Source organism: Onychomys torridus, chromosome 6 (assembly GCF_903995425.1).
Source record: "Onychomys torridus chromosome 6, mOncTor1.1, whole genome shotgun sequence".
Lineage (NCBI taxonomy): Eukaryota > Metazoa > Chordata > Mammalia > Rodentia > Cricetidae > Onychomys > Onychomys torridus.
In genome coordinates this window covers 32,753,165-33,041,522 of record NC_050448.1, presented here as the reverse complement: position 1 = coordinate 33,041,522, position 288,358 = coordinate 32,753,165, and the positions used below count along the sequence as shown (strand labels likewise).

The window sequence follows — 288,358 nt, the reverse complement described above, 5'->3', positions numbered from 1 at the left end:
AAAGGGCCAGAAGAGGGCATTGGATCCACCATGTGGGTGCTGGGAATCCAACCCTGGTCCTCTGGGAAAGCAGGTGGTGCTCTTTACTATGGAGCCATCTCTCCAGTCCCTCCTCAATTTGTTTTAACTAAGACTAGACTCTGCTTTAAGTTAAAAAAAAAAAAGGAAAAATGCGCACACTTACTTTATTATATTACATCAAAAATGTCTTGTAACAGAGATTATTGAACACAAATTATTGAAGTGATTTAAAATTGCTAAGTTGCAGAACAAGTGTAACTATTCACAGACAGCTGAATAGATAAAGAAAATGGGATAGATTTATGCAACCCTATAGAAGGGATATTGGAGAGAAGAGGTAGACTCACATGAGGGAGGAGGGGCAAACAGAACAATGGGGAGTGGATATGAGCAGAGTGCATGACACACATATGTGCAAAGGTCATAATGAAACCCATTCTTTTGCATAATGAATACAAGCTAATAATTTTTTAACAAATGTCTTATGAGCAGGAAATCCAGGAGAAGAAGAGTTAGCATTGTTGGAAAATTTCTTCATGTACTCAGGCTTCTTGGAGCATTCTATACCAAAAACTCTAGGCAAAGTCCTGCTCACACCATAGGAGAGGATGCTCCAGCTTCCTTCCAGGCTCCACGTGGCTGAGCCAAACAGAGCAAGAAGAAAGGGGAAGCCTGCATTGTATTTATGTGTACATCCTATTCTCCAGCTTCCATAGACACATGTTCCTGCAGGGGAGGTTGGGAAGGAACGTTTTTCAGACAGCCACATGGCAGCAAAGCATCTTATTACTGCAGAATCAGAAGAAACATACTAAGCCTGGAGTAGTGGCACATTCCTGTAATCCCAGCACTAAGGACAATGCAAGGGGACTGCCATGAGTTCAAAGCCAGCCTGGACACAGGTGGGTGAGAAATGAGAGTACTGATGACAGAGAAGGTCAGAAAGGTGGGCTGTGACAAGGACCTGCGGTGAGACCCTGTCTCTAAAATGAACAAAGAGACAAGGGCTTAGGTGGGGATTTGGTGAATGTCAACTATTGTTTTGTGTAATCAATGTATGATAGTTTAAACGCTAAAAACTTCATAAAATGTTATATACATTTATAATTGTGTATGCCTATATAACGTGATTGTGCACACCTGTAAGCCCTATGCATAACTGGCTAAGGCAGGAGACTGTGAACTTGGAACTAGTCTGGATTGCATACTAAATTTAAGCACAGCCTGGGCTACTTGATAAGACCCTGTTTGGGGAGAAATTATATCAGTAAAATAGAAATTTTGACTATCAGAAATTGGTGTATCTGCCTGTCAGGATCTATTGCATTAATTTTTCTTTGTTTGTGATAATTTTAATTATCAGGTCTGAATGGTGACTTTGGGTCCATATATAATGTTTTACTTTCCCAAGTGATAACATGCAGCTGAACTCATCTGTTTGACCTAATCACAGCATCTTCACTGGTGCTCAGTATCTTTTCACAACCCACCTTTCTGACCTTCTCCCTCATTGGTGTTCTCCCTTCTCATCAACTGCGTTCTCCTCCCTGAACACACCCCCTTTGTTCCCTGTCTACAAGTTCACATGAGTTACCTTTCCTTCAGGCTGTTGTACCTACTCTTGTATTCTTGCACCTGTTTCAATATCAAACTTGATCACTATGTCCTTGCCATGCTGACCATGGCCAACCGCTCAGATCCCTAAGCTCCTCGTCCTTCTGTCCACGTGGTCACTAGACTAGACCAGCTCTTCAATGGCAGCAGCTTTCATATTTCAGTCTGTCTGGTTCTGAGCACACTGCCTAACACACAGTAGGTGCCTATGATGGCTAACCTTCATGGTCAACTTGACAAAACTGTAAATCACTGTGGAAGCACCGCTGTGGCTGTACCTATGAAGATACTTCCAGAAAAGTTTAAATGATAAGGGAAATGCACCCTGAAATGTGGGTGGCATCATCCTCTAGGCTGAACTCCCAGATTGAGTATAAAGGAGGAGGCTGAGTAGGCTCAAGCTTCCATCTCATGGTGTGACAAACTGCCTCACATGCTCACCTCCACGCCTTCCTTCCCCACCACGATGGATGTACTCTCACACTGAAAGCTAAAATAAAACCCTTCCCCACTTAAGACTGTTGGCAACAGCAGCAAGAGAAGTGACTGATCCAGTACCTAAGGAATTGTTACAATGGGTGAGTAAACTCAAGCCCATTGCCAAACCCAGAATGTGCACTGATAACTTTAGGACACGGGCTGTTCCCTGAGAATGAAATAGTAAGATAAAGCCTTACAGAAACGCAGAAGAAGCCAGGCGGTGGTGGTGCACGCCTTTAATCCCAGCACTCAGGAGGCAGAGGCAGGCGGATCTCTGTGAGTTCAAAGCCAGCCTGGTCTACAGAGTGAGTTCCAGGACAGGCACCAAAACTACATGGAAAAACCCTGTCTCGAAAGTCAAAACAAAGAAAAAGAAAAAGAAATGCAGAAGAAGAAGAAGAAGGAGGAGGAGGAGGAGGAGGAGGAGGAGGAGGAGGAGGAGGAGGAGGAGAAGGAGAAGGAGGAGAAGGAGAAGGAGAAGGAGAAGAAGGAGAAGAAGGAGAAGGAGAAGGAGGAGAAGGAGAAGGAGAAGGAGAAGGAGAAGGAGAAGGAGGAGAAGGAGAAGGAGGAGAAGGAGAAGGAGAAGGAGAAGGAGAAGGAGAAGGAGAAGGAGAAGGAGAAGAAGAAGGAGAAGAAGAAGAAGAAGAAGGAAATTCTGTCCCATCTGCCTACCACGGCAGGGTGAGTTTGATGTATTCAACAGCTTTCATATACTACACAGAACTCGGAAGAACACAAAATGCACTTCGTAAATTGTGTTTCGTTTGCACTCACGCCAGTGAACATGAGAGGAGAAATATTTGATTATGGGTGTAGTGAAAAGGCTTACAGAAGCTTACAAGGTAGAGGAATCTCACAAGACTGTGTTAGCATCTACAGAGGTGACTTTCTTCAGGAGATGAAGCTGGTTTTTGAGAGTGAAGAAGACTGTGTTTACACCGAGTAAGGGGAAAACAGATGGTTTTTGAGACACAAGAAGTAGGGGAGAGGGCAGGGAGGCTGCTGTTAGTGCACTGCTGAAGGCGAGCTGCTCACACATTGGGGGCCAGTGGAAATAATGGGAGATCGGAAGGTCGAAGCAGATTAGAATGAAGCTTTTAAAGTTACTAACTGCTAAATAAGTTTGAGGGTTTTTTTTTTCTTATGGTAAGTGAAGCAAATGATTGATTGATGAAGGGGGGAAGTACAGATTCTGTTGATTAAATGTTGACCATTATAATTTTCAGGGTGACAGCTGTGTCTGAAATTGCAGTAATTCAGAATGAAAAATAGATACTGTTGTTCTAAAATAGCCTGGACCATTTGGAGCCCTGCAGCATGAGTCTGTGCTGTGTGGTTTTGCTGGGAACATGGTGGGGTGCATGTTCTTTCTCTTTCATTCCATCATAATGGCTTGTTCCATGGGTGGGGAGCTCAAACTGAGCAACAATTTCCCAGCGAGGGCTGGCGTGTGGGCTGTATGTATACGGGAGTAGAAGCATTCATCAAAGATGTGGAAACTCTTCCTGTCTACTCAGTTACAATTTTTATCTACAGTTATTTTAATGATGAAACATATTAACACTTCATTTATCTATTGAAAGTCTATTATCAGCTTATTGGCCTCCATGTTCTGTTATTTCGTTATTTCTCTGAGAAATTAAACCTGAAGATGGACACATTAACCATGTTACACAAACAGTTAGACTAATAAATATAAATGTGATTTACAAGTAAACTCATGGTCACTTAGTGTTTACTTTTCTGCATAATATCTTTCAAGATCACTGGTTTAGCTCCCATGGTTAGTACAATCTATATGGTTAAATCAGTTGTTTCTGTTACTAGCACCAATGTTATCTCCTTTTATTTCCAATTTATTTATCCAGCTCTTATTATATCCAGAAATTTGAGGCATTACCCCATCTTAGATGTTTAAAAATGAAGAAGAAGCTGGAACACTCCCACTCTGTTTGGGAAGGATAATACTGTTACCAGTAGGAAGTGAATTGGAAGACAAGGAAGGAGATTTGGAGGCAAAGGGATGGATTTTGAGATAGAGGGCCAAGGATGAGAGGAAACAGAACAAGAAGACATCTTTGGTGTTGACAGGAACTTGCTGTTAAGCAAGGAGAATGAACAGGCTCACAAACAGTGACCAGAAAGTGGCCCAGTCTCAGCCAAGCTTAGTGAGACTGGAAATGGGCCTCTGCCTACTTTAGGAGAGGATGGCACCTTTGCAAGGTAGCAGGTTTCCATAGTAACAGTATCCTACCAACTGCAAATACAGTCTATTGTCTCTGCCAGAGACCAATAGAGATTTTTCAAAAGGCCAGAAATCATCCAAAGTATATCATAAACAAAGTCAACACAAATCTGATATAAGGACACATGCCTAGAGATTTCTAACAGTAGGCAAATGTATTACTCTAGATGAGGAGGGTAGAGAGAAGGAACAGACAAGAAGGGGATTATTAGACTAGTTTACAGGGTGTGGTCTGGGTAGTCCAATAATGCTGTCTCACACTGGAGATGCTCTGTCCACAAGGCGAGGTGTCAGCAGTCTCAAGCTGGTGCTGAAGGCCTGGAGGACTCCTGGAGAGCTATTGGTCTTCAGTCTATGTTGGCAGCCCAAAGAGGCTGGTGCTCATATTGGCAAAAGAATGCTGAAGTAACAACATAGATGAACTTACCAGAAGGAGCAAAGGCAGGCAGGCAGGCACAAGGCAAAGTTTCCTTCTTTTGTGTCTCTATTTACCTGGACTTGCATCAAATGCTGCCCTCAGTAAGAATGGGTCTTCCCACTTCACATTATCTGATAGAGAATATCCCTCGCACGAGTGCCTAGTGGCTTGCGATCCAGTCGATTCAAGATCCAGTCAAGTTGACAAGCCAGATTAGCCATCCCGGAAAGCACTGCTGCCTAGCTCCCCATGGCTCACAGTTCTCACCTGTAGATGGTTCAATACCATATCCTACCTGTCCTGTAAATTTGTGATGCTCAGAAAGAACAGAGCACAGCCAGCTTGGGGGATGCCAGCCATTGTCAGCAGCAGCAGCTGGGGAGCAGAATAACGAACCAGTTAAGATCATGGACTCTAATCAGAATGCCTGGACTTTTAGTACTATAACTCTTTAAAAGACACTTTTGGTGGCCTGTGCTCAGGCAAGATATTTAATCTTTCTGTGTTTCCATTTCCTTGTGTGTAAAACATGGAATCATGAATGACCTTAACTACTTCACAGAGCTGGCATGTGGATTAAATGAACTAGTATTTGTAAAGTACAGACACACAGTAGCATTAAATGAGTAAAACTGTCTTTATTAGGTTCCTCCTAGATTTATAGCCTCAAAATAGCTCCTTTTTCTTGGTAGTTTTTCAAATCCTTTTTCAAAAAGATTTACCTTTTATTTATGTATATATTTTGTGTGACTGTGACTGAGTGTGTGTATGTGTGCTACAAGTATGCAAGTGACCTTGGAGGCCAGAAGAGGGTGTCAGATTCCCTGGAACTGGGATTATGCGCAGTTGTGAGTTCCCAGTGTGGGTATTGGTAGCCAAACTCAAATCCTCTACAACAGTGCACACTCTTAACCACTGACTGAGCTGTCTGTCCCTCCAGCCCTTTCTTTTCAAACACTAGTTTACTTTTATACCTTTTTGTGTTCAAAGAAATCAAAAGAGAAAGTTTTAAAAGCTTAAAATGTGTGTGTGTGTGTGTGTGTGTGTGTGTGTGTGTGTGTGTGTGTGTGAGTGCCTGGAGACAAGGAGACCCTGAGGGATTGCTTGTCAGCCAGTCTAGACCAAATCAGAGAGCAGGAGGCCCCAGGAGAAACCCTGTCTCTAAAAACAAGATGGAGGATAGAGTGTGATAGAGGAAGACACTGATGTTGACCTCTGACCTCCACACAAGCACACACATTCACACCCCATACCTCCCAACACACAAACTATATTGTTTTAAAAATTAGATTTCTACTGTGTTTTGGGCCAGTCCCTGCTGTTGGTACCATCTCATGTACTCCTCACAAGAACCATGCAGAGTAACTGAAAGCTGAGAAAAGAGACCCAGAAAACCAGAATGAACCATCCCATAGACAGTAAGGTTAAAGCCAGAATTGAAATCCACATATTTTTGGTTCTGACATTAATAATTTTTAAACTATTATTACATGGTATTTCTCAGATAAATTCAAAGTAAATGAAAACTTTTGTCAGTTACTATCCTATTGACATGATCAATATTTCATTCTTGTTTTATTCCCATAAAATGTTCTGGTTTGAGTAGTTACCCACTAGGGCATATTATCAAACAAATTATCAGTCTGATACATTGCTCCAGGATGATTGTTATGTTATCTTCAAGTAGCAAGCTAAAGGGATTTTGGTGGGTTAACTGATTAAAGATGGATTTGCTGTAGACTTCATCCTAACCCACTGGAGCATTCATAGCCTGCTGCATACTGAAACACAGTAACGTTCTATGATGACCATATGACATACTTTTTTACAGACTATAGTAGCAGTTGGGTGTTGTGTGTTGGATGTATGTGTGTATAGTGTGTGTGCTTAAGTTTGAAGGTGTGTACACCAATGTGCACAACTTCAGAGGCCAAAGGAGGCTGTTGAGTGTGTTCCTCTGTCACTCTCCACTTATTCCCTTGAGACAGGGTCTTTCACTAACACATATGCTTGTTGTTTGGGATAGGCTGGCTATCCACCAAGCTGCCATGCTCTGTTTTTCTTCACCCTGCAACACTGAGGTTATTGACCTGGGCAGCAATGCTAAGATTTTTACAGGGATTCTGGGGATTCAAACTCATGTCCTCCAGCTTGTACAACAAGCACTTTACTCACTGGCTATTTCCCCAGGCTCCCACATTAACATTTTTTTAATCTCATAAAAATTTTTATAGCATTTTGTATATAATTTTATTGTGTCTTGAAATTGAAACAAGAGTCCTTTGTGTCCTTTAACAGATTTGACACTTAATAAAATAGTTATAGAGAAATGAGGTATAATCCAAACTTACATAAAATTTTAATTCATCACATATCAAGCTAAGAATTTGCCCCCAGTATGCACTGAAGAATGAGGTATTTGAGACATGCAGGCTCCATCACTGCATTTTTCCAGAATCACCAAATTTAGACTTGATACAAATGACTTCATATGTTGTTTTCTAGATAATTTTCAGTTCAGCATTTTGTCAACTTTTATTTATAGCTAGCATTCCCAACTGTGCAGGGTGGCTGTCTCCACAGCAGAGTTTAAAGGGGACAGACACGTTCTCAGATACTGAGGAGAGAGACAATCACCTCTCTTCCTCACTCCTTAGAGGACCAGAGATAAAATAGAAATGATTTGAGATGAGGCTATGTGGGTTAAATGAGGTTCTTCCCTCTCTGCCATGCACTGGTTACAAAGCAGTCTCGGGGTTTAGAGCAGCATCTGACAGAGTGTGCAGGAATGTCCTACTCTGGGCCTCTCAAGTGAATCGTCACACCCATGACACTGCTTTTATAGCATCCAACCCACATATTCTCTGCCTGAAAATTCGTCAATGGGCAGTTAATTACTTTCATTCATTTGACTTGAGTATACCCTTAAGATGAAGGGAAAGTACCTGTGAGTTGTTTTCATCAAAACCAAACAAAAACTCCCCAAAGGGACTAAGCTTTTAAACTCATCTAAACAAATGTGTTATTCAAGGTACATGTTTACATTTTACCCAGCATGCTAAAAACCAGAGCACTCCTCAGTACCCACAAAACAGCCCATGCTTCCATTTAATATATGTGCAAGCTAGTGAACACAGCCTCTCAACAAAAACAAAAACAATAGAAAAATTTATTGATATCATGGTTAGCTGTAGAATCATTTTATACTATGAAATGTGAAGCTTTGTGGCATTTTTCAATTGGGGCTAGAAAGGTGGCGAGGTAGTTGAATGGTAAAATAAAAGGGATTTATGTATGGTTTTAGACAAAACTGGGGGGGAGAAATTCCCAATCTTTCTTTTCCTTGCCCACAATAGCATTAAAGTTGCTAGAAAAGATGATACAAATTCCAGGACACACTCACGTGTACATCTTAGCTGGTAGGACTGGGAATTGGGTCTCTCATCTGATGGGACACAGTCGCTCCTCTGGCTCCAGGCCCTTTGGGTTGCTTCTCTGTAATTACCCTCTGCATGGTATTTCCAAGAGACATTCTAACCCCTAAGCTCTGTTAGACCATAACTTGCTTTAGTTTTCTCTCTCTCTCTCTCTCTCTCTCTCTCTCTCTCTCTCTCTCTCTCTCTCTCTCTCTCTCTGTGTGTGTGTGTGTGTGTGTGTGTGTGTGTGTGTGTGTGCAGTCCCAAGGTCAGCATCAAGTGATCTTTCAATCACTATCTACCTTACACAGCTCTCTCACTGTACCTGGAGTTTAATGTTTCAGCAAGACTAGCTGGCCAAGAAGCTCCACATCCCCAGTATGTTTCTTAAAGTAAAATAAACCTCAAGGTTGACTTAAATTTGTTGTAAGCTAGACTATTTCAAACAGAATGAATACTGGGTTGTGTATAAGATTTTCTGTTTTCCCTCCATTTCCATACTCTGCTCTTCACCCTGATCTGGGCCCTGGCAGGATGAGCTTCAATTGTCCAGGCTCCCTCTGGCTTACAGTTGGATTTGACCTCTCAAAATTATTATCAGGAATTCCATATGGCGATAGAGAGGGATTCCAGCACACACCCAGGCTAACACTCACCAGGCTAGAGCTCCTGAGTATGTCTGTACTCCACCCACCGCCCCATAGGCTCCCTCCCTCTCCTATGGCCATTTGAAAATAACAGTGACATTTCCTTTGTTTCTCTGCCCAGTCGTCTGCACTGGTGAGAGCTTCCTTCTCTTGGTGGTTCCAAGGATCATTATCCTCTGTTGATAATGGATGTCCCAAATCCTGACATAAAGTTTTTTTTATCATTGTTCTTCTTGGAAGGAATTACTTCTTTTGGAAAAAGAAACCAAATAATCATTCTTCTCTTAAGCCAACTTATAAAATGATACTAAGTTCCAAAATTAAACAAAGTAGAAAAGTAGAAATGTTTTCATAATACGAAGAGTTAAACCGAGTGGAATATTAACTAGACTGAGATGTGAATGCGATGTTTGAACATGTGTGGGCGCTTATTGATTCATTCTGCTGACATTTGTTGAACACCTCCCAGGTGCCTGGCACATGCCAGAGATAGCAGAGACAAAGGGAAGCCTCTGCAGCTGTCAGTAGGAGATGAGCTGTAGACTAGATCAAAGGCTGAGGTACCAGTGACACCAGGATTCCAGCTCGAATGTCCTTTAAACATGATCACAGCCATATTTATGAAAACATCACACATCCTGCTGCTCTGGTGCCCCACATGGTGTTCCTGATTGGAGAGAGTTGTAGTGCCAATATCTCTTGTCCATTAATCCCGTGGCCTGTTCAGTTGCTCCACCTGGTTTATGACAAATGGCTGCACATCCCACGGTTTCCTCAAACTCCTTCATGATATCTCCACAGATTACATTACCACTGCTCTTCTGTTTTGAGCCATGCCAGGTGAGGGCAGTCTCCTTTTCCTTACTGACTCAGGCGGAGCAAACTTCATGGACCAATATAGCCCCACAGCCCACAACATCCTCTCCCAAAAGGGCCCTGGAACTTGAAGTTTACTGTACTGTAGTCACCATCATGGAATTCTTAACAGTTATTTCTGTGTCCCTGCATGCTGCCCTGCCTCCCTTGCCATACCTCCTTGTCTCCATGCTCTAATCTCTGTCCCTCTGCTCCAGGGCAGTAGACACATCACATACAGCATTCTCTTGCTGACCTCTACCATATGGGCACCTGGGCAGGGCCTGGAGAAGAGTACTGGGTTTTGCATGTTTCCTGCGGGGTATAGAGGAGGGGCATGGTGATAAATTCCTTCCCTAGGTGGGCAGTAGTACCATGGCGCATTTAATAGGGACAAGTCTCTGCTCCAGTGTAGATCCAGGGACCCAAGGTTTCTAATTGTGAGGCTGCCATTCCCTGGAAGCTTATCTAGTCAACTGGGGGTTAGGATGATGGTAGAGGGGAAATGGAGACCAGAATACAGCTTGGAACATGGCATTTGCTGTTCTAAAGGAAACTCCATGAATGGGTGGAAGCAGAGTATATATCATTCATGTGGATAGAACAGTGTTTATACACAGGCTTGATACACTAAGGGAAGATGCTGATGGCTAGCTAGGGGGATGTGATGGCTGATCTTGGTTATCAACTTGATATACCTGAGAAAACGGAAACTCAGTGAGAAACTGCCTCCATCAGATTGGCCTGGGAGCATGACTGTGAGGCAGTTTTTTGATTGCTAATTGATTTAGACAACCCCAACCTAGTGTGGGCAATCCCATCCCTGCTCAGGAGGACCTGTATCATAGACGAAAGGTAGCTGAGCAAGCCATGGAGAGAAAGGCAGTAAGCAGCATTCCTCTATGACCTCTGCTTCAGCTTTGTTAGGTTTCTATCTTTATTCCCACCCTGAATTCCCTTGAGGATGTGCAAAGAATAAGCGGAAATTAACCCTTTGCTCTCCAAGCTGCTTTTAGTCGTGGTGTTTATCACAGCAAGGGAAAGAAACCTAAGACAGCAAGCGTTCAAACAGTCATTCTGACAACCAATAACATTTGTACTGAGAGTTTTGTTTATTCCCAGAACATTGTAATAACAACCATAGTTAATTAGTCTCTTCAGACCACCCTCTTTTACTTGGCAATGGAGGCTCCTCCATTCCTTTTCATTATTTAATAGCTCATGGTTTAGATCACTGAATAATGCTCCATATCATCTAATACCCTATTCATTCTTTTGTTAAAGGATGTCTCAGTTGCTGGTGGGATTTGATGGTTAGTAATAGAGGTGTTTTAAACACACAGGTGCATGCATGTCTTTGAGTGGGCATAAGATTTAGGTAACATTTAGGGTAACAGTTAGGACCATGGCCACTGGCTGGTCTGATAAGCATGTGTTTAATTTTGCACGGGACTGCCAAATAATCATCATACTCAGACCATACATGAGCAAGAGTGGTAGCAGTGTGTCCCTGCTCAGCTTGGTCAGTTCACTGTTTCTGTTTGCTTGCTCTCTACTCATCTGTTGCTGTCATTTGTAACTCTAGCATAAATTGGTGGGCATCTTTTCATAAGCTTGTGTGCATTCTGCATGTCTTCTTCATGAAATGTAACCTTTTGCCTGTTTTTAAACTAGACAGTTTGTTCTCTTACTACAGAGTTTCAGGCATTCTTTGTAAACCTGGGGTAACAATCCTTTATCCGACGTATTTCATGGGAGTTTCATGGGTTTGTTGTTGTCCTATTAACATTCTCTTTCATGGAACAGGAGGTTTTAGTTTTCATAAACTGTGCATCATTCTTTTCAAACACCCTATTTTTACTTTTTTTTTAAATTCTTGAAACTGGGGAGATGGTTCACCCATTAAGAGCTCTGTCTACTTTGCAGTGGACCTGGATTCAGTTCCCACCCCCTATCACAGCTCCTCACAACTGCCTGTAGCTCCAGCTCCAGGGGATGGGACTCCCTCCTCTGGCCTCCATAGGCACAGACATACACACAGGAAAAACATTCATAAACATGAAATAAATCTTTTTTTTTTAATCCATCGAAGCACAAAGGTTACCTGTCAGAATTTTTATAGTCTTGCATTTTGTATTTTGGTCTATGATCCCATTATGAACAGTGCAAATCCCCTGAGGGCAGGGATCTAAGAAAAAAGTTCTGTTTCCTGTTTGTTTCCCTTTCTTCCTGCCATGGGAGCCAGAGTGACAGCGTTGGAGCCCTTTATGCATCACTCCCTTTTAGGGAACACAAACCCTGATCAGTCGGCTGCTGCCAAGCACTCCTGTGATTACCCCCTCCCCTGGTACAGTGACTGTCTGCCATTAGCAGAAAGATTGACATCATGGGTTTGATTATATCAGGCACCGAGCAAAATAGCTGTAAAGCTGTCAAGCTGTACACCCCAAATGAAATTGTGATCAGACAGAAGGAAATCCAAACTGAGCTTGTTCTACAAGGAAACTAAATCCAAATTGAGGTTGTTCTACAAGGGAACTAAAATACATGACACTTCCCATGCTCATCACAGTCTGAGAGGCCTGCCCTGCCTTTCTGAAAGGGATGAGATGGAATGATACTGTGGCCAGATCAGGAAGAAAAGGAGGAAGGCTGACTTGACATGGAATGTACATGTAGGGTCTCCGTGCTGTTCTTCCTTATCCTTTTTATCATGAATTCTTCTCAGTTATCCCTATGCTTTCGGCAGGGGATGTTCCAACAAAGGAGTCTTTGGTGTAGGAACTCAGAGGATGGCTTCTCCTTCAACTATGGGTGCTGGGTCACTAGGCTTGCTGGCAAGTGCCTTTACCCACTGAGCCACCAAATCAAATCCAAATTTCACTTTTGTGTTTGTCTCCACATGGTTTTCTGTGTGTAGTTTCTGCTCTTGTGTCCTGTTTCATAGTAGATGCTCTTGAAAGCTTGACAACTCTGTGAATGAATTACTACTAAATAATAATGTTTAAGAACCACTAAGTGTACACAGACACACACACAAAAAAATGTTGATGTACTTCTTAGAGAATCTGTCATGTTAACTGAACCAAACTCAACTATAAAAGTAGACGGAAATCACAGCATAAATGAATAATCTCGTGCATATCAAAAGTTACTAAGGAAATCTGAAACAGGTCCTCATGTCTAGTCTCATATTCCACACCAAATAAAAGAAAGACAGGAAAAAAATGCCCATCATACTCAGAAGTGGGATTAAAAAAATTCCTGTATAAACGTATGAGCAGCCTTGCATTAAATTGCTCTTTGTCTATTATAAACAGTACCCAGCTTTCTGATGTTTTCTGTGAATAGCTTGACCCAGATTTTTATTCTTTCACTGGTACTACATTCTTCTTGCAACTTTGCTGCTCTTTCTATACCACACGACACGTGATATTTTCTTCTGTTCTCCAGTCATTGGGTCCTTTCTACATCTTTGATAAAGTGGGTTTTTTTGGACAAAGTGTTATAATTCACTTTCCCTGTCTGTTGGAAATTAGGGTGCAACAGTCTTCCTTCACCAGAGAATAGAAAGTACAATGTGGTTAGAACAATTACATTTCATGGTAAGCGAAAGCATCTACATTCCTCCTGCTTGGTGGCAGAGAAGCTCTCAAGCATCGAGATTCAAAACATTTGGTCCCAAAGAGCCATGACGCTCTGCCACAGGGAACAGAATCAAATATAAACTGCAGTTTATATCTGAAGCCTGTGCTAAGCCAGCTTGCAAGAGACTTTTCAGTGCAAGTGCATTTACTTAAATGGAATTCTATTTATTCAAGGCAGGCTTTAGGGAGAAGGGTGTGGGGAGACATCAGCATGCCAGGCAGCCTTGGTCACAGCCCCACCCAGAATTTCAGAGAGGCTGCAGGAAGTCAAACACTGCAAGCAACCCCCCCTCAGAAATCAACAGAGAGATGGTTTCTTACAAGCCAAAGACTCAAACAGTTGTTTCTGGATTCAAATTCTGTCCTACAGATGCTCTGAGAGTTCTGTTCACGGTGAACTGATTCTCCATGAAAGGCCACGTACACGGCTCTACCCTCTCATAATATTAACTTACACAAATTCAACGTGCAAGAGAGTCTGCCTGTTTGCCTAAAATCAAAGATAAACATGGAATTTCAAATGCATATATAGGAATCCCAATCTGCAGTGCTCTCTCGTTTCTGGCCTTAGAAGTGAAGCACTGTGGATTGGATGAGTAGCCGGAAATGTGGTTGTGTTAGTGAGTGTTTGATCCCTATAACACCACACCTCAGGTGAGTAAGGTGTAAGAAAAAAGGCTTGTTTGGACTCAAGCCATGATCAGTTGGTCCCATTCCTGGAGCCTATGACACGGTGGCATACCACACAGCTGGTGAGGGCATCTGGCACAGTCAAAGTGCTCTTGTGGTCAATTCTCTTAAAGTGTACACTTCCTTGACCTCCAAGACCTCTGACCCCTCAGAGAGAGGGTTTTCACCTCCGGTCAGTAAAATGCTTTCCTCTCACAAGAATCAGTTGTAGCCCCAGAACCCATGTGAAAATGCTAAGCATGGTAGTACATGCTTGTAACCCTGGCTTGGAGGAAGTAGCGACAAGAGGATTCCCTGGGTTAAACACACTGGCTACATGCATCTACATGGCAGCTCACAGCTATCTTTAACTCCAGTTCCAAGGGATCTGATACCTTCACATAGACATGTATGCAGGCAAAACACAAATGCACATAAAAATAAAGACAAATTATTTAAAAAATTGTGGGAGCCCACAGAGGCTTCCTAGTGACAAATTACTCAGGGTCAGAGTATCTGAGCATACTTTACCCAGCAGGGCTGCACAAGGGGATACTTTGAACACAAACGTGTTTACCAGGTGTTTGGAAGGGTCTACACGTGGCTGTGTGGTGTGTTTTGATCTTGCAAGGGAGAGGTCTTTGCCCCGCCCTTGGCGTTGTCATAAAAAGCCCTTTTCAATAAAGGACAAGGCTGTTGAATATTGACCCAGGCCCTCCCAAAGCTATCCTCTGTTTCTGTCTTTCTTCTTTTCAGCTTGATCTCTCTTTCTGTCTATCATTTCTTAATTTCTTTCTCCTCCTCTTCCTAAGAACCCTACAAAAGGTGGGAGCTGGATTCCCACAAAAAATTTAAAAAAAGAAAGAAAGGAAGGGAGGGAGGGAGGGAGGGAGGGAGGAAGTTGACATCTTGCCATGCGGGTTCCATCATCCTCCAATCCCTTAATTAGTCTCTGTGGTGATATTGTGTTCCCCGATATATTGTGCACCCTAATAAATTTATCTGGGGTCAGAGAACAGAACAGCCACTAGACAGACATAGAGGCCAGAAAATAGTGGCACTCACGCCTTTAATCCTATCACTTGGGAGGCAGAGATCCATCTGGATCTCCGTGAGTTTAAAGCCACTCTGGAAACAGCCAGGCATGGTGACTCACGCCTTTAATCCCAGGAAGTGATGGCAGAAAGCAGAAAGATATATAAGGCGTGAAGACCAGGAACTAGAGCTGGTTAAGCTTTTAGGCTTTGAGCAACACAGTTCAGCTGAACTCCATTTAGATGAGGGCACAGAGGCTTCCAGTTTGAGGAAACAGGATCAACAGAGGAACTGGTGAGACCGTCTAAAATTTGTGCTACAGTCTCATACAAATCACAAGAAAACAGTAGGTACATCTTTAACACTGGCAAGAGTAATGGGGAACTAACTGCCCTCCAGGTCAGAGCTGCATGGAGGAACAATGACTTCTCCCTCTCAGAGGTGAGCAACGTGGATGACTGACAGGACCCTGAGTTCTGAGAAGAACCCTGACCCATCATCCCATTCCATTACTTAATTATCACCCATTTCTCCCATGACTTATACTCTGGTCTTTGTTTTCTTCTGTGAGCTCTTACAATCCCTGGTACCCCTAATCGAAAATATTCTTTCAAGCTCTAGTTTGCAAATTCTGGTCACATTTCTTACACCTGTGTCTCTTGGGCTTGAAGATAACCCCCAATTACAACCTTGCTATTAACACAATTATTTGATGACTCCTACCCACCAGAGCACTGATTAATGGGCTGTGTCTGACTTTACATTTTCCCCTGCCTTCTAGAAAACTTTTTGCCCTGTAGCATATTGAGAATGGATTACAAGTGTTTCTCGATGGTCTCCTTCCCCAACAAGCTCAGGAGCCTCCATAGGAGAGAGATGGATTTTCATCTCTGTATTGGACCTATAGAAGCCGAGTGTGGCGGTGCATGATGGTAGTCTCGGCACATGGGAGGCAGAGGCAGGAGGGTCATTGTGACTTCAGCCTGGTTCAGACAGTGAGTTCCAGGACATCCAGAACTACACAGTAAGAGCCCATCTCAAAACACTAAAAATAAATAAAATGTAAAAGCTACAGAACAGAGTACAATCAAGACACAATGGACTTCAGAAATCTCATAAATTACAGTTGCTTGAAAATTCCGTTGCAGTTTTCATATTTTGTATTTTGCCTGTAGCTGCCCTCCAAGACTTCATACTCTAGGATCATCTGTGCCACTGCTGAGCTCTTCCTGCTTGTGCCCTACTTGGTCCCTGCTTGTTCTTATCCTGACTGGCTGGGTTGATACGAGTAACCCATAATATCCTACATTGTCTTGTGCATGAGTCATATACACATAGGTCCCTGCATAGAAATTCAAACATTATTTTTGTATTTTTTAAACAAATATATGTGCTAATTAGTTTTTTGTTAACTTGGCACAAAATGGAGTTACCTGGGAAGAGGGACTCTTAATTGACAAATTGCCTCCATTGGCCTGTGGGTATGTCTACCGGGCATTTTTCTTCATTAACAGTTGATGTGGGAAGGCCAACCCATTGTGGGTGGTGCCACCCCAACAGGTGGTCCTGGGCTGTATTAGAAAGCAGGCTGAGCAGGTTGTGGAGAGCAAACACACTATGAGCCTTTTCCTCCATGGCCTCTGCTTTCCTCAGTGACGGACAGTAACCTGTAACCCTTTGCTTCCCACAAGCTGCTTTTGAACAGAATATTTTTTTTTTACAGCAACAGAAACAAAACCCAAATAGCATCTAAAGAATTAGTAATTGCCAACATTTCTGTGGATGCAGCAATACAGACCCCAGAAGAGCTTCAGGCACCTCAATGGAGTTAAAGACAACAGAGTTACTCTGTAATCAGACAACCTGAAGCGGATGCCCACAGCACAATTTAGGCATGCACAACTGAGCCTTCTACTTGAAATAAGGAAGAAGAAACATTTCAGGAACAAAATGAGTGATGGATTAGCATTCCCACGGGCTGGCATGGCATGGCTTCGCGGTGGTGACAGTAGAGAAATGTGGACTTGCCCATGTTAAAGCCCATACATAGAAAAGAGGACAAAAGAACAAGTCTCTTCTCCAGAAATGACCAGTGACTAAATGATGGTTTATAGCGATGCTTAAAAATGGATTCATCTGTAGGGATTGTATTTAATACTGTGAATTTACCCCTTAAAAGGGATGATGGAATGCTGTCTGGCTCCTATTTTGAGAGGATTTTACACAATTATTCAGATGAACAATGACAATAAACATGAGGTTTTTAAAACAGAACCATAGTTTCACATTTTGCGATAGAAACAAACTGTCATCAGGTCTACAAAATTCAAGATGATCTGAACCTACTGAAAACGTCCACTCAGTTTCAATAAAAATGTATCATTTTGAAATACTGTTTTCTTGCCATTAGAATTTTCAGTAAGCAGTGAAAATGTTCTGAAAAGGCCTAGAGACTTTTGAATGTGTGTCAGCATCAGCCCAAGAACCAGTCTTCAGGGGCCGAGTGAGGATTCGTTGTGCTTGAATGATGGGCCCATGAGAAATCTCTTTTCCATCAACGTAGCTAATGTTTTTATACATCTGTCCGTTACTTTGTTTCAGAATCACAACACTTAATTCACACTATATTTAGTATCTTATAAGTGCATCTAATCCAAGGTAAGCTGTATGTTTTTAATTAATCAAAGGGATGATTGCCAAGTAAGATCCCGAGAGGCTAACTTCTCTCTGCAAGTGAAAATGGTCATGTTGTCAGTCACTGCTGTATTCCAGTGCAGAGAGCCATGATAGCTGGCTCAGACAGGATGCTCAAGCTTTATTAGAGGCACGTACACACATTCACATGCACACATATACACATACATACACACACATATACACACATGTACACATACATATACATATACATATACACACATATACACGTACACACATATACAAAATACACATGCACACGTATACATATACATACATACACATGCACACATATACATACACACATATACATATACATACACACATATACATACACACACGCACACACACACACACACAATGATAATTAAAGAAAAAGAGGCCATAAATCCAAAGGGAACAATGGCAGGTGTACATGGGAGGCCTTGAAGGGAGGAATGGGAAAAAGGGGATCTGATGCAATTATAATCTCAAAAAATAAAAAAAGTATTTAAAAAATTATCATCATTTGTATATTATTGCTGTATACCAAAGAAATTCAAGAAAAATCAGCTAAAATGTGACGCAAACTCTTAAGTGAACTTGGGGAAAATGTCCAATTAGCAAATTCATACCAATTCAATAGTCTTCTAAACGCCAGTATTAATCACTCTGAAAAATCGAAGTGAGCATAGATTGCTCATAAAATAGTAGGTATCATACTTTGTAATAAATGTATGAAGAAATGTGCAGAATCTAAGTAAACTATAGAAAACCTATTGACTGTCACAGGCACAAATAAGCAGATGAGACAATGCTCTGCAATGTTAAACCCGAACACAAAAGCATCCTGTCTTTCCTATTACTGTTCAGTTATAATAAAAACACGGAAATGGCTTATTTTTAAGTACAAAGAAATGAAGCTAATGGAAGTTAAAAAAAAAAAAAAAAAAAAAAAAACTAGGCTAACACGGTCCAAATAAGCCTGGGGGACTAGACTCTACTAATTATTAAAATCCATTAGAGCATTTCAATGATTAGCTAATGTAACCCAGACAGGAAGAGATCCAAAACTCGCAACAAGAAGGCAGCCCCACCGCAGGGCTGTCGGAAGAATCCCCACACTTCTTACATATCCTGTGAAATAAATGAGGCAGGGTCAGATGGGGGCCAACAGGCAGCTCGGTGGTGCCTCTAAAGGGAGGGTTTTAAAACAAGAATCAGGTATCTCCTCCATTCATGGAGTGGGGGACAAATGACGGCATGGGAGCAAGGGGAGAGATCACAGGAGGTTGTGTACAGGTGCCCGCCCCAACCGTCTCAGTGAAAATCAGCACTTTTAGACAAGACCTGCATCTTTCCATCCAATGCTCTCCTGTTTGGGTCCCTCCTGCGAGCAGCACCAGCCCCAGGCTGAGATTGGGTCTGGTGTGATTGCTGGACCTTCCTCTGTGGTTCCCTTCTGTAGCTCAGAAAAAAAAATGAAAGACGTCGACAAACACATGGCCCCTCTTGGACATGTAATGTCCCTTTTTCCAGTCTTCTGTGATGGTCTCCTTGATAATCTTGCAAACTTCTAATGAGTGTGAGGTTAAGTTGACATATGACAAATATTATAAAGAGAAAACAGAGATTCTCTCTCTCTCTCTCTCTCTCTCTCTCACACACACACACACACACACACACACACACACACACACACACACACGCAACATGGTTTCAAACTGGTCAACTCTTCAGAAAAATACTGGTTTCAGTCTTTCTTAAAGTACACACAAAATTTTAAATTATTTGCTATGTAAAGTTTTATGCTGGTATCATTTTTCTGATTCCAAATAGAATGTGCCACTGAGAAAAATTTGGGAAATATGAAATATTAAATCAAGATCATTAGGACATTCTTAGAGAATAAACCAATGATTAATATTTTGTGTTTTCATATATATACAAACAGTTATATGTTTATATAGAGGACTGTAGCAGGTATAAAATTGATGTTAAACATAGATAAATGTGTATAATATATGTGCACATGTATCATGATGTAGCTATGTATAACACAGGCTCAATTCATAAAGCAACTCAAATGTTTATATTAGGTGAATGCAGATGCAGATACTCTGAGCTCTGAGGGGCTGAGCTGCAGAAATGTGTCCTGAGAGAAACTGTGTGCTACACACTCTTAGAGATGCTTAAATCATAGCTGGACCACTGATGAAGTCTGTCTTTTCAAGGCTCAAAGACCTTACAGCTCATAGAGTCCCATCTTACATCTTTGGTTTACAGGAACACCAGAGACACAAAGAGATGAATGTATTTGGTTAACACATTCTTTATAAATCTTCTAAAATTTTCCTTAGAAAACACACCACAGCAGTATGTGTTCTGGGATGTACAGAAGCACACTTTTCTCATAGTAACAGGCAGGTAGTCAGGAAAAGATACTGTGATTGGGAGCTAAATAAGATCCTGAGGATTTCATTGGGGTCATCAATGAAGTACCCAAAGTCAAAGGCTAGACACAAAGGTGCTGTCTGTGGCTTATGTTCTACACAGTGTGTGCCAGGCCTTGTTGCTGAACCCTGACTTAGTGTCTGCTCTTTATATCTGTTTTTCCTTCCCTTAACATCTAGTTTTGTGTCTGCTAATTGTCCCTAGTAGGACTCTTTGCTATAAAATAAACTGATCATAGAGAAAGAGCAAGGACTATGTATGTGTTAGACAATTAGTGCTGAAAAAAAAAAAAAAAAAGAGCCATGCCCACTGGCAAAATGCCATCAACATTACTCAGAGAGGGAGAAATGGAAATTTTCATTCATTTTTTAAAGATTTTTTTTACTTATTATGTATACAGTGTTCTGCTTGCATGTGTGCCTACAGGCCAGAAGAGGGCACCAGATCTCACTACAGATGGTTGTGAGCCACCATGTGGTTGTTGGGCATTGAACTCATGACCTCTGGAAGAGCAGTCAGTGCTCTTAACCGCTGAGCCATCTCTCCAGCCCTGGAAAGTTTCATTTTTACACAATAGCTATGCACTAAATTTCAGGTGACAATAGCTCATATTAATTCACACATGAAAAAAATGTACTAATTGATGGATATTTCTTCTCTTTAAGATAATATAGGAATTTAGCAGTGCTGCAAAAATAACATGAAATGAATTTGAATATATAGTTAAGAGGAAACATTTACTATCAAACATTTGATTCATAGAAGATTTGTAAAGGGTTGTTCTAAAAGTTTTACTAGTATAAAAAAAGCAAACTGCGAAGTATTTCTCCAAGAAAACTATTTACTGAAAATATATTAATACTGTTTAATATAGTCATGAACAAGCAGGCCTGGGAAGAAGCTGACAGACAGGTCTGAGAAGAAGTCAGACTTGCCACCTAAGAGGCTGGACATCTGAGAATCATAGCAAAATTACATAGAACTTAGCAGTCCTGAGAGGCACTGGTTTATGATCGAACGAGCTAACTCTAAGCAAGGTATTTATAAATCTTCTCAGAGGTTTTCAGACTGTTGGCTGTGGAGTATGTTGTGAAACTCAGAGCCTTCATGACTACTTTGGATACATAATAAGCAGACTTGGGAAGTGTGTAGCCCAGGCTGCTTACAATTCTGTGTTAGGTAAGATCATATTAATTTCTGTGCCTGCATAACCCTGGTGCTGAAGCACGAAAGCCCTCATGGAAGGGAAATCATCAGACTTCAGTGGACTCAGAGCTTCCTGAAATGTCCCCGGGGCCAGAGTGCTCCAGAATGTGTTCCACAAACCATTTCATCAAACCTGACTCAAGTTTGCCTGGTATATGAGGTCATGTAAATGATGTGGTGTGTAAATATATATGAGTATGTAAATATGCATGCCATATCCAAGCTGATTCATTTATCATTCCTTTATCACTTGCAGTTTTTCAGTATGGGAAAGTGGTGACATTTTAACATTAATTTTTACTGACATCAATTTTCAGCTTTGCCTTTGGAAATCAATGACTTTATTGCCTTTTTCTTTGAGTTTTATGCATATTTCAGGAACTTTTATATAGCTGGGCTGCTGCCTTTTTCAAAAAGTGATACCCATTATGTTAGCCTGGCATAGGTCTTCAAACCCATTCATTAAGTGTACGGGTTCATGTAACCAGGAGAACCAAGAAGGCTAATTTAAATATACCTGTAGCTCTTAATGTTGAAGGCATAGTGCCATCTGGTGGGAGAAAAAAATTCAGGGGAAAATGCACTGGGATTAAAAAACTGAGGTGGGATGCCAAGCAAAGACAAAACCATTTTCTAACTTCAATTTCCAGTTTGTGCCAGAGAATGGTGTGGGGAGAGCTGCTGTTGAACTCCTCTGAGCCTTGCTGCCATGAAGTCACCCTAGAAAGCAAATCACTTCATCTTCTTTATCTCTATACCTCATTTTATCCCTTCCACTCGCTTTTAATCCCCTCCCTCCTTCCTTCCTCCCTTCCTTCCCTCCTTCCTTCCTTCATTCATTTAACAACTACCTTCTAGATGCCATTCAGAGAGCTGAGATACCTAGTTCAAATATAACAGATGAAGAGGTTGGAGAGACGGCTCAGCAGTTAAGAGCATTTGCTACTCTTCTGAAAGACCCAAGTCCAGTTCCCAGAACACAGGTTGGACAGTTCACAGTCATCTGTAACTCTAGCTCCAGGAGATCCGATGTCATCACAGGAACCTTCTGGAACCATTGGATGTGTATTGTAAATATTTATTCCAAGTTTGTCATTTTAAGTCTTCTATTGTTGCTGTCTCTGTTCCCTCTGCTCTGGCATGGTAATTCTTTTCACAAGTATCCAGTGATTCCCTAAAGTTCCTATGATGGACACATCGTCTTTCTTCAGATGGCATTCCATTTCGGAAAGCTTGCAAGAGTGCTCTTGGTTTCTCCTGCCCACAAATGGCAGGAAGGAATCCAGAATAACCAGATGACCCAGCGGTCCACAAATGTGACAACTGATGGAGTAAGTGGAGTTCAGACAAGGACACAGATGTCATCCACCACTAGACTGGGAGCCAAAAGTGCAACCACAAACATTGGTGGCAAATGTGACTCCAAAGACAGCTTCTGCAGATGCAAATAGCAAAGGCCAAGAAGGGGAAACATCTCCGTAGTGTGAAATAAATGTTAACCTGAGAGTGCCTCAGGATGTTCAATCCTGGTTGGTGGACTTCAACCTAACTTAATGGATAAGCAACCACAACCTAACTTAGTTGGCTAGGTTTCCACCAATCATGATCAGCTTTTGGTAAATACTTGTCACCAGTCTATCAACTCAGTTCAGGATAAGGCAAAATCCTTGTCCCCAGAGCTCAAACAAGACAGTCAGAGGAATGGCAATCGGACTGGCTCTCTGCTGTGCTCTGAGTCTAGGTCTAGGCTATAGAAACAGTGGTTAACTGTGCTGAGCATGACTCTGCCTCTGTGACAGAGCATCAGCTTTTTCTGCCATTTGTGACCCCAGGGTGTCAATGTGTGTTGAAGTTGGTTTCCTGCCCACAGCCTTCTGTTGTGAGAAGCATTAAGCGATTGCTCTAGGGCATTCTGAGAAAGGGCAGGGCTCTGATTCTGTTGTCTTAAGTTGAAAGAAATTTTATTTAGAAACAAGAAAGTTTCTTTATGTTGTCAAAGTTGAATCTACCTTCTTAAGCCACACTGACATTAACTGGACAGAAGTACAATAGTCAAAAACTCTGGAATGCAGATCCTGGCTCCCGCATACTCTAGCTGTGTGGATTTAGTCATGTTAAAGTGGATGTGTTGACCTCTGTGTGTTTCAATGTCCTCATCTGTGAAACAAGAGCAATACCAATCCCTGTTTCTCATGGCTAAGAGACTTAAGTACCTGAGACAGTACTCGGTATATAGCAAACAATATAGAAGCCCAAATTCTCATTAAAACAATTAACATGATGTCTGACTCCAGAAATTTTTTATCACAGAAATAGAGGAAGGTCTTGAGTGATAAGTGTGTTACTCAACTTTCTATCACTATAACAAAACACCAGAGATAATCAAGTTATAAAGAAAAAACACTTACTTTTCACTCAGAGTTCTGGAGGTTGTAGCTCTTGATAGATTGGCTCATTGGCTTTAGGAGTGTGGCAAAGGGGCACATTCTTCCAGGGGCCTGTGGCAGAAGAAACCTGCTTTCTTCATGACCTGAAGCAAAAGGAAGATAGAGAGGAGGAGATCAGGGAGCCACTAACCTCTACAGGCACTCACCCTCCTCCACATTGACCTAAAGATTGCCCACAAATCCTCAACTCTAAACCACTTCTCAATATACCACCCTGGAGCCAAGCTTTTAACTCAAAGGCTTGCTGGGAACATTCAAGACGGGAGCTGCAGCAACTGGCATCATGGCCAATGATCAACACTACCTGTTTAAATCGGCTTCCTAGAACAAGAATGCTATCAAGAGATAGATCACTAATTTATGACCCACAATCTGTGTTTTATGATTCCCTTTTATTCTTTATATTGCTGCCTTCCCTTCATCTGAAGTAGTTGAGATGTCTTGCTTGCTTCTTTCTTCTGACATTTACAAGACAATCCCCACTATAAAGAACGTGCTAATAGATTGCCTAACTTTTAAATGTGTCATTTTTGTGCCTGACGTCTGCACTAATGATGCGTGCTAAAGATCTCATCTTACAAATCTTCTAAACAAAAAACACAGCACAAGAGTAAAAAGTAACCAGTGAGGGAAAAAAATCCTAATTAATCAAAATAATCCTGTGTAATTGTAGGATGCTGTCTCCTCCACAGACTTTCACTGGTAATTAAATCACACCAAGATGTCAGTCTAGCAGGCAGAGTGAGCAAGTGTGTTCTGCTGTAGGGTTCTTCCCCCAGCCTGTCTTCACTGCAGCCTTGATGTTCCCTAAACTACAGATATTCTAGAATGTTCTTCTGCAGATCACTGCCCTCCCTTCACTGCTCACCATTGCACACCTAATCCATGCAGCCGATCTCTTACACACCCTCAATGTTTTGCCTCAAATTTCATCTCAACCACGCTGCCTTCTTTAAGACTTTATCACTTCAGAATACTTCTTTTGGGATTTAGGAGTCTGTCTTGCATGTCTCCATTTCCCCCACTAGATTATTTATTTTGCATGTTATATATTTACCTCATTGTTTAAGTATAACAGATGTGTATTAAATATTTATAAAATACAAATTCCCCTGCACTCGGGAGGCAGAGCTAGGTGGATCTCGGTGAGTTCGAGGCCAGCCTGGTCTACAGAGCGAGATCCAGGACAGGCACTAAAACTACACAGAGAAACCCTGTCTTGAAAAACCAAAAAAAGGAAAATACAAACTCAAAAAAAATATTTGTAGATGTTAGCTAGGACACTCATTCCCCATTTCTGACTAAAGAATAAATCCTTTAAAAATATCAAGTGTTAAATCCAGAATGAAGAGAAGCTGAATCTATCAATAGTCAATCAGTGTATCGATTTATATAATCTATGCAGATTAGTGTGTAAATTAATTATTCATCTCCTCATTATCACAGTTACATTTCCTCCCATATGCATTTTAATACTTATTTTCTAAAGACCAACTGGAAAAGTACATCAATGCTTAATTCTTTTTCCTTCCTGTGAGAGTTTAATAATATACAGCTGGATTCTTTTCAAAATATAAAAGAAATATAACAATATAAAAGTATAAATGTTTTGCTGACACTTCAAAATCGGAAGGCAGGCAGGCTTCTTTGAATTTCACTCGGTGTATTGAAGCTTGTTGTCACCTTCGAAGAAAGCCTCTTCTCTCCTGTCAGAAAATAGTGCCACGAGACGACCTCAGCTCTCCAGCTGTTGTGCACAGTCCTCAGACATTGTCGTCTTAGTGAGCCCCATGTGGGAAGCACCATCATCAAAGGACCCCGAAGCACAGGAGACTCCGGTGTCACTCATCAGAGAGATAATGATGCTTTGGAGACCTGATGTCCTTTGATCATTTCTTCTTCCCTAAGTGCCACTAAGTCCCTCTTTGGCCAAGCATCAGGCTTAGCAAACAATGTGTAATTCAGACTCCATCGAGATTGGGCAGGAATGCGCGCTGGCTGGTCATGGCTGATCAAGGTCGTGGCAGACGCAGGGAGCAAAACTCTTCCGCCTGCCATTTGCCACCCATCAGCAACACACCGTTTCGGCTGATCCTGCCAATGCTGCTTTATCTGAAAAGGCAGAGCCAGTGCTCTGGAGTTGCTAAACCCAATGTGACCATTATCAGTGGTCGCTCCTAGCAGAAATGTGGTCGAGTTTGCATAAATCAGCAGCATCCACCTAGTCTCCAGGGAAAAGCAAGTAGCTTCCAGTGAACATCCTTAAGTGAACATCCCTAGAATAAAGAAACACCCCAGAGGCTGTGCAGGTGTCGGGCTCAATGCTGGGCCCCTCATCTGACCCTAGCCTCACTTTTCACACACTTTCCATCACTTACCAAAATGCCTCCCACTAAGGGTTTTGGCTGGTACTGTTGTTGCTAAACCTGATAGGTAGCGGATGTTTTTATCTTCTTTCACTTTTATGAAAAATGTAATGCTTCCTGTCTATGCGTCTTTCCCTGTGTACTCTCTCTCTCCGTGCCTCTCTCTTTCCTTTCTCACTTTTGACCAAAAGATATCTTAAAACTCCCTCGGTCTCTTTGTGCGTCTGTCCCTTGCCTTCAGGTTAATAACCAAACCCACTACGATACAGACCTTGATGGGCTCACCTTTGCCTGCCCTGGACACTTCTAGCCTCTTCCTCCCCTTGTCCTCTTCCCCTTGGCCTGAGGTTACCTACCCCTCCACAGGCAGTGCTTCCTCACCTGTCAGACAGCTGTCAACACACTGTGCTGAAATTTCCCCTGTCACCACTGGGTGGCGATCTTCAGCACAGGAGCTGGGCAATAAATGCCCAGGGATTTATTTTCATTCTTAAATTAACTCAGTTTATCAATTCCGGGTGTTTGTGTCTTTTCTCATCCACCTCATTTTAGCTTTCTGCAGTTGTCATTCATGAGGTTTTCTCAAATACATGAGTTCCATGTTTATTGTCAAGGCATTAATTCAGTTATTCCGTACACATGATATCGGAGTCTACAATAACAGCCTGCCCTGGAGTTCGCGGATGTAAAAATAAATTTTAGTTTAATCTGAACATTCTCCTAAGAGGAAAGAATTAGGACATATTATACCACACCAAATAAGCTTCCACTAAAATCATCAAAGTGCAAGGCAGGACAGGGCGAAAAACAAAAACAGACGCATAGACAGTTTGGGTTTTCAGTTGCTCCTAAAACACATTTCCATAAGCCCAATGACCTAAACCAACACAAACTGATTGTTTTACAAGTCTTTATCAGAAGTCTCACTGATTAATCAGGTCCTTACCTAGGTGACAGAATATTAAAAAGAAAAAAGAAAAATTTCAAATCCATAAATTTGACCTCGATATATAACGCTAAAGTTCAAATGACAAATTAAGAAAATACATTTGTAGTTTCCCCTAACATGGGAAAAATGGCTAAATTTCATGAGGTCAAAATGACTATTAAAAATAGAAAGGAAAAGTCTTAACCTAACAACAGACAGGAGTATTGACAGAGCATCCACTGAGGAATAAGAACGAAAGGCTCTGGACACATAGAAAACAGCCTCTCCTAGCTACGCCGTCATTCAGGTCTAAAACGCTCCCTAGGCCCACGTTCTAAAGTCTGGTCTCAACACTGTTGGAAAGTGCTAGAGCCTGTAAGAGGCGGGCTCCAGAGGGAGGAAGTTAGATCACGGAGGATGTGCCCTTGAGCGGAGTATTTCAAATTAATATTGTTTGACCATGTAAATAATTATATAAATAGTTTATACAGTTAAGAATTTTAAATTATATTGAAAGTTAACACAAATAGTCTTGTTTTTTGTTTGCTTGTTTTTTCTGGATCAGACTGTGTAGTCCTGGCTGGCCTGGAACTCAATATATAGACCAGGAAGGCTTCAAATTCACTGAACTCCACCTGCCCTGCATGCTAAGTTTCAGAGGGAAGTTTAAAGACTCTATAAGGGCCATTTGTTATTTGGAATTAAGATTCCATGGTTCTGGTTAACTGAGGCTGAAGCATGAGCTGTGATTATGAAGATACCAGAACTGTTGAAGTGAAACCTCTACGTTACTGATAATTGATGCTGGTCAGCTGGAGCTAAGAAATGAGTAGTGATTAAGAAGAGACCTGTCGGGCAGTGGTGGCACACACCTTTAATCCCAGCACTCGGGAGGCAGAGCCAGGCAGATCCCTGTGAGTTCGAGGCCAGCCTGGTCTCCAAAGCGAGTTCCAGGAAAGGAGCAAAGCTACACAGAGAAACCCTGTCTCGGGGAGAGAGAGAGAGAGAGAGAGAGAGAGAGAGAGAGAGAGAGAGAGAAGCATCACTGAGGTGAAATCTTCTGGGCAGTGTTCCTGAGAGCACAGAGAAGCTGTGTTCCAAAGCCAAGGTTGTACCTCGTGCTGGCAGCCAGACTTGGTAACGTGTGAACGTCCCCCTGGGTGGTACTGGTTTTGAAGGCATGAAGGGGTCATGGAAAGCAGCTGAGGCTTGGCACTGTGAGAGGCCAGGAGAGGTTGATGGTGAAGGTACAGCCTCAGTGCCAGGTGAAGGCCCAGGATTGAAGGAGTCATGCAAAGAAGTTGGGGCTTGGCACCATGAAGAGAACCTAGGAGAGGCTATTGGTGAAAGTGCAGCCCAGTTGCAGCAGGGGACATTTTGGAGATGCCATTAATAAGGGATGACCACCAAGAACAGCAGCAGCAGTGGAGTGGAGCCAGCCAGAGCCTAGGAGACAAGCTGTGTGTGCTGGAGATGTAGAGCTGGAGAAGCGACCCAAGCCCTTTGGAGGAGTTCAGATTGGAAGTTGATCCCAGATACTGCATGGTCAGAATTTGGTTTTGCTTTGCTTTGATTGTGACTGTGCCCTGATTCTTCCCTCTTGAAGTAAGAACATATTTTACTGCAGCCACAATTTAGAGACTTTGAAGTTTGAAAAACTTTGGATTTTAAAAGATTGGTTACTAAAATTTTAATGTGTTTGAATTTGTAAAAAAAAACTGGGACTTTTAAAGTTATTTATATTCTTAATGTGAGATCTTGGGGATGAATAAGAAAGGTAGGGTTGTGACTTAATAGTGATGTGTTTGTGTGTCACGTTGACAAGGGGTCAGTTGTACTGGCTGGTTGTGTGTCAACTAGACACAAGCTGGAGTCATCAGAGAGGGAGGAACCTCAGCAGAGGAAATGCCTCCATGAGATCCAGCTGTAGGACATTTTCTTATTTAGTGATCATTGAGGGAGAGCCCAGCCCATAGCGGGTGGTGCCACCCCTGGACAAGTGGTCCTGGGTTCTATAAGAAGGTGGGCTGAGCAGGTCAGGGGAAGCAAGTCAGCAAGCAGCTCCCCTCCATGGCCTCTGCATTAGCTCCTGCTTCTGAGATTCTGCCCTGCTTTGAGTTCCTGTCCTGACTTCCTTCAGTGATGAACAGCAGTGTTAAAGTGTAAGCCTAATAAACCCTTTCCTCCCCAACCTGCTCTTTGGGCATGGTGTTTCGTCACAGCAATAGAAACTCTAAGACACCAGCTTTAAAGTTTTATGCCACTTTAGAAAAGGAAAAAGACAGCATCCAGAAAGGAAAAGGGAGCATGTACAAAGACGTGTTGTGTTTTTCAGGATTTCTTCGTATGAATGTGAAAAGAAATGAGTATATAAGAAATTCATGGATAAGAAAAAGGTAGGGGAAAAGCTCTATAACTGGCCAGGGTGGTGTACATCTTTAATCCCAGCACTATGGAGGCAGAGGCAGGTAGAGCTTAGTGAATTTGAAGCCATCCTGGTCTATATATTGAGTTCCAGGCCAGCCAGGGCTACAGAGTCAGATCCAGAAAAAATATATATATTTGTGTTAACTTACAACATAATTTTGAATTCTTAACTATATAAACTATTTACATGGTCAAACAATATTAATTTGAAATAAAACAGCCCTAAAATCAAATACAAAAATGGTAGGAAATGAACCTAGATGACTATATTGCTGAGCTCAACACAGGAAAAAAAATAATCTTATTAAAAAAAATTAGAACAGTATTCTATAGATCCTCAGGGGAATATAGTCTGAGGATGCTAATAACAGCCAAAACAAAAAACAAACAAACAAAAACAAAACAAAACAAAAACCGGCCTGTACCACTGTGTATTGAGTGGCAGTAGTGGTACTGGTATGTGGTAATCTTAGTTGTATTACAAGATGAAGCAAATAAATAATCTTATCAGAAGTTCTGGGTTTTCATATAAGATAACAGATATAAAGAAGTGAGAGAGAGCATGGTATATGGCACTGTTGTGTTATAACCAAAAATAGTAAAATAAACTTTAAGGTCTAGTGATAGATTTTTATGTACATGTGCGCCTGTGTGAGTTTATATGCACCATGTGGCTGCAGGAGCATGCAAGGCCAGAAGAAGGCATCAAATGTCCTAGAACAGGAAGTACAAGTGATTGCGAGCAGCTGTGTGGGCGCTGGATAGAACCAAGCCCAGGACCCCGACAAGAACAACTCCTGCTTTCAAGCACTGAGCCATCTTGAGCCCCAAACTCTTCCTTTTAGAAGCAGATTTCCCTACCATAGGAAGCATTTCAGGACACACTAGTAGCCTTGAGTCACTCTGCCCTGAGCTGTTTCTGGGTGCTATTTACATTAGTTCAAGTGTGCTAGGAAGCCCACCCCAAAGCTGGACCAGATTGCAGAGATTTGTTAAGAGAAGGGGCTGATGCCTCAGCGAATAATCTGGGAAAGTGCCTCAGGCTAGAGCACCAGCTTCACGTCTGTGGAAGGAGAGAGAGGTGGAAAGATAGAGGCTCAGGCCCTACACATTTCTGAAGAGGGCTTAGCCAGGCTGGTTGAAAGTCCTCATACGAAAGTCCTACCAAAGCGAGATCATCCTCAATATACCGTTGTTGTGGTGATACAACTAATGTGCATCAAATGTACAGAACACAGGTTTGAACTGCGAAAAGGCACTAGTGTAGTGGATAGGCATCCCAGCATTGGCCTGGAAGTTCCAACCCCCACTGAGGCTTTGGTAATGGTCACACCCACAAGGCGGGGCAGAGGAGGAAGCGGAAGACGAAGGATCGGGAAGGACTCGCTCTCTTGGTTCCGGGACGTGGGACGCGAGAGGTGGACCGAGCAGAGTTCTCCAGTGAACGCCTCCGGACTACCCTATACCTTTGCCAGACTCTGCGACCTACCCCTTCATTTGTAAGTTACCCCACAAAATAAACTTTCCTTTTAACTACGTGGAGTGGCCTTAATAATTTCACCAATATCTGGCGCTCACGTGGGGCAAATTCCAAAGGCCCAGGCGGCTCGCTCCCTCAGCCTCCTCCTGGCTGGCAGCTGGCGGGCACCTAAAAACGCCTGCAAAGTTCCATTTAACCAGGGGACGCCTACACGGTCCCATTCCCGAAAAAGGGAACAGCAAGTCGGGTGTCAGTTTCCTGGCTTAGCCCCCAGACCAGCGAAAACCGCTGTGAGTGAGGCATTCCCACTCCTCCCTGAGTGCCGGCTCCCTGCCACCTTGACTCCGGTGGCTCCTGCCTTCAGCTGCCGCCAGCCAAGGTCACTAGCAGGCCTTGCTTTGGAGCTATACCAACGCCTCCTGCTGGCTGAAAAGTGCTACTGCACCCCCCAAAACCACGGAAAGGTAAGCTTCTTTCAAGTAAAAGTACTTGATAATTTTACACCTTAAAACTGACTAACAAATCTTGAGTAATTCTTGTAATATGGCTGACAACATTACCTCACAAGAATTTAAAAACCTTTTTGCCTGTATGATGAATGACATTTTCCTGGAAATATACGACCTCCCTAAGACATATCTGGCCTGTACCATTTTGACATTCATTGTAATAATTCACACAGTGTTCAAACACTGGTTTAATAGTAAGAACAAAGATGAGTCATTGTTGGGACTGATACAGGCTTTAAAAATTAGCAATGAAGGCTTACAGAAAAAGATTCTGTCTATGGAATCTGCTGACCAGGACTTACATAAAAAGATTCTCTCTCTGGAATCTGCTAACCGAGATTTACGAGTTTTAAAAGATAGCAATGAAGACTTACAGAAAAAGATTCTCTTTCTGGAATCTGCTAACCAGGAATTACAGGTTTTAAAAGATAACAATGAGGACTTACATAAAAAGATTCTCTCTCTGGAATCTGCTAACCAAGATTTACAAGTTTTAAAAGATAGCAATGAAGACTTACAGAAAAAGATTCTCTTTCTGGAATCTGCTAACCAGGAATTACAGGTTTTAAAAGATAGCAATGAGGACTTACATAAAAAGATTCTCTCTCTGGAATCTGCTAACCAGAATTTACAAAACAAGCTTGTACCCAAAATTGCTTTTATTGATAATAAATATGAGTATTTAATGGATAGAACACTAACTCTCCAGAGTGAAGTTGTAGCTACTCAGACACTATATAAGGAAGAAAAATTATCATTACTTGATAAGATAAGGTCCATGGAATCATGTGTTTCAGAAGAACATAAAAACTTCCATGATTCCATGAAAAATCTGGAATCCCTTACAAGAGAGGAGGTTTACTCCCTGGAACAGACCCTAGGAGCTCGTTTACAAGCCCTGGAGGAAACTCTCAATAAACATGACAAGGGACCTAATAAGCAGAAGGGCAAGACCATACAGGTTGTAACATCTCCAAGTGGCTCTCATACAATGGCTTATCCTGTTATCATCCATGAGAAGCCAGCAGATGACACACACCCCGAGCCATATACGACATATACATTACAGCCAATTTCAACAAGGGACTTTAAAAATATAAAGGAAGCAGTAGTTACATATGGGATACACTCCACATATGTAAAACAGATGTTAAATTCGTGGTCTACCTCACATAGAATCATTCCAGATGACTGGCATCAGTTAATTTCAGCTGTTCTAGAATATAGCCAGCAGTTACAGTGGAAAAGCTGGTTGAGAGAAGAGGCAAGAAATTTAGAACAACAAGGTAAACTCAGAGGTTTTGAGGTCTCCCAAGATAAAATACTTGGTGAGGGATGTTTTGCTGACAGGAATGTACAAGCCATTTATGATGAGCATACAATATCCCTATGCCGTACAGCAGCTCTAAATGCTTGGGAAAAAATTCCAGAACCTGGAAAAGCAACTGAGGTATACACAAAGATATTTCAGGGACCACATGAACCCTTCACTGATTTTTTACAAAGGCTGAACACAGCTATAACAAAAGCTGTATCAGATAAAGAATTAAGAAAAGTATTAACTGAGTCCTTGGCATTTGACAATGCTAATGCAGAATGCAAAAGAATACTTACACCATTAAAGATCAGATCAGCTCCTTTGGAAGAATGGATTCAGTATACTAATGGTGTTGAATCTTTTAACTACAGTAATGAGGCTTGGATAGGAGAGACAAATCCCAGAGGTGAAAGAAGGCCCCGTGGTACCAAATGTTTTAGATGTGGTACACCAGGTCATATAAGTAAAAACTGTACATGGGGTAATCCTAGAAGTAATACTCCTTCTAGGAATAGCCTAAACAGGAGACCCCAACCACCTCCTGGATTATGTAGAAGATGTGGCAAAGGCCGACATTGGACAAGTGAGTGCAGATCAAAAATAGATATACAAGGCAACCCTTTACTGGCGGGAAACGCCTCAGGGGGCCTCTTGCAGGCCCCCAAATCAAATGTGGTAAGAACATTCCCGGCCACTGTGGAAGACATTCCTCTCCAGGACAACTGAATAAACCAATGCCTATTGTAAAAACCAATACTGCAATGGATGATAAAACAGCTCTGATAGATGAATCACAGTTTACAAAGAACCCAATAAAACAAATATTTTGGCAGACTTCCATAAATGAACAAAGACCAAAGCTTAGAATTCGAATTAATGGCTTGGTTCTGGAGGGCCTGGTAGACACAGGTGCAGATGTGACTGTAATTACACCAAAATCATGGCATCCAAATTGGCCTCTTCAAGAGGTAGATGTCCAACTTTTAGGAATTGGCACCCTATCTCAGATAAAACAGAGTTCGAGATGGGTTGAATGCATAGGGCCAGAAGGACAGAGAGGAAGGCTGAAGCCATATGTAGCGAATGTAGCAGTAAATCTATGGGGCCGAGATCTGTTACAACAGTGGAATACCCAGATTAAAATTCCTACACTCTCAGAAAAGGAATACAGGCCAATGCATGTTTCTAGGAATAATATCATAACATGCTATAAAAACCAGTCACCAACCATTCAGGCTGTACACAAACAGAGCACAACTGCTGTTGAACTCTCAGAAGTACCAACTGCCTTACCTTTAAAATGGCTAACTAATAAACCTGTCTGGGTTGGACAGTGGCCTTTGACAAAAGAGAAGCTACAAGCTTTAGAACAGCTGGTTCAAGAGCAGTTAAATGCTCAACACATTGAAGAATCTACCAGCCCTTGGAATTCTCCTGTATTTGTTATTAAAAAAAAGTCTGGTAATTGGAGAATGCTGACAGATCTGAGAGCTATTAATAAAGTAATTCAGCCAATGGGCTCCCTACAGACTGGGATGCCCTTGCCCTCTCTGCTACCCAAAGAATGGCCTATAATAGTTATTGACTTAAAAGACTGTTTCTTTACCATACCATTACAAGAAAATGATAGAGAAAAATTTGCCTTCACAGTTCCTAATTATAACAATTCTCAGCCAGTCAAGAGATATCAATGGAAGGTCCTCCCACAGGGAATGTTAAACAGCCCTACCTTATGCCAATACTTTGTGCAAAAACCATTGGAGATAATTCGTGTAAAGTTTCCACAATCCATAATTTATCACTATATGGATGATATCCTATTAGCTGATCCAAAGTTAGACACATTAGAAAGCATGTTTGAAGAAGTAAAAAAAGTTTTGCCTCGCTGGGGACTGCAAATTGCTCCTGAAAAAATACAAAGAGGAGATTCTATTAATTACTTAGGATATAAGATAGAGTTACAAAAAATTAGACCCCAAAAGGTACAACTGAGGAGAGATCGATTAAAGACTCTTAATGATTTTCAAAAGTTGTTAGGAAGCATTTCCAACTTATTGGGTATCATGGGAATACCCAAAGATGGACTACAAAATTTGGCTAATACTCTAGAAGGGGACAAAGAATTAAATAGTCCTAGAGAATTATCAGCTGAAGCTGAGAAGGAATTGGCTCTAGTAGAAAAGACAATTCGAGAAGCACATGTGGATCGTGTGGATCCAGAACTTAAATGTATTCTGGTCATATTCCCCTCCAGACATTCCCCCACAGGTATTTTGATGCAGAGGGAAGATATTATATTGGAATGGATATTCTTACCACGTAAACCAAATAAGAAATTAAAGACTTATATAGAAAAGATCTCTGATTTGATTCAAAAAGGTAAATTAAGACTTCGTCAGTTGACAGGAATGGACCCAGCAGAAATTGTAGTACCTTTAACTAATGAGGAAATTTCGTCACTATGGAAAGATAATGAATACTGGCAGAGAGCCTGCAGTAACTTTTTGGGAGAGATTAACAACCATTATCCCAAAAGCAAGAGGATAGAATTCATAAAGAAGACTGAATGGGTCCTTCCTCACATTGTACGACACAAGCCAATTTCTGGAGTCCTCACATTCTATACAGATGCAAATAAATCAGGGAAAGCAGGATACAAATCAGGAGACTTAAGTAAAGTGGTACAAAGTCCATACAGCTCTGTACAAAAGGCAGAACTGTATGCCGTTCTTATGGTACTGATGGACTTCACAGAACCCCTCAATATAGTCACTGACTCTCAATATGCAGAGAGAGTTGTTTTACACATTGAAACTGCTGAATTTATTCCTGATAACACAGAATTAACTTCATTATTCATACAATTGCAGGAAATCATCAGAAAAAGGGAACATCCTATATATATAACACATATCAGATCCCATACAGGTCTGCCAGGACCTCTAGCACAAGGTAATGATGAGATTGATCAGTTACTAATAGGTAATGTGCTAGAAGCCTCAGAATTTCATAAGAAACACCATGTAAATAGCAAAGGTTTGAAGAAGGATTTCTCCATTACTTGGCAACAAGCTAAGGATATTGTGAAAAAATGTCCTACTTGTTCCTTCTATAACCAAACTCCATTACCTGCAGGAAGCAATCCAAAGGGTATACAAAGAAATGAAATTTGGCAGATGGATGTGTTTCATTTTGCAGAATTTGGAAGATTAAAGTATGTACACCATACCATTGACACCTATTCAGGATTTCAGTGGGCAACTCCTATGAGTTCTGAAAAGGCTGATTCTGTGATTACACACCTATTAGAAGTTATGGCCATCATGGGAATACCTGTACAAATTAAGACAGACAATGCCCCAGCATATGTCTCCAATAAAATGAGACAGTTCTTTGCTTATTACAATATAAAACATGTTACAGGTATACCACACAATCCCACAGGCCAAGCAGTCATAGAAAGATCCAATCGAACTTTAAAGGATATGCTAAATAAACAGCAACAGGTAACAATGACTCCTCGAAATAGATTGCATAGTGCTTTATTAACCTTGAATTTTCTCAATGCTGATGAGAAAGGAACAACAGCTGCGGAGAGACATTGGACGACAGACAAAACTCCTGAGCTAAACCAACCGGTTTATTTCAAAGATGTGTTGACCTCAGAATGGAAACCTGGATATGTCCTACGTTGGGGAAGGGGTTTTGCTTTTGTTTCCACAGGAGAAGAAAAGCTATGGATACCAACAAAATTAATAAAAATTCGATTCGAACAGGAGAAACCCCTTGAGGAGGAGAAATAAAAGATCATCCACCAATATGACATCTCTTCAGGTTGTAAGAAAAATTTAACAATCAAAGGTTGGGGTAGGGTTCTGTTTTTGTCTTTCCAGGATAATGGAAATACCCATCTTCCAGAAATCATAAGGCCTTGGATATCCGGATGTTTACAGCAGAAAGAAAGAATCTATTGGTACCAATCTACACAGGGTAAGATATCACTGTCTAACATCTATATCTCTATCAATCTAGAATAGTTGTGGTTCCAATTTAATCATAAACCAAGCTGGCTTTGGAGATGGAACTGGCTCACTCCTTCTCTAAACCCAAGCATATTGATAAAAGAAAAGGTTGAGAGATTCTTCAGTCCCATATCAGAAGAGCCCTCTGGTGTGAGACAGAAGGAAACCAATTATAAGGGACCATTATCTTCAAGATTCTAATTCTCTCCATGCTTACTCTTGATTTCTTGGAATCCTTTCTTACATGTCATGACATCTTTAAATCCAAACCTTCCATTCTGATAAAAAATAAGTTTTTTCCAATAGCAATCTCTGAAGTCTCCAGAAGGAAGATGGGGCCCCAACAACAACAACAACTCTACCCAATCCAGAATGATGCCATGGTAATCATCATCATACTACACTTCTTGCCAAAATTTCAGACAGTCTTACCCATTACTCTGAGAGTTGCTGCAGAATCTACAGTTAGTCTAACTGAGATTTAACTATCTGAGCTTTCTCACAATACCCAACAGAGATACCATCGCTCCCTAAACAGCAGGAAGCAATTCTAAGAAAACGACGCCCCTTCTCCCTAAGGTTCATATTTCTCAGGGTTATGGTTCTAGGGTTGGGGGTGGAAGAAACTGTTAAACTCAGTACTCTCCTTAAGGAAAGAAAATATGTCTCAAAAAAAAAAAAAAAAAAACATGGGAAAAGAAGAAATGGAATAAATAGGTATAAGATATTATGGTAGACTGTCATATACATTAGTAAACAAATTTAGTAATATAGCAGCCTTTGCACTGTTATGAATTCTTATATGTTGATAAAATTATAAACTTTTTACATTCCTATTTAAGATAATTTGTATATTGATACAAATACAGAACTATGTTTGTTATATTGTACACATATTTTTACTCTCATGTGAAATATTTGTATATTGATACAAATGTGAATTTATATCTGTCATACTGTATGTATGTTCTACTTCTGTTTAAGATATTCTGTATACTGATATATATTTAGGATTTGCACTATACATTCCTACCTCTGTTAAAGTTATTTTGTGTATTGTCACAATTTAAAGTCATTGTCCTTTTACTGTACATTTGCTTACAGACTGTTTGCCTTATTTATAGGAAGCTTAGTCCTTAGGTTGTTTAGGTAGATAAGACTTACATAGTTATTGTCACCTATGCTTGTCATCTCTATAATTATGTTAGTTAGGTTATCCAGATTTATAAATACATAGGTCAGATGGACAGGTAATCTTCAAACACTTCATGGACCTAGAGAACATGGCATTTAAATAACTTAGAATTCTGTTGACGTGAGACATAATTGCTCCTGGCAGCACCAATTTGATCCCGAGAGAATGTTGGGCTTCTAAGACATTTCCATTTGGAAGTTTGTCTTCTTGGCACAAAATGGCCTACTGGGCAAAGAACTGCCCTCGCCTCAACTGCTGACAGTACAAATGCTGTCCTTTCTGGACAAGCGGGACACAAGGAAAGCGACCACTATACTTTGCCAAGACAGGGTAAGATGGTCTTTCAGAATTCCTGCTTCTGAAAATGGTCTGTCAGATACTCTAGGCCTGTAGCCAATTTGAATGCACCAACGATACTGAGAAACGTTAGGTGACTGTCCAGGCTGCTAGCTGTCTCTGTCTACTCTTGCAAGACTCCCGAAAGTTGCTTGCGTCCTTCTCTCATTTCTCAGATATTATTATATTCCTTCTCAGGTCTTTGATGAGGTTGGAGATTAGCAGTTATAGTTACAACTTAGTATATATACATATATAATATCTTAGATAGGATATATTATGTATTAGACTCAGGTTCTTTAGGATAGGACACCTTTTGGAATGATCTTTGTAACACGCCACCTACCCATGCCCTAGACTTCCCTGGATTTTACTATGTGTTTTTTGCTTGATATTGTTTGTACTTATTGTAATTCCAACTTATCTAGGTCATTATCCCTCATTACTCCTCGACAATATCTGATAACCATCTCTTTGTATATAGTCTTGTATTAGGTTAGAACTTTCTTATTTAGACAAAAGGGGGAGATGTAGTGGATAGGCATCCCAGCATTGGCCTGGAAGTTCCAACCCCCACTGAGGCTTCGGTAATGGTCACACCCACAAGGCGGGGCAGAGGAGGAAGCGGAAGACGAAGGATCGGGAAGGACTCGCTCTCTTGGTTCCGGGACGCGGGACGCGAGAGGTGGACCGAGCAGAGTTCTCCAGTGAACGCCTCCGGACTACCCTATACCTTTGCCAGACTCTGCGACCTACCCCTTCATTTGTAAGTTACCCCACAAAATAAACTTCCCTTTTAACTACGTGGAGTGGCCTTAATAATTTCACCAATACACTAGTCTATAAGTTAGAGGAGCCCTATAAAGCCAAGTCAGTAAGAAACAAAACAATGTCCAAGTAACGTCATCTCACTCTGTGAAAAATCACATAATAGATGTGATCTCCAAATGAATGAGCCCTTCTGCCTTCAGGATTTGAACACGGAAGTTACCAGGACAGACTTCACCAGCCCACCAGATTTATAAACTAAGCTTTCCTCATCCATTTACAGACAACTTCTTTGCCTGGGCTAATGTTTCAGGCTAGCAGACAGGATTTAAGGCCTTTCTTAAACTCATTTTGTTAAACAGGATCCTGAGGTATCGAGACAAAGTCAACAGCAAAAATTACCACAGAACATAAAGCACTAACAAATTTGTGCTGTGTTTCACTTAGTCTCCTTTCAAGATCTTCTAAATAACAAACTGTTTTACAGAAGGGGGAAAAAACTACATTTTTAAGAAATGTCACAATGCAGGTTTGCTTAGAGATTTCAACAGGTCGTGTAGACAGTTAATTCTGACTATGAAGAACAGTACTCAGCAGAACCCATCACTGATTGTACACATTGCAGCACACGTTAACAGTGAACTATATAGGTGCTTGCTGAATTAGTAAGGTCAAGCATGAAGTACACCAAATAAATCAACCATTATTACAGCACAGCTAAGTTTGAGACACATGTAGAGAAGCCGAAGACACGAAACAGCCCTTGCTAAAAATCAAACTCTTTCTACTGCGATCTAGACATGTGTTTAATATATATATATATATATATATATATATATATATATATATATATATATATATATATATATATATGCCTATCATCATAAATCAGATGCAGACCTTGACTCCCAAGTGTTTATGGCCGGGTAAGAAAGATAAGGCTAATTACCAACTAGCTGCTTGGCTGACATAATGAAGGCAGATGCCTGAGAAAACTGTTCAAGTGCATTGTGGACAATTCAAGGCTGGAAACCCAGCTCGGCCTGTTCCAAACAGAACCTATCTTCCCTCCCTTCCCCATGCATTTCCTTACTGCTTTTGTCAAAGAAATAAAGCTGTAAGCACATGCCAGGGCTGGGCTGCATTGATGACAAAACAGCTAATAAAATGCAACCCTTGCTTCTCCGGAACTTTCCCATCGGTCCCCCAAACCGTGGACCCCACAAATCAGGACACCTCTGCTGAAGCCTTCCTCAGAGAGAGAACACCAAAACGGTCTTTGATTCTTTCCGCTTTGCAGTCGGTGGGATCCCGTGCCCAGTCAGTTCTGCCTGTCTTATTTTTAGTCACATTCCAGGCTTATCTACTCATTAGTATTTTGTTACATTAGTACCAGCTCCAAACAGAATGAAAAGCTCTTGCTACTGCCAGCATCCACATTGCTGACCAGACATGGCACCCCCTATCTCAATGCCTCAGCTCAGAAATAGCCCTTCATTGGTTACAATGTCACACTCAGTAGTGTGCACCTCAAAACTCATATCCATCTCACCTCTGCTTCCCCTGTCTCCCATAAACTGTGACTCCATCGTATCTGATTATTTTATTTTCTGGAGTATGACTTACAATTTAATGCCCATTTGTCTGCACGTGGATTTCTTTTCTTCTACCTCTCCCTCCTTCAAAGTTCCAGTCAATCCTTTCAGTCCAACTTCTCATACTTTCCCAATGTCTCCTACAGTTATCCTTCTTCACTTCTTTTGAATAGTCAAAGCCTGCTGATGATGCTCTTTCATTAGGATTTCTAATGCACACCATAGTTTTGTTATGTTTTGTTTTGTTTTTCCATACTGACATGATACAGTTTTCACAGTGCCTTCAGAAATGTCTGTGTTGTTAGCCTGGGAAGGCTGGTGAGAAAACAGACTCAGAAAGACCATCAAGCCAGCTGATGATCAAGCGCCGCGCCTCCCCTCTGAACTGCTGTCAGAATCCGTACTGCTCCGACACTTGTGTTTTCTGCAAAAACGGGAGATTCTAACTGGTTTCTTCTGTCTGTATGCCCTTAGGGAATGCATGAAGGCTTGCCTTGACTTCTTTCCCATGGCCACCTTGCTCCTTAGCTGTGTCTACTTTACCTAGATGATCTAAGGGGACAAGAGTCAACAATTAACACTAAACTAGGCTTGCTCCTCATCCCCTGTGCTGCTAGAGAAGGATCCACGCTTTTACTCCGTTTATGAGGCTGTCTATCCAAGGAACGACCCGGATCTGACAACCAATCTTTCCTTTAATTCCCTGGACTGAAATCCTTTTTAAGAGTCTTCCAACAGGCTAAAGAGATGGTCCGGTGGGTGAAAGCACTTGACACCGCCCTGATGACCTCGGTTCTATCCCCAGAACCATATGGTGGGAAGAGAGAACTAGCTCCTGCAAGCTGTCCTCTGAGCTGCACATAAAGTCCCACCCCAGCTCACACACAGAATAAATAAGTGGATATTTAAAAATGTATCTCCCAGTTGGGGGCGGGGGGAGTGCGTAGAACTGCCAAGAATGTTGTCCTTCTATCACAATAAAAGTCTGTTAACCCCTGTACTATCATCTATGATCACTTATTGTATTTGGAAATTATGGTGATGAATTCAAAATAGTAACTGCTGTTTCCAAATACCATGTGAAAGATTGATTATAGGATATTTTCTATTAAATCCCTCAATACAAATCACTGTTTTATACTGTGAGCTCTGTACACACATCTATAACTTACTGAGATGAATAAGAAGAGCAGAAAATGCCCTACGCAACCTTAATGTGACTTTCTGCAGGCATGGTGACCTGCAGGGTCGGAATTCAGGCCTGAAGCTTTTGAGCTTTGTTCCAGTGCCATTGGCTCAGTCGTTACCAGTGTTGATTGACTCTTCACTTGAGAAGAGGTGATGTCTCAGCCTGTGCTAGAGAAGGCCATTCCACTAGAGTTCTCAATTCCCTCATGGGAACCAGTTTCCCCACTCCCATCCTGCAGCCCATTGCAGAGTCCAGCTCTGATGTCTGAAGTCTCCCACTCTCATGATCTCTGTGGTGGTTTGAAAGAAAATGTCCCCCAAAGGGAGTTGGCACTATTAGGAGGTGTGGCTTTATTGGAGTAGGTATGGCCTTGTTGGAGGACGTGTGGCACTGTGGGCATGGGCTTTGAGGTCTCATGCATGCTCAAACATATGTGATACTCAGACTATTTCCTGTTGCCTGCAAGATGTAGGACTCAGCTACTGTCTGCATGTTTCTATGTCACACCATGATGATAATGGACTGAACCTCTGAACTATAAGCAAGACAACCCAATTAAGTGTTTCCCTTTATAAGAGTTGCCATGGTTATGGTGTCTCTTCACTGAAGTAGAAACCCTCACTTCAGGCAATCTCTCTACAGTGAGGTAAAGAAATGCAGTTCTTTCTAATGCTATTGACTTAAGGTTACCCCTCACATTTCAATATTTCTTCTAACATGACAGAAGAATTGGTTCCTATAAGCACTGGGGCTGTAAGCTATAGATTCTCACCTCCAACGTCAGCTCAAGGCCACTATCATATCTGTGTATTGGCTCTTTCCTGAATTATAAAGACTCTAGTATCACAAAGCCATGCCTGAAATAATGATGAAAGGGAGGTACTTCCATAGCTGTGGGGTTAATCTAGATGCTAACTCCCGACCTTAAGCTGTTCTGTAATGAATTACAAGTTTCTACTTGAGCAAAGGAAGGACATGTTCCCTCGACCTGAAAATGTATAGAATTCATCTGAGCTATTATCTTCAATTCCAAACATAGTACTTTGGGAAGACACTGATCAAATAGGAATATAAACAAAGCAAGATAACCAGACTGCTGAAAGAGTATGAAACCATAAAATACACAAAACAGCTCGAGAGAGTTTGCTTAGAAAAAAAAAAATAGTCACAATGGGGATGATTATATTCAAATATCATTTGAAACAGAGAATTACATTTGCATAATAAAGCACCAAGATTGAATTAAACTCTGCATGGGCATTCTAGGCATAGAGCACCCAATAATAAAATTTACTTTAATATCCAAAACCAGTTTTTAGATATTTTTAAAAAGTCAGAGTTGCCTCGGAAGATAATGCAGAATAAATTCTTTTCACTAATGAAGTCCTGGGAGGACAAGCAGAGACCACCTGGTGGTCATTCTGGGGACGTTTGTATTCTCTTGTTCTGCCTATAAAAGGGGGCTCTTAGAGCATTGGGCAAAATACATCTAAATTATACAGTTCAAGAACACATATTTTACAAGTTGTTAGTACTCCCACTATAAAGTGGTATTTGCTGGAGCTGGGAGATGGTTCAGAGGTAAGAGTACTGGCCACTCTTGCAGAGGACACAGGTTCAATTCCCTGCATCTATGTGCATGGCCTCCAACCATCTGTAACTCCAATACCATGGGTCCAGTGCCTTCTTCTGGCTTCTTCAGGTACTGCACACATGTGATGTTCATACCCTGCTGCAAAACACCCATACACACAGAAAAACCCCAAAACCTAAATGAGTCTTTTCAAGTGGCTTTTGTCTTCCCACCCTCTTGAAGGCAGTTTCAACTGATTTCTATCTTTTTATAAGATTTAAGGAACATGTTAAGTAGACAAATTGTTTGGAATAAATTAATATTCTGGGGGTTTTGTTACTATTATTATTTTTTTAGTTTACTCCCAGTTTTGTCAGTTTATTCTAAAATTAAACATTATTTTGGAATGAAAATCTCATGTAATGAGATTTTATAGAGCAAAAGAATAAGTATATTGACAGAGAATATGAAAATATTTGCTTAAGTACCTAGAAAGATGACCCAGTGGTTAAAAGCAGTGGCTGTTCTTACAGAAGCCCTGAGTTAAGTTCCCAGCACCCATATGGTGGCTCACAACTAGTCATAACTCCAAGGATATGACTCTTTGACTTCCATAGACACAACACACACACATGCACACCACAGACATACACACACACACACACACACACACACACACATGCACACACATGCACACCACAGACATACACACACACACACACACACACACATGCACACACACACACAAACACAAACACATACACATATATGCAGGCAAAACAGTGATGTTCATAAAAATAATTAAATACTAAATTACATATTTAATATTTATATTATAGATAAATAATTTTGTACATTCATTATATATTTTGATTAGACCCCTAGATAATGAGTGGCCTTGAAGAAGTTAGCAATTTTAACTTTTTCCCTCATTCCTAATACTCGAAATTTGATCCAATAACTATATACTACTTTGAAAAGTTACATTAAAAGTCATTCTTTAAAAAAACAAGTTAACAGAGGGCTAACACTTCCCCAGTATTCAATAAATATGAATGAGTCTCACTCATATAGAAGTGCTCAGAATATATCCTTATCTGTTTGAGGAGAGCTCTGCCTAACTTATGAGTTAATTTGGATTGCACTCTGAATAAAATGTCTACTAAATTTAAATATGCACAAAGAAACAAGAAAAGTGCTTTGGTCAGCGCTGTGTCCATCTCCACGGAGTTTATAATAAAGACAAAGAGTGGGTGGTTTTGAAATGAGGGAGGAGAACAGTCTCCATGCAGATATGAGCTCACTGGACAAAGAGCTCATGCCAGCCACCTGAGTACCCAAGAATCCTACATGAAGGCAGGGTTAAAGCTAGGTAGGGTTGTGGAAATACTTTCTAGGTGAGGTAGGGATATGATGAAAGTCTGACAGAAGATGCCGGTCCATGAACCAAGTGAAATTTCTCATAATTGTATAGTTGCAAGGTTCCTTTTATCATTCTTCCAATTTTTAAATCCTTCCATGGGTATTTAAAAAGGAAAACACTCTTTCCGTCTTTGTTTCCAGGTCATTTGGTTTCCATTTGCTACATAACCATTAAGTCTGAGGGAGCTCCCTGTTATTTAGACTTACACACCCAAATAATGGGTGGATTTAGGGTTCTCCTTGGGAACACTGTGTTTAGAACATTCTGTCAAAATAGCTTTGCTCAGACTTGCATTTGAAACAAGAAGCCACAAAGGACAGCTTGTGTTGGCTCACCCTACTATGTTATCCCCACTCTCCTGTCTGTTGAAATAACTTGTTGGTCACCTAATTGGCTGGTGCATTAATACCAACTTACAGTTTTCATTGTCTGTTTTCTGCTTTTTAATGAAAGATGACATTGGGCTTAATTTTCTTGCAGATATCCTTAACTAGTTTAAGATTTTTGTTGTTCACTTATGTAAAGCCTAAGATGGAAGCATTATGTCCATGTAGACTTCATGATCACATAATTGTCTAAAAGTCTATTTAATGGCCTGTATGGTGCTTTAAAAGTGACTGCAGTGAGGACTGTGCATATCTACTCATATCTACTGACACTCTCCTCATTCACCCACAGACACTTCCTTTTCTACCCACAGACCCTCTTCTTCATAAACTTCTGTACTCTGGTGTTCTAGGCATGGGTTTCAAAATTTCAAAACTACAAGTCAGCTCCCCACCACCCATCAATGCCTAAGGTAGGTAGGAGAACTGGCCCTGTGGTCGTAAGAGTGGGAGAGTTGTCCCTGACCACCTCTCTAGCTTAAATGCTGAGGAGAGCAGGCCCTGCACCTCACCAGAGCGGTACAATAGAGCCAACCCTGTTAGCAGAGGTGTGGGTGAGCCAGTCCCAAAATCATGAGCATGGGAGAACTCCCCCCATTACCCATCTGTCTTGTGGTGGCATGGGCAGAGAAGAGTTGCCACCCATTACTGCCTGAGGCAGATGGGAGAGCTGGCCCTGTGGTCATAAGAGAGCCATCTCTGAGCCCCACCAGCTGTAACACTTGGGAAAACAGACCCTGTACCTCACCAGGACAGCACAATAGAGCCAACACTTTTAGCACAGGTATAGGTGAGCCAGCCCCCAAATTGTGACCATGGGAGAGTTGTCCCCATTTTCTATCTGGTGGGCCAACCCTACAGCTGCCCAGACCCCAAACCAGGATTATGACTTGGCCTGACATCCACCCTACCTATGATCTGCTTAAGCACGTGAAGAAACCTGACTCGCAGACCCAAAGGAGCAGGATCCCCACAGGGTAGCAGCAGGATGTCCAGGAAGAGTCCTAGTGGGGGCCCAGCATCAAATGTAAAGTGGAAACCAGGGCCCTCGAACCAGATCAGTGATTCTTTGCAATGAACAGTGGCAAGCAGAGATGTATGGACAAAGGGGTATATGGCATGACTTGCTGGGTCACACTGCAGCTTCCATGACAAGATTTTTTAATTCCTTCCCTTCTTTATTTTTCTCATTTTCTTTTCTACCTTTTTTTTTCTTGAATTTTGATTTATTTGGAGAGAAGGGGTGCAGAGTCAGAGGGTGATTTTGAAGGAACAGGAAATGAATAGGATCAAGATATATGATGTGAAAAACAGAAGAATTTTTTTTTAATTTTAAAAATTAAATAAAATTAAAAAACAAGTCAAGAATACACTTTCCCTAAGAACTCAGTATGCTTATTTTAAAACTTAAAACAATTTCTCCTCTATCTAGGGTTTTCTGAAAAAACAATGGTCATATTTTCTATATAAGAAGGGTTTTGACTGAGGCATGAGAAATAGCTAGAATTAAAGATATTAATTGAATTTTCCCAAAAATTTTACCCAGATATCTTATTTTTTACTCACTTTCAAATGTGCAATTTAAAATTTATAAAGTAAAATTCAAATTGACAAAAGATCATTTTCATTTTTTATTTGGTTTGGTTTAAAGAGTCAGAGAAAGTACAAAGTTACTAAAATAGCATCTATGATCCCATCTCGAGGCCCCTGAGACAGCATCTAGAAGAGATGAGCAGAAACGACAGGTTTTAGGACCCTGCAACCACCGTCAGCTGTAAAACACTTCAAATTAGGTCATCTGTAGCTTCGGGTGTCTCCTTCCCTCCTCATGATCTTTATTATTTAGAAACATCTATAAAACCCCAAACTGAAATTTTTAAGCCTCTAGCAACAATTACACAAACATGTAATTTATTCTCTAAAATGGCATGTTTTAGCTATATATAAATTGTAGAACTATTAGAGTCCATATTTCAGTTGTTCTTAAAAATCTGTTTTAAAGCATTTACATAGCTCTAAAACTGAGTGATGTGGTTGTACATAGTCATGAATATACTGGTCTATTTGAGAACAGACTTTAATGGATGGATTGTATGGCATTTGAATCACATACCTCGAGAAAGCTTTTTTAAAGATGTAGTGTGTCTGTCACTATACCGAATATTAGGTTGTAAATTAATTTTTTTAAGTCTAGAAGAAGTCTACTCTCTAATATTTCAATTCTAAGCTCTGGAATACTTTACACCAACTCTCTTTCCTGATATCCCTTTATGAATATTTGCCACACAATAGGCACTATTTAACTCAACTGTTTATGGACATCCTCCATGTAAGTTTGAACGTGATTCCAACAGGTGAAAATTCCTGACTAAATGGAAATTCTAATGTAGCAAAGAGTCATAATGAAGATGTAAACAAGGAGTGGCGGATTAGCCAGGAAGTGAGGCTTCTGGCCATTGCATCATTCCACCTGAGCCACCGGGTCTGGCCTCCAAGGTCTGCCAGCACTGGCTCTGTCCACTCTCTGGGTCCACAGCTCCTCTCTGGGAACAGGTCCCGGGGAAGGCAGGCGTCTGGGGAGTCCTGATGCTGGGGTATGTGTCTGCATGTTACTGAGGAGAGGATCTGATGGGTGAGGAAGGGCTGCCATCTCCCTCTGTTCCCTAGACATGGTTAAGGACAGCTTCTTGCTGTCCAGGTTCACTGTAGCTCTGTTGGGGGGAGAAATTAGTTTACAGAAGCACAGAAGAGAACATAGTTATCTCCTATCCTAATGCAAACGAGCTTTTGTCTGGTTTTTTGATATCTATCTTTAATTAAAATATCATTACATCATGTCCCCCTTCCCTTTTGTCCCTCCCGTGCCCCCTCCCACACCCCTCTGCCTGCCTGCTTCTCTCAAACCCATGGTCTTTTTTTCTTCGTTATTGTCATACAGCAGTAATTGATATGCTTTTTATCCTTTACCCCTGTAGAAGGCACAAGCTCAATAATTTTCCCTATAGAATATTTATGATTTTGCATTTATTGCTGATATTACCACACAACTTCTAACTGAACTGTGTGTATTATACATCTACTAGCACCTTTCAGATCCTTTTTTTTTTTTTTTTTTTATTAAGGAAGGGGGTTTCAAGACAGGGTTTCTCTGTGTAGCCCTGGCTGTCCTGGAACTGAAAGGCATGCACCACCACTGCTGGACTTTCAGATTCTCTTTTGATGTGAATACCCTATTGCTTCCTAAGGCCATGGATTGCCTCCACACGATCATTTCAATTTGATCATTTTCAATAGAACGGTCAAGAAGACCTGGGTGATAAGTAGTGGAGATGGCAGAGAAAGACTGCCAACTTGGGATAGAGAAGACAAAGATGGTAAAGCAAAATCATACTAGAAAAGAGGGAGAGTAAGAGAGAGGGGGGAGGACGGAAGACAGACAGACAGAAAGAACGAGAGAGAGAGAGAGAGAGAGAGAGAGAGAGAGAAGAAAAGAAAGTTGATTTCCTTCCAGCTCACACTGCCTGAAAACAGTCATCTTGATAAAACAAAAACAAACAAACAAACAAAAAAGAGACAAAAAACACCAGGCACACCTTTAATCCTAGCACTGGGGAGGCAGAGCCAGGTGGATCTCTGAGAGTTCGAGGTCAACCTGGTCTACAGAGTGAGATCCAGGACAGGCACCAAAAAACTACACAGAGAATCCCTCTTACAGAAAAAAACAGTCAGTATACATTTTGGAATTCTGAAGGCAGAAACGTTTGTAGGCAAACATGGTGTCTGCCAATGACCTTCTTTATAGAACCAGATGGAATCTGAGGCAGTTGATTTTGGAGACCTTGAGTGTAGACGGGGCCTGCTGGAGGCTGGGGACAGGAGGGCTGCAGGGAGAGAGAGCCGAGGATGAAGGGCTCTGAGGCACAGAAGGAGGAAAGGGGGCTGGCTGCTGTGCTGATGATAATGTGACTACAAACAGCAGCAATGTGCTGTATAGGTGGGTTTTCAATTTTTTAAGCCCAAATGAGTCTCAGATAATTCTGCCCTAAAGAAGTTATAGTGGATGAGAAATACGTTTAGCCCCATCTGCACAGATACCTGTACCAGTCTATATAATGTTGTGTGTATGTTAAAAATTGGATTGAATGTGTGCATTAAAGAGGAAGAGATCTCTTTAAGCCATGGGGACATCGCGCAGGGAATAATGGACCTTGCATGAAGAAGCAAAAGGCTCCTCCAATGAGATGGCAATGTCCTCTGGGCAAAGCTGGCAAGCAAGCAGCAGTTTGATCATGCCATGCTTTAGGTGTTCCTGCATGGTCACTTGAAGTAAAAAGTAACTATAATTTTCTTTTTTTAACAACAATACTAAAACAAGAAAGTAGGATCAACACAAGCCACCCACAGTAAGAGAAACACTATAGTCTTCTGCCTAATACAGCTTTGTGTTTAATTTCCTATTAAAAATGATCTTGCATTGTAATTATAGAGATGACTCAAAACTGAGATAGCAATTTTATTCCCTAAATCACTGAAATTAGAATAGTTAGTTGAAGTGAATTTACTGTGTTATGTTTTAAATCACACAGAGACAGTTATAAAGCTTGTGAATGAAAAACAGTGTCAAGGTTTTCCACATCAATATTAATTAACTAAAGTTGAGAAGTTACTACCTTGTTTTATAGCCTGCCACAGAGGTGAACATCATTCAGAAAGGAAATGGTTATGGGCAGTATCAGGAAGGTGGTTTTTATTTCACATTGTGTGGCAATATTTAAGAGCCTTGATAGGACATCAGACCACATGGAGGGAGACATTTTACCTGCAAACAGAGGCAGGTTGTCTGACCAGTTCTGCCTCCTGAGTGCTGTGATTAAAGGTACCACTGGTGCATCTGGCCAGTTCTTAGTGATATGCATTCACAACATGCCCCCATGGTTGGGCATGGTCGTGCCTTCCTGGTGGGACCTAGTCACTTCCGCCTAGTCATTTCTGGGTCAAAACGTCTCACATGACCAGAACCCTGTGGCTTTTCGTGGTTTTGTAAAGCAGGCAGTGCAACCATGTGATCTACGTGCATGTGTGAAATACCCACATGGGCCTGTGTGTACAGGTGCGGCCCAGCCTTTATAAGCCAGTGGCCATGATTCCCGGCCCCACTTCATTCACATGTTTTTCACAGGCCTCTGCACATCTGTTCCTCTCCCTTATCTTAATAAAACTCTTGTTAGTGGATTCTGTCATGTTTCGTGATGTTTCCTCGCAGGGTAAGAGCGCTGCAAATAACCCAACACTTAGTCTTGTTTTCTGTTTCTTGTATGAGAGATACTATTTAAATACTGGTCTGTAGAATGAACATAAAACATTTGTTTTGAGATGTTTATGGTTTATAGTTCCCACTTTGTCCATAGTTTGTTTCCCAATTTCTCACTTTTAACAGTATTTTATTTTTTCTTCCTCCAAATTATTTTTATTTTTGCAATTTTTAAAAAATAAAATATAATTACATTATTTCCTCCTCCCTTCAATCCCTTGTTCCTTCTCAAATCCATGGTTTATTTTTCTCTAATTTTGTGGAGGCCCACAGAGGTTTCCTAGTGAGATCTGAGCTTGCTTTACCCAGCAGGACTGCATTAGAGGATTGCTTGACCATGTGCATGGTTACCAGGTGATTGGAAGGGTCTACACTTGGCTGAGCTAGGGGGAGATCTTTTGCTCTGCCCCTTGGCATTCCTATAAAAAGCCCTTTTGAAGAGACTTAAGGGGCCAATGGATATTGATACAGGCCCTCCCAAGGCTATCCTGTGTTTCTGTTTCTCTCCCCTGTGTCTTTCTATCTAGATATTTCTCACCCCTCCCTCCTTAAGAGTATCCTGGGGAAAAAGTGGGAGTGGGCCTCCCACAGACAAATGGGATATATATATATATATATATATATATATATATATATATATATATATATTGCTGGTAGCTCTTTGTCTAGCCCTTGGTTGTCCTGTGAGATTTACCTCTTCCACATTAACATGCCTGTGGTGTTGTCCTTACTCTGGTCTTATTTAGTATGTCATATTGCTGAGATATCCTGGGTGTATCTTCTAGCATGTATTTGTCACAGGCAGTACAACTGATTAACTAAACTAAGGATTGCAAGACTGTCTATCTCTCCTTTACAGCAAAACCCCTCAGTCATTTTCCTAATCAGCTCCCCACCTTCACTTTACAAAACAAGAAGGCCCCACCCTCTTCCAGCACACAGCAGTTAGGTACACAAGGGACAGCCTGGCCTCCCAAGGATGCTTGGGCATATTGCTTCAAGTATTTTCATCACTAGGACAGTCATAATTTGCACATACCCTTGCTTTAGCAGCACAGACATGAGAACTGGCCAGGAAGAGGCAGAAGATAACAAGCAGAAATGAGGAGGCAAAGGATCATGAGGGCCCCACACATGACTGCCTCTCTCTACTGTCATGAAGGCATCTCAGCAGCACCGAGAGCTGGAAGGCAGGATGCAAGAAAAGGCCACCAAATGGTGCTCTTGGCGGTCAGAGGCCATGGCCAAGAGAAACAGGGTGAGAGCTCCAAGTAAGAACCGGAAGCTCTGGGGCTGGAGAGATGGCTCGGCAGTAAAGGGCACTAGGTGTTCTTTCCAGAGGACCCACAGGCAGCTCACAACTGTTTGCAACTCCAGTTCTAGAGGATCTGGCATTCACACACAGACAGGCATGCAGGCAAAACCCCAATGTACATTAAATTAAAAAAAAAAAATTGGATGCTCCAAGCCCTTTGCTCCCTTTAACTTGGGATCTACAAGTGTGTATGCTATTCGGAATGTAGACAAGAAACCAGCTAATCAACACTGACTGGTGGGGTGAGGTCACTTTATACAATCAACCAGTGAGAATGGCCCCTACTACGAGGGATCCATGAAATGTGTCACTAGGCTTTAAAAGTTAAACCAAGGAGAAAAACTAAGGACACAATATGGCTGCTTAGCTTGCTGTAATTAAACTTATTAACTAGCCCTGTGAAATTCCGTATGTGGAAGTATTCTTTTAAAACATGAAGAAGCAGTGTCTATGATGTCAGGACCATATAGGAATGCTCCCTGGGTTAATATTCATTTCTCTGAATTATTTCAGTTTACCCTGGCTGTCCCTAGAAGTGTTCCCCCAAAGGTTTTTCACTCTGCATAGCTGGGGGCCAAATTCAATACTTTTTATCTATTTTAGGCAAGTGCTCTACCAATGAACCACACCCCAAATAAAATGTATGTGTATTTTATTTCAATTATACTTATGTTTTGAAGAATGTTTTTAAGCAAGCAACTTTAAATTTTTATAATTCAATAATAAAGAAAAGAGAAGCAAATTGTATTGTCATGTGACCATCAAAAATAACAGCTATTTAAAAGAGGGTTTGTAATTGGCTTATCCTTTCCCATCTACTGCACATGATAAACTAAATACTTAAGGACATCGGTTGTAATTCAAACTGTGAGTAAGGAATTTACCCATTGCCACAAGGCCAAATGCATTCCTGAGTGAGGTAGATATTAAAATACACAATGCTAAGCATCAGAATGCTGTTTTCTGACATTTTGCTGTAAATGAGTGTGGATTATAAGCTTTGCATATAAGTCAGTATAAAGCATATTTTACTTGTAAGAGGTATTATATATAATGTGTATGCCACATGCTTCACACACTAAATTGTGCCTCACATCTACACTCACCATGGGAGGACATGATAACACTGGAAAGTAAAGGGAAATAAAACGTTTTCTTTTCTAAAGCTCATAATTACCCAAATGTTTTTTATGAAGATATATGAGCTTTGGAAACAATGGCTTGAAATGGAAAAAAAAAAAAAGAAGAAGTTTACAATTAACTCCTTTTTCAAAACATTTAAAGGCAGCTAACTCTTAGGAAAAACAGCACAGTTCACTGCCAGTTGGAGAATTAACGCTTGGTTTTCCCCTAGAAAACACTTCACACCTGTTTCTAATATTTGTTCCTTTGGACTGAATCCATGCACTTGGCTCCCTGATTTTTTTTTTCCTTTTTAGTCCTGCCCACTAGGAGTTGAGCATAACTACTAAGCCCGGGTGGTCTAGAAACTGTCATCATTGTTGAGCTGTGGTAGACCTGGGCTGAGCTGCTGGTGGCAGCAGATGTGTTGATTAACAGAAGATGCCGCCCACCACCTTCTCTAAAGACACAGACCACACAATCCCACTTTTCCCATTCATGTTGCTGCCTAATGAGATGCACAAATGGAATGTAGCCTCTTCAAAGAAACTGATGTAGCAACTTTCAACATAAACATGAACCGTGAGGCTCCAAGAAAAGCAGGTGGTGGGACACAGACAGGTGGCGGGACTTCTCTTCTTCCGCTTCTGGAACCCAGCTAAGGACCACCTGGCAGGGGACGTGCTAGACGCTTGAACGGACTCATTCCTACGGTGCTGCATAGCCTTCTCTATTTCCATTCTGTAATTCATTTTATACCGTTGCATTGAAAACTACAGACGTGGCGGTAAACTGGGTCATTCCTGCATGTAGTCAAAAAACATTCACCCAGCCTTTATTCTGAGGTCAAAACTGTCCTTACAAAAGTCGCAGCAGAGTGAGAAAGGCAGATAAACTGTCAGTGACATGTTAGAGTTTCCAGAGACCGGCTGTTCCCGACTTCTCTCACAGAGAGGACCTAGATTAGAACTTGGGAGAGGAAATGCTGTTAGAGACCCTGTTTCAAGCATTAGCTTCGAAGCTAAGCCTGGGGCTGGCAGATGTGAGTCAAGCAGCACACTTACTCCATGGAAGATAAAAGCCAGGTCGGGGATTTCCATCCCTTCTAACAACCTGCTTCATGAGAGACATTCAGGGTGGGTGGCTATTGTGGTGGTGGTGGCTGGGTGACAATGGGTAGGTAGGCAGGCATGGAATCTTAAGGTCATCATAACCATGTATTGAGATATGAGGCTATAGCAATGGGGAGTGTGTGGTCGATAACTAACAAGAAACTGGGGATCCCAGAGAGTTAGGAGTCACAGAAGGGTGGGAGCTGATACCTGAAGAAAGGCAAAGAAGAACAGGCTCTCACCTCCCATTCTGGACTGTGAAGCAAGCCAGGAGGAAGCCATTACCCTTAAAGTTTATATTATTATTATATATATTGAGCACTTCAAAAAAGAAAATATAATAATAGTAAAAATAATAATAATAGTTTCAAAATGAAAACCCTGGAATCAATAAATATCCTTTACCTAAAAATGAATCAGTAATGTATATAGAAATTAAGTTATCTAATGAACAAAATTCATAAAAATGTTAATCCTAAAATGACTCATAGATGGATGGAAAGATGGATGGAGAGATGGAGAGAGAGACAGATTCTAGATGATGGATAGATAGATTGAGAGAGAGAGAGAGAGAGAGAGAGAGAGAGAGAGATCGATCAACCCAGGGCAAGGATTAAATTATACTTTGCTAACAACTTATAATTATGATTTTTGTTGACTAAAAAATTTCAGCTTACTACAAAGAAATTCATAAAGACATCAGCCCTGTATCTGAAACTTTCAATACGTCTACTAGTGTGCTATGCACAAAACTGTAAGTAGGGCAAGAAAGAAGAATGTTTCCCTTCCCGTTGGAGATACATGAATGACATAAGAAGCAGACAGATGAGCTAGGAGTTCTTTAGGATCTAAGAGATCAAGAGATGACCCCGTGCATTAGTGATTAATCAGTCTTGGAGAGCTTTGCCAGTGTTCCAAATATAAGACAATCAATCTAATGTTGAGTATCTCAGTGGCTGTGTACTTCTGTAGCATCCCAGGGTTCCATCACTTCTTACAGCTCAGTCGGCACAGAAAGCTGGCCCCTCATGTCTGTGTGTTTTCCAGCAGTGTTCGTAATCAGTCTGAGAGCAGCCCTTCTCGAACACTTAAGCTTCAAAACTCCTTTCTTCCCTTAAAAATCACCTCTGTCGTTGCGACTTAATGCACATTGCCTTGGAGTCTTAGCCACCTTGTTACACAGTAACATCAAACCTAATATAACAGAGAACAAGTGAAAATCTTCATCTTCCTGCCAACATCTAGACTCCTCCACCCTCATCCATGGCCACACAAGCTGTATTCCAACTCTGATGTTTTCACATAAGATGTACATGATCACTGCTGTTTCCAGAGGCCAGTCTGTAAGAGGGTCACTTTTGAGCTGGAGTCACAGAGGCACTGTGATAGACACTGAGTCTGGACACAGAGAGGATTGCTTGTAATCTGGCCAGGGCCAGCCATGGGCTGATTCTGGCTTACTGCCCATTCTGCAACTTGAAGCTCTGGTCACACATCAATACAACCTCCTTTCTCTTTGCTGAGCAGACACTTGGGACCTTGCCCTCTCCTCTTTTCTTCTCCCTTTCCTTCTTTGTTTGGTTCATGAGTGGCCTCTTATACGGCATCTAAGTCTTCAGTTTGGCATGAAATAAATTTGGTAGGCAGTAATTAAAAATAAATAATAGACAGATTTTTCTGTTGTCAATTCATAGTACTATTATACCATGAAAGATCTTTTTTCCCCTTGCATTTGTATTATATTTGCTAATGAGATAGTTGAACAAATTGCCCATAATACAGTGCTTTTAGAGTATGCATTTTGGTTTCAAACTCATGTAAATCACTTCACTGTTATAAATTTCCAGTTATGATTTTTTTTTCACCCTGATACAGAGACTAGGAGAAGAAAACACATTTTCTAAACTACCCTGGACTGCCTTTGCAATCCATTTGCACCTGACTTGGGATATTTGAAGCACTGCTCTCTCAAATGCATTCAGACATTTGATACTCATGTGTGTTCCACGCATCTGTCATTGCTCTGACTAGCTGCAGCTGACATGTAAGGACAGCGAAAAATGTTTGCTGTGTCTTAATGTGTGCCTGGTGGGGAAAACCTCTGCCCCATTCACTCATTAATGAATTCAGCAGACAGGCATTGGATATCCTTAATGCACACAATGCATTACCCTAAGCGCTATTGATAGAAATGTAGACAACAGAATAACTAGCCTTGGGAATCTATCTATCCAAACAGCTCACTCTGTGTTCAAATATACACATTAAATAAACATAAGGTTAAAACGTTTCAGACACACACAGTCTGCTCCAGTAACTATCAAACGACTTGCTAACTCCTCCTGAACTTCCTCCTGAATAATTGTGATTCTCCTTACAAGAATCCATACAAGTAGAATTTCTCATATTGCATTTCAGCATCCAGAGGATGTTTTGTAAACTGCAACTTAATGTCTACTGAATGTCAGGTCAAACAGCATGAAAGCAAAACAGTTCTGCAGTCCAGGCCTGAGCCCAGTCAATATGCAACCTACAGAAGGGCAGATCCCAGCCCCGAGCGTGAAAGTGAACAGGCTGAGAATGACAAGGAATGGGGGTAAGTTCTGAGTCCCAGTCCTGGGGTGACAGGCACATCAAGATCTGCAGGCCCTGCCTAGGAGCTAAGGACCCAGAGCAGGCCTTCTTCCCAGCGGAGATGCTAAGAAGTGGCTGTTAAGCGGGTTCTGCCTCCCCCAAATGTCATCACAATAGTCTCTGTCCAAAAAAAGCAAGTATTCTAGATGAAAAAAGAAAACTAGTGTTCACAAAGTAATACACAAATGTCATTAAAATACTTTTCATAATAACCAGAAAATAGAGCCTTGGTAAAATGAAAGGACACCCTGCTGGAGTCTGTGCTCACCTCCACCATGTGCACATCCTGCTGGAGTCTGTGCTCACCTCCACCATGTGCACATCCTGCTGGAGTCTGTGCTCACCTCCACCATGTGCACATCCTGCTGGTGTCTGTGCTCACCTCCACCATGTGCACACCCTGCTGGAGTCTGTGCTCACCTCCACCATGTGCACATCCTGCTGGAGTCTGTGCTCACCTCCACCATGTGCACACCCTGCTGGAGTCTGTGCTCACCTCCATCATGTGCACATCCTGCTGGAGTCTGTGCTCACCTCCACCATGTGCACATCCTGCCGGAGTCTGTAGTGGATAGCCATCCCAGCATTGGCCTGGAAGTTCCAACCCCCACTGAGGCTTCAGTAATGGTCACGCCCACAAGGCAGGGTGGAGGAGGAAGCAGAAGACCAAGGATCGAGGGGAGAGGTCTCTCTCTTGGTTCCGGGACCCTGGACACTGGAGGTAGACCGAGCAGAATTCTCCAGAGAACACCGCCGGACTGCGCTATACCTTTGCCAGACCCTGCAACCTACCCCTTCATTTGTAAGTTACCCCACAAAATAAACCTCCCTTTTAACTATGTGGAGTGGCCTTAATAATTTCACTAATAGGAGTCTGTGCTCACCTCCACCACGTGCACATCCTGCTGGAGTCTATACTCACCTCCACCATGTACACATCCTGCTGGAGTCTATACTCACCTCCACCATGTGCACACCCTGCTGGAGCCTATACTCACCTCCACCATGTGCACACCCTGATGGAGCCTGTGCTCACCTCCATCATGTGCACACCCTGCTGGAGTCTGTACTCACCTCCACCATGTGGATGCCAGAGATTAAACTCAGGTCTTCAGGCTTAGAAGAATCTTTACCCACTGAGACTTCTCATGAGTCCAAGAGATAAAATCTTTAAAAGGTTGCTGGATCTGGGTCTTATGGTGCCACTCCCATAATCCCAGCATTTGGAGCTGAGACAGGAAGATCAGGAGCTCAAGAGTAGCTGGAGCCACAGGAAAGGCCAATGTAAACTTTTAAATTATTCCAGTGGAATAAATGTCTACTGCTAGGATGGAACCAGATAATTTATGAGCCATTGTTTTTTGTGTTACAACTCACCATGCCAATGGATTCTGAAGGCAGCAGCTTTATCTATAAAGACAGCCTCAATTTTTTAAATTGGGATAATTTGATTTTTCTTCATCGATTCCCTCTGATAAAGAACAAGGGTCAAGCCAATGGTGATGGCAAACTCCTATAATCCCAGCACTCAGAGGAGCTAAAACAGGAGGATGACAAATTTGAAGCCAGACTGGAACACACAGCAACAGCTTCTCTATAAAAGAAATAAATGAGGCTATTGTGATGGCTTAGTGGTTAAGAGCATTGGCTGCTCTTCCAGAGGACCCAAATTCTAGTCCCAGCACCCACATGGTTGCTCACATCCATACATAATTCCAGTTCCAGGGGCTCCGATGCTCTTTTCTGACTTCAATAGGTACTTCACCCACATGGTATACAGACAGATGTAAGAAAACAGAACACTCATATACATAAAATAAAGAAATATAAAGAAAAAAGGAATAAATCTTTCTCTCTTGAGCTAATTATATCTGTGTTTTACAAAATTTAAAAAGCTCAAAGACTCCAAGGATCATAATATTCTCAGCTCAAATTTTAATTTTAAGAGATGGAGATATAACTTAGTAGATGAGCAGTTGCCTAGCAAGTGTAAGACTCAGGATTTCCTGTGCTGGGAAAAAAAAAAAAAAAACAACCTATTTTAAAATTTTTAAATATGCTAATCCTGCACTCACTTTCTACAATGTTATGTTCAGTCTGTGCAAATATACTCAGAAAACTTAAATGACTTGAATTACACAAGACATCAGAACTTTTTAAGATGCTTTGAAATGGGTCAAATAAGGTTTCCTGATAGTAGTTTCCCAGAATTACCCCAAAATATCTAGAGATGCAAAAACAGGGGGCTATTTCTTTGAAAGGTGGCTTGATGCAATGTGACTTTGAAACGGAAGCACTGAACCTGTGTGTGTGTCAGAAAGGGTGTGTGTGTGTCTGTGTGCACTTTCACACTTGGGACACAAGGATAACATACGCATTTTGGAATGTTCTTGAAAGGCTTTTGTTCCCATGTGATGTGAGTAGAGACTACATGATCCTTGCCGCTGACATATGAGTCCTAATTACAGAGACTTAGTGTCTCAGGGGGATTTTTTTCTTTAGACACTCCCATGGAAAAGAAAGACAGTTGCTCAAGTATATTTTTTAATTGGACTTGAAATCATCTACTAAAACATAAGGACAGAAAGATGTAGAGTTGGGGGAGGCCTTGCCTCCAAATTCTTTCTTTATATTGCAATGACTCCCTGTTGGTAGACCTTCAGGACAATGTTTAAGAATGCTTTTTGTCTTGATTTCTAAGAATTAACACAAAAAAATGCAACTTAGTTGTCTACAAAACATTTTTTCTATTCATTTGACTAATAGTGGTTTTTTTCAGTTAATTTTCTCATTTCTAAGACTACACTAGATAAGTACCTTTTTACAGGATGCCTTTGAGTGTCAGAGATTTCCACATATTCTCGGATAAAGTCACAACTGTGCAAAACAAATATGTGGCCACTGTTACTTTGTGACCCTCTTCCGAAATTAAAACTAATCACTACCTGACAGCCATGTGTGTAAATCAAAATGACTCTTGGGTCCTAGCAACATCAAAACAATATTTTTGAAATGATCCTTAGTGTGGTTAACGCTGATTAACTTGGCAATTTAGACATTGGTTAATCGGAGAAACAACTCATCCTTACTTATTAAGTGCAAATCTGAACTATGCTTAGAATATGATCTAGCATTACACAGCAGCCACCAGAACACTCACTTAGCGTAACACAGCAGCAATCACGTGGCCAAACCATAACAGGTCAACTGCACGACACTTTGAAGATCAGCCTTGACTATATACAGTCAGAAGGCACAAAATTAAATCAAAGAAAGCTTGGACATGGTGCAAGATACACCTCCAACCTTTAGTTATTAAACAGAAGCTGAAGATCTATGTTTCTGAGAGAAAACCAAAACATGAGGAGGTTTGCTTCCAGTAGGTGCCACTCTAACTGAAAAATGTTCTAACAATACAAATTCACTTAACACAAATAGAATCTGCTCTGTGGGATATTTACTATTTGTGAAGTGTTGTCAATGTGGGTAGCCCTCTTCAAAGCTCACAGAGGCGTATCTTAAGAGTGACACATAGTTTTCCATCCCCACCCATGATAACCAACTCCTATTGGTTTTTTTTTTCTCTCAGTAGCTTTTCCCCCCCCATTTTGTCCCTAAAATCCATCATATTATCTCACAATGGTACAGTAAAACCTGTAAACACACATATATGTTGTGTGACACTGTTCATGGAGAGATGTGACCAAATGTCTACTTGTCCCAGATAGAGAACCAATGGTAGACCAAAGTAAGGATGCAACAGAAGTCCAGTTTGGTGAAAGGATGAGTTCTGTTGAGGTTACTTACAGGAACATGGCTGAGGGGTTACTTATAGGAGCAGAAACAACTCAAAGATGGCTGTATCACCAAAGCCCACTCCAGCACAGATGGTGGCTCACTAAAGCTGGACAGCAAAAATGAGCTACACAACTTCAGGCAGCTCACAGGTCGGAGGGTATCCTTTCCAGTCAGGGCAGCTTGTCTGAGTGTCTCTCAGCAGCTCTTATAGCCTATATGAGCTTGGGACGGGAGGAACCTAGTGAGTCTGACCAGTTTTAGATACTTCCTAAAGCCTTTGAATTGTTTTCTCCCAGAGCTTAAAAAGCTTCCCTGCGGGATGGAGTATTTAACCTTCTCTTAGAACATCCTGTGTCTTAAGCCAGCTTTCCTTTCAATATTCTATCTTGGAGGAAACTGTCACATATCACTCCTTGACATACACTCAACCTCCACAGTACTTGATTTTGTTCTTTTAAAGTGCCAAAACCTAAAGGCTGAAGATAATAGACAACTGTGCAGCCTAGTTTTATGTCAATTTGAAACAAGCTAGAGTCATTGGAGAAAAGGGAGCCTCAGCTAAGAAAATGCCTTCATAAGATTGGCCTATAGCACTTCAGAAATCAGTATGGCAATTTCTCAGAAAACTGGGAATCAATCTACCTCAAAACCCAATGATACCATTCTTGGGAATATACCCAAAGAATACTTAATCATACCACAAGGACACTTGCTCAACTATGTTAATAGCAGCATTATTCATAATAGCCAGAACCTGTAAACAATCTACATGCCCCTCAACTGAAGAATGGATAAAGAAAATGTGGTACATATATACAATGGAATACTACTCAGCAGTAAAAAACAATGATATCATGAAATTTGCAGGCAAATGGATGGAACTAGAAAACATCATCCGGAGTGAGGTAACCCAGACTCAGGAAGACAAACATGGTATGTACTCACTCATAAGTGAATACTAGATATAAAGCAAAAGATAACTAGACTGCAACCCAAAACTCCAGAGAAGCTAGCTAACAAGGAGGACCCTAAAAGGGACACATGAATAGCCCTGAGAAGGGGAAACAGATGAGCTCTCCATGAGTAAATGGGGGTAAGGGGTGGGGGCAATAGAGGGTAGGGGATGGAGGATGAGAACATAAGGGAACGGGATGATCGAGCTGGAACAGGGATGGAGTTGGAGAGCAATGACAGAGATATCTTTTGTTGTTGTTTTGTTTTTTGTTTTTCGAGACAGGGTTTCTCTGTGTAGCTTTGCGCCTTTCCTTTCCTGGATCTTGCTTTGTAGACCAGGCTGGCCTCGAACTCACAGAGATCCACTTGCCTCTGCCTCCCAAGTGCTGGAATTAAAGGCGTGTGCCACCACCACCCAGCTAACAGAGATACCTTGATGGAGACATCATGGGGATAGGGAGAAACCTGGTGCTAGGGAAGTTCCCAGGAATCCACAAGGATGACCCCAGCTTAGACTACTAGCAATAGTAGAGAGGGTGCCCAAGCTGGCCTACCCCAGTAATCAGATTGGTGAATAACTAACTGTCATCATAGAGCCTTCATCCAGGAAGTGATGGAAACAGATGCAGAGATCCCCAGCAAAGCACCAGCCAAGCTCCAGGAGTCCAGTCAAAGAGAGGGAAGAGGGATTCTATGAGCAAGGGAGGTCAAGATCATGATTGGGAAATCTACAGAGACAACCAAACCAAGTAGTGGGAACTCATGAACTTTAGACCAACAGCTGTGGAGCCTGCATAGGACTTAACTAGGTCCTCAGCATATGCAAAACCATTGTGTAGCTTGGACTACCCCATGGGAGGCCTTCCTTGCCCTTTTGGAGAAGGAAGATGGGGGTAGGCTGAGGGGGAAAGTCTGTGGGGAAGCGGGAGGAGGGATGAGAGGGGCATCTGCACTTGGTATGCAAAAATGAATTTAAAAAATTCTTAATGAAGAAACAAAAAGTAATGTAAACACAAAAGATCAGGCTATAGGCAAGCCTGTAGGGCATTTTTGTAATTAGTGATTGGTCTGGGAGGGTTCAGTTCACTATGGGTGGGGCCACTCTTGGCCTAGTAGTCCTGGGTTCTAAAAGAAAGCAGGCTGAGTAAGCTAGAGAAAGCAAGCCAGTAAGCAGCACCCCTCCATGCCCTCTCCATCAGCTCCTCCCTCCAGGTTCCTGCCCTATATGAGTTCCTGTCCTGACTTCCGTCGATGATAAACAGCAGTATGCAAGTATAAGCCAAATAAACCCTTTCCCTCCCCAACTCTGTTTTGGTCATGGTGTTTATTATCAAAGCAATAGAAATCCTAAGATAACTATGTGTAGGAAGAGAGTTTCAAGGACACCCACAAAGTGGGGGTGGGGGGGTAGGGTGGGGTGGGGTGGGGAGGGGGCATGCTTGGGTGGACATTGTAATGTTCCTATCTATAATAAATGTTGTTCCTGAAGTAGATAGGGACAAACGGAGACCTACAACTGGACAATGTGCAGAAGAGTGAGAGACCTTGGAACACTCAGTCTAAAAGGGGTACCTCCATCAACACCACGCCCACCCCCAGCCTCAGGGCTCAGGGAACTCTATGGAAGAGGGGGTAGAAAAGATTGTAAGAGCCAAAGGGGGTGAAAACAACAAGGAAATACTGCCTTCTAGACAGGAGACTGACCACATATGACAGAGACAGCATGCACAAGCCTAAGCCAGATGGGGGCCCAGTGCTGAGAGCGGAAATGGACACAAACACCCATACTTATCCCATAAACCAACTCCACAGGAAAAATTAGTTTTCTCCAACCGACTCTCACTGGGTATCAAACCACACTTAAGGACAGGCCCATGGTCAACACAAAACAAACTCAGTGGCATTTTTGGAGACTTTTGTTTTTGTTTTTTATCTCATAATGCTTTGTCTGAGCTTTTTTTTTTTAAGGTTTTTCCCTTATAGATCTTCTGCTTATATATTATGATTTCCAGTGTTGTTTTTAGGGAATTTCTCTGTGTGTGGTTGTGTGTATCTCTGTGTCTATGTGTTTTCTGCACTTTCTTTCTTTGGATCTTTCTCTGTTTCTTTGTTTTGTCCTGTTCTGGTTTGTTTGATTTTATTTTATCTTTTGTTGTATTTATTTTTTGTTTTTGTTTTTCAAGACAGGGTTTCTCTGTGCAGCCCTGGCTGTCCTGGAACTCTCTCTATAGACCAGGCTGTCCTTAAACTCAGAGATCCATCTGCTTCTGCCTCCTGGGTGCTAGGATTAACGGTGTGCGCCACCACTGCCTGGTTTACTTTACTTTTTCATTTTATATTTTTCTAATGGTAAGAGAGCAAGAAAGGGTACAGGTTAGGGTGGGTGGGGATGCGGGAAGGATCTGGGTGGAGTTAGGGGAAGGGAAACTATAATCAGAATATATTCTATTTAAAAAGAGATTTCTTTTCAATTAAAATAAAACAAAGTTGCTTAGTTCTAAGTCAGACTGTGACCCCAGCACACAGGACGATGCTGCTCACAGAGTGGATCCTCCCACCCCAAGTAACCCACTCTAGGAGCTCCTTCCCCACCCACTCTAGGAGCGCCTTCGCAGCCATACTCAGAGGTCTGTCATCTAGATGACTTGAGATCCTGTCAAGCACATAATCAACACTAGCCACTACAGACTCTGTCTTCACCCCTTAGTCATCAGATGCCCCCAAACCTCTACCATGGCTAAAAGAATGCTACCTCACCCCCACCCTGCCAAAGCCAAGGCCCTGAAAGACAACTCTCTGAGGACTGCAGAAGAAGCAGCTAGCTGCTGCCAGCCCCAGGCATGCAGAGGCCTCAGGAGACAAGAGACTGTGCAGTCTCAAAATGCAACTTGTCTTGGGACAGCAAACTTCCTCTTCCGGTCCCTCAATGAGCTCCCCTTCCCCCAGCTCTATCCTGAGCTACAGAAGCCCTAGCCTAACTAAGGCCCCACAGCCTTGTGCTCTGCCCAAGTCTGTTCATCAAGTGGCTGGGTCCTGTCCCTGATTGGGACTAGAGATGTCACTGCTCTGGCATTAAACGAATCTGCTTCGGCTCTTTGAGGTCATCTGAATAATCTTTTATTTCTTTCTACAAACCCCATTCTTACTTATCCTCACAATGGCATGGATAGCTACATTACAAGCCATTACCAAAATCCCTCCTGTCTTTAGGAATAGACATGTGGTAAACGCTGTGCTGAGCTTAGCTGAGCAAATGAAAAGTGTCTGCCCTACTTCCCTCTTATGTTTCCTGTTGCCTACCATGGCTTTTTTTTTTTTTTTTTTTTTTCCTTTTCTCCTAATCTGGAGTCTCCTTTCCTGCAGAATGTATTTTGGATCAGATATAGTACTTAACTTATTTCACTTAATAGCATAAATCTCATTGGAACTTAATACACACAGATGCCGTGACTACAGCAATGACTCAGGCTTGAAACTGTATCAGACGTGTTCTCAGCCGCGGGTTATTTTCTTTAATTCATTATAATCATCTTTTTGTCTTTGATTTCAGGCAGTGTCTGAACTCTTCCTTGCCAATGGATTTCATTTGAGAAGCTAAATCTCCAGCAATGCTAAGTTGAGGGAAGGAAGATAGTAATGATGGGTGGAACTCGGATTTTAGGCAAAGTTCCCAAGCAGGCTGCGATAGCAACATTCTTGAAGACTTAGAACTTCATTCTTTTTTTTTTTTTGTCAATGTTGACTTAACAGCCCAGGATTAAAGACTGTGCACATCTTGTATTTTCTTTGAAAGCAATTTTTAAAATTGGGACAGGTCAAACCACTAAAATAACTCTTCAGTACAACACGTACTTATTAATCACGGGTTATGTACAGATGTTATGCTGATCAGTGATGGACCATGGTAGAAAAGAATCAACTTCTATGCTGGAGGTCTTATTATCTATAATCAGAAGAAAATCAGAACCAATCACTTGACCCAGAAAAGAAAAGCCCATACTTTGTAGTTTGACCCACATAGAATTAGAAAGTTGCTAGCATTTAATTCCCATCTCTGTGTACCAATGGAAGTCATTTTACTTATTTAGGCATCCATAAGGTGGGGCTAGTTTGCAGCTCCTGGCTTGGACATGATCCTATGCAGACAAAGTGAGATGGCCCATGTTCCTGACACTGTTCCAGATAACAGTAAGACTGAAGAGATGCCATTATCCTCATCATTTTAATTTTAGGGATGTTATTGCCCTAATAATAATATTTGTCATTAGTGTGAGGATGTGGTCCAGTTTTTACTGTTGAACCTGTTTTCTGTTTGGCTCAGCTCAATCCCCAGACTCATCACATTACTATGTATCATCATACAAATGTAATTAAGGGGGGGGTGTCTTAGCTCAGTTTCAGCTATGACAAAACTATTCTTTCTTCCTTTAAGAAATTTGACTTTGTTGTTGCTGTGGCTGTTTTTGAGACAGGGCCTTGCTACATAGCCCAGCTGACCCCAAACTCATGTTTATCTCCTTCCAACCTCTGAGTTGCTAGGAGCATGTGCCACCAGGCTGGGTTACCATGTTTAATATTTGTAAGTATTTAGAATGTAGTCTAGTCTCTTTTCCCTGAGGACCTCACTATTAGAAGCTATCCTTGAGGTTTATGACATTGATTCTAATAAACATTTGCTTTTTAATACTGTAAATGCTTAATTTCTTTCAATTAAAAAATAATACATATCATTAGTGATGGGCCTCTTAAATGAACTACAGGAAGATGCCTTTGACCATCTGAGTTTCTGTTCCTTTGTAGTGAGACTTACTGAAATAACTATGCCTCAGATCTCCACCTCATCATTGTTCTTCAAATGGACTGGTTTGGCCTTCTACCCCTCTGCTCCAGTGAAGTGCTCTGTCTAAGAAGCAAGACCCCTATTACTAAAGTATTGACAAATACTTGTCTCCCACTTTGTGTTTAGCCATTTGGCACTATCTGATTCAAGTGTCCACAGCTTCCTTTTGAAAAGCTCTGGTGGTGTTTTGAAGTCCCCAGGTGAAACAGTCTCAGTGGTGTGCTGACCAATATTTAACTGGCTGCCCTGTGGATCCAGGCAAAAGGCTGCACCCTATGGGTGAAAGCCTGCACCCTGTGGATCCAGGTGAAAGCCTGCACCCTGTGGATCCAGGTGAAAGCCTACACCCTGTGGATCCAGGTGAAAGCCTGCACCCTGTGGATCCAGGTGAAAGCCTGCACCCTGTGGATCCAGGTGAAAGCCTACACCCTGTGGATCCAGGTGAAAGCCTGCACCCTGTGGATCCAGGTGAAAGCCTGCACCCTGTGGATCCAGGTGAAAGCCTGCACCCTGTGGGTGAAAGCTTGCACCCTGTAGTGCTGATCAATTTTGATATCTCTGCTGTAACTGATCTCAGATTCCCATATAACATTGTTGAGCAGAGCAATACACACATGAGCCTTCCAGCATTGTAAACTGTACTTTAAGCACCTTTTTATTTTGGTAGAGTTTTAATAAGATGTAATTAGATATCCCTCAGAGGAGAGTTGAGCACAAGTCGCAGTGATTGGGGGACATGGCTCAGTTGGTAAAGTGCTTGAGTGCTGTTTAGTTACTTTCTCACAGCTGTGACAAATCCAGCATAAAGGAGAAAGGGCTCTTTGGGCTTACAGTTCCAGTGATACAGTCCATCACTGGGGAAGAAGTGGAAAGCATGGCAGCTGGTGGAAAGAATCTAGTGACTGAGGCAAGAGGCTAGCTGATCATCTTTTATCCACACCCAGGAAGCAGAGGGCAGACAGGAAGTGGAACTGGGTTATAAAACCTTAAGCCCCACCCCCAGTGGTACGTACACTCCTATCAATGAGGCTCCACCTTCTGGAGGTTCGTGAGTCCCCAAACAATGCCACAAGATGTGGACCAACTGTCCAAACTCATGAGACCAGGAGGAACATTTCACATACAACACACAACACCCTGCATGCATGAAGCCCTGGTTTTGATCTCCAGGCCTCCAGAGGTAGAAACAGGAGGATCAAAAGTTCAAGGTCATTCCACAGCTACCTGGCAAGTTCAAAACCAACCTTATTCTTTTCCAGACACTGATAATTATATGTGATGCTACAGATACTAACACAAAATCATTTTAATAGCATAATAGTTTGGACAGATATTATAAAACAAAATGATGTTGAAGAGACTGTTTTCTAAAGTCATGAAGACAACTTGGATAAAATAAGAATATTTAAGACCAAATAGAAGAGTCAGTTAGAGAAGTAGTGAATGGGAGAGTGGGAGCACAGTGGCTTTGGACAGCTTTTCCTGGGAGGCCAGAAAGCCAGCCTTGGGCTGAGAACAGATCTGTGAGTACAAGGCACCTATTTTTCTTTATTGTACACTTTATTTGCTTTCCACCTTCCACTCCCAAAATGTTACCCTCGGCTTCCAGTCTCACAGCTGCCTCATCTTGGCTGGTGTTTTAAGCTGTTAGTTTGTGCAGGGGAAAATCAGCATGTTCCAATAGAGCACTTTCGTGGTTCATTCTCCCACCCAAAGTCCAACCACTCTACCACAGTGGGATGAAATGCGAGGATGTGGCCGACAGGGATAAGAAAGGGCCAGATGCCCAGCAAAGGCCATGAACTCCCTCCATAAATACCACTGAGCTTAAATCAAGTATTCATTGCTGGAATGGATATTGTCCTTGCTCATAAGACTATCTGGACTCTTCAAGGGGTCAGTGGCTACTGCAGATGGCAGTAAGTTATTTTAGTAACACTATTCAAGAGATTACTAACCCTCCTTTTATTTTTACTTTAGATGAAGTCACCACTTTGAATCTATTTAAGAATTTTCCTTTCATGTCACATTGAGAATCTGTATCCGAAACACCGTTTTCCTATTTGGTTTTCCAGGAAGATACTGTCCTTCATTGGTTCATCAGAGGCAAGTTCCTGATGACCTGGAACCAGATCAGAGCTTACTGTGATCACCACTGACTTATTCCATGCCTAGCCAAATCTAGCCAAATCTAGCCCACTAGATGAAGTCTCATCACAAAAGGCACCAGGTTACTGAAACACCCACTCTCCCCAGCAGCTCATACAGCTTTCGGTGAGCATTTCTTGCTCAAAAATTATTTTAGGATAAGTTCTCCTTTTCTCCCTTATGAAGACCATACAGTGGCATTTCTATGCTCTCCATCTTGTCATATTTAAAGACTAAGCAGACAGAGGGGGTGACATTAACATGATGGGGACCTAAGGGTCACCGTTCTTCACTGCTTCCAGATAGACGATCGATCGCAGTGAAGACATGGCTTGAAGAAGTTGAAAGCGATTCTATTTTGAACAGTAAAGAGTATTGAACTCCACAAGATGGGCCTGAATTTTGAAAGATTAATAACAGAATAGAGGTGTCAAGGCCTCTTTAGTTCTACTGTTTTAAGAACTCAGGTGATTCAGAAGCCATCGATCTTGTTGAGACTGCTCTCCAACGCAAGCTACAGTTTCATCCGTGAGGACATGAACACACAAGTTAGGTCTCACACTTTGTATTGTGGCAGCTTCTCTAAGGACAATTAACACCCCTGGGCAGGGGTTAGGGGGTTTTATCCTCAGTGAGACCTGAGCTATGAAATGATTCCTTAGAGCTGGGAGAGCTCCAGTCTTCCATCCCTCTTTGTTCCTGTGGGGTCTGCACTTGGGGTTATGGACTATGAACTTTATTTTACTCAACACAAATATAGAAAGTTAGATGGAGCCTGCAAACCATCCAGTTCCCTCACTTAACATGGGTTTCATGGCATGGTCTAGGGCAGTGTCTGGCACACAACAGACACCCAAGTAATATTTGCTAAATAAAACTTCACAGAACCAGGTGGCAGTGGTACACGCCTTTAATCCCAGCACTTGGAAGGCAGAGCCAGGCAGATCTCTGTGAGTTTGAAGCCAGCCTGGTCTATAGAGTGAGATCCAGGACAAGCACCAAAACTACACAGAGAAACCCTGTCTTGAAAAAATAAAACAAACTAACAAACAAAAAAACTGCACAGAAGTACCACATCTGGCTTTCATTCTTTCTCCATACATTCACATTCGTTGTTTGTCATACAACAGATTGAAAATTCAAAACCTGTGTATTCTGCTTGTGGTCAAGGAGATAGCAGCATGAATATAAAAATGTATCTGTGGAAGTCCACTAAGGACTTAGAGAAGGCCCTCTACAAATACTCCTCAAACAGGAAATCAAGCCTAGCCAAAGGCCAACACAGTAAACTTACCACTCTTCTATGCAGATATCAGAGATATGGGGAATTGGGGATGAATAATGTAAGTGGAATTGAGATAGGATGATTCCAAGACACTCAGACAAGAAAGCATAATGTTACTTTGGGAGCAATGTCTTAGAAGACACAGAAGAAGTATATATGCACCCTGGGTAAGGTGACAAGAAGTTCCTGCCTTCCTAAGAACACACAATGCAAGTCTTGAGCCCCTGAAGGTCATTTCATGTCTCCTGTAACAACAACCTCTGGTGGATTCAAGAGACTACACGTCATAACTCACAGGACCTTCCCACCTCTGGACTTCAACACCAACCTCCGAAGGCTTGGACATCTGTGGTGGAGAACTTAGAAATACTAAGCAGATGGTTCTTTATTGGTTCCTCTGGAAATACACCAAAAACAAATGTCTGTAGCAGAGGTTAATCATAAGTAACTAAGGTGGGGCTCAAGTTGGCAGAGACTGGAATCTCTGAGGCTTGGTATTAGAGGAAGCACCCTAAAGACTCCTGGGCTTTCCATAACCTATTACTCAATCAGCTCCAAGCAGTGATTTATTAGAGTGAGGCATGTCATAAGAATAAATCAAGCATGTCTTGACTTTTCCTCTGCCAGCAAATCTACAAGCAAATCTATGCCTCATAGTTGAGGGTACACTTGATCCTTCTTGATCCCCATCTCTTCTTGGGGAGAACCTTGAAGAGGAAGCAGCCATTTCTCGGTTTCCTTTGGAGACCACCACCGCTTGCCACACCATGGGGAATCTGCGCATCCATTTGTTTGTTCATTTGTTGATGTGCCCATGTTCATACATAAGCAAACCTCAGCATTATCATGGGATCGTTGTGGGGAGTGTGGTAGTTTAAATGAGAATGGCCCCACATTTGAATATTCGTTCTCCAGACAGGGAACTAACTGGGAACAGTTAAGAGGAGTGGCCTTGTTAGGGGTGTAATGGGAGGCCACTTGAGCTAGCAAAAGATGTCATGTTGAACTACTCCTCTCTGTGTCCTGCTTGCCAGCTGAGATGTGAGATCTCAGCTGCTCCTGCCACTACACCTTCCCTCCAGCCATGGCGATATCGTGGACCAAGCCTCTAGTCCTCATGGTCCCAATCCTTGGGAACGCTAAGTCCAATCAAAGGCTTTCTTCCATGAATTGCCTTGGTCATGGTGTTTTACCACAGCAATAGAAAAGTAACCCATACGAGGAGCCAGTTTGGCTTTAAGTGTCTGTGGAATTAAAATTATATGTATCCAGTGAATTATTTTTTAGAAAGAGCTATTGAGTAAAAACTGTTAGTAAGAATAGTCATCAGTAGCTCTTTCTTTAGACACTTTCAATGAATTCACTCAGTATTAGTTTATGGCAAACTAAGGACCAAGATATTTAAACTCTTTGGGCGGGGGTGGGGGGGGGTGCATGCTCTGGTGATGTGTGTTGTAATAGATATTTCCATTTTGGTTGTCTTGCTGTCACTATTTTCTCAAGATTTATTGTCAGGATTTTTCCTCTTGACAAGGCTGGTTAAATGGCAGTGTATCAGAGAAACAAATAGTAGTCACATGCAATTTTTTGTCATCTATAATTGCTCAAATAAAGTTCTCAAAAATCTCACAAAATCTAGAAGTCCATAGTCAGGCATGATCCTACATCTGGGAGGCTGAGACAGGAGGATTACTGTGAGTTCCAGGCCAGTCTAGCTACTGCCCCCCTACCCAAAAAAAAATTTTAAAGTAAAAAGAAAAGAAAAAGGGAAGAAAGAAATACATTAAAAATAAGGAAAACGTGGATTATTTTATGAGTTTGAAAATCATGATAAACTTAAACTTCACAGGTGTCAACATATAATTTAACAGATGGATTTAGAAGGTCTCTGAACGGGTGTCCTCAAAAGCAGAGTGACTAAAAACTAGGAAGAGAAGACCCAGGCACTCTGGGAGAAGAGTGGTTTCTGGCTGGCCCGACCCTTCTGAACTACATGGCACTAAGAACAGGTTGAGCAGGTCGGTCCACTCTCCATCCTGGGCTTATCACCAAGGCCTGATTAAACTTTAACTCCACATTCTAAGACTGCTCGGATGGCTGTGGCTGAGCACGTTAAGGGCATGCAGCACCCAGGAAATGCATTTTCAGAACAGTTGTTTCCAGGTATTCAGTAAATAATGTTCCTGTCTATTGTAGCAAGACTGAATGTGATACAGTGGATGTTTTAGAAAAGTTTGGAGCATAGTTTCTTCTGGAGGAAAGTCCTCACACAATTAAGAAGAAGCTGCTTTTCTTAAAATGCACATTGCTATTCTGAAATTACTAGAAATTACTATAAAAATGACTTGAGTAAATCAGGCTTGAAGGTAGAAGCCTGTTTAAATCATGACATTATTAAATTATCCTCACAACTACAGGTAGCTCTCTTTTATGACTTCATTAAACTCAAAATATACAATATATCATAAAATATATAAATTTATATAAAATATATAAATTCAACTGTATTTCAGTTAATATATTTTTTAGTATTCATTTTAAATCTTTTTTGTAGTACAGGCATTTCGCCTGCATGTATTTATTTATGTGTGCAGTGGCAGCAGGGGCCAGAAGAGGGCACCAGATCCCCTGGAACTGGAGTTACAGATGTTGGTGAGCTATTGTGTGGGTGCTGGGAATGGAACCTGTGTCCCCTGAAAGAGCAGCAAGTGCTTTCAACCATTGTGCCGTATCTCCAGCCCCAAATTAATATCTTTTCATGCAAACAACCATCAATGAGTGGGTTTTATTTCTATCCCACAGAGAAAAATAGTCAATGGAAATTATGTGCCCTGGTTTCTGCAATGCTAAGTAAACTGGTTAATTGCATGATCTAGATTTGGCCAACTGTGTGATAGACAATGTAAGTGGAAGGATGACGGAAGCTTTTCTATTGCACGTGAGCACTGGTACCGGGTGCGGTAGACAATGACGTGGAAAGTTCGGCGATGGCCACCATTTTTGTTTCCCCTGGGATGCTGAGACAAACGTCCCCACTTTTGGTTATTTTATGACAGTTAGCCAAAGAAGGTGGGGAAGATGGATTCATGCAGCTTGAGCTGATTAGGTAGAATTTTGTTATCTCAATTGCCAGGAGCCCCTGGAGACACCCTAACAGGAGCAGCATATTCCATAGAACATCCAAGAAAGCAGTGTGTAAAAGAAAAAAACAGATGGTGTGTGATTGTAGACCGAGCTGAGAGTTTATTGACAGAAATCCAGATTCGCTGAGGTTTGAGCCCACATAGGAGTCCTGGTGAGATAAAGACGGGGTAAGAAAATGACTATGGAAAATACGGGAGAGAAACATGGTAGGGTGAACCACGTTTTTTCTCCTGAAACTGTACTAACGCGGTGGGAAAGGAGTTTTTAAAGCACAAAGGGCAAAGACCAAGCAGAAGAGAAGAGGTGTCAGCTATCAAATTTTGGAAGCTGGAGACTGGATGAGGGAGGGATGCCTGGGCAGGCTGGAAGAAGGCAACATCAAGGCTGGAGCAGACAAAGCCAGCAGCAAGGTCATCCACAGAACAACAGAACAAAGCCAGTGACAAGGTCATCCTCCGAGTGGCAGAGTCTCTAAAAGGCACAGAACTGGAAGGACTCTGCACCTTGGAGGGGAGGCTACAATTAGGAGGGAACTTCGGGTGAAATCAGGCCACCCAAGTATCAAACTCTCCCCAGTCCTGCCTCTTACCCCACTCAGCTGGACAGCTGTTGTTCTCCCCAGCTGGCAAAAGACTCATGTTTTCCCCGCTCAAAATCTTACACCTAGAGTCTACAGCCAGTACAGCACCTTTGGCTGGCAGCTGGGTTGGGTTGCTGAAATCCAGAGAAGCTGCGCAAAGTTTTTACAAAGAAAAGGGAAGCCAACGCCTTTCCCCACCAGCTCTGAGGACACACTAGCCCTCTCATTCTCCATTCCTTTTCGTGCAGAACAGAGGATCCCTTTAAGGGGACATCAACCAGACCAAGTGAGAGAGGATGCACAGTTTCAGAATGTTGAGGTGTTCTACAACAAAGTCATCCAACCAGGCCATACCACCATGACACCTGCCCCTGAGAAATTCCTGCAATTAGTACGCAAACACTCATGGGAACTGTTTCAAATAGCCAAAGCAATCCAAGAAAGAGCAGAGAATATGCCAGAAACAGAACATTATTCCAAACTCTAAATGGCATTTCAAAGAGAGAAAGAAAAACATCATGTCCTTCATCTGGAAATGGGATGACATTTTCTTTGAAGATTGGACAAATTTCCTGAAACACTCTGGGTGTTAGCAAAGGAAGCATTATGTTGCCTTGAATCTCATTAATACTTTGATTATACTTTCATCAAAAATGATTAATATGTATTTAATAACTTTGGCAAAAAATATCATTTACTATGTTTAGTAGAGACTATTGAGATGTGACTTTGAACATCCAAAGCTTGAGTTGTTGAATTTCACCACAACCAGCCTGCTAATCTAGAACAGCAGTGAGTGGTGAAGGAAGGCCATCAGTGGAGAGCTGGTCACGGAGAAAGTCAAAGGAGATGGCGGACAGCCTGAGGGAGGTGGCTACAGCCAGCCTGAGGGAGGTGGCTGCAGGGGCTTCCAGGCTGGTCTGACAGGAGGCCTGGGCTGATCCTGTGAGCACATCCCAGGGACTAAAGGCAACAGAGAACAGTTGGTGGGCCCTGAGGCAGATGGATGGTGCCATTAACCCCTCCTCTGGTCTACCCCATATTCTGTGGCATTAGGAGGCTTCAGAGGTCACCCTGCCAGCTGCACTGCAGGTGTTCTTCCTGAGGACTCCAAGGAGGTAGATAAGGAACCCCAGAAGCTCCTTTCATTGTAGCACATGACAGGAGAATGGGAAGTCAGATCAAGCTGGGACTGGACATGTGAGTCTACTGGTTGCTTGTCTACAAAATGTGTGTCTTCACCTCAGAAACTGGCTGCACACTGCTTGTGTCTCCTCTTGAGAGCCCTTCTGATAAAATAAAAGCATCCAAATAATTTGACAAGATTATAGCAAGGGCAGGAAACTTTTTTAAAAAATTGAAAAACAAAGCTGAAGAAATTTCTTAGAAAGTAGAAGCAAAATTAAAAAGCAAGTACAAATTATGTGAAAAGTCAAGGGCCAATACCCACATAACAGAGGACAGGGAATCCCTGGACCTGACTCTTCTAGATCCACAAAAACAGACTTTTATGAAAACAGAGCACAGGAAAAATTCCAAGACTCTGTGCTAAAGAGATAATTACAAAAATTACTCAGAGTTAAAAAAAAAAAATCAAAGTCAAAGGAACCAAGGATCAAAGAACCATCAGTCTTCAGAGCAATTTAGAGCTGGAGGACAATGGAGTGATATCTTTAAGAGGCAAAGAGAAATTGTTTTTAATCATTAAAATGATCTCATCAGTAGGGAAGGATGATAAAGGTCTTTGTAGATAAGAACAGTTTAAAAATAAATATCTGAAACTCAAAACTCAAAACTATCAGAAGCAACATGATATTTGGACACACAAAGGTGACTATGAAGAAAAGCATCAAGACAGTGGAGAGCCTTCTGCATAAAATCAGGAGCAGGGTAGGAAAGGCCACTTTCAGGGATATGCCTTGCACAACACATTGAATTTTAAGGCTATGCTTACAATTTTGCTCAAAATGAAAATTAATTTCCCACTAGCTTGTTTTAATTTTAATTTCTTTAGGTAATGGGCTTTATTGGTTTGTTTTAAGGGCTGGATGCCTTGGCGACAAGAGAAGGATGTATCTAGAAGCCAGGAAACAAAATGCATACATTTGAAAGCAAAGAATGAGCTACCTGTGGGCCTTTGACATTCTTAATCACAAAAGATAAAGAGGGTAACATCTTAATTTGAAAATATCCCAGATAACAAGAATGAAGGATTCAAGGGTGAGATTTAATGAACAAATGGGTAAAGAGGGTAGAGAGAAATGATAGTTGAAGTGATCTCATTCAACCATTTTTATAGTAGAAACAGATCCTGTACCATTGCCAAGTGTCAGGAGGCAGGGGATGTTAACACTACTGTTCCCACCGATGTGTGCTTTCTATTTGCTTAGATTCTCCTATCTTAAGAGCCTATGAGGGAGGCACTACCACCACCCCCTTTTACAAATTAAGAAAATGGGATTGTTTGCCAAGGTTGGGTAAAAGTTTTAATTAGGGGCTGCCAAGGATCCATAAGGGCCAACCTGTGCTACCTGATCCTGATCTAACCTGTGTTCCCAAAGTTCTCTTTAACACACATGCCCCTCTGGATACCATAACAGAGAACTAGAGGCAGGGTATCACAAAAGGTGTCCAAGCACCATGAGATAATAAGGGGATATGCAGACCACAGCCTCAGAGAAGACTAGCGAGCTTTTACAAAAAGAGACAAATCCAAGCTTAACAAGTAAAGAACTGTTTCCTAAGTAGACAAGAGAAAAATGGAAGACTTCTGAACTCAGCGTTAGTTAAAACCAGAATGGCAGGAGGCAAGATGATATATTTTTAAGAGGTTATATTTATACTATGAGAATTGAAAGTGCTGGAACAGAGATATCAATCAGTGTCTCCCTTTTCATCTTACCCAAGAGGCAAATATCCACTCCTTCCATTTATATAAAGCTAGATCACAAAAATTTATCATTGCAGAGATGCAATTTCAGTCAGAGCTGGTGGAAGAAAAATATATAAAAACCATTTTATATGTTATCTTCAATTCAATTATTCATTCATTCAACACATATTTAAAATCATACATTCTGTGTTAAGCATAATGGACAATCTGACCTATAGCAATACCAAGAAGTTAATGAAATGCGTCCACCTTGGGAATGTGCTGTCTCACTGGGGAGGCAAAGGTGACAGAGATAATTATAATCATAAATTGACAGATGCTCTGCTATGGAGGCAGGAGCCAACTGGATGTGGTCACATCAAGGAAAATCCAGAGTATTTTCAGGAAAAGTAGAACTTTATGTCTCAAAGAACTGCAGCTCTTCCAGAAAGCTTTGTAGACTGCAGACAGGGCCTGCAAATCAATGCCAATGGCTTCAAACTTTAGATCGTTCATTTTTCAAAGGTGCTTGTTAATTATACTGTCTGCTTTCTACCAGATTTTATACTCTGTCAACTAGCTAGCTCACACTTCACTCCAGATAAATACTTTTAATATATATTTCATATATATTCTTCATTTATTTACTTTACAGGCTACCACTGTCTCACCTCCTTCCACTCCTCCCAGTCCCTCTCCCTCACCCCCAATCCACTCCTCTATTTCTATTTAGAGGAGGCCAGACCTGCCATGGATATCAATGAGACAGAGCATATCAAGTTGAAGGCTGGACAAAGCAACCCAGCATGAGGAAAAGGGTCCCAAAAGCTGGCAAAAGAGTCAGAGAGAGCCTCTGCTCCAGTTGTTAGGAGTCCCGCAAGAAGACCAGGGAACACAACTGTGACCTATGTGCAGAGGGTCCTCAATCTCCTCTTAGTAATAGTCTGACATTGATAGATTATTTATGCACCATGAGCATTCTTCATTCCATATGAGCTGAAGCATCTGTTTCTGACCTTGAAATGGAATCCCAATGTATCAGTGTACTCAAGGACCTACCACTCAGAACTTCTTTTTTACATCAACAAACAACCCTGTCCAGTTCAAACATTTGTTTAAGCCACGTTTATTGAAAGAGTGTAAATACATCATGTCTTATTTACTTACTAAACTCTCAAATATGAGATGAGTATCAGCATTCAAATACACACACTATTGAAATTGCTAGATCATGAGAAAGATTTTAGGAGAAAGAACTTTTGTTCTATTGACTTTCAAATGTAACTACTATTTTCCCAAGCTTAAAACATGTCTTTCTTAGGACTGGAGAAACAGCTCAGTGGTTAAGAATATTGATTGCTCTTCTAAATAGCCAGGTTTGGTTCCCATCACATATGTGACTGCTCATAACTCTCTGTGATTCCAATTCTAGAGATTTGATGCCCTCTGCCCATCATTGCAGGCACTGTGCCCACAAGGTAAAGAGACTCAGGCAAACACTCATACAAATACAACAAAAATAAATAAATTTTAAAACATGTATTTCCCATTCCTCACTTAGATGAAAAATACTTATGCTACATTCATAGTGCATTTTTTTTACCAAAACTAGCGATTATCAAATATTTTCTTTATGCATAGATTTTAGAAGAGAAAGAAGCTCTTAGCTATCAGGTAAGATAGAGACCTACAGATGGTGAAGTCACAGAACTACAAATCAATGCACAGGAAGGGAAATAAACAAGCAAACAAAAGACATAGATAACAAAAACAGGGAAAATCAAGTAGACGGAACATGGATTAAACTACGGAAGGAAAAGTGTGGGGTAGAGTTCAAATAAAAAGAAGTAAAGTCCATGCTGTGTAGAATAACAAATCAACAATAACCTTAGAAACTCTAAATAAATGATGTAATTTACATCTCATTTGTCTACTAACTAGTTAATAGGATGTTCATAAAGTGTCATCGAACACAGGCAAGGTTGCTAATTCTCAAGCTGAAATATAATTTTTAAACAATAATTTTACTAATTCTTTGAGAATTTCATACAGTATAATGTGGTCACATTCACCCTTTTCCCAACTTTTTCCATAACTACCCTCTCTACCCTCCAATCCGTTCCCACTCAACTTTAAGAACTTGGTCCTTGGTTACTCCCACATAATACTGGACAAAGTAATTCTTGAATGTTTTGACCTTGTGGCCACTTTGGGCTCTGGAAAAACAGTATTCTAAGAATCTCAAAGGTTCTTTATTTGTATGGGGTTTATTTTTTTTAATATTTACAATATTTGAAATTGAACATTTTAAAAGATGTATTTTTTTAACTTGTGCAAAATAATCTCACCCAATAACTATTTTACAAATTTAGTGAGAAAGTTAATACAGTTTTACATTTTTGGCAAATCTTCTCATTTCTAACACAAAAGAAGGCAAGAGAATGTCATGTTTGCTTCAATATCTGGTCTGTAGTAATGCTTCCTTTGGTTGAAATACATAAAGACAACCTGGTTTCACACAGACACAAACTGGAAAGGGTTGGAGTATTTTAATAGCCTTTCCCAATAGTTGTAGACAACCTTCTTAATATGATGCCAATCTTAGTGGTGTTCAGCCTCACAGAGATTAGTTCTAAGGAGTACTATGGTATTAGGAGAAGGGTTTATGCATTGTTGTGTTACAATCCTTTCCCTATCTTAAAGAATCTTTTAAAAAAAAAGAAATCCATGAATGATTTTGTAACATCATTCATTGATCATTAATAAAATGGGGATTCCCTGAATCAGCCAAATGTCGACACATTTCATTATCTATTATCAAGCTATGATATATGTTAGTGACATGTTTTTCCAAATTCTAATTTATTTTCAAGGGCTAGAGAGATTGCTCAGGGATTAAGAGCACTGGCTGTTTTTTGCCAAGAACCTGGGTTCAGTTCCTAGTTATCTACATAGTAGTTCATAACCAACTGTAACTCTAGCTCCAGGGGACCCAACCCCCTCTTCTGACCTCCACAGGTATCAGGCACACACTTAGTGCACATACAATACAGGCAAAACATGCATACAGATAAAGTACATCAACCTAATTTGTTTTTTAAATAGTGTCTCATAAGGGGAGAGAGTGGCTCATCCAGTTTGTAGCTGAAACTATTGCACATATACTTCTCAAGACACCAGCACATTTTGCTATGGAGCAGAGGTGTCTGTACATGCTTCCCATTGTCCAAGAATGCTAGGATTGAAAATTTAATAAATGGATATTTTATCATGCTTCATCAGTGGTATTCTTAACTGGGACTCTGGCAGTGATAAACATTACAGTGACTCATCATTATAGTTTGATGAACTGGGGTAATATATGCTAAGAAACCAAGCCCATGACTACTTTCGTGACCTCAGTATAAATGACCACATGTTACAATACAAGAGTCAAATGGCATCTTATTATTATATCCTAAGAGTCTAGACTTTCAGATTTCATAGAAGGGATAAAAAAAAAGTTTGATAGTGTTCAGACTGAGAACCAGCAGAAAGAATAGTTCTAATTCATCCTGAGTTATCAATGGACCTCCCCAAACTCACTGAAGTAACTGCCCTGCACTGATACAGTGCATTGGAAGAAACCCAGCAAAAGTATCATTTCAAACAAACAAACCAAAGAACCCCTAAATATAATACTTTTTGTTAAATGTCTACCAGTAGATAAATTTAAAAGGCAGTAGAAAAATTATTTCACTTTAATCTAACAAAAATAAGTTGTTGGACTGAAAAGAAAGTGGAACCCTTGATCTGCTGCCATGGATTCAGGTTCCCTTGTTGGGCATCAGCTAGCTTCTTGTAGCCAAGAAATATGTTTTACTTTCTAGGACAATTGTGAAGCCTAAGTAATGACTGCAGGTGCTTAAAAAAATAGCATAGCTGTATTTTTATTTGGCCTGGGGAAGTTAATCCCTCCATAAAGGAAGAGGGGAAAAAAATCAAGCTCTGTCTGTGTGATTTGTTTGAAGTACACTGAAAACATGGTCTGGCAAGCAATTTTATGATGCTAGATCTCCTCCTTGATATATACTACATAAAATTCTGAAAGATGCTGATGTTCCTCTACAGAGCTTGATGAGTGACTTCATGATCTAAACAGCACAGCTGAGATTGAGGACGAGACTGTAACTGTTTATCAGCTCTTCTCCAGCAGCAATAACCCTTAACTGGATACCAAACTTTAAGCAACACTAATCTTTGTTCAAGCAATATAGTTACAAGATGCTGTGTACTTAGCCATGTACATCCTGGAGAAACAAAGAATCTTTCAGGAATCACATGGGGCCATAAAACTAAGTTTTCTACCTGTCCTTCCTCGGGGGGGGGGGGGGGGGGAGGTATCCATCAACACAAGTCAGATAAAATATGACTTGATTCAGAATGTTTGTGATAACAGTCACCAATGGAAAGTATAATTGTACATCCCTCAAAGGTCTTCTAGAAACTTCCTTAGGATTTGTGATTTGTTCTTGGCTTTGCCAGCCCCCAGATGGAGACAAGGATAAAGGTTAAATTTAGCATCCTGGGCCAGGTTTAATTTTTGCCCATCCAAACTTTCATCTGAAGTAACTTCACAGGCTTTATTTAGGGTTGCCCTTTTCCTGTAACATGTACTTAAAGAAACATCTCCCTCCGATGACTGATGGTGTGACTGGGAGTTTCTCATTTTAGTGCTGCTATGATGGCACTGACTGGGATGCTTAAGGACTCAACCTTCCACATGGGCTTGCAGGGTTAAAGCTAAGAGCCATGTATCTCTGCACCCCAGCTCTGCACAGGGCTGCCATGCAATAGCAATAAGGGGGCCCCACTATATCCTAGGACACACACACATGTGTGGAGCATCAGCTGCCAACCAGTAGAGTGTTCCCTGCAGCCCAGTTTTGATTAGCGGTCCACATATCCATCATTCCACCACAAATGCACACAGCAAGATCTAAGAACTATTATCTGTTAACTTTTAAAATCACATATTTCATTGTCAAGATATGTACATTGTTTTTGTTTGTTTGTTTGTTTTTGATACAGGGTTCCACTGTGTAACAGCCGTGACTATCCTGGAACTCCCTTTATAGACCAAGGTGGCCTCAAATTTGTAGAGATCTGCCTGCCTCTGCCTCCCATGTGCTGGGATTAAAGGCATGCACCACCACTGCCCAGCATGTACATTATATTTTTGATGTCTTATGGGCTGGAGAGATAGTTCAGCTGTTAAATAAAGGATAGGCTAACAATCAAAATATCAAGAGAGGGTTTCATGGACCCTAGGCTGCTTTCAAACTCCCTATGTAGTAAAGGACAACCTTCAATTCATGATCCTCCTGTTTTCACATCTCACTTGGTGGGATGGCAGATGTGATCTGCCATGCCTGGTTTATGAGGTCAATTCAACACAACCTAGAATCAACTTGGAAGAGCATCTAGAGAGGAATTGTCCAGATCAGGGTGGCCTTAGGGCACATCTACTAGAGATGATCTTGGAGGGTAACTGGTACAGGAACACACATTCTACCTTGGGCAGCACAAATTCCCTAGGCAAGGAGGTCTTGAACAGTGTAGAAGTGTAGAGAAAACAAGCAGGCTAGGACGCATGCGTTTGTTCTTGCTCTGTTCTTGACCATGGATGTGATGTTTTAACTTCCTGCCTTGACTTCCCCACAATAATGGACTGGGACCTGGAACTGTGAGCCAAATAAGCTCTTTCTTCCCTAAGTTGCTGTTTGTCAAGTTATTTTCCTACAGCCCCAGAAGTGAATCTAGAGCAGATCTCCTTCCAGGTGGCAGACATATCTGCTAGCTCCTGTCAGTTTATCTCCACACCTCATACAACACCCTGGCAGTGCCCTGCCATGCAAAACACCACCAGAGGCCCCAACCTGGAGGTGAGTGCTTCCTGCTGGCAGCTGAACCAGGGATAGGAATTCACAAGAACACAATCAACACCAAGATGGTAAACATGGCTCTCATTCTTAATTGCAGGTGAGAACACCTTTAAAACAGTTCCACATATATTCCATGTGCCCTAAGGTAAAGAGTGAGGGCTGGGGAGAAGTAGGAACTTGCACAAAACCAAGCCTTTCACCTTCAGAGAAGGAAAGACAATGGAATTTGCAATTAGTCAAGTGTGGACTAATTGTTGTTTCTTTCTCACAAAGAAAGTTACCTAAATAAAACCAGAACAAGGATGAACTAGTTTTAACTGTCAATTTGATACAACCTATAACTACCTCAGAAGAGTCTTAATTATGGGGTGTTAATTTTCTTAATGCTTAACTGATAGAGGAAGACACATCCCACTGTGGACAACACCAATTCCCTAGGCAGGGGGTACTGAACTGATAAAAGTTTGCACATCCACAGCCACTTATCCACACAGTCCTGTTTTCCAAACATTCTTGCTTCTCTATTCCACTCTTGAATTGGCTTCTTCAAAGACCATGAAGCATCTTATCATTAAGTCCAATGAGTGGTATCCACTCGGCTTCCTGTGTGGGTCTACTAAATTAGTCTGTTTCATCTTCTGTTTCACACTACCCATAGTCCACATGCTGCTCACTTTAAAGATACATCATTCAACTTATTCTTTTCTTATGCTCTCCTCCCTTCCTCAAAAATCCTATTAGTTTGACCTCAACAGGCTTCTTCCTGTAAGGTGAACTTTCACCCTTACTTTGTCATCCTTGGCTTTGACCTGAGTATGGTAATATTGTGTTCCCCAAAATATTGTGCACCCTAATAAACTTATCTGGAGTCAGAGAACAGAACAGCCACTAGATATAAAGGCCAGAAAATGGTGGCACACACACCTTTAATCCTAGCATTCCAAAGGCAGAGATCCATATGGATCTCTGTGAGTTCAAAGCCACACTGGAAACAGCCAGGCATAGTGACACATACCTTTAATCCCAGGAAGTGATGGCAGAAAGCAGAAAGGTATCTAAGGCATGAGGACCAGGAACTAGGCTGGTTAAGCTTTTAGGCTTTTGAGCAACAGTTGGGCTGAGATTCATTCCATCTGAGGACTCAGAGGCTTCCAGGCTGAGGAAACAGGATTAATGCTACACCTGAGCTCCCATTACACATCTCCAACCACCCGTGGACATTTCCACTCATGCTTCTAATATAATGTACTTAGAAATAGACTTGTAAGTTAACTTCAAATAATGACAATTGGCATTACTTTTTCTAATTTCTAGATACGACAGCATCATTTTACAAGTCAGCTATCTATCTACCTGTCTGTCTGTCTTCCTGCCTATCTATCATCATCTATCTCTAGCTGTATATCTAGTTCCACTATAAGACATTGCTGATGCCTGCGATAGACGAAGCAGACTCTCCCCCTTACCACCAGTAGCATTCAGGAAAGCAGGCCCTGTTCTCCCCTGGGCAGCACTGTAGAGCTAACCCTGATGGTGTATGTGTGAAAGAGCTGACCCTGAGGGCATGAGAGCGAGATAGCTGACCACACACCCCTCATCTGCCATGTGGTGGTGAGGGAGAGGGAAAATGCCCCCCCCTTTGCCCCAGCCACTTGTGATAGGCAAGGGTGCTGACCCTCCCACTTATCAACTGCAGTACCCGGGAAAGTGGGTCTTGCACCTTGCCTGGGCAGCACAGCAGAGCTGGCCCTATTGACAGGAGTACAGAAGGACCACCCCCAAGAACGTGAATGTGGGAGACCTGGCCCCGCACTTCATCTGCCATATGGTGATGTAGGTGGGGAGAGATGCCTCCCCCCAACCCCTCTCCTGTAGCAGGTGGGAGAGCTGACCTTGGCCCTGACCATTTGTACCAGAGCAGCCCCTGCACCTTGCCTGGAAAACACAGTAGAGCTGGTCCTGATGGTGTATGTATGGGAGAGCAAACCCTGAGCAGGAGGGTTAAAGCAGAACTGACTCTGCCCCTTGCTCATCATTTCAAGGGGTGAACTTGCTAGGTGGCAATGCTGGAGAGCTCACCCTGGTGGTGAGGTTGGGGGAGACCTTGCTAGTTGACCAACCCCGTGGCTACCCTCACCCAGAACCAGGTTATGAGTTGGCCCACCCAACATCCACCCTATCCACGATCTGCAGGAGCCGGTCCTGCAGATCCAAAGCTGCAGGAACTCCATGACACAGGGCAACAAGAGGACATCCCAGAAGAGTACCTGTGAGGGCCCAGTGTCGATCTTGTTTCCTTTTCTTTTTCTTCTTCTCTTAAATTTTATCTAACTTTGTGAGGGAGGGAATTGCAAGGGCAAAGGGCGGATATGAAGGGATGGGAAATGAACGGGATTGAGAAGCATGATGTGAAAGACACAAAGAATAAACATAAAGAATGTTAAAAACATTGCTGCCTGTTCAAATATAAAATATTGCTGTTTCTTTGTGTTACTACATGGAGGCATGCTAGGTCTTTCTACAGGTTAAAGTTGGTCAAATACCTACAATTAATGTGATTCTCTTCACAGACATTGGTCTAATAGGCTCCTTCACACTGTGCAGCCATTTCTATGGTTCACTTTGATGATCACCCCTTATTAATCCCTCTGAAAACCTCTGCAGTGAAAAGACTAAAGTCCTCCAATTTCCTCACATCCACTTCATATAAATGAACCCCAAATCTGCCTTTGCAATTTCCTGTTTCATCGCCGTCAGAGTCTCTTGCTGCCAATCACCCCAGCTTAGCAGTGTCTCTGTCCTCTCCCTGTGAGCACAGACTTAATGAAGTATCACCTACTCACAGGCCACTTCCTGGAACTCAAATCTTCGTCACATCCCACTGTACTTTACCTTTAATTACTTCTCCCATGAATAGCTTATGAATAGCCTTCTGTATTTAAATACCTCTAAATGCTTTTCACAATATCATTAAGGAATTACCACAAATGGTCCAAAGATAACTGCTGCTACTTTCTCAAGATTTATTTTTTTAATGTTCTTAATCCTGACTCTGACAGCATCATTTAATCCACCATCCTGTAACTAGCTCTCTTGCACAGATGTGGGATGTCCTTTCAGACTCCCTTTCCAGTTATACTACTTTAGCGCCACTGCCCAGGCTACCGTGCATGGTGGCCCCATCTACGACGTCCTGAGAAGACTCGATTTCATCAGAATAGAAGCTGATGAAAGACATAGAGACTTTCCAAAGATGTTTTAATTCCTGGACTAGACTTGAATTTCTTTACATCTCTAGCAATGAAATCTTGGAGATATGTATCAACATATCTCGTATCCACTAAACGCCAAGAGCTTGTTAGCTACACTTAAACTGAGAAGCTTTGATATGTGAATCCTGTGCTCATGGGACAGCACAATCTAAACATCCTGGCAAGAAAAAACCTCTTGTCCTTGGGTCACAATCAGTGCTCTTGCTGCAGGCTGGATTTGCTTTAAAATGCCCCTGAACTTTTGTCTTTTGTGGATGGAAATAAAATCATTCTTAGAAGATCAGCTGGTCCCCAAATGTCCTCTATCCATGTCATATCTGTTTTGCTAACCTATTGCTAAGAGTCAATCCAAGACATTTTACAAATGAACTACCTTTCAGAAAATGCCCTCTGTGCCTTAGTGCCTTTAGATAATGCCCTCAAAAGCATCCTAAAAACGTCAAGTTTTTTTTTTATTTGTTGAGAGATTTCTAGCACACTGGATTTTCTTCTATTATATAATGGAACAAAAGCAAAGAACATGTTGTTCTTAAACTTAAAAGATCCTGCTATTCATATACAGGAGCAAAGATGGAAGACAAAGGGCATACTCCTGTCTGGCACTTTGAAGAATATTTACAAAAAAACGTGGCTAGGCTTTTAAAAATGGTTTATGCCACTAAAATATAGTGAGGGGAAAAAATCATAGTTCAGAGAACAATAAAAATTTGTGGGTGAGGGATAAAATAAGTTAAATCTGCCTATTCATCTTTAAGCAGGACATACTTAAGCTTTCTAAGTATGTGATATGAAGTCATTTGGTTTAAATTTATGATTTAAAAACCTAAGATGACATTGATTTATATGTACCAACACCAGTAATGATTGAAACACATGACTGGAATTCTTATTTTACCTTTGCTTAAAGATTAAGTCTGGGGGTCTTAGACCTCGCTCAGTCTTGTTATATTGTAATTGAAAAGACTGGACTGAAATTTAATTCCTCTGTCCAATTAGGAAGGAAGAACACTTTTATTTCATTAAGCAGGAAAAAAAATTCTCCCTGTCTTGACTGGAAAAGAAAAAACGATGGAAGAAAGGAGTCTAAGTTTTCTTAATGTTTTATTTTGGTTTTGCTTAGCGTTTGTTTCTCTTCCCTTTATCTTGAGACAGGTGACAAGGACTTCTTACTAAACATTGATTTTCCTAACCTGTGTTCCCTGCGATATTACCCAAAGGATCTGCTCAACCTGTAGGAACTCAAGTCTATCAGTTCTTTCTTAAATACTAACATCTGTAAGTGTAATAGAATTATGACCATTTTCAACTACCTGTCATTTCTCCAAGTGAAAAATATAAACAGTTTAATTTGCTGCTATTTCACTATAGGATAGAATACTTACTGGTGAGAAATGTGGATGACTGTATGCCAGTATGAAGTGTCCTAGATACCTCTGCAGTGGCTCCAGCTGAGCCTGGCCTCTATTCATTTCTACCCAGGGTAGTCTACTCCCACAATGTGCTGGAACTGCTCTCTGTAAAAACAGAGATTAATATTTCGTAATAAGCCCCTGGGAGGATTTCTGCTGGGACAAAGTCGTACAAGCAACCTGCCACCATCACTTAAAAGCAAGCCTGGGCCTCAGTATCCTCCAGTTTTACCGAGGATCAGGGGAAGACCCAGCATTACAGGAGCTAGCAGGAGCAAGCCCAGCATGGGACACCCGTTAGTAGGTACATGTCCTCACTGACAGCGTCCCCAGCAGAGCCTGGGCTTGAGCTAAGGGATGTTTTATATACTGAGAACATTTACGTCATTTGGCTTTCCAGGATCATATATCATGTACACAGGGCTGAGGTATTTAATCCCCACAGTTTCATTCATCTCCATCTGTTTTGCTATTGAAGTCTCTGTGACACACTGTTGGTTCAGACTCTCACAAATGACCGTGCCTAGAGATGACACTAGAATGTGGAGGGAGGCCATGTTTTTCAATCCTAGACTACCTTACCATGTGGTCCAGCTATACTGCTCCTTAATATTGACCCCAAAGACTCCATGTCAACACGCCAAAGAGACATTTACACATTGGTATTTACTGCAGCACCATTCACAGCTAAGTTACGGAACCAAACTATGTGTTCCAGACATAGGCATGAATAAAGGAAATATGGTTTATATACACAATGGAGTTTTCTCAGCTATTAAGAATGAAGTAAGCTGGGTGGTGGTGGTGGTGGTGATGGTGGTGGTGGTGGTGGTGGTGGTGCACACCTTTAATACCAGCAATCAGGAGGCAGAGGCAGGCAGATCTCAGTGAGTTCGAGGCCAGCCTGGTCTACAGAGTGAGTTTCAGGATGGCCAAGGCTATTACACAGTAAAACCCTGTCTTGAAAAACCAAAACCAAACAAACAAACAAACAAAAAGAATGAAGTTATGTGGTCTGAAGGCAAAAGGACAAAACTAGAGATAATTGTATTAAGTAAATTAAGTTTCAGAAATATAAATCACATGCTTTCCTACATGCTGAGGCCCTTAACATTATGGATACTATAAAGTCACATGTTACCAAGGTCATGAAACTCAGAGGAGCACCCTGACAAAAGATGCATACAGATATGCTGTTAAGGTGGTGTGTCTTGAGGACATAGATGCTTTTCTCGATCTTGATCTGTATGGCATAAATGGACATTAACCACCTTCTTTACTTCTTATTTGTCCATAATTTCCTAATCTTCAAACACAATGCATTAGCCCAAGCTCTGCTTTTAATCAACATGCACATGAGGTAAGTAACTCTTTCGCTCAATAGTAAAGGAGGGGATTGAGAGAGAGCTCAATCATTGAGAGCACTTGCTGCTCTCATAGAGATCTCAAGTTCATTACCCAACACCCACATGAATGCCCATTGCCATCTGCAACTCTAGTTCCAGAGGATCCAGCACCCTCTTGTGGCTTCCACAGGCACCAGGCAAACACGTGGTGCACATACATGCCTGCAAGCAAACATTCATACACATAAAATAAAACAAAGGTGTCTTTATAAAATAACAAATGGGGGAGGTGCTGGAGAGACAAGTCCGAGGTTAAGAATGTTGGATGCTCTTCCAGAGGACCTGAGTTTGGTTCTTAACATCCAGGGCAGGCAGCTCACAACAACAGAAAAAAATAAAACAGTCTCTAGTGTTCTGACCTCTTTTGTAAAGGGCTTTTAAAAACAGGCATATGATTTTTTTTTTTCTTTTCTCCCTGGAAGAGCGAACAGGGGGCAGAAGTTTCCACCGTCTTTTTATCTAAATGCTCTATTTTATCTGCCAACTGCGCTTACTGAAGAAAGGAGGCAGATTACAGAGTCAGCTGCGAGACCCCTAGGTGGGCCTCAGCTACTTAGAAGCAGCCACTCCCACAGTGAGATAAAAAGAAAGCTAACACAGAAATGTCCAGACAGAAGCACATTTAACTGCTTCCTCTCCAGAGGTGGTTATTGAACCAGTTTTGTCTTTGTGTTGAAGTTCGTCAGGAATTGTTGATTTGCTTTTTCCAAAGGAAACAAATAGAAAATCCTTTTAAAAAATTATTGTGGGCATAATATGAGGTTTAAAATTCTAATGTATGTCAGTATGGTGTGTGTGTGTGTGTGTTTGCCCTCTCAGCTAGTCTAGCTGGCCAGGGAGTTCCCAGGATCCTTCCCTCTCTCCCTGCCAATTCTGGGATTGCAGAGCAGAGTAGCTATGCCCAGCTCTTTATGTGGGTGCTAGAGATTTGAACTCAGGCCTTCATACTTGCAGAGCCCACTAGCCATCTCCCCAGCCTTGCATTTGGAGGGCTGCATTTCCAGCACATGATATAGGCAGCCCGATGTCTTTAGCCACAGATTTCAGCCAATCATAGATCAAAAATGTTTTGGTTTAAAGTGTCTATACTGAATTTATAATGGGATTTTTCTATAAATAGTATTTATACTGTTTTAAGTGAAGTATAAAAGCCAGTGTCCGAGGGCAGAGAATAGCATGAGATGGAGAGGCGAAGGAAAGCCTCCTCCATCCTACCATACCTGGGCAAAGGGCAATACTTTCTCAGAAAATCACTCTCCTTAAGGGATTGGAATAAGTAGGCAATCTTTTAAGAGTGAGGAGCCCAGCTACCTCACCTAACTCCTGCAGTGACTCTCCACACACCTGTAATCCCAACACTGGGAGGGCAGAGAGGGGACCCGAGGGAATCAGTTCAGACATCCCAGCTGAATCGTCAAACTCCGGGTTCAGTGACACTCTGTTTTGAAATAGCAATGTGAAAAGAGATTGAGGAAGACACTTGATGGCAACCTCTGGCCTCAACACTCATATGCATGTGAGGATATGTGTACCCCACACATGTGAACACACACACACATACACACACACACACACACACACACACACACACACACACACATACACACACACACTCATATGGAGACCTAGACACAGACCCAGGCCCACACACAATGACAGCTATTTTTCCACAGTCTGAAGTTCATGTCAGCCACTAATTAGTTCATTCAATATTTTACAACTGTGGACAAAATCAGCACCTGAAGAAACTGGAAATCAAACATACTGCAAAGATGTAATAGAATAGCACACACCTTAATACCTTCTTTGTAGACTCATGCCTCAAAATGAGTGAATTGGCCTTCGTTACACATACAGGGAACACTGTATGAAAAATAAGCAGTCCTGAACAGCTGTGGACACCTTCCTTTTCCACCACCCTCTTTTCAAGCCCCTATGTTCCCACAAGTACTGCATTATCCCCAGAGCCCAAAGTGAGAAATCCAAAGCAATCACAGACTTTTCTGAGGAGGTTAAAGCAACACCAGAGTTTAGTTGCCTAGTTTCTCTCAAATTGTTTCCACTGCATTACTTTTGACTCCTTCAGTTCCTCTGCTGAAGTATTGAAGTGCCTCGCCTGCTCCAACTGTGGCTGCTCCCTGTTCTGGCTGCTGATACAGGAATCCCTTTGCTCTGACTATAGTATAGGGTCTCCACTGTCTCCATAACTTTCATCTCCCAGACACTGTTGTCTTTATGGACCACATGAAGAAATCTAAGTGAAAAAACCCATGTTGTGTTTATGTTTAAATTACAGAATATGTTCTTACATTACCACATGCCATTGTGTTTCTTCACTGTAGGGGACAGGAGGTTTATTGACATTTTTAAATTGTGAACAGAGGCTACTGAAGGCATCCTTATTGTCTTTAGAAACGCTGCTCAAAGTCGCTGTCTGCTTGACTAGCATTTGTCCTGACCTGGATTTCAAGGCCTCCAAAGACATCATTTGCTAGGTTCAGTGTGGTTGACTTGAGCGTGTTTGCTTTTATTCTGATTAAGCAATATAAACTCAAAGCTGAGCACATGAGAGTGAATGAGTGACACATGCCATGAATGCCTGCCATCAAGGACCAGATTGAACTCTGAGCCAGCTGGCTACACAGTCAGCCACTCATTAGTTCATTCAATATTTTACAACCGTGGACAAAATCAACAGCATGATTTTGGTGGACCAACACCACCGCTGGTCCACAGGAATTTTCTGTACTCTATCTACCCAGTGTGTAGCACCTCTGTTCTGAGTCTACTCCTAGAAACACGTATCTGCATTTTCAAACTGTCAGCACACTTTCCAAAGACTAAGATGAACAGAGGCATGCAGCACGGATCGACAATAATGCCCCATGCATGTTCAAACTTGACAGTGTGTCATATCAGTGCTCACATAAGAAAATCTGCCGGAGTGAATTACGGCATGAGTATACGAACGGTATTTTGCCTGCACTTATACCAGAAAGTGCCTGTGCCTCCAAATCCTTGAGAACCAGAGACAGTCTCACAAGGTCATCTACCAAGTGCCACAAAGGGAAAGTACTGACATCTGGGGACAAAGGCAACAGACATGAGGCGCAGTGATGTGTCCAAGCCCTGAAGTAAGATGCAAACATCAACTAATACAGCAGAGCAAATGAGGGGCAATTCCTATACCAAAGCCCCATATCCCTAACACATGTGTTCTGTACCTTTAGTTCCCATTTAATCCCCACCATCTGCAGTGAAGCTGAGTGGCAGGGCAAATGAATATGCTTGTATACCTGAAGGCTTCGGAACAATGTTATGGGGTTGATCAGTCCTGGCTAAAGATTTTCCAAATCCAGAATCCAGGAGGGCGAAGAAGAGGGCCAGAGAACACTGAGACAAAGCAAGGTGGGTTCTGTACTTTGGCAGAAGAACCAGTTCTGAAAGACCCACCTCTTCTTGCCTTCTCTCTGCCTCCAGACGTCATTCCATTTGAATTTCTGTATTGAAAGCTAAGCCTTTGGCATCTGCTTTTGCTCACATAGTTTGTAAAGAGTCGGTGTTTTCACTCTCAGCTCTGAGTTCCCGGCTCCTCCCCTGTGACAGATGCAAAGTTCATAGACATAAGCCCCTGAAAAAAATTCCTGTGGAAGAACCAAAATCCTAATAAAATTGTCAATGGAGCTAAGAAAATCGAGTTCATCATTGGGGGCCTAAAATAAATCACCAGGCCTTCATGTCTTAGTGAGTGTTCTACTGTGGTGAAGAGACACCATGACCACAGCAAATCTTATAAAGGAAATCATTTAATTGGGGCTGGCTTACAGTTCAGAGGCTTAGTCCATTATCATCATGGTGGGAAGCAGGGCGGCATGCAGGCAGACATGGTGCTGGGGAGTGACTGAGAGTTCTACATCCAGATCTGAAGGCAGCAGGAAGAGACTTGGAGCCAATAGGCCTGGCTTGACCTCAAAGCCTGCTCACTAGTGACACGTCTACTCCAACGAGGCCACACACACTAATAGTGCCACTCCCTATGACCGAGCATTCAAACATGAGTCTGTAGGAGCCCTTTCTAGTCAAACCACCACACTTCACTGTAGCAGGAATCTTACACGGTCTTATTAATAAAAACAAACCTAGAGCAAGGTATTGGGGTGAATGCTGGAAGATCAGAGAAGCAGAACAAGCCACAGCTTCCTCACCTCGCCACTTCCTCAGGTGATCCTGTTTCCTCAGACTGGATGCCTTTCAGCTGAACTGTGCTGCTCAAAGCCTGAAAGCTTAACCAGCCAAAAGCTTCTAGTTTCTGGTCTTCGTGCCTTATATACCTTTCTGCTTTCTGCCATCACTCCCTGGGATTAAAGGTTCACTTTCTGAGATTAAAGGCGTGAGTCACCGTGCTTGGCTGTATCCTTGAACACACAGAGAGCTAGGTAGATCTCTGCCTCTAGAATGCTAGGATTAAAGGTGTGTGCTACCACTGCCTATCCTCTAAGTTTAATATTGTGGCTGTTCTGTCCTCTGACCCCAGATAAGTTTATTAGGGTGCCACAATATTTTGGGGAACACAATACCACCACACTTAACAATATGGCGTATTAGATTGTTTTATAAGTATTTTTTTTATTTAGAAATACAATGAAAGCATTGCATTAGAAAGCTTTGGTTAGTATGGAGCCAAAAACACAGAACTGTGAACAGTGATGTTGCCAGGCTAAACCTTGAAAGTCAAGCACAATTATTGTAATGCCTGCTTCTCCCAAAGTCCCACCTCCACTTTTTTCTAGAACCTTACTTTGATGATTCCCCCCTGCTTGCCACACTCAGTGAGGTCCTCCCTCCTCTCCCAATTGATGGGGCCACCAACTCTTTTAACCATGTCTTGGAGATACCTCATTACAGATTGGTGACAGCCTTTGGTAGCCTTCCTCCACTCCTAAATCTGATGAGCTCTGGATTTGAGTAGGATTTGTTCCACAGATCCTAAAGTGACAGAAAGAGAAGCCCTGCCCACATCAGCACCATGAAAGATGCAGACAAACAGCCAAGGGTTGGGTGTGTGGACAATGCAGTTGTATATCTCTCTAGCCACAATCATAAAGGACACAACAGCTTAGGCCTTCTGAGGGACGGATGCACAGACAGCATAGACAACCAGAGACACACCAAAGCATGAGAGGGGTCAAGGGACTGGGAAGAAGAGGGTGTTTCAGACTTAGCTGTAGGCCCATCAGATGTGAAAGGGGACAGAGAAAGATCAAGTAGGATGAACTTGAGATCACAGAGCAGTTGGGGGAAAGTTTTAGCCAGGACAAAGTTAACTGTGGAACCCACTGCTTTGTTCAACCTTGACACTCGTCCCTAATTATAGTAGAAGAGGGTGTCCTACTCAGACAGGGAAATGTCACTTTACATTTCCCTAAGAATGGTCATTCCGCCAGATGGTGGTGGTGCACACCTTTAATCTCAGCACTCAGGAGGCAGAGCCAGGCAGATCTCTGTGAGTTTGAGGCCAACCTGGTCTACAGAGCGAGATCCAGGACAAGCACCAAAGCTACACAGAGAAACCCTGTCTGGAAAAAACAAAAAACAAAAACAAAACAAAAAAAGAATGAGTCATTCCTCTGTGCATCTGTGATGGACTCCAGTAACTCTGTTCCCTCCCAGGGAAAGCTGCTCCCTGGTAGGTTCAATCAGGTCAAGTCCTCATGTTCTAAGCTCTGCTCATGTAGGCAAGCCCGAGGAAGGCCATGAACACAGCTCAGAATCCCCACACCTCGCTGATCAGCGTTAAACATGTATTGTAGACCCTATGTGTTACTTATGCAAAATGTATTTTTAAAAAAATAGAGTTCTGCTTGATTGTGTAATCTTATTGGTAGTTAATAGAATTTATGCAAACCATCCCACCATGCCTAGTAACATGGTTGAAAACAGTATCCTTTTGATATTAGTAAAAAAGCAGTGTATCATTTCAGTACCATTGGAGAAGGAAATGCTTGTGTTATTCTGGGGTCAAAGGAGTTCTAATAGATTCTAATAGTGGCTTTTCTTTATTCGTGTCCCAGTACAAGAAATATGTAGCAGATTCTAAGAAAGAAGCCATATTTAGAACACTCTGTCACTAGTTCTTTTAATAACCTGATTTCTCCCTATCTGATATCACGTAGAATGCTTATGAAATAAGTTGATGTTTATTTATAGTTGTGACAAGCCAACTATTTTCACCCACATGAATTCAGAGATGAAGTCAGAATAATACTACATTAAAATAAAAAATGCTTTATAAGCTGTTTGTTGCTATTACCTATGATAGATACCCAACTATTATATGTATTCATTATTCATTTATATATTCAATTATATATATATATATATATAGTTACTTCTTTAATAGCTTTCCTATAGGAGCCAGCATAGCATACCTTGTCTCCAAGGCATCATTCTGTAGAGCCTATAGTAGCACGTCTGGGAGCATGGCAGTATGTAAGGTTGATATTCTGAGAAACAGACTTTCAGTCACAAAAGTCAATAGTCCACCACAGCTGAAGGGAAAAGGGTATACTTTCTCTACTCTAATAGCCTATATTAACAAAAAAGCAGTATGTTTCCAGATTAAAAACAGAGAAGCCCTGAATATATTCTTCCTAAGACTAATCTTCCTTAATTGTGTCTTTGTACAAATGCCAACTGCCCACACTGGAAAGCTGTTCTCAAAACCGGAGCCAGACAGACACCAACATGCATGAATCTTGAGGAATTTGGAAGAATATGTACAAATGTGACCAAAAAATATTTGTTGAACTACATAATTGAAAGGAAAAAAAAAAAAGCCACTAACTTCTAGAATGTAAGAGGCAAAGTAGTTACATTACTCCAAAGTTGAAAACAATACTACAAAGACCTGGAGGAAAAGTTGCCCCTGAAGTTCGAGACATTTTGACTATTCTCTGTGGCCCCAGTAGAAACATCTTCATACTTCATAGTTTCATATTAAGAATAAATCAAAGAAAACTTAACAGTCTTGTGTCTAATCAAATTACAGTTTTCTTTCCTTTGATCCAGCATGTTAGACATGGGTGTGGATGCACTTACATTAACACAAGCTCTTTGGGAAACTTTGGGGGAAGTCTCTGGCTTGCATCACCTTGAGTTCTGTTCTCTGGACCATGGCTGGCACATCCTAGAGACTGGCACTCCACTTCTGGTGGAGACGAGTTTTCCACTGTTTTTTGCTAGATGCTTAGAAAGCTGCTTTTGAGTCTCTCTTGGCTCACTGAGCTACCTAGTCTCACATAGCCCTTTGCAGGTGGTAAGAATTCAACAATCAATTATTCAACTGACTTACTTTGGATCCATTTTTATCTCCAAACACCCTAGCCTCCCCCAGTCTCCTTGCTTCTGTAGCCCCCCACACACACCAAGTAATCTTACCCATTCTATCACAATGGCTTCCTAGGCACCATGTTTACCCTAGCTACATAGCAATCTTCCTGAAACATTCCTATTGCTTTAAAAATCTCTAGTGACCACTGGTTTAGTTTTCAACTCTTTAATTTTTTAACAAGACTCTGAACATATCAGCTTATTTATCAATACTTTCCTTTATACCGTAAAATCACCTCTTCTTCCATGGCTGGTGCCAACACCCAGACTTCACCACAGCTCTGAGGCAGCTCTCACATGCTCCTTCAGCCTTAAAGCTCTCCTGTTCTTCTTCAGTTCTCCAAGTGAATCTTTCTATGTCAAGACCTTCATTTCCTCATTCTTCCTTCCTACTTTCATTATCTTCTCCTTCGCGCTCATTTCTGAACACTCAGCTTTCACCTAGCAACATCTATGACTTAATTACATGCTGTTCTGACTTCTCTCTAGCAGTTCAGCATAATGTCTTGTCGGGATGATATATCCAATTTTATAGGTAAATCCTCCAGTACAGGAGTGAAGTTTTAATCATCATGTCGAAGGCTAAAATCATGAATCATGGGCGTAGAAGATATCACTACTGGACTTATCAATGCTGCACATTGACCTTCATCTGCCCAGGCAGAAAACAATGAAAGGGGAATAAATAGTGATATTTTCCTTCTTTAAAAAACTCAATGTAAATGATTGACACCTTGTAAATCTTACAGAAAATGGTGAGTTTGTCAACCCAAAACTCGCTCGTTTTAAGGAATTGTTCAAAGGATGTGCTTCCGTGTGGTTTACTCTTGTTACAGTCACCAAGTAGTCCAGTGAGTCTTCACAAGTTTTACAGGAAAGAAGGAGAGCAATTTGAAGGTTCTCATCAATACTGTGAAGTAAGGGGATGGAGAGATGGCTCAGCCAGCGGTTAAGAGCACTTGCGGGAAGGACCGAGGTTCAGTCCCCAGCAGCTGCATGGCAGTTTATGACCATGTGTAACACCAGTTCCAGGGGCCCCAATGCCCTCTTCTAGCCTCCATGGGCACTGCACATATATACATACATACAATCACACACACATACACATAAAACAAAAGTGAGCAACTCAAACAATTAAAAAATATTGTAAAATAAAATGATTATATTTAATAGAAGAATATACCAGTAATTGGGAAAAATTAAGACTTACAGTAAATTATTTTTCCTACTTATTTTTTAAAAATATTTAAAACAATTTTTAAAGTTAAATATGTTATAGGAAAGTACTCTGCTTGCTATCAAAAGAGAAGCATAAACACCAACCCAGTCACCATCCCTTTATCTAGAATGGTGTGTTACCTATAAGATACGCTAGTGCATGGTGGTGCAAAGCTTGTGGGAGTAACCAACTAATGTCCGGTTTGACTAAAGGACCATTCCATGAGTGGTCTCCATCCAACACTGCTTGGGGTGATCAAGAACAAAATCAAATAATATTTGTTTAAAAGCAGAAAAAAAGTAGTAATAAAATGACTCCTGATGATATTCTGCTATAGTCATAGATCAGTGCCCTGTTCAGCCAAAATCAGGGATGCTTCCTCCTGCAGCAGATGGGAACAAATGCAGAGCCCCACAGCCAGATGTTATACAGAGAGGGAGAGACCTCAGAACACCCAGCCCTAAATCCCTCCCCTCAGAGCTCAGGGAACCCCATGGAAGAGGAGGCAGAAAGAGAGTAAAAGTCAGAGGGGACAGAGGACACCAAGAAAACAAGGCCCTCTAAATCACCATGAGCAAAGCTGACATGAACTCGCAGAGACTGAAGCATCATGCACAGGACCTGCTCCAGGCTAGACCAGGTCTTCTGCACTTATGGCTTCCAGTTTAGTGTCTTTATGGGATTCCCAAGCATAGGAACAAGTGGGCCTCTGACTCTGGTGCCCTCTCTTGGGCTCTTTTCCTTCTGATGGTCTGTCTTGTCTGACTTCAAAAGTGATAGTTTTTGCTTTATCTTATTATATATCACTTTGTTATTTTTTAAATGAATGAAGGAATGAATGAATGAATGAATGAATATAAACCCGGCTACTAGGGTAAAGGTTAACAGCAGAACTGTCATTTACACCTGCTGGGAGAGGAAAATCAGTTTTCTCCAATGGAATGACACTAGACTATCACCCACTCCACGTTCAGGAATAACGGTTATTTTCTTAAGTGCTGTATTTAGAAGTATTATGAGACATCCAGTCATTTAAAATCAGATGAACACATTTTACTTATTTATTTATTTACTTTTAACGTATTTTTAAATTATAAAATTGATATTTTCGCCGGGTGAGGGGGGTAGCACACGCCTTTAATCCCAGCACTCGGGAGGCAGAGCCAAGTGAATCTCTGTGAGTTCGAGGCCAGCCTGGGCTACAGAGCGAGATCCAGGACAGGCACCAAAGCTACACAGAGACACCCTGCCTTGGAAAACCAACCAACCAAACAAAATTTGAGATTTTCATTTAAGAAGGCACAAGGAAGTTCCATGAGGAAGGGACAGATATGTGGTCCCCACTCTTGGTGCGCTGCTTTCTCTCAGACTGCAAAGTCATGCTCCTGGGTAGTTGTCTAGAACTGGTGGACAAGGGAAGAGGAAGCTCTGGTTTGGCTTACACACGAGGTTCAGTGTGTGCTGTGTGAGCTCCACATCTCCTTCACAGCCCCTCGCTTTCTCTGTACACTGTGCTTTTGTCGAAACCAGCACCGGGGGACTTTGGAGGATCTTGGCCCTTGTCATGGCAGTCTATACTGCTTCCAATCAAACAACTCACTCTCTAGAAACAGGCTGTGTCAACAGGCCTAGACTCATAGCATTGACTGGTCTTGCCACATTCCCTATTCATTTCAAGCAGATGACAGAAGACTAGACTGGCCTTTGTTTATATATTAAATATACTCATTAAGAAAATAAACATGCAAATTGGCATTATTTTAAGAGAAAATGCCTGACATGTTGTTAACACCTCAGTGATGCTAATTCACTCTTGTAATGATGCAAAGGCTCACAGATGTAGCACACGCACACCTGATCACTGCACAGAAATACGAAAATGGGTCGGCTTCTGCTTTAACAGTTCGATTCATTGTACACATTCAACTCAAGCACAGGGCCTCAGTTCACCCTTCAAATGATTTTGATAATGTTTCTGAGGCAAATCTAAATCAACCTCACAATTTTAAAAGGTTTTTCATATAAATTAAAAGTAGGGGTGGCAACTGCAGAGGTGGAGGTACCTCCTCTCTTGTTCTGAATAGGTCCCCCAAAGTCTGTGTGTCTCACTTGATCTCCAGCCTGTTGAGCCGTGGTGGGGTACTCAGTGGCGGGGCCTTGCATGATGGGGTACTCAGTGGCAGGGCCTTGCGTGGTGGGGTACTCAGGGGCGGGGCCTTGCATGGTGAAGTACTCAGGGGCGGGGCCTTGCATGGTGAGTTACTGGGGGGGGGGGGGCTTGCATGGTGAGGTACTCAGGGGCGGGGCCTTGAGGCTGTTTTCTGCTCCCTGAGGCCGTGCTCCTGAAGGAATATTGAAGGAATAATGAATTTCATCCCTTCTTCAATATCACTTCCCAGCCATAAATTTGCAGGCTTGGTTCTACAGAACATCCCTACCATGACACTCTTCATTACCCCAGACAGACTCAAAAGCAATGTAGCCAAACTGTTATGGACTGATACTTTCCTGAGCAAAAATAAATATCATTCTCCAGTTATTTCATCTGTTTAATTTCAAGAATGGGTAGTTAAATTCAGAAACTTATCAATAGACTCCAATAATAATTATTATTTTTGCACAGTCCTCAACTTTTTGTTTGTTTGGTTTTGGTTTTTCGAGACAGGGTTTCTCTGTGTGTCCTGGCTGCCCTAGAACAAGCTCTATACACCAGGTCGGCCTTGAGCCCACAGAGATCTGCCTGCCCCTGCCTCTCAAGTGTGGGATTAAAGGTGTGCGCCACTGCCTGGTGCCTGGTGCCCTCCACTTCTTACTGGTGTGTTTATCTATCACATTGCAATCACTATTCACATACTAAATAAAAATGTTCTATACTGCTTCTTCAGATATTTATCATCTTATGAGTACACCACTGAGTCCATATAATTGAATTTCACGTATTTCCATTATTCAGACAAATTTTCTTTGTGTTGTTTTCTTTCATCCATAATACTGCCATAAAATCATTATTTATATAGCAACTGTTGTACCTTGGGTTAGTTACCAGGATAGAATGTTGAAAATGAAACAGTTATTTCAAAAGAAGAAAAATATTCTCTCCCAGGGCAACTAACCAAAAGGCTTATAGTAATCTCTCACCTATTCAACCAATCTGGTTCAATCAACAGTTTGTACTGTCCATGGTTTAGACCTTTTGTCTCTTTTTCACTTAAAAAAATACTGATGGCTGTTTTGTTAGCCACTGATAATTTAGGAGGCGAGTGTGGAGACAGTGCTCTTGCCGCCATCACCTCACTTCCGCCACTCTGAAAACGTTAACCAGAAACCGGAAGCTGTTTCCCCGATTTAACTTTGAACCACAAAGGATGGAGAAGCATGGTGAGGGTGGGAACAAGTATCTTGTAGAGAAGAACCCCATCATTATGCACATACCAGCCCGCTTCAAATACTCATGGACTCTCAGGATAGAAAACGCAGCGGCAAGGGTTCCAACGAGTGTCTTAGGGGCAGCTGGGAGAAGCAGCGATATTTAGTCCGGAGGAAACGTCACAGGATGGGGAAGTGACCGCTGACGAAAACACCTGACGGGCTGTCATGTGGAGAGGGAGTAGAGAGAATCTGTTCCAGCTAGAGATGGAAATCGCAAGGAGGCAGTGAGGGCTTTCCAGAAGCATGCAAAATGTCACCATTTGAAAAACCAAAGGGGAATATTTTGAAGAAAGTGTTAACTGACCTGTCAATGAAATCATTCTCAAAGCTGATTAATTTGAACAATGATTTCAAGATTAAATCTGCATTTGTATCCTATGCTGTGATTTCATAGCCCAGTTTCAAAGTTTTTAAATTTTTTCCCTCAATAAAAATATAAGCTATTTTACTCTCATACTTAAATTATGTTTTAACAGACTTCCCTCAATCCCTTAGATCATTGTATAGAACCAAATTATTTTTAAGAGAAAAAAAAAACACAGAGAGACCTTTGCTAAATATTTGTTTCTCCCATGGGCACTGTGGATATTTCTATGGACACCTATAACAAACATCAGAAAATAAAATTACAGTAAGAAGTATGCAAAAGTATTTATGTGCAGTATTTTTTAAAGTTTTCAATAACAATCCCCATAAGAGAAGAGCTTTGCTCCATATTATTTTTTCCTTTCCAGGCTCAGCCCACTGATGATCTCTTGTTTAAATTGTTTGAATTCTACTTTAATCTGAGTTGTATTTGAAAACCTGCAGGTGCAGCATCTGTGACTTTTAAAGCCCTGAGATCACTGGTTTCAAGGAGATCTTAACAAACACCATTTGTTGGGGGCTGTCAAACTAAGGAAAAGATGCCCAAAGAAAGGCTCAGTGTTGACTGCCAGGCCACACTGGGTGTTCATTGCTGCCTCAGATCCGCCCAGCATTCAGAATCCACAGCAGCCTGGACTCACTACATCTCCTCCATCACCACAAGAAAAGTGTCTCACTGTGTGGACTCAGTAGCCTGCCAAGGGGTGTGAATCCTGTAATCCCCACCATCGAAGCCTGCCAGCAGATAGGCCACCTAGGGTCTTTTTCCTCCATTCTGCACAGCTTCCTCCCTTATCACCAATCTGGGTAAGAAAGAAGGGAGAGGTTTGGACAAATACATCTGGAAGTAGAAAATGAGAAGGTATGCTTGAGATAAAAGACAGACCGTACCAGAGGCAAAGTACTGAACATCCCTTGCTTAAAGCCTTCAAGTATAAAATGCTCCAAAAATACAAATATTTTTCATCTCCTGAAGAATGTCACAGGTGGAAATCCCACACCTGACCTTATGTGACAGGTCACTATCAAAGTGCTGGTGTATTAAAATTACTTCCAGATTATGTGTATAAGATGTATACAGTGTGTGTGTGTGGGGGGGGGGAGATGTATACTACAGTGCATAAATGAATTTTATATGTGTAACTCATCCCCAACACACTTCAATGCATGGTTTTGCAACTATATATAAACAAAATATTCCACAATCTGAAAAAAAATTGTCCAAATTCTAAAACACTTCTAGTCCCAGGAATTTCAGGTAAGGAAACTCAAGTGTAATTAGATGATTTCAGTGCTGATTATTTTCATTTACTTCCATTTAATCTAGTTTATTTAATTTAAATTTTGACAATAATTATGCAAACTTGAAAAAAAAACCCCACCATATCCCAGGCCAGTTTTCTCAGACATAAATTATGAAGCCATTTAGTTGATATCATCCTGTTATAATGAGCAGGGGTCCTATTTGGCTCTCCTGAATGACAACCTTTTTCCACTACTTAAGAAATCCCTTTTTGGGGGGACAGGGAGGGCAGTGCTGGAGAGATGGTTCAGCATTTAAGAGCACTGGCTGCTCTTCCAGAGGTCCTGAGTTCAGTTCCCAGCATCCACGTGATGGTTTACAACCATCTTTAACGGTGTCTGACACTCTCTTCTAGCATGCAGGCATACATGAAGACAGAGCACTCATACTCATAAAATACATCAATCAATCAGTCCCTATGGTAAGACTGGGTGGTACAGGAAGTCATTCAGCATCAGGAAACCAAAGAGGCTATAGGTTCATTTCTCTACGCCTAGGTGGCTTAGGACTTAAGCTTGGACAATCCAGTCATGCCTGGACCTTTGAATCTGCGGTGACAGGAACAGAGCAACCAGTTTGCTTAGTGGGAATATCCCAAGACCCCAGACACAGGGTGCCGCAGCTTCAGGCGGTGGTGGATTCGCATCGAAGCTAGACATTGTCACCTGCAAGGGCCAGTGTCCAGGAGTGGTCATTGTGTTAGCCCGGGAAGCATCATGTTGCTGGTTTTCTTGGCCTTTGGTTCTGTGTCTTCCCAGAATTATGGGTATAAGTCAACATCCAAAATTCCCTTCCTAATTCTGCCAAAGTCAGTTTCTGTTGATCGCTGTGAAGAAAACTAAAATCGAGTTGGCTATCTTACAAAGATGTTGTGAACTATGTCTGGGTTATTTTATTTTTAAATACTTGGTAAAGAATGACGTATAGGCATTATTTCCTGAGTATTTGGGGAGGAACATATCTTAATGTAAATAAAGGATGAGCAAGATAAAAAAACGGTGTTAAGACTCTTTCACGACAGTGACGTGATTCCAAACACTCACGTGGAGGCTCACAATCATCTTTAACTCCACTTCCATGGAATCTGACCACCTTGGGCACCGCGTACATAGGTGCTGCATAGACATCCATGCAAACAAAACACTCATGCACAGAAAACAAAATAAAATTAAAAGTAAAAAGTAAAGAGTGCATGCAAAATATCAGCAGGAAAGGGATAGAAACAGAATTTAACTTCAAAGGTAGAGCTCTTTGTTTTACATCCTAGACGTAGGTAGGGAGACAGAAGGCCACCTGCTCTAACTCCCTTAGCTAGAAGGAAGGAGCCCCCTCCAGATTAATCAGTCCCATTCTGCTTGCTCTCCCGTCCTGCTTCTCTGAAGCCAGTCAGTTTTGTGTTTGTGGGCAAGCCATGTTTTTGAGGCTGCTCAAAAATAAAACTGTTGAGAAGCAGCAAGTGCCCAGCCCAAAACTGTGTTTATTGGTCTCAGGTGTAGCTGCCCCTCTGTAGCCAGGGCTTCCATACCCATCCATTCAACAAACCACTCACTGACTGAAGATATCCAGAAAACCTCTGTGTCTGGGCTGAGCATGTACAGATGGTTCTCCTTATGTGTTTGTCCTCTGAACACAACAGCACATCTATCCACATATTTGTATCATCTTTGGTGCCATGAATAAACTAGAGGTGACTTAAATATACGGGAGGGTATGCAAAGATTATATACAAATGCTACCCCCGTTTTTACATAAGGGACACACACACTCACAGATTGGGGCTTTGAAGGGAGGAGCCTGAAGTCAGTCAACCATGGATGTTAAAGGAGGGCTGATCATGTTTTTAAAGTGCCTCTGAGACGTTAGAGTCAGTCTCAAGGTCTGAGAGAAGACTATGGGAAGAGAGATTCAAACTCTATAATGAAAACTGTAATATTCAAATGTAACCGCCCACTCCCTTAGTGCCAGCCTGGCTTTGTATTTCCACACCTGCTGGTGCATTTCCAGCTGACTATCTTGCCTGCATCTTAAATACCTCCTTTGCTTTAGGAAATCAGTTCTTTGATACTTAGCCCGAGGCCGGAAATCTTTCAGGGTTTCAGCAATCATTAAATTGAAGTTTGTTGTTTTGAAGAGAGTCTTTGTGTGAATTTTCTAAGAAGTGGAAAAAAAATTAAGAATTTATCCTAAGGAGTATTTTGCCTGGGTTATCTTCAAGAAATGGTACAAGGCTTAAGAAACAAGAGCTAAAGAACTAAGCTGAGATTAAAAATTAAATAAATAAACACACATTTGTTAGCTTATTTTGTCACCTTTAAGATCAAGTACATTTTCCTTAAAATGATACTTTCCTGCTAATTTCAACTGATCTCTTTTAATGTTGAGCTGCTACTCAAAAAATCACTAATAATTCTCTTAGATGAAAATGTACTATTTTACTGTTTTTAGCAATGACCATAAACATAATTTAAGCAATCTGCATTGCTAGCTATGTGATTAAAAAATAAACTAAGATTTTATTTAAACATATTTAATAAAAAATGTTTCCAGAGAATCACTCCATCACTTTGGTGAAGGGAGGCTAAAATTAAAAGTCACAAAGAAGTTCAGTTTATTGATTTCCTTAGGCCACTTAAAAATAAACTTGAGCCTGTATTCTTAGCATGAAACAAAATATTGAACACTACCCTTCAGGCATCTGACCATACTTCAAATACTGATCTTATCTCCGCTGGCAAATCAAACATTGTTGGACTTTAAAAGGAAGGAAAGAAAAAGCGTGGAGGCACTGGGAACCATCAGGGGTTGGGTTGTGGCTCTCAGTAAGGCCAGAACACACACACACACACACACACACACACACACACACACACACACACACACCTGAGTAAGGACTACGCTTGGCTTCCATTCAACTTTCTTTTTCAATAACTAGGATTTAGAACATGATACAAAAAGACCCTTATTCCAAAATTGACCTTCTTGACATCTCCCTATGCATCTGCAAACAGAAAACAGGATATTCTCATGTCTTGGCCATTTGAGGTCCAAATGAAACCATAAATCAGCATGATAAAGCATAAAATAATTAAATCAAGAGAACTGGAAATTGGCCAGGAGTCAGATGGGGATTTTCTCATGTGTCCTTTCTATTTTTGTGAGAAACTGTGGCAGGGAAGTGGGAGTTGAAAGTTCCCCAGCAGGACAAAGCACACGGAGCACTTCTCAGTAAGGTTCTAGGACTGAATTTCCTGGTTTGTCTGCATAACTGTCTTGTCTCTTTTTAAAAAGACTTTCAGAACCTTCCGCTTTTGATTCACAGAGACCAATGGCCAGTAGACTTCTTGGAACAGAATCTGACATTTGCCAGCAAAGTCTATCAATGAAGTTAGTGTTGTGTAAATACATCAGGCAGGGGTGTTTACTCTTGTGATGGAGGCGCTCAAGCTGACCCCAGGAAGGGTTCAAATTATCGGCATTGCTGCCCAAAACTCGCCACGCTTAAATCGCGCATCTTTCATTTCTACTGAAAGGGTTCTTCACACACCCGTCTTTTCCAAGTTCGGCATTTTATTGAAGATAAATGGAATTATTCCATTATTCCAATTACTTTTGTATTATTGGAGAAAATGTTTCGACATGATAAGCAAGACTTCCCAAAAACCCATGGAAAACTGCTCTGGATTTTGATTGTGAGGGGCTTCGGGTTCAGGGAAGGAAGAAGGAAGGAATCTGCATGCCAATGAAACCTGACCGACCAACGCAAGGGGGCAGGAAGCGCTCAGACTAGAGCTTCCAACTGGGCCGGCTGAAAGGAGTTCTCTCTGAATTCTTAGTCCTCCGGGGTGTTTATCAATTCTCTCAGCGTGCTAAGAATTGCGACGCTGACAAGTGGGTTTAGCTTGTACTTCGTCTAATTACTGCGAAGGGAACAGAGAGCTTCTGCAGTGACAGCTATCCGCCGGCGGTGGCTTGCAGACGGCCTGGGGCTACATTCTCTGGAACTTCTCTGGTGGAAGACCAGCGATTCTGATCAGACTGCATTTCTCACACACTCCAAATGCCTTTTCCCCCTTTAACTCTGTGAACTTTGGATGCAAAGGAGGGTCTTGTTAGAAACCCACCAATCCGCGGACTACACCCATTGTAAAGTATGGGGAAATCAGAGACGGCCTGGGGTGAGGGTTGCAACCTGCTCTAGCTAGCTGGGTCTGGTTTTTAATCTCCTGTCCTTTTGAAAATCCCCAGTATCTTCCCAAACTGCTCTGGGTTCAAAGTCAGACGATAAGGTGTTTAACTTTGCTCTCACAGCTTTGAAAGTTTCAGCGAGAAGTGGCCATGCTGGGAAGGATTTCAATGACCAGGGAACGGTACTGAAATGGATTAATCTTGGCCCCAGTCTTGAAAACCTGAGTCCGTAGTGGCGCGCGGGGTGCTGGCTGAGCCGTAGCCCCAGCTCCAGCGATATCTATCCTCCCGCAAGCAGATCCAGGAACCCGCTCAGTTCCGACCAACCTGTTGCACTTCTCTGGTTTCAGCTCTGTGCAGTTTCCCCGCCTGGGAGCTGATTGACAGCAATCACTACCCAACCCTGGACTCAGGGCCTCCTCCAGCGACCAGCGATTGGCCCCCTGGGAGAATTGGAGTTAGGGGGTACAAGGGGAGGGATTTCCCTCAAAGGCTAAGGTCCGGGGACCTGGGAAGTAGGGACAGTCCTGCGGGCCACACGCCGGGACTCTCTGGAAGTGTTTAGCATCTTGGGTTGCCGCTCCAGGTCGGGACTGCGCGGCTCACTGGGCCATCCTCCCGGTCCTGCCCTGCCTCTTGGAGGACCCCGCAGGCGCCGCACCGAGTTTTCGGCCCTTCCCAACGGTTTCTCTGGAAACCTGCACCCGAACTAGCTTTGCATGCTCGCGGAGTAAACTGTCGGAAACTCTAACCTCAGGACCCTGCACATCGCAAGGACTCCGGGATGGCCACCCGAGCGCGCAGGACAGCCGAGTCCTCCTGCTTCCAGACCATACCCACACAGTCGCCCAGGCTGTTGCTGCTGTTCCTGTCACTGGTAAGCCGCGTCTCCACACAGCCTGCTGTCCCGGGCGCAACACTTCTGTCCCCGGGTCTCTCCGGGGCTTCAGGGGTCCCTGCAGAGGAAGCTATAGTGGTGGCGAACCGCGGGCTCCGGGTGCCCTTCGGTCGCGAAGTCTGGCTGGATCCGTTGCGCGACTTGGTGCTGCAGGTGCAGCCAGGGGACCGCTGCGCAGTAACCGTGCTAGACAACGACGCCCTGGCCCAGCGGCCTGGCCGCTTGAGTCCCAAGCGCTTCGCATGCGACTATGGCCCGGGAGAGGTGCGCTACTCGCACCTGGGTGCTCGCAGCCCTTCGCGCGACCGCGTCCGGCTGCAGCTGCGCTACGATGCCCCTGGAGGGGCGATCGTCCTGCCGTTGGCTCTCGAGGTGGAAGTGGTCTTCACCCAGCTGGAAGTTGTGACTCGGAACTTACCTCTGGTCGTGGAAGAACTGCTAGGGACCAGCAATGCCCTGGACGCCCGGAGCTTAGAGTTTGCCTACCAGCCTGAGACCGAGGAGTGCCGCGTGGGCATCTTGTCAGGTTTGAGCGCTTTGCCTCGTTATGGAGAGCTCCTTCACTACCCTCGGGTCCGGGAAGGGGCCAGAAAGGGAGGGACCTCGGAGACCCTTTTGATGGACTGCAAAGAATTCCAGGAGCTTGGAGTGCGCTACCGCCACACAGCCCCTAGTCGCTCACCTAACAGGGACTGGCTGCCTATGGTGGTGGAGCTACGTTCTCGAGGGGCTCCTGAGGGCAGCCCGCCTTTAAAACGTGAGCACTTCCAGGTGCTGGTGCGAATCCGGGGAGGAGCGGAGAACACTGCGCCCAAGCCCAGTTTCGTGGCCATGATGATGATGGAGGTGGACCAGTTTGTACTGACTGCTTTGACGCCAGACATGCTGGCGGCGGAGGATGCTGAATCCGACCCAGACCTTTTGATTTTCAACCTCACCTCTACCTTCCAGCCTGGGCAGGGCTACTTGGTGAGCACTGACGACCGAAGCCTGCCTCTCTCCTCCTTTACACAGCGGGATTTGCGCCTGCTGAAGATTGCCTACCAGCCTCCCTCTGAAGACTCTAACCACGAGCGACTCTTTGAACTGGAGCTGGAGGTAGTGGACCCTGAAGGAGCAGCCTCAGACCCTTTCGCCTTCATGGTGGTGGTGAAGCCCATGAATACATTGGCCCCAGTGGTCACACGAAACACTGGCCTTATTCTCTATGAGGGCCAATATCGGCCACTCACGGGTCCTGTAGGCAGTGGACCCCAGAACTTGGTCATCAGTGATGAAGATGACCTAGAAGCTGTGAGACTGGAGGTGGTGGCGGGGCTCCGGCATGGCCACCTTGTTGTTCTGGGTTCTCCCGGTAGTGACTCTGCTCCCAAGACTTTCACAGTGGCTGAGCTGGCAGCTGGCCAGGTTGTCTACCAGCATGATGACAGAGACGGTTCGCTGAGTGACAACCTGGTGCTGCGCATGTCAGATGGAGAAGGCAGGCACCAGGTCCAGTTCCTGTTCCCCATCACTTTAGTGCCTGTGGATGACCAGCCACCTGTCCTGAACGCCAACACTGGGCTGACACTGGCAGAGGGTGAGACTGTGCCCATCCCGCCCATGACTCTGAGCGCCACTGATATGGATTCAGATGACTCTCAGCTGCGTTTTGTACTGGAATCACCCTTCCCAACCACAGGGCACCTGCTCCTCCGCCAAACTCATCCTCCCCAGGAAGAGCAGGGCCTGTGGCAGAAACAGGGGCTATTTTATGAGCGAACGGTGACTGAATGGCGGCAACAGGATATCACAGAAGGGAAGCTCTTCTACAGGCACTCGGGGCCCCACAGCCCTGGGCCAGTGATGGACCAGCTCATATTTAGAGTCCAAGACAACCACGACCCGCCTAATCGCTCTGGGATCCAAAAGTTTGTGATACGCATCCATCCCGTCGACCGTCTCCCTCCAGAACTGGGCCGTGGGTGTCCCCTTCGGATGGTGGTCCAGGAATCCCAGCTCACACCACTGAGGAAAAAGTGGCTGCACTACACGGACCTGGACACAGACGACAGAGAGCTACACTATACAGTGACCCAGCCCCCCGTGGACACAGATGAAAACCACTCACCAGCTCCACTAGGCACTTTGGTCTTCACTGACAATCCGTCAGTGGCGGTGACCCATTTTACCCAAGCCCAGGTCAACCATCACAAAATTGCTTACAGGCCCCCGGGTCAGGAGCTGGGAGTGGCAGCTCGAGTAGCACAGTTCCAGTTCCAAGTAGAGGATCGAGCTGGGAACGTGGCTCCGGGCACCTTCACCCTTTACCTGCAGCCTGTGGATAACCAGCCTCCTGAGATTGTCAACACCGGCTTCACTGTTGAGGAAAAGGGCCACCATGTCCTTCGGGAGACGGAGCTGCATGTGAATGATGTGGACACTGATGTGGCCCACATCTCTTTCATTCTCACACAGGCCCCCAAGCATGGCCACATGCAAATCTCTGGACAGACGTTGCATGTCGGAGGACGCTTCCATTTAGAGGACATAAAGCATGGTAGAATTTCCTATTCAAATAATGGGGATGAGTCTTTGACTGACAGCTGCTCCCTGGAGGTCAGTGACAGACACCATGTGGTGCCAATCACTCTCAGAGTGAATGTAAGGCCAGTGGACCGTGAAGGTCCCATGTCAATCCTTCCAGCTGGCACTCTGGAGTCCTATCTAGATGTCTTAGAAAATGGAGCTACCGAAGTCACTGCCAATATCATTAAAGGGACACATCAGGATACCGATGACTTAATGTTGACTTTCCTATTGGAAGATCCACCCTTATATGGGGAAATTCTGGTCAATGGAGCTCCAGCTGAGCAGTTCACCCAGAGGGACGTCCTGGAGGGCTCCGTTGTCTATGCCCACACAAGCGGTGAGATTGGTCTGTTGCCCAAAGCAGACTCTTTTAACCTAAGTCTGTCCGATATGTCTCAAGAATGGAGAATTGGCAACAGTATTATTCAAGGTGTTACTGTGTGGGTGACCATTCTCCCTGTGGACAGCCAATCCCCAGAAATTTCTGTTGGTGAGCAGTTTGTAGTGCTGGAAGGTGACAAGAGTATGATAACCCTAAGCCATCTAAGTGCTGAGGACATGGACTCCCTGAATGATGACCTTTTGTGTACCATAGTCATTCAACCAACCTCAGGCTATGTAGAGAACATTTCTCCAGCACCAGGCTCAGAGAAGTCAAGAGCTGGGATTGCCATAAGTGCCTTTACGATGAAGGATCTCAGGCAAGGACACATTAACTATGTCCAGAGTATCCACAGAGGGGTAGAGCCTGTGGAAGACCGTTTTATATTCCGTTGTTCTGATGGCATTAACTTTTCTGAGAGACAGATTTTCCCCATTATAATCATTCCTACCAATGATGAACAGCCAGAAATGTTCATGAGGGAATTCATGGTGATGGAAGGCATGAGTCTGGTGGTCGACACGCCCATCCTCAATGCTGCAGATGCTGACATTCCCCGGGATGATTTAACTTTCACCATTACGCGGTTTCCGACTCACGGTCACATCATGAACCAGCTGATCAATGGCACAGTGTTGGTTGAAAGCTTCACGCTGGACCAGATTTTAGAGAGTTCCAGCATTATTTATGAACATGATGACTCTGAGACACGAGAAGACAGTTTTGTGATTAAACTGACAGATGGCAAGCACTCCGTGGAGAAGATGGCCCTCATTGTGGTCATCCCTGTTGATGACGAGACCCCCAGGATGGCCATCAATAATGGGCTAGAAGTAGAAATTGGGGAAACCAAAGTTATCAACAACAAAATCCTAATGGCGACCGACTTAGACTCTGATGACAAGACATTGGTTTATATTATTCGTTATGGTCCAGGACATGGCTTGTTACAGAGGCAAAAACCTACAGGTATCTTCGAAAACATCACTCTAGGCATGAATTTCACCCAGGATGAAGTGGACAGAAATTTAATTCAATATGTCCATTTTGGGCAAGAGGGCATTCGAGACCTAATTAAATTCGATGTGACAGATGGAACAAATGCCCTTATAGATCGCTACTTTTATGTGTCTATTGGAAGTGTGGACATTGTTTTCCCTGATGTGATAAGTAAGGGTGTGTCCTTGAAAGAAGGTGGCAAAGTCACTCTTACAACAGACCTACTGAGCACAAGTGACTTGAACAGTCCTGATGAGAACTTAGTTTTCACCATTACCAGGGCTCCTATGAGGGGTCACTTGGAGTGCACAGATCAAAGAGGAACGTCCATCACTTCTTTCACTCAGCTCCAGCTGGCTGGTAACAAGATCTACTACATCCATACAGCCGAGGACGAGGTCAAAATGGACAGCTTCGAGTTTCAAGTCACTGATGGGCGGAACCCCGTCTTCCGAACTTTTCGGATCTCCATCAGTGATGTAGACAACAAAAAGCCAGTGGTCACCATCCACAACTTGGTGGTCAGTGAAAGTGAAAGCAAGCTGATCACTCCCTTTGAACTCACTGTGGAAGACAGAGATACTCCTGACAGGCTCCTAAAATTCACCATCACCCAGGTTCCTGTTCACGGCCACCTCCTATTCAACAATACTAGACCTGTCATGGTTTTTACCAAGCAAGACTTGAATGAAAACCTAATCAGCTACAAACATGACGGTACAGAGTCCACCGAAGACAGCTTCTCCTTCACGGTGACTGATGGCACCCACTCTGATTTTTATGTGTTTCCTGATACAGTGTTTGAAACTAGGAGGCCTCAAGTCATGAAAATCCAGGTGTTGGCTGTTGACAACAGTGTTCCCCAAATTGTGGTGAACAAAGGAGCTTCTACACTTCGCACTCTGGCCACTGGCCATTTGGGGTTCATGATCACAAGCAAAATACTGAAAGTAGAGGACAGAGACAGCCGACACTTTTCTCTGAGGTTCATTGTGACGGAAGCCCCCCAACATGGCTACCTTCTTCACCTGGGCCAAGGGAACCACAGCATCACACAGTTTACCCAAGGTATGTTCTGCTTCTCTCTCCTGACAAACAAAGCTGGTGCTAGGCTTTATTTCTTGACAATGAGCCTGTCACTAAGCCTTATAAGTAGAGCATCAAGATGGAGTTAAAGGGGAGAGGAAGAGGAGGGAGACAAGGAGACAGGGAAGGAGGGCACACAGTACCCACAGCCCTGGGAATGCACCCACTTTGCTGTGTGTTGCATTGTAGAGATCTTTGTCAGAGGGACTATAAAGACACTCTGCCTGTGGCAAGATATGCTGCGGAGGCAAGAGCGAGAATGGGGGGGGGGGGTTGACAGGCTGCCTTTGTGATTCTGCTTCATTTCACCAGTTTTCTTGCCGTCCTCCGTTTTGTACACAGCACGTGGTACTCAAAATATTTTACTGCCATAAAAAGAGATATGTGATATAAATGACCTGGTTGTCAGTATCAATATACACTCAAACACAATACCCATAAACACATAGTACTTTGATTTTTTTGTTTGTTTGTTTGTCTTTTAGAATACTGGGTTGATACTTGCTGAGACTATTTGGGTATTTTGTAACTAAAAGACAATATTCATTTATATTTATTGGAGAGTTTTCTGTTGATTCATGACTCTGGAAAAAAAAAAAAAACCAGCTGTTCAAAGACAAGAGATAAACCTGTCTAGAGTTATTAAAATTACATCTCATGTAACAAGGCACAGCACTGGGGTATGCACAAAGAAGGAGCACATGATTAACGATACACAAGAAAACTGTCTTCGTTCATTGGCTAACAAGTTACCTATCTCATTAAACTCAGCAAATATGGAAAGAGGATTAATAGTCAAAGGAGGGGATTATTTCATTATTATTACTTTTCATTATTCTACTGCTTTTATTATTTTTACTGTTATTTATTATTTTTCCTTAATTATATTATGATTTGCTATTATGTTATTTTTATTATTGTTGTCATGACTTACTTCATTGCTATTTTCCATTCATCGTTTTTAATTCATTATTTCCTCAAAGACTTTTCTGCCCTGTCCCAAGCAAAGTGTCAGACACCCTTTGCCTGCCGCACCTGCGTTCCTGAGGCCCCTGAGGCCACAGGCTCTGAGGAGGTCAGAGATGGAAGGGCAGGTGACCTCTGCTGAGTGGCTCAGAGAGGGAAGGGAGAAGCCATTCAGCCGCTAGCGAGGAGGTTAAGGCTCTGTTCTCAGACCCTGCAACTTTCATTACAAAGGGATTTGTGCTGGCTTTCAGGAAACTCTCTCAGCACCCGAATGGAAACTGGATCTCTCCTGTGGGCTCTGGGGTGGAAATGGCATGTAACCCCAGGACATCCCAGCGGGGGTGTTCTTTTCCTGCTACAGCGTTTCTGCTCTTAGACAACAAACACTTTAATAGACCTGGATGTTGTGGCGGAGTGATCTCCTTTTCTGTTTGATGCTGACAAACAGCGTCACACTCCAGGCTCCGACTCTTGGCTGAGCGCCTGCATATATCTCGGGCCTGTAGGGACAGGAAACCCCAGACTGTTCAGAGTGTATTGCCAGCCCAGCTTTCTGCAGTGTTAGGCCAGCGTGTTTTCATGGAAAGGACGGAGAGCAGAAAGCCTTATTTCTCACCCCACAGCCTCCCCACAATCCCCCAGACCCCCCACTACCACCGATCCCCCCCCCTCCAAACCAAAGTGTTTTCACAGGGTTTTTGTTGTTTTAAAAAAAATGCAGGAAGATAAGCTAATGATTTTTTTTTTAATTCTACAGGCCAAATTCAACAGCTCAAAAATACCTCCCAATTATTCCTCATATATTGCTGTTTTATTGTAGGCATTTTGTTCTGTTTTGTTTTCATAGAGTTACATGATTAAATTTTATTATCCTTGTAATTGTGGAGAAGTTATATTTGGTTGTAAAAACTATAGTTTTAAAAAGTTACGTTTTAAAGGGGCTTATCCCATCCTAATACAAATTCAGACTCGAAGGAGGAGCACTTCTGATCCTTCATCACACGGCACTCATTTGAACAAGTTGGGGCTGGAGTTTGCTTCTAGCAGTTATTTATGGAGATTAGATAAGTAGTTAAAGATGCAGAGGGCTCCTTCACAGCTGGCTGCTCCTCCTGGATGGAATGAGAGCCGTGCTGGGCAGGATGGCCTTCTGTGTAGTCAGTCTGGTTTTGGTTTTGCTTTATCTTGAACTGAATTTTGATGGAGTTAAGCCCTTCTAGCAAGGGTGGCCAGGGAGGTTATTGCTAAATTGATTAAGTAAATGGCCCTTGGGGGACATTTTAAATTGATTTCAAAGCCTTAGGAAAATGCATTGTCAGGCAAGGTTCACACTGCAGAGTTAGTCAGGTTAGAGAGCTGTGTCCATGCCAACACCTTTACAGCTGGCTCCCAGGCCTAAAGAACTCATCTCAAGTCCCTAGACTTTCCTTTTTCTCTACCATGAGTACATAATGAGGCTGCAGAGATGGATAAGCAGTTAAGAGCACTGGTTGCTCTTACAGAGGACCCAGCTTCGGTTCCCAGCATCCACATTGCAGCTCACAACCTGGAACTCCGATTTCAGGAGATCTGATGCCCTCTTCTGGCCTCTTTGGGTACCAGGCAAGCATGCAGTGTCCCCTGGTGTGTGCAAGCAAAGCACTCATCTACATAAAATAAAAACAATAAATAGTGAACACACACTGATGCTTTTGTTGGATAACTTGTTAATCACTTTCAGAAAGGCAGAAATCCCCCCGCTCCATTTGTACCAGCTATGATTAGAAAGGATATTTGCTTAAAATAGATAATTTAGAATGGTTGTGCAGATAAATAAAATAAATATATCAAATATAGCAATTAGAAGAAAATCTAATTCTTAGATTATTGTTAATCTTAACTATTGTGTCCTCGTTGTACTTAAGGAAGGTACTGTTTATGTACATTTACAATTTATGTTTTTTTGATATACCTGTGGAATAACAGCACTGTCATCAAGTGTCTCCCAAAGTTATAGGGAAAGTGATAAGCTTTGAAGTGGTTATTTATTTCAATGAAATTCTCTCTTAATGTATTTTAAAAAAACAAACTTTGACACATGTTGTATAATAGAGGGTTTTTTTTAAACTTCTATCTTTATTTTATTTTTATTGTATGAATGTTTTGTCTGAATGTATGGCTGTTTGCTGCCTGTGTGCCTGGTCCCTATGGAGATCAGAAAAGGCCACCAGCTATCCTGGAACAGGGGTTACCAGAGGCTGTGAGTCACTCTGTGGGTGCTGGGAATCATTCCAGGGTCCTTTACAAGAGCAGCCAGTGCTCTTAACTGCTGAGCCATCTCTCCAGCCTGTGCGCTTTATTGTAATTAATTAAAACCTTTTGTTTAGACTTACTGTGTGTATGTGTTTTGCCTGCATGCATGTCACCCACATGCATGCAGCTCCCAAAGGGACCAGAAATGGCCAGTAGATCATCTGTAACTGGAATTAAAATGGTTGCAGATGCTGGGAACTGAACAATGGTCCTTAGCAAGAGCAGCTGAGCCATCTCTCCACCCCTATCATGATCATGATTATCATCATTGTTATTATTACTATTATTATTATTATTATTATTGCCAAGTAGTGTCTCTAGATTTTCATACAAAATTTAAGAGCAGATGAGAAGGTTAGAAAAGAGTTTTCCTCATGGCTACATACAGGTCATGGCGGGCACAATAGGGACATGTAGCCAGCAGTTTCTCATCACTCCTTACTGAGAAACAAGTAAACAGGCCAAGTAAGGGCTGTGCAGGGGCTGTGCAGGGTGGTGCAGGGGCTGTGCAGGAGCTGTGTAGGGTGGTGCAGGGGCTGTGCAGGGGCTGTGTAGGGTGACTCAGGGGCTGTGCAGGGGCTGTGTAGGGGCTGTGCAGGGGCTTTGCAGGGGCTGTGCAGGGGCTATGCAGGGGCTATGCAGGGGCTGTGCAGGGGCTGTGCAGGGTGGTACAGGGGCTGTGCAGGGGCTGTGTAGGGTGATGCAGGGGCTGTGTAGGGTGGTGAAGGGGCTGTGCAGGGGCTGTGTAGGGTGACTCAGGGGCTGTGCAGGGGCTGTGTAGGGGCTGTGCAGGGGCTGTGCAGGGGCTGTGCAGGGGCTTTGCAGGGGCTATGCAGGGGCTGTGCAGGGGCTGTGCAGGGGCTGTGCAGGAGCTGTGTAGGGTGACTCAGGGGCTGTGCAGGGGCTGTGTAGGGTGACTCAGGGGCTGTGCAGGGGCTGTGTAGGGTGACTCAGGGGCTTTGCAGGGGCTGTGCAGGGGCTGTGTAGGGTGACTCAGGGGCTTTGCAGGGGCTGTGTAGGGTGGTATAGGGGCTGTGCAGGGGCTGTGTAGGGGCTGTGCAGGGGCTGTGTAGGGTGGTATAGGGGCTGTGCAGGGGCTGTGCAGGGGCTGTACAGGGGCTGTGCAGGGGCTGTGCAGGGGCTGTGCAGGGGCTGTGTAGGATGGTGCAGGGGCTGTACGGGAGCTGTGCAGGGGCTGTGTAGGATGGTGCAGGGGCTGTACAGGGGCTGTGCAGGGGCTGTGTAGGATGGTGCAGGGGCTGTACAGGGGCTGTGCTTCTTAGCCTCACAGAGACTAGCTCCAGGTTAAGGTGGAGACACACGTGAGTGGGTGAGGCCACTCTGCTCTTTCATTTCAAGTTAAGACTCATGAGAGCATTTGCTGACTTTAAGACCTTCAACAGAGGACTGTGGCATGTAAAAATGGTGGGAAAAAAAAACACTTCAGAAGTGTTTAATTTTCTAGGAAAGCAGCCTGTGTAGATTGATATAAAAAGTGTGGGACACTGTGTCGGAGCTGAAGTCCTGCAGGGGTGCATACACTTGGACTTGGTCCTATGAACTAGAAAGTAGACTTCCCCGTTGCCAGGAATGTTTGTTTATACGTGTACCTTCTTTCAGAGCTGTGAGGCATGTCATACCTCCTAAGGAAAGGTTCAGAACTCTATGGCAGAGCGTGCTGACTCCAAGTGATCTGCTCACTCAAGACAATTTTCTCATGATTTTGTATTATCACCTCTGTGAACTCCATAGCACAAACCCAATAGAAATTTTAGAAATTAGAAAAACCATAAACACACAGGAGACAGGTAAACATTGCAGACATGATTGATGGTGTTCTTAGCTATATTCTGACTTTGAGAGACCTTAGAAACACACTTACTGGCCCAGACAAATATATGTTAAGTGTCACAGGACAGAATGATATTTGTTTCATTAAATCATATGCGTGGCATTATTAAAGAGAGAAGCTGCTATAATGGATGCTTTTTTATATTTTATATTAGTAATGTCAATAGATCTATCTATGCACATGAGTTTGGTAGACTTGGAAGCAGTATAAAGAGCCATTCTGAGGTGCTAGAGCCTCTGCAATGCATTAAAGCTTTAAAGCCATCTACTGTATCATAACAGCGAAGAAAAATCACTACCCCGGGGAAGAAAACCTCTGTTCCTTCCTTTGCCTTTCTGCGGGACTCACCCTGCAAGGGAAGCAAAGCATGTGACTTCAAGAGGCCCAGGAAATCTGCCATGCCTCAAAATATCTTCCTTTCCCACCTGTCATGGAGCCTGCCATGCCATATTTAGTCAGCCACTCCTTTGGTGGGAAGGGACACCACCTTGCTATTATTATAATCTAAGTCTGGCCCTCTATTTTTCTATGTGCTGGATCAGATTTCTATAGGACAGCTGGTATCAAGGGTGTAGAGATAGAGAATAAAGCATCAGTTCCCCCTGAAAGGGGATCTAAACATGTTTTCAGAAACATAATAGCCAATAGGATTTATTGTAAGTACAAGCCATCAGTTTTGATACAGTAATTAATCACCTTGCCTTTTGGTTGCCTTTTAGCTGACATTGATGACTTGAAAATATGCTATGTCTTAAGAGAGAGAGCTAATGCCACAAGTGATACGTTCCATTTCATAGTAGAAGACGATGGTAAGTATTCCACTCTCTGGGTGGTGAAACATTGGGAGACTTTTTCATTTTTTTAAAATTTATTTATTTATTTATTTATTTATTTATTTATTTATTTATTTATTTTGGTTGCCCTTTGACTACATTGCTCCAAGGAATCTTCATCAGGTCTTACTTTGTGCTCATTTGCTTTTTACACAGAGTATATTTTGTGTCTGCTATAAAAGGTTTAGTCATTTCAATCTGACAGAATTCTATTCTTCTGTGGATGTTATATTGTTCCTGCCTTGTGATTTACAAGAGCAACAATGACAGAAAGAGAGAGAGATCTGTGTGAACGGGGTACCTTTGTCCAGTTGCTCAGACTACTCAGGCAGCAGGAAGAGGCTGTAATCCAGCCAGGCTGTTGTCACAGCCTGTGCCTGCCCTGGTGGGTCTTTCCCTAACAGGGTCCCCTTCTCTTGTTTGCACTCAGGGGCTACCTCTACTCAACCAGAACTCTGATAAATAAACATGGCCTTGTTGCCCCAGCATCAGGGTGTATACTGATCTTAGCTTGTGGGATTTTTGTGAGTTAGTCTAGCTAAAAGCTTTCTTTGGCCAAATTTGAAGAACTCTGTAGAAACTGGCATGTGCCTTTCTATCTAAGTCTCCTAGACAAGAAACTTTGTTTCCACCAGCCACCCACAGACCTGCTCAGACACTCCTGCTCCCAATGGCTCTTCCTTCTCACCCCACAAACACAGACCTTGAAACATCTAGCCACATGTAGATTGAATATAAAGATGTTTCAGTTGTTGAGTGTCCTCATGGAAAGCCACGGAGTCTCATCAAGTATTTATCTTGTACAGTCAGGACACAGGAGGTTCCAAGAAAGAAACCAACATGCTAGGGAGACTATAGAGAAGAGGAGTTATTCAGACTAGGTCTGAGGCTGTTTCCTGGAGACACTTTTAAAATACAGCATACTGTTAGGTCGTCTACCTCAAAGGGAGATGCTTCTTACCCTCCATATCCACTGAAGCTTAAGATGCCCTTGCTTAAAATTCCACTGGAAACAATATGACCAGGTGTCTGAAAGTGATGTATGTTTTGCACATGCCAGAGAGGTAAAAGAAGGTTTCCCAACATGGGCAGAGTTATTTGATTCCTACTTCAAATCCGAGGCTTAATATAGCTAATGCCTGTGTTTGAAAGGAAGCAAGTCATAGTTTAGTATTTGACATACTGGCAAAGGAATCTCAGTCAGGAACAAAGTCCTAAGAAAGGAAAACCAATTGACAAGCTAAAAACAACATACTGAAACCTGTTGCTCAAAGGCAAAATTCTGTCAAAAGAAGTTGTAAAATTAGATCTGAAGTAATCAAATATCGACTTCAGGTTAAAAGATGTATCTTTGGGATGAGTGAACAAGCCTCAATAACAACAACAACCACAAAATCTTTCTTAAAATTACAAAAAACCAAAAACATTAAAAACCCATGGCATGCCAGGCAGTGGTGACGCATGCCTTTCAGGAGACAGAGGCAGGCAGATCTCTGTGAGTTCAAGGCCAGCCTGGGCTACAGAGTGAGTTCCAGGAAAGGCTCCAAAGCTACACAGAGACACCCGTCTCAAAAAAACAAAAACAAAAACAAAACAAAACAAAACAACAACAACAAAAAACAAATAAGCACACATACACACACACAAAAAAAACAAACAAAAAAAGAACAACAACAACAACAAAAACCAACAACCTATGGCTTGCAGCTAGAGAGGTGGCTCTGCAGTTGAGAGCACTGGCCGTTCTTACAGAAGACTCGGGTTGAGTTTCCAGCACCCACAGGACAACTTACGACCATCTGTAACTCCGGTTCCAGGGAATGCCCTCCTTGGGTCCTTCTGACCTACTTGGGCACTGCACACAGGTGATTGATATACATGTGCATGCAAGCAAAACACTCATACATGTGAAACAAAGTTAATCCTTAAAAAATACCACAGCCTTTATTTTAAAATGTTTTGTTTCTCCACATTTATATACACACCCACAATTATTCTTCTATTCCACACATTTTTGGCTAGGTGGGATGGAAAAAATAAATTAAAACTGTACTCGAACTTTGGAAAGCATTGTATTGTCTATCGTATCTCAAAATAATAAGTAAGGATTCCTGGTTAAAGAGGTCAGGTTTATGTTTAGGTGTCTGAAGACGTGGTGGGGCTTCTGGAGATGATCTCTATGGTTGTGAAAGTGGGAATGAAATCACTCCAGGAGTTCCTTTCGAACTTCAGTTTCACATGGGCAGAATATTTCAGACATATCCATCTCTGCCTTCCTCTCTACAGGCATAGCATTACCTGTGGGGCTCAGCTAGATGCTGACAAAGAGTTATTAAACCGAATGTACTTGAACCTCCCTGATGTAAGAAAAATTCCTTTTGACAGCATAAACAGGAATCTACAAGACCGAAAAACAGAAAGCTGTATGTGTATCTTAGAATTTATTCCACCCAACTTTTAAGGAGGGTTTTATGTTATCTTGCAAAGTGTCTAACATTTGGATGAGGCATTAAGTCCTGCTGAGACATACGAAGTATTAGCCATAGTGATCCTCTACATTATACAGAGAGGGTACAGGCACCTTTAAGTCATCTGCGAAGTGGAAGTGTGTGAACAGCTCCCAGTATCTCACATCTGGGCAGTTGTCAGACACCATTGCATAAGATTAAGAACTTTCAATGTCCAACCCTCTTTCCAACCCATTGAAGTCACCTTCTGCAAACCCACAGGATTGTTTTTCAAATGCTGACTAGCTAAGTAAATTCCCAGGACAAATATCATCCTTGAATCTTTCTAAAAATAAAATATTACAGCCAGGCAATGGTTGTGCACGCCTTTAATCCCAACACTTGGGAGGCAGAGGCAGGTGGATCTCATGAGTTTGAGGCTAGCCTCGTCTACAAAGTGAGTTCCAGGACAGCCAGGGCTACACAGAGAGACCCTGTCTCTAAATAAATGAAAATAAAATATTACTTCCTGTCAGGGATCAAGAGTGGGAGAAAAAATGGCTGAAAGCAGAACCTGGCAGGTCACAGGATTCTCCTGTTACAAAGCGGTCACAAATGGGTGACCATTCACCATTCAGGGGGTGGTTCTTGGGACACCCTCTTTGCACTTTGGGGTTTGGAGCACTTTGATGTTAACTATCAAGGGATGGGAGGAAAGATTAGTGAGAAATGGATAATGTTGGGTTTTACCTCAGGAGGCTCCTACTGAACACAGTAACCAGTGCAGAGTTGTTATTACTATTCTGAAAGGAGCATTTCAGAAAGAAAAAAAAAAAAAAAAGCAGCAGTCAGTCTATTATATAAACAATTCCCACGTTAAAATTTGAAGAGAAGTAAGTGTTCTCTACACAATGTAGAACACACAGGCACACACGCAGTCCTTGGGTCTCTTGATGTCAGCCATACAGTTTTGCTCTCACCACGCCCCTCTGAGCTTAGTACAACAACAACAGCAAACACACCATTTCTATTTGGAAGATAAGTCAACAAATAGAGGCTAAACTGAAGTCCAGGTTTTCCCCACCCCCAGCCCCCTATCCCCCAGCCCAGTGAAAACCCGTGGCTTTGACACTGTTCCCGATACACAGAAGAAAGTCAAGACTCCCTGGCCTCAGTTCTGCACGGTGAGCTTTCAGGGAGGGCGGTGGTGGTGCACGCCTTTGGTGCACGCCTTTAGTTCCAGCACTCGGGAGGCAGAGGCAGGTGGATCTCTGTGAGTTCGAACCCAGTCTGGGCTGCAGAGAGAGTTCCAGGAGAGCCAGGGCTGCATAGAGAAGCCTGCTCTCAACAAAACAAACAAGTGGAGTCAGAATACTGTCTGCCTACAGAGTATCTTCTAGACTGTTGATTTTTGTTCTAAAAGACTTAAGATGTCCCATCATTCTTAACTTTGTGGTCCTTTTCCCATTACTATGGTTTAATTGTTAATACTACAAGGTATTCACACGTAAAAGTGGTTTAGGGGCCTTTGTAATTTTCTCTCCAAGGAATTACTCTAGCTGTGTATTGTGATGTGAAAGCCAGTTTCAAGTAACTATTTCAGGTATGTCCCACCCTCAGCCCTAATGACTGTTAATCTGCCTTCAGCACCAGCTCGAATGTCGTTTCCTTTCCAAATCTGTCCCCTGTACCATGATTAGGAAGTTAGCCATGCCCTTCTTGATGCTTTATATCCCTAACTTGACTTACAGCAGGAATGCCCTCTTGTGACAATTAGCTCTTGATGCTGGACTCCATCAATACAGAAAGAACACCTTCATCTCGAGACAGAACCTCTTATCCCAGGACCTACACAGAGATGAACACGTGGCACATATAGGACAGATGTCAAAATGAATGAGGAGGCGACAAAGGAAAATAGAGCCAGCCCTTCATTATGCAAGGATCGATGAAACTGAACCCCAGGGGAAGTCTCTGTAGCAGTTCTGGGTGGAACCTTGGCATTCCATAAGAACACCCTCTTAGCCTAGCTTTAACTTAAATCCCTATGGCACCGACAAGGAGTCCTTGTTAAGCCTCCACGTTTAGAAGCATCCAAAACCAACGACTGTGGAGAGTGCTTTGAAATCTTCAGTGAAATGTACTTAAGATCTGAAAGAGCCCCAGTTTAGAGTTCTTGTTACTATTCTTAAAGAAGCATTTTCGGGGTGGCAGGCAGTTTTGGGTATAGTATGTAAACAATCCCACAACTTAAAATTTAAAGAGAAATAAGCATTTTCTACATTACTGAATTTTTAAAGCCAGACCATAATTTTTGGCACGTTCTTTTCTGCTCTGGTCACCCAGTTTTGATTTTAAAGGGCTATGAGACAATAGCTAGAGAGACAGAAAGCTGTCTTCCTGCAAAGTCTGCCCAGGACTCATTAGAAAGGTGTTATCATTTTTTAAAACTTATTTTGTTGTTGTTGTTCTTTGTTTTAAGTCTTAAAGATCTCAGCCACTGTTCTGAGAAGGTCTTGGAGAAAAATGGGGATTCTGAGGGCTGTGTCAGACTCATGGCCTCCCAAATGCTTGGCAAGTGCTCTACCACTGAGCTACATCTTCCTCGGATGTTTCTGGATGAGCCTACAATTAGGCTGTGTGATCACCCGGTTTGATAAGCAATGTGGGAAGAATCTCACTTTTATTCTTTATGAAACTGGTTTGAGTTTATCACTTCCTCTTCTGAGTTCTCATATGTCCCAGACATGCAGTCTAACTCCACTCTGCCTGCCATTCCAGCCACTGGAACTGGACAGCACACATAATCTTAATCTGTGTTGGCTATTACAGTGTGTCTGGTCCACAGCCAGATCATTTTCTGTTGTGGCTGCTGTCTTTCACTTTATGGTGGCCAAATTCCTGTCCACCCAGATCTTTAATTCATGAGCCACCGGAAAATATAAAGGGTGTCTTGAGATACAAGGAAGTGACAGTCATTTCTGTCTATGAAACATCAGCTAAGGTCAAGGCTTTCAAGCTTTTATTCAGCATTTGACAAATAAAATACTCAGATACAAAAGGGTCATGGGAACCTCTTCATTCTCGACAGAAGGAACATGAGTTTTGACTTGAAGCTGGCTGTCCTTTCAGAACTGGAGGCAAAGTAGTTACTGATGATTAGCTTGAATTTAGAGAAAGGGCTAAAAATATACAAGTAAGTGCAAAACTTACATTGTGGGAAAATGAAGATTGTGAGGACAAGCATCGAAAGGCCATCCTGACATTGACCTAGAGGCAGAAAAAGCTTTGCAGTCATCAGTGGCTGAGGACAGGAGAAGCAGAGAAGGGTGGGGGAGGACCAGAGCCCTAACTGCAACATGGTAAAGTGATGCCAAGCACTGATAGACAGTGCTTGAAATGAGAACACATACAAGCTCCACTGGATACAGATGTTAGGAAGGACATTGGCCGCTGTGGCTACCACTGGATACAGATGTTAGGAAGGACATTGGCCGCTGTGGCTAACGTTGTAAGCCCTGCCTTATTCTTTGAGCGGTTAGAGTAGTTCGTCATCAGAAGTCAGTCTCTGGGGAGTTGTTGCCTTCAAGGTGTGGCTCTAACCATACACCAGCTTAGTGTCAACAAAAGAAGTTACTCTTCTGCTACAAAAGTGCAATTCAGGTTCTGCCAGCTGTCTTCACCTTCATCCCCAAAGTCCATATCATATTAGCACACACTTGGCTTTATTACAGATGTTACTTTCCTTAAAACATGAAACTGTTGGCAGAGATGAAATTCCTACAGAGATACTTAACATGAATCCATATTTACACCCCAGAGAAATAATAGTGCCCTTTCAAAGCTAAGCAAGTCTTTCACAGTGATCAAAATACCATAATGTCAAACCAAATATTTATTCGTGGTATCTGTTCTAAAACTCAGTGCTATTTTATTCTATATCTTCTAAGTTTGTTCTGTGTGGCTGAGACAAAGGGAAGGCTGTTTTCCATAGTCAGGTTTATGATTGTAATCAATATTATTCTGTATTTTGTAGAGCCAAAGAAATGTAACCAAGAAACCAAGTGTAATATAGGCGAAAGACCCTCCCCTGAGCCAAGCATCTCCAACTTTCCCAGTCTCAGTGGCAATTGTAAGGGGGGATGGAATAGTGAGCAGCTAATGGGGTTCTTCTGAAGACTGAGTAAGAAAATGCATGGAAAAATGGCCATTTGTACACCTCAGTGCCCTGGGAGGGAGTGTGGGGAGGTGCTCTGTCCCTTCTAGCTCTTCCCTTTCCCCTCTTTTCCTTACTCCCCCCCAATTCTGTTTCATCTGTTGAGGCAAAGTGTCATTATGTAGCCCACGCTGGACATAAACTCATGGTCATCCTGCCTCAGCCTCCCTGGTGCTGGAGTTTACAAGAGCATGTCACCACTCATGGTTGTCCTGCCTCAGCCTCCCTAGTGCTGGGGTTTACAGGAACATGCCCGTACCCAGAATGTCTCCGTTTCCTTTGTCAGCTTCTTCAAGTGTCTCTTGACTTCTGCACTTTTCTTGTTTCCTTCTCTTTTTCTTCTCTTCTGCCTTTCCCATGGCAACTGTCTGTACAGTTTGACTGGCAGCTTTTGACTGACAGGTGAGGGATCTACAGATGTGAAAATTGGGATGGTGATAAGCTTTTCTTCAATGCAGAGGGTAGATCTACCTCCAAATGCTTCCGGCTCACACTAGTGAGGAATTGTCCCTGTGTTTAGACAACAGGTATATACAATTCATATCTCCGACGCTCTGTCAGCTTGTTTTTTTTCTCCTTTCCCACAGCTGGGAATATATGTTTTATATGCTTCAAAGTTAAAGACAGTAACTTGATTTAAAACAAACAAACAAACCACAACAAAAAAATCTAGAACTCTTTAAACACCTATATTTAGCAAACGTCCAGTCAAAGGGTAGTTTTATATGGAGATTTCTAGTACACAGGCTGAAGATACTGATAACATTCTATATTTATTCAGGTCTTCTAATCACCTAATTATGTTTCATGTGTATACATGTATATGTACACACACACACACACACACACACACACATTGCTGTAGCCACTGTAGTGACAGATATTAGTAAATATTGTAAAGAAAAGGCCACTTAAATGAATGTACAATTGAGAATATTCATAAATGTAAACAATGAGAAGAGCCTAGTCCATGACATTTTTCCCTTTGGTTATTGAAAAGTGAGTGCTGTGTACATTTGCATGTCCTGAGTACATCCTTGCAATAGCCAGTGTTGCTCTGGAATGATTTATTATAAGGTGCCCTTGGGCTCCTTGTATTGAACACTGAAGTAATTCTTTGCTTGAGATTAGAGAAAAACTTACTAGTATTTAAAATGTTGTAATCCTAAGGTTTTTGTGAGTAAAGACTGAGCAATTAATGAATTTTATTTATCAGCTACAATGATAAAGTTTTTACCTTCTAAATGTGAAAGTTGTGTGTTTCTGAAATCCGGGTGAAGTCAAAGATACAAAGTGACATACATACTCAATCTTCAGTGCAAATAAGGAAAAACAAGATGTGTTGAGCTTGAATTTGGTGAAAATATTATGAATGAGTAAAACACACACCTAAAGCATTGATGATTTTGTCCTTTCTGATTTATTAATGTGCATTTCCTTAGGGCTAAAATATTTATGTAAAGGAGAAAGAAATTTTTATCATCATCATTCAGTTTTGGAACAGATACTGTAAATTTACTAAAATTATTAATTTACTAATTGTCTCTGACTTTGGTAATTAAAAACAACAACAACACTTGCCAAGTGGCTATATATAAGCAATCTTTTAATGTTAAGTAAGAAAGCAGTGTACCTTCAGTTGATTTACATTTAGAATCCTAACAATGTTGCCAGGGGAACTTTCCAGAATGAATTATTCAGTTATGGCTAATTACCATTTAATATAAAAAATGGCATACCAGTTTTAGCATCATTTGAACAAAGAAACTAAAAAAAGGTCGAGAGATAATTACATAGCTATGTTTGGTTTTTTGTGTTTTTTTTTTTTTTAAAGTAGTTCTTTGTTCTTCATGTGAAGTTAGATTTAAGCTTGAAAAATAACACCCTTCGTGCTACCTTGGATGAAGGAACCCTGGCCACAATTCTCTTTGTCCCACTCTGGCAGCATTTCTTCAGACAGGGCGGGGAGTGGGGCACCTGCTCTTCACTTCTGTGCCGGATTCTGAGCAGAGAAAGTCATCCTGCCCTGGTCATGTCCACTTAGGCAGCTATGAGTTGTTCGGCACACTGAGAAGAGTATTTCACAGAGTATTCAGGAAAGCCACTTCAGAAACTGAAGAGGAAGCCGTGAAACTGGTCAGGGGTCTTTAGAAATCCAGGAGGCAGGAGGGAGCCATCGTGTGTTCCCATAATTCTCTTCTTTTTGTGCAGAAATGGCTGAAAACTGAGGCCATTTCATCGTGGCCATAAAACATGGAAAGCTGCATTTAAGAAATAGTTTTCTCAAAATTTTTCTTAATGTCTGGACCTCAAAGTCATTTTGGTACCCAGTACATATCCACCTAGTCCCTAAATCCATCCAATTCTACCTAACTTTTGATTTCTGATGAGCTCCATTCCCATTTAATTCCCTGGTACTGTTTCCATTATGCGCATATTGATTTAGTAACCCAGCAGATGCAAACTGCTTAAAATAATGGCTGGTAAAAAGTAGGTGTAGCTGGCATTTTCTTTGGACCACCAACCAGCTCCCAAATAAAGACACGGAGACTTATTATTAATTATGAAAGCCTGACCTTAGCTTAGATTTGTTCCACTAGCTCTTTTAACTTAATTTAACCTGTTTCTGTTCATCTACTTTTGCCTTGGGGCTTTTTAACCTTTCTTTCATTCTGTGTGTCCTATTTCCTGCTTCCTCCGTGTCTGGCTGCCCCCTGGCATCTCTTCCCCCCCCCCCCAGACTAAATTCCTCCTCTTACTTACTCTCCCTGCTCAGAAGTCCTGCCTATAAACCTCCTCCTTTGCTATTGGCCATTCCGATTTTTATTAGACCAATCAGGTGCCTTAGGCAGGCAAGGTGAATCAGTAATGTCAATGTTCTGTCTTATCATGGTGTTACATCCATTCTCAGCTCTCCTAAGGTAATTACATCCAAATTGGTTTTCTTTTTTTTTTTCTTTTTCCAAGATAGGGCTTCTCTGTATAGCCTTGGCTGTCTTGGAACTCACTCTGTAGACCAGGATAGTCTTGAACTCAGATATCTGCCTGTCTCTGCCTCCCAAATGCTGGGATTAAAGGCATGCATTACCTCTATCTGGTTCCAAATTGTTTTGTTTTTTTTTAAACTTCACAAAATGGGGGAGATTTTCCAATAGTCCACAAATGAGAGAGATTTTCATATAGTCAGTATCTGTACTTATAGATAAAAATCAAGATGCAACTCACTATTCAGGGCCAATAAACTGTAAATGTAGATGGTTGTAAAGCACCACGTGGGTGCTGAGAATTGAGCCTAGGTCCTCTGGAAGAGTGCTCTTTACTGCCGAGCTACCGCTCCAGCCCCACCTTCGCATGGCTTTTGATGCTGTGTCAAGCTGTCTCACTTTTTATGAAATGGAACTACGTCATAGTTGTGTATGTTTGTGTACATTTATGGGAAAAAAGAATTTGGTTCTTAACGTCTCAGCACTGATTCAGGCTGCAGCTTCTTTAAGCTGGCTGCTATAATACACATATGTTTGTTCCATACACCACTGAGAATGGAGTGAGTTTATACCCTCATCTTAATGGATTGATTCTATCCCCCTTTCCCTGCATCCCTTGCACCAAAATGAGGCAGTCAGCAGCTGTTGCAAGCCCCTTCTCTATGTCTACCTCAGACTGCTCTGCACCTGGTAAGACTAAACATCTAGAGAAAAATCAGAATGCCTGTTGAATACCACAGGGTGTCTGGTCATGTAGCGTGGAAGCAAAAACCATACTGGCAGAAAGAAGGCGGACCAGCAAGGCATTTTGTAGCTGAGAACTGCCTAAGTAAACAGGGCCCTAAATAATAGGACATGAAGTGAAAGTGTCCAAGAATGAACTCCTTTTAGAAGCTGTCCACTTTTGTGAGTCTCTGTTGATCTCAGATTGACTACACAGTAGCTGTATTAATAGATGTTGTATGAGAAAGGTTTTGGAATAGTAGATTGCTCAACCAGGTTCTGCCATATCTAGTTCTTCCTCAGGGGCCATGTGGTCCCCTTGACTCTTTCTAACATTTTATCTCTTTAAGCTCTGTTAACTACAGCTAGTAAGCTCACCTCTGGCTATTTCTCTGTGATGCAAGTTGTATAGCATTGCTACTGTTTTCTGTTTAAGAGTGGTATTCAAGCAGAATCCGATCAGCCTACACCTCCATGTCCCCATCCCCCACACTCTTGGGGATGGCATTGTCCTTCTGTACACTGGCATTGTACACTTTCCACACAGGCCTTCTGTGTCTCCCTACCCATCCTTCCCACACATCCACTCCGTTGGTACAGAAATTCTATCTGCTGTCTGTTGTTTCCTGCCTTCCCAACACACCTGCGTACACAGTTACACGCCTGTGCACAGGACGGAACTACCATTGTCAAGGACGTTAAAGCTGATTCCTAGATGGTACTCAAGAAGGGAGGGACTAGGTGGTGACTGAATTTCCATGACTCCAGAGTCACTGACAAAATATCAGATTAAAAACAGCTTAGTCCTCGTCTCGATAACTGTGAATGTTTTCCTTGAAGAGTGTCCCATTTTCTCATCTGAAAGATTATTACAATGAATTTTATCAGTGGGATTCACTGGAAGTGTTCATTTTACACAAATATACATATTCATTATAGGAAGACAGCAAATACAAAACTAAAATTAAAAATGTACATTAACTTAATCGTAATAACCAGGCAAAAATCACAATTACATTTAACTCTGATTTTTTTTCCCAGATCATGCATTTTGCCCAAAAGGCACTGTTTAATATATTCTGTTCTAACGCCAGACTTTTGAATTTCTTGGTACCTTTTAGACATTATTCTAGATAAATGAATATAGATCCAGAGAGGGGTTAGAGTGTGTGTGTGTGTGTGTGTGTGTGTGTGTGCGCGCGCGTGCGTAGTGTGTCAGTGAGGCATGCTTGTGAGTGTGTGGGTGCCTGTACCTCTGTACACACATGGTAAGGCTGGAGAAGGATGTCTCCTTTCTACCTTACTCCCCTGAGAGAGGAATCACCACTGAACTGGAAGCTGTCACTCTAGTGATAGTCCTTAGCTGGTGAGCTTCCAGGATCAGCCTGCCTGTGCCGCCCCACCCCCAGTGCTGGGGTAACAGGCATGCGAAGCTTTGCCTTGCATCTGAGTTCTGGGGCATCAAACTCAAGTCTTCATGCCTTCACAGCAAGCATTTTACCAATGAGCCATTTCTCCAGCCCGCCCCTCCCCCAGATGGTTTTAATGGTGTTTGTGATTCACTATGTGGTTATATTATACAAGTTATTTAAACAACTGCAGGCATTTTAAAAGAAATCTGCATTTACATAAGCGTGCTTAAATACCTTCATCTGATCAGTGTGACTAATTACGGCACCCCCTGCTCTGCAGGTGGACGATATTTTGAAACCGCTCAAGTCCGTTTTGTCTTCTGTTGTTAACAAGTAGAATCTTGCTGCATTCTTGTTTTTATCAGAGTTGATAAGAACAAGATCCTGTCTGCCATGCCTTCTCCTTATTATTAATAGAGAGAAAGTATAGTTTAGAATGGCTTTTTGACCTTGGAATTCCTGGCATGCTTATTCAGAGCATCTACCAGCTCTGAAGTCATTTTATATCCATGTGTGATAAGTCCTGTGTAAACAGTGTGTCTTTAGTATGTGCTAATGGCTCCTATTCCACTGGTTTCTATTTCTTTTGCTGTTAAAAAAAAAAATGGCATTGAAAATATTTCTTTTAAGAGATAATTCTAAGACCGGATTAGTGAGGCCTGCTTGTAATCCCAGCCCCTGGGAGGCAGGAGCGGGAGGATCAGGAGTTCATGGTCATCCTCAGATATATACAGAGTTCAAGGTCTACATAAGATTCTGCTTCAAAAAGAAAAGAAAAACTCAGGAGGGAGTAGGGAGAAAGAGGAGAGAGAGAGAGAGAGAGAGAGAGAGAGAGAGAGAGAGAGAGAGAGAGAGAGAATTCTATACTTAGCAGTAACATCCCCCTAGTGTTGTGGGGAGTTATGCATGGCCCTTGCACAACTCCAAGGTGGGTGGGTAGGGTGGAGAGAGGCAGGTGAAGCACATTCAACTTTCCCAACATGGCCAAGCACTTCACCCTAACAATTTAGCTGACCCAGTTTTTAGAGCACAAGCCAACAGTACCCATCATCTACATTTAACATAGGAGGAAATTAAAACTCCAAGAGCTAAAACAAATGTCTCAGAGGGAGAGGAGGAACCCAATAAAGCAGGTGCCTGCCATATGCAAGGATTTGGGTTCAATCCCTCAGCCCTCCCAAACAACCAGACAAATCCCTCAGAGTTTCTCTTATTGTTATAACACATTGTCACAGATGTAGAGACTTAGAACAGCATGAAGGTTAGAGGTCCGAAAGGGGTTTAACTATTCCAAAGTCAAAAGGATAGGCAGGTGTGTCCCCTCTAGGAGAATCTGTATAAAGAAAGCAAGCCAAGGCTGGAGAAGAGGCTCGGTGGTTAAGAGCACTCACTGTTCTTGAAGAAGACCCAGGTTTGGTTCCCATCCCTGACATCAGGTAATGTACAACTATCTGTGACTCCAATTCCAAGGGACCTGATGCCTTCTGTAACTTAGCCAGAGCTATCTCAGTGGGGGTGGGTCTCTTGTAATTCGACAAGCAGAACCATGACACTGAGCTAGTGTCCTTGTTTACCCCTGTGTTGTTCATACTTGATGCTCTTAAAAAAAAAAAAAAAAATCACTAGTCCCCTGCCAACTGTATTTGGATTTGTAGGCAGAGATGGACAGGGGAGGAGCCAATCCAAGTGGACACCTTTTCATTGACTACCTGGTACACACAGCACACTCTTGCAAGGTACAGAGCACATCTGCATTCTGGAAGATTCTCATTGTGTCTCTCATTCAGTAGACCCTGACACAAGAGAGCAAATGCATAGTTTTAGCCCACAGCTAGAGGAGTAAAAGGCTAAAGCCCACAATACCTCACTTGGGTCAGGAAGGAGACATCAACGTGCCCAGAGGGTTGGGGGTCTAAAAGAAAAAGTTCTCTTTCTAACCTTGATATAAGTCCTATACTACTAGAACATTATCAAAAGTGGAGGAGTACTAGAGTTGTCCATTTAGGGATAGGGGCATACACCACCCTCAACCCCCATCCCCACCCTCCCGCCACACACACACATTTTTTTTTTTTTACAAGTTGAAAGAGACAAAAATGTTTCTATGAATGGGTTTTGAAGCAACTCCAGTGTTGCTAGAACTTGGAGAGCAAGGCCATGCAAATGAGCAGGCTTCGGTGAGTCAGGAAGCCACGATGCCAGGGCAGTAGCCTACTGGGGGGCGGAGCTGTGGAGCAATCCAGCCCAATAGCCCCGCAGTCACAGTGCACTTGCTGTGTGTGACAAGCCCATCCTTACGGCAGAGTGGGCCTGTAACTTGTATCAGACCTGTGCTAATCTAGAAGTCAGGTGTGTGTGTGTGGAGCGGGGATAGTCTGTCTGGCTATGTAGCCCCAGGTGGCCTGGAATTCAGACCCTCCTGCCTCTGCCTCCCAAAAGCCATGTTTATTGGTGTGCACCTCATGCCTGGCTCAGAGGCAGTTAAAACAGCAAGTTTTATGACAAAATGTGCTTGGCCAGGTTAATGCCTACTCCAGCCATAAAACAAGTTGTGAGGCTGTAGGGCAAAAGATGTCAGCCGTTTCATGCTCCAGTCCTTAGGAGTGCTCTCGCTCTCGGAAAATATTTTAGCTCTGATGAATCCAGTCATCTTGATGAAACTTGCCAAATTTCATTTTGATAACCATAAATTAAGTAGCATTTACTCTTATGTGTTAACAGAATAAATGCAAGCTTGTTATCTCACCGTGGTATCAAGATTAGTTCCGCCAGACAGAACTGCAAGATAGATGATGAGTTTTTATTCTACTGCTTAGGGAGAGGATGAGCTCCACTCTCAGAGTCCCCTAGAGAGGTTTTTCATTTGCATATCACAAGACAGTTCCAAGTGCCCTTGTTCTGATTTTTTTCCCCTGAGACAGGGTATCTCTGTGTAGCCCTGGCTGTCCTGGAACTCACTCTGTAGACCAGGCTGGCCTCGAACTCACAGAGATCCACCTGCCTCTGCCTGAGATTAAAGGAGTGTGTCACTGATGCCCAGCATGCTTGGACGTGTGTGTGTGTGTGTGTGTGTGTGTGTGTGTGTGTGTGTGTGTGTGTGTGAGAGAGAGAGAGAGAGAGAGAGAGAGAGAGAGAGAGAGAGAGAGAGAGGGAGAGGGAAACACATTTTATTTTGGTAAACATCTAGGACTTTGATATTTATGTTCCAGTATTAAGTGCAGTTTCATTTCACAAGAAAGTTATAGCATGTTTTTACTGGATTACATCATCTTACTTTCTCGGCAACAGAGGAAGAACACCTTAATATGTATCTTAAATTCTCCAAAGGCTCATTCAGTAAAGGTTTGTTCTCCACTGAGATGCTATTGGGAAGTGGTAGACACATTAAGAGTTGAGAAATGGCAGGATTATTTTCTAGTCATTGGGAATGTGACCCTAAAGACTGGCTGAGACCCCAGTCTTCCTCTTTTCTCATCCTGGCTGGGAGGTTTAATGGGCTTCCTCTATTTCATGCTTTACTGTGTTATATATACCGTCTCCAGTTCCAGGGGATCAGGCACCAGACAAACACATGGTGCACATGCATACATGTGGGCAGAACACCCATACACATGAAATTTAAAAATGAAAACATCTGGAGCTGGAGAGACGGCTCAGTGGTCAAGAGCACTCCCTGCTCCTGCAGAGGACCTAGGCTCAGTTCTCAGTACTTGCTTGGTATCTCACAACCACCTGTAACTGTAGTCCCAGATTATCCACTGCCCTCTTCTGACCTCCACGGGCTCCTGCACAAAATGTGGTGTATATACTTACACATCTGCATACACAGATACACATAGAACAGATGAACAGTTAAAGATGTCTGTTCTTCAATTGCTGGCCCCCTACCGTGAAGGATCTCACAGTGACGCTTCAGGGCAGTCAGGAGCAAAAGAGGAGACATGGGCACGCACCTTTGTCATGGTGTCTTTGGGCAAAGCAAGGCAGAGACAGCAGGCTTTTTGAATAGTTTCTGCCGGCTTCCAGGGCAGGGCCCGGCTTGTCTGGTTGCTAGCCTCGAGGTGACTTGGGCAGAGAAGCTGATTCTAAAATGGAGATCTGCTTGTGAGAGGTGTGCTGTCAAGAGGACCATTTGCTGTCTCTAGGAATTAGCCAGCCTCAGCCAGGGCACTTCCTCCTGAGTTGGCAAGGCTGCAAACGCCTGGGCATTGGAAATACAGAAAATAGAACCGTACTGGGGCAGAGGGAAGATTTGAAATGAAATCTCTCGTCGGGGAGATGGGTGGAGAAGGTTGAGAGGTTGGAAAAGAACTTTTTGTATTCTTGTTTTGTTTCCTGGAGAATGAAAGACTGGCTGGGGGGAGGGGAATGTTGACAAGGAAATAGCAGCTGCCTTTTCCAGATCCATCCTACTGCCCAAACCATCCCAATGTATTGTTTTACTTCAGACAGACGACTGTGGGTGGGGAAAATAAACATATTTACCCACTACATGCACAATGAAATGACAGATGTGGCTACACCTTAATTTGGGATCTCAAGGGTGTTTCCAGAGTTAAGTGGTGGTTCCGTTAATCAGTAGAATGCTGCTAAGCTGCCAGGTATTTTAATTAAAATGGTTGAAATGAAAGGTGGTGATTGTCGGTACTGATGGGGAAAGATTCTTTACTGACTTTAATTAACATGCAGAAAAAGTATTGTTTTAATTCTCCAAAGCTTATTGGACATAGTTGTTATGCCTTCAATACGGTTTCAGCTGCACTTAACCAAATATTTTCATCTGTTGCGAAAAATCTCTGAATCATAAGCATGTGGGTTTTAGATTTGAAGTGAAGATATACAACTCTTTGCTACTTTGTTTATGTAAGTAATGCTGGAATATTACTGTCTTGTTCATTTTAAACTCTGTAGAAATGCAGATCAGCTCTCTGTATTTGAGTGTGTTCTTTGTATAGATAAAGACAGCATCGGTTGTGCAAGGGTACAGGTTGTGTTTCACCATTTTCCCTTAGGATAAATCTCGACACAGGAAGCTCTCCCTGAGCGTCTAGTGAGTCCATGAGCAAATGCACATCATCCATCCGTCCAGGTGGCCGCTGACAGAGCTTCAGCCACCGATATATTGTACAGCACAGCCTCGGGAGAGGTCTGTTCCTTCAGCTTTCTTTCTCTTTTGCTTCTGACAATAATATTTTGTCATTTCGCTGTGTAATTTTCGTGACGGCAAAGGTAGAGCACATTAGAGCTAGCAAGCTAATTTCATTCCCCTCTGATTATGATGACAAGTTAGCCTGAGCTTGTCTTCTGGTAGGGTTGAAATGGCAGCTGGTTATGAAGTCACAGCATCTCTTCCAGCCAGGCTTGTTTAACCACAAGAGTGCCTATCAAATAAGAGCAGGTATATAAAGAGTCCTTTTCTGTTAGGATTCTTCCTAACTAGCTCTTATTAATCCATTTATGTCATCTTCGTTCTATCATGTGGCATTGCCTCTCTTCCATCTTGTACCTCCCGCTTCCTCTTCATGTCTCCTGGTGTCTCCTGTGTGCCTCAGTTCCTCCACTTCTTCCTTTCTTTCCCAGGAAATCCTGCCTATACCTCCTGCCTAACTATTGGCCATTCAGCTTTTTATTACACCAATCACAGAAATACATCTGCACACAGTGTACAAATATCTCACAATGCAGGTAGAGGTATAAGGCATATTTAAGCATCTTTTAAAAAAGACTCTCTCTGTATGTATGTGTGAGTGTGTGTGTATGAATGTATATCTATGTGTGCCCAGAGGTCCACAATGACCTGAGTTTGATCCCTAGGACCCATAATTATACATGTTTGTAATTGAAAGACTAGAGATGGAGATAGGCTGATCCCTGGGACCTACTGATCACCCACCCAGTCTAGTTTAGTTGATGAGTACCAAGCCAGTAAGAAATTGTGTCTGAAAACCAGGTGGCCTGCTCCTGTGAAATGTCCTGTGGCCTCCACAAGCATGCATACACATGTGTACCCACATGCCCATAAATACATACATACATACATACATACATACACACACACACACACACACACACACACACACACACACACACACATGAATGTGGCTCAGAGACATAGCATAAAAATATGAATATTACAAGAAAGACATGACAGTGCACACATAACCCCAAGACTCGGGAAGCTGAGGTGAAGGCCTAACATGAGTTTGAAGCTAGCCCAGGATAAAGTAAGTTTAAAGCCAGCCGAGCTACAAAATGAGAACCTGTCTTAATTTTTTTTTCTTGCGGCTGAAGAGAGATGGCTCAGAGGTTAAGACCACTGGCTGTTCTTACAGAGGCACTGGGTTTAATTCCCAGCACCCAGCTCACAACTGTCTGTAATGCCTTCCAGGAAATCCAACCTGGCCTCTGCGGGCAGCAGGCCTATGAGTGATACACAGACATGCACAGCCAAAACACTCACAAACATAAAATCAAAGTCTTTTCTGGGTATGTGCATATGCTATCAATATTTTTGTGAATTATGTATGAGATAACATCAAGATAAGAATATGTATGATATTCTTGAGATATGGGGCCTGGATCACTGTCTAGAAATGGTGAGATTTATACTTACTGCAAAGGTGGGTTTCCATTTGATTTCTTTACTGCAGCATCACAGAGTGTGGCCTCATATTTAATTTTAATAATTTTAACTAAACTAATGACTTAACCAGGAACATAGGCAAGTTTCATATCTAGTATCTTAAGCTTTACTAAAAGACTTGGATTTTAAGTTTCACTTAACATTCTTTACCAGTTAATACTCCTGAAAAGGCCTGACAGCTATGACATGAACACCTCACAAAACTGCCACTTCCACAGCAGGCATAGGAGGAACCCGATCTCAGGAAGCCAGTTCTGTGATATTCTGTTCTACTCCACCATCCAGGCTAGGGTTCTCAAGAAGCATTCAGTTCCAGGGGATGCCTTCTTTCCTGAAGTTGAGTTTCATACCCAGTGTAAAATTGCCAGGTGTCACGATGCTCAGCAGGTAAGGTGACACTTGCTGGAAGCCTGACGACCTGAGTTTAGTCCCCAGAATCTACATGGTGGAGGAAAAAAAAAAGACTCCAGTCTCTTTGGGGTCAAGAAATATTTTCACACAAATGTCTTGCATTGGTTGGAAGGAGAGAGCTGACTCCGACAAGTTGTCCTCTGACCTCCACTGTTGCATACGTACACTCATACACACACACACACACACACACACACACACACACACACACACATATGTCACTAAAAAGCCCGATTTTCAGACACTGGTTGCATATGTGCCGGCATTTTCTTATGACTTTGCTGGAGTCTGACTGTGGTCTGTTCCATGGGTCAGTTCAACCTTTGTCACCAAACTGTGATAACTGTTCCTTTTAGAGATGTGTTGAACATCTAAAATCATATTTCATGTAAGTCCATGACACTAGAGGAACAGATGGATGGTCATACTGAGGTTGGGCAGTAAGCAGAGGATATCTTCATATTGCCTAACGACAGTTCTATCCAGATGTAGATAAAAGAAAAGCAGCTCCTCGTTGGAAGAACAGTCTAATCCTTGGTGCGATTATTAGGAGTTGTTAAGGAGGAGTGAACCCAGAATGCTCCAAACTCCAGGAGCTGTTAAATAGACTGAGATCTTGCTGTCACACCTCTCCCCTGGCCCCCGTGGCTGCAGTATGAAGCAGTCTTTGCTGTAACTGGATTTTTCCAGTTCTCTATTGGACTGCCATAGTGTGCATATGACACATTTGTTTAAAAGGTGGGGAGAGGTGGATTTGTTAAGACGTGTATTCTTTTTATAAATGATGTTTCTTTCTGTTTATAAAGTGATTCTGTCTGCTAACCATCATTCAATGGTGAAAACTCAAATGTAATCCAAGAATTTCACATAAGGAATACACAGGGAACATGAACCGGGCATCTGGGCCGTTCTTAAAGGCACCTACAGGCTCCACAGAGGGATTTCTTATGCTTTTTTTTTTTTTTTTTTTTTCCATTCTGCTGGTGTGAATCCGTACCCACTTCTGGGAGGAAGGAATGTTGGGTTGCTGGAGTGTCTCATTAAAGCTTGGCACTTTTTTGGAAAGACTTGCAAGAAGCATGAGAAAGAATTACATTTGACCTGTTCTTTAGGCAGCCTACTCTCCCCTGCCTTCCTCCCCCAAAACTATTATTTGCACCTCATGTTTGGAGATGTGTTTATAGTTTCCCGGTATAAAATGAAAATGCTTTTATCGAACTGCAATTTGTCATGTGGACAAGGCTCATTCTGTATGTGCAGATAAGAAAGAGTCAGGGATATCATTGCATATTACAGAAGAGAAGGGTCAAGTTCTTGAAGTTTTTAAGCTGGAAAGACCTGTCACACGAACATGGTTACAAAAATGCTCTTGGGGCTGGGGAGGTGGCTCAGTGGTAAAGTGTGCAAGATGAAGACCTAAGTCTCCAGAATACACATAAAAGCCAGCATGGTGACAGGCACCTGTGATCTCAGATCCTACTGCGAGCTGGGAGACAGAGATGACAATCCCTAGAAGCTTGTGGGCCAGCTAGCCTGGCATACATCCACAGCAGTGAATGATAAAGAGGGAACCGTCCCTCAAACAAGGTGAAAGGTGAAGGCTGACACCTGAGGCGTCCTTTGACCACCACATGGGCTCATGCATACATTGGAACATGCGCGCACACACACACACACACCCCACATTCTTCTGTAGCTTAGTTTTCTTCCCATTTCTCAGGTATGTCTTTCCTCAGAGCTATTCACATATATGTGTGTTGGAAAATAATTGGATGGTGCCTGGAGAATCCATAGTTTTCTCTATTGCCTTTAAATTCAAAGTCAAGAGTTAATAATGCTTAACCCCAGTCCTTTTTTTTTTTTTTATAACAATGTTCCAAAATTCTCATTAAAAAAAAAGAAAAGCATGAAAGGAAGTCATTGAAAAGTTTGTGTAAATGTCTATCAAGTGTGCCTGGTGACACAGAGGAAAAAGTATATATGCTTAACTGACTTTCCTTAGGAGCTGTTATACATGTTAAATCAAGAAAATCATAAAGTGATGTTTTTAAGAGGTAAATGATTAAAGACTGTCCTCAGATAAATTGGCTTTTAATAAGCACATTGTTGGAAGACCCTTGATAATCCAAGATGTCCATAGAGAGAGCCAAGAAGCTAGGCATTTGATGAATGGGCTACCTTGACAAAGGGCCTTTTATTTCATTACAGGAAAGAATTGGGTGGAAATATAATTTATTGTCAAGCCAGGCTATTTTGAGAGAGAGAGAAAGACACTGACCATGTTGTACAGAAAGCCAACCATGTAAACTGGGACAGTCCTGAACTAGTAGTGAACCTAGAGATGATGGATGTTCACCAAACCTGCCCACCTCAACTTATCTACATTAACAATTACGAGATTAAATTTATTAGCACAAAGAAGTGGCCTCAGTCAACTCCATAAACAAATAAGAAAAATTAACATATGCCTCAACCTACAGCAAAAGCTAAGAAATTAATTGGAGCCTAAAACAATGTCACTACTGAAAAGTGATCCAATGAACTCTGAGTTTAATGCCGCCTAAGAGAACTCTGAGGCCTGCGATGGTGGTGTACACCTTTAATCCCAGCACTTGCAAGGCAGAGCCAGGAGGATCTCTGTGAGTTCGAGGCCAGCCTGGTCTACAGAGTGAGATCCAGGACAGGCAACAAAACTACACAGAGAAACCCTGTCTCAGAAAAAAAAGAAAGAAAAAAGAAAGAAAGAAAGTAGAGGACTCTGAACCCTCATCAACTGATGAGTTACGCATAGCTTTGAGGTCCTCTACCATCTGCTACTTCCTATTCAGTTAATCTGGTGACCATAAGAAAGAGCAGTGTGGAGTGTACATGTTTCCTCTGCATTCTCAAATAGGCAAGTAATCCAGGCTTCCTCAAAACCTTCATCAGCAAACGTAACCCAGTTCAGGACTTCCGTGTCCCTAAAGTTCACCTGAGTATCATGCACTCTTGAAGGTTTAAACAAAACTGGGTATACAGACAGAGCAGAGCTCGTTAATTCTGGCTCCACATCTTGTCAGATTCCTAATTGGACTTTGTTTCTCCGTGGATCCTGCTAATCAAACAGAAATTAGGGCCCAGAGTGAAGCAATTATGTAAACCTGTGACTCATTTTACCTTTTAAACCTCTCTCGTTATAACTCACAATGTTTTCCAACTGTGTTACATGGACAATTAATAAGGATCTGTTAAAATCTATGGGAGGCTTTACATTAGGCTCTGTGTGTTCATTCATGATCAGCAAGATGGCACCCCTGTCAGGAAGGGTGTAGGCAGGAGGGTGCTTAGATACACAGCCCCTTGAAAGGTTACCATTGCTCACTGTAGGAAGTGGTGAAGAGCCTCATCTAGAATACATTGGTGGGTAGAGAACACTTGCCACACACGGACCTGGGACCTGCATGCCTTCGGGGTGTCACACTGGCCTGGAGGTGTCATGCTGGCTTGGGGGTGTCATGCTGGCTTGGGGGTGTCATGCTGGCTTGGGGGTGTCATGCTGGCTTGGGGGTGTCACGTTGGCTTGGGGGTGTCATGCTGGCTTGGAAATGGTGAGACAGGTTATTGTGTTGCTGGGAAATTGTTCCAGTAACTAACAAAGATTTTACAACTCTTGGAGGGTGAGGGGGACAAAGCCAGAGAGGAGCTTTGATGAGGACAATACGGTAGGAGTTTGATAGGAACAATACAGTGGGAGCTTCCTCAGCATCCATTGTTGCTCCTTGAAGTTTTTCCATTTGATTGATCTTGCTGTTGTTACACAGAGGGTGTCAGCAGGTGATAGAGAGAGAGAGAGCTGTGAGCCAATAAAGAGGATGCTGTCTTGAAGGTCTAGACTCAAATATGACATCTAAGGAGACAGAGTGTTCAGAAAATGGGTTGGAGAGATGACCGGGTCAGTAAAGTTGTTTTGCCATGCAAACATAAGGATCTCAGTTTGAATCCCCAGTACCTGTTTTAAAAGCTGACATGGCTGCAGATGTTTATAACCCCAGAATGGCAGAGAGAGTCCCAGGGCTCACTGGATAGCTAGTCTAGCTAAACCAGGAAGCTCCAGGTTCAGTGAGAGACCCTGTCTCAAAAAATAAGGTAAAGAGCAATTGAAGACACCCAGCATGGACCTCTGCCCTCCACAGGCATGCATACCCCCCAAATAGTGCACACACTACCACGGATACACACATACACTTTCATCCATATTCACATACAAAAAGATAGCGTTCAAGAGGTGGAAGGGGGCCCCAGTTTCTAAGAGGCACTAGGGAGTGAAAAATATGTCAATGCCCAGAACTTCAACTGTGGGGAGCATCCTGTCCCGGAGGTCTTTGGCCAATGTTTCTTCAGGTGATGGGAAGCTTCAGTGATGGCGCATGTTTTTACTTGTAGTGGGAAAACCACCGTGAAAAGGCACAGGAATTTTCCTGAAACCCTTAACCTTTGCTCTTTGCAATAATTTGGTATTTCCTTGTTCCCTTTGTTAAATTATTTGTTGTGATTTACCTGCTAAAATGAATTCCCTATCCACTAACAGAAGGTGTTAGGAAAACATAAATTGATTCTTAACAAATAACTTTTTACTTATTAAGAATCAATTTATTCACATTTCATATGTCCACAGCAAGTGGTATGGCTGAAACAGAGGTATAATTATATGTGTGTGTGTTTACAAATATACATATGTAGATAGATAGTTCAAGTTCCCTTGTTTTACTGTTTTAAAATTTTATTCTTACACTGTTAGTGTTGTCTGATGATATGGCTTTCTGAGTAAAAGCACCTGCTGCCGAGCCTGAAGACCCAAGTTTGATCCACAGGACCCACTGAGTGGAGGATCAAATTCTGACTCCCGAATTCAAATCAGTTCCCACAAGTAGGGCTGTAGCTACTGATGTATGCCTTTATCTGAATGGTAAAGTTATTCCAATATTAATTTAGTAATCCTTCAAATATAACAATGGACTTATTTTAAACAATACCTTTATTTACAGTCAATAAAAGTCTCAGGGGGAAGAGGAGCGCACGTTTAAAAATAGCTACAACCTCATGCTTCCTTGGAGACGCTGGCCTCAGATCTGGCTCTATTTCATCGGGTCATTCATTACTTGGGGGGACATACTATGAGAAAGGTACCCTCGCTGCTTTCTCTCCCACAAAGAAGTCTATCGTCACACCATACTTAACTACTAAAAAGTGGGACTCGCCTTCAGGCACAAGTTGTTAAAGTCATCCCAGTTTGCAACAATCCTCACATTACAAATGTCCCCCTTACTTTAGAAGTCACGTGGCTGAATTTAGCTGAATAGAGACCCAGAGCAATGGTGCACCCACCCAGTGATGTTTCTGGTTGCAAGTGAAGTTCCCGAAAGGGAGGAAATACTTGTGCCCTTTGATGCTTCCCTCTGATTAGATCTCTACAAGGGATAACCACTCCTTTGTCATTTCGTTTCAGCTTTTATTCTTACTAGAAAAAAAAATCATTTATCAAAACAGTAATTACTGGCCATCCTCACAGCAGGAAATTGCAGCATGATCTCTTTAAAATACTCACTCGGGGAATGACTTCGGAGCACTTAAATGCCTGTGGCCCTAATGCTTTGTGTGGAATAATGAAGAGTCCAAGATGAAGGGGTTAGGCAGAGGCAGAGCGGATCTGAGGGAGGCTGAGAGAACTGTTACCTGACACTGCTCCTGCGAGGGGTGTTGAGCACCCCACCTCCTTTCTAAGAACCCACCTGCACCCATGGCTCCAGGTGACTAGAGAGGGAGTGGCAGCCAGAGAGGAACTGTCATGTGAAAGCCATTCCCCGTGGTTCCGGGACCAGACAGCGGTGGTCAGCAGCAGGATGATTGTGAAGGATTCTGGATGCAGGCGCCTGTGAATGTCACACCACACAGTGTCCTGTCCTGACCACCCCAGCCACCTGTCCACACTAGTCCTGATTACACTGTTTACTCACTCAAGCTTGTCTCTTAAGATGTTCGCTTAATGATAGAAGCCGCCTCAAACCTTGAAAGATAATTTTTAACTATAAAGTAACCCATTTAGAAGAAGGAGTTTTTAGCCAGTGGTTCTAAGTAGCACATTTTCTGCCCCTGGGAAGCTACAGAATTGGTACAGAAGAAAAGTAAATACCTTAAAAATTGGATGCCTGAAAATTGGAGTACAGAGACTGATCTGTGTAGAGTACTAATTTAGAAAGAAACTGATTTTATTAACTTTCTTCGGGACCTCTCTGAAACCAGGCAGTGGTTTTTGTGAAAAGCTAGAGACAGTAAGTATATTTTGTTATAGGATTTTATGTTATTTCAGCATGGGGAATGTTTTTGAAAGTTTTCCATCAGCGTTTTCAGTACTTGTGTGCATATTCTCTCTCTGTCTCTCTGTCTCTCTCTCTCTCTCTCTCTCACACACACACACACACACACACACACACATGCACATAGGGTGAGGTCCGGAAGCCAAGAAAAGAGAGAGAGAGAGAGAGAGAGAGAGAGAGAGAGAGAGAGAGGCTTCTGTGTCCAGGTGTCTATTTAAGACATGGTTCTGTCTATCCGTTGTTAGATGTGCTACCGAGTATTATATGGCAAGGCTATTTTTGAGCATGAGGCTTATGGAAGAAGACAAACCACAGGTTTATGGTTGATTCTCCCCTGTTAGGAAGATAAAACAAGAATCGCTGACTAATCCTCGTTAAAATAAGTCAGGTAAATCATCAGGGAAACATTCATATGGATGACAACAAATACTCACTTACTTTAGGAAAAACACTGCTTACGTACGGACCCTAGGGTTGCGCGTCTTGTAGCTCACTGATGAGCTGTCTGTTCTCAGTTTTGTTTCGTCCGTTCTCTTTTTACTTCTGTTTCTCCCTCCCCACTTATTTTAGTGGTGTCTGCACGTCATCTCCCTGGCTCGACTGCCTTTTCCGCTTTCTCTCCCTAGACTCCATTTGCTTTGCTTTAAAGACTCAACTTCAACACACTTTCCTTCTGGAGTCTTTGCCGAGTGCCAGAGGCCTCCGTGTGCGTTCTTCTCCTGCCGGAGAGAGTTCTGAGTGAGCTACACAGGTCTGGGTCCATCAGTCTCTTCATTCTTATTTCTTCCATCCCAACAGAGCTCCTTGAGCATTGCATATGTTCAGGCAACAGAATAAAGAATAAAACAGTTAATGAACGTCACTTTTGAACAATCAGGGACCCAAGAAATTCTCCAAATGTTTGGAAGCTGGAAGTGTAGAATACATGTGGGTATGTGTTCACTATTTCAGTCCATGTGATTAAAACCCTTCACCAAAGACACATAAAAGAGATTGTGGAACCGTATTTTAGAATATTTCTATCCAACATCTAGGGCAAAGTACAGGTTGCTGGAAATGATCTGGTTTATAATCTTTGTTTGGATGTGTGGTACACAATCTGGTTCTGGACTCTTAATTTGAAAGTTGGAACCAATAGTAAATTTAAAGTAAATGACTCAAGAATTTTCTAGAAAACGGGACAGAGGAAGGAAGGACACAACTCCATCAGTGTTTGGTGAGCACTAGACATTTGCTACATATTGATTCCTGCTGAAAGGATGTGGAGAGGTCTCATCATGTTGCTAGAGCACGATTATTTGGTGTGGTTTACATGGAGGTTATCTGAGAAGCAAGAGTGGGAAGGTTGGGGAGGTTTGTGCATCTTCTGAGGTTTTCAACATTCTTCTCACGTCAGTGGGGAGTCGGGAAAGGGGTTGCAAATGAGTCATATGGTTAGCTGGCATGTGGGGAAACAGAGTCAGGGCACATGGAAGATGGACAAGAAGATGGAGAAGAATGAGGTAAGAGGCAGACAAACCAGGTAGAGAGATCACGTGGCAGAAAGAACAAGTTGCTATGGCAAAAGAAAAAAAGGAGAAGGAATTCCAGAGACGTTTAGGACTTAATAGCTGATTAGATAATAGGGCCGGGTGTATTTGGGAGAAGCCAGCATAAGGCCCAGTAGCTAAAGAGAAAAGCAGCACTATTGGTATTCTCTATCATAGGAAACACAGAGCGGGGGGCTATGCAAAGAAATAGTGCAGGTCCAGCTTTGGGATGTGTGTGAGACCCAAGTACCCCAGAGACAGTGGGGCCGACACGCTGGCCATGGGAATGGATGATCCAGCTCCAGCTGCGGCGGCGGTGAAGATGAGTTGCAGTCTCTGCAGAAAAGGGAGTCTGGACTGTGAGATGAGCATGGTTTCAGAGGGTCGCAGAGTGTGAGCTGAGCTGAGCACAGAGCTCCAGAGCCCAGGAGGTAGTGTGTAGGAGAGGGCACACACACAGGTGGAAAGATTTCCAGGGAGTGCAGGAGAAATCCAAAGGAGAATAATGGCCTGCGTTATGACCTCAGGTTCTCGGGCAAGGCAATCTGCAATTCCAAAATTAGCTGGCTGCACCACGCTAACGGGGTGGGGGTGGGGGGACGGGGTAGAGGCCAGTTTCCTGACTGGAAAACAGGCACAACGACTCGATCTACCTTGGTGTGTCCACATGTGGATCTGGGGAGTGCCTCATGGCAACACTTGGCCATGTCTAGTCCACACTGAGCAGAGGAAATTGCTCCTGCAGACAAGTCTTGGTAGTGAGAGACTGGGTGGAATCACAGCAGTGATGAGGGTCATCATTACTTTTATTATTAGAAGAAGATTTCTAAAATGTTTGAATATTGTCCTGGCTGGTTTTATGTCAGCTGGATGTGTATTAAAGTCATCGGAGAGGAGGAACCTCCATTAAGAAAATGCCTCCATAAGATCTGGCTGTAGAGCATTTTCTTAATTAGTGATTGATGGGGAGGGCCCAGCTCATTGTGAGTGGTGCCATCCCTGGGCAGGTGGTGCTGGGTTCTACAAGAGAGCAGGCTGAACACCAGGCATGGTGGCACACACCTTTAATCCCAGCACTAGGAAGGCAGAGGCAGGCAGATCTCTGTGAGTTTGAGGCCAGCCTGGTCTATAAAGTGAGTCCCAGGACAGGCTCCAAAGCCACACAGAGAAACCCTGTCTCGAAAAACCATAAAAACAAAAAAGAAAAAAGAAAAAAAAATAAAGAAAGCAGGCTGAGCAAGCTATGAGAAGCAAGCCTGTATGTAGCACCAGCTCCTGCCTCCAGGTTCCTGCCCAGCTTGAGTTCCTGTCCTGACTTCCTTTGATGATGAGCAGTGCTGTGGAAGCATTAGCTGAATAAACCCTCTTTAAGTTTCTTTGGTCATGGTGTTTCATCACAGGCATAGTAACCCTAACTAAGGCAGATAGTAAAAAATGAAAAATTTCACCAGGTGGTGATGGTGTACAACTTTAATCCCAGCACTCAGGAGGCAGAAGCAGGCGAATCTTTGAGTTAAAGGCTAGCCTGGTCTACAGAGAAAGTTCTAGGACAGCCAGGACTATGCAGAGAAACCTTGTCTTGAAAAACAAAACAAAACAGAGAGAAAAGGGTTTTTTTTAATTATTTTTAATTATATGTCATTAAAACTACTTATGTGTCTGTGTCAGGGTACATGCATGTGGGTACAGGTGTCCACAGAGGCCAGAAGAGGGCACTGGATCCTTTGGTGTAGTTGAATTCTCTTTGGACTGCCAGCTCCCAAATAATGGCATGGAGACTTCTTAATTATGAAAGCTTGGCCTTAGCTTAGGTTTGTTCTCAACTAGCTCTTATAATGTAAGTTAACCCATTTGTATTAATCTGCATTCTGCCACATCGCTCCTTACCTCAGTACCATGCCGCCCATTTTCTCGGTGTCTGGTTGGCAAATTCCACCTCTCTTCCTCCCTCAGTTCTTATTTCTTCCTGGGAAGTCCTGCCTATCAGCTCTTTAGTAAACCAATCAGAAGGTGCCTTGACAAAGACACATCTTCACAGTGTACAAAAAAACTTATCCCACAACACCTTGGAGCTGGAGTTACAGGCAGTTGTGAATTGTTTGACATGGATGATGGGAACCAAAATTGGATACTCTGCAAGAGCACTATATGCTCTTAACTGGGCCATCTCTTCAGCCCCTGAATAAGACTTTTTTTTTTTAATGGACAAATTCTGGGATAAGATAAAAGAATGATACAAACATTACAAAATGCCCAGTGGGTGTGACAACCTAGATTGGATAAATACACTTTGGGGGTCAAGAAACCCTACTGCTCCGAGGATGAAGTTCACAGAAGGTGAAGGGCCAGGGGTTGTGGATGCTGAGTTCTCTCTTGACTTATATGGGAAGGAGAATTAGAGAACTCTGAGCTGTGGTACTCCCAGATTGGTTTCCACACATGGATGATCATGGCCTTTCCTCACATCGAATTCTTCCTGTGGTTGTCTGGTAGGTGTATGGGGTTTCCCTTCATAGGTAGTGGAAGCCAATGGTACTCACTTCCCAGCTTCTCCAGAAAACTCACCCCTGCTCCCTCATTCACTGGCTCTTCTGTGTGACTCCCAGGACATAGTCCCTACACTAGCCTCACAGCCAAATGCTGCTCAAGTTTTATCGACAGATACTCTATGAGACTCTATATGTTGCCTCCAAGAGCAGAGACATCTTTTCTGGTCTTAGCTGATATGCGATACATAACTGAACCTTGCTTATTGATGTTTATGAAGTGATTGGAGTGCACTACAACGTAAAGTTACTAATTGTGCTACTTTAGAAAAAAACAAAACTGATGTTGATGTCAAAGTCTCCAGTTTATGTTCACAGTTAGGCCTGAGAGGGTTTCTGAGAAGAAGAGAGCAGTCAGTGAGAGCAGTGTTTTTCCCATTCAGATTTCTGTGAAGGCTTGACTCTAAAGGTCATGAATGGTGCTAGCAGGAGATGCTGCTGCTCACAAGGTGGGGTATAGTTGGAAGAAGTAGGTGTATAAAAGTAAATGGTAAAGCCCCTTTCCTTTTTCTTTTTCTTCTGCTTCTCGACTGCTGAGAGTTGAGAAGCCTTGTTTCCCAGCATGCTCCTGGCCATGATCTCAAAGCAGCAAGGGTGAGTGGCCATGGTCTGAACCCTCTAAAATCATGAGCCAAAATAAAACCCTCCCTCTTGTCAGCTGATTCGTTATTTTCTCATAGCAACAGAAAATGAGCACAAAAGCTCAGGTTGAAAGGCTGCACGTCATCCCTCTTCCTTCTAGTAAATACTCAAGTCTGCTTCGTAGCCTGAGGCCAAAAGAGTCATAACCTTATCACAGCAGGGTCGTATTATGTAAACACTGAGGAGGCTCTCAGCCTGAGCTGGAATCACCCATTCTAGTATCTTTGCCAGTGCTTTTATATAAGCAAGTCCAGTTATAATAGTATGAATAAGTTTGCTCAAATATTTAATCTACAAAAATATTTGAGAGGACATTTAATTATTGATCTAATTATCCTAGTCTGGAGCTACATTACCTCACCTCATAAACATTAAAGATTTATGAGCGAAGGATAAAATGAGACGAGGGGATTTCAAGCATTTGTATTTCACAGTGGAGTTTTAACAGTGTGAGCATTCAGGAGCAGTGACTCCTGAGTAAACCTGAAGCTGAACTGTTCATTGAGATAATTAACAGAAGCCAACAGACAAACCCCAATGATCATGCATTCTGTCCTACTCAAGAACAAAACAGACAGAGGTAATCGTCCCTTCCTGTTTCCAATTGCTCTTCCTCAAACAGAAACAAATGGATCATTCTGTATTCTGTTCATTTATGTCTCTGGCCTCATTGCAACACCCACCCTGATGAAAGAATACAGTAGGTTGTTATTGACCCTCTGGGCACCAATAACTACTGCAGATAATTAAAATGTTAATTGCAAAGAACCACCTATCACTTTTTAAATAATTGTGCTCTTGTATGCTGCGCCAAAGTTTTAGGAAAGTTTTGCTCATAGCATCCGTTCAGAAGCTTGCCCCTTGATTGCTATTCCTCTTGGAGGAAGAGGAGTGGGAGAACGCTGGCGATAGGCATCAGTGAGGACTGATGTTATAGACAGTCTCTGGTAAGGGAAACGTTGGCAGGCGGTGCCCTGTTTCTAACAGCCTGATCCCTCCGCCTATTCCTTAGGAAATCTCTGTCCTCACTGCAGGGCAGAAGTACTGGTTGAACTTGCAAGCGTGTTTTTTGTGGGTCTTCATGGTTATATTTACTCCTCTGTCCTGAATTAAACCTCTTTTCTGAAGTAGGAACTCTAAACCCAGCCTCAGTAACTCTGGTTCCTTTCTCTGTGTAACAATGTCCCAGCTTTATTTAACTCTTTGGCAAGGCTGAGAGTTGCTTATTAAGTAGCGAGACCTGTACACAGCCAAGCTTCTGCAAGGCTTTAGTCTATTACCAGGGATAGTTTGGCAAAGCTGTCCAGGAATGTCCATCAGAAAGCACAATAAAGTTCTGACTAAGACGTTCTTCTAATGCGTAGAAATCCCCACATCCCTTCTGCAGCATCAAGGTCACTTTTCTAGGTGACCGTCTTCATCTAGCAGTGACGTGGGTGAGGGGTGGAGTGTTCAGGAGGTCAGACTGGAAGATGAAGTCAACCAACCATGATTTCATGAACTAATATCTGGAAAATTAATGAAAAGCTATGGCATTGTACAGATGAAAATTGTTTAAATACTTATGCTTATGAATCCCCTCTTCTATTAGAATATTTGATGTTGAGACTGGAGAGATGGCCCTGTGGTTAAGAGCATTGGCTGCTCTTCCAAAGGACCTGGGTTCAATTCCAGCACCCACATGGTGGTTCACAACCATCTATAACTTCAGTTCCAGGACCCAATGCCCTCTGGTCGACACCCTCTTCTGACCTCTGTGGGTACCAAGCACACACATGGAGCACAGACATGTATGCACACAAAGCACTCATATATGGAAAATAAAAACTGTAAAAATAAAATAAAGCATTTGCTATTATAAAGCCCTCATTGCTAGGAAAACTTGAAAAGAAAACCCCATGTGTAGCATAGGCTGGATAATGAACTGGGCAGCTCCACACCTGACAAGCAGCATTGACGTAAAGCGTTTACAGCAGAAGGTAGAAAAAGGTGAAGTCGCTGAGGTGGACGGTTGGCATGAACGGAATGAAGCTTCTAAATACTTAAAGGGCTTTGAGTCCTCACACAAACGAAACCCTGGGAAGTGGGGACTTTACCTAGGCAGCAGTGCACAGATGCCCTCCCTCCTGGCTGGAATCATTTTCAAACACTGGCCCTGCAGCCTCTAGATGAGGCCAACCAAGTATCTTAATTCAGCCCTTGCATGCAAGTGAGGGAGCTCAACCTAGCGTCCTCTGCCCAGATCTTCTCAGTCTACTAAAGCCCTGGGTCCCATCTGCCCCTCACCCTGTCCCCCATCCTGAGGAAAGGGATACAGGATCACAGCCGTTCTCTTTGCCAGCAATAAGGTAGGAAATATACCGAGAAGATTTTCTGTGAATCTCGAAATTCCTAAAGCATAGTTTCTCTACTGTTCTTTTAAGGGTACGGATGACTTTCTGAGTGTTTGTTGTCTCACATAATTCTTAGTTTGTTTCTTGGGGGCATAAAGTTGGACATTATACATATATGTATGTGTACATATTATACTATATGTATTATTATATATGTATCTATTGTCCTATACATGTATTGTGTGTATGTGTGTGTTGCCCTAAAGTTCCAGATACACACACACACACACACACACAGGTGTATATATATATATATATATATATATATATGAATCTTTGTACACAGCTGCAATACAAGAGTAGGACTAATTCATGATTTTAATTTGAAACATGTTTGATTTTTCTGAAAACCACAGGCATTTCTGAGGACAATGTGTCAACATCATTACAAAATCCGACTGAGAGGTGATCCAAAATCTCATTGCTATTTCCTCTAAAATTGGTGGGTACCAGGGGCTGGAGAGATGGCTCAGTAGTTAGAGCACTGGTGCTCCTGCAGAGGACCTGGGTTCAGTTCCCAGCACCTACACGGCGGTGCACAGCCATATAACTCCAGCTCCAGGGGATCTGACGTCCTCTCATGGCTGCTAGGGGAATCACATACATGTGGCACACATCAGCACACAGGCACTCTCTCTCACACACATATAAAATAGACATAGATAAACCTCTCTGAAAAGATGCTAGGCACAGAGCCTTTTGTTGCAGTTCCTGTGAGGTGGTGGCTGATCAGTGAGAAGTCTGGACAGACTTGTGGACAGTGAGCTTTCAGAGTCCGTGTCTGCGAATATGTGTTTCAACCTTTCCACAGCCCAGCTTAGCCCATGCTCTCCTTCCTTGCTCCAGGAGCATTCTTCTCAGTAAGCCTGAAAATCCTTTATCTGAGTCGGACAAGTGTAGGGTTCAAATGTCCACAGGGAGCAAGTTGAAGCCCCACCTGAAAGCCAGGGGCTGACGTCGCTCTGCATTGTGCCCAGCTTTGGCTGGATGTTTGTTTTTGTTTTGTTTTTAAGCTGAATGGAGAAAATCCTGATCTTTGTCTCCACTGGGATCTGATCCCGCATTTGACTAATTAAAATAAAAAATGGAGCACTCCATTGTTAACTCACAAAAATCAGAGTATATAAGTATATGGTTGTGAGCATGTATGTGTGCATATGAACATGTGTGTATGGGCGTACATGCCCGTGTGTGTGTGTGTGTGTGTGTGTGTGTGTGTGTGTGTATGTGTGAGCTCAAGTGCGTGCATGCGTTGAATATGCAGTATTTCTCCTATTGACTGCATAAGGTCCTAGAAAGTGGAAAAGTGAATAGCATGTGTCCTGTGCTCAGTTGTGTTTATCTACGGTGATATCAGGAGACCTTTTCTGCCTTCGTACTTTCAAACTCTCGGGTGAAACCTCACCTACTGGAAGGTCTAGAACAGAGCGGGGCCCCTCCAGTACTTGCTTCTTATTAAAACCTAAACCACGTGTAGAGTTTCACTTGGACTCAGTGGATTTCTGCATGTCCTTCCTCACCCCAAATGTCCCTGGGAGCAGCTGGAAATTTTAACTGATTGGAAAACTACCAGCTCAACTATTTCCTGCAGCAAGTCAGTCAACACTTTGGCTGGAAACTTAACTGCACTGATCGGGGAAGTTCTGAGCACTTACATGAGATCAGCATACTGAAGGCACTGTAAGGAACACAGGCTTAGCCAGGACAGTCGGCTGCTGGGCTTACATTAGGTGCACTTGGATCAGGGGCTTCTCTGCATTAGCCATGTTGACAGTTGGTGCCAGATGATTCTCTTTTTAAGACATAATTTTATTATTTTAAAGTATGTGTAGGTTTGTGTGGGTTCAGGTGCCATGCCAGAGGCGTCTGATCCCCGGCAGCTGGAGATATAGATGGTTGTGAGTCACCGGATATGGGTGCTGGGAACTGATCTCAGGTCCTCTGGGAAAGCAGCCAGTGCTCTTAACCTCTGAGCCGTGAGGAGATAGTGCTAAGTCTTTGTGTACAGATGTAGATTGGAGTCTGTCTGTCCTGAGACCTCTAGACTCCCCCAAGGTGCCAGTCCCCCATCTCCCCCTTCCCTCTGCTCTCCAGGTATGACAACCAAGAGAACCTTGTCTAAGGGGCTGAGGAGAGCTCAGTCAGTAAATGCCCATGGTGCAGACATGAAGACCTGAGTTTGGGTTCCCCCAAACCCCCGTACAATCAGATTTGATCATTCCTGCCTGTAATTCCAGATTTGGCACATGGGTGTGGGTTCAAGACAGGGCAGTCTCAGGGAGCTCATTGGCCAGTCAGCTAACTGGTGAACTCCAGGCTCAGTGAGAGAACTAAGGTGGATAGTGAGTGATGAAAGATAAAACACAATGCTCACTCCTGGCTTCTATGTGCATACAGACACAGGTACATATATACATGTACACTCACATGCATGTGTGCACATGTCTAAGTGCGTAAACACACACGCAAAAGCCTATAGATAGACTTTGTCAAAATGTTCCCCAGTAGCAAAAATCATCACCCTCTCCCAGAGAGCACTGGGTTCGACTATATTAGAGACAAGGTGTTTGCTTTTGAAGTACGCCTTTTAAAAAGTGCCTGCATGGAACATAAAGCCAGGAGGGGGAAATGTGGCTTACTTTCTTCTGGGAGACCTTTTCGTCAACTGACCTTCATTTTCTACCAAGTGGACACTGACGTCCAAAGTTCCCCAGGAAGCCTGGACAGGGGTCCGTTTGATTGCTCAGAACAAAGGGATGCTGGGGTTACCTGCCTTAGGGACTGAAAATGACACCAGACACCCTGGGAATTATGAACTTGACTTAGCAACTAAGCCCAGAGACCATAGAGTACCCAACATTAGGACTTGCAAGTATAGCTCAGCCTTCACCACTTTGTTGTAATACTTAATAAAATTAGTCTCACAATTCATTGGCAATGTCTCAGATAAATTTTTATCCCAAAATGCCATTGAAGATTTACAGGGTTGCCTTATCATGGCTAACCTGATACTACTTCTGATTGCTAATAATTTATTTTTCCCTCTATAAGACACAGTTGCTTAACAAATAAGATAAGTAAAAAGACACATACAACCTTTTTCTAACTGAAAAAAAAAATTTAGCTTGAAAGCAATTGGTTCCAAGCTTGAAATTATTTTTCAAACACAATGCTTAGTCTTGGTGTTTTAAGAAGGTAGCAGTGTCCTTTTAAAAACATGCTTGTTATATTTTTGGTTGTGAGCCTAGCCTGTAATGGCTGAGCCATCTCTCCAGCCAGTTGGCCAGGTGGTGGTGGTGCATGCCTTTAATCCCAGTACTCGGGAGGCAGAGCCAGGTGGATCTCTGTGAGTTCGAGGCCAGCCTGGACTACAAAAAAAAAAAAAAAAAAAAAAAAACCAAAACCAAAACCAAAACCAAAACCAAAAACATGCTTGTTAAAGAAGTGTAGACAGTGGGCATTTGCTAATTTCGTAGAGGATAAATGGGTTGCTTCTAGTCTTCTCCCACTTCTTTTCCTCCCTCCTCTCTTTCCTTCTCCTCCTCCTTCCTTCCATCCTCTTCCCCCTGGCCCTTCCTCCACTTCTCAGGTAACTTTGTAAACAAATGGCTCTTACATTATGGTGCAGTGGAGACATACATCACCAAGAGAATGCCATTGTCTTGCTTGCCTAACTTTGAAGGGATCAGACCAGTTAGGAAGGGTTTGACTAATTAAATACTCCCGCGGGTTAAGCGGCAAGGCTCCCTTTGCAAAGCTAATCTGAAATAAATGAGAAGGAACAATGAACCGACCTGTGACACAGAGGCTGCCCGAGGTCTCTGTCTCTCTCCCATCTCTCCACCACATTTCCTCCTTCCTCCTCTTCTTCATTGGCAAGGCCCTGTTGATTCCACAGGTGCAATGGCTGGATAACCAGGCATAATTCCACAAATTGTTTCGTTTTGTTTTAATTGTCTAAACTTAAAGTTTACAACCTAAAGACAAAACAGAACAGCAAGATGGAATGTTAGGGAGCCAGGAGCCAGGGTGTGAGGGTGGAGAGGACGGCAAGAGAGCACTGACCATGTGGGGGTCGGTGTGGGTGAGCCATGCACATAAGTGTAGACTGTCTCAGTGAAACCCATGCATTTGTGCAGTTCATAGGACTGAATCATTATAACTTCAAAAAGAAATTCCAAAATTCAGAATCTTAATTTTGTTGCCCAAAACCGAGCTGAGAATGTGTGAACAATGCAGATTTCAAATTGCCTAGCCAACAAATTAAACAAAAATTAGCTCCAGGAAGGGTCCTCTTCCTTCTGGCCTTCCACTCTCTGAGTTAAGATTCAATCACTGTGTTCTGATCATGGAATGGCTTTTCCACTCCCATCTCAACCAAACCTGCCATCCTTGCCACCAAATTTAAATGCAGACGATAATGGAACAAGTGAAGGTAAAGGGTTTGGTGGTTGTTTCCTTTTTAACCATCCAATTAAGAAACATAATTTTCCCGCTTTTATAGTCTTGTCTGTTCTTGGATATTATAACACAGCAGCGAAACAGAGTTGGGCAGTGATGCCCTCGGGCTGCATGGCCTCATTTCACTGCGGTGTGTGGGGTACTGTCACACTGGTGGTAATTAGAAGCCTCACCTCACTGGAGAATCAGCCAGGACACACTAAACCGGTTACTCCTGGAGGGGGTGGGCCACTCCCCCTCCCTCACCTCCCCTCTTCTTGGGGTGGTTGGGGGTAGCTGTCTGGCTCTGGCGCCACAAAAGGAATTAGGCTTTGGTTTGAACAGAGACCCGGAGGCCATTAAGTTTATTTTAAGAACATGTTGCCAGAGATCTAATAAATTTATTTGTTGCTTCAGGCAGGGTGTGTGTGAAATCTTGCAGCACCAGGTGTTTGCTTTTGTATATTTTTCCCTCAACCCAGAGGGTGATGAGGGTGTGGATCTTCCTACCTCTGCTGTCTGTAAAAGCAGTCAGGGCTTCTATGAAAATGTTTGTTTGCTTGCATTTTTATTTCTATTGGAAAGCTGGAAGTTGATAGCAAATTAGTTCTAGGTTGCTTTAAAAAGATACAAAACGTAAGACCTCCCCAAAGATAAAAATACACACATGCATATATTAATGCTTTTATATTTAATATTTGAGATGCTTAAATATATAAGCCTATAAAAACACAAGAGCAGGCTCAAACCTCCAGGTTCTATATTCATCTTTCAAAATAAAACAATTACTTTCTACTCCATTGAAACCACAGTTCTCTGGAGCTTGGTAAAAGAGCAAGTGAGGAGATGTTGCCTGTCATTCATCTCTACTCAAAATTCCTGTTGTCTGTATGTGTGCGGCTCATCAACATAATTATTTCTCTAATGTATCCCTGATTGGCAAAAATAAGTGAAAGAAAAAAATCCGTAGTTGCTTGCAGGACAAGAATTAAAATAACTGTTAGCTTCCAGGCTGCAAACGTTCCTGAAATAGTGGTTGAGAGTTCAGCTTGCGATTACCCGTGTTTACTTTGTCCTTTGCCCTCTTCAGGTGCACATTCCGGTGGATGTGCACCGGAATTCCTCATCCTGGGTGTGCATACCAGCAGCAGAGACCTTAGTTCCACCAGGGTGAAGGCTCACTCAGGATGTGACATGTGACACGACCAGTCAGGCTTGTTGTAGCAAAGACGCGCAAACCCTAGGTCAGAAGATGGGAATCGGCGATTCTTCCGTTTTTGTGGTTGCAAGGATGAAAATAAGCACATTCCTTTTTATTTTAATTCCTTGTTTGCTGGCTGGGGGGGGGCAGGGGAGGGGGCTGAGGCTTGGGAGGAGGGTGCTTAGGTAATGGAAGGACCCCTGAAGGCTCAGGCTTGCAGCTCCTACCCAGCCTGGGGCCTGGTGGTTCCCTCCATCCGAAGCAATTACCTCCCAGCCTCCTCAGCTCAGCGTTGAGGAGCCTCCAAATCCCTTCCTGAAATTAGAGACTCTGAACTTTTAACTTGTGGTCATTTTTCTGCCCTTCCTCTGCTTTTCCATCGAATCCTTACTCTCCGGCGGCCTCATTATCCGTCAGCACCAGAGTCTGCCAACAGTGGAGGGGGGACATTCACTCAGAGAGTGTTGCTTCTATCCCATGGCATCAGTTGATGAATTCATTAACTTGAGAAGATTAAAAAGGTTGCTAGCAAGGCCTGAAATTCAACATTGACCTGAATGAACTGATCAGATGACCGGGAGGAAGCAGAGAAAACAACACTGGACGTCAGTGTTAAATTGGCCCCAACACAGTCTATACAGGGATTTAACCCCACTCCAGCCAACCTGGTTCACAGCATGTAGAAATCCTTGACTTGTGGGCCTACTGTGTGCTGAATGGAGATTAATAAGTGTTTCTTTCAAATTATGCTGACTATGGCCTCCAACCTGTCCACGTTCCTCACCACATCCTTGCAGGGTCCCCAAGTCTGAGCTGACTTCAGCCAGTTTACCCCGTTTGTGTGTTCCTTTTGCAAAGTGTTAACCCTGGCAGAACCAACCTTATGCTTCTGGCTATTAAAAATCATTTTCACAGCCCTTCTGACAAAGGGTAGGCAGTCTCTGCAATCAGCCCTAACCTGTAGTATCAGCACAATCTACTTGTAATCTTGGCAGTTAAGTCTAGTTCCCTATAGCAGGGAAGACGGCCCCTAGGAACCCCCAGGGTTGGCCCTAGAGCTATGTGGTAGTTTTTTCTGTTATTCTGGATTTGGAGGAAAAGAGCTTCCAAAACGGTGACATGAAAAAGACTAAAATGTCCACTGACCATTTTTCTCTTTCCCTAAAGAGATCTTGGAGTCAAAGTTGTAGCCCACCTTGGTTCTCTGCTTCATACCTAGTAAAATTTTCTGCACCGTCTACTATTATGTCTGACGTCACTTCCGTTATAGTGAGCGCTTTCTCTCGCCCAAGAACATCAGCATCCTTGCAGCTGGTCACTTAATTCCCCATGTAAGTGTCATAAAACTTAGCTGACACTTATACATTCTTTATTAGGTACATTATAGCTTTCTTGTGTTTATGAATATTAGACATCATTGTAGCACCTTGATCTAGGAACATTTTAAATAATGAAGTTACCAGCAAAGATGTGTCACTAAATAGATCATGAACCGGAAACATTCATAGAGTGAGAGCTATGGGAAAGAGGCAGAGGATCAGGTGATAAAAAACTTAAGCCCCACATGCCCATGTTCAAGGCTGGCCACTGAAATGTCTTGTATTGATTTTAGGGATTGTGGATCACTTGTTATGGGTAGATGAATTTGCAAACACAGGATGGAAGATTCATGTGGATGGGGTATTATATATCAACCTTTGGTGCAGTCTGTGAATATGAATTTAACCCTTTGGAGCCTTGTGTCCCAGTACACATCATGTGCCCCCTTCTACAGCAGTTGTGGAAGTATATATGATGAACCACACCCCAAAGGGACAGACTATGAGGCACACTGTGGACTGTGGTACCCTTGGCTTCTAAGGGAACAGCAGATGTTTTTCAGTCTCCATCACATCAGCTGACAACTGCTTATCTGTAGTTGTCCACATAAGAATAAAGATTAAGGTAGGTGAGATGGCTCAGCAGGTACACACATCGCCGAGTCTGATGACTTCAGTTCGATCCCCATAACCCACATGGCAGCAGAAGAGTACTGACTCCCAACTCCTACAAGCCGTCCTCTGACCTCCACACTCAGACTGTTTCAAGCGTGGGCCCACACAGTGCACACACAAAATAAATTTTATACATATACATATATGTGTGTGTGTGTGTGTGTGTGTGTGTGTGTGTGGACTAAGCCACACTTAGGCTGCACTCAGTGTTGTTCATGAGGCAGCTCTGAAAATGTCATGTCTCCATCACTCTCTTTGCTGTGAAGGGTATACTTCTTTATGCTGCTCCCAAAGATAGCTCTGTGTGTGTATGTGTGTGTGTGTTATGTGTGTTGTGTGTGTGTGTGTGCCCACACACGCATGGAATAAGAAGCAGCTGTGCCCTGTGTCCTTCCACGTCTCTCCCTACACATTCTCTCCAAGTTCTTTTACTGCTCAGTGTCTCTGACCCCTGTTCTGTGCAGCCTCTTCCATGCAGCATTTAAGGCAGTGGAAGCAGGGGTGGGGCGAGGGTGGGGGTGGGGCTGGGGTTACACAGAATGAAAGGGGAAAATGATTCATTCATGACTAACTGTTGCATGTGTCTAGTTTTAATGCCTTTTGTTGGTGAAATTATTAAGGCCACTCCACGTAGTTAAAAGGGAGGTTTATTTTGTGGGGTAACTTACAAATGAAGGGATAGGTTGTAGGGTCTGGCAAAGGTATGGCACACTCTGGCGGGGTTCTCTGGAGAACTCTGCTGGTCTACCTCCAGCGTCCAGGGTCCTGGAACCAAGCGAGAGCCCTCCCCTCGGTCCTCGGTCTTCCGCTTCCTCCTCCGCCCTGCCTTGTGGGCGTGACCATTACCTAAGCCTCAATGGGGGTTGGAACTTCCAGGCCAATGCTGGGATGGCTATCCACTACAGCCTTTAACTGAATACACTAATTAACTAAGCTAAGATAAGCATTCGATGTATTAAATAGTCTGGAAAACGATAAAACATAGGGCAGTTCTTGGTCTGCCTCCCTTTGGTCACAGAGGCTTCAGAGTCTAAGTTGTTCATATCTGTGTACCCGTGTCACCTGAGCATGAACCAACTCCTCCCCCTTCAAGTCAAACTTCAGGTGAACCTCATCTACAGCATCAACTTCTTGTCTCTAATTGCCAATGGCTTAAATAGCAAAAAGAATAAAAATTAATATGTAGCAAATTCCCTGAGCTCCCAGGACACTGAATTCTTTGAAGTTCTCTTGTTCCTGGATTTCTCACCCCAAAGCACCTTTCTCTCCACCATCCTCATTGTCCAAATGCCATCCTGACTTAAGGCCCATTTAAACATGGTCTCTTCCATGTGTTGTCTCTGATCCCCTCTGGGTGAGGCAATCCCTTCTCCTGCACCCCCTCAGCTGCAGGGCAGCACCTCGAAGTCTTGACAGTCTCTGGCTTGTGTGCCTCGTGCCCACACATGAGCCCTGCCCCATAGCTGAAGGACAACTCCTGGGATCCAAAGGCCCAGCTGGCTTATGGTTTGTGCCAGGCAGTATTCAGGAAGCAGTAAAATCAGCCTGACTTTAAGGTCAGGGGTCTGATTCTACAAGCTGACAGTTTCTCCTGTGAAGAGCCCAAGGCCAGTGCAAAGTTAGAAATGCATCTTGTCACAATAATACAGTGAAATGAACCCTTTACTTGAGCATAGTGAGAATCACCAACTCCCATAAGCATAGCCGGAATCTCACCAACTCTGGTCCGGATAGTGATTGAATCTGGTGTGCTTTTAAAGAACAAAACTTCCTAAATTTTATTTGCTTAAAAATAAAATGACACAGTTTTTCCTATAGATCAGATAATTGTACCTTAAATCTTTTCCAATATAAGCACCCATTTCTAGGTGAGCACTCTCCCATTGACCCACATCCCCAGCTCTTAAATATCTGTCTCTAGCTTTGGGTTTAAAAGGTTAAATCCAGATTAGCTTTTGTTTCATTATGGATGCATATTTGACTCCTAGGGAAGTCTCCAGATTGAACTTTATTCTTGGCAAGTGGAGTTCACAATAAAAGAACATTTTGCTGCTACCTAACTTTTGTCTAAGGACAGACACCTTATTAAAGCTCAATGTTGGGCACCCTCCCTCAACAACACAAGTCAGGGTTGTGTAGACTGTGCTGTGGTTATTAAGTGTGCTTTGTCTTAAGGGAAATCAGGAAAGCCAGTGTTTCTAGAGAGTGATCATGGAAGATCTGCAATTCTTTGTTATTCTAAAGTAACTCCTGAGTTTGAACTCACAGAGGAAATTGCAGACTCCTACGGACCAGCTGGAAAAGTTCAAAGGGGACCTTCTCATCAAAACCTTGCTGGCTTTGGTGTCAGGGCTTAGGGACAAAGCATTTGGGAGTGTAGTTATCAGCTGTCAGGCACCTGTTGTGTAGATTTATGGCACAAGCCATGGGCCTTAATTTGTTTCCAGCTCCTCAGGCATCTGAGACACCGGCGGCATCTACTTTAGAAAGGCAGCCAATCACATGAAAATAAAACATGTCTGATTTTTAAGCTGGTTAATTTCATAGAAATTTTCACATTCGGTCATGTGGCCTTAATTACAGCATTAACATATATTATGCCCATCTACTCAGGCTAGAGGCGTTTACAGGGTATATAATAAACCAAGAAAATTTCCACTGTTTTAGGTTACAACACAGTTCAATTCTCCAGAATGGATCATGCTCTTAACACATGGTGTAAAAGTCAGCAAAGCTTAGTCCCAGCATCTTCCTACACAAGTGACTGCTGAGATGTTGCAAGTTCTAAACCTAAGGATGGTTCACGTGTTCAGAGGTGTCAGGTGGCTTTGTGTTGAATTTGTACTTTAACAGGTAGGCCTTGGTGCTCTCTAGTTAACTATCCATTGAAAAATCCCAGCTATATTATCAATTCTGAATTACTGTGATAATTAACCTAGACCATCTCATTGTCTTACAAAAACAAAGGCTCCTGGATACTGTTTCTGGTTTTCTTTGAATGAAATCTCAAAGTGCTGTGGACCCATGAAAATATTTGTCCAGCCATATATGATTTGGAACTGCATAAGCCAGTAATTTGGTGCCTATTCCAAAATAAAGGGCAATTTAGATGTATCCTTAAAAACAGTATCTTTAAATTAAAGGAGTCAGTACTGAACTTAATAGGTTACACTTATGTAGAAATTCACATGACCCAGTAAATGAGGCACTTCCTTTAACCAAGCAGTAGAATTCTACTGCATTTAGTAATTTTTTTTCCTAACAATAACCAAAATTAACTGCCTGTCCTCTAGATCAGGGGTTAGAGTCAGAAGAGGCAGAAATGATGAGACAGAAAATAACTGTATTTAGGGATGAGGCTGTGAAAAGTATTGCACAGCAAGACTAATTCAATAAAGGGCCAGCAAGTGCCAAGGTTAGCTGCGGTGTTTGGATTCACTCAGGGGAGGGACAAAGCCTTCCACCACCCAATATTCTTCAGTGTGCAGTATTTAGAAGAGATCGCTGTTTCTCGGGCTATTTCAGGAAAGAGAATCAAATTGTAAAACTGGCTAAATATTGTCAAATTTGGAAAAATCGACCTAGCCAAGAGGAGCAGAAAAGTGAAGGATGGTGGTCAGGAGACAGTGCAGCATGCAAACCCTGCCGCCGCGTTCATACACAAAGCCATGAAGCTGGCTAAGGCTGGGTCTCTTCCTGTACAAGTGATGGCACAGTGTGATATCCCGTCTGTGTGCACATGTGTACCCCTAACCAGGTGGTGAGTGCTTCATCCCTTTCTCCTTTCTTGGTATCAGAGCCTTCAAACTCTCTTCTAGCTGTTCGTAAACGATGTAATCAGTTAGATCAGGTTTTCTCTGCAGTTAAAAAAAAAAAGTGCCTGAGATGACCATCATGATAAGAACACAGGTCTACTTAGGTTTATGTGAACAATTGGCCCTGATCCTTTGGGCCTATGGCATGGCAACAGATCGTGGTCATGTTCCTAACACCCACATGGTGGCTCACAACCACCTGTAACTCCAGGTCCAGGGGATTTGATATCCTCTGCTGGCCTTCACAGGCACCAGGCAGGCAGGTGATGCACACACATATATGCAAGCAAAAACACTTATACACATGAAATATTAAAATAAATACTAAAAAAGATTAATTTTAAAAGTAATTGTAAGCCAGGCAGTGGTGGCACTTGGAAGGCAGAGCCAGGTGGATCTCTGTGAGTTCGAGGCCAGCCTGGTCTACAGAGCGAGTTCCAGGACAGGCACCAAAACTACATGGAGAAAATCTGTCTTGAAAAAAACAAAAAAAAGAAAGAAAGGAATTATAGAGATAGAGATAGAGGTGTGTTTGCTCACCTGGATTCATGAGATTGAAGTAAGAATTTTGCAAGTTCAAAGTCTGCTGCTTTGAATTATATAGTAAGAAGACTCTGTCTCAAAATCCAAACCAGCAAACAACCAACCAACCAAAACTTAGCTGAAAAACTGAGCTGTCCAGCACCTCATCAACGTCAAGCATAAATACCCTGTGTGTACAGTGCATTTCATGTAGCTGGATCGTAGCATATGTTATTGTTTCTGCATTTCAATTTTCAGTGCTTCAATAAGAATTTTGTATTTATTGATTTCTGTGGTGGTGTAACCATTTGGCAGTACTGGGGATTGAACCCGGGACATTGCATACACCGGGCAAAAGTGCTACCAAGGAGTTGCAGCTCTGGCCCTGTATCCACTGCGTAGTGACCGAAAGGTTTGGTAGTGGTTTGATGTAGCATGCTAGAGTAAGCCTTGAGTTTTTCAGGTCAGGCAGTGATGGGAACTATCACAGTGAGTGCTTCCTTACAAATCTATTTCGACTTCTTTGGGAGCAAAACCCCCATGGAAGACAGGCAGGATCAAGTGATAAAACCTCCTTTGGCCTCTTGCATGCATTGAGGAAAGCTAGTTTCCCTGCATGGTCTCAGCTGCATGAGGCACTGCCTTTGGTTTTCAGGAGTGAGAGTCGATAACTCAAAGTACCTGTGCTTTTTGCTTATAAAAATTTTAGAGAAACAGACTGCATGTTTCTCCCACGATTGCCTCTCCTTGGGTAGATTTTTCACCCAGTCAACGAGCATCTTGACATTTCTCCATCTCATTTTTCTCTGCCGGAGCTCTCTTTGTGTGGACTCAGAAAAGAAGAAACTAGAATACAAATTGTGCATAAGCCATGTTTGATATTTAGGCTCTGTCCCCCTTACTCTTTTCCAGAAAGACATCAAAGGAATTAGTGATGCCTTTGTTTATAAACCTCCTAGATCAAAGGACTTGAGGGATAGGTGTGGAGTGATCAGCTGATAACCATTCTTTCATTGACTCAACAGAGTAGCTCTCACATTAGAGATCACACACAAGGTCCATTTTCTCCCTAGAGGCAGCCAGCTCCATTCTGGTGGGAAGGTGGGAGGAGGGGGGGAGCCCATGAAAAAGGCTGTCTGTTTGCTCTCAGGAATGGAGTGGAGTCTGGTGGAAAGGGGGGTGGAGAAGGAATATTTGTTTTTCTTTAAGTGGTTATAATTAAAGCCTTCCACCCAATTGCTCTGTGAACCAGAAAAAGGTATTTGTGAAGGTTTTTGTGTGTGTAGGAACATTGCAGCCCTCTATAGAGAGAAGCTTGCTCTCTAGCGGCACCTTGTGGTGAATGATTTAAAAATATATATATTTGTATTAACTATCAGTACATACAAGGTATTTTGATATATTCATCCCCCTGCTCTTCCCGGACCCACCCCTCCCTGTTTTATGATTTTCTTGGCTTCAAAATACCACGTGCTCCTTTCTTCTTCCCAAGCTCTCATCCTGAAAGAAGGAAGAATTTCCGAAAGAGCGCACCATCTGTGAATGTGTGACAGTCACGGAGAGGTTGACTCTACCTCCACACATGTTCCAGAGTCGTGTATTAAATCCAGCAGTGTTCTTTTCAGCATTGCATAGTTTGTGGGTTGTTAAGGTCATTCAAGAAAGCAGGGATGTGAAGTTTTACATTCTTATTTTCCAGGTGGAAACAAGTTAACCAACCAGCATTTTCGACTAAACTGGGCATGGATCTCTTTTGAAAAGGAATACTACCTGGTCAACGAAGATTCCAAATTTCTAGATATTGTTCTTAAACGCAGAGGGTACCTGGGAGAAACTTCATTTATAAGTAAGTTTAATTTGCATTTCATATGTGTTTAAATTTTTTCTGTAGTGATTAAACTACAGCCCTAATTTAGGTCACTGATCTGTGTTAAAATCTTAGTGAGATGTTTATAATTGATTTTTAACCAGTAAGAGATCATATCAACAGATTTATGTCGGGGTGTGACCTTTCTCTGGTGTAAAATAAGTTCACAAAATTGGAAGTAATCACAGATGAATTCAAAAATAAAATCAAATGTCACTAAGTTAGAATAAACTAATGTGAAACTAATTTATCCCCAGGGTACAAGTCAGCTAAAACAGCAGTGTAAAATACATATGATAGCTACTTTAATAAATAAGCAAAATGTATTCGGGGAGTTGTTAGGCATGAAAGTGTTAACTCACCGTGGGCTGAGTGTGTGGCTCACCAGAGTTCCTTTCTGATCAGTACATTAATGTACTGATCAGTGTATGTTAAAATGTTACATGTTAAACCTTACTCAGTTTCTTCTGCCTTGTTTAATAAAAACCAAAAGTCAACAGCAACTGAGGAAAACCTTTCTTCAACCCCAATTCAAGGCCACATTTCATCTCACATAATCATAAAGTAGGGAAATGGACTAAGCAGAAATAGAGTTGATCAGAATACTGAGTATGTTAATGTAAAGAGGCATTGTACCCAAGTGTACCCCATTTTGAGAACCACACATTTCATATAGAAAGGACACATGCGGAAGAGCTTTGGATTGAGAACCACACATTTCATAGAAAGGACACATGCAGAAGAGCTTTGGAGAGGGAAATTATTAATCATGATAGGAAGCTTGGAAAGGATTGGCAAAAATAAAAGGGTTGTCTCTGAAATTACTACTTTGAAATTGCACTGACCTGTCACCCCTTAAACATTAGATCCCTGTCAACAGAGATGTCCCTGCACTAAACAGTGTTCTCCCCTGACACATTTGGACTCTGGATATTAATTATTCTTTGCTTTAAAAACGGGGTTTTTATTTGTGTTTTTTTAACTTTGGAGAAGAGGCCTGTCCACCGTCAGCCCGGGCAGCGCCTCCTGGCCCTTCTCTTCCCAGTCTGTCTGACTTTCTGGAGTGCAGCAGATGTTCATACTGCTCTCCCTTTCCGCAAGTGCCCCCTCCCTGCACATCCCCATGTTTCCTGTCAGAGAGAGGGCAGCTTCACCGGTGCTTTGTGCCGGAAACCACTGGGAATAAATTGCACTGAAAAGCGTTTTCAGGGGAGAGCAGAGCACCTCGGTCGGCACTGATCAACCATACTTCTATCTATTTGCATCCCGACCCCACTCTTGGCAAGTTTATGTGATTTGAGTTCACAATTATCCCACAGGTAACACTGAGAAATTAGTCATGGAAAAGTATTTTAAAGACTTTCAAGTATGAATTTTTTTTTTCTCTCTCCTTTTTTTTTTTTTTTTAATTCTTCTTCTTCAGTGGAATGCTAATGCATTTCCCTAAGTTCTTTGTTTGGCCCAACTCTGGTTTCCTGTGACTGTGACTACCAGCAGTTCTACAAAGGCTCCATAGCTCTCCTGGGTTCACCTCACACAGCTACTTAGTAAACTGGGGCGGAAGAATATTAGAAAGACCCTGTGTGTCCATGACTCTCTGTATGTCCGCATCTGGACGTCATTGAAGTTGGCTATGAAATTAGGCCAAGACCTGGATTAGAGGTCAAGTGAAATGCAAAGCAGACTTATAGAAGTCTACAATGAAGACGTTGGTCCCATAAAGTTTCCACTTTCACTTATAGACTTCAGATTGCACTGTAGCTGCAGGTTAACTATCACTGGAGTACAATTAGTAAATCAAAAGTTACATAAACCCTGTAAATACATGTTCTTGGAGCTGACTCTTCATCTTTCTTTTTTAAAGATATAGTTATTTAGTATGTATGCAGTGTGTGTGCCTGCCTGCCAGAAGGGGGCACCAGATCTCATCACAGATGGTCGTGAGCCACCATGTGGTTGCTGGGAATTGAACTCAGGACCTTTGGAAGAGCAGCCAGTGCTCTTCACCTCTGAGCCATCTCTCAGGCCCCCAACTCTTCATCTTGTAACCCTGTGTTAAATTGTGTTTGCATTACTGCGACAGAAGCCCCCACCAAAGCAACTTGGGGGAAGGAAGAGTCACCCAGGAGTGGCAGTGAGTGCAGGGGTCAGGAGTGGCTCCACCTGTGCCGGCAGGAGCAGGACAGGGCGCCGTTCACATCTCGGTTGACCAGAAAACCGAGAGAGCTAGACCAGCCCCAGGGGCAGATATAACCTTCAAAGGAAGCCTGACCCTAGTGACCGGCTGCAGCCACCCAGGCCATACAACCTTTAAAATAAGGCCAGCAGATGAGGCTCTCACTCTCAAAGCATGAGCTGAGGAGGACACTTCATGTTTGAACAATAAGAAGCTTCTTATAATTAAGTCTTAAGGTTGACGTGTAAAGTAATGGGTTTTACTATGGCATTCTCTCTCTCTCTCTCTCTCTCTCTCTTTTCTTTTCTTTTTTTTTTTTCTCGTTTTTTCAAGACAGGGTTTCTCTGTGTAGCTTTGTGCCTGTCCTGGATCCTCACTCTGTAGCCCAGGCTGGCCTCAAACTCCCAGAGCTCCGCCTGCCTCTGCCTCCCGAGTGCTGGGATTAAAGGCGTGCGCCACCACGGCCCGGCTACTATGGCATTTTCATATATGCATATCATGCTTCATCCTTGCTCATCTTCTCCTGCTACCGCCCTCTTCCGACTCTCCTTTCTGCGCTTTCTGCTTTCATGTGGCAGGAATTCTGTCACCCTCACTTCCTCTCCTCTTTCCTCTTCTTCCTCCCCTTTACACTTTCACAGCTTACACACACACACACACACACACACACACACACACACACACACACACCCCTAGATTCACATTAAAGAAAACCCACGCGCTTGCCTTTCTGCTTCTTGCTTATTTCATTTGCTGTAATGATTTTCAGTTCTGTCCAGGACGTCGTTATTCTGGAACTGTCATGGTTCCTTTGCCCTGTGTGGGGAATGAAATTCCATTGTGTCTGTGAGCCACGGTTTCTTTATATGCCATCCTTCTCATGATCATCTCAGCTGCTTCCATTTCTTAGCAGTAATTGGACACACTGCTATCTCTGTGGTATCTAACAAATTCTACGTGTCTTTGTATTTGATGATAGTCTTTGCCTCTCAAGGCTCTCACTGCCACTAGTTATTAAACCTCTGTCAATGGCAAGAGGCATCCTTAAGCCTACTGAGTACGTTATCAATCTGTTTCTCCTCATAACCCTTCATTCGCTTCTCCCGCAAGACCTCGAGTCCTGACTGTGGTGCTGCATTAGGCAATGGGCCTACAAAATGAAAACAGTTGTTAATGTATGCTGAGTCTTTCTCTGTACAGGCCAGGACTAGTCCCCAGTACCCTACAGATCTTAACCCCACAAGAAAAACATCATTGTAACTTCCACTTCACAGGTGAGCAAAGAGAGAAAATGTGATCGTCCCAACTATTCCAAGTCCCAGGGCCCACACTGATAACCACTTCACCGGAGTGTCTCATAAACAGAGAGTGGTTAGCATAATAATTGGTTTGCAGTCTATTGCTGTGTGGCTGAAGGGATGAAGGTCCATTTTCTCAGCCCAAGGGCACTTTGGTTCAGCCCCACACTATCAAGAGCACCTTGCTTTAGCCCTGCACTATTTTTCCATGTGAGAGAAGACACGAAATAGCTTCATTTGCTAACTGAAGCAGCCCCTTGTGGGTGTTTTCAGTAGCAGCGACGGGGATTCAGTATCGCGACCCGTGTTTCATCAGGTGAAGGACTTTGCTGTCCTCTGATAACTGTACCTGAAATTGGAGGCTGTGCCCTGTGTTAGATGAATTCCATCTTGGCTTTAACTGTCCTTCAACTCTTCTGGAAAGAGTCCATTGCTGATGAAAGGAAATTCAGCCAGGCAGGCAGCAGCTGCCAGAGGCCACCTACAGGGTTCTGTTGGTCCTGCTGTGGTGATTGTGGTGGGTCCAAGATGCACTGCCTGCCCCTCTGTGTGAACAGGGCTCTAAGGGAGACCTGCAGAACTCAACCTGACACAGAGCTTTGCTCCTGTTTGGGGCCCTTTATCCTTTGACATCAAATAAGCCATGCTGTATCTGCTACTGCATATGTGAGATAGCTTTCTGGTGTTTTTCTAAGGACTATAAGACAAATGCTTTTCACAAAACCATTATTTCCATCTTCATTTTAAGATTAACAGCCTGTGGTGTATTCTAATATATTCAAAGTAATCTTTTGTTTTGTTTTGGTTTGGTTTTTGGAGATAGGGTTTCTATGTGTACCCTTGGCTGTCCTGGAACTAGCTCTGCAGACCAGGCTGGCCTCGAGATCCCCCTGCCTCTGCCTCTGCCTCTGCCTCTGCCTCTGCCTCCCAAGTGCTGGGATTAAAGGCATGGGCCACCACCAAAGGGAAAAAGTAATCTTATATAAGCACGCTAAGGCAATTTTGCTTTGTTTTAGTCTCTGATAGAGATTCAGCAATGAAGGCAGAGCCCAGCAACGAAACAAAGAGAGGGGATGGCCCCATGTATTTATTCTAGACGAGTGAATTCTGTTGTCTCTGCAGGCATCACCACAAGGGATGGCACTGCGGAGAGAGACAGGGACTTCAAGGGCAAGGCCCAGAAACAAGTGCAGTTCAACCCGGGCCAGACCAGGGCCTCGTGGAGAGTGCGGATCGTGAGTGATGGGGAACATGAGCACTCGGAGACCTTCCAGGTGGTTCTCTCTGAGCCTGTGCTGGCGGTCCTGGAGTTCCCCACAGTGACGACTGTGGAGATCATTGACCCAGGCGATGGTGAGTGTGATCAACATCTCCCTGATGTCGTTGTTGGGCTTTTAGAACAAAGCGCCTTTCTTATAGAGGAGTTCAAAGTCACTATTTGGAATACAGAGAATTTTCTAGATTCTTTAGAATTCTCAGGTATATTGATGGAAAGAGGGAAATGTAACAACAGTAGTGAGGGACGCTATACATCAGGTAAATTAACTGCAGCAGCACTAATCCTTTCCACGAGTATCACTCTAGTCTTAGAACCAGTGTGGTTGGTTCCTCCTGTTTTTTGTGGCATCGACTCATTAGCTTTGAAGTCTTCCAGGTGCCTAAGAATACCTTTTAAGCAAATGGTTTGAAAGTCAGACCGTTCTGGGCTTAATTTGTCCCTGTATTACATTTTACTCTTTCCACCTGTGAGGTATATATAATACTCATCCCGGTGTCACCGACCTCCCTCCTTTCTGTGGGGAGCTGTCCTGAGCACTGCTCTGAATTTCTCTGCGGTGACTTTCCTTGCCAATGTGTGCACTTGGCTGATGAAAATGAACATCCGTGTTCTTGTAAGTTGACCTTTTCCTGCCCCTTGCATACAATCCTGGTTTGTCTTGATGTGTATTTTGAGTTGGGGGAATGTGGGGGTGAGGGGGAGTGAATGGCTTTTTTGAGGCCTGGCATTTACACAAACCTCATCGAGACTCCTAAAGTTGAAGTGCTGTCAGAAGCCAGACATGACTTGCTTTCTTTTAAACTGCCAGCCTGCTTTATTTTGTCAGTCAGGACATTCTTAAATGCTCTACAAAGATGCAATCTGCTGAGTTCATAAAATGGAGACTCACAGGCAAATCCCTGTGTTAAAAGACTTGGCATAATTAAAGAGGCCGGACCAGAACCAGGGGCTTCTGGCATCCTGAGCCAAACACAAAGTTCCCTTATGTTTATAATTTTCATTAAAGAATATTTAACATTAATTGCATCTTCTTTATCTGTGAATAAATGATTAATTTTCTTCTAGTCTGCAGCTTTGGGGAGGTATTTTGATAATAATGCTTTTCTTTTCTAAACAATCCCATGACAAGTTTTAATACATTTGAGCTGCTCCATTAGCTTAAGCTGGAAGCTAGCTTTTGAGATTTTATTTGCTACTTAATAAAATTGCTATTATTTACCCTAAGGGATAAGACTTAAACTGATTTCTGCATTCCTAACCATAAGGTAAGCTATTTCTCTCTACCAGTGACATGTCTGAGCAGTGGTATTTTAAAACAAAGGAAACACACCACTTGGAAACATATACACACACATATACCCTAGACCTCACATATTCATAATTATGCTATTATATTCTCTATATTTATATATAGCCTTTAATTGAAGAGTTGTGATTTAAGGAAGGATTTTAAACAATTGTGTACTGTACTCCATACATTAGCATCTATATTCACTTGTAAACACACACCTTTTATTGCTTATTTATTTAATGTGAAGCCATACTCAGTGTAGCATGGATAATGTCTAATTCCTCTCCTGCCCGCCCATATCTGCCGCCTGCTGTAGCACTTTCACCGGTTCTGACCCTCCACCTCCACCTCAAGACTAGGTCCTGTCTTCATGTGCCTGTGACATCCATGCTGTGGCAGCCTCGAGTGGCAGATACCAGTGAGGGTGCTCCAGGACTCCCCTGAGAATTTGGGGATGGCCGTGAACACAGTAAGAGTAAATCTCCAAGCTGAACTGAGAGCTGGCTCCTGCCCTGTCCCTTGGGCATCCAAAGGACCTATTGGTCTAGAGTAGACGTATTTTTTTTTTGCTTGGAAATGTAGTATAGAAAGGGAACTTTAGTGTTACCCAGTAAGCTGTGAGGGAGGGTGGAGGGACTAGAACATTCTGCTGTGTGTGGAGAGTGGCAACCCCCAGACTAATAGATGCACATGCTTATTGAACATATCAATAAATTCAGTTTCCTTGTAACTCAAAGCCTGTAATTCAAAGAGGAAAACCGGAATAAAGAAGGGCAGACTCCTCAACAGCTACAGTAATTCCCTGTCAAATTCACCATGTTGCCAGATGTTCATGGTCCATGGGGTGCCACACAGGAGAAGGCAGCCATCTGAGTACATGCCTTCAGTCTAACTCATCAATTCTACTCTTCTGCTGACCTTTTCTGTCCGAGTTTATGCCACAGTATTATTCTGTTTTACATGGAAAGTTCTAGCAGGGAGGGGATTCAACACACTGAACTTCTTTTCTGGATGAGGAGATTGAGAAAAAGTCATCCCTCAGTCTCCTTGGAAGCTAGCCATGTGGGGCTCTTCTGGCTTTTTTTCCTCTGGCGTTGACAGTGATGGTGGGATGCTCTTTAGATGAAGGAGATGTAATTATGTCCAGTGTGAGCAACTGTCTTCTCATGAGAAAACCATCATCTCTAGGCTGGACTGTGAGCACAGATCATCCCTGTCAATTTCCAGGAGTGAGGGGAACCTGAAGGGGGAACTTGAAGTCACTGCTCTTCTCCTTTATCTTGCCACCATCGCCATTCCACAGCAGCCCAAATGAAGTATTCTACAGGCAGGGGAAAAACGGCAGCCGCACCACCGACCTGCCCTTCTGTTGGGTGCCTTCTCTGAGCCCCACAAGGATCAAGAGCTTGGCAACTTGATCTCGTTCCAAACCTAAGATTCCAATTCTGTGGTTTTTGTAGCAGTTTGTCAGTGAGCTCTCTGGGGCTCAAGGAATTTACTTCCACACAGTCTCCAAGCCAATGTGTATTCGAGGCAATGTTTAAAAAGGAAAAGCATTGAAACAGATGTGTGGATGTGTTTCATGTGTTTTCTCTCCTTCTTAACTCCCTCTTTCTCCCTTGAGCTATCAGCTTTCATCATTTCATAGCACCAGAAATGATGCGACATTTCCTCTTGCAGTCAGTGTGCTTTGCAAATGCAGTAGTGGTACAGCTGTCCATGTAGGTCACCACGCCCCAGTAATTCCTAGCTTCTTACTGTTTCCACTTTCTGTATAAAACCTGGAATGGATTAGCATCCGAGAATAAACCCAAATGTTCTAAAAAACAAAAACAAGCAAGAAAACGAGAGCACTTTAGTCCTTGTATTCCACACCTGTGTAGTCAAAGGTTTACTGACCAGCAGCTCAGTAAGCCAGAAATTCTGCTAAGTACTGGAGATGCAGGTGAGACAGTGCAGGTGCCCAGGGAGTGCTCTTGTGACCACATTCTGTCAGCTAACAGTATAGAGAGCTGTGTGCTATGACAAATAATATGAGCTGTAGAAGGAACAGCTAGCCCATTTTAATTTTTTTTAGAGATTTATTTACTTATTTTATATGTATGTTTGGCCTGCATGCATGTATGTGCATCACATCCACAAAGTGCCCATGGAAGTCAGAAAGAGGGTATCAGATCCCCTGGAACTGGGGTTACAGATGGTTGTGAGTTACCATGTGGATGCTGGGAACTGAGCCCAAGTTCGCTGGAAGAGCAGACAGTGCTTTTAATAGCACTGAGCCCTTGCTCCTGCCTTCACCCAGTTTTGAGAGGTTTTTAGGATAATAATTCTTAGGGTTCTGTCTATTAAATTCTGTATCTCAAATAATACCACTGTTTCTTAATCTTAGCACCATACAGACATTAACTGTTTCTCTTAAAAGAAAATACGTAAGTGCTAAACTTAAAAAAAAGATTCTATTTCTCTTTTTCTTTCTTTTTTTTTTTTTTAAGATTTATTTATTTATTATGTGTTCTGCCTACATGTATACCTGCAGGCCAGAAGAGGGCACCATATCTCATTACAGATGGCTGTGAGCCACCATGTGGTTACTGGGAATTGAACTCAGGACCTCTGGAAGACTGGAAGAACATTCAGTGTTCTTAACCTCTGAGCTATCTCTCCAGCCCCACTCTCTTTTTATTTCTTAATCTCTACTCAGAATACAATGAATTTTTATGTATGTTTACTGGGAGATCACAACCTCAAATACTTGAATACAAATACATAAAGAAAAATATAGAAAGCCCATTATATAGGATTATTTTGCTTATTGCACCTGAAAGGCTTGTAAACTTGTATTGATCAAGTTATTTTGATATTTCCCTTATTATATATAATCGTGAGTAAGTAGATCAATTATTCAATTTTTATAAATGTTTTTGGTAGAATCAAATTGAGCTGCTGCCCAATATTATAAAAATAAGTATGGCTGGAGAGATGGCTTAGCAGTTAATAGTACTTACTGCTCTTGCACAGGACCTGGGTTCGACTCCCAGCACCTACATGGTAGCTCACAACCTCCAGCTCTGGGGGATCTGATGCCCAACTTCTGGCCCCCATGGGCTCCTGCATGCATATGGTACTCATATGTACATGCAGGCAAGACATTCATACACATTTAAGAATGTAAAGATTGTCAAGTCATTTTAAGCAGTAAGTTTGAAAGGATAATTTTTGGATCTTCTATCCTGACGTGAACTTGTAACACATCATATGTGAGTTAGGCTCACTGATTTCATCTGCTTCTTTCCCAAGTGCCTGTTAAAAATGGTCTGCATTGAGTTGGTTCACTTTAGAAGAAAATAAATAAATAACGAAGTGTAAAAGAAATGTCAAAGATCAAATATCAATGACAGTATTCAGACACTTCTGCACTGAGGACACTTGTTGGCCGGTCTGAAGGCCCTGCAGTGGCCTGAAGATGTACCGGAATGCCTTCTGAGCTGTTTCAAACATGCCAGATTCCTTCAAGGGGGAACACTCACTGCTTTCATTCTCACCCCAAGTTCTCTTCCTCTTCGTCTATTATGACAGGTTTTTAGAAGATAATTTGTTCTGTCATGTTTCTAGTATTTTTTTCATCTGTCATGGAGAGAGAGGACAGGATGAACATTATCTCTCAACTGTGGCTACAGCTTTACTTTTGAGAATTGAAGTCATTTTTTTTTTTCAAGTTGCAGCATAGTCAAAATTAAAAATAAAACCCACAGTTACAAAGCAGAGTTCTCATGATGGTGTAGTCATATTGATGGATAAAGGATGCATTCACTCTATTCAGGTTTCTCTTTCAAAATAAAAGATATTCACATTTGCCAGAAAGTGGGAAAACAACTCACATTTATTGTTGAAAAGATAATTCAATACGGTCCTAAGAGTGGCAAAGAGGAGAGGTGTGAGGGCCCGAAGGGACCCTAGACTTTCTGCTGCTTCTCTGCAAACCTGAAACTAGCAGGAAGTAAAGGGTGTTCATTTTTCGGCCATTTCTAGCCTCCCACATGGGAAGCCATTGCTAGCGTTTGAGAACACAACTCCACAGTTCCTTTTCTCCTACTGGCTTCCATTTGCCTCTTGAGAAGTTGCTAATCCCATGACTTAGCCCTCACTTCTTCCTTTCCAGACACTGAGATAGTTCCAGCCTGCTGTGCGAATGGGGTTTCACATGGGTACTTTAATGGTATATGTCCATGTATGCTCTCTGTCTGTTCTAATATGTGCTCCTCATGTTATCTCCTTTCAGCATTTTGTATGTATACAATGATGTACATTAACAGAAAATGTGTAGGAAGTTCTCAACTCTGTAAAGGAACCGTCTAGGTACTTGCTTCTAGCTTCCTTTTAGCTCCCCCCCCCCCCACACTTCCTGCCTTTTCTCCACCTTTAACCAGGCTGTGTACCTCTTGATAGCGAATTAGCGTTTCCTTTTCCTCATGGGTTATCAGTGTCTCTCTCACCCTGCATGGCTTCCTTTGGGGAGAACACTGGGCAACCATGGTGGTTATGAACAAGGACTCTAAGATGGCTTGTCTGAATTCATATGCAGTGTCAGTACCTCCAAACCTAACCTTATTATTTGATGTGTGTGTGTGTGTGTGTGTGTTGTGTCCTCAGAGCTAAAATGCAGATCACAAAAGTTCTTACCTCAAAGGTTATTGCAAAAATAGAGCCAGTCGATACATGTGAAGTGTTTGGAAGAGGACTTGGCAAATGGTAAGACTGCCGGTGTTAGCCAACTGCATTGAAGATGCAAGAACAGTGTTCTTCATCAGTTCACTCATAAAACGCTGTGCTTACTTGAGGCAGCCTGTGTATACACTTCTACTGTATGTGTAAAGCGAAGTTGGAAAATCATGTTAACCTAAATGGCAACCAGAGAAATCATTCAATTGTCTTTCTGATATGCTTTCATAGTTTCTCCCACAGGTTACATATTTATGTGAAAAACTAGGTCAACAGACGATCTGAACTTGATATGGGCATATTTACCCTCTGTCAGATCAACTGTAGGAGGGAATTCCAGGTCTGAGGCCCTTGTGCAGACACACAGCTTTCGTCTCTCTTCACAGTTCAAGCCCATAGGCACTGGAGAGAAGTCCTGACCTGTGTAATCCAGTGTACATGGGTCATGGGATGCAGAAGGAACCAAACCTTAAGTGTCCCGTTCCCCCCCCCCCCCCCCCGCCATGGGTTTAAATCCTATTGGGGCTGCTTAATTAAAACCCTGCATGTACGGCTTCCCTCAGAATACACTTGAAAACAAAACTGGCCAGGACAAATTCGCAGTGTAGAATGGATGTTGCCTGATTAACCTTGGTTTAATCAGCTCTGGCATCTGTAACAAAATACCATGGATCGGGTGACTTTAATATAACAGATAGTAACAGGTATCTGTTCCTCACAGTTGTGAGGGATTAAGAATCTGAGCTCAAAGTGCAGCGCCAGGAGTAGAGAGCTTGCTTAGCGAGGTTGAGACCCTGACTCCAGCTCCACCAACGCTAAAACAAGACAAACAGATCAAGCTTGGGCTAGTATTCTCAGGTCCTGGTGAGGGTCCTCCAGGCTTACAGACATTCACCTCCTGGGTGTGTGTGTCCTCAGTGTATCACTCAGCATTGAGAGAGCTCTGCATTGCTTTTATAAGAACATTAATCCCTTCTGGGGCCTCCACACTCATGACCTTGAGTCTACATACCTCTTAAGGCCCATCTCCTCCATCAGCACATTCAACATAGGAATTTAGAGGTACACAAACATAGCACATAGCAAGCTTTGGGTAATGTTTCATAGAAAGGCCACAGACAAGGTGGCCTGAAGACTGCCAAGTGAATTCCCATGAGTTCATGGAAAGGGGTTCCTAAGATCCACTGCATAGTTGGAAGTTGCTTAGCACTTTATGTGGCTTTGTACTACAATCAAGATAATGTTTTTGATAAAATATTATATTTGGAAAATCTTGTATTTGGAAAATTTAATAATTATAGCTATAATTCTTATTTATTTTTATTTTATTGGTATTTTGCCTGTATATGTGTCTGTGTGAGGGTGTTGAATCCTGGAGTTACAGTCAGTTGTGAGCTGCCTTGTGGGTGCTGGAAACTGAACTCAGGTCCTCTGGAAGAGCAGTCAGTGCTTAACCCTTGAACCAGCTCTCCAGCCCCTATAAGCTGTACCTTTTACCACTGTGAATATTTGTCTTAAAAATAAACCAGTGAAGACGTTTCTCAAGTTGCCACTTGGCTCCCCTCTAGAGCAGGGCTACTTAGGGCAATGCCCTCTTCCCTGGGAGCTGCTCCTTCAGGCTGCTGCCCTGTACCCCTTACAAAGTGCTGGTGAACATAACCGAATCCTAGTGTCTTTCCATGGAGTCTGATCTCGGTTCTCTGCTTGCTAGATTCCTCAGCAGTATTTGGAACAGCTGTCACCTCACTCTTTCTTATCACATACAGTACATTGCGGCCCTTCACAGCCTCTGGTTTCCAGGCTTTTTAATCTCTGGCCCACGGTCTTCATCTTTAGTCCCTCCAGATGTGGCCGTACTCTGACTGGCGGCTGCATATGTCATACACCTGTATTTTTCCAGTCTGACATCTCCACTGAAGCCCGAGATCATATGCCCGAAAGGCCACTCCGACTTTGCCACTTGGTTACTGAAAGGGCATCTCAGTTTTAGCATGCCCCAAATGTAACGCCATGTTTCCCAAATCCGACCTCCATCCAGTGTTCCCCACTTTCACAAACAGCACCTCCATCCATAAAAGACTGACCAAGGCTACACTCAGAGTCATCCTGGGTTCCTCACATTCTTTCCCATACCTGAGAAAACGTCATCCAAAAACTCTTGTGAGTCTTTGTTTATGACACATCCGTCTTGAATCCACATCCACATCCACATCCATATCCACAAGTATCAACCTCTGTTATCTCCTGGTCCTCCTGGTCTATGATCTCCTGCCTGGATGGTTGCAAAGTCTTAACACCAAGGGCTTCGTTTCATCTCCTCCTACTTCATGTCTATCATGTAGCAGCTGATAAACTTAAGTTCGTAAAATGCATCAGAGAGCAGCATCGTCACCAATGTCTAATGCCTTCTAAATGAATTCACCTGGAGATACTGGAGGTGCAGGAAAGACTAGACTGCATGTTAACAGCTGTGACTCTCTATAGCACCCAGGAAACCAAACAACCCTGTAGCAGAAACCCAACCAATATGGTCAGCATTTGAACTGACCCTTTCCCTGATTGTTGTCTCTAATTCTAATTCTGGGCCAATCTGAAAAACCCAGATGTGCACAACCCGTATGATGCCCTCCTCCCGCTTACACGCTACAGCTTCCCACACCACACAGGCTCCCATCATGGCATACCTGAGTCTTCCTTTCTTTCCCACTATTACATGGTCCCACTCCTTTGCCTGCTTTCAAGTCTATCTAAACACAAGTGAAGAGCCAGGGATGTAGGTGTATGGTAGACCACTTGCCAACTGCTTTTGGCTAGTATTTTGTCAACTTAACACAAGCCTGAGTCATTTGGGAAGAGGGAGCCTCATCTGAGAAAGTGTCTCCATCAGATTAGCCTATGTGCAAGCCTGAGGTACATTTTATTTATTTATTTATTTATTTGTTTGTTTGTTTGTTTGTTTATTTATGTGGGAGAGCCTACTTCATTGTGGGCGGTGCCAACCCTGGTCAGGTGGTCCTGAGGTGTACGACAAAGCAGAATGAGCAAGCCATGGGAGAAAGCAACATTCCTCCATGGCCTCTGCTTCACTTCCTGCCTCCAGGTTCCCACCTTGAGTTTCTGCCTTGACTTCCCCCAGAGATGGAGTGTGACCTGAGAGATGGAAGCTGAAATGAACCCTTTCCTCTTCAAGTTGCTTTTGGTCATTATCACAGCGACAGAAATCCTAATTAAGACCCCGACTAGCCACAGAACACTGTAGAAAAACAAAAACAAGAACAATAAGGGTAAAGGTGACTTCATTGCTCTAACGAGCTCTAATAATAGCTTATTCTCATCCAGCTCCTTGGGTGGCTTTCTTTCGTTCCATATCCCAATCAGAGTGAAAATCAAAGTCCTTCTAGCATCTCTGGTGGAGTCTCTGGGATCGGCACACCCACCCCATTGCCACCTCTTCAGCCTCATGTCTGCCCTTCTCCTTGCCTGCATGCTTCAACACCTGGCCTTCTGCCTGCTCCCTGTCCTCTCTCAGTACACCCTGCTCTTGGGTTCTTTTCACAAGTAATGCTTTTGTGTAGAATTCTCTGCTCTTCACTTAGACATCTCGACAACCTCCCCATCTCAGCTCTATACCAGAAACACTTTCTGTGACTTTCCTAGGTAATGCAGACCACTCAGCATGCTCATCCCCACACACTTGGCCTTCTTTCCATCACATCATTCCCAACATCACACGTATCTTCTTAGGTATTTGGTTATTTTCTTCCTATTTCCAACCCCTCTGTAGGTAGAAAGAAAACTCCATGAGGGCACAGCTTTCATGTACTTCTGCACCATGGTGCCCGGCAAGTTGAAATCAGTCTGTAATAAATAAATGGTTCATTCTAAGATGGGGGCATTCTAAAAGTGAATGGATCAGTGAGAGTCTTGGGTGAGAACAAACGACCCTGGAAAAATTAGTCACTTCAAAAGCACTTAATCTCCTGATTGCTTTACAAAGGTTGGGGCAGGATCTACAATCCAGGCATGTAAAGGGCCCCTAGGGCAGTGAGGACCAGTGCCAGCACCGTCTCTAGGTCTGGAGAGGGTTGCACATGCCTCTGGATATCTGATAGTTGCTGGGAAAATGAACTCCAGAACTCATTGGCTATTAAATTGTTTCTTAAGTTTTCATGTAGGTGTATCTATATTTTTGCATATGTGCATGCATATGGGTGTGGTGTTCAAGGAGGCAAGGGTGTCAGACCTCCTGGAACTAGAGTTACAGGATGCTATAAAAGTGTTAGGAACTGAACCCTGGTCTCTCTGCAAGAGCAGCAACCATGGAACCATTGCTGGATTTTGTCCTGCAAGCCCCTTCCTGCAGGCTCTCTTCCCCTTTGGCTGACCTGCCAGAATCCTCAGCATCAGGGAGCTCTCATCCTTCACACCCTCAGCCACAGGGCAGGGTGGACTGTGCATCTGAACTGTGGAGGCTATTCTAGAGTCTTTCACAGCCTCCAGAAGAATTGTGCTTACTGTTCTAAAGATAATCAGGAAATGTGTTCTGTGTGGATGTTAACGCTTTCAGGGAAACAGGCTTCCAGAGGAATAACCACAATCTGTTTTGGGTTTATAATGTCAAACTATTGAACTAAATCATCGTGAAAGTTTTACACAATAGATCTATTTTTAACAATTTAATTATGCTACTTGTGCTGCTACTTAATGTACCTTTCATCTATGTTAAAAATGAATCACTGAGACTTATAATGTTATATAAACATAGTTTTTATGTCACAAGTAATTGCTATCCTGCTAGGGAAGAAAAAGCACCGCAGAGGTGTTCTTATTGCTTATGATAAAGACACTTGGGAACTCTAAAGGACCTGCTGTTTGAAAACAGTTGAACAAATGTATTGTTACATTTCTAATCTACATTGTTACATTCTTAATCACGAATCATCCAAATGGAAGCCTTTTGGATAAGAATAATAATAGAGTAGACATCACAGGATCTAAGTTCCCGTCCTGACTAATGAGCAGACTTGGGAGCCAAGTTCAACTGTATGCCCCTGGGGTCCTGCAAAGTAGGGCATCCCCACCTTTTGGGTTACCAAGGGAAGATGTCAGCTGTAACAGGAAGGAAGAAGTAGACCGACAAGAACTGTGCAGAGGTGTTTATTGAGAAGAAAGAGGTGACTGGAGAGAGAAGCCATGCTGACAGGTGTTCGATCCCCTCCTCCACCCTTCCTCTGGCACTGCAATTCTAAACAAGAAAAGAAACTGCTAGAGAAATTTTAAGTTTCTGAGGAAGGAAACTCGGACCAAAAAAAGGAGGGAAAAGTTACAGTGGCTGTAATTGTGTTTTCTCTTTAGAATCAACCGTGTTCATTCCCCAGTCGGAATACTCTGTTGAAGAAGATGTGGGCGAGCTGTTCATTCCCATCAGGAGAAGTGGAGATGTCAGCCAGGAGCTGATGGTGATCTGCTACACACAGCAAGGTAACGCCATTGCTGAGCAATGTGAGCTAGCCTGCAGTGTGCCCATCAGCTGCTTCATCTGGTGGAGCCCTGAAGGATGGACTGAGTTGCAAAGTTTTTCATAGACACTGAAGAATCGTACATTAAGACATTGAGGACTGTACTTTGGTATTTGATTTTTAGGGGCTTCTTTGCACCAGTCTATCAAAAACCAAAAAAACAAAACAAAACAAAAACCAAAAACAAACAAACAAACCAAAAAAACCCTGCTGCTTCTTCCCTGGGGTATCAGTCACTTAGTTCAATTAACTTAAGACGGCAGGGAACCGAGGCCCACCCAAAACCTCCCAAGTTAAAGAGGGTTGTTTAGAGGTGGGGTCTGGTCTGAGATGCAGCCTTGCAATTCTAGCATTCTAAGACAGCCTGATGCAGACGGAAGTTTCTGTTCAGCTCAGTCCCACAGCTGTCCAGTCCCAAATAAACACACAGGGGCTTATATTAATTATAAACTGTTTGGCCTATTGCTCAGGCCTATAACTAACTAGCTCTTGTGCTTAAATTAACCCATGATTCGTGTCTGTGTTTGGCCACGTAGCTTGCTGCATTTTCTGAGTCCAGCATTCTCATCTTACTTCCTCTGTGTCTGGCTGGCGACTCCTCTGCCTTTCCTCTCCACAATCTCCTCCTAGTCTGCTTGTCCCGCCTACACTTCCTGCCTGGCTACTGGCCAATCAGCATTTTATTAAACCAATAGGAGTGACGAATCTTTACATTGTACAAGAGCATTATCCCACAGCAGCCTGGACTGTCTCAGCTACCAGAGCCTTCAAATAAAGCTCAATGGCTTCTCTACAATGCTAAAAGCTGTGAGTTTGATCCTCAGCACAAGAAAAAAGAGAGAGGGCCAAATTGATGAATATTTGAGGAGGCTACACTAATTTAAATCTGGTTTGACTGATAACATCCAAGTCTTGATGGTTTACCTCTGTTAGGTGTCAAGATCCATGAGGTCATAAATGGGGGTGGGGAGTATGGTTGAATCAAAAACCAAAAATTATAATTTTGTGCCTTTTATATGTGATTGTAGAATTTTATTAAACTGAAGACCATTTAGGCAATGAGTTATAGACAAATCACTATCAACTGGAAATAGATCAATGAATTATAGACAGATCCTTATCATTTGGAAATGGATCTACAATTTCTCTGAATTTTTCCTGAAGATACCTTCTTAGAGTATATAAGAAAGTGTATGTTAATGGTTAAGTAACCATGTGAGGGATATATGTAAATTTCCATTTGAAGTCAATAGATTTCCTTAAGCATACAGTTTTTGACATAGTGCTGAAATGACCAGAATAACTAGTCCAACATTTTGATGTTTGGTGAGCTCTGATGAGACTCATGGATTTAGAGCACTGATTGAAAGCTTCAAGGCTTCCATAAACATTAAATTCAAATTTAAAAATGCTCTCAACTTTAAATAACAGTAAATGAGTATTTAAAAATTTAAAACTAGTCAATAATCATTGCAAAGAAATTTTTCATAAAGTACTGTTTTGCTTCTATGTAAGCATCTCATGAAAGGTGAATTTGCATAATGCAAATTTTAATATTAATATTTCAAAGTCATCAACATTCCAAACAGTTTTCTAGAAAGAAACAATGAAAAAGAAAAAGTTACATACACTGCTGTTGTCAAGTCAGGCTTTTATAGAAATTTCTATTAATACATGTGTGATCTGAAAAGCAGGGCAAAAGAATGATTCATAAAAGATTCAGTGTCAGTCTGGGGACTCAGGTACCAGAACTAGTGTGTTGACTTAATGCCTCACTTCCTCAAAGCCTAAAACCCAGGAGATGGATGGATGGACTAGGCAAGCAGAGAAAACACATAGCCTCAGCCTGGACATGGGGAACATTTGAATAGTGGGAGGTATTGTCTTCCTTGTGTTGATGTGAAAGCTTGTTGGAAGGAAGGCAGGAGAAAACCCTGGAAAAGCAGTATTTGCCCTGTGTAAGGTCATTCTGAAGGAGAGCTGTGACACTAGAACACTGTAGTTACCAGTGCAATTCTGGGATGTTGCAATATGTAGTTGCAAATGTTAAATACTGAAAATGCAAACGTGTTTGGAAATTGTGGTCCAACGCTGAAGTCCTTTGGGTTCTCTTGGCCCCTAGGGACAGCAACCAGCACTGTGCGGACCTCGGTGCTGTCTTACTCCGACTACATCTCCAGACCCGAGGACCACAGCAGCGTGGTCCGCTTTGACAAAGACGAACGTGAGAAAATGTGCCGTGTGGTAATAATTGACGACTCCTTGTACGAGGAGGAGGAGACGTTCCAGGTCCTTTTGAGCATGCCCATGGGAGGGAGGATCGGTGACAAGTTTCCAGGAGCCAAGGTGACCATCCTCACCGACAAGGATGATGGTGAGTTTTGACCACTCCTGCTTATGGTGGCAACACCAGACGTGACTTTCTATAGAGAAAAAAATAGAAATCAAATAGAATTATGGAGTGCATGTTGATTCTCTGCTGGATTTTATGGTGACTAAGGTTCATTGATCTTTGGCTACATCAATCATCCCTCTTTCCTGATGTAATATTTCCATGTCCAGTCTCCTCTCCAGGTTCTCTTACAGAGCAACTTACCAGTAAGTAGTTACAGTCAACTTCCATGGTGAAGAATCAGCATCATTTTAATAAGCGTCACTGATTGATTGCCTTCTTTTTCCTAACTTTCATCCAAGTGTTTGGATCTGTTTTTCAAGGAAACTCATAAGAAGGGCTATCAAATGAACCACTGGGTGGCTAACAAATATATGGAAAGTTAAGTCCCAACACAAGAGGAATTGATATACTAGACCACTATTCCCCAGGGAAACCAAGTTCCCGTGAAGCAACATCCTCCAAAATATATTTGTGATTTCCAGTGAGAAGAGAGAGAGCAGGGATAGATTGCAATGATCCTGTGATCCATGCAAAGGGCAGAAGCCGCCGGCACTGTCCTCCCCTCCCACGGACAGTTTTCGGTCTCCTTCCCATGTTCCCCACGGCAGATCAAAGAGGATGCGCCTTGCAAATGGAAGGAAGCTGCAGGCGCATTGAAGGCCCAAGTAATCTTAAAACTCAGCAAACTGAGAACAACCTGCTAGGAAAGGTCGTGGGTAACTAAGGTGAGGAAGAAAGCGTGAGACAAAGCTGGTCAGATGTTCCCCCATCCTCCAACCTGTGCCCTGTACAGTCTTTATTTTCTCCTCTAACTGAATCATAGAATGATACCCTTTTGCAATTGGAAAGGTTTAAAAATGGTGATCATAAATTCAGGAGTGACTTTTAACAAGAAAGAAGGCATAGAAGAAAATCTCTCCTAAGTTGAGAATAACGCCTTTCATTTTAAAAAATGTTCCTCTAGTGCTTCATTTAGTAAAGTATCCTGTATTTATTTATTTTTAATTTTTTTTAATTATACAAATGAAGGTGTGCCTCAGTGCAGGTCCTTAAGGAAGCCAGAAAGTGGTGGTCAGGTCCCCCTGGAGCTGTAGTTACAGTGGATATGAGAGGATATGAGCAACTCTTCCAGGTGCTGGGAACTGAACTTGGATCCTCTGCAAAAGCAAAAGGCATTTTAACCACTGAGCCATCTACTCAGCCATGTTTTATATTTAAACCAAGCATAGAAATTTTTATTACAAATTGAATCATTCTTAGAGAGCCAGTATTTTAGATGTCCAAAATAAATCTAAGAATTTGCATCAAATTCCCATGCATCATCTGGCAAGCTCCTTTTCTTGCTCTATCTGTAATGGTTTAGATGGAGCAGGACTTAATTTAAAAATAGACAGTCTAACTGATGCCTACTTTAATCCAAATTGTTTGTTGCTGTTGTTTTCAAAAGTGTTTTTTGGTGTGGATTTACATGTGGCATGAACATGGGAAATAAAAAATGTATAAGGGAGAAAGTTTACATAAGTGCCACTAAATCTTAACAAGAAGCAAGAGTGATATTCTTCCCCGGTTCTGTGGTTAAGATAAAAGTTTAGATGTTTTGTGAGGTTACTGGCTTGTGTTTACACAGGTAGTACACACAGGGAAGTGGCCTCGGACTCCACATGTGTGCACCTTCTGTTAAAATGATAAGCAGTGCTAGTTACCCCGCAGAAAGGTGACGAGCCACGGCAAAACCCAGTATCAGAGCTTTATAAGGAGGGGCAGGGTGGGGGTGGGGGGTGCAGAAGAACCAGGCCTGGAGAGAAGCACATGTAGAGAGCAGAGAGAGGGAAAGATAGTGCGGGGAGGGGGGGCAGAGAAGGGAGAAGGAGGATTCTGTGTCCGGCTTTTTAAGGAGTAGGTGGGCTTATGGAGCTATGCCAGGCATGCGCTGATTGCATGACCACCACGCCATGCGCACATAGTCACCAGCACAGGTTGATGACCGTAAGACGCAGGACCCTTTGCTTAGCTCCTGAACTGTGCATGTGTGGTCGGAGCGAGGGCCGATTTCTAACACCTTCCATGCACTGTTTTCTGGAAAATACCTTCTGTGGTGAGGTCAAGAATCATTGCCAGAGTACTACTGTTTAGTATTTTGCAGAATATTTATTTTGTGAACCTTATCACTGAAGGGTTATGGTTTGAGGCTCTGAATATTGTGCCTCCTCGTCAATAGCTCTGAAACCATGATCAGATTAGTCTGCCAGCCTGCTTTCTCTACCTGTCTCCCTTCCATTCCTGCCTTGTCCCCCTAAATCAGACAAGCCGTTTTCTTAGTTTATAGGTCTTAGAAACCCTTCATTAAAACAAGCCCTGTTTCAAGTTGAGTACTTCATTTTCAATCTTGAAAAACTTACGAAATTCCTTTGACCGACAAGGAAGGGATGATCCCTGGCTCCTGTAAGCCAGTAGATAGAACAAGGTACCCCAAGACTTCATTTTCTCACCCCAGGGTTCAAGTTCAGATGTCCACAGGTAGTCAGCTCAGCAAGAACTCTCTTCAGCATAGGTAAAATAATATACTTCATCTTTCAATTCTTTGGGGAAGGTTTCAGAAATACTCAGACTATGATGTCCAGTAGCAGGCACTCCACCAAACGGTACTCAAAAGATCTGATGTTTCAACACTGTGCTATGACTCATTCATCAGATGTCGGCCTTTCTTAAGACTGGTAACACTGACCTCCAGCCACTGAGACCTGCACTTAGAGCCCTGCCATCAATTAGTTTTCATTCACTCACGGAAGTTTGCCTTTTCTCTAGACTGTTCTTGAGAGCATGTTGTCTGTACCTTCTATCTTATATGACCTTAGTGTGGTGCTGAATGGAAACACAAAAACATGCACCCATATCTATCCCTATCTCTGTGCCTATGTGTGTATGTATGTATGTATGTATGTATCATCTATCATCTATCTATCTTTTATCTGTCATCTATCTATCATCTATCTATCTATCATCTATCTATATCATGTATCTATCTAGTGTGTGTGTGTGTGTGTGTGTGTGTGTGTGTGTGTGTGTGTGTGTGTGCGCACAGTTTGGCTTGAAGAAAAACACATTAAACAGTTACTATGGGGTCTATGACTCTACAGCCGCAGAAGAAGAGGTGAGGAGTTACAGGCAGAAGGATATTCTCTATGCACTCTCTGCCAGACTTTGAAAACATCCAGACAAGCCAACAACAGGAGTAAAGTGCACAGCAGCCATGCCTGTGTCTGTGGAAATGGGCACCACAGATGAGGCATTAAGTAGCTGATTTTGGTTTTTGAGACAGGGTTTCTCTGTGTAGCCATGGCTGTCCTGGAACTCATTCTGTAGACCAGGCTGGCCTCGAACTCAGAGATCTGCCTGCCTCTGCCTCCCAAGTGCTGAGATTTAAGGCGTGTGCCACCACCCCCTGACTAGCTGACTATTTCTTAATGAGGAAATAAAGCTCTTGTAATTTTGTAACTCAGGGAACTCTGAATGTTCTGAAGCAAACTTGTCCCTCTCTGACATTATAAATCATAATTTTGTGTACGCTGAATGGAAGATGGAGATGAGGATGGTAGGGACTTGAGGGCAAAACCCTGAAAATCTCCACTAGGACCAGCACTCGTTGTGCTGGTGATGTTTAGCTACAGGGATGGAGTGTGGGGGCCACAGGGCTGCAGAAATACATCTGTCTAAATCTGCTCTGCATCACTAAGAAGCAGCTAAACCTGTTATTTGAAAGAGCTGACATGTTACAAATCGGTGATGTGTCTGAGGTTAGGAATATGCAGGCCTCTTATGTATCCATCAGCCTGCTCAGTGTTCTGTCAAGTTACAATTAAATACTGAGATACTGGTTCCTTACAAAAAGCATTAATATTTGCAAAGCGGTGGTGGCACACACCTTTAATCCCAGCACTCGGGAGGCAGAGGCAGGCAGATCTCTGTGAGTTCGAGGCCAGCCTGGGCTACCAAGTGAGTTCCAGGAAAGGCGCAAAGTTACACAGAGAAACCCTGCCTCAAAAAAACAAAAACAAAACAAACAAACAAAACAAAACAAAAAAAGCATTAATTCAACACTAACAACTTTGCTGTCGGTCTTTGGAGTACGTGAAGGAGTGTTGAAGCTGAGTTCACGGTCTGCCCTTGTGTGACGACCGTCATGGGACTCCGCTAAAGTGGCTGTCTTGCTTGACGACCCTGGAAAAGTTACAGTGCCAGACAGAAAGTGGGCCTTGTAAATGGCTACCCAGTGAGCCCTGTGGAAAAAGAAACTCGGTTCAGGGCTGCTCAACAGCTTAGGACGTTAGACTCAAAAGTGGAAACGTGGAAAAAAATGTTTTATGCTGGAAAAATGCATCATGTGGGTAAACTGGTCTGCATTTGGGCAAAGCTGAAAGCCCTCCTTGCCTCCTTTGTTCCTTCTCTTTCTTAATCCTAAACACAATTATTTACATTAGTGTAAGATCCAGTTAAGGGATGCCAGCCAGTTCGTGGAAGAAAAGGCCAGATTCAATTAAAGTAATAACTTGACAAACATACTCTGCATTAAGTCTGCCTAAGCTAAAAACACCATTTAAAATAAAGACACGGGTGTGTGTCGGGGGCAGCGAGATTGTAACTGCTCAGACTATCATGGAGCCGTTCCATTATTGCAGAGACACTGGCACCTCAGGTCAGTGAAAGCCAAAGCGGGCAGGCACAGCACTAGTGACTGAACGGTACAACTCGAGAGGGTTCCTCCTCGTGGACAAGATGCTGCATACAGCACCCTTGACACCAAGACGAAATGAAGAAATGAGACACCTGCACCTTCAGAAGAGTCTGAGCATGCAGTGGGGACTCGTTAGGAAGCTCGTCATATCACTTGTGATGGACACAGAGGCATTTGACACAGGCCAGAAACTCCCACGGTGGAAAATCTGTTTCTGCAGGGTAGGGCTGAACATATAAAAGGTTCGATGAGAAGAATTAATAATGATCCTTGAAACAGTAGACAGGGAGAACAAGAAAGCAGGTTGTGATTAAACACAATGGTGACCTTGTGAGTCAGAACTCGTGAGACCTTGAAAGATGAAAGAATGTAGATGAGCAGAGAACAAGGCTAATTATGATCTGACTCCACAGCTAAATCACAGGGAGTAATGGGTTGTGGAGCACTGAGGAACACAGCTGAGCCGGCTGCAATGCTCTAAGGAAGCTCTTGGTGAAAGCTGCAAGCAGTGACGGCTGTGGAGAGGGAGACTCAGTCTTCTCCAGGGAGTAGCCTCCTGACAGGTGATTCAATCCCAAGCAGTTAGCTATAGACACATCTGCAAACTAGTAACACTAAATGGACCCAGCTATATATATACACATATATACATATACATGTATTTATATATGCATATGTGTGTATGTGTTATACATCTCTAGATAACAATAATAAAGACAAGGTGATGGACTTGAGAGATAGATATAGGAAGAGGGGGGAGGGGAAGGAGGGGTCGAAATGATTTAAATGCAGTACTCAGGTATAAAATTTCCCAAGATAAAAAATAAGTTTAAAAAAGGTTTTCGGCCCAGCCCCACAGCCAGTGTCCCGGGCTCTGTGTACACGTTGCTCCTGCCTGGCTGGTGGTTCTTGGCCCTCTGAGCAAGCTCCTCTTTGCTCTCCAGCTTGCTCTCCTCAGGGGAAGCATGACATCCCTAGGCTGCCTCAGCTTATAGCATCTTGTGGAAATTAGGTAACATAGTCAGTAGGAAAGTACTTTAAAAACTGACTCAACAGAAGAAGGTGAGCCTTGTGGGTAGTGAGTCTGGGAAGACGGGCTTGCTGCACCTGCAGAGGCCTCGAATCACCATATGGTCTGAATCACTGGGTAGAGATAGTGGGAAGTTTTTGAATAATACTGTGAAAAGATCAGAGTGGGGTCTGAAGGTTACCAATGTGAGGACAGTGGGAGTTAATGGAAATCAGAACCAAGGCAGGAGTTGGAAGTGTAGGGAAAGGAGCAAAGTCAAAAATAACAACTAAAGTCTACCAGAGAAGACTGAGTCTCTGAGTAAGGAGGGAGGAGGGGAATTAAATTTTTTCCTAGCCAGAAAGTGTGTGGCCAGGTCATGGTCTTATGATAGGAATTTAGGAGAACCGATGTGGGGAAAGAGGTTGGAAGAAGGTGAGGTGAGAAAGTCTCTCTCTTGTTTTATTTAATTTCATTTTTATTATGTGTATGGGTATTTTACCTGCATGGATGTCTTTGTCCCATGTATGTGCATGACTGAAGAGGGTGTCCTATCCCCTGGAACTTGAGTTACAGCTGTGAGCCACCATTTGGTGCTAGGAATGGAACCCAGGGCCTTTGGAAGAGCAGCTGGTGCTCATAACCACTAAGCTGTCTCTCCAGCTCTGAGAAATTCTCTTTAACCATACCACATTTGAGCTTCCAGTAGGACCCACAGGAAGAACTGGAGATAGGCCAGGATAAATACAACACTCCAGTCAGATGCAGAGGCTGAGTGATGCCTATAAGTCAAGCATCCAAAGGCGATGATTCAAATCAGGAGGGAAGGGGGAAGCTGCAGGGAAGAGGAGAGGGCACAGGGTAAGTCCTGTACACTTGAATGTCACAGATAATAAGTTGCATGTGTGAAGTACATAAGACAGACTACCAGAAAGTATTTCTACCGACTATAATTCACAGGTTCATCTCTGCAACTGTCGCAAGTAAGAAGTACCGCTTGTTACAGACTAGAATTTGCCTGAATACACAGTTGAAAAACATTATTGAATAGTACATTGTCTAGTAAGGCCTTTGTGCCTTTATCTTAGTTACTTATTTTAAACTTTGTTATTAAAAAGGTTGCAAGTTAAAAAAAAAACAAGGAAATCCCACACTGAAATAACCCACACCCAAAGACTGGACAACTCACCAGACTTTTGCAGGAGAGAGAACAGCCATTCAGACTGAATCTGTGGAGCACCTGATTGGATTTCACACTTTCACTACTGATCATACTTTTTGTTTTGTTTTGTTTTTTGTTTTTCGAGACAGGGTTTCTCTGTGCAGCTTTGCGCCTTTCCTGGATCTCACTCTGTAGACCAGGCTGGCCTCGAACTCACAAAGATCCGCCTGGCTCTGCCTCCCGAGTGCTGGGATTAAAGGCATGCACCACCACTGCCCGGCTTGAATATGCTTTTATAAACTTATCCACGACCAAAAATGAAAATTCCATGACAGGGTTAGAAGTAGGGAAACAATTAGCTTATCTTCTCTTTTATAACTCTTGTCCATCACTGCATTTCTTCCTTCCTCGTCCTATAATACTTTGCTTTCTTTTTTTAACTCCCTTTTCATTTATTCTTTGTGTCTTTCACATCATGCATCTTGATCCTGTTCATTTCCCTGTCTCTTTGTATCCATCCTCTGACCTGGCAACCCACCCCCCACAAAAATAAATAAATAAATAAAATGTAAGAGAAAAAAAGAAAAATCTCCTCATGGAAGCTGTAGTGTGACACAGTGAGTCACGCAGTAAACCCTTTTGTCCATATGTCTTTACTAGCAAGTGTTCACTGCAAAGAGTCACTGGTCTGGTACTTGGCCTCTGGTTTCTGCTATCAATGCTGGGCCCTCACTGGGACTCCTCTTAGATATCCTGCTGTTGCCCTGTGTCGTGGAGATCCTGCAGTTTTGGGTCTGCAGGACCGGCCCCTTCACGTGCTCCCATAGATCATAGATAGAGTCGTTGTTGGGGTGGTTCTGGGCCTGGGTAGTTGTAGGATTAGTCAGCCAGCCAGCTCTCCCCTCTCCTCACCACCAGGGTGAGCTCTCCAGCATTGCCCTGACTAGTTCACCCCTAGCCGCAATGAGAAAGGGGCGGGGCCAATTCACCTTCTACACTATCAGGGCCAGCTCTACTGTGTTGCCCAGGTGAGGTAAAGGGACCACTCTTCTGAGTGCTGCAGCTGGGGAGGGGAAGGGTCAGCTCTCCTGCTCTTATGACCTCAGGGCCAGCTTTCCCACCTGCCACAGGCTTCGAAGGGGCGCCATCTCTCCCCTACACACACCACCATATGGCTGATGAGGTGTGGGTCCAGATCTCCCATATTCATGTTCTCAGGTGGTTCGCCTGCAACACTTTGCCTTCTTGTTCTCTTTTCTATATATACTCTACCCACACATGCATCAATTTACATATATACATATATTGTTAGCTCGATTCTTCATATGAGAGAGAACATGTGGTTGTTTTTTTCCTCTATGAGACTGTGTGATCCACACTGATTTTGAATGTTGTGGCTTTCAAAATAACTGAAAATAGATGCTTTTGTTGCATCTTTTTGCAAATCAGGTTAAATTTAAACTGCTTTTTGATGAAGACTCATGTTGTATCTTTGTTAATTATGATTTCAGGACAGGAATTTCAGAATTACAGCATGTATTCATTTGTTACAAACACATGAGTGGGAGAAGATGGGAAGAAAGAGCCCCTGTGGGTGTGAGTGAGCAACTCACCAAAGAGGAGGAAGAGGAAGAGGAGGAGGGAGAGGAGGAAGAGGTGGAGGGAGAGGAGGAAGAGGTGGAGAAGGAGGAAAAAGAGGAAGAGGTGGAGGGAAGAGGGTCTAGAGAAGTAGGCTATTCCAGGTTTGGCCATTGGAGGACCTGTGCTCCTGGGTCTCCAAATCCTAGCCCTCTCTCTAATTCTGGAAGTCACTTAAGAAATCCACAGGCCATGTGTAAAGGGGGAAGTTCCCAAGGAAGGAGGGATACTGGTAAAAGTAAGGGAAATCTGTCAGGGTCAGAGCCTGTGGGAGTAGAGTCTGTATCAGCCGGAGTACCTTCGATTCAGTCCCCAAAAGACCTGGCTGCTTGGGAGGTTCCTGATCTTTCTGAATCTGTAGGTACAATTCACTACTCACTGAAAGAGAAGCACTACATTTCTTTTTCCATTGTGCACCCGCAAGCTTGGCAAGCAGCCACTTGGATCCCTTCTGCAAGCTGCCCGAAGATATTATACGAGGATTACCAGAAAAGGAAAAGAGTCCCGAGATTTTCATGAGAAGGGCTAAGTGTTTTGTATAATTTACACAGAACAGTGACCTTGTTGCCCACAAAGAAAGTAAGCCCAGGGAGCCATGCATGGACACAGAATCAGAGTACCCAGTGAGCTCTGGCTTCAGAGAGCCTGTGCGCGCAGGCATGGGCTGGAGAGGTTCGGAGTGGAGCTGTTGCCTGGAAGCTGTATGCACTATTAACTCCTTTGTTCATACTTCAGGGTTTTAAGTGAAGGGTGTGGTTCAGTAGTGGAGCGGTTGCCTAATTTTTGAAAGGATTTGATCCCAGCACCACAATCATACCACTTGACTTTCCAATGTTGCATATAGAACTCATAGCAAGTGCTAATGCAAGCACCTCCCTAGGTGCTTGAATTTTTTCACTTAACGCACATACATTTTGTAGAAGACACAGCATAGCTTTGGTGTGCTTGGATAACCCCCCTAAGGGGAAGAGCCATTGAGCTTCCAGTCAGGACAACAACACTACGCATGCCATTAACCGGTACAACCCACTTTGGATCCTTCTGGCCGTGTGTGTATTTAGCAAACACAGTTGCCTTCTGAATCTACAGTAAGATTCAAAGGGCTTAGGGTGCTGTAGTAGTGAACCTGTCAAATGAAGTCAGCTGCTCTTTTGTGTGTCTCCAGCCTTTGACTATCCTAGAATAACTGAAATGCTGTAGGTGTTCACATAAGTCACAGATGAGCCATCCTGGCTCCCTCTCTGCTGATGGTAACCCCTCCAGGATCCTTAGGAGATCATGTTAGTGCCATCTGTTGCTTCGCGATGAGAGCCGGCACTGCCTTTGGCACGGCATTTGAGAAAGCAGCTAAGAGGCTGTTCGCTCCACAGTGCTGGGCTTCAACTCTCTTGTCAGTCTTTTGGACAAATAATGGCTTGTGTTTGTTTTGTATTTTTCATAGCAACACTGTCTGCCTGATACCCATCTCTTCCACACACAAGAGCAGTTTCTGGCTACACAGATCCTACAGATGTCAAAAGTGTAAACATCCGTGCTTATGATCACTGAAACCCTGGAAGCAGATCACTGAACATTTATCCTTACAATCTCAGACAACGATGAGTTCTATTTTAGTGCTAAAAAAAAAATCATATAAATCCTAGTAGCCACTTTTCAAACACCAGACTTTAAAATTTGTAAACTTAGAACTGTTGAGGAAAAGTTTCATTTTCTTTTTATAAAATTTTTTATTGTTATTTATTTACATGTACATGTGTGTATGTCCATATATGTGCATGTACCTGAGGTTAGGGCCCTCCCATGGAGCTGGAGAAGCAGTTATAAAATGACTGATGTGGGTGCTGGCAGTTGAACTCAAGTCCTCTGCAATAATAGTACAATTTCTTGACCACTAAACCATCTCTCCAGGCCCAAGTTTTATTTTCTAATTAATGTTTTTTAAATTTTACTTTATATGTGCCTGTGTTTTGCCTACACATGTCTGTGTACCATGTGCCTGGTGCCCACAGAGGCCAGAAGAGGGCATCATGACCCCTGAAACTGTAGTTAGAGATGGCTGTAAAACATCATGTGAGCTTGTGGAAATTTCAAATTAAAAAGCCATCAGAGGCTGGACAGATGTCTCAGTGGTTAAGAGTGCATGCTGCTCTCGAAGGGGACTCACATTGATTGAGCAAGTTACGAATACCTATAACCACAGTTCCTGGGAGTTGGATCCTTCTCTGGCCTCCATTGGCACTATAATTGTGTGTACAACCTTCCCCCACTCCCTGTACATACAAATTGTTCATGCAAATAATTTTTTAAAGTTATAAGAGGCAAAAAGTTGAAAAGATGTAATATATCACTATCTTACCCCCCTTGGCTTACTCAGCTGCCTTTCTCATACAACCTAGGCCCATCTGCCTAGGGATAGTACTGCCTACAGTGGGCTGGACACCCCTCCATCAATTTGCAATCATAAAAGTGCCCCACAGACATGTCTACCATGCATCCAATGAGTCATTTCTGCAGCTGAACTTCCTTCCTCTGAGGGACCTTAAGTTGACAACTATTATTACCCATCCCACAGTAAAAATACAGCTTTGTCATTTGATTAAAAATAGTTACACCGTGCTACAAATAACTATAATAATAATCATCTACATAGAGATTATGAAATTTGCTGAAACTAAATATGCCTTCTTCTTTAGGATATTACTAACAATTCAAAGCATTTAAAATCATGGATGAAACTTTCCCTTCACACTTCTACAGAATCTTTTTTTAAGTTGTATTTTCTCTAAGAAACAGGTCTTCATTCTGTGTCCCTAGAACAATCATTGTAATAAACTACAATCAGACCTCCAGATCCTTGGGTTCCACACGACAGAATCACCATATACAGACTAACTTGAGAGTAGCTGCCTCTGTGCTGAGCACATACAGAGTGCTTCTAGTTGTCTCTGGTCTTTCTAGTGAAGAGTTCTATTTCATGGGTATGAGTTTTGCCTCTGTGTGTGTGTGTGTGTGTGTGTGTGTGTGTGTGTGTGTGTGTGTGCGTGCACGTGCGCACAATGACCTCAGAAGCCAGAGGAGGGACTTGGATACCCTGAGACTGGAGTTACAGACAGTTGTGAGATGCCATGTGGGTGCTGTGACTGAACCTGGGTCCTTGGCAGGAGCAGCCATCATCTTAACTAATGGACATCTCTCCAGCCCCAGGCATTAGTCTTTAAACAATACAATGTCTCAACTACTGACAAAATGCCTGTGTGGATCAGTACTGTAATAATCTGCTAATGATTTCAAGTATAAGGAAATGTGTGGGGCTCGTACGTCAGTGCCACTGACTGTCTGAGGATTTGACCAGCTGTGGACTTTGGTATTGTGGGTGAAAGACACAGTGCTTTATCCAAAGGAAAGGAGAGTTTATTCTGACACTAGTGTGAGTGCTCATGGTCCAGAAACATAGCTTAGGGCCAGGTTTCCCTGACTGACAGGTTCTATCATCAGTCAGGTTTCCTGAACTTTGTTTGTTTGGTTTTTTTGTTTTATTTTGTTTTTAGTTTTTTGTTTTTCGAGACAGGGTTTCTCTGTGTAGCTTTGTGCCTGTCTTTGAACTCACTCTGTAGACCAGGCTGGCCTCAAACTCACAGAGATCCACCTGGCTCTGCCACCTAAGTACTGGGGTTAAAGGTGTGTGCCACCACTGCCCAGCTGCCTGAACTTTTATTTGTCACAGAATGAAAGGAAATTGTAAGTCAGTGTATTTACCAAAATACATCCATCGGGAAGGACAGTGGGCTTGCAGGGAAACCTCTTCTGTTTTATACTTAGCTTTGGGGGAGGTAGACACTAATGTCTACTAAGTGAATATATTTCAAAGGTTTGTCTGATAATCAAAAGGATATTAAGTCAGAGATGAAGGTTGGTGATAATTGAAAATTAAGGGAGCTAAAGATACCCCAAGATAATTTTAGCTTTCCATCTGCAACATCCCAACTCTCTGCAATGATGAAGTCCTCATCAGTGAATCTGTCTGCAGAATTTTCAACATAGGCATGACTTTTCTGGGAAACTTGACTGCAGAGTGCCCACCAAGTGTCCTGCAGTGACCCACAGATGCCAAGCAGTGACTTAACATCCATACCTTTGTTTTCTTAGATGTTGGTTAAATACTTGTGTTATGCCAAGATGACAGAGACTAAGCATTTGCTCTCCCTCACCTTACCTGTCTCCTGGGCCCCTAATAAGTGTTGGGCAGGCTCCAGGGTGCTGAAAACACAGTGGTGAATAGAGAGCAGTCCTTTCTAGGAGAATTTGAACAAGGAGCTAGACAGACCTGTGCAATATTGCAAATGATAAGGGCAGGCTTACTATTGGGAGCTTTCTGAAGGTCCTGAAACTTGGCCTTGACCTTCAGGAAGACCCAACCCTTCCTCCAAACAGAAAAAAACTTGAATGGAGTCACTGAAACTGGCAGCTGGGAAATGAATGGGCATTGCCATGTGTCCCTTGGGCTTTTGTGAAGACAATTGCACACTGGGGATAGGACTGCCTTAGCAGGCCAGCAGTTCCTGAATACAGCCCTTGAAAAGAAATAAAATGGTTGGTAGCTTTTTATGAGAATGCTTTTTAAGAAGTGAAATCACAGGCCTGGAGGGGCAGGAAACGCCCTTCCCCTTATAGGGCGGAAACAGATCTCAGCTTCCATCTCCCTGAGGGTGTCTCACAAACTTTTGGTTTCACTGTCCCTGGAAATGTGCTACAAAGTGAAGATGTTGGGTCAGAGTGCCAACAAGGAGTTCCTTCTGGGTTTCCCTTCGTCCTCATTCTGAAGGGTGATTTTTCAGGATTATTCACTGCCATGAAATATTCAAAAACATGTAAGTAAACATGAAAAGCTTCAGAGTTCCCACAGCCTGTGTTGTAAGATGACCCTGGAGATGAGAGCTAACTCGGAGAGAAATGCCAAGGTTTGCCCTGTACCTGTGTGTGTGGTCTCCATCTTGGCCAGGGGAGGGGGCTATCCAGACTCTCCAACACGGTCACAAAGATGGGATGCCACTTTGCAGGGATCACTGTGCCCCTGGCAAATGCAACGTGTGTTCTTGCTAAACTTGAACTCACAGGTATTTGCAAGTTATTTTCAGTGTTGGTAGATTTACCTGGTTATGTGCCCTGGATCTGGTTCAACAGTCTACCATTAGTAGAGAGCCCTTGATTAATTCTCTGGGGACAAGTAATTGTTACCTTGATCAAAACATTTTCTCCCTTGGCTTTTCTAGAAAAGAAATTAGAAAACTCTTGTGTTGTAATTATGGGAGACCTAGGAATTTAGCGGTGGGTAAAAACCACTATTTTTCTTTTCTTTTTAAAGAGTGAAAGGAAGCTACACAGTGCCGGACAGGTTGCAGGCCACTGGCTTTAGAGGCCAAGAGCAAGCTAAGCAGGAAAAAGACCTCAGAAGCCATAGCAGCTAGCCCTTGCCTCCCCTGGCTTCCCTCCTGCAGTTTTTAAAATTATAATAAATGATTTTATTTCACATGTATGGGTGTTTTGCCTCCATGTACGTCTGAGTGCCACTGTGTGCCTGGTGACTGCAGAGGCCAGAGAGATATCAGATCCCCTGGAACTGGAGTTCCAAGTGGTTGAGCACTGCCATGTTGGTGTTGGGACTTGAACATGGATCCTCTGTAAGAAGTGCTCTTCTCTCCTGTCCCCTCCCTCCTATATCCTTCACCATAGTGAAAGCACCTGGCAGTACCAGCCTCCTTCCTCTCACGGACCACCCCAAATGTTGATTCATTTTCTGTCTCTTTGGTTTCTCCTTATACCATCTTTCTTCATCCGAGCAGCTCACACAACACCCAAGCTGGCTTCAAGTGGCTCCTAGATGCCTGTCCTTGCTGTCCATCCACCCTCCATACCCCTAAGTGTACATCTCACCAGGTTCCTGCCTTTCTTAAGGCTGAGCACACCTTTTTACCAGATATCTGCCAGGCCAAGGTTCCAGTCACAGGGTCCTGTATGGCCCGGCTGTGGTCATCTATTTTCTTTGTTTACTTTGTCTCTTTTCCCCAAGGGTTATACCATACTATGCCAAATGGTGCCATCCCTAAGCATGAAAGGCTGTGAACTCATCCACACTGCTGCTTCTGTCCATCATCCTCCCATTCCACCACGCCCCTGGCCTTTTCTACTTGACTCACGTTAGTGCCCCCAAATCCGGCTTCTATAGCAGTATGGCACAGGCATCTTGCTTCTCCTATTAAAAAAAGCCACAGTATTGACACTGTATTTATCTGAACACTGATAGCCTGATTAAAGTGGCTTTTAGGTTTATGGATCTTTCCAATCCCATTATTCTCTTTGCACTACCTCTCTGTAGCCTGCAAGGCTCTGCCAGGGCGGTCCCTCTGGTCATAAACTGAGGGCTGGTGTCTTCAGTCTAGGAAGTTTTATTGCTTTGTTGTTGTTGTTGCTATTCTCTGTAGGTTATGTTAATTAATAAATAAAACAGTTAAAAATCAAATGCTTTAAATGATCAAAGTATTAGCTTTAGAGGCAGGTGGGCTTGAGCATATGTTATCTGCTGCTATGAGATATCAAAGTTATAATCCCTACATTTTTATCATATCGGTACATGGCTGCTGCAGGTTACCAAGTTATGAGGCAAGAATAGTTTTCCAACTCTCCCTTGAGAGAGCATTTTCTTCCTATTTGCCTTCTAATGAGGAATAGTAAACATGAACAGTTTGTGTGAGTATGAATGGGGAGCGGGGGAATGGCTATAACTAGAACAAACACAAAAAGCTCCAATCCCCAGAGAGGGCAAAAGAATGTGACAGACTAATACATCAGGCTGTCTGACATCATATGGTCCAATGGATTGTCCTTGTGTCGTAGAGCAGAAATCGAAGACCCAGAGAAGTGACTGACTCCCTCAGGGTCGGGCTTTGCACAGTGACCAGGAGGTCCTGGGCTCGGAGCTTGGAGAAGGGGGCTCTTCCCATTGCTACACTGGCCAGAAAGCCACAAGCAGAGCTGATAGCCACCTTCTCCAGCACTCATAAGGATACTGACGAGGGAAGAGCACATTCCTTTGAGCCTGGAACAGAGCAAGTGGCTCGGGCTGTTTATTCTGGACCTCCGCTGGCTGCCAGCAGACGCGTTTCAAGTGTCATTTCTTAAGCGGTCTGTGGTCAGCGTTATTTATTTTTCCAGTTTCAGCCACACACTCTTATCCCGGAGACCTCACACGGATTATGTTTAACACTTTATTAGTCTTGGTCTTTCTTCCTTCAGCTGCTGAGATTCCCAAATAAATCAGCCTCATGTCAGAGTCTTTATTGATTTGAAATCTTACAAATTTACCATTAGTTAGCAGGCATAAAAGTGTTCCTGTCTAACTTCTGTGTGAGGATTTCTGAAGTAAGTACAGGAGCTATAGGCACCATCTTGCCTCTGTTCCTGGTCCTCCCCTTTATTTTTTGAGTGAGCATTGCATTTCCATGACTTAACACAAGTGCACACAACATATTCTTGTTCTCCCCTTACAAAGAAAGTTTTTTTCTTTTCCTTCTTGCAGTCTTTTCTCATTATGCATCTTTAAAGAGAAAATTCTAGAAATCCGAACATCTAAGGATGTTTATTGCTCCATTGGCTTCAACATTTTCCGAGAAGTTGCTACCTAAATGGAAAATAATTCACATTTTCCTGAACTGGTCTGTCATGTTTGAACCCTGCTTGTACTAGACGTCATGTGGCATGCTCTTTAACCCCTCCAAGGCTCAACTTGATTTTTGTCAACAGTAGATCATTACCTTGGGAGACTGACTGGTCTTGTAAAGCACTGGAGGCTAGGTAGCAAAGGGAGGAGAGAGTCGATGTGACCCGAAGAGGCGGATGACCCAGTGCAGCTGACGCATCACACTGCGCTATCACCGTGGCAGGAACCTGGTGTGGACAGAATGAATTTACAGCCAAAGCTATTCCTTTACATCCAGTAGGTGGAAGTCTCAGCTTATGATACCAACTTTTTTTCCTTTTTCTTTTCCTTTTCCTTCCTTCCTCCCTCCCTCCCTCTCTCCCTCCCTCCCTCCCTCCCTCTCTGTGTCTCTCTCTCTCTGTCTCTCTCTCTCTCTCTGACAGAATCTTATACAGCCCTTACTGGCTTAGAGCTTACAATGTAAATCAGGCTGGCCCTAAACTTACATAGATCCATCTGCTTGCTACTACCTCTCCATTGGATTAAGGCCTGGCAAAAGGATTTTTATCTTTATTTTTTTAATATATATATGTATGTGTATCTGCCTGGATATATACATATGTACCACATATGTGAAGAGGTTGAAAAAAATGTGTTGGATTCCCTGAAGTTGTGAGCCACATTGAAGTTATAGGCTATTGTGAACTGCCCAGTGTGCTTGTTTAGAATGGACCCTGGGTCCTCTGCCAGGAAGCATTCCTCACCTCTGAGCCATCTCTCTTAACCTTGTTTATTTTATTTTATTTTATTTTATTGGAAATAGAGTCTCTCTATGTATCCCTGGCTGTCCTGGAACTTTCTGTGTAGACCAGGCTGGCCTCAAACCTAGAGAAATACACCTGCCTCTGCCTCCTGGATGCTGGGATTGTACGCCATCATACCTGGCAAAAGGAAGCTGTGAACACAGGCTTTGACACAGGTACTGGGAACTGAACTCTTAAAGTTTGGGTGGTGAGCTTTAGCCCTTAACAGCTGAGCTGTGTCTCCAGGCCTCCTTTGATTTTTTGATTAAACACATACTGTCAGTGCAGTCTGGAAACTGATGCACGGGTTTGGAGAGAAGCTCACTTTACCCACATCAAAAACTTGGTTGATTTCCACCTGTGATTGGCTTTTGATGTCTGCCTCGCTGCAACCTTTGCCTTGTAAAATAGATGTAATGTTGACTAGAGGCTTTTCAGCTGCTCTTCCCAAATAATTACACTCATGACTGTAAATCGAGTTACATTACCTCTTCAAAACTCCCAGTGATGTTCCCTCTGTGCTCCTCACCATTCAGAATAATTGCTCGTCTTCCTATGGCCTACAAGGCACCCACAGGTGTGAGCAGAACACATTAACAGGCAGGTAGTCTTACTCCAGTCACTTAAAGAAATCCATCAAACAAGAGTCTTGGGAAAGCTAGCGAAGGGGAGGAAGGAGAGTGGAGGCCGGAGAAGTCAGGGGGCCGTGGCTGAAAGATGATGCTGTCAGCATGCCGCCCAGCTGGAGTCCTTGCTAACCCAGTCCACTCGTAGGCTCTTACTTCTGAATGGTCTCCAGCTCTCAGGCTAGCCCCTTCCACAGTATTCTTACTGTTTCCTTTTTTGCCATCTGAGTTCTGATCCTGTGCTTTCAAGGTTACAAACTTCTATTTCTACCTTGTAAATGGATTTTTCTTTGGGCCACAAGCTTACAAAAAACAAAACTGAGACTTACTATTAATTATAAAAGCTTGGCCTTAGCATAGGCTTGTTCCTAACTAGTTCTTATAACTTAAATTAACCCATATTTTTTAATCGATGTTCTTTGACATGGCTTGGATACCTTTACTCTGTACTGCTCATCCTGCTTCCTCTCCCTCTGTCTGATGACTCCTCCTTTCTTCTTCCCAGAGCTCTCTGTCCCCAGAAGTCCCATATAACCTCTTCCTGCCTACCTAATGGCCATTCAGTTCTTTTGATTTTGATTTTGATTTTTTTTTTTTTTTTTTTTTTTTTTTTTTGGTTTTTTGAGACAGGGTTTCTCTGTGTAGTTTTTGGTGCCTGTCGTAGATCTTGCTCTGTGGACCAGGCTGGCCTCGAACTCACAGAGATCTGCCTGGCTCTGCCTCCCAAGTGCTGGGATTAAAGGCATGTGCCACCACCGCCTAGCCATTCAACTCTTTATGAAACCAATCATCTTCACAAGGAATATTCCATAACACCACCTCTACACTTTTCCACTCTCAGCCACACCCACACCTTCCCTTCCCTTCCATGGAGAAAACTGTCCATTTTTTGCTGTTCAGCCCAGCTCAGTCTGCAAGGCAGCTCCCTGGGTCTCTACTGAGCAACAGGTCAACCTCTCAGAACTCTCCACTGTGGAATCTGTCACCTGGTTCAGTGCTGTGTTCCTGCACCCTGACCCTGAGTCTTATGAACATGATTCCCTGAGACCCTTCAAAAGGTTTGGTGTACTGCTGGTTTTGACTGAAGGGGAATATCGGGAGTGAGCCCTGCAGTGCAGATCTGTGATCAGCTTTGGAAAATGTTGCTGTAATTATTAGTGTGTAGTAAATCTTAAATTTCACCCATTAATTTGAATTTGCAATTAGTAAGCTATCAACAAATTTTCTATCCCTTCCTCTTTTTATAGATTAAAAAATACTATGGGATAAAATGTTCATTAATTTGTTAATTAAATGTCAGGTTGGCAGGATGCCTCAGCCAGTAAAAGCGCTTGTCATGTAAGCCTAATAATCTGAGTTTGATCCCGGATCCAACAGTGGAAGGAGAGGACTGGCTCCTAAAAGATGTCCTCGGGTCTCTAAATGCATGCCATGGTAAATATACCCCCCATACACACCACACACACACACACACACACACACACACACCATATATACACACAATACAACACAACGCACACACATGCCCTTTCACACTATACATATACAACATATACACACACCATATACACACACAACACACACACATGCCCTTCCACACTATACATATACAACATATACACACACCATATACACACACAACACACACACATGCCCTTCCACACTATACATATACAACATATACACACACCATATATACACACAACACAACACACACACATCCCCCACCACCACACCATACATACACAACATACACACACACTATACACTTACACAATACAACACATACCCACACACACATACCTCCATACACACACACCATACCACACATACACAACATACACACACACACACACACACACACACACACACACACAAGTCATAATTCATGCAAATGCATAGTGAATTTTTTTCATGATTGTGATACTGAAATTTCGTTTAAATTGTATGTTGATCTTCAGAAATGTCAGGTCCATTTTGGGGTAAAACTACATTGGCAATTGACTGGTAACATTATCTTTCTGGAGAAAGGCTCACCTTTCCCTATGCTTAACTAAAACCTTAGGAAGGTTCCATTGTTATTGGCATCTGAAGTACGTACTGATTTGTCTTGATCTTTCTGAGGAAGCTATTATTGTTGAGAAAAAGAAATGTCAGAATGTGCCTTTAAAATGAGGTAGACCTTTAAATATCCTTTTAAATATACATTCGAGCTTTAGTTTTTCAATAAGAACTTTGAAAAGTGTTTTCAAAGACTAGATAAGGAGGTCATTTTTAGGATGTATGTTTGTATTTTAAAGTATTTCTGAAAAAAAAAAGTAGGACCTAGTCAAAACAATTTAGGATTGTATTTATGCCAGATCTGAAGGGCCTACAAAGTCATTCTCTGGCACAAACAACCACACACTCCCTCTGGGATGCACACTACCCACTGCCTGGCACCAACTACCCTTGTACTTCCAGTATGGAGGCACATACATGTATTCAGTTGCTGTGGACAATAAATGATCCTTACATTGTTGCTAATTCATTCAACAGATACTTATTGTGCACCCATTGCCAGACATGGATAAAGCTAAGTGTCAAGAAAGTATACATGAATAAAGGAAGCTTAGTTCTGCCCCTACAGGCTGAGACAAGAGGGAAGGCAGAATGGTCCCCAAAGAAGCATTTTCCTAAAGGAAGACTGGATGAGACAGCCAGAGGCTCGGAGCAGCACTTACAAGATCTCCCAGATGCTGTTATTGAGCAGAAAGTGATGAACACGTGGTTGAAAAGGCAGAGGGAGACCATCAGTTTCAATGACTTGTAGTCTATAGTGAAGAGTTTGGAGACAATCCCAAGATCAGCGAGGTACACTGGCAGCTTCCCAGTGAGTGTGGTGTTACTGGCTTTGGGGCTGTCTGTTTCAGTCAAAATTGTTCTTGGGAAAATTCAAGCATTGGGTGATGCTTGCTGCATCTAACGATAAAGTGGAAGAGAAGCCAGGGGATGGGAGTTATAATTTGAGTGTGGACTCTCCCCTACAGCTCATGTGTTAGAACACTTAGTCCCCATCTGTTGGCATTGTTTTGAAAGGTATAGAGCCTTTAGGGGGTGGAGGTTCACTGGAGGAATTGTGGGATGGGCTTTGAGGTTTGATAGACTGGCCCCATTTCCTGTCTGTTCTCTGATCATGAATGTGGAGGCAATATGTCTAGCCACTGCACATTCCTGCCACCCACCTTCCCTGCCATGATGTGTGCCTCAAAATGCAAGCCAAATTAAACCTATCTTTCCTAATGTTGCTTCGTGAGTATTTTATCACAACAACAACAAAAAGTAAAGGAGTTGAACTAACCTTCTCCACCCTGAGGAAAAAAAAATGACCTTCACATGCCTTCAGGAAGTGGGTTGTGAGTATTCATTAAGCCATAAGAGCCTGTTAGTTAGTGCTGGTTAGTTCTTGTCAAATTTACACAAACCTAGACATATCCTGGAAGAGGAAATCTCAGTTGAGGAACTGCCTCCATCAAGCTGACTCATGGCTTTGTCTGTGGGACCTTCCCATGATTGCCGGTTGACATGGGAGGGTCCATCCTGAACTGACAGGTCTGGGATATATAAGCAAAGTAGCTGAGCAAGCCGGAAGTTGTCTTCCTCTATGCAGGGTTCCTGCCTCTTCTCCTGCATGAGTTCTTGCCCTGACTTCCCTCAAAGGTCACCTGCCGGCAGGACCTGTAGGCCAAATCAACCCTTTGCTCTCCATGTCACTTTTGGGCATGGTGCTTATTTCTTACAGCCTTAGAGAGCAAACCAGGGCAGTGATGAAACCTCCAAAAAGATTTGTAGGTTAGAGTCAGTTCCCTTGTATGATTTCCAACACTAAACCCAAAGACAGCATTGATGCTTTGCTCAAAGACAGCCTACAGCCTTCTGTCCCATTCAGTTGTAAGCAAACACGTCAGTTAGTGCTACAGAGCTTACCCGCTGAGAGCCCCTGTGCGCGCATGCGTCCGTAAGACTTGGCTCCAGACAGCAATTACTGCTCGCACGTCTTGCTTTCATCTCAGGAGACACAGTGAAATCGTAAACACCAATCCAGACACCAAATAAATAAATAAATAATAATGAAGAGTTCACTCTCTGCCCCCTGGGAACAGAACTTGAATTATTTACCTTAGTCTGTGTTGCAGGTGTGTGATCTGTGTGGTGGTGCCCAAGCCTTTCCCCTCACTTCCACATTAGCAGAGGCGAAGGGAAAGTGTCTACAGCCTCGTAAGTCTGACTCATGCTTAATGAGCAAGAATAAGTCTCCTAGCATGAGTGCCTTCGCCCCTGCCCTTGAGTTTAAAGGGCACCGAGAAGAATGAAGAGAAATTCTGGTTTCCTTGGGGAATTTCACACATTCTCACTGTGCCCTCTGAAACCCTCCCTGGCAGTGAGATTTGCCTGTGCTTTGGATGTGACTTACCTGCCCTGTGCAGAGAGGCTAAACATGTCCTCTGAACTGTCTGAGAAGGATGAAGTGCTGAGGAAAGTTTTCAGTGTGACCTGGGCGGAGGCTGCAGGGAGCATGGTTTTATTTTATTATCCTTCTTCTGGTTCATAGTAACAGCTGCTGACTGTTCTCCATTGGCTGTGAGCCTAACTGTCATTCAAGGTGCAGAGCATACTTAGGACCTAGACTTGGGAACTGAGTGAGCTTTTTCTACTGGGCTCTAGATTGTAACCTGAATCAGTTAGTATTATTTTTAAAAAACCACATGCTTAAGGAAAAAGAAAGGAAGGAAGGGAGAGAAGGAAGGAAGGAAAACTTAACAAATAGGATCAGTGTCTTAAGTCAGTGTTCAAATGCTGTGAAGAGACATCCTGGCCACAGCAACTCTTATAAAAGAAAGCATTTAATTAGGCTGGCTTATAGTTTCAAAGGTTTGGTCCATTGTCATCACAGAAGGAAGCATGGTTGGCAGACATGGTGCTGGAGAATGAGCTGAGAGTTCTACATCTGGATCTGCAGACAGCAAGAAGACAAAGACACTGGGCCTGGCTTGAACTTCTGAAACCTCAAAGCTGGCCCACAGTGACACGCTTCTTCCAACAAGACCACACCTCCTGATCCTTCTCAAATAGTGCCATTCCCTAATGACCAAGCATTCAAATATATGAGCCTGTGGGGCCCATTTTTATTCAAACCGCCATATTTGGCAAAAGTCCTTCTTACAAAAACTATTTGTTAGCACAGACAGAACAGCTGTCCTGGGTTTTGCATAGGTTCTTTGCCTTCTGGTGGACTTTACCCATTCATCCATTCCCTCCTTTTGATGCTGTAGTATCCTTTAAAATGTTCCCAAGCACAAGGCTAGAGAGATGCTCAATGGTTAAGAGCACTGGCTGCTTTTTCAGAAGACCTGGGTTCAGTTCCTAGCACCCACATGGCAGCTCACTACAGTCTTGTTACTCCAGTTCTGGGGAACCCAATACCCTCTTCTGGCCTCTCCATGAACTAGGCACACAAGTGGTCCACAGACAGAAGTACGTGCAGGCAAAACACGCTTACACATAAAATTTTTAAAAGTTCCAGGACCAACTTAGTATGTTCTTCATAATGTTTGTAGCTTCCTGTGGCACCTGTAACTTCTTTATATAATAAGATTTTGACTCAATAGTTTATACCATTTTTAAGTCCATTCAAATTTTAGAGTTTATCAGAAAAAAATGAGAAATTTAAATATAACTACCATAATTTTAGTTTTCTTTCATCTATACTGAAAAGACACAAAGATGCCAAAACCTGCTCTATTTCTTTTGATTTGTTAAACAAGCAACTTGTTAGATAGACTGTGGGGCTTTTTTTTTTTTAAAACTGCTGTTGTTTGTTTTTATGCTATAGAAACTATTGTGCTGAAATCACCTCAAATTTTAACTATAATCATAACAGCAGATTATCTGACCCATCTTCCTGCAGCAGATGGAACTCAGACAGCTAACCTAAGTCTGCTGACCACAGGAAGCTTCATTTTAGAGAATTCATTCGTTACCTTTCCAAATTCCTACTAGCTACTGTACTAAAATGGGAGGATTCATAATTAAAGCCTGTCTCTAGTCCCTCCTGCTTTTGACTGAAGGCCCGATGGATGGTCCTTATAATTAGCTGTGTGTTGCTGCTGTCTGCAGCTTATTTACAGCTTATTTGCACTTAGTCTTACTTGTCTGTCTGTCTGTCTGTCTGTCTGTCTCTCTCTCTCTCTCTCTCTCTCTTCATCTGTGAACTGTATGTTAAGCAATAAGGTGAAGGACTGCTCTGTTAACAGGATGTGTGTGAATGCACATGCATACTCAGTTCTACCCATCCTTATCCCCTTTCCCCCACCCTCTACACCACTCCTGCATGCTGCACCTGTGGGGCTTTATGGCTGCACTCACATGATTTTATTCAGTTCCATTTCTAATATGCATCTGTGATGACTAGGAAGATGTAACAGCACTGCATGAAAACGGCTTTTGCTTAGAAACCTAATGCTTAGATACCAGAAATGTTCAGAGACTTAGAGAGCACACTTGGGGGAGGCACGTGACCAAGCCTCCACGATAATCCTGAAAGCCTTCTGAAGAGAAGCCGCTGTACCTGGCTCAGCTGTCTGCTTGGAATGATCTTTTTCTGGCTTCTCTGATTTCACCTTTGCCCCTGCTCAGATGTGGAAAATGTCAGGAATGTATTGGTTTGTCAGTCAGGTCTGCTGGCCTGGGATTGTAAGATAACACCTCCATCTGTACACTCACCCACACGTCCAAGTTGAAAGGACCACAGGGAGGCAAACTATGCTGTAGGCGGATTCATCACCTCCAAACCAAACTAGGCGAACATTTCCAAGACTGATTTCATATTATCTGAGAGGCCAGGGGAGCTAGATGCTTTTAAATATGCTTACCAGTTGGAGGAAGAAAAGAAACAAGTGGTTTGTATTATGTCTTCTAGTAAAGGTGATTAATTTGCAAATAGAGGAGTGAAGGAAGCTTGCCTTGGGCTTTTCCTGTGGCTTTGTTTTATTACGAGTGCTGGGGATGGGATCCAGGATTTTGTACACACTAGGCAAGTGCTCTCTCACTGAGCTCACCCCACGCCACACTCACACCCAGCCATACCCTGTGGCTTTCTGAGGATTCACTTCACTTTGTGCATTTGGGGAGTTCAATCTAGTTCTATCAAATAGAACAGTACCCCTTTAATAATGCTAAAAGTCCTAGTGTGAGCTGCGTGTTTTTAGATAAACTCCTTTTGAGTCTTGAAAAACTAATGATAAATAAGACTATTTCACACATGCTCATTTGATTATTTTACCTTTGTTAATGGCTGTTTATAAGATAAACTCTCAACTATTGGCAGTTTCCTGTGAGGCTATTAGGTATTTTTTTTTTAAGTATTCCCACAATTTATCTCAGTTTTCCCTAATCATCTACTGTCCTTCAGACCTCTGGCAGCTATATCAAGAGTCGTGGGTTAATCATAAAGAGAATCAGATAGGAGATGACTGCTGCATCCATTGAAATTCATCGCCAACACAGGAGAAAACCGTGCTCTAGAGGCAGGAACTATAGAACCCAAGCATCAGCATCCACATTCCTGAGGACAGATGCTAACCTCTTAACATGAGATGATTTAGTTAGTGAAACCTCAGTTTGTATAGAGGATACAAAAGCCCTACAAGTAACTGGCACCTGGGCCTGGTCATTCTAAACTCATTATTTTATACTAATCTAGTTTGTAGAGTCTAATGCTGATAGTTAAAATAGACTCCGACATTATGAGTTAAATCTAAATTCACTGGACCAGAAGACAGCATAAGGACAATGCCATCTCTCTGTCCCACAGTAGTTTAGTGAAGGATGATAAAATGAATGCTCAGGCAAAACTTAAAAAACAAACAAAACAAAAAACAAAAAAAAACTTTTAAAACAAACTTAAAAACTTTAACTTTAAAAAAAAAAACCAAAGAACAATTGGGAGGCAGAGGCAGGAGAATCTCTATGAGTTTGAGGCCAGCCAGGACTACAAAGTGAGCTCTAGGATAAACCAAGGCTACACAGAGAAACACTGTCTCAGAAAAACAAAACAAAAACAAACAAAGGTGTTCTGTGTTGGGTTTCATTTGATTGTATTTTTCCAGCTAAGCCTTTAAGGGCACCTAGAAGCCATTTATAACTTACATATGGGTTTATGGGTGTATCTCAGTGGTACAGCGCTCTCTTGGCATGCCTGAGGCCCTGGGTTCAATCCCCAGCACCCCAAAACATAACAATAAAGGTATTTATGTAAATGAAAAGCAAGCCAAGTCATGTGCCTTAAGATGAGATATCAGCTCACTCAAAGGAGACTTGAAGGCGCCAATACAGGGAAGCAGACTTTTGGATGTCATCTCGGGTAGTTGGTGTAAAGAGGGAAATAACAGCAGTGTTTTCTATATCCTTGTTAACAGAGCCCGTTTTCTACTTTGGGGAGGTCCAGTACTCGGTGGATGAGAGTGCCGGCTACGTGGAGGTGCAGATATGGAGGACAGGAACTGACCTCTCCAGGCCTTCGAGCGTCACTGTGAGGTCCCGGAAAACAGAACCACCCTCTGCAGATGGTGAGCATTCTGCTACATGAGCCTTCTGTGTTTTTCTACAGCTTCCAGCCCCCAAACACTTAGCTAACTAAAACATTCTTTTTGTTTGTTTGTTTTTGTTTTTGTTTCTTGGGACAGGGTTTCTCTGTGTAGTTTTGGTGCCTGTCCTGGGTCTCGATCTGTAGACCAGGCTGGCCTTGAACTCACAGAGACCCACCTGCCTCTGCCTCTGGAGTGCTGGGATTAAAGGTGGCACCCGGCGGTGACTGAAACATTCCTAATGGACTACTTTCTCCTGAAACTATTGCTATAGAGTATGTAAATTTAAACTTTACCCTTGTGAAGAAAGAGATTTTGAGAAGATGAACCAGAGTCTAGGTTGTAATGTACAGTTCAAAGGCTAAATTGCGATGTCCACATCTGCATGGCTGGGTTCTCTACTCAGCAAATCTAATACGGTTAGATGTTCTGACACATCCAGGGGAGCAGTCATAGCAACCACCCTCACAGAATCTGAAGACATTTAAGTCTCTCCCAGGTGTACCTCTTCCCTGGCTACCTCCTCATTTTAACCAAGTGTCCCTGTAAATACTTCAGATTCAGCAGGTATCCCTCTACACATTGTCATAAAAATTTTAGCTGGAACAGATTATGTGGTGACTGAAGATTTAAAAGACAATTGTATTTTTAACTACTTTATGTGTAAATGGAGGTATCAACACTACTATGTATGTATGACATGGTCTGAAAATATGAAATTAAATATCAAATATATCTTCAGAGTTAAAGTTTGCTTTCATTGCCTAGAGTGAGTGGAGGGGGAAATTTAGTGCTGAAATGTGTGGAGTTCTAACCAAAAGGCCACCATATGCCTAAGTAAAATAGTCACCCCAGAAACGGAAATAAGATAGATATTTAATTGATATGAACAAAATTTAAACGTATCCACTGTATATACAATGTTAGCATGTATTTGATTGATATGCTGACTACGTCAATGAGCATGTAGATCCAATTTTTTCCATCTGTTATTTAAATGTCTTTCTCTGTAGTAGTTTGTATATATGTTGTAGTATAAAATATTAACTATAAGTTTATCTGTATAATTGGTTTTTTAAAATATAGTCCCCAAGTAAATAATCTATACCTTATGATTTTAGCTGGAACAGATTATGTGGGAATCAGTCGAAATTTAGATTTTGCGCCTGGCGTCAACATGCAGACTGTCCGTGTTGTCATTCTGGATGACCTGGGAAGACCCGTGCTGGAGGGAACTGAAAAGTTTGAATTGGTACTTCGCATGCCGCTGAACGCTGCCCTTGGCGAGCCCAGCGAGGCCACAGTGTCCATAAATGACTCAGCCTCAGACTGTGAGTGACTTTAACTTTTACAACGCTAAGATTGAGTGTATCTAAATGGCAGCAGGTAGGGTGAGAAGCTGTATACAACTGTAGGCATCTGCTAGGGCTGATGTCGTAAAGGACCAGAGACCGGGTGGCTTGGACACCAGCAACTCAACAGCAGCCCCTGCACTCTTAGGGAGAAGCCTAAATGAAAGTCAGCGGGGTGGTTCCATCTGAGGCCATAAGGTGGAGATGTCACAGGCCTCTCTCACTGACTTGTTGGTGGCCATCTTGTCCCTGTGCCTCTCCACATCATCTTCCCTCTACAGACATCTGTATGACCTGGTCTCTCTTGACATGAGAACATATTTGGCCAACATCAGTCCTAATGACCTTTAATTTGATTACCTGTCTACTACTACTATCAAGGGACTCAGGATATGAGTTCAACATGGAAGACGCTGGCATGGGAGATACCATTCACCCTCTACAAATACCCCACGTCTTTTCTCCTCCTGCTTATTTTAATGGAATTAGACAGTCTTTAAGGAAAATCACTAGTCTTCTACTTTAAAGGACAATGTGATATTATCAAAAATTTCCTCACCACGTGCATGGAGCTGAGTATCCACGGTCTTTTCCCACTTAACACTATACAATTTCTGTCACCCAGCCACGCCTTAGATTTCTCTAATCAAATGTCAAATACACTGTTGTTGTGTGACACTACTCCTAAGGAGACCAAAGTCTACCAAAGAATAGCACCAGAGTCCAACTGGTTGGACCTGTAAGTTCTGTTGGGATACTTAAAGGAACAGACAGACATGACTCAAAGACAACTGTGTCACCAAAGCCCACCCCAGCATTGGTGACAGTTCACAAATGATGGACACCTGGACTACACTGCACAGCATGCAGGCAGCTCAACAAATTGGAGGGTATCTCTTCTAGACAGAAGGGCTAGTCTCCGCCTCTTCCAGGCAGCTCAGCCTATCTGACAGTGTCTTTCAGTCATCTCTACTGCTTATATATGATTGGGAAAGGGAGGGGGAGCTAGTGATTCTGGTCAGTTTCAGGGACTTCCTGGAGTCTTTGTCTACTCCCTGAACTTAAGAAGTTTCTCTGCAGGATGGAGTGTTTCTCCTCTTCCCAGGAGAAAGCCCTGTTGTTCCATCACCCTTCTAACATAACCCTTCCATCCAAGGTAGACATTTGTCTTGGGAGAAATTGCAACACAAGAGTTCACAGCAAGCCTCTCTAACCATTATCACTCACTACAGAAACCTAGGCACTTTCCTCCCATGATGATTCCAGTTTTTCTTGGAAGAAAGGAACCTGTTACCAATGAGACCTGTGTATGACTGACCTGGCTTAGATGTCACCTAACACTAACACATGCACCCATCTATCAGCTTTCTCTACCATTCCTGCATAAAATATACTTGTAATTGAAAGGAAACCCCATGACCAAGATCTCAGCACAAAGGAGATTTATTTGCTCCAGAGGGACAGAGGGCAGGGATAAGAGACAAAGACAGGAGATAGAGGACCAGGGGAAGGGGAAAGGGAACAGGGGAAAGGAGCAGGGGTGTTTGTTCCAGAGGGTCAAAGGACTGCCTCTGGATAGAGAGGACAGATGTGGCCCATAGGCAAATGGCTAGCTAGACTCCCTTCAGTAATTATGTGCACAATATTTAATGTTCTTCACATCAAGAAAATTTGAAAGTGTATGACCACACAGCAGTTTTGATACAAATATCTGAAGGTCTCTGGTTTTGCCTACTTCTTAAGTGTTCACTGCATGTGCTTACTTCACAAAAGAGTCTGATAAAAATGACAAGGACAAGGAGATGAAAACTTTCACAGTGATTTTCTCAAAGCCAAAATGTTGGCCAGGAACTGAGTAGAGACCAAGACACTTTTCTCATGTTTCTGTCTTATTATCAACATCAAACTGTAGCACCTGAAATGTCATTTTCTGTAAGGACATGTCTACTCATGTTGACCCACAAGTCTGTTTTTTCCCCCAGTGCCTAAAATGCAATTCAAAGAGAGAGTGTACACTTGCAGTGAAGACGATGGCCGTGTGGTGGCAATGATCTACAGGAGCGGTGATGTCCAGCACAGGTCCTCTGTGAGATGCTACACCAGGCAGGGGTCCGCACAGGTGATGATGGACTTTGAAGAACGCCCAAATACTGATGTCTCCACGGTCACATTCCTCCCCGGTACATATGAGCTTGAAAATGATTTAAATCTCTTACTGTATTTATTCATTTTGTGGGTATGTGCATGGGTGGCAAGGGCGTGTGCATGCCACAGCTGACATGAAGTCAGAAGACAAGTTTTAGGAGTTAGGATTTCATTCCCTCCCACCTTATGGATCTGGAAGATTAAAGGTTATGGAGACAGTGCCTTAAGCCCTTGAAGTTTCTATACGCAATTTAAGAATACCACATGTGGACTGAGAAATCGGTAATCAGGAAAATACAGTGAAATCAAATTTCCCAATTTTCCAACAAGCTTGCAACATGAGTTTATGTGCACTAAATGACAAGGCATATGCATTGCAACAGGTTGAGTAGACATCTTGGTGTCTCTTCATTAACCTTTTGATTCCTAATGATGTATTTAATTGTGAGTTCATAACTCAGCAATCAAGAATCCATCAAATATGCAAATTTCATAAGGCTAGAAATTGAAGTTAATGTTGAAATGTTATTCGGCAAAATATATCTCACACTTTTATGGGGTTTTAAAATTTATTTATTTTTATTTTATGTGCACTGGTGTTTTGCCATGGGTGTTGGGTCCTCTGGAACTGGAATGATAGACAGTTGTGAGCTGCCATGTGAGTGCTGGAAACCCAGGTCATCTGGAAGAGCAGCCAGTGCTCTTAACTACTGAGCCATCTCTCCAGCCCTGTATCTCACACTTTTAATGTATATCAGTACCTTCAGATATCCCACTACTTTAGCCTAGTAGTTTAATTTTGTGGAATATATCCTATTGAAAAGAAGCAGAAAGTTGTGCTCCTATTGATGGAGTATTGATAACAACTTAAGTGGCCAACAGTAAGGCTTGTTTAGTAATATTTGAGTTTCCATATGCTTGTACATCATATGGCCATTAATATGTTCTAAAGAATTTTTAATGAGAAAGTCGGGACTATCATATTGGTCCCAGTTATTAGAGGCAAGAATTCAATTGTTTTGGGTCAATGAATTGTTCAACTAGACAAAAGTTAGTAACATGAAAAACCAGGGTAGTCAGATTAACCAGGGCCACCCATCAGGAGCGGTCTGTTGACTCTCTTCCCTACCACAATTCTAGGAACTCATGCACAAAGCTGGCATTTCCTTTCCTTTTGCCTTTGCTTTCTCAGATGCGTGCTGGGCTGTGGAGAGAGAAATTACAGCCATCTTTTTGAAAGTATGGGCCTGTGCACAAAGAGTCACACATTCAGCAAACACTTATTCCAGGCTTATTCCGAACAGCAACATTTGCGCTGGCAGAGCAGGGTGGGGCTTAGGGGTGGAGAAAGCAACACCCTGCTCTTCCGCTTTGTTCTAAGCTGTTGGCGCATCCTTCTAGAACCTGTCACTGTCTTTTGCTCCAGGTGAGACCGAGAAGCCCTGTGTCCTTGAGCTGATGGATGATGATATATACGAGGCCGTGGAGGAGCTGCGACTGGTCCTTGGCACACCACAGAGCAGCTCTGCCTTTGGGGCTTCAGTGGGTGAACAGAATGAAACTCTGATAAAGATCCAGGACGAGTCTGACAGTAAGAAGTTGCTGCTTTTGCTAACCAGTGAATCTGGAACTGAACTCTTCCCCCCTACTCCCCCCCACCCTCACCCCCACCCCCCGAGTTCCTAGTTGGCTCAGAAAAGTACCCCCTCTTTCTCAGTAGGATCTGCAAACAATGGAGACCTAAGAAAACAAGTGGGGAACAAAACAGAGCCCCAAAACTGATAAATTTAGGGGGCCGATAAGATGCTCAGTAGATACAGCACTTGCCAGACAAGCATCAGGATGAGAGTGTAGGTCCCCAGCACCCACATAAGAGCTGGGCAGGTGTGGAAGCCTGCTAATAATCCCTTACTTCATTCAGGAGGCAGAGGCAGATCAGTGGGGCAAGCTGGCTAGCTAGACTAGCCAAATGGGCAAGCTCTGGGTTCAGAGAAAGACTCTGCCTCAGAAAATAAAGTGGGGAGTTATGGAGGAAGAGAACCAGCACCAAGTTCAAGCCCCAACATGCACACGCTGCACCCATAAGGAAAACTGATAAACCTAAAAGCTTTGGATATAGTTCAATGGTCACGTACTTACCTAGCATGTACATGACCCGGAGTTCAATGCCAGCGCTCTAGAATTTAAAAACTGACAAAGCTCATTGGGGAGGCTATGGCTCATGCCTGCTAACTGAAGCACAAGCCTTCCTACCTGCCCTCTCCCCTACCTATGTCTTTATGTCTATCCACTCCTGGGCCAGTAGTGCCCCCTTCCACGCCCCTTCTCAATGGCCTGCTCATGTAAGATCTATGGGACAAAGAGAGAACCCAGAGTACATGCCTTCTGTGGGCTCACCATTTCCCAGGAGGATCTAGACTACACTTAACAGCTTCTCCTTCTGCACTCACACTAATATTGAGGCAACAGAGTACAACAATAATAAAAGTCCCCCATGTCGAGAGAAATAGAAACAGCGAAAAATGTCCGCCCCCCCACCCTTTGCCAGCAACTTAATTTGTCTGTGTTTTCCGCACTCTTAGAAGCTGTTATCAAATTTGGAGAAACCAAATTTAGTGTCACTGAGCCCAGCAAACCAGGAGAGTCAGTGGTTGTCAAAATTCCAGTGGTCCGCCAAGGAGACACTTCAAAGGTTTCCATTGTGAGAGTCCACACCAAAGATGGCTCGGCCACCTCCGGAGAGGATTATCACCCCATGTCAGAAGGTACGGTCTTCCAGGGTCTGTCACCAGCTGGACTGTGCTGCACTGCTGGAGCTGGGACTCTGAGAAAAGGAGGACAAGTGAATATAAATGAACTTTAAACTACCCTTAAAAGTTCAAAGAGTGGAATCCCCAGAATTTTCTCTGAGGGACATTTTGAGAACTGCTGTGCTTTGAGTCCACTGACTGTGAGTTTTACTTCCATCCAGTGGACAGAAGTATAGCATTTGTGTGCTGTGAATGTGAAAGTGTGTGCTAACCATGCTGAACAGCTTCATTCAAAGGTTAAAGTTAGAAAACTTTATGCTAACAGGGAAGAGTAAGAGGATAATGGAATCCTAGTCACCGCAGCTCTGTGGGGTGTAGGAGCCTCTCTGGACACCTGTTATTTCTTCCACATGCAAGTGTGGGGACCATTCCATCATTTTCTTTCAAGAGCTAGTAAAATAAATAGATTTTCTCTCTCTCTCTCCCCATTATTTGCTAACAGCAGAATCATAAACATAAATTATGCTTACCAACGAGTGTTCCTGCTTTTCTACCTCTCCCCCTCAGCGGCCATTAGTTCTAATCACAACATTCTGGGCATTCATCTTGATTTTCTGACTCACTAACAGAATGTTAAAAGTGACTTGTGGGTATTATCAAATCAGTAACAAAATTCATAGGTAATAGAAACGTAATACCTTCTAAATGGAGCTTAATTTCCCTCGCATGAACAGCCAATGTTATTCCCAGACTTGGAAGCACATCATGTGTAATTCAAAAGCCATGAAAACAAAGCAGGGTTTTCTATCAAATTACAAAATCTCAAGTCAGTCTTCCTGGAATGAACAGATTTTACATGAAAGAAAAGTTGTCTAAATATCACTATATGACCTTTTAACAAAAATTGTTTATCTTAGAAATAAGATTATTCTTTTAGTGACCAGAGCAAAATTATAAATATGTAGTGAGCTAACAAACAGAGCTGAATAAAGTTAAACAGCACTAAATCTACATGGGTGTCGAGTAATCCCTAAGCACTAACTCACTGCTTATATAATAAAACTTGATAGATTTTTTTTTCTAAAACACATTTTAATTATTCATTTTATAATCAAATAGGAAAAGCATTGTCATAAAAGGTGAACTCTTGTTCTGTGAGAGCAAATGACAGAGTAGGACAAATGTGAGGGAAGACTCATCAGGAAAATGAACATCAAGAAACAACCATTGAGATGTCTACAATAAATTATCTTTAAACTTCTTAGACATTTGCTTTGTATAACTCGGAGGTGGAGGGTGGCTGTAAAAACTTGAATGCTTACAGAGTAAAGTCTGGGGACAGGAGTGAGTGAAACCAGGGAAAACGGAGAAGCTGGAATGTTGGCCAACCCGAAAGTCCATGGTGGAGAAAAGCCCACAGGCGTCTTTAGTTGACAGTTACCTTGAAGAAAGATACAAAAGAACTCAAGTATCCTGTTTTTCTATGAAATTACCCAGCTTTTTTTAGTGTTAAAAAAGTAATTTTTTTAAAAGTCACACGAAACAGATCAACTTAATTTATTTTATAAAATAACACTACATTGCATACAGCAGTTACACACACCAAAATTTGCCTATAAAAATTTAAGAACCAATTGGTAGGCTAGAAATAATTAGCTATTCTCATCTTCTTGTGTTTCTCATGGGGGCTAAAAAGTGCAAGACTGTTGAACTCAAAAAGCATACTAAGGCTAAATGATGCAGGGGGAGGGGAGACTATACCCAGAATTGGAGTGAAAATTTTAATTGCATTGATTAGTAGTAGATTCTTTAAAAAAAATTTTCTTTGTAATTGGTAATAAAAATTTTGGGGGCTGGAGAGATGGCTCAGCGGTTAGGAGCACTGGCTGTTCTTCCAAAGGTCCTGAGTTCAATTCCCAGCACCCACATGGTGGCTCACAACCATCTGTAATGAGATCTGGTGCTCTCTTCTGGCCTGCAGGCAGAACACTGTATACATAATAAATAAATAAATCTTTAAAAAAAATTGTAGTACAAAAGTGGGTGGGAAGTACATCAGAAATGCAGTTTCCTGCTGTGAAGAATTGATAACTGAGTGACTGCCAAGTACGACAGGAAATAGCGTTGTCTCTGATGACCTGAATGATGGCCTTTGTCTTCCTTTCTATTTTCTCACTGGAAGCCGAATAACACCTATAAGTCAGCTCCTCCCACTCTGTAGTAAGGCCTGCTACTCAGGCTTCAATACAACCCATCATGCTAATGCTTTAAGTTTTGAAAAATAACTGATAGCAGAGTGCCCTCATTTTTGGATTGCATTCTCATGACAGCAAAGCAGTCCTTGCTGAGAGGACCAGGTGAGGGAGAAAACATTGCCATTCACCTATAACAACTTTTCGGTTTCCAAGAACAGCAAAAATAAGTGCCTTTGAAATATAATTTAGTAATGCACTTAAAACAATTCCAATCCAGCTTCATATGTGTCTTTCTAAACCTACTAACATTCAGTCATTCCTATCCACGGTCCTGTTTCCAGTCACTGGGTTTCATTAGCTTAGGAAATCTGTGGGCTGAAAGGGGAGTTTTTATAGCCTGATATAAAAACTGTTCATTGTCTCATCACTCAGCAGTTTCCAAACTGTGGGCCAACAGGTCAATTTAGTAAGTCATGATTAGAATTTTCCTTTGGATAGAATGGAGAAGAATAGAAGAGTAGAAAATATTAGAGGCTGGGGAGATGCCTCAGCAGGTAAGAGGGCTTAGTATTCAATCATGAGATCTCAGTTCAAATCCCAGCACCTCTTGTGGCTCCCCATGCCTGGAACCCTCCTGGATGGGAGGATCGATGGGGCTTGTTGGACACCAGCCAAGGTGTCTAGGTCTAGTGAGAGATTCTGTCTCAAGGGAATAAGGTAAAAAGTGATAGAATAAGGAACTTTATATTCTTCTCTGGCCTCCACATGTGCACAGGTACAACACACACACACACACACACACACACACACACACACACACACACTACAGTATAGTAACACCAATAAATTAGCAGTTTGATTCCCTTTAAGTAAGCACACACATGTACTGGACCACAACGCAAAATGTCCTTGTTATATACCACAGTCCAAGAAGATCTCAGGTTCATATGCAAAAGACTAAATCAGTGACTCTATATTTGTAGAAATCGAGTTTAAGGAAGGGGAAACCCAGCACATTGTTGAAATTGAAGTCATCTTCGATGGGGTGAGAGAGATGAGGGAGGCCTTCACTGTTCACCTAAAACCAGATGAAAATATGGTGGCAGAGACACAGGTAAGCAAGATGTGTGTGTAAGTCCGCAGCCAACCTTTTCTCAGAATAAATGCATGTAAGATGTCACAATGAAAAAGACTCAGGACTAGAAAGATGGCTCAGCAGTAAAAAGCACCTGCTGCTCTTGGAGAGGACCCGGGTGTGGTTCCCAGCACCAACACACATGGGCAGGCGGATCTTTGTGAGTTCAAGTCCAGCCTGGTCTACAGAGTGAGTCCCAGGAAAGGCACCAAAACTACTCAGAGAAACCCATCCTCGAAAAACCAAAATAATAATGATGATGATGATGTTGTACATGAAAGGGGATGCACATGGTCTCTTTCAATCACCCAAATTAACTTCTGTTCTGATTAGATCAGAACCTGGACATTTCTCTCTGTCTTTGGAAAATCGTGTTGGTGGAAACTCGAAGTTGTGGTCCCTGGGCCCCACATCAGCCCTCTTAGCTTTCCCATGTCATGACTGACATTGGAATTGACTGCCTCAAAGACGGGGCATTTTTTTCAGCACTATTTGAAGCAGACATCTTTACCCAAAGCACTTTCCTGGCCCTCCAGGGGCTCACTAGTTCCTCCTAATTTGGTTAGAATTTGATGTTGAGAGCTTCATGTGCAAAATTTTATAGTCATAAAATGTGTTTTCTCCATCATATCACCTACCATATTTTCTTCAAGATAGATGTAATCTCCGTGGAATTTGTTTTATACAGTGGAAAAAATTTTAAATGACATGCCACTCCTAGGAAAAGGTCAGTTTAAGCAATACTATGTGGAAGTATGCCATACATTGTTTCATTCTCTGTCAATGAGAGATTAAATGGAAGAATGTGTTTTCTTAAGTATTTTTATTATTCAGTAAAAATGGTAATTCTATGACATTGCTGTCCTTTAGGAATTTTTAACTTTAATATATATTTTGTATTCATGGTGGGGGTTATGTGCGCATACCTGGAGGTCAGAGGACAGCCTACAGGAATCAGGTTTCTCCTTCCACAATAAATTCTGGAGATCAAACTAAGGATGCTGGGCTTAGCAACAAGTGCCTTACCTTCTCGGCCATCTCTCCAGCTATGTTGTTATCCTTCTTAAGTCATATTTATGACTGAAGATTTGTGTGTAGAAAGTCTTGGTGAAATAGTTTTGTTGTTGTTGTTGTTGTTGTTGTTGTTGTTGTTGTTTGTGAATCTTTCCCTGATTTTATGGAATAGCATGTGACATTCTTTTGAGTAAAGGAACAAAGAGTCTCAAAAAATCATTTTCAGTGTTTTTAAGATCTCTTAACAATATAGAAATGTCTTTGGTTTGACTGTGATTCAACTTACATTCCTTTACATTGTTTAAAATTATGTGTAAAAACATAATTTGAATTTACTTTTATCTTTATTCCACAACCATGAGCTGCAATCCTCCAGTGCTGTGTTTCTGATCCATGATGTTCACTAGGTTAGGAAGATTCAACACACTCTTGATTTACAGTCTTTTCAATTTGGGATGTGTCCATTGCATATGACACTATTGAAAGTGTCAGGGCAATGCTTGAGGACTGTCCTATCAGTCACCAGAGGGAGGAAAGTTGTTCAGGAGCCAGAGACATGGACAGAGGTGACTTTCCTCCTCGACTGGACAATATTGAGTCTCCTTCTGCCTAGCGCTCATCTTCTGTCTCCCCTAGTCCCAGGCAGTCCAAGCCTTTGTCCGTCTAAAGCTTAGCTTCTCCCTGGCCTCTCCACATCACCACAGCCCACACAATCCCGAGACCTTGAAGGTCTCATTTCTCTCAAGGTGTCTGTCAGTTTTTTCTCCTACTGTCAACTGATGGATTTTGTTGTTGTTGTTGATGTTACTTCAACATCACAAACCCACAACTGATTTATCTACCGTCATCACAACTGAAGAGAAAACCTTAGCACCCAAGTATCTCACGGGCTAGTGGCAAGCCTTCGATGAGCCGCCCAAGGCTGAGCTCCCTCCCCTGTAAACATTCAAGATGAGCAAGGGTACTAGTACAGGGTCACATGAAATAAACTGTGTGGGGGCTGTCACTCTGCATGGAGTCTGGGCAGGACAACTTCCTCACAGAGATTCCAGGGATTTTCCAGTCATTGTTCTGAATGAGAGAAGTTCAAGGCCCTGAATATTTGATAATCAACAATCACTCTCCTTTCCTCCCAGGCAACCAAGGCCATTGTATACATAGAGGAAGTCAACAGCATGGCAGATGTCACCTTTCCCTCCGTCCCTCACATTGTGTCCTTGCTGATATATGATGACACCTCCAAAGCCAAGGAGAATGCTGGGCCTGTGTCTGGCTATCCCGTTGTCTGCATTACGGTGAGGAGGAAATAGATCAATTTAGGGGAAATTTGAAGATAATTAATTTTTTTAAAGATTTGTTTATTTTTTGTTTCACGTGTGTAAGTATTTGCCTGCATGCTTTATGTGCCCCACATGAGCGCCTGGTGCAAAGGGCAGAAGAGAGTGTCAGATCCCCTGGATCTGGGGTTACAGATGGTGGTGAGTTGTCATGTAGGTGCTGGGGACCAAACTCAGGTCCTCTGTAAGAACAGCAAGTGCTCTTAACCCTCTCACCCCAGAAGGTAACGATTTAAAATAATTATAAACTTCAGTATTGTCTTGAGAAATTTAAGGTTTAAGCTTTGAGCTGTGAAAAGCAGAAAATAACAATAATTAAATGGAGCTCCCATTTTCCTCCTCACAAAACACAAACAAACAAAACAAAACCCTATTAACTGAGTACACAGTGTGTGGTTTAAGAATCCATCACTGTCAGGAAAACCAGTAAAGCATGAACTCTGCACAGAAGGGATTAAAAAATAAGGACAAGTGGAAAAAATAGGGATCTGTAGCTCTGATATGAGGCAGAGTGTAAGAGCTAGAGCTTAAGGTCTGGTGTGGAGGATCAGGTAGACGTTTGACAGTTTTAGATTCAGGTCAGGGGAGATCATCCCAGAAAGGGTGGTTGCCAAGGAGAATAGAAGGGATTCATTACAGGTTTTTGTTGCCTTCTCGTAACTGAATCTTAAGTTCCCCATGAACAAAAACCATGACGTATAATTTTAGGTCACAGCAGCCCTAATGAAATACTTCACATATAACAGGCACACAATGAGTGGTCGTCAGTTTAACAAGGTGTGGGTAATCTGGTGTTCATTTATAAAGGGTTCTAAATGCCACATTAGGCAACTTGGAATTCGTTTGTTGGGTAGCGGGATGCATTCTCATGCAGAAGAACTGTGTGAGTAGAGGGTCATGTTGGAATGTTAGTGGTGCAGTAGTTGGAAAGGAGGACTTGAGTTAGAGGGGAAGGAGCCATGTGAATGGTGAAGAAGGGATCGACTTAAGGAGTGTTACAAAGCAGAGTGGTCAAGGTCACCCACCTGCTGGATGTAAAGAAGGAAAGTGAAGGAAACGGCTCTCCATGGAAGGCTGGTTGGCACTCCTGGTGGCCCTGATGGTGTGACCAGCCTCACGAGAGAGGTAGACCCCAATACCTGGTGTAGAGCAGAGGGAGAGGGGACAGAAGCATGAGAGAAAGAGTCAGAATGACTCTGGGGATTCCAGAGATGATGACGTCGTTGACACCTCTGAGTGTGGTGATATCCAGTGAGCTGTCGGAAGTTGAAAGGTCAGAAAAAGGATGACAGCTGGGAATAAGAAGTCAGAAGCTGCATGACCAAACGCAGCATGGAGGGCAGGGAAACATTAGGACTGAAGGAGCTTGAGAAGCATCAAGTCTAAGTCCATATTACTCTCGACTGTAGGCCTAACACAGCTCTGTTTTACTTGCTTTTCCCATAGGCTTGCAACCCCAAATATCCAGACTATGACAAAACAGGTTCTATTTGTGCCAGTGAGAACATCAACGACACTCTGACCCGATACCGGTGGCTGGTCAGCGCTCCTGCTGGCCCGGATGGTGTGACCAGCCCTTTGAGAGAGGTGGACTTCGACACCTTTTTCACATCATCCAAAATGATCACGTTAGACTCCATATACTTTCAGCCTGGTTCCCGGGTACAGTGTGCGGCTCGTGCAGTGAACGCCAATGGGAATGAAGGCCTGGAACTGATGAGCCCCATCGTCGCCATCGACAGAGAGGAAGGTGAGAGGTGTTTCTCTGGGAAGGTCACTGAAACACTGCAGTGTTGCAAATACCTCGTTTCTGTGTATAAATTCCTCCAAATACCCTTGTGTACCATAGAACTCTACTTAGAGACGAGCATCCATTTTTGCAACAGTCTTTATTAGAAAAGAGTTATTCGCACCTTTCACGGACACCTGGGGTGTTCTAGGTTAAGAACCTTGTACTCATAATGATGATAAAGGAGGGCTCCCATGCTCCAGGAGTCCACAGAAAAATTAGAGGCACAGGTAATCCCAGTCTGGTCCCACATAGAGGAGCTGCTGAGATGCGTCTTGAAAACGTGAGAAGTGACTCTAAGAAGCATGAAGGAACATGAATTCTCTGGGAGTGACAAGCCCCAGTATGGGGGAACTTGTGAGGAAATAAGGAGGAAGGGTTTGGTCTGGATGAGGAGGGGTAACTATACCAGGTACAGAGTCCAGTTAGCTGGTGCACGCATGGGAATCTGCTGGGGACACAGGCGAAGGATGGTGTAGGCAGAGAGCCGTGTGCACATAGTCTTACCTCATCACCAAAGGGAGGCTGGGTCTGAAGCTGGAGCCTGGGACCTATGGTTGGAAGTGCAGACTAGCATATGGCCAGACACAACACTAACAGGAAACCCACTTTATAGAAAGTAATCCTCACTCTGAGTAAAGATGGTTAAGTGTGTTTTTTGTTGGTGGTTTGGTTTGGATTTGGTGGGTTGGATGCTTTTTTAAGTTTTATTTTAAGTATATGTGTGTGTTGTATGTATCTATGTGTACTGTGTGTATGTAGTGCTCACTCAGGTCAAAAGTGAACATCAGATGCCCTGGGATTAGACTTAGAGATGGTTGTGAGCCACTATGTGGGTTCTGGGAGTTGAACCCAAGTCCTCCACAAGAGCGGGCAGTGCTCTTGATCACTGAGCTGTCTCTCCAGCCCCTGGGTTTACTGTTGGCAGTGTTGAGAATGGAAGCCAGGGTCTTACACATGCTAGGCAAGTACTCCGCCTCTGACTTAGACTCCTATTCCTAAATTAAATGGGTCTTTAAATGTACATGCACACTTCTATTTAAAATTTCTCAGATTAAAGAATATTTTTAGGTAGCTGGGTGGATAGCTCAGTGGTTAAGAGCATGTACCAAAGGACCCAAGTTCAGTTCCCAACTCCCATGTCAGGTGGCCCCCAACCGTAGGTCTGGCTCCAGGGAATGTGATGGCTCTGGCCTCCATACGCACCTGCTTTCTCTCTCTCTCTCTCTCTCTCTCTCTCTCTCTCTCTCTCTCTCTCTCTCTCTCTCTCTCTCTCTTTCACACACACACACACACACACACACAATCCTTTTTCCTTAAAGTATATTTAGGACTTGAAATTATAATGCAGTAAAGCCCTGGGATCAGTTCCAGCACTGTTAAAACACACATGCACTTTGAGTTTTATTCACCAATAAGTAATATTTATTATAGATAATATATAATACATATTTCATGATTCATCATCTTGTTCTAGGATGACATTCAGATTAACTTCATTTAACTATACTTTGTAATGTATTTCAACCATTTTCATTTTATCTGTTCACATTATATAATCATTTTGTGAATATGTTCCTGGCATAAATGATCATCATATATTAAGTCACTGCACGCTATGGGCACCTCTCACACAGTCTTCTGCTTCCTTAGGATCCACATTCTCAGCCGGTTGTCAGATCACAGGGAATATTAAAATATAGGAAAACAATAGCACCTACATTAAAACATTATTTACAGGCTGTCATCTTTCAGCATAAATGTGCTCATTTTCTTCAAGGTCTCTGTCAGCCCCGAGTGCCTGGGGTCGTGGGGGCAGAGCCGTTCTCCGCTAAATTGCGCTACACTGGTCCCGAGGACCCAGACTTTGCAAATCTTATCAAGCTCACCGTCACGATGCCACATATAGATGGTAAGTACCACGGGTAAAGCAAGACTCTGGACACGTAGACGGCAGACATCCTGGTAAAGTAAGACCTTGGGAGCTGGGGTACTTGTAACCTGGTTTATTTCACTTCCTTTGTCTTCAGTTTGCAGATTGACTTTCAAGTCTGTCTGCTTCTTTCCACTCTTTCTACCCAGTTTTGAAAGTCTGCCAACTTAAAAAGCATTCTTTAGAACTGAAATGAAAATGCAAGTGAGAGCAGATGGTGCTTCCCTGTGCTTCCCTGTGCTTCCCTGTGCTTCCCTGTGCTTCCCTGTGCTTCCCTGTGCTTCCCTGTGCTTCCCTGCAGGGATGCTGCCGGTCATCTCCACCAGAGAGCTGTCCAACTTTGAGCTGACCCTCAGCCCTGATGGCACCAGAGTTGGGAACCACAAATGCTCTAACCTGCTAGACTACAATGAAGTGAGGACCCACCATGGCTTCCTGACTAATGCCACGAAGAACCCAGAGGTCATTGGAGAGACCTATCCGTACCAGTACAGTGTGCCGGTCAGGGGCTCCAGTACCTTACGATTCTACCGAAACTTGAACCTGGAAGCCTGCCTATGGGAGTTTGTCAGCTACTATGACATGTCGGAGCTCCTGGCAGACTGCGGAGGCACCATCGGGACAGATGGCCAGGTACACATTCCAGCTTCTGAGCCTTGCTCCTTGGGTAAACCAGCTGCTTGGGTCTGTCAGTAGTTCCCTAATCTCAACTATTACCTCAGTATTGTTAGCCATTAGTCACACAGGGACAGTGATATCAAAAATACTACATGTTAATATACAAGAGATACACAAAACCCTCCTCCCAGACCATCAAAAGAACACCTCTAGAATAATAAGTAACAGAGTCCCTGCTTAGGTTGTAATTTGTAAAACTCTAAAATTTGTATTGAAAATCATGTCGAGTATTTGAACTCAAATCCTGAATTAACAAAAAGTTATAAGAGAGGCCTATATGTTAAAGTAGCACGTGGCATGCAGGATGCACCATGTCTTTCAGTATTTAGCCGAGGGGAGTCATAATAGATGTGGCAGTCCCCGAAGGTGGACGTCTAAGGCTATATTCCTGCTGGGTAAAAAGTAAAATAAAGGGGAAAGTCTATGGTAATGGACCACCAGTTTACTCCCACAGCAGAGCTGTGGGACTTGGCTTATCTGCTCTGTCAGTGTTAAATGGGTAGCCAGCCTCTTATGGTGCTGGGAAGCTAGTGGGTGACAGCAGTTAAGACTTGCTATGCTCAAAAAGCAGTCGAGTCAGTAAATAGCATGCATTAGTGAAAACCCATAAATAAAGATGGTATGACGCGATGGGAAGAGCCTGATACTGGAATCAAGCAAACGCACACTTGACATTTGGTTCTGAGGCATTCTGTGTGTCTCCAGAGACATGTTATATAAAAGCCTTCATGGGTGGTAGGTAGTTCGTTGGGTACATCTTCCTCAGTCTACCTTTGCCAACTGAAAAGGAAAAAGGAAAAAAAAAAACCCCACTAGCTCCGCCTCCTCCTCACAGATCACACACCTTTATCTCTTCCTCCTGGAGCTTGTGCAGCTTATAAAATCACTGTCTCCTTTCTGATCGCTCCAGACACAGGATCAGTTGGCATAAACAAAGTAGGACACGGCCACAGGACTGCACTGTCATCAGTTGGGTCTCTGCTGGCTTGCTTCTCCATGCTTCAGAGCGTCTCTGTGGGCCAGTGTGTAGTCTGTTTTCACCCACAGGAACATCTTTTGTCTTCCCCGCAGAGTGGAAATACGTCTCTATCTGTCACTCAGACAGCTGGTTGTCCCAGGGTATCCCTGCCTTCACCCTGCTAAGCTTATGCTGCCTTTGCCAGCCAACTGTAATGCAGCAAGCTTGTTTTGAAGGCAAGGCTTGCCTCTGAGGTGTTTAACTCTTCAGACTAAATCTAGCCGCTGAATGTTAAATGTTCATTTAAACGGATTCTACTTCGTTAGTTTTTTGGGTTTTTTTTCCCCCATGGTTATTGTTGCTGTCTTATTCTCATCGTTCTGTTGAATCATTTGAGTCCAGGGATGTTTTGTGTCCAGTGACCTCAAGTAAGTGTCTCTAATTGAACTGTGGGTGGTTCTGTTGTTAGGTAGGAGCTGGCAGCTGCCGGTTTCAGCCAGGTTTGTCTTGCATGAAAGGCTTGTATAACACACTGGGAATGAGAGAGAGCACATTCTAAGGTCAGTCAGCCAATATTTATTTGTTTGTTTGTTTGTTTACTTGTATGTTCAGACATTTTGCGTTGTACACACAGATACCAGAAAAAGGCATCAGGTCCTCTGAGGTTGAAGTTACAGATGGCTGTAAACTAACTACTATGGAGGTGATAGAATTTGAACCCAGATCCTCTGCAAGAGCAGCCAGTGCTCTTAACTGCTGAGCCATCTCTCCAGTCCCCAGAGCATCTAGTTCCTAACCATTTCATGTAGGCTTTTTCAGTAGATGGCCAACATATCAGAATCCCATCTGGGAAGTTTTTCTGCTTTGGTATTATTGAATATCAGTCAAATGGTAGAACCATGATGATCAACACCACTGAGAAGAACAGATTCAGTGGGAGTCACTGAGGTTTCAGGTTTTATTATGAAGTTCTAAAACCCTCAGTGTAATCTACATGGTAACAAGCTAGTGAAACACATTTCTTACACTCTGAAAGGAAAGCTTAAAGATGGGCAATCCCACTCACCCCTACATTCTTCCTTGGCTTAAACTTCAATTTCTCTTCAGACTATCGACTTACTTTATCCCCGTAGCACACTGCTGAACCATGGGTAGAGGAGAAAAAAACCCTAAATGAATATAAAAGCAAGCTAGCCCTCCAAGGCATCCCCTTTCTGTTCTTCCATTCACTAATGTGTCTAAGACGGAGAAAAATGGTCAAACGGTAGTTCCAGCAATTAAGATAACGGCAGTGGGGATGGGGAGAGCTCAGTTGGTTGGGTGTTTGCCTAGTATACATGGAAACCCTAAGTTTGGCCAGCACCACACAGACCGAGTGTAGCACTGTACACTTTATAGTTCCAGTACTCAGAACTAGAGACAGAAAGATGGGAAGTTCGAGGCCAGCCTGGGCTACATAAGACCCTGTCTCAACGCAAAATAATAACAATGATGGTGATAGTCGGAATAATAATAACTAGTAAATTTATTGTTAAATGTGTGCCTTTCACTTTTCTAAACATATATATCCATTCTTCCTAATATCACAACTCCATACAAATAAATACCATGCCCGCCCCACCCACTCCCATTTACAGATAAGGAAAGAAAACTCAGATAACTTGCCCAAATTCACATAGCTTGTGTGCCCGTGTGGGTAACCCATCATGTGCTTATCCTAACATGTAATTGACTGAAAATGGATGTGGTCATAGATACTATTATAAGAAAGCCAACTGAGCTTCCCTCTGTCCCTCATAAATGAATGCTGCACAGCAACCATTATGGAAACCATGTGCCAAAGTACATCCTCAGTGGAGGTGGTGAGGGTTAATCCAGGCCCTGGTGCTGGAGGTATGCAGGCCCTGGTGCTGGAGGTGTGCAGGCCCTGGGGCTGGAGGTATGCAGGCCCTGGGGCTGAAGATGTGCAGGCCCTGGTGCTGGAGGTGTGCAGGCCCTGGTGCTGGAGGTATGCAGGCCCTGGTGCTGGAGGTGTGCAGGCCCTGGTGCTGGAGGTGTGCAGGCCCTGGTGCTGGAGGTGTGCAGGCCCTGGGGCTGGAGGTGTGCAGGCCCTGGGGCTGGAGATATACAGCATCATCTGCACACAGGCACTGCAATCTGAAATGGAAGCACATTTGCTGAGGTGGTACTCAAAGTTACCACATCATCGAACAACTAGATTCTGATTTGGAATTCCTCAAGTCTTCCAAATGTTCCCATTTCTGAATTTATAATTGGCTAAGCTGGTGACAATACAGGTGAACCATCAGCATGAGTGGGCGGGGCTAGAGTTTAGGAGTGGCTCTGTGGGTAGCTGAACACTCCATCAGCCACATCAGCTGCATACATGTCTGTCTGTGTTATAAAGCCCTGGCCAAGGGCCGAGCAGACACTACCCCAGCCTCCAACACCTGTCCTAGCCTTGGCACTTTAGCCTAAGTTAACACTGTGCAAACAACTTTTGTTAACCTGTGCTCACTACAGCTACAGCTACCTTTGTGAAATCTTGCTAAGTTGCCACTGTGCACGTGTGCGTGTGTGTGTGTGTGTGTGTGTGTGTGTGTGTGTGCACGCGCGCGTGCGTTCTGTTTCTGACATAGAATATTCTGCCTCCAGACTCCCTATTCAGACTACTTAACCCATAAGAAAGAGTTGCCAAAGTGAAGAGAAGGTTGGAAAAATCCAGAGTTTTTATGTGTGGACAGCAATGAGGTTTGTGAGGTTTGGTGACTCTTCTGCAGTGTGACCACAGCTCTCCTCAGCTGATATCAAGGCCTTCTTATTCAGTTGTCTATTCACAAAACAGTCACTTGACATCTAGTCTGTACCAAGAAACATCCCAGGGGCCCGGTGAGGACCCCAAATGCACCAGCAAAGGAGACTTATATAGGTCAAGTCGATACTCACTAAGAGGTTAAGAATTTCACCTGTTCAGAAAAAGGATTTTAAAGTTCTTCAATTTTATTCAGCTCTAAAATAATCTTTAGCTATTAACCTAAAAAGAAGAAAACAGAGACAGATAACACAAAAATACATATTTAATCAATAATTCTGCTCTGTCTCTATGCGTGTCTCGTGTTCTGTTTTTGCTTGTTTGTTTGTTTTAATGAAGGTTGTGCATGCAATGAGAAACACTGGACAAAAGTCAAACTTAGTTTTTGAAACAATTGGAAGTTTGGGTAATTTTTTTTTTTCTTAAACAAGTTCTTTGAAAAATAAAAGACATTCTTCTGAGCTTTACTGGCTCTTGTTAAAGGTTAGAATCTTGACTCTCTTGACTTCTTAGTCCACAGCAGCTGGTCACGTTGTTCAGCAGCCAGGTCTAAGCTGCAGAAGTGCAGCCCAATTACAGTTTGCTCTTACGACATGAAATTGCAATATGTTCCTGGAAAGACACTCTGTGGTCTGGAGAAGTAAACAAGTATTTTTCTTAGTTGATTTGTTTGAGGGAGAATTGTTGCCGCCTTTTTTACAGGTGTGTTTGGTTTACAAATATGAACACAGAGGCTGGAATATATATATGTCAGAAGTCATGACTTGTCATGCTATTATTTTACACTTCCTATACTGATTCCCTTATGAGTAAGCCATGATACATCAATCAAGAGCAACCCAGTTCACATAATGTTCATATGTTGCTGCCTATGTTATCAGATTTAGCAGTTAGTTTTTGCAATAATTTTTGTAATCAAAATAACATCATTTCTGAACTCAGGAGAGCAAATGAAAGTCAGACAAAATCCCACCCATTATGCCACCATGATGACACAAAGACATATTAACCTCTTTAACAAACATACATATTTTAATGGTGGTTGCTTAATTCTTCTAACTTTATTTTGTATGCTGCTTTTTAATTTAACATGAGCATGTGCCATGACAAGGTAAGTTTTTCAGAGTTATTGGGTTTTTTTTTTTTCCTTTGAGACAGCCTTAGTATGTAGACCTGGCTGGCATGGTACTCACTGTGTAAACAAGGCTTTGGACTTGCCATGGACTCAGAAAGATCTCCAGGCTCTGCCTGCCAAGTGCTAGTGATAAAGGTGTGAGCCACCATACCTGCCAGACTTATAACTTGTTGTTTACATGTTATAACATGTTGTTTATATGTTGTCTACATGGTGTTTACATGTTGGCTACATGTTTTTTCTGTTTGGAACATTCTATCATAACACACTATATTTGTATGGTTGTTCATTAGATTATGTATAATTTTATATAGCAAACATCCCTTAAAGTTGTCCTTCATTGTACAAAATTTGGCTCAATATTGATGCCTACCCAGGCTTTCTCTCTGATTCACTGACCTACAGAAGAGCTGTAATTGGGCAGAAGCCAAGGTCTCCTTGTTCCTAAGCACTCTTAGATGGATGTTACCCAGAGAATTTGGTGAAGAATTTAAAACAGTCCCCTCAACTGAGCAGCTAACTGCACACTGTGAGATCTGAAGCTTTGTGTTTTGATGTATGGTGCTTTATGTAGTCACTAATGCCTCCATCTTGATTGATGTTTGAGGCGACAAAAGACACAAGAAAAACACATTGCAATGGGGGCCATTCCCCACCAGTGATATCCCTGAACAAGAATTTTTACAAACTCTCTGTGTTCAATCTTTTGGGTAAATACAAACCACACATTCTGCATTATGGAGCCATATATATGTGCAAGTAAACAACTTTTCAATGGTTTTCATTTCTAATCATGTGGCCTAATTAAAAGACTTTGAATATGGCAATCTCTGTCTGTGCTGTCTGGTGTGATCACCATCAGCTGTGTGTGGCTACTAAGTATGGAAATCTAGAACTGTGCTTTCCAGCATGGTATCTATCAGCTGTGTGTGGCTAATGAGCCTTCTAAATGGAGACATAGTGGCAAGTCTCTGTGTATGGAGAGATTCATCCCCACCTTTACCTATCTCCCACAAAAAGTAACTCCTTGTCTCAGGCCCTTAGGCGAAGGCGAACAATATCCTCTCCACATATATGCTTGGCACTCGGTAGCATAATATAAATTTGACAATGTGTTACTTTTTCCAAGATAGTTGCTCCCTTTAAATATAATCTTAAAATTGTAGTTTGCCTTTGTTAATTAACTTCAAATATCACTAAGGGCATGTCAGTTCAGTAATTGGGCCTCAGATGATGATTTATACCGTTAAAGGTCCTGAAGTAAAGGTTAAAAGAAATTGAATGCTCTGCATCAGAAATTATGGTTGCATTGCAGTTTTCGGTTAAGAAACAGGCAGGTGACTGGATAATTGAAGTAGGTTCCATTTCAGGTCTGTCCCCTCCAGGCAGAGATCCTAAATAGCCAGGAAAACCTGGCCTTAAGTAAGAAAAACAAATGTACAAGACTTGGGTAGGTCCTATGTTCAGAAATCACCACATTGAGAATTAAACAAAATAAAGCCAGGTGTGGAGACTCACACCTGTTATCACAACACTCAAGAGGCTGAGGCAGGAGGATTGCCACTAGGCTACATAGTAAGTTCAACAAAATCAAACGAGAACCATTCAGAATGCTATATTCCAATTATCTTATTGAGAGTAAATACTAAAAATTCCCTTCTAGACAGCACTTCACGTAACATTTGATGGCGAGTATGTCAATATTGGCAAACATAAAGCTACATTTTTTAATTGAAAGTCCATGCCTAAAGCCTAACATTTTAGCTGATGAATTATTAAAGTCACAGAATGAAATATGAATTAATCACTAGTGCCATATGACTTGAACAAGTCACTTTCCCAGGTAGCCAGAGTGTTAACTGCCCTTCAGAACTCATTGTTCAGTGGTAGTCATTATGGTTGCTCATCTGGTAGGTGGGTCTTTCTTGTTAGGTGTGTTTTCATTATTGATTTGAATTGTCATGTGTGTGACTTGAAGACTTGGCTCTTAACTCCATGATAGTGTGACATATCATGGCACAGTTCTCATGAGTGAAATACATGTCTAGTCCCTGTGTCAATTCTTTATAGGAGACCAGTTCCAACAGCTTACCATTTCCTCTTGCACAGAGAGGCGATGTGATTTCTGTACTGGTTGGTCCTTAGCACATTTGGAGATTAAAATGCAGTAAGTTAGGTGGTCTTAGAATTGCTCTGTGTTGTATAGAATCTCATAAAGTGTGGGAGAGATGAACAGGGGCTTAGAATCTAGATTCCAGTTTCCACAGGCCACTCAGGAGGTTCAGAGACTTCTGTTGAGGGGGGATGGAGAGATGGAGAGATGGCTCAGTGGTTAAGAGCACTGGCTGCTCCTGCAGGCTTTAGTTCACACCACCCACATGGTGGCTCACAACTGTCTGTAGCTCAAGTTCCAGGGTATTTGATGCTTTCTTCTGACATCTGTGGGCACCAGGCATGTACCATGTGGTACACATACATACATGAAGGCAAGACATTCATGCATATTAAATAAGTTTTCAAAAATTCTGGTGAACTTGCCTAATTTCTGAGTCTTCACTTTTCCACCTCTTTGCTTTCTAGTCATTATCCATCCATCCATCAAACCACCTTGCAATTATACAGTTACAAGAATGAAAATACTAAATAGCTTTCATTAGTAACCAACACACCATCTAAATTTGGTAGATTCTTTATAGGTATTAATTTATCCTGTTGGCCTCCATTACCCCATTGTTGAATACCAGAAGAAAGAAAATATAAAATTCAAAGACAGTTCATTTGTTTTGAAATATCATACGTGCACCATGCCATTGCTATGTTCATCCTAACTTCCTCTATATGATTAAAAAAATAGTTCAGAGATGCGTTTGCATAATAGTTCCAAACTCACACCATTCCTCTGAGGATCAATAAAAAGGAATATTCCTATATATCGGGCTGTTATCCCTTAATAAAAGGCAGTAACGCCTCGAAAGAAGAGCAATTGACAAGCTCCATTTCTACATGTTCAGAGGAGGCAAATACAGGGCGTGGATTAGCAGTCACCCACACCATGAGGAGGGTGACTTCTCCTGGTTGCTAGATTCCTGTGGAAGTAACAAACGCTTCCTAAAGTTGATTGGGGTGGTTCCTCGGATACATCAAAAAACTATTGACTTATCCACTTAAGTGAGTGAATTACTCGGCGGCATGAGACCTGTGCCTTGATAAAGCTGCCGTTAGATATTGATGGAAACGGTGTTTATTTTAAGGGATGTTGGTGCACATCCCCGTTGCCTGTGACAGTGGTGACAGTGGTGTGTGAAGTGAGGAAAACAGTGCTGTGAAAGGCTATCATTTACAGTCTTCGTTCATGGTACAAAACCCGCAGGGAAGGGAAGAGAGATGGCTTCCGCTTCAGATGGGCTGGTTTGGTTAACACTGACGGGGATGATTTCATTGTTTTAGGTCCTAAACCTCGTGCAGTCCTACGTGACCCTTCGAGTTCCTCTGTACGTTTCCTACGTGTTCCATTCCCCGGTGGGGGAGGGAGGCTGGCAGCATTTCGACCTGAAGTCGGAACTCCGGCTCACGTTTGTGTACGACACTGCCATCTTGTGGAACCATGGGATCGGCAGCCCGCCGGAAGCTGAACTCCACGGTGGGTTGCTGTGACTCCTAAAGCAGCTTTCTTATGAATGGGAATTATCCCGGAAGTTGATTTTGTTTTTATTGCAGGTAGAAATAATGGGACCATCTTTTAATACATTTTATTTTTATATTCACTAATAATGAGACTTTTTAAACCTTGTCATAAAAAACTCTTATTTAACAAAATCATATCAATGCCTCAAACTTTGTATGATGTGTGACTATGAAACTCAACTTCTTTATTTCAGGTCTATTCCACTCCGTCTATTTTAAGTGGCTAGTTGCTTATATTTTACATAACACAATCCATATAGCTTCCTGGCTTTTACCAGATAGAGATTCCAGTTGAAAATTGGGAAAAATACAAGGGGTAGAGTTGCACATTTTGCTTCTGAAATGAGAAGATCCTTCAAAGCCTGATGATAATAAACCCTGTCCTGGATTCTAATGCTGACACTACAATTAATTGTAACCTGTGTCATCTCAAGCACATTGCTTAAACTTGGTGGGAGGGTGTTAATTTCCTATGGGGGTACACACGGCTTCTATTGACTTCTGATTTGAAACGCTATCATTCTGTGATGCCTTAGGCAAATGTCTTACAGCACCAGTAAGGAGCGTTCCTGACTGTAGGCCTCCGTTAGTATCTGCAGATCTGTCAGGTCCCATGTGGGAATTGTGAAGTCCAGAAATTTATCTAGGCACATGGCTTGTATCTGTAATCCCAGCACTTCAGGGGATGAAGCAGGAGGGTTGCTATGAGTGTGAGGCCAGCCTGAGCCATGTAGTAAGGCTGGCTCTCAATAATAATAATAATAATAATAATAATAATAATAACAACAACAACAACAATAATAATAAGCCAAAAGCAAAAGCAACAAAACCCAAGAGTGTCAAGCTGACCCACGAACAGAATTTATGAGTTGTTTTTTGTCTTTTTTTTTTCAGACTCAGTTTACTCTGCTGAGTCTATGAACATCTACATCACACCAACATGACATCTTCCCAGCCAGGGAGAGAGTAGAAGTCAATAGCACATCTGAAGTATAATTCCATCAGATAGGACAGTTTAAAATTCCCTCCATGCTGTGAGGAAAAGTGCAGTGACCCCCTAGATAACCAATCCAGATTGTGTCAAGAGTTTTAACTCCACATCTCATCTTAGAAAGTACATTTAAAATTAGTGCCTCCCCAGCTCTCTCTCTTAGGTGGAGGTGGGGGTTGGGAGAATCTTACCAGGCTGACCTGGAATTCACTGTGTAGCCCAAGCTGGCCTCAAATTCTCTTTCCCACCTCTAGCTCTTCGATGTTGGAGAAGTATTTCAAATCCTGAGTTGATTTTTGTCAGCTTATTAATTTACCAAGGGTGGTGGTAGTGGTGATGATGTGGGGTGGTGGTGGTGGTGGTGGTGGTGGTGGTGGTGGTGGTGGTGATGATGATGTGGTGGTGGTGGTGGTGGTGGTGGTGGTGGTGGTGGTGGTGGTGGTGATGATGATGATGTGGTGGTGGTGGTGGTGGTGGTGGTGGTGGTGGTGGTGGTGATGTGGTGGTGGTGGTGGTGGTGGTGGTGGTGGTGGTGGTGGTGGTGGTGGTGGTGGTGGTGATGTGGTGGTGGTGGTGATGTGGTGGTGGTGGTGGTGGTGATGTGGTGGTGGTGGTGGTGGTGGTGGTGGTGGTGGTGGTGGTGGTGGTGGAGGAGAATCATGAGAGTTTTCTTTAAACCCATAAATTTGCAGTTGTTCTGGGGACAACTCAAAGCAGTTTCCACTTACCTGTTTTAATCTCTACAATTCCAACAAGGCCATTTGTCTGTCCTGTCTCTCAAATTACAGCTTTGTTTTTGTGAACTAAAACTGGAAAAAAAAAAAAAGCATTATAGTCATTTGTGTGTTTTATTGTGACTTGACTCATAGTACTTAATTCATTTTGCCCCCATTATCCTTATAAAAGAAAGAAACTTGTACCACTTATTATTGTTATTATTATTACTATTATTATTATCTAGAATTCAACTGATATTATCTGCTCAAGTTTAAAGACTTTTTCTTCAGAATCTGTACATTAGGCTCAGTGGGTCAGAAGAGAATCTATACGTTAGGGTCTCTGACCTCCTATATTTTTTCCCTCATGTTCTTTTCTATAGGCTCTCTCTATCCAACCAGCATGCGCATTGGTGAGGAGGGACGCCTGGCCGTGAACTTCAAGACAGAGGCTCAGTTCCACGGCCTGTTTGTGCTGTCACACCCTGGTAAGCCCTGTTGTGCAAGAGCAGCCACCTCCCACAGAACTATACGCACATCCTCAGGTGTACACACGTCTCAACCTGCTTCCGGGCTCTTCGCTTCACATGAGTTCGACATGTGTCGTTACATCCTTTATCTGTATCTTTCACCTGTATCTTCCCCTACTGGAAAACAACCACTACGCAAACCTTCAGAGAAAATGTGACATCCCTGAATATGTATAAAAGAAAGCCTCACTGGGAATATTTTAATGAGAATTTTCCTTTGATAAAACACACAGTGTAACTGTCCTTTCCTGTGCTTTGTGTCTGTGACACAAAACCACGTTTTAGTCACCTCATACTGCCAGCACTTTTCTGCTCAGTTTTTTTTTTGTTTTTTGTTTTTGTTTGTTTTTTGTTTGTTTTTGTTTTTTTGTTTTTTGTTTGTTTTTTGTTTTTTGTTTTTGTTTGTTTTTTGTTTGTTTTTGTTTTTTGTTTTTTGGTTTGTTTTTGTTTTTTGTTTTTGTTTTTGTTTTTGTTTTTGTTTTTGGTTTGTTTTGTCTGTGAGAAACTTGTGAATGGAGGCAGAAGAGGGATTTTGCTTCATACTCAAGCTTCAGACACATTACCTGCAATTGGTAGAGACTGGCTAAGCAGTAACTGACGGTGCTTTGAATATTGATAAGACATCTGTCAGTAGGCTCACATTTGTTTGCTTTACAAAGGCTGTTTCATTAGAAATCATTCATTTTTTTCCTGTGACTTTCCACATGGCCCAGTTGGTTTCCCGGGCTTCTGTTGTGTTGAAAGAGGAAGCATTCCCCCACAGTCTTCACAGCCATCCTTTTTCTGGGCACCAGCTCTAAGGAAGGAGAAAACAGCTGTATGTTCAAGAAGAAAAGAGAGCCCATTGTAATTTTTTAAGCAGATTAAGCTGTAAGAAACTTAGAGCCAAAAGGAATCATATGGCCTCATTGTGAGAATAAGTTCTGGAGAGTGAGGATTTCCTGGATTTGGGGTCTCTTCCAAGTGCCCACTCTAATGAACCAGATCTGTGATTAGCCCCAGTGCAGGCAATGTAACTAGAATTGGAGTTCATTCATTAGATGACTTTGCTAATGGAGTATCTTAAGTCCAGCTCATGGCTTTGGTGTGCTATTCCAGCATTCACTCAGCCTGGGTTGCCTTGCATGGACTCCCTCAAGAAGCCCTGAGCACCTACATTTTGACAAAATTATACATAGATCAGAAAGACAGCAAATGAGGAGTCCAAAGTCTCACACCCTATCAGGGTGACCTTTGGAAAGTCCCATAGTCACTCTGCCCACGATTTTTTTTCTCATTTTGAAATGCAAATAAACATTCAACCTTGAAGACTTATAAGAAAGAATTCAAGACCAGGTGATATGGTACTTTGAAAACCACAAATTGTGGACCTTTTTAATTTAGCCTCTGAACCATTGTGACTCTTGGTATTTTTCCAGCCTCCTTTACCAGCTCCGTGATCGTGTCTGCTGACCATCCAGGCCTCACTTTTTCCCTCCGCCTCATAAGGAGTGAACCAACCTATAATCAGCCAGTCCAGCAATGGAGCTTTGTGTCAGACTTTGCGGTAAGTGGAACCAAGACCTTTCTCTGATGCCTTGGCAACACTACACATTTCAAAATGAAAACTCCTTCTCTCCCCCTCAAAGGTTCGTGACTACTCAGGCACTTACACGGTAAAGTTGGTGCCCTGCACCACCCCACCTAACCTGGAGTACCGTCTACCTGTCACCTGCAACCCCAGAGAGCCTGTCATCTTTGACCTTGACATTCGATTCCAACAGGTATGTATCACAGAACTAGCCAAATGGAATTCACTGTGTTCAAAGTCAGGATTTTCTTTAATCAGTACATGTGTTTCCACAAGTGGGTGACCTTTAAATCTTGAATATCGAGAGAAAAGGAAGTCGAACAGAAAGGAGACAGGGGAGAGAAAAGGAGAAAGGAATTCTCTTTTTTGTCTGTTATTTCCAACACCAAGACTATGGTCTTGGTTCATGGGAAGAGCTACTTAGCTGTTAATCTGATCTTACTTCTCTCCTGTAATGTACTATCTTGGAGGTGTGACAAATTTTCTGTACGAACTTCATCTTGTTCTCAGTCCACAAGGAATATGAGAATCCACCTCTTGATACATAACTGGCCTTTGGTATTTGTAAAAGTTGAGTACCAGCCTTGGTCCAAGAACATGTTAGCCTCCTGCTGACCATGATACTTACAAATACTTTACATATGTGCCCCAATCAACCTGTAGATACAAGTGCAAATGACTGCCACTTTCTCTCACTCAAAGGGAAGAGATGGTTTAACATCACCAGTTTTGTTTCTCAATAGCAACATCAGAATGATAGCTCCTTAAGCTACTTTGGATGGACAACAGCATTTCCAGGATGGGTTCTGCATAGCAGTGTGTGATGATAGTGTGCCTTCTAGCAGTGGGTGTGTGCGTGTATACATCAGAGCCACCAACACATAAGAGATTTCCTCTCTGGCTTAGGTCAGTGACCCAGTAGCAGCCGAGTTTAGCCTGAACACTCACATGTACTTGCTGTCTAAGAAGAGCCTCTGGTTGTCTGATGGATCCATGGGATTTGGGCAAGAGAGTGACGTTGCTTTTGCAGAAGGTAACACTTGCCAGAAGAGATGATGGTTCTGTTGTGTTGTCCTGTGTGTCTGTGATGTCCTGTTGTCCTGTGTCTGTGATGATGTCCTGTTATCCTGTGTCTGTGATGTCCTGTGTGTCTGTGATGTCCTGTGTGTCTGTGATGCCCTGTTGTCCTGTGTCTGTGATGTCCTGTGTGTCTGTGATGCCCTGTTGTCCTGTGTCTGTGATGTCCTGTGTGTCTGTGATGTCCAGTTGTCCTGTGTGTCTGTGATGTCCTGTTGTCCTGTGTGTCTGTGGTACTTTGATTTATTAAAATTTCCAGGGAGACGCCTGTAACCTCTTTGACATGATAGATATGAGTCTTCTCATTTTGTCTTAAGTAAAGATTAACTGAAATTTGGCATATGATGCTGAATGGTTTTTACATTCCAGGAAATATAACCTCTATATCCATTTCCCAAGTAATGTTTGGGGAAGTCTGAGTTTTTTGTTCATTTATTTTTCAAAATTCTTTTTCATAGGTTGAGATATCTGGGCTGTGTGATAATATCTCATGGGGAAAGCTGTGCCTCCTTTATTTGATGCTATCTACTCAGCTCCTAGCAAAGTATGTAGTGTACCCAGGGGCTGCAGCAGCTGTTGAGATGTAGCTTCAATGTCAGGGGCTTTGTTAAATTCACCTTCAAAAGCAAATAAACTGAATTGGGCTTCTTATTGATTCTTAGTGTTCTTTTGTGTTGTATTAGTCAACATATCACCAACTAATTAACTCATGTAAACTGGACTTTGACCAGGGTGTAGTGTTACAATATCAAGTTATAGATCAGACTTATAGATTACTGCCACACAGAGTTGAGAATCAGGGGCTCCACATGCCTTGCTTTTCTGTGCTCAGTCTACAGGCTCTCTAATCTGAGTTTCAGGGTATAGACCAGATCCTGGGCTAACACAGAGAAGCTTCTGTGTCCAGTGACAGGTTAGGGAGCAAAGGAAATAATCTGTGTCATTGTCCTCATTATAGTTTGTGGTGTCACCACATGCAGCAGAATTCCATTTCCGTCTCTGTTTCAGGGGACATGATTTATGGTCGTGTCATGGTGGATCCTGTCCAGAACCTTGGTGGCTCCTTTTACTGCAGCATTGAGAAGGTGTTCTTATGCACAGGGGATGATGGCTATGTGCCAAAGTACAGCCCAGAGAATTCAGAATACGGCTGCCTGGCTGATTCTCCCTCACTTTTACACAGATTTAAAATCGTGGTAAGTGCCTTGACCAAATGAACTGTATCAAGTGTCAAGGGTAAGCCTTCTTACCTTATATTTTAAAACAATATCATCATTTTATTTAAATTACATAGTGACATTTTATGGTGATTTGTACTTGCCCAAAGTTACAGGAGAACTTTCCCTGCAAACTTGGCATTGGCTACAGAAATAATCCTCTTCCTTCTTACTTCAAGGATAAGGCTCAGCCTGAGACACAAGCTACCAGCTTTGGAGATGTCTTGTTTAATGCCAAGCTGGCAGTGGATGACCCTGAAGCTGTCCTCTTAGTGAATCAGCCTGGGTCAGATGGATTTAGAGTCGACTCAACCCCACTCTTTCAGGTAGGTCCAAACATATTTACAGCAGCCATGTAACCAGTAAATACTTAACACTGTCTCAGGCGTATCATAGAGAAATGAGAATAAGACCAGTCGTGCATATAGTGTGGGAAGTGATTAATGCACTCTAATTCTACCTACTATTATCTTATTGATGTATTAATATTGATGTTTATTGGTGGCTGGAGAGAGGGCTCCATGGTCAACAGCACTGGCCACTCTTGCAGAGGACCTGGGTTCAGTTCCCAGCACACATGCATCACCTCTCAACCACCTCTAACTCCAGCACCTGAGAATCCACCTCCCTCTCCTGTCCTCTTCGTGCATGTGGCACATAAACATACATGCGGGCAAAATGCCCATCCACATAAAATAAAATAAACAAATCTTTTTTTTTCAAAAGCATGTGTAATGAAGACTCTTATTCAGTTTATTGCACGTGTCTGACAGTTGGGCAATTTACTTTTCTTAGTCAAAGCTTCCTTCCTGTCTTTTTATGATCCATCTTTTTTTATTTTTTTTTGTTGTTGTTTATTGTTTGTTTTGTTTTTTGGGTTTTTTTCAGTTTTGATTTTTGGGGTTTTTTCAAGACAGGGTTTCTCTGTATAGTTTTGGAGCCTGTCCTGGATCTCACTGTGTAGATCAGGCTGGCCTCGAACTCACAGAGATCCACCTGGCTCTGCCTCCTGAGTGCTGAAATTAAAGGCATGCGACACCACCGCCTGGCTTTTATGATCTATCTTTTTGGAATAAGGTCTTATGTAAGTTGATAGGCTCAGAAAAGCAATCATGAATGGGAAGTAAAATCTCCACTCTTGAAGATTCCATAAACCAAAACCAAAATTCCTGTCCCAGAGATGGAAGGTGTAGAGAGAGAGATGCTGGTAGTTATGATGATGCTGGCAGACATGGGTGTGACAGCTAGAAATGTGCCTGTGCCATGGGCAAGTGTGATTTTAGGATATTTACCCGGGAATTACACAAACAGGATTGTATACACACAGGGGAGATGTGTTATTTTTTCTCACCCTCGGGAAAGAGTGTGTGTGTGTGTGTGTGTGTGTGTGTGTGTGTGTGTGTGTGTGTGTGAATGTGTGTGGGTGGGTGTTAGAGGGAGGGAGAAAGAGAGAGAGTTTGCACATATGCCCACATTACAGGGTGTATGCATGTGCATACATGTACAAATGAATGTGGATGTCAGAGAACACTTTAGGTTCTCAGGAACTGACTACCTTGTTTTTCAGGCAAGTCTCTCACTGCGCTGGAGCTCACCAACCAGGGCAGGCTGGCTAGCTAGCCCTAAGAGTCCAGTAGTTTCCATCTTCCTAGTGTGGGGACCACAAGTGTGGGTCACCACACCCAGCTGTTTTACTTGGGTGCTGGGGCTCAAACTCAGGTCCTCGTGTTTGCAAGGCAACTGAGCCATCTCCAAGGAAGGACCTTAAGAAAGCCTATTCTTCCTCTGAATCCTTTCAAACAAGTATTCAACCATTTTTGTTCTGAACTCTCAAAACAGATCACTTCCCTGAATCTTGGATTCCCCCAAAAGGATTATCATAAAAAGCATTCTTTTTCCAGACACACACACACACACACACACACACACACACACACACACACACACCTTAAAATCTGATTTGTCAGCAGGTCGTGGTGGCACACACCTTTAATCCCAGCACTCGGGAGGCAGAGGCTGGGATCCGGTCCATCAGTTCCAGGCCAGCCTGCTCTACACAGTGAACACTTCCAGGCCCCCCAGGGCTAAATAGTCAGCCTCTGTCCCACAGAAGACACTAAGAAAAAAATGATTTCCCAACCCCCATGATTCTGCATGCAAATAAGTAGCTGGGACTCAGCAGGTTCGAGCTGCAGTTCTGCCTTCAGCACTAACTGCTGAGAGACGCAGAGCAAACTGCTCAACTGTGTATGTTCTTGTTAGCCTACTTGTTTTGTTTGTTTGTTTAGTTTTGTTTTGTTTTTTCAGAGCTGAGGACCAACCCAGGACCTTTTGCTTGCTAGGCAAGTGTTCGACCACTGAGCTAAATCCCCAACCCTAGCCTACTTTTTAAATTAGTAAGATAGGCTGAGAGGTCAAGAGAAAATTTACAGTGTTTACTGTGGCTGTAAATATAGTACGTGATCACCCAAGAGTAGTACAGGATGGTCTGAGGGCATAAGGCAATATACATTAGATACAGCGCTTGTCTAGTGTATATAACGGTCTGAGATTGAGCCCCCAAACTGTAAAATAAAGAGGAGTGAGAGTTACACGGAGTGTATTATGGAGTGGGGGTACTTGATACAAAGCCTGTCACTGAAGAGCATAGTGTAGACTAATTCACAGACTATTATCATTTATCATAACCTCTGTCATTAATTTCTCTTGATGATAGTCCTGAGTTAGGTCTACATAGAACTGAGTTTCCTAACACGTAGAGTTGTGTTTTCTAGGTTGCTTTGGGCCGAGAATGGTACATACACACAATTTACACCGTCAAGTCAAGGGACAACAGCCATCGAGGGATTGGCAAGAGGAGCCTGGAGTACCAGTACCACTCTGTGGTGCATCAGGGCCAGCCCCTGGCAGCTACCAAGAGCTGGAAGAAGAGAGCAATCAGGAGCACACCCTCACTGGCACGGGAAATAGGTGCTGAGAACAATCGGGGAACAAATCTCCAGCATATCTCCCTGGACCGCCGTAACAGGAGGCAGGTCCCCCATGGAAGAATCCCTCCTGATGGCATCCTGCCCTGGGAGCTCAACAGTCCCAGCTCTGAAGTCAGCCTTGTCACTGTCTTGGGAGGCATTGCTGTGGGACTGCTCACCATCTGCCTGGCTGTGGTGGCAGCCATCCTGTGCCGGAAGAAAAGCATCAAAGGTAAGGAAGCTCCTCGGGGCTCTGGAAGCAGCGAGCCCATGATGCCCCCGCAGAACCACTACAGTGACAGCTCGGAGGTGTGATAACCTCCTCTTCCCATGCCTCAGAAAAGACCGTGGGGGAACCCCAACTGTTTGGGACCAGCAACAGAGAACTGGGGACTTCCTGTGACAAAAGGTGCTCAGAGACCCTGACTGTGTTAAAGGATTTTGATTTAAACTCCACTGTATCATACATGCATCAAAGGACAAATTCAGGTCTCATCTTTCCCGCTGCCCAGAAGGCATCCAGGATGCTTAGAGCCTTGGATGGCTCTCAGGAGAGTTGCTTCTTGTTTTGGGCATCAGTGGAGAGGAGCCGACTCAAAGGTGCTAAAAGACTCTTCAGGACGTCTGAAGTTGGCCTCTACTCTATCGTTACATTAGTGTGGACTTGGAAGATGCAGTCGTCACATTGCTTATTCAGTGTATAACTGAAAGGTTTTCATTGGTAGTCCGGAAGGGTGATGGACACACTGTTATGACAAGTTTTCTAATCCATGAAGACAGCATGAAGTCATGACCAGGGCTAGCTCAACCCACAAATCACTTCTTACTGTTGGGAAAACATAGAAGGAATGAGTAGAAAAAAAGGAAAACTCCTCATTTGGATCTGAATTGCTTCTCATTCTCCTCAGACCTCCTTTGTCTTGCTTGCTTATTTAACATTAAGTTAAACCAAAGAATATATTAATTCTGGAGAAGATTTTTAAGAGACTGATATGTTTGGTATAGAGTAGCAGCCACATTCTTGATAATCAGCCTCACTGGTGCCCAGGCTTCGTGAGGAGTGAGAGAGCTGTAGACTTGACAGAGAGATGCCATAGCGTTAGAGTCACCATAGGACAACGTTCTTAAGAACTGAGCCTAGATGTTTGCAGTACGTATCGAACCCATAAACAATGAGAAACGTCTTTACCGATGGGGAAGGGTGAAAGTAGTACTGATTACCGTGCTATGTGCAACCAGAATAGCCCCTGAGGCACCCTACCTAGAACAGTGACAGCCAACGATGTTAGCACTCAGATTATCCCACACAACAGCAGCCAGGGCTTGTATCAGCCCCAGAAAATCGTATTAGCTTTACATCTGTTTAAATAATGGGAATCTCGCCAGGCGGTGGTGGCGCACAACTTTAATCCCAGCACTCGGGAGGCAGAGGCAGGCGGATCTTTGTGAGTTTGAGGCCAGCCTGGGCTACCAAGTGAGATCCAGGAAAGGCGCAAAGCTACACAGAGAAACCCTGTCTCGAAAAACCAAATAATAATAATAATAATAATAATAATAATAATAATAATAGGAATCTCTATACATGTCACTCTGGAAATTGTCTTGGGGGTGGCGGGTGCTGTCAATCATTGTCTTCATTGATCCAGGAAGAGAACATATCTGTCTAGCCTCTCCAGTTCAGAAAGCCGGCGCTATGAGAACCCCCTCTGGGACTTTATCTGGCTTGTCACTTTGCTTATTCACTGCACAAAAGCTTCCTTGGCACTGCCTATCTCTTCAGAAATGTGTTTTTACCCTACGCCAGAAATTCTCTTTAGAAGGGAGGCATTTCAACAGAGTAACGGCCACCTCCCTAAAACCTAGTAAACAGAGTTCATACAAAAATGAAGTGCCTTGTCTCTAAACCTAACCCTCCAGAGCTGCATGGAGTCCCTTGTACTTCAGCCACACCCTGGCCAAGCTGGGCATCCCGGTAGAATGGAGATATTTGGAAGGCAAACTTCATTTCTGCCACTCCTGCATGTCAGTGGGTGTCTATGAGTACCAGGTATCTCTCCATTGACAAAGGGAAGCTACACTGTCCTGGAGGAGAGGGATGAGGTAGACTGTAGTGTCCTTCTATTGGGGGAACTTAACAATTTCTTTCTACAACTCAAAGGTTGCCCCCAAGAACTCACAGGAACAGAAAGTACCATTTGTCCCAGGGCTCAGATCATGTGCTTTGTTATCAGCATTCCTTTGTTTCACTTCCACTAGATTCTCTGCCCCATGCTTGGCTCCCTCACAATTTGGGAAATAACAAGATGCCAACCGCGTAGGAATTTTGACTACATAGCTTTGGGTTCAACTTCTGAAGACTGTTAGAGGGAGTGTTCTCGGTTGGCTGTCTGTCACCAGTAGTTGAGAGATTTGGAGTCTGACTACCCTGTGGTCTTCAGGTTGGGAAGTGAATATAGTAATTTGTGACACATCATTATAACACATGTTTTAGACAGGCAGCTTCTATGCCAAATTTCAATCAACCTTATGTTGTTCTAATGCAGCTATTGTCTATAAATGAGATGATATAGTAAATACAAAATACATCTATCCTCCCCCAATAGGAAATGTCAGTATTCTTTCTCTCTCCCCCATCCCTTCCCTTTCTGCTTTTATTTGTACTTTTTCATAATTTTAAAAATATCTGTTTACTAAATATATTGCTTAAAATACAGTCATTGTTTTAAAAATCTTTTCAATAGGAAAAATGTTTTTCTAAATAAAGTCCTTGTTTCCAGTATTTTTTTTCAATATTCTGATACTTTGAGAACAAATACACAAAGTAACTTCCCACAGAGAATAGGAAGTCAGCAATTATAGATAGCTCTTGGTTTCCTCCAGACCTCCTGATACAGACCAACATCTGGTTGATATTACACACTAAAAGGTAAATGTAAAAATAAATGTTACTATGAGTGGCTCTCCTAAGCATATGAACAAGAAAACATTAAAATCCGAGAGCAATAGGGCTGGAGATATGGCTCAGTGGAGAAGTATGCACAAAACAATAATGTATATTCAGTACTGGGGATTGTACTAGGACTCACACATGCTAGGTGGCACTCTACCTCTGACCTATAGCCCTCAAGCCTTTCCTAACATTTCGATTTGAAGCAATCTAAAAGTTTGCCCTGACTAGCTGTAAACTTGCTCTTTAGCTCAGGCTGGCCTTGAACTTTCAGTCTTTCCGCCTCAGCATCCCATGTAGGGAGGACCACAGGCCTGCAACAGTACTGCCCTGTCATCTAAGATTGTTCATCCATTCTGAGCGGTGGCTGGACATCAGGCTACTCACCTTGTCTCCGGGCAGCTGGTAATCAGGTAAGGCTTCGTCTTTGGAGGAATGAGTCAAGATGGAACAGAATCTCTTCTAGACGGGAACACAGAGGCATGTACATCTGTGACCCACAATGAAAACCTCTTAGAACATCAGCATTAGATTCCACTTTTTTAATATTATAGATAGTAACAAACCCCATATGAGCACTGTGAGTGAAGACCAGTACACAGCCTGGCATTTGTAAAGGCTCCATGTATACTCAAAGCCAAGGGAGCCCCTATGAGCAGCAAGAAGGTTCTATGAAGTCACCTCACTGTGAGTTCTTTCCCAAGGTAAAAATTTCCAAGTCAGTATTTAAACATGTTAAGGTGGTAGATCATACCTTAAATCTCAGCACTCAGGAGGCAGAGGCAGGTGGATCTTAATGAGTTTGAGGCTAATCTGATCTATATAGTGAGTTCCAGGACAGCCAGGGCTATGTAGAGAGACCATGTCAAAAATAAAAAAATAAAAAATAGAAAAAAATTAATGTAAAAATGGCTGGGTATGGTGGTACATGACTTTAATGCCACCCTGGGGAAGGAGAGGCAGGTGGATCTCCATAGTGAGTTCCAGGTCAACCAGAGCAACATAGAGAGACCCTGTCTCAAAACCAAACCAAACCAAGTGTGTTGAGATTACAGAAAGCCTTTTTTTACACATCAGTGCTGAGGGTTAGACAGTTTCCAGAAGGAAACATGAAGTAGTGATCTCAGAATTCAATACAGAATCCTGGAGTTTAAGGGTTGGAGAGTTCATTTGGGAAAATCTGTGTTTAATGTTGACAAGGAAATGTTCAGTTCTTTGATAGAAAAGAGGGGATATTTGTGATGATGCAAATACTTCGGAAATTCTCAGAATTGAATGACCTTGAAAGCACCCATGTGACCATCCTTTTGCATTTTTCCTCGATAACAACCATGAGACAAAGAATACAAGAGTTTTCATGGACTTACTACACAAATTAGCGGGTTGCAAATGCCTAGTTGCTTACCAGCGCTCAGCTGTGTATAACTAGGAAGAAAACTGTACCTTCCACTATTACAATGTCCACAGACACACGCACACAAATAAAAAGACTCTCAATTCTAGTAGAAGGTGCTAAATGCATTGCACTCATTGAAATAACGTGGGCAATTTTCAAGGTCAGCACAAAGGCCATTTGTAAAAACCTATTGTGGGGCTTCTGATATTTGTTCCTAGAATTGAATGACAAACATTTCAGGACAGATGCATCTGGTCACAGCCACACCACTGCATCTCTGTTTCTGTCAGAGGAGGGAAGGTTTGCAGGGTTCAGTGGCTACTTCCACTTTGATCAGAAATTAGAAGCAGGACATGTTCTTCCTTTTCCACCAGAAAGACCACACGGAAGTCAGAAAGAGAGGAAGAACCGATTCCCTAACAAAAGTGGATAAAATAAAACACACTAACTTGATTGCTTTGGTTTGTTAAAGGGCTGTGTTTTCTGTTTCTCCTGTCCTAGGAGTGTATTCAATTTCTTCTCATTCATGTGTTCTCTCAGTGTTTTGCTTTGTTAAACACCAACAAGAAACTATCCCTGCACTGGCACACCTCTCCCCGACCTCCCTCCCAATTTTCTTTCCCTCCCTCTTTAAGAAAATGGGCTAGATTTTTCTGTAGGGTTTCTTTTCCATATCTCTAGTAGCACCCTCCATTTCCTGGTGAAACCTTTACCATTTCAGTGGGTAGTGAGCATTCTCGCCCATGCTAATGCCCTCACATCAGGTCTGCTGTGACCTTCCTGTATAAGATATTGAAGGTATAGAGTGGGAGGGGTCGGGGAAGGACCCTTCCTGCCAAAGAAAAGGGTCATACTGAATGATACGATGGCCATGGACACCTGGATTCTCTTGCCTCAAGATAAATTAAACTTTGACAATAAGATACAAAAAAAAAGCCCCTTAAGGGTTTCATTATGAATAAAATCCAGAATCACTTATATAAAATGCATTAGAGTATGAATACTTTGCAGTAAGACCAGCAGCCAAGAACATCAACAGCACTGAGCTTTTTAGAATTATAATTGTTTAATGCCCAGTGTTGTTCTGCTATTAGCCACAGTGCCTTTTCTGACTACATGAGTGCTTCAGCAACCCAGGTGAAGTTAAGGGTTTGTTTTTTTCAGGGCTTGGATACTCTCCCACAGTGTCTGCATTGTGCCTTAGAGAGAGGGGGGAGGGAGAGACAGAAAGAGAGAGAGAGAGAGAGAGAGAGAGAGAGAGAGAGAGAGAATATGTAAATTTTAACTAACAAAAAATAAAGAGCATATAATAAAAATGACTTACACTATAGAAAGTTCATCTTGGATTAGAATAAAACATAAGGTCTATAAGGTAGATCATAGTACCACACAGTGCACAGCAGTCTTTTCCTGCTATGGGATTTTAAGCTTCTGACAAGGATTTTATTTTTGTTGTTGTTGTTTTGTTTTATTTTTTGGTTTTGCCCATTTATGTATAAAAGGAAGCTTTATCCTGGACATGGACTGTGTTTTATAATTGTATTCAGGACTTCTTCCCTCCCGGGATCCTTCCAATACATTAGCAAGTACATACCACTGAAAGGCACATCTGTGTCATGTGCAGCCTTTCCTGTTTCCCATGGGAATGCTTCAGAAACTGATAGGGTCTCGTTGTTTTGTGTATTTGCTAAGTTACTGCATGTTTGCTGGACATTGCAGTTTATTCCTGGAAATCTAATTATGCCAATAGTTTGCAGCCATTAACTCTTAAGTCCATGGCTTAAATAACTCCTTCTGCCATTTGTGCTACAACTACCCCTGTTTCGCTTCGAATTATATCATGTGTTTAATATAAATAAAAGTCCTTACCATGTGTGTTCAGATGACCGGTTTATTGTGTTGTATTTCTGTAGCTCTTGTTTCTACTAAAGGGACAAACCCCCTGCAGGCTGCTAAGAACAGAATTCTGGTTCTGGATCGGAGCTCACGTGTGCCCCTTGGTGGGCACATTACTTCCACTGCCTTTCAGAAAAGAGTGGTAAACAAATTCTGCCTCTTAGCAGGATATACTCACAGGTCCTGGTGCTTGGTCTCCAGCCATAGCAAGATATAGTCAACACTCCCCTGGCAATGTACGTTTCAATGAAACAAGTTCACTAGTCCTTTGTTGTGGGGTAGTTAGACCCTGCTGTGATTAGGAAATCTGGCCTAGCTTCACTGATGAGGATGAATTCCCCCTTCTGGTCTTTACCACCAATGTAGACTGGTCACCCTTACCTGGACTTCACATCAGCCAATGATAATTCTGTTTGTGTAGATAAAGCTTCTCGCCAAGAGAATAGAATCTCTGGCCTGGGCATAACATTCCAGTTGGAAAGGGTCAACCCCAGCTAAGGGATCGGTTCTGGGAAGGTCTGCTCACTCTAAGCACTGCTAAAGAGATGGGTGGAATAATTTATCTTTTAATGTGATACTACTCTCCTTCCCAGAGTCCCCATCCCGGTGCAGAAGCTTAAGGGCCACAGCCTAAGTCTGCCCACTTTATTTAAGTATTAGGCAAGTGCAACTTACTTCCTTTTGACTCTTTCCTGAGAATGTTTTCCTTATTTTCAGCTTTCCTCCCAACATTCCTGGCTTCCTACTTTCTAAATGAAGGGACTCCAGCCTGCCTAATCATAGCAAACATGCCTCTGGCAGGCCTTGTCCTTCTCCATACCCTCTGCCTTGCTAAGAAAAAAAAAAGTTAGATTACATTCCTAGAGCTAGCCACCAAGGTCTAGTCTCTGATTCGGCCACTTCCTCCTCCTGAGACTGACTACCAAGGTCCAGTTATCACAGCACTGAAGTCTAGCCATCAAAAGCCCCTTTGGCTCACCTAATTAATATTCCCAATTAAAATTAAACACCTCATCCTAACACAGAGTTTCCTGCTTTACCTTTGTAAGCTGCCAGTTGCCTATGTACCATGTCTGTCTCCCCTCTATCCAGAGGCTGTCCTTCCTCTACAGCACCCCACCCCTGGGACAAATACCCTTTCGCCCCTCTCCCTTGTTCCCTTCTCTTCTCCCTGGTCCTCCATCTCATGCCTTTGTCTCTTATCCCCGCCCTCTGTCCCTCTGGGGTAAATAAATCTCCTTTGTGCTGAGAACTTGGTCTTGGCGTGTCTTGAGCCAAGGCCAAGGTCCCCTACACTAAGACCTCCCTCCCTGCCTTGTGACTGCCTGCCTACAATGTGTCTAACTCCCTTACCAACTTAAATGGCCTGGCCTTTTTACTTCTCTTTCCCATCCCTCCTTCTCTGGGCAGCAACTGAAGTTTAGAATTTCCTGCTCCGGGGTTTTTTTCTTGTAAACTCTAATAAAATTGTCCTTGTGCTTCCCTCAACTCCATTTTTTAATTATTTTATTAATAAAACTAAGAACCAATCTATTTCCTCTATATCCATTAGCTTAGTTTTTTTAACCTGCAGCCACTATTTAATAATAATAATGATAATAAACCTGCAAGCACGTCCTATTTCAGACAGCATAGTACAATTCTAAGAAGAGAACCGTGGTAAAGAAGATGAAATAGAAGAAAGGAACTCACTGTGTTGTCAAAGCACTTTCAACATCTCAAAGATGAGGGACAAAAGTGACCAGGAGCCCTTGAAAGGCTGTGACCAGCAACAGCAATACTCAGGTCAACCAGGCTTCTCAGAAAAAAAGGGTGACAGCCAGTCTTTGCAGTGGAAAATTCCCACACTGCTGAGGGGAAGCCTGGCCTTCCAGAAGTCAAGGGAAGAGGACCAGAGAGAGGCAGGAACCACCAGTCCACGGAGAGTGGAAATGTGATCTCCCTGCAGTGAACTCACAATCACTCCCAAGACTCCCAAGTTGAAGAAAAACCTCAAGCCAAGCCAAGGGACACATGTCTAGAGAAGAAGCTGATGGGATGGGGGTAGAAGGATGAGATACAGATGTGCCAGCTCGTCATTTCAACCAAGCCAGAATACCGCCCCATCAGAAGCTTGCTGGTAATCTTTAACACACATACACACCCCCTCCCCCAGCTGCCCCAACAACCCAAAGTGTACTTCAGTATAAGGTGCCACCCACAATGGAAATGTGACCAGCTGCAAAGCAACAGAACAGTAATTAAACAGAGGAGGATTAAACCCCAAGAAGTTGAGCAACACAGAGATGTATCCAGGGTCATTACCAGAGGAAGACCCTTTTAAGGGGTCATGTGCAAAAAGAAGAGGTCAAAGTATTTCTCCAGACCCAGCCTTCCTTAGACCTTGGGATGTTTAATTTCACCATCAACTTAACTGGATTTAGAAACAGCTAGTTCAAACAACTCTGAGCATGTCCATGAGGGCGGTTCCAGAGACGTTTGATTGACAGCCAGAGACCCGCCCTGAGTGGAGGCAGCACCCCATGGACTAGAGTCTCAGTCTGCCAGCTGAGCACAGGCATTTCTCTCTCTGTTCCCACTGCTGAGTCTTTATAGCCCCATTAAACCCCTTCTTTCTTCCTTATGTGCCCTTCATCAGGTATTTGCACATCGTTGTCTTGCCTCCTGCAGACACAGCTGCCTTAACGGTTGTGCCCACTCTTACAAACTGTGAGCACAGGTGGACATCTGGCTTGGGAGGACCGTGCTGTTCAGCCCAGATGCTGCTAGCAGGGTACACCCAGGAAAGATACAATTCAAATTCACACACACACACACACATACACACACACACACACACACACACACAAATTCCACGGCATTCAGGCTGCCCCTGGGAGTCACAAAAACTCAGATTTCACACAACACATTGGCTTTTTGTGAATCTTGTGCACTTGTTCATTTTTTACCTTGTAACCCGACCTGGGGTGGCCACCCCCCTAAAATGATTAGGGGGCTACCCACCACCCCCACATTTCCCCAGAGTGCTCTTGAGTAGGAGCAGCAGGAAATATTACATAGAAGGATTTAGATTGTGGAGACAAACAGAGAGAAAAAACAGGACAGCCTCCAGAGGGCCTGGAACCTATTCCATCGGCCCGACTGTCTCTGCCCCAGGGTATTTCTAGAAACACCAAGGGGTGGAGCAAAAGGCCTCCCCCCAGCACAGCCAAGTGCAGACCATCTCAGACACCTGCACTCAGGCCTGTGGTCCAATCATCCTCTATGCGGACCTGCTGGGGAAAGCCACTAGGAACCTGAAAATGGGTTCCCACAAATGAGAAATGTACACATTCTCTCACTTGATTTTTGGTTTGTTTTTGAGGGGTTCCCCCCAACACACACACACACACACACACACACACACACACACACACACACACACACTACTGGTGACTAAACCTAGAGCCACTCACATGCTAGGCAAATGCTCTACCACCAAGATTCTTTTCTCAATAATCTGGCCCACTTCTGAGGCATCTTTGGCCTCTGTTCAATTCTTTGGGGGCACAAGAACCTGGCACCCCTGTAGGGGTGCCTAAAAAACCTAAATATCAGATGATAGTTGGTAAGACAAAGGGCACACCTGACAAGGGTTCTTTACCCTCTAAAACACTGATGCAATGCCATCCCATGGGAGAGATTATTTGCCATTTCCCTTCCTCTCCCCCAGGGAAGGGACCTTACCCTAGTCTCAGTGGATGGGGGAGGGGTGTGTTTTGAATGTCATCCTTGGCAGTCTACACTCCATGATTCTTCTATAGCCTCTCTATCACCAAGGGAACTTATCTTCGGAGGGTCTTTGTTTAATCAGCCTTTAGTGAAAGAATAAATTATAAAATGCACTAAAAAAATAATTGGGGCTGGAGAGATGGCTCAGAGGTTAAGAGCACCAACTGCTCTTCCAGAGGTCCTGAGTTCAATTCCCAGTAACCACATGGTGGCTCACAACCATCTGTGATGAGATCTGGCACCCTCTTCTATATACATAATAAATAAATAAATCTTAAAAAAAAAAAAAGAAAGAAAGAAATAATTGACCTTAATGTTATAAAGACTGAGTCACATGTTATAAGAGATGAAGTCACTTCAATCTGCAGGGGGTTGCTTTGTTTAGTTTTGTTTTAAGATAGGATCTCACTATGTAGCTCTGGCTGGCCTAGAACTGTCTATGTAGACCAGACCAACCTCCGACTCACAGAGATCCTCCTGCCTTTGCCTCTGGGAGTGCTGGGATTAAAGGCCTAGTCTATGGAACAAGTTCCAAGCCTACCAGAATAACAAGGGGAGCACCAAAGACAAATAAATAGGAAGTAAAATGAAGCAAAATAGACCTCACTTCTCAAAACTTAATCCCCAAAGAAAATCATGTCTTGGCAATGAAATAAACTCCACTAAAACAAGTTTAAAAACTCTTCACTTTCTATGACTTCCTTTTATTTGCACAAGTTGTTCAAGTTGGGGAGAGATTACAAACAGCTCTTAATCACTACGGCTCTTGGGACTTGCAGAGTGAAAACATGCAATTCACAGAACGACCTCCCCAGTGGTTACAGATGTTCTGACTAGCAAGCAAATTGCTCTGTGCTTTTCTGCCTTGCTGTTCCTCTGCCCGTGATGAATGTGCATGAGGCTGAGAATGGCCAACACCTGAACAGGACATGCGGCGTGTCGAGAGAACTGGACTTCAGCTGACACCTTGGCCCTGTGCTTTTGCTTCTATGTGGCAGCTCCACATCCAAACTGATCCTAAGTTTCAGTCTTGGGGGGTTTCCTTATGCCTACTTGAGCCATAGCAAGTGAGAGCGGTAAAGCAAATGCATAGCAAAAAATGCAGGCTCTGCTTTCCTTTACAAATGACCTAGGGGCCGTCTTCAACACAGCTTCAATCTGCAGTTCTTGTCAAAGTCACCCACAGCCTCTGCCCCTTCCGAGAGAAAGTCCCCGCTGATGGTCAGGGACAACTGCTAACTAGTTACTAAGAATATTGAGGATTGGTTATGCCTCAAAAATAAGTGCGCTGCGCAGTTCTTGGCTTTGTTTGTGTTTGGGTGGCTGCCGTGCTGCCCCCTGGGAATTCTGCTAGTTGTGGCGTTACTGTGGCTGCAGGGTGCTGACCTCTCTCTTTTCTAAGGGCTGACTTCTCATGGTACAGAAAGGCCTTTCTAAGCGGCAGGTGGTCACTCGGAAGACCTCAGGCTTTAGCATGGACCTTCTTATTGTTGTCATAGCTGATGCCACCAATGCCCTCCAGTATGTTCATAGGCAGGGGAAACACGATGGTGGAATTCTTCTCAGTGGCCACGGTGGTCAAGGTCTGGAGGTAACGCAGCTGCAGGGCGACGGGGGACTCCGACAGCACCATGGAAGCCGACTTCAGGGACTTGGAGGCATTCATTTCTCCCTCGGCTGCAAGGACCTAAAGAGAGAGGCATGAGAGCTGACAACTGTGGGGGTCCGGCCTTCTCTCTGTGGGTTTGTGTCCCCATTTTGCCGCATGTGTTTTCCCTGCTCATTTTCTTTTCAAAGACAAGATTTTCACATTCTAGAGGACTTGAGAAAATTCAAGAAGTTGCACAGAGTGAATGTTCTGCTTGGTTGTGGGTTTTGTTTTGTTTCAGTTGTGGTTTTTGGCTACTTGACTCAGGGTAGACTCATCTGGGAAGAAGGAACCTTATCTGGGGGATTGCCTCCATTAAATCGCCTGTGGGCAAGTCTAGGCGGACATTTTCTTGATTAATGACTGATATGGGAGGGCCCAGCCCACTGTGGACAGTGCCATCGGTGGGCAGATGGTCCTGGGTTGTATAAGAAAGCAACTTGAGCAAGCTATGAGGAACAAGCCGGTGAGCAGCCTTCCTCCATGGCCTCTGCATCGGCTCCTGCCGTGACTGAAATAAACCCTTTTTCTCTTCAAGCTGGTTTTGGTTGTGGTGTTTACCACAGCAACAGAGGTATAGACTAGGACACTGGGGATAAACATTTTACAAATTATGAGCCCTCAAATTTTGTTTTCAAGCAGATAAAAGCAGTTTCATTTAAGCAAATGAAAACTTGACCATCTAACCTGAGAACATGTGTGTGGAGGGCTGAGAACAACATTCAGGAGCCAGCTCTGCCCTGTTGTGGATTATAGGGATCCATCTCAGGAAACCAGGCTTGTATGACAAGTGCTGTTACCTCCTGGGGGGCCATCTCTGGCTCTTATTGTATTCTGTTGCCAAATTAGTCTCGTTCTTACAATGCCAGAATTGTTCCTGTTCTCTCAGCTTTTGATCATAGCCGTGATGAGCCCCAGCCCCATAACCCTCATTGGGACTCTCTCTACTGGCTGTTCTAAATTCTGAGATTACCCAAGAGAAACCCTGGCCAGGGCTCAACTGACCCATCTGTGGGCACTTGCTTTCTGTGTCCTACTTAGGAGCTGCCAGTACTCCATAGACAAAGCAAGTGTGACTAAGGAATGAGGGTAGAGAAAAACCTCTCTTAGCCACAGAGTGGTTTCCTGAGAGTCATTCCTGAAGATTTCCAATCTCTCACACCAGTAAATCTACCCATGCAGAACAAAGGTGACAGCAGGTTCTAGGACACTCGGGGCCAGGCGGAGTTTCACATGTTCTAAATCTAACCAGGCTTGGATTCAGTCACTCTTTAGAATCCAGTAACATTTATCATACTCCAGTAACAATGCTTGGAACATAAGCACTAAGCTGGTCATTTCTGAAAGGTCAGCTTTATAGTGATGGTGGTTCCTGGATGGCTCCAGGCTCTTCTTCATGGGATCTGAAATGCTTTGTTTAGTCACATTCTGCTGAAGACCTAATGTGGGGCAGTGTTGCTCCCTGCATTGCTGAGGACCTCACATACAGCAAGCAGATTCATAACCTATTGCCAAGCTTCCTCAAGCTATGGTAAGCTGCCCACTGTCTTTTAGGGAACTTCTCGGGAAAGAGAAATCTGTGGAAAGAATCTCTTGCAGAACAATGACTGGGACTCTATTCCCCCTTCAGCTCCATCCTTGTCTACCACCATGCTAATCCAGTGTTTCTTACCTTGGCTCTGGCTTCCCGGGTGGCCTCAGCCTCAGCTGCCATGGACCTCTGCAGCTGCACAGGAATTCGGACATCTTTGATCTCCACCCTGGCCACACGGATTCCCCATAGCTCAGTGGCATCATCAAGCAATGTCTGTTTCCAGAAGAAAAGGCATTGATCAGAAGACATGGGACCTGCCCCCAAGTATCTGGTGTGTTTGGGGAGGTTGTCTTTTCTAAACTCATCAATAGTGTTGGGAATTGAAGTGAATCAGGCCCCTGAAGGTTTCATGAACCAATCTTGAGTTGGGGGTATAGCTCTGTTGGTAAAGAACTTGCCTAGCAAGCGGAAAGCTCTGGGTTTGATTCCCAGAGCAACATAAAACTAGGTATAGTGGTGCATGCCTGTAATCTCAGCACTCGAGGTAGAGGCAGGAGAATCACAAGTTCAAGGTCATCTTCAGTTATATAGGGAATTCAAGGCCAATGTGGGATACAGGAGGCTGGATTTCTCTCTCACACACACAAAATCTTGATACATCACCTGTTGGTTGACTAAAAGAATCCACCCTCTAACCTCCTAAGAAATTAAATGATGTCCTTGCAGACTTGCGCAAGTGTTCCAGACATCAGTGCACAAGCTTCTCAGCCAGTGCAGGATTTTGTCCTGGCTGTACAATTAGAATGACTACATCAGGTTGCTAACAGGAGTCTCGGTTTCTCTCACCCAGGACAGGATTCCTATCAAATTTGTTTCTCGGATTGGAGGTAATCCACATATCAACCAGTGCCCCCAAATGACCCAGTGGTCATTATTGTTTTGATTTTTTCCAATCTGCTTATCTTGCTTTCACAAGCCTCCGCCCTGTGGTCATTTTAAACCAGCAGTAAGATACATACTTTTGAAAACAATAGATTGTAGAAGATATTTTTAGCATATTTTAGGAATAGTCTGTCCTTTGTACAGACTTTAAATCATGGAAGATATCCTGCAGGTCACCCCAGAGAACAGCAAGGCCCAAAAAGGAGGGTGGCAGAGTGCCACCCAGAGGCCAATGACCCCTGCTGGCTGTGACTCTGTGGGAGGCAGGGCAGGAGTTGGTGAGCCCACCTAGGATGCTCGAGGTCTGGCTTTGGTTTGTTGTCAGTTTTCAAAGTTCTTACTGATGCTGCAGGGACCCCTTAGGCAGGACTCATCAAGGTGCTTGCTATCCTACCTTCCAGACTGCAGGGAAGCCATGAGGGATTCAGGCTGAATTTCCCTCTAACTTACAGAGAGGAAGTTCAGAATCACAATGTCATGGACGTAAGAAAATACAGAAATGCCATTTATAAACTAGAATGTGGCAGTGGTGAGTCCAGAAATGTTACAGCCTCAATGGTTGTTATTATGGATGATATTGATACTGGTTATAGTATGAGAGTTAAATTGTCCATGTATTGCCCAGTTTCACTGTCTCAAATGAACTTCCCTATTTTATACCACTGAGATGTAAGCACCCAAGGGCCACCTGATAAGGGTTGTCCTTCTTTTAAAGCAGTTTCAACTGAAAATAAACATGGATTGTAACTTCTTTTTAAAAACATTAAGCATGCAATGTTTGTCCATAATTTCAAATTTAAAGAGAAAAAAAGGTAAGAGGAACAGTTTCCAGAGCTTTCTTCTCCCATGCAAACATTTAGTGTTTTAAAATTATTTGATTTTATATGTATTTCTATGCATCGTGTATGTCTGGTACCAGAGGAGACCAGAAGAGGGCATTAGATCCCCTGGAACTAGAGTTACAGAGGGTTGTGAGATGGCATGTGGGAGCTGGGAATCAAATCAAGGTCCTCTGCAAGAGAAGTGCCCTTAACCATGGAGCCATCTTTCAAGCTCCCATGCACATCTTTAAATCTATGCCTTGTGATGGCAGACAGATGGTATTACCAGAGATAAGGAAACCCATCTTGAGAGGGCAGCTATCTCTGAGTCAGAGAGTCTCTATTCTGAACTATTGATGTTGGTAGCCACTGACCACTAAGATGAAGGAATTCATCTTAGTACTTTGTATCTTCACCTGGATGCTGTGGGCGATCTCTTCTCGCCCAGATAAGATCTGGGACAAGGTCTGTGTCCCTAAGACATTTCTCAGAGTGGTCTGAGCCAGCAGGAATGTGGCTTGGTGAACATCGTTCACGTTGGCCACCGCTGAGATGGCGCTGTAGATTCTGTAGTAGACGACTCCATCCACTTGGGTGGTCACAGAGTCTCTTGTGAGGATCTGCAGAGCATAGACAGAGTGAAAACACATGTGTGCTATTTTACAGTTGGCAAAGAGGCAGTCAACCCCAGAGTCCTCCTGCACAGAAGGACCTGTTGATGGCAACTCACACTGGCAATTGCCAAACATCTGTCCTGGCTTCAGAATAACAATAAATCACAGCTAAATGACTGCACAAGTTTGGTCCCTGCCTATTCTTGTAGCTTCAACCTAGAGAATTCTTACATCCTAATAACCCCGCCTTCTTCTCCTTCCAAACAGACACAGAATTTGCATCTTGTTGTCTACACGGTGCGGTGCAGGGTTCTCATTGGGCTAAAGGAAGAAGCAATGCTTCTTAGGAAACATAGATGGCGCCAGAGACCGTGTTCTACATTCAAGCAAAGCCACTGTTAGCTTTACAGACTCAGCATCAGGTATTCTCCACAGTGTGAAGTTCCGGTCTCTCTGTCTCTCTGTCCCCTCCCTCCTCCCCCTTTCTCTCTTCCAGTGTTATTTCTGGGAGGACCTTGGGACCAGAACCTGGAAACTGTCCACTACAGAGCCACAAAAGCCATCTGAAGCTTTCCAGTAGCGTCTATGATGGCTCAGCTCTGAAGCTGGTTCCCCCATGGCTCCTGACAGCCATGGTAGGTACCTGGGCCTTGATTGGTTCCCTGCCTGCTTATAGCTTTGGCCATCCCCCGTCTTTCCTGCATTTCCTTTTCTTTCTAGATGCCTTGGGTTATAAGAGGGCAGCCAGCTTGTCAGAATCATTTCTTCCTCTCTAGGACTCAGTTACTGCTTTGGATCATTAATTCATACTTTTTCAAGATGTGTTTGAAGTTCAGATTCTTGCGGGTCCAGTGTAGCCTCTGTACTGCCCCTATACCGTTCTGTCCCAACACGTACACATAGACACCAAAAATAAACAGCAGAAGTGGAGGTAAGCCGTGCCGCTATTTCTAAAAGCCCCTCGGAGAAGGCTGTGGCGAGGGCAGGCTGACCCTCCCCTCCCCGCCCCACCCGTCCCCCATCCCATCCCCACCCCACCCCCTCCCCGCCTCCCACCCGTCCCCCCACCCCCGCTGCCCTGCCAGCGCTCCGCCTGGCTGTTCCGCGTCTTTCATCAGCCCCTCCTTCCGCTTCTTTCTCATTTGTCTAGACGAAGCCACCTGAAGCATTTCAAGCAGGCCCTGGGGTGGCGGTGGGAACGAAGTCACCCTCCCCCTGGCAGGTTCAAGTTATGCCCACGTCCTAGGGGACCTAGGGGTTTATTCTTAGTAACCCTTGTTTACTCTTGTACCTCTTGTGGGGGAATGTTGCAAGTAACTGTTCGGAGATCAACCTTGACAAACACGTCAATGCAGGGCAGGACCAGGATCAAACCTTTGAAGAAAGAAAACTGATGTAAAACTTGACCTGTTCAAGAGAATGGCAGAGAGGGTCTTCTGGATATATTGAGCATCATTTTTTATGTGTTTCTTGGATCTTCAATGTGAACACATTCAGCTTTAGTGAAGGTGACTGATTCTGGTCTGTCAATAACGAAAGGAAACTAACTACTTAGGAATTAAGGAACTTCCTTTGGCAAAATGCGAAGGTTCCTGACACACGTTTTAAAATTTTTATTCTTAGGTAATCTACTTCTACTTAAGCGTTTATTTTGAGGCTAATTTAAGAAGGGAAATTGGTTTTCTAACTATAAAGAGTCAAGTTTGGTTGTGCTTATCAGCTACTGGCAACAGCTTCCACATCATGAACAGTGCTGAAGGAATTCTGCATTAAAATCTTCCACCCAGTCTCGGGTACTCAGGAAAGAGGCTGAGGTAAGTGGATTACAAGTTCAAGCCCTGCCTGGGCTACATAAAGAATCCAAACCCAGCTTGGACAACTTAGAGTTTGTATCAGAAACTATACATAATAATAATTATACACTATATAATAATATATAATATACTATATTATGTTTATATAGTGATATGCTTATATTATTTTATATTATATTATTTTCTATATTAGTGCTTGGCACTTGGCTGGCACAGTCTTCCAGGGACTCAGATTCCCTGCACACAGTGCAGTGCAGAACTGAGAACTAACATGTCTCTTTAGCTGTGTTCAAGTGCGATGGTGGCCCCCAAGTGCAATCACTTTTGTTTCTGAGTGAGTAGTGAGCACTGGGTTTGGAGCAGGTCAGGAAAGGGCAAGAAAACCCATCTGAGAACACCGTGAGTCCTCAGCTTGACCCCTAGGCTTCTGTTCTTTATAGCCACAAGGCATGACAGCAATATGAGGACATGGAGCCATTTCCATCAATCAGGAAATCTTTATGTTACTGTATTTGTTTTCAAGGCAGAAATCAGCTTTTCCTCTGAGTGAAGAGCCAGCAATTTGGGCTAAGAACACTGTGGTTTCAGTCATTAATTCATAATATTCCAAGGTTTATTTTGTTCTATAAATTTTCCTGAGTCCTGTGGTAAGAATCCCCACCCGACTTCCCCCCTTCCACCGCCATGTGTGTGTGTGTGTGTGTGTGTGTGTGTGTGTGTGTGTGTGTGGTCTCTGGTTAATCCCAAGTTCCTGAGAACTACCTTGAGTTCAGTGTCAGACACCCCCCTGTCTGGGACCATTTGCCACTCTTTCTTGAGCTTCCATTACCAACATACAAGATGTAGTGAAGAAGCCTGAATCACCATGATAACGAAAGTACTGAGCACGACGTCAGGCATCCGGGCATCCATGAAGTGTCGGATCTGGCTGCCCTTCTATCAATACTTTTATTACTAGAGGATAATTTGCCATTTGCAAACATGCTAGTGGTTTGGTTTGTTTCCCTCTGGTGTTCATGATGTTCTGAGGCAAACCATTAGCCCCAGAGACATGCATGACGGGGATTATTATCCTGGGACTCTTAGCAGAGAAGTCTTTCAGGAGAATTCATTAAGAAGAACACATGGTCCTCTGGAGTTCTTCAAGCAGTGGCTATTCTGCCTCTCTCCCTGCTCTCGTGTTATTTTAACAGATGGGGGTCAGGACTGAAGGGAGTAAGCTTGGTTACTCTTCACTGGTAGAGTCTAGCACTGATGTCTTGATAAATGCGTAGAAGCAGCTGTAGAAAGTGATTCTTGCCTCGCTCTCTTAGGTTGGTTATGAAATTTGATAAAAATTATACTATCTGAAATGGTCAGGGCTCATTCACAAAAGTATCCTTGGAAGTCTCTCACAGTTATTTTTTTTTTTAAATATAACATGTAGTAACACACAGTGTTGTTGGTTCATGGTCAAGTTCAGAGTCTTGCTGTACTGGCTGTACCATGCATAGAAGGCTTCTGCTCTCCCACCCCAGATCGTACAGTGTGGTTGGAGACATAGCAGTTTTACTCAAGTTCAGGAGAAGGGGCAGGAAGCAAATGTCCGAGAAATATAACTAATGGATAGTGTTTTATGACAGCCCTTCCGATCCCTAATATTAAAACCGATCATACGAAATTGGCATTGTTAGAAGTCAAAACAAATACAAGCAATGCGTGGTTTAAGCGGAGCTGTGAAATCTAAGGCTCTTCGCTATCCAACACCTCTCCTCCCCTCCCCCAACCCAAAGGGCATTTTATAATTTGAATAGTTTGTAACAATTTTTACTTCCCAGAGTTGCAGAGAGCATGGGAAGAAACAGTGCCCCTCTTTACCGCCAGCCACTGAGACACTCACTGACACATCATTAAATCTATATTGGTCTCAATGTCTTCACTTTGAAAACTAGAAGCCTCCACCCAGGAAGTGACACCTGACTTCCAACTCCTCTCCTTATTCATCGGCTTGCTGCAAGAGGAAGCTATATATCCCGTGTGTGTGTGTGTGTGTGTGTGTGTGTGTGTGTGTGTGTGTGCAGTCTGTTAGCCCTTTCAAAAGATAATAAAATCCAACTCCTTGAAAAGTCCTTGTGAGTAATTTAATGGCCCACATGGGCCATTTACTTTCTTCCTTCATTCCCCAGAACTGGCTCTTCACAGCCCTGGGCACAAATGACATCCAGTCAATGTCACCCATTTATGGGACTACTCAGGGGGTGAGTTATGAAGTAGGTTCAGATTTCATAATGCTCAGTGTTCCATGTTAGTGGTCTCTCCCACTGGAGCTCTCTCCCTGATGGAACAACATCTGTCCACTGCCTAAAACACAAAGTCTCTGGCTTTCTATGCTAGATTCCGCAAGTGGTGGTAACAGATGTCCACAGTCTCCATACCTGGTCCCTTGGCTTTATCAGTTTGGATGCGTCCCAGTCGGAAGACAACAGCACGTTCATACTCCTTAATGATCTGAGAGATTAAGGGAAAACCTTTAGTCTTAGTGTCTGTAGGTTCCCAGGGAGATACTCACTCATTTCCCAGGGCATTACCTTCAAGCACATCCATATGGAGATGGGGAAGGTAAGAAGCATCAACAGCAAGGAAAAGAAAAACAGGATCCAGCCACATACACCAAGCTTGCTTTTGTTGATGCCTGGGAAGTGAGAAAGAGGCAAGCTGTAATCTAAGTGATGCTTAGCAAAGCTTTCAGGCAGTGTAGGTAAGGATGGAATATGTCCTGACACCTCTCAAGCCTAACAGGATGGAGGAGCAAACTCCATTCACACAATGAGTATAGTTACAAACGACGGTGCACATGCACACCACACACACACTCACATACGTGCATGTACACCAATGTGCATGCATAGGAACACAATGTTTTGTGTAGGGGTGCTTAGAAATTAAAATCAATCTGTCCCTTTCAAGAAGCTGCTCAGCACCAGGTGGTGATGGTGCACACCTTTAATCCCAGCACTCGGGAGGGAAAGCTAGGCAGATCTCTGTGAGTTCGAGGCCAGCCTGGTCTACAGAACGAGACCCAGGACAGACATCAAAACTACACTGAGAAACCCTGTCTCAAAAACCCTTATCCCTAGAGAGAAGAGGGATGTGCATGCAGGAAAACATCTTAGAACCCCTGGGTGTGTGTTTCTATGAAAGTCTCTCCTGTGCCAACTCCAGAGCTTTACACAATCATTCCTAAAGAGATTCTCCAAGTTTCTTCTTCATCAGTAAGATGGGGATAGAAGTGACCTACTTTGGAAGATCTGCTAAAGAATAAATGATACCATTTTTACATAGATCCAGATCCATGTATTAATGCATGTATGTGTGCCTATGTCTGTGTGTGTATGCCTGTGTCTATCTGTGTTTGTGTCTATGTCTGTGTGTGTCTTGTGTCTCTCTGTGTATATGTGTATCTGTGTGTATGTATCTGTGTGTGTATGTGTGTGTGTGTGTATGTATCTCTGTGTGTATGTGTGTGTGTATGTGTGTGTGTGTGTATCTGTGTGTATGTGTGTGTGTGTATCCTATTATTCCCACTTTACAAATGGATAGAAAAGCCAGGGACTTGTCAAACTGCTTTGTAAAAAGAGGAAACTTATTTTTAAGTCTTACATCAATAACTTAACATCTTGAAGCTTTAGTCACATCAACCGTAACTTCTTATTCATGAAATGTGCGTATCTGGCCAAACTTTTCACATTAGAATTCTTTATAGTCATCTTTTCACCTCCTTGTAGTCCTCTGTCTATTCTCTTTTCCCCCATTCTCATCTCCCAATCCCTTCTGATTGAGTCACATTTTCCACTCAAACATTAGAACTAATTGTCTTTGCTAGATGCACCACCTGGCAATCCCAGCCATTCCCCTGCCCAGGTTAGAGACTGTGGTCATCGTTGCCTCCTTACCCACCTGCTAAAGTCACTTTGGAACTTGCACCAATACGTTGGGCCCCACGTATTGTGCACTTAAGAGGGTCCTGGGTTTTTGCTTTTATGAAGAGTGAAGCGGTGAATGTTTTTAAGCATCTATTTTGTGCATGTATATGGACTAGATCCCTGGTAATGTATGTGTCCGGTTAAAGAGATTTACAGTCTTACTCAACGATCAAAGCCCTTTAAGGAGTCTGGACCCACGCCCTCCTCTCTGACGGTACATGTACCTCCTTCTGCGTGGTCCAAGCTCATGAGATTGTTTCAGACCTCTCAATTGCATATCTTGATGGGTGAGATTGTCTTCATTTTAGAGACATATTTAGCATGAATACCTTTGTAAGTGTTCTGTTCAGGCTCTAAATGTCCATAAGGATTGCATTATGAACAATAATGGCTTGCCTGCCTGCTCTAAAAATTCCTGAAACATCAACCTCTGAAGTCACGGAACTACTCTGAGGTGAATCTGATGTTTCTGTGCAGGATAAAAAGACACTTTGGCACTGGTGAGTTGGCTTGGGGATAGGGTACTTACCACCAAGCCCAGTGACCTGAGTCTGATGCTCGGGACACACATGATGGAAAGAAAGAATCAGCTCTTGCAAGTTGTCCTCTGACCTCTGTGTCATATGAATGCACCCACACACATATAAATACATGTAATCAAAGTTTTAAATAAAATATAAGGCATTGGGTGTTTGTATGCTCACATTTGCTAGTGATTTTTAGTGTTAATACAGCCTGTATATGTCTTCTCATTGAAAAAAAAATCAAAGTTTAAGACTTAAGCTCCCTTTAACTACCCCCACTCAGTTCCACAATTATATAGAGAAGGAAAATAATTACCATCAATGTATGTCTGTCTTTACAGGCCAATTCCCAGGCATTTACATACATGTATTTGTCTCTAGGGATGACAATCTGGTCTCCTACAGGTCTTAGCATAGGCAGCTTCCTGTGGTGTGTATTGCAAATAATGTTTGGTTTCCTGTGCTGTTTGCCTCAGAGCTCATGGGATTCTTACTTAATGGGTCTGCCCATTGTTCCTTCCAGGATAAACACTTAAGTCTTATGTCCATTGTTGTTTATACCTTGTTTTGATTTTTTAATTGCATAAAGACTAGAGATCCAAGTAAAGATCTAAGATCCAACCAGTTCTGAAATGGAAAATTCAAGGCTTACCCTACTGACTCAGAAGGAAAAGCATAAAAAGCCATTAGCAGAACCAGCCCGTGGGCAGACAGGTCGTGAGCAGCCCAGAAAAGGCAGACCTTGGATCAGGTGGCCACATGTTCTAATCAAGACAGCTGTACACCAGAGCCAGAGACACCAAGGTAATCACATGATCTGCTTCCACATAAGCATCCTCCTCTGCTACATAATCACAACAGCTAGTTGGGAGGAGCTGCAAAAACAATGTATGTAAAGGAATTATGAGCCCCACAGGTGAGGTGATGAAACCTTGACAATTGTCCAGGTCTTTTTAGTGTTCTTGTGAGTGTGTGTGTGTGTATGTGTGTGTGTGTGTGCCTGTGCCTACATGTGCATGCAAATGTATACGTATATACATGCATGTGTGGAGACCAGAGGTTGATGTTTGGTGTCTTCCTCTATTACTCTCTCCCTGTTTTTTGAGGCAGGGTCTCTCATTGAATCCAGAGCTAGCCTTTTCAGTAACATCTCTGCTCCCCAGGAATCTTCCAGTCTTTGCCTCCTTCCCATCAGCACAGAGGTTAGGATGATACACATATATAGTATTATCAACAGGCTTTTATTTGGGTTCTGGACAACTCATGCCCTCATGATTTGCACAGCAAGAATTTAACCTAAGAAACCATCTTCCCAGCTTCTAGAAACTTTTAGAAGCTGGGAACTTTTAGAGTTCCCACTTTTAGAACTAAAACCCAACTTTTAGAAAATTAAAGAGAAGAAAGATTTAGACAGACAGAAGCAGGGAGAGAGAGAGAGAGAGAGAGAGAGAGAGAGAGAGAGAGAGAGATGGAGAAGGAGGAGAAGTTTATAACTGTCCAATTAAAATTATGCAAAGTCATTCATACTGATAATCCCAGCATGTGTGCAGCTGAGCCAGGACAGGGAGTTGAAGACCATCCTAGGCTACATAGCAACACCCATCTCAACAATAACAGCAAAAGAACCTTCTAAATCAGAGTTGGTTGGTGATAAACAAAATGATTGCCCTTCCTCATGCATCCCTCCCTCTAGAGGCCTGGCTCCACAGTTTTTGAAAAAGACCCAATTCGGCAGCAGCACCCAAGCCTGGGACTTGGGAGGCCAGGCTTGCCATGCAAGCTCCTGAACTTCAGGAGTTTAATTTTCAGTAGCTGAGCTGTTGATGGTCTACACTACAATTTTAGTGGCCCAGACATGGGTCCAGGGAAAGCCCTCCATATGTCTGCTCCTTTGCACAGATCTTTGTCCCTCACTCCCACTTACATCCACATATTCTTCTACCTCAGTTCCTTTACCTACTTATAACCCGCATCACTGTTCCCCCTGGGTACTCTAGGGTCCATTGTGAGTTTTAGCTGCTTCCTGCGTCTTCCCTGTAAATGTTTAGTGCTTTGAAGGGGTGTTCTGTTCCTGGATCCCTCCTGGCTCACTGTAGAAGCCAGTGGGTGAATGAAGAGTCCACTCTAGCCCACTTTGAAGTCTCAGAATGATGTTGCACCACGGGTTAGACTTATGGGTCTATTTGGAAGTTCTTGTCAGAAATAATGATCCATCAGAGGAGACTCTCTCTCACGAGACTTAATTAACCATAAGCCATTGCATTTTCGCCTTCATGTTTCCGCCTTCCTGCACACTCACCTCCACATCATTATGAGAAAGTAAAGAGAAGATGTGGCCTTGCATCATGAACTTAGAGGTACATCCATAGCTTTCAAAAGCCAGTGGCTCCAGCTGGAGTGAAGGCAAAGACTCAGCTATTCAATTCCCTCACCATTTGCCAGTGAGTGCACATCTCTGTATTGCTGGGAGGACTACTCACCATACACTCTGTATTGCTGGGAGGACTACTCACCATACACTCTGTATTGCTGGGAGGACTACTCACCATACACTCTGCATTTCTGGGAGGACTACTCACCATACACTCTGCATTTCTGGGAGGACTACTCACTATCCACTCTGTATTTCTGGGAGGACTACTCACCATACACTCTGCATTTCTGGGAGGACTACTCACCATACACTCTGCATTTCTGGGAGGACTACTCACCATACACTCTGTATTGCTGGGAGGACTACTCACCATACACTCTGTATTGCTGGGAGGACTACTCACCATACACTCTGTATTGCTGGGAGGACTACTCACCATACACTCTGTATTTCTGGGAGGACTACTCACTATCCACTCTGTATTTCTGGGAGGACTACTCACTATCCACTCTGTATTTCTGGGAGGACTATTCACCATACACTCTGTATCACTGGGAGGACTATATACTAGATCCTGACTGTATTGGAGGTGGATCAGAAGAAGGGTAAACTCAGTCTCTAAGCCTCAGAAGCTCCACATTGCGTTTCTCATACATTTTCAACAGCACAGGAAACACAAACCCCGATTCTGTTTGTTCTGCAAGAGTACAAGTTTATCATTTGATTAAAATGTCCAAACTACAAAACCCTATGACTACCCTAAGATGCTTCACTGAGGGGACAGCAACAATCACGCCCTCTGCTCAGGCACTGTAAAAGTGAAAATCAAAATTCTCACAGAACCACTTGTTTAAAAAGGCGAGGCCTGGCATGCCACACACCTGTAATATGAGCACTACATAGGCGGAAGCAGGAAGATGGCCAACCTGAGCTATATAGTGTGAAATGAAGTCCCCACTGCCCAACCCCCCAAAAGCTACATCAGGCTGATCAGTTGATTGGAATTTCTTAATTGAAGAGTTTCTAAGTCGGGAATGTGTAAGTGCAGAGGCAAAATTGACAGGGCCTCTCTTCCTCCCCCTTAAGACCCATTCAGAGGTCACCTTTGTGTCTGCCCCAGCATCAGGTCAACTCTTCTGGAAGGAGTCCACTTAAGAGACTGGCAGGCCCCACCTCCACCCCACTGCCTGCCTGATGTCCCCAACAACGTACTTAGGAAATGTCTTGATTCAGGAATTTCCTTTTCTCTCTAACTATAAAAACTCCATAAAACATTTGTGTAGTGGGACAGATTACTTGGGACAGCTCCATTCCATGTTCCCAGGCCACTGCAACTCGTATTTGGCTCAAAATAAACTATCTTTTATTCTTCTTGAGATGAGAGTTGTGTTTTTATTGGCCATATGAGACCTCCTTCTCTCTTAAAAAAAGAGAAGAGCATAGTGTTTGCATGCGTGCAACCCCCACACTTAGGAGGTGAAGGCACCCTCTGCTTCCAGGCAAGTTTGAGACCAACAACCTTTGTAAATCCATAGTGAAGATGATTATAAATAAGACTTCCTCCATAACGGTCGGGTCTGTGAAGGTAACAAGAATCAAATACTTCTGAATTCATCCCTGTCATTAGTACTAAGCATAGTACTTGGTACTTATGGGCTAAGTCTTACTCTTTGAACTTCTTTCCATTTATCTGAAATTATGCAGCTTAAGCTAACTGTTTTCTTAATCACGGTATCATCAGACACTTTTGAACATGGAGGCAATTCAGCCTCCACCACGTCTTTGCTATGTAAGGTGAAGAAAACAGTGCAAAGATAAACAAATGCCTATTTGATCACAAAGGGAGTGAAGGAAGGCAAGTTACAGACCACCATTCCAAACCAAATAAAACCGAAGTAAATAGCAAATACCAAACAAGGTGTTTTAAATGGAATTGGAGCCCCCCCCTCCACCCCACCACTGAGACAGGGTCTTGCTATAGAGCTGAGGCCAGCCTTAAACTCACAGCATAGCCCAGGCCAGCCTTGAACTCACAGCAATTCTCCTGCCTCAGCCTCCAGAGTGCTGGGATGACAGGCATGCCCAGTTGAAGTCCATGGCGGCGGGTCTCCCTGTGACCACGTCACACCTCTGCAGTGCTCCACGCCAGCTCTGACTAACGTGAGTGACATTCAGAGAGGAGGAAGGAACCTACCCACTAAGCTGTTCTTATCCAGTTTCTCAGGTGAATCCATCTCATTCTCAGGATGCTTTCAAAATCTAGCAGATGGTCCTGGGTCTGGATGCGAGTGTGGCTGCAGGCATCAGCTGAGCGGTGTGTGGAGAGGAAGGCAGAGGAAGGGAGGCTCCCTCCCCTTGGCACACACCCTGAGGAGTAGTAACCCTGGTGCAAGAAGCCTGGAAACGTAAACAAAACACCTTCCCTGACTTCACACTGTCTCTGTTCAAAGAGAAAGGGTAAAAAATAAAATAAAATAAAATAAAATAAAATAGATAGCCTTCTGTTAGGGCTGCTTCCAATAACGTATGTCATGTGATCCTGTATCATTTACTTACTATAAAACATTGTGAGACCCCTGTGTAACTCATCATCTGACATACAAGTATACCTGTCCTCATGTATTGTAATGCAACAATGCAACCTAATTCATCCAGAACACTGCAGTAAGAACACTTTCAAATGCAAACCTAACCATATCACATCCTTAAGATAGTGCTAACTGATGGACAGTTGAGGCTAATGTCATGGAATGTCATTGAAACTGCTGGCCAGTCCTTCCCTTCCCTGACACCCCCTCTCCCTCTGCATCAATCAATCCCTTCCAGGCTCTTAGGGCTTTGTTTTCAGATCGGATTTCATTCTAACTCAGGTTGGCTTCGAACTCCCAGGAATTCTCCTGCCTCAGTTCTCTCCCACTGCCCTGAGTGCCAAGATTGCAGGCATGAGCCACCACCCAGCTTTCTTCGAAGTTTTATGCAGCCTCTTGCCTCAGGGCCTTTGCATCTTACAACTATACAAACAATGCTAGACTTGGGTTTTCTTTTTCTCCTAGACCAGCCGGGTTTAGCCTGCCACCTGTTTGCCATAAGTAAACTTCTATTGTGCACAGCCGTGTCCATTCCTTCCTGTATCACCTCTGGCCTCTTTTCTACTACCCCAGTAGTGAGTGGCTGTGACAGAGCCCACATGGGCTGTGGAACTTTCAATATTATATGCTCCTTTAAAGGAAAGGCAATCTGGCCCATGCCTGACACAACATTCTTATGTAGAGAGTAAACAGATTATTCCCTATCACATCTGGAGTGTTTGGAGCATCCCAAACAAGAGCTGACTTCAGGTCAACAGATGTTTGTCCAAGAGCTGATGGTCTACAGATGTTTGTCTGGTGAATAAATACGTATTGTGATGATGATATCAGTTCCTAGGAGGCAACGCTCTTTCTGAGATGCAGAACTGCAGCTTCCAGGCTGTGCTGGTTAGTGATTCATTTGTTTATTTTTGTCAATGTTTCCTTGATTGATGCAGGAGGGTCCAGCCCACTGTGAGCAGCTACTCCAGGGCAGGAGGGTCTGGGATGTATAAGAGAGCAGGTTGAGTAAGCCATGTAGAGGGAGCCAGGAAGCAATGTTCCTCTGTGGTCCGAGCTTCAGTTCTGTTGTGAGTTTCCGCCCTGGCTTCCCTCAGGTACAAGCTGTGAGCCATAAGATGAAATCAGTCCATTCCTCCCCAGTTGCTTACTGTCAAAGTAATAGAAACCTAACTAAGGACATGGCCCAGGAGTTCCTCTTGTACCACACTCCTAGAACCAAGTGCCACAGTAAATTTATTCTAGTACCAAAGCCCCCTCTCACATCAATATCCTAAATATTTACTTCTGTCTGTGTAAAAGTACAAAACAGGACAAAAACAACAGCTCTTTGTTCATCTTGAATTTTTCAGCTTTTTTCTTCCACCTAGCTAGTTGTTTTCACCCTGGCAGGAACATCTTTCAGCATTTCTCACAGCATGGTTAGATTTACCAAGTACTCAGTTGTCTTCTCTGCAAACTCAAGCATGGCTCTTATATGAATACATGTGGAATTTTAGAAGTTTAGAGAAGGCAGCTTGGTCTAGGAAACCAGATTCCAGCACAAACGTGAGCAAGCCCACATGAGGTGGGGGATCCATCCATTCTACAACCCCTCCATCCCGGTGCTCTGTGTGGAAGCCATGCCAGGGACACTGGCTGAAAAAGCTGCTCAGAGCCCACACCAGAAGCATGGCAAGAAACTCCTGCTTTGTCGTGTATTAGCCATGTCACCATGTGTCAGATCTTTACATGTGGAATGGAAATAAGAGAATTTACCAAGTTATCCAAGTGAAAGTTATTCGAATGCTGCATCTAAATGGAGTGCTGCTTGGAGCTGTTAAGGTGTACAAGTGGGAGCTGAGCCCCGTACTTGGGACTCAATTATCTTCTAAGTGGGGAATAGTGAATTAATTCATTGTCTCCCTTTTCTTTTGTTTTCAAGTGAGACCAAGACTGACTCATTACATGAACACTTGGATGGCCTCTTCTCTCCCTCATCTAGCATGACCCTTAATTTCTGTAAGTTTGAAAACTTAAGAGCTGGGCATGATGGTACAAACATGGAATCTCAGCATTCAGGAGGCAGTGGCAGATGGATTGCCACAAATTTGGGGTCAGCTTGTTCTTCATAGAAAGTTCCAGATCAGCTGAGGACACGTGTTGAAAACCCCATGAAAAACAAAACAAACAAAAGAACTGGAAAGAAAAACCCTCAAGATTGAGGCCCATTCCTGGCCCTGTGTTGCTGATGAATGGATTCCGTTTCTTCTTAGCCTTTGCTCTACCGTCTTGCTGTCATCCTGCATGACAAACATATGATGTAAATAGCAATGGGAAAGCTTCCTGTTTGTATCATTTCTCACGCCTAAGCCATATCCAATTTGTATCCAGAATGAGACCAACCTCCTCCCTTTGAGTCAGATCCCCCTTTCTGGTCATGTAGCATTTTAGCTTATTTCTCATTTAGCTTATTTCTAAAGACATTTCCCTAATCTTGGCCAAACGCCATTAATGTCATAGCTGCCACTCAAGGAAGCACAAGATTCATAACAAAAACAGTAATTGTTCCCAGAGGCTGCTAGAAAGAGTCTCAGGAGAACTCACTGAGCGTCCCCTTGGAAGATGACTAAAGCTGTTTTTCTTCTTGCAAAATGTTCCAAATGTCTCCACCTCGAAAGCAATAGTAGCTTCAAGTAATAAACACCCTGAGTCCCTACAGAGGGGTCTGGAAAACAGGATGAGAGCCCATTTCTCTGTGTGTAGAGTAACCCCAGGTAGGCTTCAGGCCCTGAACTGTCTGATAGCATTTTCTCCCTTCATCATGGAGCTGTGTTGAGGGATGTGAGGGGGATGTTTCCGTTTGGATACTTGGACTCTACCAGGTCCTGCACTCTCTGAGGTTCTACCTAGAGGACAGCTGGTCTCACCCTTGAGGTTGAAAGGGTTAGACTCTCCATCTTTCACAACTGAATTTAGGTTCCATTTCTCTGAGAAGGGCAAACAGGTGTCTTTTCTAAGAAAGGGCCATTTATCTACAAGGCCCTTTCATTCAGGGCCGAGAGAGAACAAATACAGAGAGTCTAAGTCACCGTATCTCAAGGACAAACCTTCTGAGTCACGTCCAAGCTTGTGCAAATGTGTCCAAGAACAGTAAGACTAAACCTCAGCCAATTAAAAATATACCAACCAATTAGGTAGCTACCTTGAAACTCCCCTTAGCTATACTTAAAAGAAGCCTGAATGCTCATCTCAGGGTTGTCGCCATTTTGTACAGGTGAGCAACCCACATGCATGTGGTATAATAAACACTCTCTGTTCTTGCATACTGTTTGAGTCTGGGATCTTCCTTCAGTGTTCCCTCAGACCCACAAGGTATATAACAAACACACCCATCCTTTATGCCTTCTTTTTCCCTAGTGATGACCTTTGGAAGAACTAAGCCTCTGACTTGAGACGGTTCATTCAAGCCTCTCAGCTTCCTGTATCTGAAGCACTCTATCATTTCTTGTTCAGAGGGACACTGTGCTCAGGGACATTTGCCATTCCCTAAGGACTGTTCCCTTTAAAGAAGTCATTGTATCCACTCTACATGTTACTCATATTCATGAATACCCACATCTTTAAAAAAAAAAAAATTGGTCCCTAATTGTATGAGGATACTTGTAAAGAGAACTTTCTACACAGAAGTGATGGCCTAGATCTCTCCTCTGACACTTTCAACTCTCAGCCAATTAATCATCTCTACTTGGACATACCTGATTCAATATGCTATACCTGCTGCATAGAGATCTTTCATGATAGAAATGTTGATACATGCAAAATACCATATGCAAAGCATGCACAGATTCTGTAGGCATATATTTCAATAAAATAAGCAACTGAACACTGTGTCCCATGCCACAACTGGAGTATTACCCAAACCCCTGGAACCACATGAGCATGCTTCCCCACCACAGCTCTACTCTCCATAACCAGAAGCAGGAATTTCATTTTCTTGCTTTTCAAATAGACTTTTTTTCTCATATTTATAATTTAGTCTTACTTGCTTTTGACCTAAATAAAAATCCCCTTGTGGCCTTCTCTGATTACTTGTATCATGTTTCAAAATTAATTCACACTCTTGTAAGAAAACAATGTTTTTGAAGGCTGGAAAGATAGCTTAGTAGTGAAGAGCACTGGCTACTCTTGCAGAGGACCTGGGTTCAGTTCCCAGCACCCACATGGCAGTTCACAACTGTCTGTAACTTGTCTCGTGGGATCTGATGCCCTCTTCTGGCCTCTGTGTACATGCAAGTGGTACACAGGAGGCAAACACGCACACACATAAAAATAAGAAGAAAAGAAAACAACTCTTGTTGATATCCAGCACTCCTTTATAGATAGTGAACAGGCCACACAGTTCATTGACTTGAAGTAATTTTAAGTTTTTGTAATTACATAATGCCACCATGGATATTTTTGTATGGATGTCATTCTGCTCTGAAACCAAGATGTAAACATCCAGAAATAGAATTGGTAGCTTTTATGTCCTACTTTGCAAGTCTATTGTCATCGGCTTTGCAAAATTCCAGAGTGGTTTGTGTGTATGTATGTATTTGAGTTTATGTGCACCATGAACATGCAGTACCCATAGATGCCAGAAGAGGGCTTTGGAGTTATGGACTATTGTGAGCCATTGTGTGGTGTTAAGAACTGAACCCAAATCATCAAGAACAGGGAGTTCCCTTAACTGGTGAATCATCTCTCCAGCCTCTCAACACCCTTTCTTAATAATTATGAGTTATAAGTAGCAAATACTTTTAACTGTAACCATAATTTTAAGTACCTCTAACAGAAGTACTTTTGAAAAGGAGTGTCATTATACCCAAGAACCTGGGGCACCCTTTGATTATCCTTTCCAACTTAGTTGCTAAGGTTCAAAGTTTAATCTTTTGACTGATCAGTGAGACACTACTTACCATCTACTTACCTATCACCTAAACAAGTCTCCTTTAAGGAGTTAGAGTAAAACATTTACTAAAATTCTGACTGTAAGTCCCTTAAACCACATGAGTGACGAAAATCCTCCCCTGCTGACCTCCAAATGCCAGGTTCCACCCTCAGAACATTCTAATTGCCCTAATGGCTGAACCCTGGCCCTGCCCTACAGAATAAAAAGCCCAAGCTCTGGACTTGAAATTCCACCAATCCCCACCCTGGAAAGCTTCACCCTGAAAAGTTCCATACCTACCTCCCCAAGAAACTCTATATAAACCCTGCTTTCTGTTTAGTTCCATGTTGTTTCTTGCCTGAAAGGAGGCAGCCACCTTCCATTGCTCCTGTGTCTTTCCCAACAAATCTCTTGTGTAAGGTTTGTTATGCTGTGTGACTGTGGTATTTCTTGGCTTCTGACTGCCAGGATACCCTACCATCTGAACTATAATGCTTATATTTGCTGCCAAAACCCAGGACAGGCTCTCCTCGAACCTGTGTTTCCCCTTGTGGTCTAAGCTGTGCTGGGACCCTGTCCATCTCCAGTCCACCTGTTATGAATTCTACACACGTGGGGAACTCCCAGCTGGCCAGGCCAGGGTATCCCATAAGTGAGGAAACACTTGCTGGCATGCTGGGAAGACGCAGTGGTGGGCTGAGCAGATGCATGCCACTCAGGCATGGTGGTAGTGGTGGTGGACAGTAATTCACAACCCAGATGCTGCATCTGCAAGCAAAGAGAGATATAAATGAGAGGGAGGGAGAGGAGGGGGAGTTTGAGGGGTGCACACCTCATGGGAGAAAAAGCGGAAGAGAGAGAAGAAGAGGAGGAGTTTCCCTTAAAAATAAGGCTTTTATGTCAGGGCAGTGGGCAGCACCAAGAGGTGGGTCAGAATATTAACACCACCCACAACAAACTCACCTTCCAGTTCACCAATTTCTCAGCATCCCATCGACCAGCAGCAATTAGGTAAGTTCCCACTTTGGTCAGTGTAAACGTTTCCCTGAGTCCAAGGAAGTGACTATTAGTGTCCAGCACCCCTCTTAAGGCAGAGGTACCCCTATCCATAATTTTTAAGACTGCAGTTTCTTTATGTCCAACTGGACTTTGATGTTCCTTTCTGCTCTCATCTCCCATCTTCCCTTCCGAACTATCTGTAATCCCACAGCTCCTCTAGGCTCTCATGGCTTTTGTGACTCCATTCTCTAACCCTTTCCTGTGGACAAGATCCCTCCTCTTGGAGCTCGATTTTAGTCCTTGCCTTCTGACATCTATGAAAGCCCTGGTACCAGGCATTGAGTGTCTCCTTTAGCTTAGCCAGGCTAAGCCTCTGACCCCCACTGAGTGTGGCATGACACCCTGAATGGCTTGGTCCTAATTCAGTCCTCCATGAGTCCTGAGGCTTCAGTGACATTTTCCTTCTCTCTCATCCATGATATCATGTCTTCCATAGTCTCTCATTCCCCACTGGGATGTCTCTTGGAAAACCTCCAGCCTCGACACCTGACATCTGACAAGAAGGGTCCTAAATTTATACATTTTTGCAGTCAAACTTGGCTTCAATGCCCTTTAGATAATCCAAAGGGCCACCTAATGGTACCTTAGATCCTAATATTATTTGGGACCTTTACAAATACTGTAAAGCGATCTGGGAATGGCAAGAGATTCCCCATTCTCTATTTCTCTTTTCTCCACCTCAAGCCCTGCTTGTTTTTGACTAATCCCCTCCCCAACACACACACATACTCTATGTAAATGTCCTGTCTTTTAGGTTACCACAGATGTATCTGTAAGTTGGTTGCAAAGCGGGAGCCAGGAGCAAGACCTAATGGAGGGGGAGAAAGCAGAGGGATAGGCTGGCTGCAGCATGCACACATCCTGCACACTCTTCACTGGCTGGTGCTTCTCTCAGCTCCCTCCTGCAGGGCCCTCTGTCTATAGCCAGGACTCAAAATTTTCCTACTCTAAGCCTTCTTTGTTCTCAGCTTACTAGATTCAGATTTATAGGGGCTCAGGTGTCTTTTTGGTATGAGTGGCATTAGATTGTTGTCTTATGCTGTCCCACTTCAATTAAAAGCTGACTCTGCTTTAATCCCAGCACTCAGGAGGTAGAGCAGGTGGATCTTTGTGAGTTCCAGGCCAGCCTGGTCTACAGAGTGAGATCCAGGATAGGCACCAAAACTACACAGAGAAAAACCCTGTTTCAAAAACAACAACAACAAAACCAACAACAAAGCTGACTCTGGAGTTGGGGTACGGCTCCTCCGATAGCCCCAAGCATGCTTGTTTAAAGATCTCTTCCAAAATATCTGTCTCATATTAGGAGATCCACCTGACTATGTGCCAGGAAAGGAGAGCAAAGGAAAATAAAGAGACAGACTATTCCCAGTGAGGATGATCACTGCTCATCTCATACCCTTCTGGTTTTGGTTTAAGTCTCTAAAACTTTTGCTAAGGTATAAATCTTACCTCAAGATTAATAAAATCATTGTGTAAACTTTCTGTGCCTCAAGATTTGTAAGCATATTGGGTCTGATTAAACCCGTAAAATCTGTAACAACAGGGTTAATTTTAAATTCATAACACCAGGGTTGATAGTTAAACATCTATACATGTGTAATCTTCAAGGAAACATGTGGCTTGATGCCATGTTAGCTGCTGTCCCACCATCAGGATGGAGGCAGCCATATGGCTGATGGCCATCTTCCTGAGGGTTGGAAAGAATAGACTTTGCCATGTGACTTCACTCCCATCTTCATTAAAAGTGACCACATGGCAGAAGCCACCAAAGGAAAAAGACAGCTCCTCCAAGCTGTGAGGCCCAAATCAGATGATTCCTCCACTATTTCAGTCACACTAATGAGCCTTGTCCACCTCAACCCACAGTCCCTTCTCTTCCTCTCTAGCCTCTCTGGTTTCTCTTTCTCCCTTCTCAGTGCCAGGTTGCCCACCTAGTCAGGGCTGAGGCAGTCCCCAGCCAGGACCCTGAATGGAATTACAATACCCCATGGAACTGAATTTGTAACTTGCCTCCTGCCTGGTCTTCACAAAGCCCACCCTTAGAGCATTAATGACGATACAATTCAAGAGGTCATACAGGACAAGCATGATAACCCATCTCTATTTCTAGAATGCCTTACAAAGGCTCTCTTACAATATACCAATCTGGATCCTGAGACTCCAAATGGAAAAAAAAAAAAACAATTCTTATGACCTATTTCTCCCAGAGTTTCCCTGATATTAGGACCAAACTTAAACATCTAGAGAAAAGACTCCTGATACCACAGGCAGAAGTCTTAGCAGTGGCCTTTAAGGTGTACCATGGGAAAGATGAAAAAGTCTGAAAACAAAAAATACCTGATGCTAGGAAAGGCCTTTCAATTGGCTATAGCAATGACCCAGGCTCCCTGAACTCCCAAGGCCCAAGTGTCTTTGGGTCTCTGCTTCAAATGCAGTCTGGAGGGTCACTGGGCCTGGGCCTGTCCAAACTCATGTTCAGATGCCACCAAGAAGGGCATTGGGATATCAACTGGCCCACATCCCTTGCAGTGTGAGGACATCAAGCCCAGATCTGGCCATGGAAGACAGAGGGCCTGGGCTCCGGTGGCCCAATCACTGCCATCTCTGACTGGGAGCCTCAGGTAGACATCACAGTGTCAGGGTGATCCATCTCTCTCCTCTGGATGCTGGAGCTACCTATTTAGTCCTGATGGAGTTTTAGGGACCCACATCTTCTTGTTCCCTTATTGTCAGGGTAGGGGGATAGCCTAGCCGGCCTCACCAAAACCCACCAAATATATCACCCAGGTTCCATACCAACTCTCTCTCCACAGCCTCAAGGTACTTAAGCCTCTTATCTCTGACCTTTAAGAAGGAGTCTTCTGTGCTCCACTTCTTCCCCCTTTAACACCCCCATACTTGATGGGGGAATGTCTTTCTGTATGCTGTGAAAATATGTTGCTCTAGTTGGTTGATAAATAAAGCCATTTGGCCTATGGCAAGGCAGCTTAGAGGCAGTCAGAAAATCCAAATGGATAAAGAGGAAGAAGAAAGACAGAGCAGAGGAGATGCTGCCAGCTGCCGCCATGAGAAGCACGATGTAAAATTACTGGTAAGCCACAAGCCACATGGCAAAGTATAGATTTATAGAAATGGGTTAATTTAAGATATAAGAACTAGATAACAAGAAGCCTGCCATGGCCATAGTTTAAAAATAATATTAGCCTGTGTGTGCTTATTTGGGTTTGGTTGGCTGCAGGACTGGCGGGTGAGAGAGAGCTGTCCTGACTGCAGGCCAGGCAGGACACAGGAAAACTTTCAGCTACATATACTCACAGTTAAAATACCCAATGGAACCTACCCTTTGGTTCAGGTATCAACTCAACAGTGGTTCCCCTTCACCCCATGGTACCCAACCTCTCCTCTCCTCTCCACCATCCCCACAGAAACCTCCCATTTCTCTGCTCTAGACCTCAAGGATGCCTTCTTTTCCATCTTGATCCCAGCCACAAAATACCTTTGCTTTTACTTGGACTGACTGGGATACTCATCTTTCTACCCAACTCTTCTAGACTGTTCTACCCTAGAGGTTCTGGGATATCCCACATCTATTTGGCTAGGTTCTGGCTTCTGTCTTACTCTCTCTGTCTCTTTCTAAATCCAAGCTGATCTTCTCCTTTGTAGTCCATCCCTGAAAATCATCCAGGTCAACACCACTACCTTACTAAACTTTCTGTCCAGCCCGGGATATAGGTCTCACCCACTAAGGTCCAGCTGTCCACTCCTCAGTTGACTTCTCTGGGATTAGCTATCATTCCAACTCACAAGGCAATTACCATAGATAGAAAAGACTTAATTTAGTCACCCAGCCATCCCTACCACTGGCAGGTGCCATGACAGAGGAGCTGCAGGTGGCAATTGAGCTTCAGGAGTTCAGCTCACCAGGAAGCATGGATCTCAAATAGGCAAGGCCCAAGGGCTTCAGCTCCAGAATGCCTCTTGGCACTGCTGTGCCTTTACATGTCTGCTGCTGCCATTTTGCTCTGATATCTGGCATAGTGTGAATGGGGTGATGGGGGGAATCCCCACTGCCTTTAATGTAGTGTGATTATCTCATGGAAATTTCACATTCTACTGGACATTTTTGCCTGTGGATTATTATGAAGATGATTTCCTCTTGAGATGTATTGTTTAACTGAAGTGATGATTTTATACAATAATAGTGTTTGTTTAAATAGGATTTTGATGATTAAGGGTTATTAACAAATGTAGTAAGGGGTTATGCTAGAGATTAGTTTAGTGGGAAAATTAATATAGATAAAGGTAGGCTATAGAGTTGCCCCTGCCCCTGATAAAGCAGGGCCTGCAGAAGGTAGAAAATAGGAACAAGGAAGTGTCACACAGCTAGGACTTAGGAGCTTCTCTTGAGGAGCCATATAGACTGTGGCTTAGGTTAATGACTAAAGGAAACCATCCAGTCCCAGCAGTCAGGCTAGCTCAAATTCTCATGTTCTTTTAACCTTAATGTTGGGAAATGCATTCATGTGTTTCTGTATGCATCATAGCTAAAACAAATAAAGTTTTAAATAATGACTTCATGTAACTAAAAACCAAGAACTGGATGGTTAAGATAATTGGACAGGACTCTAAAAGATGAAAAATGGAACAAGTAACTTGTTTTCCTGGCAATTATAAAAACTACTGCCTATGTAAATGGTTATGACTAAAAAGCTCCTGGTCTGTGAGAAGTATAAAAGAAGAATGTTTATCTGAGTGTGGGTTTCTAAGAAAATGCATAAAGATGTGGTTAAGAACTATAATAGGGCTGACCTATTCTGGAAAAATGTTTTCACAATGATTACACAGTAACTTTTGGTTATGGGAAAAATCCTCCTCTTTGTAATGAACTTGGTGTGGGGAATACAAAAAGGGTGTTTAAAAAAGTAAAGAGTAAGAAGCTTTTATCCCTCAGAAAAGAAGTCTGTGTGTCATCGTCATCCTCATGTCCCCTCCGTGTCCCCCTCCCCAACTCTCTGAGCTGCAGGGGACAAAGTGCTCTCTGCACACCACCAGAATAAAATTCTATCCTTCCGAGGGGTGGCCAGCTTCTTATTCTCTTGGATTCCTTTGTGGGATATTTGTACACCGTGTGACAGTGTATTGCCGTGATGGGTATAACAAAAAGATGAACTGCCAGTAGCTAGGCAGGAGGTGTAGGTGGGACTTCAGGGCAGGGAGAGAAAGGAGGAGGAGGAATCCAGGTGCCTGAGAGAGACCTGAAGAGACATAGAGGAAGCAAGATGGGTGGTACATGACAGAACATAGATGAGCAGAAATGAGCTAATTTAACTTATAAGAGCTATTTAAAAACAAGCCTAAGCTACGGCCAAGCTTTCATAATTAATAAGTCTCCATGTCATTATTTGTGAGCTGGCAGCCCAAAGGAAAAAAAATCTGACTACATTCCTTCTTGTCTCTTCTCGCCTGCCTGCTATATGAGGCAGTCCTCAGCCCCTCACCTGAACCCCTTTTTGCCTCTATTATGAAGCCACTTTGTAAGCCTCCACAGCCCCTCCTCCAGGCTCCAGCCCTACATCTTCTGGACTTAACTCAGCCGCTCTCTCTCCAGATTACAGAAAAGGAGGAATATGTCCTTGGGTTCCTGGGTCACTGACTGGGACCTTCCTTTATGCGCATTGCATATTAATAAAAAACTTAACATGCTGTCCAAGGATGGGCACCTTGCCTGTGTGCTGTGGCCACGGCCGAACTTCTTATACTCAAATAAAAAAGGTTAACCTTCTGGTTACTCACCACTGTCTTCTTTTTTCACCATCTGTCCCATCTCCTAACGTACAAGCGTCTCCAAACACTACCCCTTTCCAGAGTTCTCTCTCTTCAGGTAGCAATGGTAGAGGATGCTACACTTACCTTTCAGCCATGCCCACGTCTCAACATTTCAAACTGACTCAAGTTGCTAATTTGACTCTCCTAAGGTGTATATGGATCATGAGTTTCTGGTGGCTTCAGCCACCCTCATATTTGATTCCAAATTCTAGAGTCCACCTCTTCAGCCGCTTTTCCCCTCCACCTGCTCTATCCATCCATCTCTCCTTGTCTACTTGCTAAGTGTCCTCTCTCCACCTCCTAGAGTCTGTTACACCCTCTGGGGTCCCACCCTGTGGGCACCCTTCTAGTAACTAAGACATTTACTTCTCTCCCTCTGTTGGAACCCTCCTGTTTCCTTGGCTCTTCCACCTAGGGTCTGCCTCCCAAGTCCTGCAGCCTCTTTAAGCCCATCTGGTCTGCAGCAACTTTGTCCTTCCTATCTCTCAGCTTCACCCTGGAATTCTCACAGATTCTCTATGCCTTGTAGTTGGGTTTTCTTTTTTTTAACTCTTTGGGGACCCACCACCCACCTCCAAAATAAATACACAGAGACTTATTCTTATTTATGAATGTCCAGCCTTAGCTTAGCTTGTTTCTAGTCAACTTTTCTAACTTAAATCATCCCATTTCTCTTTAAGTTTTGCCTCGAGGCTTTTAACCTTTCTTTATATATCTTTCTTTCCTTTTTACTCAGTGGCTGGCTGTGTGGCTGGCCCATGGCATCTCCCTCTCCTTCTCCCTTTCTTGCTCCTTCTCTCTCAAGCCTAGATTTCTCCTATTTATTCTCTCTGCATTTCAGCCGTGCCTAGCCCTCTCCTGTCTAGCTATTGGCCATTCAGCTCTTTATATACCAATCAGGTATTTTAGACAGACAAAGTAACACAGCTTCACAGAGTTAAACAAATAAAACATAAAAGAATGCAACACATCTCTGCATCATTAAACAAATATTTCACAACATAAACGAATGTAAAATTTCTTAAATTATTATTCCACAGCAATGACTTCCTGGGTTTCTCTCTTGCCTCTCAGCTTCCACTTGGAGCTTATAGAAACTCCCTCCAGTGGAGTTTGTTCTGTGACCCTTCCTTTCTTCCTCCAAGGACTCAGATTTTATGAAAGCCTCACATTTTGATGGCCTAAGTTGATAAGCTCAATTTTCAATGGCAGCTTCCACCACTGCACAAGTAAATGATCTGAAAATCTTTTATATCTAAACTTGTTTTCTCCTCCTCTATTTCTTCCTATCAACACCTGTCCAGGGTAGCTCTTACATATAATGTTTATTGTCCAAGAGATTCCTCCTCTAACCAACAGAGCCCATTCTAATAGGGTCAGAAAATTGTTCTATACCAGGCTTTCAAAGGCTGATTCAGGTCCCTATAACTTCCTTATCCATCTCTCCTTCACCAGGGTTTACCCCCATAACTGTTTTCTCTATTTTTGTACGATAATTTCTGTACCGAAAACAAAAATCATAAAAACTAGGTTTAAAAACCAAATTTTAATAAGATATTAAAGCTGCACCTCTATGTACTAATACAAGAATGTACCTCATAGGTACATAGCACATGGTAACCAAACTTCGTAATGTTAAGACTCACCTAGGTGGTATTGGTTTTAAAAAGACATGAAGGGGTAATGGAAAAAATGAAACCTGGCATTATGTGACAGAATTGAAGTTCCTAAAGAGAGCCTGGGGGGCGGGGCGCTATTGGTGAAAGATTCACTAAGTTCTGAGGATCTTAGAAAGTATATAAAGATCTGAGGTTACAAAATCTTAAGAGAGTTCTGAAGGTATAAGAAAGTGTTTCAAAGTAATGGAAAATGTTTCAGATTTCTTTCCCCCGCTATGCTATTATTATATTAAGATTTCAAAGGTTTAGGAAACCTATACTTAATGGTTCAACCAGAACACTCACATAGTGCGGTCTTGAGACTGTTCACAAGCAGGTTACTAAAAGGAGACATTTGTTCCTGTCACACCTAAATTGACTTTGAAAACACCCATCCTGTATATTTGCTGCTCACAAGCAGGTTACTAAAAGGAGACATTTGTTCCTGTAACACCTAAATTGACTTTGAAAACACCCATCCTGTATGTTTGCTTTCTCTATGATTGAACTAGAGATTATGGTTGGCATTGGCCAGCAACTTATGGAGGCTGCCCTTATTGGTCCTGTGAGACATGATGCATATTCAAGAAGGTGTTCTACCTTTTATGCAAATGACCAATCTTTTATATTCTTATTAATGATCCATGGCACCCCAGATGGAAGATGAAGATCATTGATAAAGTTTACTATAGAGTTCATTACAGTCACCCATTGGGCACAATCAAAATACAGAGTGCACACCCCATTTTCTCAACCCTTGGATATAGGCTTGGTAGAAGAAGTGGTTCAAAGCTCCTCAAAGATCCTTACATCCCTAACATCACTCATTTTAGATGACCTATCCTACCTCACTGTCACACATCTCTTGTTTCATACCTTAACCTCTGTAGGCAGGGTTTTTTGTCAGGACCGTTGGCTTTAGCCTTTTCACTGACCATGACCAATAACAACTTTTAACCAACCCCTCTTAAACAATAACAAAAATCCATAGCCCATCTTTTGGGAATGTGGGCATTGTTTCCTCTAGACTGCTTCCTGTCATCTGGGCATGCTGGATCATTTGGAGGAACCTGAGAAAGTTAGGATAAGAGTCAAGTCCTGGCTAAAGTAGTCTGTGAGGCTGGACCATCTCAGCCAGCAGCCTTGAGTTCTGTATGCAGAACTCTGAGGAAACTGCAACAGAGGTACTCTCAGATGTTGGATCACCTGGGCCATTTGTTTTTATTGGTGTCTGGTCCCTTGCTCTGAAAATACACAAATTTTCACAGTTAACATACATATTTGCATTAATACAAGCATAGACTGTGTGTTTTACACAAGTTGGACAAAAATGACTTTTTTTGTTTTATGTTTGAATAAGTAAAATATGTTACATGCCTTATAGTTCTTGGTTAATTTCTTTATGTCTGTAGCTAGGATTTTCAGGGAGTCTTCCTCAATCAAACCTGATCTTCTTCAACCCTGAATGAATCCACAGCCTTTCATTTTCTGTAGGAACAAAAGCACAAACTCTTCCCCAAATCAACACACCTTTTGACTTCCATTCTGAAGTCATAACACTTTTAAAATATATAGTTTGGTTTAATTTAGCAGTTTCAGTTGCCCAGTGTCTCTCAGCAACTATTGTTCATCAGCAATCAAAAGATTTAAAGACAACACAGTAATATACAGGATCCAGAATCCTCATGTATTTTCCATGTTTATGTGGCTTTTTTCCCTTTATATTACTTACTCCTTTTTTTAAAGACTTTATTTTTATTTATTTTATTATTATTATTATTTTTTTGCTGGAGCTGAGGACCGAACCCAGGGCCTTGTGCTTGCTAGGCAAGCGCTCTACAACTGAGCTAAATCCCCAACCCCAAGACTTTATTATTTTTAAACTATTTTTTCTATGTCTATATCCTTCCTCCTTTCCTTCTCAAGTTTATGTACATTTTTTTAAAAACAAACTGTAACCTGTTTAGAGGTTTGTTTCATCTGAATCTGTCTTTATTGAGCATCTGTAGTGTTCTATTAATGCATGAGATGAATCTTAAACTTGTATGTCAACTGCTGGTGTGGCTTAGCTTAATGCATGGCACCAGCACATGGTGGCTGGTTGCTGGTTTCATCCTGCAGTCAGCTGATGGGAGATGCATTTCTGTCCTGTGGCTGGCATGAGACTGTAAGACCAGGAGCTACATTAGGCTCCATTTTTGTGTGTTTGGAAGATTTTATTAAGCTTTTTTAGGTTTTATGTGGCTATACATGGCTGGACTTTGGGTGCCATTTGTAGGTAGGGATTTTTGTCAGAACCAGTGGCTCCCAAATAAACACTTATTATTAATTGTAAATGCTTGGCCAATAGCTTAGGCTTGTTATTAACTAGCTCTTACATCTTAAATGAACTCATATTTCTTATCTACGCTCTACCACATGGTGGTACCTTTTTTTCAGTACTACATGTTTATCTTGCTTCACTCTGTCTCTCATTGCGACTCCACCCTTCTTCATCTGCAAGTCCTGCCTGACCTCTTCCTGCCTAGCTATTGATCATTAGCTCTTTATTAAACCAATGAGAGAAATATATCTTCACAGTGTACAAAAAGAGTATTCCATGTCAAACCTCTGCATATCAGCTATTGAGTAACACTTTGCCTTACCGCTTTGGAGAATGCTTGTTCTGTGTCCTTCCTGGGTCAGACTCACTTGTGGCCTCACCCATTGTCTTACTAGACTCTCTCACCTCACCTCTCATTAATTGCTCTAAGCCAAATATCACTACCACCCCTTATTGCTCCCATATCTCTCTTCAGTATCACAGACTGCTCTAGCTCATCAGGGACACTCTTTGTGGGTACACTGGATTCTGCAGACTACAAAAATACCTTAACCCTTAATACTACCACCCAGCCCCTGTGCCCAAACATTCACAATGCCTTCATTCTCTGAAGCACTCAAGTTTATTTTATGCCCTGGTGTTCCTTTTTCCAAAACTAGCAGTGGTACCTGGTGAAGAACACTTACTGATCCCACCACAGGGTTTATAGTCATGGCATGACAAAGGTGTGGTTCAGGTCATACCCTCTCTAGCAGTCCTGAGTAGAACACTGGTGTTGCCACTGGAACAGCAGGACTACTCCCCCGACTATTTACCCTTGGCTTTCCTCTCAGTAATCCAGATGTCCAATGGGTGGCTCAGACTCACTGGCTACTGTAGTCCTACAGAATTAGATTTACTAACAGCAGAGAGATGTGGTATTTGTCTCTTTCCCAGAGGAATGTTGCTTCTATGTCAACCAGCCAGGTAGAGTAAAAGACAAGATCTGACAACTCCAGATAGATCTACAAAAACATAAGAAACAGCTGGATGCCTCTGGTCAGTTGCTCATTGACAGTCCAATATGGATATGGATACCAACACTCCTCTTCTTAACCCCCTTTCTCCTGTTTCTCTTAATCTAGTCTAAGTTTGCAAGCTGCCCTGTTTTATAAACTTGTTCTAATTTCTTCAACAACAGATTCAAAAGATTTCTAACCAGACTTTTCATCAGTTGCTATTACAGAATTACCAGCCCCCAGCTAGAGCCAGAGGCCAGTGACTCCTGATTATACCCCAACAGTGAAGATCAAGTTTGCCCAAAGGACTTCTATGCCCCAATTCAACAGGAAGTAGTCTAATGATAACATCACCCCCTTTCCTGTAACCTGTTTATCAATAAACAAAAAGGGGGAAATATAAGCCCCTCAAGCCACACAAGTAGCCAGGCCCCTCCCCTGAGGACCTCCAACTGCCAGGTACTACCTACAGAACACTAACTGCCCTAATGGCTGGACCTTTCCTCTGCCCTAAAGAGTAAAAAGCTTGCTCTGGACTTGAAATCCCACTATCCCCACCCTGGAAAGCTTCACCCTGAAAAGTCCCCCCTCCCTACCCCACAAGAAACTATATAAACCCTGCCTTCTGTTCAGCAACCTGGCCAAGCAGAGGCAGCCACTCTCCCGGCTTTCCCTCCCAATCTCGTGTGATGTTTGTTGTGCGGTGTGACTTTGTGGTATTTGTTGGCTCCCGACTGCCAGGATACCTTTCCGTTTGAGCTGTACCGCTTACATTGACACCAGCTGTATTTCACATGAACTCAAGAGGCAGTTCAAGTATTATGGATTATGTTTAGTCACTTTCTTCTTAGCTTTGTTCAAACTACTCATTACCATTAAGCTATACTATTAGTAGTCAATGTCCTCAAGTTTTTGGACTTTTCTAGAATGTTCTTAGTCATCTTTTAAGACTTTAACAACTTTTAACAGTCTTCTTGGACCCTCAAAGGTAGAAAGGGTTATCTCCCTGCAATTTGTTCAAGGGTTCCCACAGCAGTGGGTAAGTAAACATTAGATCCCTCTCACCCATTCTGTGCCCCCCATTTTGGCTCCTCCAACTGAGCAGAGTGACTAGCTATTACTTGAGAAGCGTGTGAAACACAAACACAACCAGCTCCCAGTGATGACTACAAGTATTGTAAAATATGTTATCTAAACTTTTATGTAAACCTTTGCATCCCCAATGCACTCAGCATGCTAGTGGCACATTGAAAAGATAAACTCAATATACTTTCTGCTCCTGGGGCCCAGAGGATAGATGTATATGCCTCATAGTAGAATCACACTCTATCTATCTATCTATCTATCTATCTATCTATCTATCTATCTATCTCTATGTGTGTGTGTGTATATATATATATATATATATATATATATATATA

General features: G+C 42.9%; 2 protein-coding genes across 2 annotated transcripts; one reads left to right on the top strand and one right to left on the bottom strand.

The window, feature by feature from the left end:
* Window positions 1–106,882: 106,882 nt before the first annotated feature.
* On the top strand, window positions 106,883–244,757 carry Frem2 (FRAS1 related extracellular matrix 2). Its single transcript, XM_036191247.1, has 24 exons — window positions 106,883–112,277; window positions 118,125–118,214; window positions 164,209–164,355; window positions 168,973–169,203; window positions 180,495–180,620; window positions 182,781–183,032; window positions 209,173–209,322; window positions 210,462–210,671; window positions 212,675–212,872; window positions 214,264–214,428; window positions 215,420–215,602; window positions 218,766–218,896; window positions 221,068–221,226; window positions 222,715–223,018; window positions 224,838–224,969; window positions 225,292–225,623; window positions 234,021–234,213; window positions 236,348–236,452; window positions 237,913–238,040; window positions 238,123–238,257; window positions 238,971–239,097; window positions 240,150–240,337; window positions 240,538–240,684; window positions 243,133–244,757. The coding sequence occupies exons 1-24, from the start codon at window positions 107,144–107,146 to the stop codon at window positions 243,640–243,642; spliced, it is 9,477 nt and encodes a 3,158-aa protein (XP_036047140.1). The 5' UTR covers window positions 106,883–107,143; the 3' UTR covers window positions 243,643–244,757.
* Window positions 244,758–254,799: 10,042 nt separating this feature from the next.
* On the bottom strand, window positions 254,800–269,836 carry Stoml3 (stomatin like 3). Its single transcript, XM_036191425.1, has 7 exons — window positions 269,765–269,836; window positions 263,278–263,381; window positions 263,125–263,197; window positions 260,188–260,270; window positions 258,699–258,902; window positions 256,658–256,792; window positions 254,800–255,024 (listed from the first exon to the last, which is right to left on the bottom strand). Exons 1-7 carry the CDS (start codon window positions 269,802–269,804, stop codon window positions 254,800–254,802), a joined length of 864 nt encoding a protein of 287 aa, XP_036047318.1. The 5' UTR covers window positions 269,805–269,836.
* Between the last annotated feature and the right edge of the window lie 18,522 nt (window positions 269,837–288,358).

Excerpts from the sequence above, each read along its gene's own strand:
- Frem2 (XM_036191247.1), top strand. The coding sequence starts at position 107,144 with ATGGCCACCCGAGCGCGCAGGACAGCCGAGTCCTCCTGCTTCCAGACC. Across the intron at positions 225,624-234,020 it reads CCATCGGGACAGATGGCCAG|GTCCTAAACCTCGTGCAGTC; the intron begins GTACACATTCCA and ends TCATTGTTTTAG. Across the intron at positions 240,338-240,537 it reads TACACAGATTTAAAATCGTG|GATAAGGCTCAGCCTGAGAC; the intron begins GTAAGTGCCTTG and ends TCTTACTTCAAG.
- Stoml3 (XM_036191425.1), bottom strand. The coding sequence starts at position 269,804 with ATGGATTCACCTGAGAAACTGGATAAGAACAGCTTAGTGG. Across the intron at positions 263,382-269,764 it reads GGATAAGAACAGCTTAGTGG|GCATCAACAAAAGCAAGCTT; the intron begins GTAGGTTCCTTC and ends CTCACTTCCCAG. Across the intron at positions 256,793-258,698 it reads AGATCGCCCACAGCATCCAG|ACATTGCTTGATGATGCCAC; the intron begins GTGAAGATACAA and ends TTCTGGAAACAG.